Raw genomic sequence first — 288,358 nt, 5'->3', positions numbered from 1 at the left:
GTGAAATACTAACCTCTGTATCCCTGTTCCGCTGTCTCCAGAAATTCTGTCTGGATCCTTGTTCCCTGAGATCCTGTATTCTTCTGAGCTTCCTGTGTTCACGCTGAGTTGACTTGCTCGTGATTGCATCTGAAAGAGAAAAGACAAGTATTAAAGAACTGTGACTGCTTGACATCAGCTAATCTGAAGAGGTCCTGCTCACCTGTAATCTGCCCCGCACGTAGTGATCTTCACCGAATCTGCACCTGAACTTTGAATACTCACCTTTGCACTTGTGTCACTGTAAATAAAGCTGTTTGGATTCACTTACCCCTGTCTCCGTGCCTATATCCTGACAAATATCAAATATTTATCATTTATCAAATACAAGTTCAGATTTTTTTTCCCCCTTATTTACTGTAAAAATATTTATATTCAGATACTACATTAAACTGCAGTGTAAGTCTTCAAACCTCCAAAGATGCAAATTATTTTGTGGGAAGGGTCAACGTCTCTGAGACTCTTGAAAGATTGTGTTATAAGTATGTAACCAGAGATTAAAACAGCTGCAGTGTGACCTATAACTGTTTTACTGCCTTTAGTTTGACAGTTTTTCTGTTGTAATGGAGATGCTACTATATGGACTCCTACTGATGATTATTGCATGTGAGAAACTCTCATTTGTAGTCGATTCTTATTTCATTGTTCTACATCTAACATGATTTTTCCTCTGTTTTTCAGGTGTTAGTGGTCAGTCTTTGAGCTCCTCAGACTCTGTGGTGAAAAGACCAGGAGAATCAGTGACTCTGTCCTGCGGTGTCTCTGGATTCTCAATGGGCAGTGTAGCCATAATCAGATGATCAGCGCAATCATGTGGTTTTAATCAACTAGATTCTAATTAAGTAAACACTCCTCCACTCTTAAGATTGTGACAAAAACAGATGTCATGGGACTTTTTAAGTTACCAATTCACACACGAAGCAAATGGTGCTGGGACTTAATTAAATTACCGACGCCAGAAGTGCCCCCGCGGCGTTTCTCTCTGATAAGTAATAACAGGATCCTCTGTCTTACCAGGGGCGCCTCTCTGGCCGGAGATCCCGTGGTGTCCCCTCTGCACGACACCTGACCAACACAGACAACCTTGTGTAATCGAACCACACTGGTCATTGTTATCCAGACTTAAAACTCATCAAATCCGAAGGACGCACACACATACACGGAACTGAAGACGATCAGGAGTATAACGCGTGACTGACCACGCGACGAACTCTGAATACACACACACACACACACACACAGACACACACACACAAAGAGACAATCATTCTGAACCACGTGTAGTTAAACGTAACGTTTCAAATGTACAAATGTTTTCTGGTTGTTTTCAGGATTCCCTTGTGACTTAATTGATATAACTGTAAGCTTTTATGATATGTGAGCAGTCTGACATTCGTTTAATCACGAAAAATCACGTATCTGCATTTTACTAGCCCTAGGAATGCCGCGAGTGGAATGATTGGAATCAGAGAAATCAAATAAGATCGAATCACTAACCCAAAATGCAGTATGAGGCATACTTTATTAAATCCTAGTTTAGAAGTGTATTATTACTAAATTTGTGGTCTCTATGCACATGACCCAGAAGGCGTGTACTTCGCGAACCACGAGGTTTGCCGACACGCCTCCTCCCAAACGATTGGATCAGACGCGTACGAAAGGCGTGTCTCGAGCGCCTTCAAAACCAGGAGCGCCATGTCTCCTCTGTGCTAGCAGTCCTACGCCAGAGAGAGGTTCCCTTCTTCAACAAGAACTCCAACCGGAGCTCTTCGTTTGCTTTCTAAATTTCGTTTTAATCTAAGTTTTCTTTCCGTTATCTACCTCAGTTGAAAGTTTTCCTTCGTTCAGTGCACTCACGAACGAAACGAATTTAAGATTAAGCATCCGTCGTACGAGCTGAAGAGATCGCAACATCTACCTCCGTCCGAACGAAACTTCGGACATTCAGCCTACGTTTCCTTTCAAACCAGCTGCACAAAAGGGGCCATATCAATGCAAGTATAATCTAAAATAGAATGCTGTTTTTAAGGTTGTTTAGAACTTCCTAAAAAGCCTTTGGGTCTCATTTTGAAGTAACTGTTTGAACTGTTCTGTCCTGAGAAGATTTCTCTCTCTCTCTCTCTCTCTCTCTCTCTCTCTCTCTCTCTCTCTCTCTCTCTCTCTCTCTCTCTCTCTCTCTCTCTCTCTCTCTCTCTCTCTCTCTCTCTCTCTCTCTCTCTCTCTCTCTCTCCAATATTTCGTATTGCCATCATTTTCTGTTTCGTTGTAATTGTTTGTTTTGCTATGCATATTTACTCCTGCGTGATTTTAAGTAGTTTATGTAATCTTTAGTCTCGTTTTATTAAATTCCATAATCCTTTGAATTGAATCTGTCTCATGGTTCCATACTTGAAGTCCCTGAAAATGTCGATATAAGCTCCAAGCTCTATTTGGTTTAACTATTGAAGTATCTAAAGTGCCTGACACGAAAATATCCTTCCTTGTGGCCACAGGAAAGTGTGTTTTCGTTGGGTACCGGCTAGTAAATTGTGATAAAGGAAGTCTTCTCCTCCACGTCCGCTGGACGGACAGGTTGTGTGATAACTGAACTTGAATCATATCAAAATTTACTCGCATAATTTATATGAATTTACCGACCTATATTAATAATTAATACGAACAATCGTGTTAATTGTTCATATACGGTGCGGTTTAGTCTATTCCCTATTTGGGATAATTTAATGTATGTAGACAATGAATATTCATGATCTGATGAATATTATTCCCCATTTAAGCTAATAATTTCCCCAAAACAAGTCATTGTCGCTACAGCAGCTACTGGATGCACTGGATCCGTCACAAACCAGGGAGAGGACTGGAGTGGATCGGCCGCATTGACACTGGCACTGGCACTGTTTTTGCTCAGTCTCTACAGGGCCAGTTCTCCATCACAAAAGATACCAGCAAAAACATGCTGTATTTAGAGGTGAAAAGACTGAAGACACAGCTGTTTATTACTGTGCAAGACAGTCACAGTAAGACAAAACACTGCAGGGCTGAACAAAAACTATTCATGTGATCTCCGAGGGCCCAAGAGCACTTGTTACTTTTATAACGAGCCAATTTATTGATTTTTACTTCATTAAAATATTGATTTAAATCCATAACTACTTATTAGTGGAGGTCTTTCTAAATAAACAAGCATTATACGCATACCCAAATTCATGCCAAAACAAAACACATTCACAAATTAAAATGCAGCGGAGTTCTATGGCATTCCAATGCGTGATTTTTTTTAACAACTGAAAAGTTAAATGTTACATTCACATTATTGGATATCTTTAAATGCTGATCTTTTGAACAGGTTTTCAGACAGAAATCATGCAGCAAGTAGTAAAGTAGCTTTAGGAAAAGCTATATAAACATTTTTGTAAAAATTCATAATTAGCTACTATGTCTCTGAACAAGTAAATAAGAATAAAAATATGTTGAAAGGCAGACATGGTTACAGAGGTTATTAAGGTTACAGAAAATAGAAACATACCTTTAGAGGGCAGCCTATGCAAACTTGTCCTTCTCCCTTTTAAGCTCCACTCTATTCATTAACAGATTAATTTATTCATTTGTGACTTTCCTGCATCCGGTTACACTACATAACATGGTAATGGATATTGTGTCTAAACTGTGTTTTATCTTTGTGTTTGCTCTCTCAGAATGTAAGAACGGCTTCTGAAAACCTGTTGACAATCAGACTTATTCATGTGTACAGTTTTAAATGTTAATGTTAAACTGTTTTTCAGTACTTTTGGGTGTCTTGTTTTATTTATTTTCATATGAAAGCAACAGAATTTAAATAATATCCAATGTATTAACAACAAAGCACATGAGTGTTAATCACACAATATCACTTTTGATTTCATAGTTGTATGATCCACTATTTGTGCTATACAAGACGTGAGAACAATGACTCAATGGTGGAAAAGGGTTGATCTGTCTGCCTGTATACATTCAACTACTGCACACTGAACTCTACAACTTCGCTACAGTCCTTTATTCACTTTCACATAAAAAACTCCTGCCTGCTTTGAAAATAATCACATTTATTCATTCTGCAGAAGGACATTGTTATATCCATATCAAGATGTGGCACTATTGTTCATGAAATTACCCTCAATGGAGGAACCTGAAGATGGCGGCGAAGTAGGCAGTCGCGTTTTTAAGAGCTCTCTTCAAAACCGCAGATTTTCCTGTTTTAAACTAATTTTCTCCACCCGAATTGAAGCGCTGAATGCTCAGCAGATACTTAAACCAGCAATACTGCAGCCGCTGACCTTTTCAATCCTATAATATTAAAAGGCCAAAGGACGGTGACTCGGTGAGCATTATCGTGCAATGGATGTAACTCTGCAATCAAAGCGGGTACGTGGCCCGGACTCGACGCCGCCAACTCCAAGTAAGTCTTTAAAAGAAAAGAAAGCTAAGCCAAACATTGAGAGTGATCATCCTCAAGCTTCAAATAACGATATTTTGGAAGCAATATTGGAGTTGGGAAAACGTGTGACTGGAATTGAGTCGCAGTTAGGAGACATCAAAGAACAAAACCGACAGAACACCGCCATGATTGCTAGTTTAACCAAAACCGTGCAGTTCAACTCGGAAGAGCTAATTGAGGTTAAAAAGAAAGTGGTGAATTTGGAGAGGGCTAATTGCCATTTACTGGAGGAAAACAAAGAACTGAAGAAGAAAGTGATGGAACAGAAACGATATAGCATGAGGCCGTGTCTCCGAGTGAGGGGTCTAAAGGAGAAGAAAGATGAAAATCTCAGAGCGACCATCATTCCCATACTGAAGAAAATTGCCCCAGAATATGCGGAAGACATGGAGCGCGCGGTGGATGTTGTACATAGACTTGGCAAACGAGAGGATAACCGCACCAGGCAAGTCTTTATCCTGTTTGCATTGAGACATGTGAAGGATGAAGTATGGCTGAAAACCAAAGACTCGTCAGTATGTAGTATGGAAGGTATCAGCTTTGCGGAGATCTTACCCAAAGAGGATTTAGAGGCACGAGAGCGTTTGTGGCCGTTGGTTGACCAAGCAAGAAAGGCGGGGAAGCGAGCCTTTTTCCGGGGACCCTACGCGTTTATTGATGGACGTCGTGTTGAGGACAACGGACTACAGGCTTCTTCAGAATGAATCAATTTCGGCCTGGAAAGTAGACTCTTTCCGGGGGTGGTATGTGTAATGTTAATTCGATGGTTGACGTGTTGAGGACAACGGATTACAGACTTCTTCTGGTTGATTTCGGGCTGGAAAGTGCACCCCTTTCTGGGTGCCGTTCGTGTAACGTTACTTCGAGGGACATCGTGTTAAGGACAACGGACTAACGTTACAAACTTCTTCAGGATAAGTTCTTAAAGGTGGAAATTTCATGAGCGGTTGAGAGCTCTAACTTGTAGCATTTTCTTAATCAGTAGCACAGGTAAAAGTATCCTATAAAATTTATTTCTTTTTTTTCCCTTTTTTTCTTGTTAATTCATGTTTAATGTTAACATTTCTTTTGGTTCTTTAAATGTTAGGGGCTTGAAAGAACTCGTTAAACGAAAGGCATTGTTTTTATTTTGTAAAGGGCAAAAATCTCACTGTTTTTTTTTACAAGAAACTCATTCCTCAGAAGCTGATGCATCGTTCTTGTTGAATCAATGGGGCGGAAAAATCTTGTTCAGCCATGGCTCTTCAAGATCCGGAGGAGTAGCGATTTGCTTCAATAACTTTCCTGGAGAAGTTATCACACATCGAACTGACAAAGAAGGACATTGGTTAACAGCTGTGGTGAAAATTGAAGGTTCTTTTATAATCTTGTTTAATGTATATGGGTATAATAATGATAACCAAAATAAGTCAATGCTAGATGATATAACAAAGGTGATTTCTGAGCTTAAAGGTCGATATCCTACAGATTATGTTTTATGTGGAGGGGATTGGAACATGACTCCTAATGAATGGATTGATAGGTGGCCAGCTAGAGTTGGAAAACCCCAATATAATATCCTAATTAATAACTTTATGGCTGAGAATAATTTTAGTGATATTTGGAGAAAAATATACCCAGGAATAACAGGTTTTTCATGGTTTAGGCCAAATGGAAGTTGTAAATCTAGGATTGATTACTGGTTGGGTACTGACAATATAATGAGTCATGTTACAAAAACAACTATGTCTAATGCACCTTTATCAGATCACTGTTTCATAGAACTAGTATTAGGACCTACAGATAAATCAACATATAAGAAAGGCTTTTGGAAATTTAATGGCAAATTATTACAAAATGAAGAATATTGCTGTAAAATCCGAGAAATTATTAATGAAATCCTAAATGATGAAGCAATTATTGGGTATTGTAACAAATGGGAATTCATCAAATTCAAAATTAGAGAATTCAGTATTCAGTTTAGTAAAGTATTAGTTAAAAAAAATAAAGAGTTGGAAAACAAATTATTACAAGAAATACATGCATGCTGTAGCAACACCAATTTAACTTCTGAAGAAAAAAGTAGTCTAGTCGAATTACAGAACAAGTTAGATCAACATTATCTTGACAAAGCACAGGGAGCTTTCGTGAGATCGCGAGCAAGGTGGATTGAATCAGGTGAAAAGAACTCCTCTTATTTTTTTAATCTAGAAAAAAGTCGTCAACAAAAAAATTGCATCTCTAGTCTTTTAGTAAATGGTGAGGTAAAGAAAGATTCTAAAATCATAGAAAATGAAGTCTACATGTTTTACTCTAAATTATTTTCTTCTCAGTTCTCGAAAGTAGACTGTAATAATCTTTTTCAAAATCTTGGTCCACTAATCCCCCAGATTGATTTATCTTTTAAAAAGATCTGTGATTCTGAACTTAGAATTGATGAACTGGATGCAGTTCTTAAGAAAATGGCTTTAAACAAATCCCCGGGATCAGTTGGCCTCACAGTTAATTTCTATAAATATTTTTGGGAAGATTTGAGAATCATATTATTTGAAGCGCTAAAAGAATGTATAGTTAGGAAAGAATTGATGACTAGTATGAAACAGGGTGTAATTACTCTGATTCCAAAGCCGGGGAAAGACAAACGGCAATTAGACAATTTAAGACCGATTACGCTATTAAATACAGATTATAAAATATATTCAGGATCCATTGCAACTAGACTTAAAAAAGGGAAAGCAGACATAATAAGTGAGACACAGTCAGGCTTTATAAAAGGAAGAGTCATTCATAATAATATTAGACTTGTTATGGATTTATTAGACTATAGCGATTTAATTGATGATGATGGTTTTATACTCTTTCTTGATTTTTATAAGGCCTTTGACTCTGTTGAACACGAATTTATTTTAAAAACACTTCATTATTTTGGTTTTGGCGACAAATTCAAAGATATTATACATATGCTCTACTCTGATATAAATAGCTGTGTGTCTTTGGGACACGGGACTTGTAAAAGATTTAATATTGGTAGAGGAATAAGGCAAGGATGTGGAAGTTCTCCCTTGTTGTTTATACTGGTTGCAGAAATTTTGTCTATTTTAGTTAAGAACAACGTGATAGAAGGTCTTAATTTGATGGGCAAACAAATAATTATAAGTCAGTTAGCTGATGATACAACTTTATTTCTTAAAAATGAGTTCCAAATTCCAATAGCATTACAAGTTATCAATATTTTTTCCAAAGCCTCCGGACTTCAATTAAACTTAAATAAATGTGAATTGTTGCCGTTAAAAGACCAATCTATGCAATCATTATATAACATAAAGGTAAAAAAAGAAGTCAAATACTTGGGTATTGTGGTGACTAAAGACAAAACAATTTCTGATAAACGAAATATAAAAGACAATGTTGATAATTGCAAATCATTTCTAAATAGATGGCTACAAAGAGATCTCTCCATTTTTGGCAGAATATTATTAACTAAAATGGACAGTTTATCTAGATTAATATATCCAGCTTACTCCCTTCCAATAGCACCCCAAATAGTGAAAACTATCAACAAATTAAATTTTGATTTCATATGGAGAAATAAATGTCATTATATAGCCAAGCAGGATCTAATTAGAACTTACGAGGATGGAGGTGGTAATGCAATAGATTTTGATTGTATGAATGGTATGTTGAAAATTAGATGGTTGAAAAACTATATTCAAAATCAAAATTCATTGTGGTCTTATATCCCCAATCGTATTTTTGAAAAAGTAGGCGGCATTAGTTTTCTTCTTAAATGTGATTTTGATTTTAAGAAACTTCCTATGAAACTTTCAGATTTCCACCAACAGGTTCTTCTGTATTGGAAACTAATATTCAAGCATAATTTCACTCCACACAATACACCAATTTGGAATAATAGGTATATATTGGTTAATAGAAAATCTCTTTTTATTCCAGAATGGTTTTCTAAAGGTGTCTGGGCTATTGCCCACTTTATGGATGTGGAAGGAAATGTTTTACAACATGTTGAATTCTGTGACAAATTTCAAATCAGATGTACCCAAAAGAAGTTTAAACAGATTGTGAAAGCTTTCCCAGTATCACTTGTAGCTATGATTAAACAGGATATAATATATTCAAAAGTCACGCCTACTTTAAGACAACTTTACATCAATGGTATTGATTTTCTGAATTACAAATGTAACAACAAGTTTATAAGGAATTGTTTACTTAACTGCCAAACTAGTTCTCTCAAAAGAGATTATATTCTAAAAGACTTTGAAAAGGAGACAATAAAAAAGATTAGATGTAAATACTTAAAATTCCCAGTCCCGCCAAAGGTGAAAGAAATGCAATTTAAAATTATAAATAGGATTTATCCAACTAAAGATTTATTAAAACAGAGATTTAAAATGGATGTAGGAAACTGTAACTTCTGTGAAATTGAACCCGAAGATTTAAATCATCTGTTCTGTTTGTGTGAAGATGTTAAAAGGTTTTGGTTGGACCTTCAACAATTGTTCGTCTCCAAAGGATTTCAGATGATGAATCTAACTATTAATGATATAAAATTTGGTATTTTTCGTAATGATCACAATGATTTTGGCATTAACAGTGTAATTTTGTTAAGTAAACATTTCATTCATAAATGTCGTTTTTACAAGACAATTCCTAACATTACTCATTGGAGAAATGAGTTGAAACTTTTTTATAACTCTTTGGTATTGATTAAGAACAAGAATGCTAAGAAACTGGCTTCTTTTGTAAACAATTTTATTGACTGATTGCCCTTTTAATTTATTTTCTTTTGAATATGTAAATGCCATTTTGCCATAACATGCTCCATGTTCATATGTTCTTTTAAGTTTTTCTTTTTCTAGGATGAGCACTGTAAGCTTGTAGTAAGATTTGACATTGTTTCTGATTTGTTTGTATTTGCCTTAATAAAAAAAAAAAAAAAAACCTCAATGGCCACAAGATCTAGTTTTTGCTAATTCAGGGTTTCTATGCAAATTATCTGATGCCCGTTTCATATTTAAACAACTACACTGTTGGCTGGAGAACTCATCACTAGTTCAGCCTTGATATAAATCATGTTCACTTTGTATCTGTTGCTGTTGCTGGCCGCAGTGTCTGGTAAGTATATTCCCTGGACAAAAGAAACTCTTTTCTAATTGTAAATAAATACATGATCCTAATTATTTGTAAATTCTTTGTTTATCCACAGGTATTGACTCTCAGGTTGTGCTCACACAGTCTGAACAGTCAGTAGTTGTGGCTCCAGGTGGTTCCCACAAACTGACCTGTGCCTGCAGTGGGTTTAGTGTTAGTGGCACTAGCATGTATTGGATCCGTCAGGCACCTGGAAAAGGACTGGAATGGATTATTTATTATTATTCAGATTCTTCTAAGAGCTCAGCTCAGTCAGTGCAGGGCAGGTTCACAGCAACAAAGGACAGCTCTAATTTCTATCTGCACATGAATCAGCTGAAGACTGAAGACACTGCAGTGTATTACTGTGCAAGACACACTGTGGAAACACTAATACAGGCAGCTGTGCAAAAACTCATGAGAAATGAGGTGGACATGGTTGAGTTACACTGAAAAAAGGGAAGAGCCTCTGAAGTGACATAAGGCATGTCTGAAGTGTTTTGAATGTATTAAATACAAAAACCTGTTATTATTAAATTGATTCCTTCTTTTTAATCATAATGACGTCTGTTTCCCACAGTATGTCTTAGTATGTAAATATAAGTATATATTTTCAGCATACATTCCCTTATATTAATAATGGACTGGATTATTTTTCTACCACATAACTTCATTAATTCAACTAATACATGGGTATTGTCAGGATTGAGCTTATTTAAAAACAAGATTAAGATATAACTTAAGGGTGGTGGTTTCCGGTTTGAACATGGCGACAGCGTAGTGAAGCAGCTCCCCGATAAAAGTTCAGAGTCTGCCCCCTAAACCTAAAGCCTGAGTGTAACATAGATGATTTAAAGAAGACAATATTGGGGGCTCGGGATATGTCAAGAAGGAAAACCAAAAGGAATGCTGGAAACATTAAGCAACGCGGGAACGAGGACGGCGAGCAAGTGAAGTTAGCATTTGAGCTAGCGGAGATGGAGCCGGAGTCAACGGCGGAGCTAACATCCGGAACAACGCAAATACAAGGGAAAATGTCGGATTTGGAGGCAGTCCTGCGGGAGATAAGGGATTTTAGGCGTGAGACAGCAGATGGTCTAAACGGCATCAGAGAAGATCTTAGAACGACGAATGTAAGGATCGATGAAGCTGAAAGACGAATCGGTGAAACGGAGGAGCGAGTTCTGAGCATTGAGGAAATCACATGTGAGCTCATCAAACTCCACAGAAAGATTGAGGATAAGCAAATTGATCAAGAAGGAAGGGCCAGAAGAGAAAACATTCGTTTACATGGGATCAAAGAGGGGGCCGAAAAGGATGCAGAATCAGTGGGGGCTTTTGTGGAAGCTCTACTCAGAGAAAAGCTAGAGTTGCCACCAACGTACCAGCTCAGTCTGGAGCGAGCCCACCGCTCGCTAGGGCCTCCCCCATCCGAAGATGCACCACCAAGATCTATAGTGGCTACGTTTTCAAGCTACAAATGTAAAGAGGACATTATTAAGATGAACTAGAGGAAATGACTAGCAGTTTGAGCACCATGTTCTCTAGTACACTAGATATTGTTGCACCAATTAGATTAAAAAAGGTAAGAGAGAAAACTAAAGCACCATGGTACAACAGTGCTACGCATGCAATCAAGAGAGAAACTCGTAACTTAGAGCGTAAATGGAAACAAACTAATTTAGAGGTCTTTAGAATCGCGTGGAAAGACAGTATGTCACGTTATAAAAAGGCTCTAAAAGCAGCAAGGGCTGAGCATCTCCGCAAACTAATAGAAAATAACCAAAATAATCCAAGGTTTTTATTCAACACCGTGGCTAGACTAACAAATAAACAAACATCACCAGAGCAAAATATTCCATTACAATATAGTAGTAATGATTTTATGAATTACTTCAATGAGAAAATAGAAAGCATCCGAAACACAATTGTAAATATACAATCCTCTATGATGTCTTATGATTCAGCCTCAATTATGGCCCCTCTAGAACAACTACACCGCTTTACAACTATAGGACAGGAAGAGCTAAATAAACTTATCATTGCATCGAAACCAACAACATGTTTATTAGATCCAATACCCACTAAACTACTGAAAGAAGTGTTACCTGTAGTCGAAGAGCCTCTTCTTAATATTATTAACTCGTCTTTATTTTTAGGTCATGTTCCAAAAATATTCAAGCTGGCAGTAATAAAACCTCTCATTAAGAAACCGCAATTAGATCCAAATAACTTAGCAAATTACAGACCCATCTCAAATCTTCCATTTATGTCTAAAATACTAGAAAAAATTGTGTCCGCTCAATTGTGCTCTTTCTTACAAGAAAATGATATCTATGAAAAATTCCAGTCGGGATTCAGACCGCATCATAGCACAGAAACTGCGCTAGTTAAAATTACAAATGATTTACTTTTAGCTTCTGACCATGGCTGTATCTCAATACTAGTTCTACTCGATCTAAGCGCTGCGTTCGACACTATCGATCATAAAATACTCCTGGATCGACTACAAAACTACACTGGTGTTCAGGGACAGGCATTAAGCTGGTTTAGATCTTACTTATCAGACCGTTACCATTTTGTCTGTCTAAATGGGGAAAAATCAAAGATAACGTCAGTAGACTATGGAGTACCGCAAGGATCGGTGTTAGGCCCTCTGCTATTCTCAATATATATGCTGCCACTTGGTAATATTATAAGAAAACATGGAATTAATTTCCACTGTTATGCTGATGACACTCAATTATATATCTCATCACGACCAGATGAAAACACTAACTTATCTAAATTGACAGAGTGTCTAAATGATATAAAATGCTGGATGACGTGTAATTTCCAGCTATTAAATTCAGATAAAACGGAGGTATTACTTATTGGTCCAAAAAACTACCCACAAAATCCCTTACAATACAACTTTAATTTAGAAGGATGTCCTGTTACTTTATCCACTACAGTAAAAGACCTGGGTGTTATACTAGACCGCAACTTGACTTTCGAAAATCATATTTCATATATTACAAGAACAGCCTTTTTCCACCTTAGAAACATTGCTAAGCTACGCAACATGCTATCTGTTTCTGATGCAGAAAAGTTAGTTCATGCATTCATGACCTCGAGACTAGATTACTGTAATGCTTTATTAGCTGGCTGTCCTACATCCTCAATCAACAAGCTACAGTTAGTGCAAAATGCAGCTGCTAGAGTTCTTACTAGATCAAGAAAATATGATCATATAACACCTATTTTATCATCTCTACACTGGTTACCTATTAAGTTACGTATCAATTACAAAGTATTCCTACTGACCTATAAAGCCCTAAATGGTTTAGCTCCTGTGTATTTAACAGACCTTCTATCGCAATACAATCCATCGCGCTCTTTAAGATCACTAAATTCGAGGCTTCTGGTCATTCCTAGGATATCTAAGTCCACTAAAGGAGGGAGGGCGTTCTCGCATTTAGCTCCTAAACTCTGGAATAGCCTTCCTGATATTGTACGAGACTCAGACTCGCTGTCCCAGTTTAAAACTAGATTAAAGACGCATCTCTTTAACCAAGCATTCACTTAATGCTTAACCTTTGATACTGCTGAATCAGTTCGAATGCATTAACATTATGAACATCAGCTATGCTAATTATTTCCCATCTGCCTTTCTGCTGTTATCTCGGGACGCTAGTCCCGAGGTAAATAGCGTTCGTCAGCTCCAGTTTGTATCCAGCCTCTCACGGAGACTTCAGATGCCCCAACGCCTGTGAAGAGACGACTCGACGCCTGTGAAGAGACGACTCAAAGCCGGCGATATGTTATGCCATAAATTAATACTTGATTAACTAACTGTATTTTTCTATGTACATTTCCGAAATGCAATTTCTGTAAAGCTGCTTTGAGACAATGTGTATTGTGAAAAGCGCTATACAAATAAATTTGAATTGAAAAATTTGAATTGAAGGCATGGGAGAAAAAAGGGTTCCTCTTTGAAGGGAGACGGGTGTATGTAGATCACGATTACGCACCTGAAGTGATGAAAAAGAGAAAGGAATACGCCGAAGCAAAGAGAGTGCTGAGAGAAAACAAAATCAGATTTCAAACACCGTTTCCAGCGAAGTTTCGTGTTTTCTATGAGGGAGACACATGCCTCTATAACTCCGCAGCAGAGGCAACTAGAGACATGGTGGACAGAGGATTTCAAGTGCGTATGGTCAAACCAGCGATAGATCCACTGGAGAGGTCCCAGCGTCGGATGTGGAGCTCCACCCGGGGAACAGGCAGACAGGACCAGGCAGGGACTTCTAATTTGGGATACAAGGAGAAACTACAAGCCTTTAGAAGATCTACGGAGACTGCACAAGAGTAGGCCCATCAAACTACAGTAACCGGCAGTAACGTTATACTACATAGGGGGTTAAGACATTTTCTCCGTATTATGTTTTCAGCGTTGAATAAAAAGGAACTAGGTGAGCAATTTTTTCGTTTTTCGTTTTCAGCGGACGATAAGTGAGGATTTATTTTATTTCTATTTTTTCTTCTTGAAGTTGTAATTGGGGAATCTGTGTATAGAAGTGACTGATGGGAAGGACCATAAATGGTCATGAGGGCCCCCTAACTTTCAGGGGATTCCCCTCAGAGCTTGGTGTGAGCTCAGGAAAGGTTGAAGACTGTAAAACCTCAGGTTTGGAAACAGTGAGAGTTTTGTTTTGTTCTAGTGTACTTTTTTGTTCACAAAGTTTGTTTTTTGTAGCACAGGGGGTAGAGACATTGATCTTAACCAATAGTGTTTTGGTAAATGACAATACAAAATAGTACATTAAAAGTAGCTTCGTATAATATTAACGGTTTGGGTAGCCCTGTTAAAAGGAACAAGGTAATTAGTAAAATGAAGAAAGAAGAAGTTGGGATACTTTTTTTACAGGAAACCCACTTAACGGATAAAGAGCATGAAAAGTTGAAGAGAATGGGTTATAATCAGGAGTTTTCATCATCTTATAAATCAGGCCGGAGAAGAGGGGTATCAATACTGATATCAGGTAGAATTAGTTTCGAAATGCTGAAGATAATTAAAGATAAAGAGGGCAGGTATGTTTTGGTGATAGGCAGATTGGAAGGGGAATTAGTAACCTTATTAAACATTTATGCCCCTCCAGGATCAGATTGGGAGTTTTATAAACAATTTTTTGATCTGTTGACAACGGAGGCAGTGGGGATGCTAATTGTAGGAGGAAATCTTAATCAGAGACTTAATGCACAGCTAGACTCATCAGGAAAAGCACAGCAGAAAAACCTTATAGGCAAAAAAATTAAGAAGATAATATCATATCTGGGAATTGTGGATATTTGGAGGGAACTAAACCCATCTAAGAGAGATTATACCTATTTTTCTGTACCACATTCGGTATATTCAAGGATTGACTATTTTTTTATTTATGGAAGAGATAGATACAAAATAGAAAGCTGTGATATTGGAGTGATGGACCTGTCTGATCACTGTCCAATATTTTTAAATATAATGTTGGGGACAGAAAAGAAAAAAAACAGTATGGAGGCTGAACTCAAGCCTGCTTAATGGTCAAATGAAGGAGGAAATTGAAAAAGAGATCTGTGAATATGTGGAACAAAATGACAATGGGGAGGTTTCTCCATCAGTACTGTGGGACGCATGCAAAGCAGTTATGAGAGGGAAATTGATAGCAAGATCGGCATTTAGGAAGAGAAAGAAACAAGAAAGGCTTAAAACTCTACAAAGTTATTTGAAAAGATTGGAAGAAGAACATAAAAACAAAGTAGATAGCAAAATTATGGCTGAAATTAAAATGAAAAAGGCAGAGATTAATGAGATTTTCTCACAAGAAATTCCGAAGAAAATGATTTATACTAAACAAAGATATTATGAAGCTGGGAGTAGATCTGCAAAATTACTGGCATATAGGCTTAAAAAACAGGAGACGGGAAGACATGTTTACAAAATTAAAGATCCACAGACGGATTCTGTGGTTTATAAAACAGAAGAAATTCATAAGAGTTTTGAATTTTACTACAGCAGGTTATACTCCCAGATACATAATGACAATGAATCCCAGGTTGATGAATTTTTAAACAGATTAAATTTACCACAAATAACAGAAGAGCAAAATAATTCTTTGGTGTCAGAAATAACGGCGGAAGAAATAAACTTAGCAATTTCTAAACTCAAAAATAATAAAAGCCCTGGTGCAGACGGATATATTTCTGAATGGTATAAAATGTTTAGAAAAACTTTAATTCCACTATTACACAAGACTTTTAATTGGATATTAAAAGGGGGAGCTATTCCTGATTCATGGAGGGAAGCAATCATATCAGTAATCGCTAAGGAGGGCAAAGATAAAACCAACTGTTCAAATTATAGGCCTATAAGTGTGCTCAATATAGATTATAGATTATTCACAGCAATTCTAGCACGGCGCTTTGAAAAGATTTTACCTGATATTATAAGTTTAGATCAAACTGGATTCATAAAACATAGACAAACCCATGACAATATCCGCAGAACGTTGCATATTATGCAACATATTAATGATAAGAAGCTAGAAGCCTTAATAATGGGAATGGATGCAGAAAAAGCATTCGATTCCGTAAGGTGGGATTTCTTATTCTGGGTAATGAGGAGGTTTAACTTTCATGAAAGGTGCATTGAGACCATTCGGGCTATGTACACAGGTCCTATAGCAAGGATCAAGGTCAACGGTAGCTTATCTAACATCATTAAGTTAGAAAGGGGCTGCCGTCAGGGATGCTCAGTAAGCCCCTTGCTATTTGCCGTTTTTCTGGAGCCGCTAAGCCAGTGGATAAAACAAAATAATAGCATCAAAGGTATTGTAATGGCAGGGTTAGAACAGAAAATAGCTTTGTTTGCGGATGATGTCCTGATTTATCTGGAGAATCCCGATTCATCCTTGCCTATATTGATGGATTCATTTAAGGATTATGGTATGCTGTCAGGGTATACAGTTAATGTCCAAAAAACTCAAGTCATAACCTTTAACTATGAACCAAATCAAGTTATAAGACAGAGTATCAATGTTAATTGGAATATAACGTCTATGAAGTACTTGGGTATTAATCTACCAAAAGAGTTGGGAAAATTGAAATCCTCAAACTACGATCAAATAATATCAAAGATTAAAATGGACTTGGGAAGATGGAATTTAATACCGTACTTGAGTTTGGTATCAGAAGTGGAAGTGATTAAGATGAACGTTTTACCCCGGCTGCTATACCTATTTCAAAATCTTCCAATTGAGATGTCAGGAAAATAATTTAATGAGTTGGACAAAATTATATCTAGATATGGCAGGGTGCTAAGCCAAGAATAAAATATAGAACATTACAATTACCTAAGGGGAGCGGGGGTCTAGCTTTACCTTGTCTAAAAAGTTATTTTCAGGCGGCACAGTTGAGGGTTTTGATTCATTTGTGTGATTCAGAATATTCTGCAAAATGGAAAGACATTGAGGGAAAACTAATTGAGGGGCTCCCGATACAAGCTTTTCTATGTGATGAAACACTGAGGTCTCATCTGAAACTAAAAATAAATCCATGGTTGGGGGTATCGGTTAAAATGTGGTCTAAAATTGTGAAGAAATACAATTTAACGGGTCATTGTAGGTTTTTGAGGTGGATCGCATATGATATAGATTTTACACCCAATAAATTGGATGGCAGGTTTAAATTGTGGAATAATGGCCCAAAAATGTATTGGGAGGTTATCAAAAATCAAACTGTAATGAGTTTTCAGAAAATGAAGGAGGTCTATGGTCTCCAGAAGCAAGACTTTCATAGATATCTACAGCTACGTCATTACTTGGGAGAAGAATTAAAAAAAGTTAATCTTGGTTCAACATGGCCAGGGATCATAAAAATAATGATGGAAGCATATAGGTCACAGATAGAACGGAAAGATATTTCTAAATTGTACAAGATTCTGGAGGACTTGAAAGCAGACAACACAGTATATGTAAAAGAAAGATGGGAGAGGGAGGCGAACATAGTGTTGTCAGGAGAGAATTGGGGGGAAATAAATAAATATCATTGGAAAACCACAAAAGGTTTTTTGCGACCCCAGCACAGAGAAAACATGGAGATACTAAATGTTGGAGATCCTGTGGTGAAACTAAAGCAAATCACTTCCATATCTTTTGGGGTTGCTCCCATATAACACAATACTGGACACAATTAAAAGTGGTAATTGATGAGGTGATAGAAACGAAAATACCAATCAGCTTTGAAATTATGTATCTTGGGATAGCTGAGACTCTAAAATTAAAAAGAAAGGACGATTATAAATTGCTTCGAATTATGCTGTTGGCAAGTAGGAAAGCAATAACCAGAAGATGGCGAATTGATTTGGTGCCTAAAGTGGAAGAATGGGTAGATGTAATGCTAAGCATTTATAAGATGGAAAAGCTAACTGCGTCATTAAGATTGGAAGTCGATAAATTTAACAATATCTGGAAAGGATGGATTAAATATATTAGGCAACATAGAACGGATTTTGTTTAGAGACTTGTGGTAAGGTCTGAATGTTTTATGAATACCTCTTTAATGTACTATGTAGAAGGATGAAGAAAGCAAATTTACTATGCAAGGATTGTCACGGAGAGTAACACATACCACACCCCAGTTCTAAGCTACAATTTTATTTTTAATTTTTTGTTTTAGTTTTATGGTTATGTTTGGTTTATGTTTCAAAAAACGAATGTCTTATCATTAAGGGAATTCAAGGAAAAACAAGTTTTGACTGTATTTAAATATTGTCAATGTTTGCCTTATTGTTCTGTAAAATTCATATTGTGAAAAGACAATAAAATATAAATGAAAAAAAAAGAAAGATATAACTTAAAAAAAAAAATCAACTTGCAACATGCAAATTAGCCCCATCTCCCCTTAATCACTCACACCAGCTCAGAGATCCACTCAGTCAACTTAAACGCTGCACAATGGCAAGTGGAAGTACGGGTTTACTGTAATTCAGCCATATATATGTTTGAACCAGAAACTGATTCAGAAGAAGATAGTGAATCATACAGGGTCTTCTGGTAATGCATTTTATGTATCGCTCTCTACAACGTCGAACACATAACGGCAATTAATATGATTAGTCTTTCGCTTGACAACGTTATCAAACAGCTAATAATGTGTTACCAATGTTACACAAACCATGTTCCCGTTCACCACCTCAGAGTCAGACAGCTTCCTTCTAAAAATCAGCATCCTTACAAACGATTTGAACAACTTAGAATGTCAGTGGAGAAAATCATAATTGCTCATTATAACATTGTAATATGCATCGTAGGGGAGAGTGGGGTAAAGTGAGACATTTTTTACATTTGCTCTCCTCTAAGCGAGCTAAAATGATATATCAGTAAAATTTACACATTTCCCATTAATTCAGGATGTTTCCTAGCAATGGAAATTATAAGAATGTATTCAGGACGAAGGGCAGTGAAAATATGATTGTTTTTTAAAAAGTGGTCTTGTGTCTCACTTTACCCCAGCTTAGGGGTAAACTGAGACAGACCAGAAAAATCAAGGGGGTAAAGTGAACCAGCTGGGGGTAAACTGATCCACTTACTTTTTATCAGAGCCCTGGCTCCCTGGAAAGCAGACGACTGGTATCAGTCAGGAGTGAGTATGGGTGTGGTTACGAGGAGAAAGGTGATCTCGACAAATGCCTCCAACCTAGGTTGGGGGGCCCTTTATGACGGCAGGCCCGTCTCTGGCCTATGGTCAAGCCCGGAGAAGTGCCTACATATAAACTGTCTAGAGATGAGAGCAGTCGCTCTATCGCTGAAAGCCTTTCTCCCGTACTTAAAAGGCCACCACGTCCTGGTCCGGACGGACAACATGACAGTGGTGTCCTATATAAATCGCCAGGGCGTTCTCAGGTCAAGCAACCTGCAAGCCATGGCCAAAAACCTAATTTTATGGGCTCAGCACAACCTGTGCTCCCTAAGGGCGGCGAACGTGCCAGGCATTCTGAACCAGGGTGCGGATATGTTATCCAGAGACAATGTTCCCCCAGGGGAATGGTCTCTTCACCCACAGACGGTTCAGGTAATATAGAGCATCTTCGGCGAGGCAGAGGTCGACCTCTTCGCCTCAGAAGACAACGCTCATTGCCGCATATTTTTCTCAAAGAGCAGGGACGCGCTTGCCCATGATTGGCCGAGCCACCCGCTGTTCCGGTCATGATGTTACCACAGGTCATCGATGGATCAGGGAGAGCAAATGTGCAGTGCTACTAATAGCACCTCTCTGGAAGACCCAGTTATGGTTCTCCGTGCTGGTACAGCTGCGGTGCCGCTGAGGAGAGACCTCCTCACCAGCGTGGGCCATGGCCGCCGTTGCCCTACACTTTGGCCTTCATGCCCTGTGAAAAAAAAAATCGTACGGCCACAGTGGCCTGTGTGCCCTGGCCCTGTCCAAGTTCCATGTATAAAGCACCAATGCGTCGATGATCATTATGAGCGCTGTATACGTCAGTCTCCGCTGGGACCACAGGAGGATCTTATGAGCCAGTCTGCACAGAGGGCGCGACCTCAGACCCCCCTGACGGTTTAGGTAAGATACCACCGACATGCTGTCGGATCTTACTAGGACATGGCGACCATGGAGGTGTGGCAGAAAGCTCCTCAGAGCCCGGAACACCGCCAACATTTCTAGGCAATTTATGTGCCAAGAGGAATGATGGTCCTGCCAGGGACCTCTCGTAAAGCTGCCGTCCATGACCGCGCCCCAGCATGTGAGGGAGGCGTCTGTCGAAATAGATATCCGGCGACATGACGCTCCCAGTCTGGGACCCTGGGACAAGAACCAAGGCTTCTTCCAAATTGATAGGGAACGAAGGCATCTGCGCGTAACCCTTATCAAGCGGAACGGATTTCCCCTCGGGGAAAACCCCTTGGCTTTCAACCACCACTGCAGGGCTCTCATGTGTAGCAGGCCAGAAGCTATGACGCTGGACGCTGCTGCCATGAGACCCAACACCCTCTGGAAGTGTTTTACTGTGATGGTGTGACCTAGCTTCACCCTGGTTAGTGTGGTTAATATAGACTCGATGCGTGCAGGAGACATGTGTGCCTGCATCGTCGTTGAATCCCATACCACCCCCAATAACGTAGTTCGTTGGGCGGGTGTCAACACGCTCTTCTTTGTGTTGAGCCTCAACCCCAAGCGCTGAATTTGGCCAAGGACGACATCTCGATGCCGAACTGCCAACTCTCGAGACTGGGCCAGTATGAGCCAGTCGTCGATATAATTCAGCACGCGGATGCTCTGGAGCCTCAGTGGGGCCAGAGCTGCATCCATACACTTGGTGAACGTGCGAGGGGAGAGTGCTAGGCCGAATGGAAGAACCCGATATTGGTATGCTTCGTCCCCGAAAGCAAACCTCAGGAACCTCCTGTGAGATGGAAGGATGGAGAGGTGAAAATAGGCGTCCTTTAGATCTATCGTGACAAACCAATCCTCCGATTGGATTTGACTCACGATGATAGAAATAGTGAGCATCTTGAACCTGAACCCCCGCAGAGACCGGTTCAGATGCCTCAGATCTAAAATTGGACGCAGCCCTCCATCCTTCTTGGGAACTACGAAGTACCGGCTGTAGAACCCGGACTCTCTGACTGGTGGGGAAAATGCTCTATGGCCCCTTTTTCCAGCAGCGAGTGAACTTCCTGTTCCAAGGAACTTCCTGTTCTTATTCCCTCGGGGCTGGTGTCCGGTGTTTTGTGCGAGTCCTTGACGGCACCCTGAAGCGGAGGACCGGCAGGGGAAGACCGACAACGAGTCACAGTGTGCGAGCTCGAGTGCTGTCTGGCTGCAAGCCTTTGGGGCAGACAGATGGGCGTGAGCTCGCTGGGAACTAGCGCGTCCCGAAGCGTCAGAGACGGCGGGAGACTGTCGCCAGCTTCCCGAGGGCCCGACGAGAGAGGGGACCTCAGTCGCTGTCTCGCTTGGGGCTGCGGCCCTTGGAGGTATTATGAAAGTTAGGACCTCTTTCCCTTAGCCTTTCTGGACTGAAGGACGGTCCTCAGATCCGTCTTTTCGGGAGGCTGCGGGTGCGAGCGCCGCCTAGAGTCCCAGGCTCTATGAGGGGGAGCTCTAGACTCGACACTCGCCTTCTGACTCTGGCGGTAAGAGGAGGAAGTAGTGGGCTGTTTATGCTTTTCTCTAGCAGCCGCGACCTAGAGCGACGAGGGAGATATTGCTTAAAAGCCTCGCTCTGTTTCTTGGCGTCCTGGAATCTGTCGACGACAGCATTAACTGCCTCGCTGAACAGACCCGTAGAAGAAACAGCTGCATCAAGGAGAAAAGATCTGTCCTTCTCCTTGATGCCTGAGAGATTAAGCCACAGATGTCTCTCCGTGGTTACCAGGGCTGACATTGAACGGCCGATTGCACGGGCCGTCTCCTTGGTAACCCGGAGAGACAGATCCGGGGCTCTGCGAAGTTCAGCAACATCATCCATAGAGGGCCCCTCGCCCTGATCTATTTCTCTTAACAGGTCGGCTTGGTACGCCTGCAAAAGAGCCATCGTGTGCAGGCTTGCACCAGCTCGACCCGGCGCCATATAAGCTCTGCCCACCAAAGCAGATGTAGTGCGACATGGCTTGGAGGGCAGCGCCGGTGATTTAAGGGATGATGGAAGGACGGGTGAATGATAACTGGCTAGAGCCTCTTCCACCAGAGGCATCATCCCATAACCATTCTCTCTAGCTCCCACAATGTCACTGTAATTCAACATAGGGGGGTTAGACAGGCGTGAAGAGAAAGGCCTGTTCCAAGATTTACACAACTCGTTGTGTAAATCTGGAAAGAATGGAAGGGACCGGCGAGAAGGCTGCGTGCGGTGCTGCAGGAAGTGCTCGTCGAGTTTACTTTTGGCGCGCGCTTCCTGCCTCTCTTGTGGCCAAGAAATATCGAGCTTGGCCACAGCCCGCATTACAACCTCCAACGGCTCATTATAATTAGGGGCAGGAAGAACAGTTCGATGCGTTTGGCTTAGATCCCCCTCCCCAATACCAAGCACATCTAAATCCTCAGACTCAGATAGCTGTAAAACATGGTCTTCATCCCGATCGGGAGAAGCCGCGGAGCGGGCTCCCGAACGGGGGATGGGGGATCTGAGCTTTCAGATGAAGAGTAGGAAAGTGCCTCGGCAAGTCCCACTGTCATCTAAAAGATCTCGCTGCGATCCCCACGTTCTAAGCCGCCGCACCGCCTCGGCAGATGCGGGACCCGAACGGCGGGGAGCGTGAATTTGGCCATCCTCGGAAAATAAAGCGTCACGTCAACGTACAGGCGGGTTTTACCATATCATTACTATGTTGTGTAACAGGGGAGTCTCATAAGAAGCTGGGTTATTGCGGTATATTTTTATAAATGTTTAATACTTTGCTAGTTAGCATAAGCACAATCATTCCTACATGTACTAAGTATTTAGTCAAGCAACAATCACTGTGCTGAGGATTACAACTATCACTTTTAAAACAACGTAATTATATTCATGCTAATTGGCCAATTGATAACCGAACCACAGGCTCTACTCTCCAGCACAATGGTAACCCCAAAAACTAAACAAAAACAAAAGAAGGTCTCTAACGTTCCGGAGGTCATCCCCGAACAGGACGCTGTCTCCCTGGAGGTCGTCCCCGAACAGCCTGCTGTCTCCCTGGAGGTCGTCCCCGAACAGCCCGCTGTCTTCCCGGAGGTCGTGCCCGAACAGCCCGCTGTCTTTCCGGAGGTCGTTCCTGTACAGCCAGCTATCTTCCCGGAGGTTGTCCCAGAACTCCCCATCATCAGTCCTGCCATGGCCAGGAGGGCCATGTTCCTTTTTTATGTGGTGGCAGTTCTGCAGGCATGGAAGAAGCAAATGAGTTCTGCTGATCCCGAGACTGTCCTCGTCACGTCTGCCGATTCGGAGACTGTTCACGTCACGTCTGTTGACCCAGAGACTGTTCATGTCACGTCTGCCGATTCGGAGACTGTTCATGTCACGCCTGTTGACCCAGAGACTGTTCATGTCACGTCTGCCGATTCGGAGACGATTCGAGTCACGTCTGCAGATCCAGAGACTGTTCACGTCATGCATGTTGACCCAGAGCCTGTTAATGTCACGTCTGCCGATTCAAAGACGGTTAAAGTCACGTCTGCAGATCCAGAGACTGTTCACGTCACGTCTGCCGATCCAGAGACTGTTCACATCACGTCTGACACGGCCAGGAGGGCCGTCTTCCTTTTTTATGCATTGGTCGTTCTACATGCATGGAGGAAATATACGAGTTCGGCCGATCCAGAGACTGTTCACGTCACGTCTGTCGATCCAGAGACTGTTCACGTCAGGTGGGCCGATCCAGAGACTGTTCCTGTTCCTGAGCCGGTATCTGTTCCTGAGCCGGTGTCTGTTCCTATGCCTGAGCCGGTGTCTGTTCCTATGCCTGAGTCGGTGTCTGTTCCTGTGCCTCAGCCGGTGTCTGTTCCTGTGCCTGAGCCGGTGTCTGTTCCTGTGCCTGAGCCGGTGTCTGCTCCGGTGTCTGTTCCTGTGCCGGAGCCAGTGGCTGTTCCTGTGTCTGTTTCTGTTTCTGAGCAGGTATCAGTTCCTAGTCCTGAGCCGGGGTCTGTTCCAGAGCAACCAATGGCTGTTCCTGGGTGGATGTCTGCTCTTGTTCCGTGGTCGCCCGAGGGGTCTTCACCGCCGTGGCCGCCCGAAGGGACTTCACCGCCGTGGCCGCTCGAAGGGTCGTCACCGCCGTGGCCGCCCGAAGGGTCTTCACCGCCGTGGCCGCCCGAAGGGTCTTCTCCACCATGAGCGCCAGAGGGAAAGTCTCCACCCTGGCCGCCCGATGGACTGACGTCTCTGCCCTGGTCGCCCGATGGGTCGTCTGCATCACCCTGGCCGCCCGATGGGTCGTCTGCTTCGCCCTGGCCGCCTGATGGACTGTCTGCTTCGCCCTGGCCGCCGGCTAAACCGTCACCCCCTGTTCCTGTTCCCCTTCATGGACCTGGCCCCCCATCCCTCCCCCTGGTCCTCCACCGTTCCACCTCCCTCCTGGACTCTGGTTTTGTCTTGTTGTGTAGTTGTGTCTTGGAGCGTCTGGTAGCCGCTCCGTAGAGGGGGGGTTATGTCACAGTGTCTGTTGTGTTTCCACTGGGTGTCCACTATATGTCCCTTCCTTCCTGTCTCCATTCATCCTGGAACCACATTTCCCATAATCCTTGTTTGTTCCCATCACTTGTGATTACACCCAGCTGTTCCCATTTATGTTGTTAGTGTCTGTGCATAAATACCCTGTCTGTGTTAGTTCATGTCACGGAGTCATTGTCTACTCTAAGGTCTGGTTTCAAGTCTGTTCTCGTTTTTGTTCTTGCTTGTTTTCTTTATTTGTTCTCTGACTGATTAAATGGTTTTCGACACTGGCATGGATGACTACGATTCTGATTATTTAGTTCAAAATGAGAAGGAAGGCTTGCTGCGCTACTGTGATTCCCAAACAATCCGGTGCAACCAGGGCAGGACAAGACAAGGCAGAAAAGGAAAATCGCCGGTGCAACACATAAATTCAAAATTCGGTGGAGCAAGATGGCGCCGGCGTGGCTGGCTCGCCGTTTGGCTATCCTGACTGTTATAAGTTTTATACTGTTTTTACTGAGTATCATTAGGACCACTGACTCTCTGCGGGTGTACGATCGCATAGAGCTCTTAAATATTAAAATTTTAGTGGATTCGTGTGCTGAATATAATAACAAGGGATCTTCAAAGTCGTGTCCCTTTTATCTGGCGGATATACCAGAGCACCTGTTCCGTCTGAAGGCGCTGCTTCCCAGGAAACGCCGGCGCAGAGGAGTGCGCAGCGGTAGGCTAGTCAGGCTGAAATCCTGGCTAGCAATATCTCCAAATTTGGCGTGGTCCCACACAAGTATCCCTCAAGAGTATGAGGCTTGTTTTCATCGCCTGATATCTCGGCGCATCTTCGCTCCTGCTGGCAGCTATCTGGTCCCTGTGGTCGGTAAACTGGATGAGCGTCTTGCTGTGCGCCACCGCCGACTGCGTCTACGCAGAGTGAACCCTGGTTATCTTCAGCCGCTGAGCAGGGTAGCTTCGGCAGCAAACCGCGTCCAGGCTTCAACCAGGTGTGCACTTGTCAATGCAAGATCCGTGATGAACAAGTCATTTATTCTAAAGGACTTCTTTAATACGCATTCATTGGATTTATTCTTTATTACGGAAACATGGATTAATCTGGGTGAGTCCACTGCCTTCTCGGAACTGCTACCTCCCGAGTGTACTTTTATTAATACACCGCGTACGACTGGACGTGGAGGAGGTATTGCCACAATACTAAAGAGTCACTTACATTGTAAGCCATTGTCGATGGCTTTTACTTCATTTGAGCTAAGTTGCTTTGAACTGGGTGCGCGAAATCCTGTTTTGTGCGCGGTGATATACCGGCCGCCAAAGCATAATCATGACTTTATAAAGGACTTTTCAGATTTCATTGCAGTTGTAAGGACGAATTATGATAAGATTTTAATTGTTGGTGATTTTAATGTACACGTCTGCTGCCCTTCAAAGGCTATGGCGAAAGAGTTTTTAAATTTGATTGATGGTTTTAATTTAACTCAACATGTTGCAGGATCCACACAAATACATGGGCATTTACTGGATCTTGTACTGTCCTATGGGTTGCCTATTGATAATGTATTAGTGTCTGATGCTATTTTTTCGGATCATTGTCCTGTCATGTTTGATTTTGTTTTTAACGAGCTAGTTAAAACATCCGCTCCCGTGCGTTATGGCCGCACTCTGAAGCCCGACACTTCCTTGTGTTTTTCTTCTCTTTTTGCTACACATGTACATGCAAACGGCGACTCCGCTGCCTTAGACACAGAGCAACTAAGTAATGTTTTTTTGTCCACCTGTTCTGAGGTCCTGGACACTGTAGCTCCAATTAGAGCTATGCGCCCTAGACCAAAGTCAGAGCCATGGCACTGTGAAGCCACACGCGCAGCCAGACGAGAGTGTAGAAGGGCAGAGCGCCGGTGGAAAAAGGATGGGCTTCAGGTGTTTTATCAGATTTTACAGGAGAGTTGGAGAAAATATCAAAAAATTGTTAAAGCTAAACAAACACAATATTTTTCAGAAATAGTTTCTCAAAATGCAAACAATCCACGTGTTCTTTTTAAAATCATTGGGTCTGTATTGAACCCTCCACAATCCACCTCTAGTGAATTTTCACCTGATATCTGTGAGACATTTTTGGAATTTTTTAATAGTAAGGTTTCAAATATCAGAGCCAATATATCACCCTCTTTTCTTAACTTCTCTGTAAACATGCATTGCTCTGGTATTTTCTGTCAGTTTGAGCTAGTTTCACTACCATCTCTTACAAAGATCGTTTCTCAAATTAAACCCTCCACATCCCTTATGGACCCTGTCCCTTCACGCCTTTTTAAGGATGTGTGGGAAACGATTGGCTCTCATGTTGAAGAAATTATAAATAGTAGTCTGTCTTCTGGAGTTGTGCCTGCATTTTGTAAAAAAGCAGTGATTGAACCACTAATTAAGAAAGCTGGACTTGATTCCACAAATGTTTCAAATTATCGCCCTATTTCAAAACTTCCTTTTTTATCAAAAATTTTGGAAAAATGTGTATTGATGCAGTTACAGTCTTTTTTGGAAGCACATGGCACTTTAGATGTTTTTCAGTCAGGTTTTAAAGCATTTCATAGCACTGAGTCTGCACTTTTAAAGGTTTTAAATGACCTGTTTTTAATGACAGATTCTGGTGATTCAGCCATTTTAGTGCTTTTAGATCTCACTGCTGCTTTTGACACAGTCGACCACACAATTCTTTTATCTCGTATGGAAAACTGTGTGGGAGTCAGGGGGATTGCCCTAAAATGGTTTCAGTCTTATTTTTTCGGGAGATGCTACTTTGTTAAAACGGGCGACTTTACCTCATCAACTTTGCCTCTTAACTGTGGGGTCCCTCAGGGATCAATTCTTGGTCCTATTCTTTTTGCTATTTACCTCCTTCCACTGGGACAAATTTTTAAAAAACATGGCATCTCTTATCATCTTTATGCTGATGACTGCCAAATTTATTTGCCAATCAGAAAGCATGAAGGCAGCTCCCTGACACCTCTACTGGACTGTTTAAACGATGTCAAAGCGTGGTTAGCACAAAATTTTTTAAAACTAAATGAGAGTAAAACTGAGATCATTTATTTTGGCCCCACAAACCCCATGATAGATTTTGGCCGCCTAAACGACTTTGTGCATCCTGTGATAACTAATCTGGGGGTTAAAATAGACAGTGATTTTAAATTTGATAAACAAATAAATGCGGTTGTGAAATCTAGTTTTTATCATCTTCGCCTTTTAGCTAAAGTTAAACCGTTTTTGTCTTTTAACAGTTTTGAACAAGCTACACATGCTTTTATTTCTTCTCGATTAGACTACTGTAATGCACTCTATACCGGTATAAATCATAAATCATAACACACTTTCACGCTTACAGTTAGTCCAAAATTCTGCAGCACGACTTTTAACAGGAACCAAAAAGCGCACACACATAACTCCAATTCTCGCCTCATTGCACTGGCTTCCTGTTCGTTTTAGGATTGATTTTAAGATTTTATTGTTTGTTTTTAAAGCTGTAAATGGACTGGCCCCAACATATATTGCGGACCTCATTCAAATTTATGCGCCAGCGAGGTCACTGAGGTCGGAGGGCCAGCTCCAGCTCGCGGTTCCCAAGACAAGACTGAAAACTCGAGGGGACAGGGCCTTTTCTGTGGTGGGACCAAAACTTTGGAACGCGCTGCCCCTCCATGTTAGAACTGCTTCGACAGTTGAGAGTTTTAAGTCTCGTCTAAAGACACATTTTTATTCCTTGGCTTTTAACACCCTGTGAGTTGTGTGGTCCTCTGATGTCTTTTATTGTTTTAAATATATTTTAGGATTGAGATGTTCTTAATTTCGTAATTTTGTTTTTATTGTATGTAATTTGATCTGTATGTTCGAATCTTCTGTGCAGCACTTTGGAAACTTTCTGTTTATAAAATGTGCTATAGAAATAAAGTGGATTGGATTGGATTGGATAAATCTTCTTAGTAATCCATTTATTTAAGGTACAAACCAGTGACTAACGCTTCGATGTAAAGTTACATCTTCATCAGAGTCCTTGGAGATCATGGGTAATGAAACCATTAATAAGGATCATCAACAGGTGTGTAAAGGGGGCGTTAACCACCCAAGACGCACCCATCTACAACAAGGTGCCACACTCAAACAATCAATCATTTAAGGGGTAAATGTCCAAACACAAGAAACATACATGAAATGTGCACAGTATAATGGGAATCGAAATATCTACATCTCACAAAATGTACTACTATGTTTAAAATATTTAGAGAAAACATGATAGGCTCAATTCTTCATTTAACCTCTTAAGTGTCATGGGCCCACCGGTGGGCCCAAATCCATTACATATTTAAAACAGTAATAACCTATACTAAACCTAAACTAATCTTGACAAACTATATATCATTTGAAAGCTTACAATCTCTAGTTTCCATATTTGGTTACTGATTCTCAAAACAAATTACAGAGGAGCCGTAATTTATTAATTTGCAACAAGAATATTTTCATACTCCTAGGCGTGTTCAGACCTTTATTTTGAAATAGCAATGAACATGAAAAATCATGAAAGAAGGGTAGAAACCAGTTTGTTTTCATGCCAAGAGTTCAAAAGATGGCAAGCATTCAATTATTTTAGAAAAAAAAGGTCTGAAAATGTTTTAAATATAAAGAAAAAATAATAGATTCACCATTTGTGATGTGGCCGCGAGCTATAACGCACATATGTGTTCTTTTATGTGTTTATTCAAGGTTTAATTCATATCAAAATCTGCCAAACTTCCAATACTACTTCTGAATAGGATGTCTACTTTATAAATTGTATGAAAATTGTGAAAATGATGGTTCAGATCACTCAAACCACATATGGAAATGGAGGCGCCCTTATATGGGCAGTAATGGAGTCTGGTTGTGACCTAGTGAAAAAGTTTGGTACTGCGCCCAAACAAAATCTTACTGAAAGCTCATTTCTTGAGATATCAACCTAAAATTTGAAACACAACTTGTTCAGATTTTTGGCTTTGATTTTTTTGCAGTTTAAGAGTTGTCCAGGTTTTGAAAATATATATTTTATATAAAATATGAATAATTAATTTTTTTAAATTGTACATTTTCATAAACTCAAACTTCTGTAACTTTTTTTCTGTTTCACTTTCTTAATTTATTTCACTTCTACAAAAATCTGCCAAATGTCTTCTTTAAAACAAGACCAATTTTATGTCTATATTCCAAAGGATTCTTATCCTATACCATTTAAGTTTGGAATGTGCATTTTCATGTCTATTCAAAAAAAGGGGGGGTGACACTTAACAGGTTAAACCTAGAGGTTCAAGAGTGTTAAGCGTATGTATCCAGAACGCTTCCCTGCATAGAAGTTTATTGATAATGTCACCACCTCTAGATGGGGGTGTAATTTTCTCAATTCCCCAAAACTTCAAAGATGCAGGGGAACCATGATTGGCCTGCTTATAATAACTCGCCATGGCATATGTTATATTCTGGGTACGAATTGCTGTTTTATGTTCAGCTATTCTTAATTTCAATTGACGTTTTGTTTGACCTATGTATACCAGTCCACAGGGACACTTTAACGTGTATATTACGTGAGTACTATTACAATTAATAAATGAAGAAATAAAATATTTCTTACCAGTACGTGGATGTGAAAAGTCCTTTGCATTGGTCGAATTGGAGCACTGCGCACAGTTGCCACATTTATAAAAGCCCAAAGGTAGGCTAGGGAGCCAGGTGGTCGGCGGTGAAGGAGTCATATCTGAGTGGACCAATCGGTCACGAATGTTACGCGCGCGTCTGAATACAAACCTGGGTGGCTCGGCGCAGATGTCTTTAAGTGTAGGGTCACTGTTAAGAACATGCCAATGTAATGTTGTAATAGTACTCACGTAATATACATGTTAAAGTGTCCCTGTGGACTGGTATACATAGGTCAAACAAAACTTCAATTGAAATTAAGAATAGCTGAACATAAAACAGCAATTCGTACCCAGAATATAACATATGCCAGGGCGAGGCATTATAAGCAGGCCAATCATGGTTCCCCTGCATCTTTGAAGTTTTGGGGAATTGAGAAAATTACACCCCCATCTAGAGGTGGTGACATTATCAATAAACTTCTATGCAGGGAAGCGTTCTGGATACATACGCTTAACACTCTTGAACCTCTAGGTTTAAATGAAGAATTCATTAGAAGAATTCATAGATATTTCGATTCCCATTATACTGTGCACATTACATGTATGTTTCTTGTGTTTGGACATTTACCCCTTAAATGATTGATTGTTTGAGTGTGGCACCTTGTTGTAGATGGGTGCGTCTTGGGTGGTTAACGCCCCCTTTACACACCTGTTGATGATCCTTATTAATGGTTTCATTACCCATGATCTCCAAGGACTCTGATGAAGATGTAATTTTACATCGAAACGTTAGTCACTGGTTTTTACCTTAAATAAATGGATTACTAAGAAGATTTATGTGTTGCACCGGCGATTTTCCTTTTCTGCCTTGTCTTGTCCTGCCCTGGTTGCACCGGATTGTTTGGGAATCACAGTAGCGCAGCAAGCCTTCCTTCTCATTTTGAAACACTATCCAGGCCATTAGGACAGGTCTCTACGCTTCCTGCTGCACGCTGCGTAAAGAAAGAAGAAAATACAGAAAGTAAGATGACCAGCTTTGAATCTATTAATGCAAGTACCAATGCACGATCCGAGACATTATCCTATACTGATGAACAAGGTGCTAACATTATTGTGTCACACTCTCTATTCAAAGACACGGTCATGCCTCCTATGCCCAATATACTGTCATTGACTAGAGAACTTGAAGACTTGAAGAAATCAGAGTCCAGATCTCTTTGGCATTCCATAACTGAATACTGGAAAGCCAAGCGTATCCCGCGTGGTTTACGCATGAACAAAATTCCGTCATTTGGTCTGGATGACCATTCTTTTATGCAAAAATGGGAACACATCTTAAATAAATGCTCCTTTGACCTTATGCTTTTGATAATTGAGAAGACCAAGTCACAACAAGAAAAAATAAAAACTGAGGTGAAACGGGTAGAAGATGAAATGAAGACAAAAGTCAATGCTGATGAGTTTGCAGAGGTTGCCGATAAAATTTCTTCCACTTTATCCGGCTTTGTGAAGGATTTAGAGACCTACAAGATAAGGAAATATGAAAGGGACACTAAAGACTATGCTGACGGGACAGTCTATGATTGGCAAGGAAGTAGAAGGAAGTTCTCTAGGATTAATCGTCCACCTATGCCTAAAATGAATAGGTACACACCTCTTTCCACAGCGAGTGAGAGAGATTCCTCTGAAGATTTGAGTGACGCCGGACGTGGTGCTCTATCAAATTCCAACTCCAGTTCTTTTTTGGATCAGGGGTACAAACGCGTAAGACAAAGACGAGGCGGGGCTCAAGTCAGTTCCAGATTTATTTGCTTGTGTTGGTGCTTCTGGAGATGCATGACCAGTCGAACGCAAACGGGCACTGCTTCTACATTGTCTGGGGACTGAAGGCCAGAGATTGTTTTATTCCTTGCCGAATCAAGGTGATTCAATGGAAACCATGGAAGCGCCATGCTTTCATAAAACGTCTCCAGGCACCAGGAGAAACTAATTCAGTACGTAGCTGCTCTACAGGACTTAACGGCTACTTGTGACTGCAGCGACTCTGGACGAAATGTTGCGTGATCAGTTGGTGGATATTGTGTCCAGTCATCGGATTCGTGAGAGATTGCTTTTGGGATCTGAATTGACTCTTGAAAAAGCCATTTTTGCCACCCAAACAGAAGCTTTTGGTGAACAAGCCAAATTATAATTATTATTACTTGTTCTGTTCCTGTGCAAGTAATGTATGCAAAGCCTCAACCTGCACCTGCCCAGCAAACACAGAACGTTCCCCTAACGTTCCCGAATGGTCCCATGAGGTTATTTTTTTGGGAACCAAACAAGAACGTTATAGGAACGTTCCATGTAGGTTATTTTTAGGTTCCATTTTTATGACGTAAGGAAAACGTTCCGGGAACGTTCCCCTAACGTTAAGGGAAAGTTCTAGGAACGTTCTGGGAACCAAAAACTAACGTTCCCAGAACGTTCCCAGAACCTAAATTTGTTTGCTGGGTGGACATCACCACCTTCAAAGCCTTCTTCATCTACTGCACCTGTTTCGTTATCCTGTGAATGCTATCGTTGTGGATCTAAGAAACCCCTCACGTCCTGTTGCATCGGCACAATGTAATAACTGTCAAAAGATGGGACATTATTTGCGGGTGATTCGTTGGGGACAAGCTTGTTCAGTGCGTGAAATTGACTTGTCTGAAGTTCAGATCCTTTATATGCATGCATGACTCACTAACTGATCAAATTTGGTGCACTGATGTCATTGCGATCGCAACTACGTCTGCGCATATTGAGCTTACCGTAGAATCTGGGTCATCTCTTTCTATCTTGACGATAATTGTGTATGATACACACTTCAAGAAAGACGCTTTGCTGACTCCTTTATTGAAACTGGTGACGTATTCTCGAGCTCCGTTTCCCGTACTTGGATGTTTACCTGTCACTATCTCTAAGGATGACATCACCTGCTCCACGTCATTCTTCGTGGTGGAATCTGGCACAGCTCTGCTTGGGATGGATCTTATTAATGGGTTACATCTCCATTTTGAAGGCAATTCAATTTTGCCAGTGCCGTCATCAACTCCTGTGCTACGATTGTCTGCGTTAATGCCTCAGGCTGCTTTGGGATGTGCAAAAGGCTTTGTGCACATAAAGATTTCTCCAGCTGTCGCTCCTGTGCGCCAGAAACTCCGAAACACTTCTCAGTGAGGAAATTCATCGCCTTCTCGAGTTGGACGTTATCGAGAGAGTGGAAGCTTCGTGGGTCGTGGGTCTTCCCCGATAGTAGTAGTACAGAAAAAGTTGGGTGCCATTCGTATGTGCATGGATCTGTGAGAACCCAACAAGGCTGTAGTTACGGATAGCTACCACACATTGAGGAACTGTAGTCTTTGTTAAGGGGAGCAGCTTATTTTCCAATATCGATTTGGAGAGTGCTTATTTTCAGTTGCCTTTACACAAGGAGAGCCATCTCCTGCAGGATTTCAGAATCAAGCTATTGCATTAACTGGATACTTCAACCCACTGGAAAAGCACTGGAATGGCTGGGATATCTTTGCAGTGGTGGTAGCAGTAATATTAAAGACTCCATTAAAAACAAGATCAGTTTCACATAGGACACGTCCAAAAACGTCTCGGTTACGTATGTAACCCTCGTTCCCTGAGTAGGGAATGGAGACGTTACGTCGGATGACGACGAATGGGGGTTTCGCTTAGAACACCTATCGACTTCGAGTATTACAAAACGAGCCAATGGCGATGAAATGCCATGGGTCTGCGGAATTTGCATAGCGTATCTCCGCCCCACCGCGTGGGTATAAAGGAGGACGCCGGCAACATGCAGGTATGTCTTCACTGAGGAGCCGAGACTGAACTCAGGCGTCTGCCCAGCGGTACAGCGGAAGTGGCAGGGAGACGTAACGTCTCCGTTCCCTACTCAGGGAACGAGGGTTACATACGTAACCGAGACGTTCCCTTTCGTAGTCACTCCGAGTTACGTCGGATGACGACGAATGGGGGTCCCCGTGAAATCACGCCACCTTCACAGCTGTCTTCCAGTGCCCTGCGAAAGTCTGATCCCCCTGTCGTGATACTGGCACGGACGAAGGAGTCCTACTTAACACAGGAATACCAAAGTACACTGGGAAGCATATCTCAGAGGAGATATGCCGCAGCATGCCTACCCGCAGGGAGGACTTAAGAAACACATATGGCCGGAGGGCTTCATATGGAGGAACGCTGGAGTGACCAGCCCGAGGGGTGGCAACTTACAACTCCAGGAGGGCAAGGTGGCTTGCCAAGGGAAAGACACATGCTCAAGGAGGCTTACAGTGGAAATACACATGTGGGGGTTACTCAGGGAGGAACAATGCACACGGAGGCACCTAGCCGACGCCCAGGCAATAGACACTGGCGCCAGCGTCAACAGTGCTGGAGGAACTCAGGGCTTCAGAGAGGAAGGCTCACCTGAGGAATAATCGCACGTATCCAGTCCGTGGAGTGAAATGGCGAGCAAGCGAAGACACCTGAGCGGGTCCAGTACTAGCTAACTGAAGTGAGTACACGAGAGGACACAGGCTCCACTCGGAGATTATAAAATCTGGCGAATGTGTTGGGTGTCGCCCAGCCTGCAGCTCTACAAATGTCTGCCAGCGAGGCGCCATGCGCTAGAGCCCAAGAGGAAGCCACACTCCGGGTGGAGTGGGCTGTCACACCAAGGGGGCACAGTCGGCCTTGCTGTTGGTAAGCCAAAGCAATGGCGTCCACTATCCAGTGAGACAACCTCTGCTTTGAGAGAGCCTTTCCCTTCAGTCTCCCACCATAACAGACAAAGAGCTGGTCTGAGGTCCTGAAACACTGCGTTCTGTCTACGTAAGCACGGAGAGCGCGTACTGGACAGAGCAGTGCCAAGGCTGGGTCTGCCTCCTCCCGGGGCAGCGCTTGCAGGTTCACCACCTGGTCCCGGAAGGGAGTGGCGGGAACCTTGGGCACATATCCAGGCCGGGGTCTCAGGATCACGTGAGAGTGACCGGGCCCGAATTCCAGGCACGCTTCGTCAACGGAGAATGCGTGCAGGTCCCCTACCCTCTTGATAGAGGCCAAAGCAACCAGGAGCGCTGTCTTCATAGACAGAAACTTAAGCTCAACTGAATGCAGAGGCTCAAAGGGAGCCCTCTGCAGGGCATTTAAGACCACTGAGAGGTCCCAAGAGGGAACGAGAGGAGGGCGAGGAGGATTCAGACTCCTCGCTCCTCTCAGGAACCTGACGATCAGGTCGTGCTTCCCCAGAGACTTACCTTGAACTGCTTCATGATATGCGGCGATAGCGGCCACATACACCTTCAGGGTGGAGGGAGACAGCCTTCGCTCCAACCCATCTTGCAGGAAGGAAAGCACAACAGAGATCGAGCATCTCCTGGGGTCTTCTCGACGAGAAGAGCACCAGTTGACGAAGAGGTTCCACTTCAACGCATAGACATGTCTCGTGGACGATGCTCTAGCGGAAGTGATGGTAGCCACCACCGCTGGTGGCAGGGTACTCAAACCTGCCTCGTCCCGTCCAGGAGCCACACGTGGAGCCTCCAGAGATCGGGTCGAGGGTGCCAAAGGGTGCCCCGTCTCTGAGAGAGGAGATCCTTCCTCAGAGGAATTGGCCAAGGAGGTGCTGTCGCGAGGAGTACCAGTTCTGAGAACCAGGTCCGGGTGGGCCAATACGACGCAACCAGAATGAGTTGCTCCTCTTCCTCCTTGATCTTGCACAAGGTCTGTGCGAGAAGGCTCACTGGGGGAAACGCATATTTGCGTAGGCCCCGCGGCCAGCTGTGCGCCAGTGCATCCGTGCCGAGGGAGCCCTCGGTCAGGGAATAGAACAGGGCGCAATGGGTCGAGTCGTGAGAGGCAAACAGATCTATCTGTGCGTCCCCGAACTGGTCCCAAATCAGCTGAACCGACTGGGGATGGAGTCGCCATTCGCCGGAGATGGGCCGAAACCGTGACAGCTCGTCGGCTGCAAAGTTCCGATCTCCCGGAATGTAGATAGCACGAAGGGACCTCAGGTGCTTCTGACTCCATAAGAGGAGGTGGCGTGCGAGTTGCGACATACGGCGGGAGCGTAGACCACCCTGACGGTTGATGTACGCTACAGTCGCGGTATTGTCTGAACGGACTAGTACGTGTTGACCCTTGAACAACGTGCGAAAACGGTGCAGGGCAAGGCGTACTGCCAGCAACTCGAGGCAATTGACATGCAGAAGGCGCTGGGGTCCTGTCCAGGAGCCCGCGGCAGCATGTCCGTTGCACATGGCGCCTCAGCCCGTGGAAGAGGCATCTGTGGAGACAACAACATGCCTGGAAACTCGTTCTAGGGGAACACCGGCCCGTAGAAAACTGAGGTTCCACCACGGGGTGAAGGTCTGACGGTAGGTCGGAGTTACTGTAACTCGGAGCGTGCCATGATGCCATGCCCACCTCGGGACTCGATCGCGAAGCCACAGCTGAAGCGGTCTCATATGAAGCAATCCGAGCGGAGTTGCCGCGGCTGCAGATGCCATATGCCCCAGGAGCCTCTGAAACAATTTCAGTGGGACCGCACTCTTGTTTAATGGCTGAGTGGAGAAGGCGACCAAGTCCATACCGAGAAAAGAGCTCCTCTGTACGCGGCAAAAGTTTACTCCTTTCCCAGTTGACCCGAAGGCCCAGACGAGCTAGGTGCCAGAGCACTGGGTCCCTGTATTCACAAACCTGGTCTCAGGAGTGAGCTTAAGACAGCCAGTCACCGAGATAGTTCAGGATTGGCCGTAACCCACCAGACTTCTCCGGGACATTGAGGTAGGGGCTGTAAACCCGGACCTCATCTCGCCTGGAGGGACAGTCTCAATCGCACCCTTCGCCAGTAGGGAGCAACCTCCGCTCTCATGATAGGGGCATAGCCACCCAGCCAACATGTATATGTGGACCCCACATGGTTTATTCTTGGGCTACATGGGTATCAAGTGGGCATGGTCCCAAAATGGGCATCTTATCTGGGGCCCACTTAGGTCAGCTAAGAAGGTCCCACATGGGCAAAAACAGGTGGGCTCCCTATATGGGTCCTAGTTGGGTCACTAATGGGAAATGAGTGCATGGGCTCAAAATGGGCAACACAAGTGGGGCCCATCTGGGTTCATCAAATGGGTTAGACATTGGCAAACACAATCAGTCCCATATAGGCTACCTACATGGGCCCAAGCTAGTACCCAGATAGGTAATCTCTATATGGGTTATGAATGGGGAAAACATATGTGGCCCGCTTGACCAAACCATATGGGTCAGACATGGGCAAACACTATCAGTCCCATATAGGCTGCCTACATGGGCCCAAGGTAGAACCCACATAGGTAATCTATATATAGGTTCTGAATGGGGAAATACATATGGGGCCCGCTTGGCCAAACCATATGGGTCATACATGGGCAAACACATTCAGTTCCATATAGGCTGCCTACGTGGGCCCAAGGTAGTTCCACATAGGTAATCTTTATATGGGTTATGAATGGGGGAAACATATGGTGCCCACTTTGATAAACCATATGGGTCAGACATGGGCAAACACAATCAGTCCCATATAGGCTGCATACATGGGCCCAAGGTAGTACCCACAGATAATCTCTATATGGGTTATGACTTGGAAAAAAATATGGGGCCCACTTTGATAAACCATATGGGTCAGACATGGGCAAACACAATTAGTCCCAAATAGGCTGCCTACATGGGCCCAAGGTAGTAACCACACATGTAATCTCTATATGGGTTATGAATGGGAATAACATATGGGGCCCACTTTGATAAACCGTATGGATCAGACATGGGCAAGCACAATCAGTCCTATATAGGCTGTCTACATGAGGCCAAGGTGGTAGCCACATAGGTAATCTATTTATGGGTTCTGAATGGGGAAATACATATGGGGCCCGGTTGGCCAAACCATATGGGTCATACATGGGCAAACACATTCAGTTCCATATAGGCTGCCTACATGGGCCCAAGGTTGTTCCCACATAGGTAATCTCTATAAGGACAATCTCTTCGCTTGTCTGGTTTATGCTACTCTGAACAATGTTTGAACTTTGTATTCTGAGCACTTCTTGCGTTGTTTTTGGCTCTCCACGATGACTCGCTTGGTTTAATCCTCAAATGTAAGTAGCTTTGGATAAAAGCGTCTGCTAAATGACTAAATGTAAATGTAAGGGTTATGAATGGGGAAATAAATATGGGGCCCGCTTTGCCAAATCATGTGGGTCATACATGGGCAAACACAATCAGTCCTATATAGGCTGCCTACAAGGGCCCAAGCTAGGACCCACATAGGTAATCTCTATATGGGTTATGAATGGGAAAAACATATGGGGCCCGCTTGAACAAACCATATGGGTCAGACATGGGCAAACACAATCAGTCCCATATAGGCTGTCTACATGGGCTCAAGGTAGTACCCACATAGGTAATCTCTATATGGGTTATGAATGGGAAAAACATATGGGGCCCACTTTGATAAACCATACGGGTCAGACAAGGATAAACACAATCAGTCCCATATAGGCTGCCTACATTGGCCCAAGGTAGTAACCACATAGGTAATCTCTATATGGGTCCGGAATGGGGAAATACATACAAGTATAATTGTGAATATAATAATGAATTATGTAATAAATATAAATTGTGCATCTGAAAATTACATCATAAACTATACACTTGTAAATAACATATCTGTACAATCATTAAAACAAGTAGTGAGGAAATTTCACAAATGGACTTAATTACACAGGTGGAAACCTGGTACCATGCTTGAATTCACTGAGCTCCTGAAAGCAACCTATTCTTTCACAAATGTTTGTAGAAGCGTCTGCATGCCTAGGTGCTTGATTTTATACAACTGTGGCCATGGAAGTGATTGAAACTAGGGCTGTCGCGGTGAAGGAATTTCCCTTGCGGTAATTTTGAGTTCCTCAATAGCGCAACATGCGGTTTTACCGCCATTTATTTATTTATATTTATTTGTTGCTATATAAATACGTGTTATGATGTGGTCAGAAAACACAAAAACAATGTAACCAATGTAACCGAAACTAAACAGCGTCTCTGCGCATTGAAAGACTGTCACTCAGCGCACAGTTGTACACCAACGGACTGTCTTTGAGTGAGTCATTAAACCGTTCATTCAACGAAAACGTTCAAAAAAGCTGATTCCTTAAATGATGTTTGTTTAACTTTGAGCTCCACTTTTCAAGGCTCACCTGGCCAGCAATGCTTCACTTTTGGGCAAAGCTGAAGCAATGCTTCACTTAATAGAGAACAATGGCATTGATTCAATGCGTGACTCGCTGCTTTCCCCCCACGGCTTCCTCGCGCTGTGTAATGCTGACCAGCGCTGACGCCATTCATGGTAAATACCCTTAAACGTTAAAAGGATAATAGCCTACGACAAATATTTCGCGTTCCTTGGAAACGGCAACCTTTTCACGAATATACATGACTTGACTTCAAAGACAGACGCAGGTAATCTCCCGCGCTCAGTCGATCACATTCACTGTCTGTTTAGGCTTAAGTCCAAATCCACGAATCCTCTGTACAAATCGCCATGATTAACAGTCTTGTTATCATTATTAACTTATTTAACATTCAATACACATGGTACGAACCACGAAGGGTGGCCTTATGAAAAAAGAAAACGCGGTTCGCGGTTGCTGCGGTTACTTGCATTCCTCTGCGGTTGGCCTGTCAGTAGCGCGGTACTGCAATATTGCGGTTATCGCGACAGCCCTAATTGAAACACCAGAATTCAATGTTTTGGACGGGTGTCCCAATACTTTTGGCAATATAGTGTATGTGGGTACAGTATAGGCCATGGCTCTTCAAATCCAGTCCTGGGGCCTCATTTATAAAACTTTGCGTAGGTTTTGCGTCAGAAGTGGCGTACGGATGAAACATAGGACGTGAGTACGCACAGAAATATTCGGATTTATAAAACCGTGCGCACGCACATCCTACGCATTTTTTCCTTAATAAATCCCAATCAATTCTAAATGTAGCGCAGCTTTTGCGGCTTCATGTCACGCCCATAGTTGCCCATAAATAGTCTGTGAAACGTCCACAAGTTAATATTCATAGATTGTGAAATTATGGCAAACATAGAGAGGAAATCAAAAAAACGTAACTTCACTCAATGTGAAGTAGAAGTTATCGTTGGCGAGGTGGAAAAGAGGAGAAAAATGTTGTTTGGAGGGCACAGTGTGGGCATTACTAATGCCAAAAAGGCACTTGAGTGGCAAAAGGTTGCAGACGCTGTAAATGCTGTAGCCTCACAACCTCGGACTGTGGCCGAAATAAAAAAGAAATGGTCAGACATCAAAGTCGAGGCAAAAAAGCGTCTAGCGCTCCATCGCCAGAGTGTGTCTGCCATGGGTGGGGGAAAGGTTACACCGGAGCTGACCCCTCTTGATGAGAGACTGTCGGCAATTATTGGGGAATCCCTATTAAGTGGAGTGGTGACTGAGGCGGAGGGGGACACTGGCGCGCCAGATGCACCGGATGACACAGGTAAGTGAAATAAGTCAAATGAATGCAGTCAAGTCACATGTATGTAGGCTACACGATTACAATTTATTCATATAGAACAATCTTTATTTCAGTCGCTGGGTGTTCTAGCTGGGCCAGTGCCAGTGGTTCAGAGGCTGCAGCTGAGCAGCCGTCTGTGCCCAGCGTCTCCACGGCACGCGGCTCTCAACCCTGCAGCAGCGGGCGTGTCCTCACCGATGCAGTCCTTGAAATGCAGAGGGAAGTCATTAACTCAGTCAGAGAGGTGGCAAAGGAGTTGGGTGAAATCAAGACTGTCCTAAGCAAGCAGCATTTGGCTCAAATGCCTGGGGATGGGGGTCAGGGTCGAGGCCAACACAGCAATCGGCGTCAGGGGGTAGAGGCAGGTTTTTAAGCTGTGCCACATTGTGTAGCACAGCACATGCCAGCACGATTTTGGACACCTTTTCAGGAGTGTACAATAACCTCCCTCCAGTGCAGTCGAGGCAGCGCCATCTGCCCTTAAACAGGCCGATGGTGCGCTCCACTATAGCGCAAGCTCGGCTGTGGCACATGTTGTAGTGCCTTTCCTCTGCATTATGTGGATTGAGGAAAGGTGTAAGCAGCCACTGTTGGAGGGGATATCCACTGTCCCCTGCAAGGATAGTGAAAGGGTTAAGACTTTGAAGTACAGTAAAATGTCTAGTAATCAAACGTAGCCTACCTAGAAGCCAGCCATCACGCACAGCACCAGCCTCGAGTCTGCGCCCAACACTGCTGTGTCTTAAAATGAATGAGTCATGGGTTGACCCAGGCCACCGAGCTACTACGTTAGTGAGCAACATGTCTGCATCACAAATAATCTGGACATTGATCGAATGGAAATGCTTTCGATTAATGAAAGCATTTTCATTCACATTCGGTGCCCTTATGGCAACATGAGTGCAGTCAATAGCACCGATAACGTTTGGGAAACCGTACATAGCTGCAAATTGAGCTTTCTTGTTTGCCTGTTCACCCGCCGTGTATGGAAACTTTATGCACTCATGGGACAAAGCTATTATGCCTTTTAAAACGTCTGGCATTATCCGGCTAAGGGTCGGCTGAGATATGCCTGACCTGTCAGCCAATTCCCTCTGAAAAGTGCCAGTCGCCAGGAATCCTAGTGTTGTTAGGACTTGAAGTGGGACTGGTACGGCATGGTTCCTCCGAGTGCTCCTCTGTAACGCGGGGGCCAAAAGACAGCAGAGGTCCAACAGGACAGCTCGAGGAAGTCGGAACCGGCTCATGAGCCACTCGTCCTCATTTGCCAGCAAATCTTCTTGCTGTCTGAAGATGCGTTCACTCCGAATCCTTCCATTTGCCACATCTTCTAAGAGCGCAAGATCAGCCATTGTGCGTCATTACGCATTGTGATGGGGCATTTTATTTCCATCCATTTAATTGCATCTGACAAGCTACAGATGTTGGTTATAATCTACTTGGAAATGGGAATTAGTTCAGCGCAAATGTAATTTCTTGCAGCTTTCTGAATGGTTGAGACATAGGCTACGTCATATGTTATTTTATCAAAAATAAAACAAACTAAAGGCATATGCATGAATACCATGATTCCGTAGCTGATGAAGACATTTTTAGTATGAAAACAACTTTCCCCAGAGGACAAATAATACAACTATTTATCTATCTGTCTATAAATCTATCTAGGCTATATATCTCCCTAATTATATATCTATCTGACTGACTATCTAATTGCATCTATATCTGCTCCGCCAGACGGACACATTGGCGAGAATATCAGTTTTGTACATTATTTCGTTCTGTTTACCATCTTATTTATGAGGATGAATTGTATAACATGCCAATATTATTGCAGAACATATTTGACTTTTCTTTTTGGAAATATTAATTTGCATTTCTGTTTCAGATCGATCAAACGGGTGTTCGTGTAGGCTGTTGATTGTAAGACTTGCTTTGTGAAGTCTTCGTGTTATTTATGAGAGGCAGTATTGCCATTTATTTTACACAACGGTCTACAGTTTCACACACTTTCACGTGTTTCTTCCATCTGCCGACGGTGTCGCCATTTCTCATTTCACCCGTTTTTGTGCGTACGCCTGGGTCAGAGCTTGCGTGAAGGACCGCACATTTTCCCGTCAAGTTTGCTTTTTATAAATACCAATTATTGCGTAGAGAGCGGCGTACGCCTTCTTTTGTGCGTACGCAACGTTTATAAATGAGGCCCCTGGAGTGTTGGTGTTCAGCAGACATTAGTTCCAACATTGACATTAAATATTCAAAGTGTCAACTTTTAATGCTAAACAGTTGAAAAAGTTTTTTGTCATGTCTTCAAGAAATAGATAACCTCTGAATTATTACTATTTCTAATTATTATTTTGTTATTATTTTAGCATTGTACAATATTTTGATCAAAACACCACTTCAAAAATCTACATTTATGTGAAAATATTATCATATTATTAACAATAATAATAATAATGTATAATTTCAAGAGAGAAGTGCAGCAGAAACTTTTTTTCTCTGTGTGATTTTGTTTGAATTTACAATTTTGTGTGTGCCTAAAGCGCAGGATTGCATTTTTATTCACACACTGTCATCAAAACACTATTTGACCAACTAATCAAATATTATATTTGATTAGTTTTATATTATATTATATTTACATATAAAACTAAACACACATTTCTTTAAAAAAAAAAAAATAGAAAGAAAAGAAGAAAAGTACACTTTTCCATTACCACGCTGAAACAATTGATATTGGTTGTTTCACCTTCTTTGGTCATGATTGGTTAATCTGACTGTCATCTACGTAACTGGCCAATGACAACCCAGATAGCAAGGTGACATTGATTAAATGTTGAAATTCCATCAGAATCATCATTTTGGTTGAGGTTGAAAATTCAGTGCTAAATAATATTGGATCAATGTTGAAAAATCAATGCTAAAATAATATAGGAACAATGTTGAAAATTCAATGTTAAAATAATATTGAATCAATGTTGATAATTCAATGTTTTTCAGTGTTGAAAAGACAAACATTGAATCAATGTTGATTTTTGGTCAGCTTAAATTTCTCCACTGGGTGACTAGACAATCCTAACATTGGTTGCCAACAGCCTATCAGAAAGCGCGGCATATCAAGCGCGAAACAGACGGACAGACAAAGCATTCGGGCAACGACAGAGTGTTTTTTTGAGGTAAGTTAATCTTAAATCTCAATCTCAATTTAATTTCTCATTTTTATTTATCTATATTTTTTTACAACTTGTTTACTTTTCCTGAGTCGGTATAAACTGCGATGTTAAATGTATTAGTCACATGAACGCGCGCCGTGCACAAACCAACGGCCAGGATTTTCCCTATTAATATATTGAATTTCAATTAGTCTTTTACCAAACGTACATCGCGGGTAAAACCAACAGTGGGTAAATGGTTAATTTTCATTCTAGGGTGAACGTAGAATTTGCCTGAGTCAAAAAAGGCGCAAAGAAGCGGGAGCTCATCAAGCGAATGGGAGACGACGGCAAATATCATTTTTGTATTCCAATAATAGCTAACCATAAATAGCATTTTTATAATGTATGTTATGTTTTATTTTTAATGCATGATATCTTTTAATGTTCTTCTGTAAAGCAATTTGGTCTGTTTTAATACATAAATAAAATTAAACTTGAAGTATTTATCAGATTAATGTTTCATTATTTCTTACCGTAGGCCTAGTAGCTTAGGCCTACTGCGCTGTTTTTGTCTTTGTCACAAAATGCCTTGTTTTTTTCTGAATGTGATATTTCCTGTTCCGTTTTGGGGCCATAAATAAATACATTTGCTTGTAAACTGAAGGATGTAATGACATTTTGATTAAAAAACATATTTAATGGCCTCTGTCTGAAAGGAGTCCTTTAAAAATTCAAGCATAGCACAAGCCTAATAAACTAGCATAGAATCTCGCTGTACATAAAGCAAGATTGATTTTATATTGTTTCTATGTTGATTCAATGTTAAATAACTGATTTAATTATGGTTGAAATTTCATTGATTTTATGACCATATTGATTGATTTTTCATCGTTGAAATAACATTATTTCAGGGTGCAAACCTGATGAAAAATCAATGTTAAATTTCAACATTGATTCAATGATCTTTTGGTTAATGCATTAACATTGATTCAATGTAGATTCAATGTTGGTCTGCTATCTGGGAACTGTGCGCGCCTTTTTACTGGTCATTTTTGAAAATACGTCGTCAGTTTGAGTTGATGACGACGTGTGTGTGCTACTGCTCGGCAAGATTACCCAGTCTTTCCTTAATCCTTATGCCTGTTAAATTCTTATGTTGAACTAATTTGCGTTGTGAAATGTAAACGCAGGAGAACAGAAGCTGATGTGAACACAGAGGAAGGTCGGACTGGATGTGTGAGGTCCTGCAAACATATTGGCATATCAGGTAAGATAAACATTTTTTATCTTTTTAAACATTAAAACATTTTAAACATTATGTATTACAATAAGTGGATGAGAGTGTTAATATAGTTCAAGGTAGAATATATAATACAGATAAACACATTTTGTGTTAATGGAGTTCATTTCCTAGAAATGTTCTGTGTACACACGAGAGTTTTATAACGGACATACTACAACCTGCGTATATGTGTGTGTGTACCATTGACAGTAAAGGTGTGCTTCATCAAAGCACACCTGTGATTATAGTAAGATGCTAATCGCGATTAGCGTATTAGCACATATTTAATGTTGTAGCCTCTGATGTCAATGTTGTCAGCTAGTTTAAAATTCAAACACAAGAAAACCCTAGTGAAAAAAATACTAAAATATATTTGAAACATTTATTTTATGCCAAGTTTACTACAAAGACATTTACATATTTATGTACTTAATATAAATACGTTGCAATTGTACTTTGGTATTCTAAATTATAAACTTAAAGTCAATAAGAACAACAAATGTTGTACCTTAATGCACTCTAGTTATCTGTAAGTAGTGCTGAGATTAAGTGTATTTGATTACTAAAGTGAAACTATTGCAAGTATACTTTAGGTACACTTTATTAATAGTGTTAATATCAAAAGTACGTCACATTACTCGCATAAGTTGCGCTTTACCCTGAAGTGGAATCCGTATGTTTGTTTGGCCGGAAGCTAGTTATTTTACTTTATAAAGTTTTAAATATGAATATTTTTCTTACACAAACTCATGGCTTTGCTTCAGAAGGCCTTTATTAACCCCCCGGAGCCTGTGGAGTTCTTATATAATGGATGGATGCACTTTTTTGAGCTTCAATCTGATGGTTGCAATCCACTGCCATTATAAAGCTTGTAAGCGTCAGGGTGTTTATTAATATAACTGATTGTATTCATCTGAAAGAAGAAAGTCATATACACTTCAGATAGGCCTATTTTAAAAAAAATATTTGTCTTAATATAAAAAAGTGCATTGTGTACTAAAGAAATGCTCCAAATAAAGTTTAATTATAAATTCATTATAAGTCTTAAATGATGTGTCAATAAACATGTTAATGTATTTTAAGTATAATAAGTATAAAATAAATGTGTTTTAAATATATTTTTGCCTAGGTTTGTTATTTATTTTATTTTTTACTATGGAAGGAGCATCCGAATGAGTAAAGTGACTGATAAAACAGTCATTTACACTCTGAAACACTGGAATCTACAGAAGAGTTAAGAAATAGTATTGGTCTACAGTGTTTCCCCTAGAAATTTTTCCAGCAGCGGTGCTGTTATGTGCCCGAGGTTGTTACCAAGCCGCGCGTGGTGGGGTCCGGGGGCATGCACCCTGGAAGATTTTTTTTTTAAAAAAAACCTTAAACCATGACTTCTGGCAAGTTTTGTGGATAGAAATGGACATTTTAAGAAAAACAAATATGACATACCATCAACTGATTCAAGGCATGATTATTGCAGCACGTACCTTGAACTGCAGTCACAAACAGAAACCTTAATTTTATAATTTTAGACAGGATTATTCATGTTTTTCTTTTGTGTTCATTTTCAGCTTGGTAGAAATTGTTTAGGGGAAAAATGAAACAGCACAACCCAGAAAAAGATTATTTACAATTTATTGAAAATTGTATGTTAATGGAAAAGGCCACACCCAATCTGTGAGCACTTAATTTTTCTGGGCTTTTCATAGAAGATCTCTAAGGCTCTTTGGTAATTGAATGATTGTGGGGGTATTTTTTGTTTTTGCAAGAAGTCTTATGCTCATCTAGCCTGCATTTATTTAATTTAAAAAAAAAAAACAGAAAAAACAGTAGCCTAATATTGTGAAATATTATTACATGATGTTCTTTTTAACTTTTTATTAATCAAAGAATCTTTGAAAAAAAAAGAAAAGAGCATCACATATCATATTAGAATGATTTCTGAAGGACACCAACAAGCTTAGTAGACTCATCTGAAAAATTAAAAATGATTTAACGTTAACTATCAGGACTATGAGCAGTAGGTGATACTTCCTCGTCCTCATTGAGAGCGCAGTTCGTACCGCTTTCTCCTTTCCACAAGCGCTTGCTCTGCCTTGGCGTCTGTCGTTGCTATGCAACCATGAACAGAGGCGCGCTTTGGAAAAAGAGCGCGCCGGCCGCATTTGAAATAATGAATTTGCACGCGCAAAAAACGCGCTATGTGAACGGCCCCTTTTGGCAACGTGACATTAGCCTAATCGAAAATATTTCCATATGTGGCTCTTTCCTCCTTGTTTACAAGTGGATTCAGAGCCACCGCATGCAGCGCCGCCGGTCGCCATGTCTCAGTGTTTTTAGGTGTGTACGTGAATGAAGAGAATGTCGTGATATTACTGATCATGGAAAGATTTTACAACGGCGCTGAAAATCCAGCGGCGGCGCTGCGCCGCTGCTGAATACATTGTTGGGGAAACACTGGGTCTAAATCTTTTATGTTTTTGTAGATACCAGTTTCTGAGTGTATATATATATATATAATCAATCACTGGAAGAAGATTTTTTGGCGAGAACAGGCACCCAACAGAGAGACAAATCCACCACTATTATCAACTTCAGTAAGATGTTAGTCAATTTTAACCATTGCTTCTAAACCTCACATTGGGATTAATATATTATTTAGTTAAAAGTATTATTCTCATCATCAAAAGTAAGTTCCTCTACCAGTGACAAATCTGAGTAACTTTTTATCCTTTTGTCTTTCTTCCTATGAAGTGACAAAGAAAGGAGAACATGTCACCATCATCAGTCATTTATTTAGTTCACTGAAGAACATCAAGGGAAAGACTCTCAGACGTGTCATAACAGGATAAATGTGGCTACAGGTAAAATTATTAATTGTAATTGTTTGTTTGATTTTGGTGTACCAATTCGCTTTTTTAAAGCTACAATTGTGTGATATGGTGTGACGTAGCCAAGTATGGGGTCCCCATACTCGGAATTTGTGCTCTTCATTTCACCCATTCAAGTGCACACACACACACACACACACACAACAGTGAGTATTGAACACACACACTGTGAACACACACCGGGAGCAGTGGGCAGCTGTTTTTTCTGCGGCACCTAGGGAGCTATTGGGGACTGTTGTGATAGTCTACGTAATACATGTGTACGTAAGACGCTGTATGCGTGCACCGGAAGTGTATGCTATATTGAACATGTGAACCCCAAGTAAAGATGTTCGTACACATACCTCTGATGCTGTCGAGTAATACCTCATGGTGGCAGCGGTAAAACAACTATAGTATCATCCGCGTGAGTGTTCGTGACCAGTGAAGCGAGGAAATTATGCCGCGAGCCCAATCTGTGTAACGTTATATGGCTGTATGGAATGCCGCGGGAGACCACTCTGTGACGCGCTCTCTTGCACGCGTGTGGGATCGTAAAAGAGCATTGTCTGCGTGATAATTGTCCATAAAAAACAACGACTACTTTTGACGTGAGTACAAGATAAAGGCGTTAAAATGGCAGCACATTTACCAATGATGAACTGGTCTGACCCCGATCTGAGTGAAGCAATGTCTTTATTCAAACAAAAAATGAATCTGTACATGGAAGATGAAGAAATAACGGATGCAGGGAAACAAGCTAGAAAAATATGTAGAGGAATTGGAGATGAAGGATTAAAACGACTAAATGCAAGTGGGCTTAGTGATGCAGATAAGAGAGAGCCTGACACCTTGTGGAATTTCTTTGAAGGGCAACTAAAATTAAATGTGAACTTCAGAATTCACAGACTCCATCTCATGCAATATAGACAAAAGCCAAGTGAGAGCATCGATGATTTCGTGACTAGAGCAAGAACTTTAGCACTGAAATGCCAATTCACTGACGATGAGCTCAATGAACGCTTAGTCGAACTTATCATTGCCAGTACTCCTTTTGATTCCTTAAGAAACGACCTATACAGCAAACCTAAAGGTCACCCCATTGCCGAGGTAGTAGCAGAGGGACGAAAGTACGAAGCCTTAGCAGCTGGTAATGAACAGATACAACAACTTGGTATGTCACAGACTGAAAATGTCCATGCTGTAACAAGAGGACGAACATGTCAAAACTGCAACACAAACCACAAGCCAAGGCAGTGCCCTGCATACAACGATATATGTTCTATGTGTGGTAACAGAGGCCACTGGGCAAAGTGCTGTAAAAAGAGCAGACGACAGAGACAGCTATCCAGCCAGTGCAGAAGAAGTAAGTCACGAACACGCAACAGATACCAAAGCCACGCTCACCCATGGAAAGACCACAAACGCAAAGATGAGTCCAGCATTAGCACTGTAGACAGCACTAAAGATGATGAGTATACATACCAGCAACACTTTTACTCCATCACCATCAGTGCAAAATGCATGCATAGCATTCATGTGAAACCACCCAGAGATGAGGCATATACAACTCTGAATATTAAACCACCTCTCCTGCAAGGACATGGATACACACTTCGCCTGAAAATAGATACAGGGGCATCTGGAAACACGCTTCCACTGCGTACATTCAAACAGATGTATGGTGCATCACCACAAAGCATGGAACATCTCAAATCGGCATCCAATGTAAAATTGACGTCATACACTGGTGATGTGATCCCCTGCTTTGGAACCATCAACATGCCATGCCAGCACAAAAAGTCCAGATGGATAGATGCAAAGTTCTATGTCGTTGATGTACCTGGACCAGCCGTGGTTGGACTACCCACAAGTGAGCTCCTCAGCCTTGTGACAGTAAATGTTGATGTGATGACTGAAAGAGAAAACAATGAACATGAAGGACGACAAACAAAAGTGAGTACCCAACAACACATAAAAGGCATCAAAGAACTAAGAGAGAAATACCCAGACCAATTTGATAAAATTGGCAGTTTCAGTGGCACAGCAAAGCTCATCCTAAAGGAAGGTGCTAATCCATTCATCGACCCACCACGCAAATGCAGTATCCACATCAAGGACAAACTTCAAAATGAACTGAACAAACTTGTCGATCAAGGAGTCCTGCGAAAAGTAGAAGAGCACACAGATTGGTGTTCTAGTCTTGCCTTCAGCACCAAAAAAGACGGATCACTTCGAATCTGTTTAGACCCTCAGAAACTAAATGCAAGCCTGAAGAGGTGCCCTCACAAAATTCCAACTGTGGAAGAACTTAACCCCAAATTTGCAAATGCAAAAGTGTTCAGCAAGCTAGACGCAAAAGCCGGATACTGGTCGATACATCTTGAAGAGGAGTCACAAATTATAACGACGTTCCGCACTCCTTTTGGCAGATACTGCTGGAGACGCTTACCATTTGGTCTCAGTGTGTCCCAAGACCTTTTCCAAGCCAAAATGGACCAAATTCTTGAAGGTCTTCATGGTGTAATCAGCATAGCAGACGATGTTGCAGTTTGTGGAGTTGATGAAGAGGATCACGACAGGAATCTGATAAGCCTGATGGAAAGAGCTGTAGAAACAGGTCTGGTGTTTAACAGTGACAAATGTATCATCAAACAGCAGAGCATATCCTTTTTTGGCAACCTGTACACAGACAAAGGCATCAGACCAGATCCAGCTAAAATCCACGATATACAAAAAATGCCAACGCCACAAAGCAAAGATGACCTTCATCGATTCATGGGCATGCTAAACTACCTGTCACCCTACATACCAAAGTTTGCTGATAAAGCCCACAATCTGAGAGGATTGCTAAAAAGTGACTCACAGTGGGTATGGGACACTGATTATCAGAAATACTTCGATGACCTAAAGAAAACAGTGACTGTCGATGCTTGCTTAAAGTACTACAATCCAGCAGCCACCCTCACACTGGAGGTAGATGCATCACAGAGAGGCATTGGTGTAGCACTGGTGCAAGACAACAGGCCCATTGCTTTCGGTTCGAAGACATTAACTGAATGTCAATCAAGATACAGCAACATTGAAAGAGAAATGCTTGCTATTGTGTATGGTATGCAGCGATATCACACATACTTGTACGGCAAATCATTCATCGTAGTAACGGATCACAAACCTCTCGTCACCATATGCACAAAGCCTCTGCATGCTGCTCCTCCCAGGCTACAAAGGCATGCTGATCAAAACACAGGGATACAACTACAGCATCGTGTATCGTCCTGGATGCCAAATGATTCTAGCTGACACTCTCAGCCGCCTGCCAAACCCTGAAAACAATGAAGACATTGAACTTGATGAACGCATTGATGGGCTGGATACCGAATTTGAAGACCCTGAGCATCATACTATTGCAATTGTAAACTTCTCCCCAAACAAACAGGAGATTCTCAGAACTGAGACTGCAAAAGACCCCAAGCTCAGTGTGCTAAAAGAAATCATTCATCAGGGATGGCCTGACAGAATTCAAGACCTGCCAAAAGACCTACGCAGCTATTGGCCTTTCCGAGATGAACTTGCCATAGAAGCTGGAGTTGTATTTAAGGGCAGACAAGTGCTTATTCCAGAATCCATGACCAGCGACATTCTGACTCAACTCCACGCAGCCCACCAAGGTGTTGAAAAAACACGCAGGTTGGCTAGAGAAAGTGTATATTGGACAAAGATAAACACAGACATTGAAAAACTGTGCAGATCTTGCAGTACCTGTGCAGAACATCAAGATGCACAACCAAAAGAACCTCTCATTCCACACAAAATACCCACAAAGCCATGGCAATACCTGGCGTCAGATCTATTCGAGATCCATGGACATCAGTACCTCCTTACAGTGGACAGGTATTCCAAGTACCCATTAGTTGACGAAATGCCCATACCAGTAAGTAGCCATGCAGTTGCACAAAAAATGCAAAGTTACATGTCTTTATTTGGTCGACCAGATGAAATAATGACAGATAACGGACCACAGTACACGGGACAACCTTTCAGGAAGTTCATAGCCGATTGGGGAATCGAACACATCACAAGTTCACCACACTACCCAAAAAGCAATGGATTTATTGAGAGACATGTGAGACACATCAAATCCATCATCAAAAAAACAATACAACACAAAGGAGATGTACAAGTGGCTCTGATGCAGGTGCGAGCGACACCCATTGACAGTGAGTTACCATCCCCTGCAGAATTACTCCTTGGCAGACCAATCACCACACTCCTACCAAGTCATGCAGATCCAGGTAAACTTGAACACAGACAGCACCTGGAAAAAGGGATTACAAGGATGAAAACACACCATGATCAATGTAGTGGTAGAGACTTGCCACCATTGTTTCGTGGACAGAGTGTGAGAGTGCTGGACAAGGAGAGGAAAACATGGCACCCAGGGACTATTGTGGAAAGATGCAAGGAGCCGAGAAGTTACCTGATCCAAACACCAAATGGAAACACAGTCAGACGTACTAGGAGCCAACTCCGTGAAATGTATGCACCACACACACAGAAAATACAGAAAAAGGTACAATTCGCTGAAACACCCAAAAGAGATGTGGTTGAACAAAGCCACAAGAATCCAGTTGAAAACAAAATCACACAACCTCTTGAAACAAAAGCAGACAATACAGGTACTGAGACAACAAGACCAACATGCACAAGGTCTGGACGGGTCATTGTCAAGCCAGCGCAATACAGGGACTATGTGTAAAGCTGAATTAATAGTCAAGCAGTAAAAAAAATACCAAATATGGACTGAATGCTTATTTTGCACATGTAACCACCAAACAGGTTGTTATTGTTCATTATTGTTATAATGTGCACTCTATTGAAAAAAAAAAAAGCTTGACATATTTTTGTTAAGAATCTTATGTTATACGAAAAAAAAAGAAGCAATCTTGTTGTTGTATTGGTTGTCTGAGGTGTTTACACATTTATGTTAAACAGGGAGGATGTTGTGATAGTCTACGTAATACATGTGTACGTAAGACGCTGTATGCGTGTACCGGAAGTGTATGCTATATTGAACATGTGAACCCCAAGTAAAGATGTTCGTACACATACCTCTGATGCTGTCGAGTAATACTTCAGGGACCATTTGTTCATGTTGTCTGAATGTTTTATAATGGCAAATGTTTGTGAAATTTAAATACGCTTTGTTTAAAATTGTTTAAAGGAATGGTACAAATTCAATCTTTCTTTTTAAGGACTTATCAGTTTGTGTAAGAAAAATATTCAGATTTACAACTTTATAAAGTAAAATAACTAGCTTCCGGCCAAACGGCCATACCCAGTCTACTTGCGTATAAAGCGCAACTTGTGACGTCAGAAGTAGCGTAGTGCATCATGGTGTAGCATAAATATCAAAAGTACGTCACATTACTCGCATAAGTTGCGCTTTACCCTGAAGTGGAATCCGTATGTTCGTTTGGCCGAAAGCTAGTTATTTTACTTTATAAAGTTTTAAATATGAATATTTTTCTTACACAAACTCATGGCTTTGCTTCAGAAGGCCTTTATTAACCCCCCGGAGCCTGTGGAGTTCTTATATAATGGATGGATGCACTTTTTTGAGCTTCAATCTGATGGTTGCAATCCACTGCCATTATAAAGCTTGTAAGCGTCAGGGTATTTATTAATATAACTCTGATTGTATTCATCTGAAAGAAGAAAGTCATATACACTTAGGATGGCTTGAGGGTGAATTAATCATGGGCTAATTTTAATTTTAAAGTTTCTCTATCTCTACATATCAGAAATATACAGAGCCACATATATTATCAGAAATTAGAGCTGCAATTGTTGAAAGATTTTGATCTTGATTCAAATACCCACGCAATATTTTTCTAAATGACAACAATTTGTCTTAAACCTTTGTCAAGTAAGATCACAGTGAACATTTATATCTGCGTTGGTGCTGTCAGTAGCCACTTTACATGGACATTTTTTGTTTTGATCAGAATGAAATCATTCTGATTGATGAATCTGAACATAGTTTTTATATGAATGCTAAGTCATCGGAATAATGTGCATTTAAAAGTCACAAGCTTAAAATCTATTTTAATATTTTGCCGTGCACGCACTGCACGAATATGCAGTTTCCTGCTGTTGTCACAAACTAACCATCCTCTGTTGTTTAAAAAGCAGACTTAAATTTACCTATTTCAGGTCCTGGAAATTTAAGAATCATCCACACATGTGATCACCTTAATTATTTTCCAAAGACACAAAGAATTAAAGCTGCAAGCAGCATTTATCGGTGTTCAAGCAGTTAAGGCAGTTGAGGCAGTTAAGCGCAAAAGCATCAAAAGACATTACGTTTTATGTAGCAAGCATTTAACAATGATATCATAGATGGAATAGACCATGTTTTAGCATGATGTACCATGATATACCAAATTTTAGTGTGATTTTTCATGATTTACCATAGTTACCATGATATACCAAGTTCTAGTATGACTCACTATGATTTACCCTTTTCTAGCATGGTTTACCACAATTGAACACATTGTAGTATGATTTAATATGATTCTAACATGACTTACCAATTAACCATGATTTACCATGTTATAGGATGATTTACCATAATATACCACATTCTAGAATGATTTACCAGGATTGTAGCATGATTTACCATGATTCATCACATTGCTAGCATGATTTGCCATGATACACCATGAAATAGTATTATTTACTATGATTTACCATGTTTCTATCGTGATTTACTAGGATTTACCACATTGCTAGCATTAATGTGAAGTGTCAGTAGCAATGAAGTGATAAACTGACAAAAAAATGATTGTCTTATAATAGTTAACATGGAAAAACAGGTTTGCTTTAGTGCAGAATAGTGGTGAAAATCAAGTCTGTCAAAATGAAACTGAGCCAATAAGTGGTCTTTTACTGCCCTCTGCTGGCCATTATACTTATTAATAAAGGATGTTCACAGGTGCTTTTTCACTCTTATTTTGCACTCTTATTTAGACAAATGCTTACACACACACACACACACACATAAACACACACACACACACAAAGATAAATGTTGTTGTTTTTTTCAATGCTATTGGGATGTGTCATGAAAATATACTTTAATGGTATATAAGCTAGGGCTGGGCGATAAATCGATTTTATCGATTAACTCGAATGTGTAGTTTACGCCGATTTTTTTTTACGAAAATCGGTTTTCTCTTTAACAACCGCCGACGCTCCCATCTGGGCTCCCGTAGTTCCGACCGAGCTCAGTGCTTGCCATGAGAGAGATACACAAACAACATGGCAAATGAGCAAGATCGCGGCAGCAGAAGCACACCCGCCGAAAAAATTTAGGCTACAAGCTGAATCTGCAGGGCTGCCAACTCTCATGAGTTCAATGTGAGAGACGCACTTTTTACACGCTCTCACGCCACACATCCATTTTCGCACGCAGAGAAAAATCGCGAAGCAAAGAGGACACTGACACCGACAGACAAGACAGAGCAGGTTACTATCGATATGAAACAGATTCTCAGCTCTCAGATTCTGTCAATTTTATTACAAAATTCAAACAATAAACACCGTTTTGGCGCTTGTAAATGTGACGTGAAAGAACGCTGGCAGTTCAAGCGGCACGTGAACCGATCATCTGTTACTCCTTGATAAAGTTACTAACTTACCGAAATGTAATTAAATCGATCGATCACTGTTTTTCAACCGCGGAAAGATGTCCATAAAACAGCTGGAGAACAAAATGTCACATAACGTTACATTTACCTCAGGATGGCTTTTAATGACCCATAGCACGCATGTTAGATGGACTTAGAATAATTACTATAGAGAGGAGTATTTTGCTAAATATGATAACTATATTACACATTTATAATATTTTTACCTATATCATTAAAATAGTATAACGTTGTTATTATAAAAAAATGCATTATATTTAATTTGAGTTAGTTTTAACCTTTAATAATACCAACTGACAGGGCTCTCTGTATGTTTACAGCATTAGGTGATTTTTTTTTTTTTAAATTGAGAACAATTAACACATTAACGTATCTACTGTACCCATTTATCCAAAGGAATTTATATTGAATCAAGATCAGAATCAAATTGAAGTTGAAATTGTGAAATTTGTGTTAAGCAATAATAAAAACAGTAGCATACCAGTAAACTTAATAAAATTATGTTTAGTTACCAAATAATTTGATGCAAGTTTTTTGGTTTTTTTACATCCGTTTTTTTTATTTTTTTATCCTCCCAATCCCAATCCCCCCATTTTATTTGATGTTACATTTTCATTGTTTTCACAGACAGGGTCTGTCCTCTTGTCTTTTTGGCTTGTTGTTTCTGATTGCACTTTAATCGAGATCAAATCCCAGAAGGTAATATTAAAACAAAATAAAGTTAAAACTTGTTTTGAACATTTTTTCTTTGTCACCTGCAGATTGATTTTAAGTAGGGAGAGAAAAAAATCGATTTAAATCGTAAATCGGATTTTTTGTGAAAAATCGGGGATTTTTTTTAGGCCATATCGCCCAGCCCTAATATAAGCATTTCACATAATGTCTTTGTAAACTATTAATCCGATTATTCAGCATTTATTCAGAAATATAGGACTACACACACACACACACACACCACACACACACACACACACACACACACACACACACACACACACACACACACACACACACACACACACACACACACACACACACACACACACACACACACATTATGTTGTAGATACAGACATTTGAACTATGTGATGGAAAAACAAAATGTTTACTGCAAGTCTCCTTCAGGATTCACATTTCTCAATGTGCTACAATAGTCAGCAGGAATACTTCAATAGATGAATTTTGACTAAATGTGAGTGTAAATGTTAAAATAGTGATTTTATAAAGTCTAAATAACAATTATAGAATTATATTAGTTAGTAGCATGACAAAATGACTATTTTAAACAGCAGGGGTCAGTAGAATACCACTTATTGGCTTAATATGCCATTATGTTCCTATCATTTTCACCTTTTTAACTGTTATAGAGGCATATTTGCTCCAATCTGTCTGAAAATTGTCATGCTTATTTAGAGTCACATGTTCTGACTTGTTTTTAAGAAGATCTGAGCATTCATTGAAGAGATATAGGCTTTCGGGGACACTTGGTCAAGGCCACATTTTGAAGTGACCCTATTAAAGTCATCCAAATGCAGACGTTCAACTTTTTCTGACAATTGTTGATCTAGAGAGTCCAGAGTATTGTAATGCACTGGTTTTTAACATTATGATATGAACATTATATGATCATAGATTGGAAAAGACCATTCACAGCTAATACAGGCAATTTACCGTAGGAAATATATGGTTTTGAAGCTTTTTAACAATTATAGCGCCACCTATGGTCCGATCTCCATGAAACTTTGCATGCTTCTTCACCATGTTATGTCACATATGCTCATCAATTTTTGTGAAGTTCTGATTTTTTTATTTATGATTTATAGGCTTTTGAGTGTATTTTGACACGCCCATTTTCTAAACGACCCTGTTACAGCCACCCAAATGCAAAAATTCAACTTTTTTTTGATAATTATTGATCTAGAGAGTCCAGAGAATTTGCCTAGACTGGTCTGGTTCCGATCGGGCGAAAAACCTAGGACTAGTTTGCAAAAGTAGGTTTTTAACATATTTGTGAATATTTAATGAACGATTTGATTGACAGCCATAGTTCTAGAGGCAAAGTTGCTCAGCGTGAGGAGATCTATCAAATGATATACATTTTGTGGGGATGTGTGCAACACCACGTGATTACAGAGCTGTAAAACTCGTTAGCGCCAACTAGTGGCCGATTTCTTTCAAAACTCTTACAGACCTCTAGGGCCATGAGTCAAACATGCCCACCGAGTTTCGTTCCGATCGGCCTCCATTAACCTCGTCTCATAGGTGCTCAAACTTCATTGGCCGATGGTGGCCATGTTTTTTGAGATACGCCAATGCACGGGGCCTTGGACCAAGACACTGCATACCAATTTTCAAGTCAATCGGACTAACGGTCAGGTGGTCATAGCCCTTTTTATGTTTTTTTTAATGTTATAGCGCCAACTAGTGTTAGATTGACTCGATTTGTTTACTGTGACCTCAGAATGAACTTATTCACATGTGTACTGAGTTTGGTGAAGCTATCTCATTTAATTCTTGAGTTATAGCCATTTTAGTAAAATAGGCTCCGCCCACAAAGTTCATTTTGCGCCCCCTAATTTCGATAATTATTGATAATCAGACTCCAGAGAACATTTTGGCACTGGTTTGGTTCCGATCGGGCGAAAAACCAGGGACTAGTTCGCAAAAATAGTTTTTAAACAAAATTCAAAATTGCGGAAAATCTATCATGGCGGAAATGAAATCGGAGATATATGTTTTTTACTCCAGGTTTCCAGCTTTCCAGTGATATAAGATACTTGAGTCTACGACATACGGTCTAGGAGTTATGAGCAGTTTCGCGCAATTGGTTGCTATAGAGCCACCTATAGGCCAATCTCGCTCATAATTTGATAACCTCTCCTCGATTTTTGTACTACCATCTGACAAAGTTTCAAGTCTCTAGCACTTACGGTTTGGGCTGCACGATGCGTTTTAGGGCAATTTTTTTTTTCAAATAGCAAATACAATAGGTTTTCAGCACTAAAGTGCTTGAACACCTAATAAGAATGAGACCTTTTTGACAGTTATAGCGCCACCTATGGTCCGATCTCCATGAAACTTTGCATGCTTCTTCACCATGTTAATACACATATGCTCATCAATTTTTGTGAAGTTTTGACTTTTCGTTTAGGATTTATAGGCTTTTGACTGTATTTTTCCCCGCCCCTTTTTTAAATGACCCTGTTACAGCCACCCAAATGCAAAATTTCGATGTTTTTTTCGATAATTATTGATCTAGAGAGTCCAGAGAATAGGCCTAGACTGGTTTGGTTCCGATCGGGCGAAAAAACAGGGACTAGTTCGCAAAAGTAGGTTTTGGACAAAATTGGACGTAAAAATTGTTTTTTTAGGCCCACATCGAAATCTGAGATATAGATCTTGTTCGTCTTGAGCCAAGGATCACGGTGGTGTAAAAAAGCTTGAGGCTAGGACCAACGGTCTAGGAGTTATGAGTAATTTTGTACTTTTGGTTGCTGTAGCGCCACCTATGGACCAATCGGGGTCATACTCTGATAGGTTCTCCCCAAAAGTGTGGCCTACCATCTGGCCGAGTTTCAAGTCTCTAGGCCTTACAATTTGGGCTGCACGATGCGTTTTAGGGCAATTTTTTTTTCAAATAGCAAATACAATAGGATTTCAGCACTAAAGTGCTTGAACACCTAATAAGAATGAGACCTTTTTGACAGTTATAGCGCCACCTATGGTCCGATCTCCATGAAACTTTGCATGCTTCTTCACCATGTTATGACGCATATGCTCATAAATTTTTGTGAAGTTCTGAGTTTTTATTTATGATTTAGAGGCTTTTGAGTGTATTTTGCCCCGCCCCTTTTTCTAAATGACCCTGTTACAGCCACCCAATTGCAAAATTTCAACTTTTTTTCGATAATTATTGATCTAGAGAGTCCAGAGAATTGTCCTAGACTGGTCTGGTTCCGATCGGGCGAAAAACCAGGGACTAGTTCGCAAAAGTAGGTTTTGGACAAAATTGGACGTAAAATTTTTTGTTTAGGCCCAAATCTAAATCCGAGACATACATCTTGTTCGTCTTGAACCAAGGATCACAGTGGTGTAAAACGCCTGAGGCCAGGGCCAACGGTCTAGGAGTTATTAGCAATTTAGTACTTTTGGTTGCTGTAGCGCCACCTATGGGCCAATCAAGGTCATACTCTGATAGGTTCTCCCCAAAAGTATGGCCTACCATCTGGCCGAGTTTCAAGTCTCTAGGCCTTACGGTTTGGGCTGCACGATGCGTTTTAGGGCAATTTTTTTTTTTCAAATAGCAAATACAATAGGTTTTCAGCACTAAAGTGCTTGAACACCTAATAATATTTTTTATATTTTTACGTTTAAAAGCAATCATAAATCTTTAGCAATCAAAATAATTAAAATACTTTATTATGCATCATTTTGTCTCCCCATTCATTCCATTATGGACTGAGAATCTGATTGTGTGAAACTAGTACCTAATATTAAAATGACAAAAGTCTTGAGACAAATAATGTATTATTATTATTTATTTTTTTACATTTTTAATGGTTAACTTGGATCATTGAATGAATTGATGCTTTCAAACACGCATATTCATACTTTATAAACTGGTTTTGTTAATACAAAATGAAATCAGAATAATCTGAATAAATAAACAGTAATTCTCTATTGATTTCCCAAATGCCCTTCCAGTGACATTCCAATACCATAACCATTCCAATTGAAGTTTTTTGCTGTTTTTGTTTTTTATCCTGAGTAAAAGTTGTTATTCTTTCATAAGGTATTGTGACGTGTAAGTAACATGATTTCTCTAAAATCATAATCTCTAAAAACCCTCTTGTTTTGCAGAGGCTCTTAAGAAGACTGCACAGATCAACTGGCAAGAAACACAAATGACTGTCTGCAGTGTAAGCTGTACTGATAAATGTATAGTTTCTGCTTCTTCTTACTGTCCCCTTTTATTTCCTGTTCAAAGATTTCAGTAAAGACTGGGTCAAATACAGGTTCAAAATATGTATTTTAACAATTAGGTATATAACTTTAAAGAGATACTCTTTAATCTGACATAAATCTGCTTCTTTAAATATTGTCTCTGGAATTTCAGAATATAGCATAATATGATGGGTAATTTCAATAAAATTGAAATTTGAAAAGATTTAAATCTCATTGTGTGCTCTAATGCTTTAAAACTTGTTTGTGTGGTGTTGCTACTCATTTAGATGGAACCCAGATGATCCCTAGTTGGGCCAAATGCATATGATTCCTAGTTGGGCCCCACCTAAAGCCCTGTGAAATCCTGCATAAAACCTAAATGAGTAAGTTGCTGGGGCCAACATGGAACCCGTGGACAAACCCACTTACAGCCCATATTTCAGCCCATGTAGTAACCTTGTAGTACCCACAAAAAAACTAAAGCTGGGACCAAGATGGGTCTTGTGCATGTAGCCCAGTTGGGGCCCACCTGTTTATAAGTGTCATCCTATATGAAATCCATGTGGGCAGTTGGCATGGGGCCATTATGGTACCCGTGGACAATCCCATACATACCCCTTTTCCACCAAAGCGTTTTGAGAGCCGGTTCGGAGCCGGTGCCTGCGCGCGAACCAGTTCTTTGTGTTTCGACAGCCAAAGAACCGGTTCTCAGCCAGGAAAACTGGTTCCAAAGCGGCACCAACTCTTTGCTGGACTAGAACCAGAGAACCGTTCTTTTACCACGTCATGCTTACGTCGGGGGCTGGGGGCGGGTTTAGATGTGTCCTAAACATCTTTTCTGACCGCAAAGCCAGGAGAAACATTTGCAGAAACACGATGTAGTCCGCCATTGTAATTGTTATGCTTGAAGTTGGCGCAAGCGTTTCTAGCTTTTTTTAAATTTTTTTTTATTGAAAACATTATGTAAGCAAAGAAGAAAACAGTCACAAAATAGAACAAATAAACGGAGAGAAAGACAGGTGTACATAACTAATCAGAAAAGATTACATATCAAAGGAAAAGATTAAAAGACTTACATATTTCAATTGTTTTTAAAGCCTTCTTGGTTCACGAGTTAGAGATAATCCCAAAGTAATGTTGTACTTGCAAGCGTTTCTAGCTGAGACGTAAAGCGACGTACACAGTGACGTAACGACGTCGTTCGCTGGGCGCTCTGGAAGTGGAAAAACAAACAGGTTCTGAGGAGGTTCGCAAGTTGAACCAACTCCGAACCAACTTTGAACCAGCACCAGTTCCGAACCCGTTCTTTTTTGGTGGAAAAGGGGTAACAGAGCCCATTTTTCTGCCCATTTCAAACCCACATGGGCCCCACATACAAATATCAGCAGCTGGGTTAAAGCTGGGACCGAGATGGGTCTTGTGCATGTTGCCCACTTGGGTCCCGCCTAGTACCAAGTGCAATCCTACATGAAATCCACCTGGGCAATCAACACGGGGCCATTATATAACCCTCGGACAATCCCATAAAGAGCCCATTTTTCAGCCCATTTCAAACCAACATGGGCCCCACATACAAATGTCAACTGGGTTAAAGCTGGGACCGAGATGGGTCTTGTGCATGTTGCCCACTGGGGTCCTGCCTAGTACCAAGTGCAATCCTATATGAAATTCATCTGGGCAATTAACATGGGGCCATTATGTAACCCGCGGACAATCCCATAAAGAGCCCATTTTTCAGCCCAATTTAAACCCACATCGGCCCCACATACAAATGTCAACTGGGTTAAAGTTGGGACCGAGATGGGTCTTGTGCATGTTGCCCACTTGGGGCCCACCTAGTACCAAGTCCAATCATACATGAAATTCATCTGGGCAATTAACATGGGGCCATTATGTAACCCGCGGACAATCCTACATGGGGCCCATTTTTCAGCCCATTTCAAACCCATATGGGCCCCACATAGAAATGTTGGCTGGGCACCGACCAAAGTGGAGCGGACTCCCGTGAAGCAGGGAGGAGACCGTGCGAACTGAATCGCATAGCCGAGCCGATAGTTCGCACGACCCAGCGGAACAGATAGGGAAGCTCTAGTGCAGGCTCCCAACTGTGCCAGCGGAGTGAAGAACCACAGACGTCCCCCCGGTGGTGCAGCGAAGCGGAATGACCAGCCCAGACGAGGACGGCATAGCGGCCCGGTGTGGGGGCAAGGTCATAACCGCACCCTGACAGAGGAGGCCAGGGAAGGACCAGCGTTCCACGGGGGCCTGCTCTGTCAGGGGTCTGGCGACAGAGGGGGACAGGGGCGAAACGGTCCGTAGACGGCACGCCGTGTCAACCACCTCTGAGGCAGAGGGGGATGAGGAGAGCACGGCTTGTGGGCGGCGCTCTGTGTCGTCCGAGAACTCTGTATGCTCAGAGAGGAGAGAGTCAGTTCTTTCTGAATAAGGATTCTTCCCCAGCCCTCCACCGGGGAAAGGAGTGGCCCTGCTACCAACTCCTGGAAAGAACTGAGTCTCATCTCTGAGCAGCCCATCCACAAAGTGCCGCTTAACCCGGCGTTTAGCGGGGTGCGGGGCTGGAGAGGGCTGTGGCATCCCCCTACGGTCTTCCAGAGCCAGGCCCGGGTGAACGGGCGGGGTTGGAACCGTGGGAGGGAGCCTTCGGCGGTGGGCAGACTGAGGGATCTGAGCGGACGACGGGGCCGTCGGGCAGAATAACCTCAATCTGCTCACGGGCGGTTGAGAACTGTTGGGCATAAGCACTCAACCGCACCGCCGAAGAGGCCGACCTGAGAGATGGGGGTGTCGAGCAGATGGGTCCGCCCGACATCGTGCACATCAGACTGGTCAGCCCCAAACTGGTGAACATCACCTGACTCCGAGAGCGTACGGCCACTTTCGTCGCTCGGAGAGCAAGGTACGTGGCGGCGCGAAGCTCACTGAAGAGCCTCGGGTCAGTCCCGCCCTCCTGCATGTCCATGAGCGTCTGGGTCAGGTAGACCAGCAGAACGGTCATGGGATGCAGTGAGGCAGCTGCCTGTCCTGTGGCACTATAGGATTTCGCCACAGATTACTGTGACGAAAAGAACTACAGGCTTTGGACGGGTGCTTAGGATTGCGCCGGGAAGCACTCTGAGGACACAGTAGCATGGCAACAGAGCGTTCAACCGGGGGAACCCCAGTGTACCCATGGGCAGCGGCCCCTGAGGGGAGGAAAGGCGGATGAGACCAACGAGAGGACCCGTGAACTCATCATGCACGTCCGGGAGGAAAGATATTGGGGTTTGCCGTGGACTCGTCGGCGGCCTCACCCAAAAACCAATCGTCCCGGGAAAGCATGGCCATCATCTCTGGATCAGACTCAGGCACAGCCGTATGCACACCAGAGGGTGGCAGCTGTGAAGAGTCGTCATTTCTAGAAGAATCAAGCCCACCTAGTGATGCTGCTACAGACACAGCATCATCCTCTGTAGCTTCAAATGAAAACACACGGGCCACCCGAGGGTAGACTCGTGGAATCATCAGTTCGCTAGCGGGCACGTCATTAAAGAGGGGGGGCTGGGGCGTGGACACAGAGTCGGCGCCTTGTTCCAGACCAACACCCTCAGGTCACCCTGTCCACCAGCCGAAGATCGGGTAGTGGATGAGGGGACTCTCACTCTTGCGAGTTCACCGAGTCGCTATATATGACGCGATGATCACGTTCCCAGAGAGAACATGAGTCATCCACGAGCGCTGTTCAAGCATGATCGAAGCCCAAACACACTAGACAGCGCTCGTGCCCATCAGAGTCCGATACCAGTCCGCTGCAACCAGAAATGCACGGGCGAGCCGTCTTTAAAAAGACGTGCCGCGTGCAAGCTCTTTTATGAGAGGAGAAAAAAACTCCGCGATGTTGAAGCGCACAGGGAGACACACACACACTGGCAGATCACTGCACAGCTCAGCAGGCACTGTGAGCTCGCTGCAGATCGCCGTCACACCAACACCGGAGAGAGAAGCTCGTCTCTTAGAGCGAAGTCAGAGATGATTGTGGAGTGAAGAAATATTCTTGGCTCCGAAGCGAAAACATACCTGCATGTTGCCGGCGTCCTCCTTTATACCCACGCGGTGGGGCGGAGATACGCTATGCAAATTCCGCAGACCCATGGCATTTCATCGCCATTGGCTCGTTTTGTAATACTCGAAGTCGATAGGTGTTCTAAGCGAAACCCCCATTCGTCGTCATCCGACGTAACTCGGAGTGACTACGAAAGGGAACACAGTGTTTCTACAGGGAAAGAATTTTCAGACTGAAGACACAGCTGTGTATTACTGTGCAAAAGACACAGTGATTAAACAAGACACAAGTTATGTACAAAAACCTGAACACATTAATCAGATATACCATCCCTCATCACACATCCATCTATCCACACTTTTCATCTATCCAAAAAATGCTTTAAAATATCAAATAGCACCATAATCATTTAACATTTATAAAACGTTCTGAAACATTTATGCAACAAATCTGTTTTTTGCTTCCTAGTACCATTATGCATTTTGGTCTTCATTATTTATATATTTGTGTATACAAATTCCTGTTTCTCATTCACATAGGTACAAACAAGTATTGCAACAACAAAACAAAAAACAAAACAAAACAAAAAACAAATTAAATTCATTTAAATTTAATTCACAAATTAAAATGCAGCGGCGTTCTATGGCATTCCAATGTGTGATTTTTTTTAACAACTGGAAAGTTAAATGTTACATTGACATTATTGAATATCTTTAAATGCTGATCTTTTGAACAGGTTTTCAAACAGAAATCATGCAACAAGTAGTAAAGAAGCTTTAGGAAAAGCTATATAAACATGTTTGTAAAAATTCATAATTAGCTACTATTTCTCTGAACTAGTAAATAAGAATAAAAATATGTTAAAAGGCAGACATGGTTACAGAGGTTATTAAGGTTACAGAAAATAGAAACATTCCTTTAGAGGGCAGCCTATGCAAACTTGTCCTTCTCCCCTTTAAGCCCCACTCTATTCATTAACAGATTAATTTATTAATTTGTGACTTTCCTGCATCCGGTTATTGTGTCTAAACTGTGTTTTATCTTTGTGTTTGCCCCTACAGAATGTAAGAATGGCTTCTGAAAACCTGTTGACAATCAGACTTATTCATGTGTACTGTTTTAAATGTTAATGTTAAACTGTTTTTCAATCTGTTGGTGTCAAGGCAGTAATTTGGGTGTCTGGTTTTAGTTTCATATAAAAGCAACAGAATTTAAATAATATCCAATGTATTAACAACAAAGCACATGAGTGTGAATCACACAATATCACCTTTGATTTCATAGGTGTCTGATCCACTATTTGTGCTATACAAGACGTGAGAACAATGGCTCAATGGTGGAAAAGGGCTGATCTGTCTGCCTGTATACATTCAACTACTGCACACTGAACTCTACAACTTCACTACAGTCCTTTATTCACTTTCACATAAACATAACACAACATCACATCTGTTTTTAATAGAAATCAGATGAGGTTACATTCTCCTGCCTGCTTTGAAAATAATCACATTTATTCATGCTGCAGAAGGACAATGTTATATCCATATCAAGATGTGGCACTATTGTTCATGAAATTACCCTCAATGGCCACAAGATCTAGTTTTTGCTAATTCAGGGTTTCTATGCAAATTATCTGATGCCCATTTCATATTTAAACAACTACACTGTTGACTGAAGAACTTATCACTAGTTCAGCCTTGATATAAATCATGTTCACTTTGTATCTGTTGCTGTTGCTGGCCGCAGTGTCCGGTAAGTATATTCCCTGGACAAAAAAAAACTCTTTTCTTATTGTAAATAAATACATGATCCTAATTATTTCTATTTCTATAATTACATTTTTGGTTTATCCACAGGTATTGACTCTCAGGTTGTGCTCACACAGTCTGAACAGTCAGTAGTTGTGGCTCCAGGTGGTTCCCACAAACTGACCTGTGCCTGCAGTGGGTTTAGTGTTAGTGGCACTTGGATGTCCTGGATCCGCCAGGCACCTGGAAAAGGACTGGAATGGATTATTTATTATTATTCAGATTCTTTTAAGAGCTCAGCTCAGTCAGTCCAGGGCAGGTTCACAGCAACTAAGGACAGCTCTAATTTCTATCTGCACATGAATCAGCTGAAGACTGAAGACACTGCAGTGTATTACTGTGCAAGAGACACTGTGGAAACACTAATACAGGCAGCTGTGCAAAAACTCATGAGAAATGAAGTGGACATGGTTGAGTTACACTGAAAAAAGGGAAGATCCTCTGAAGTGACATAACACTTCCCTTAAAACCTGATGTACTCGTTACATCATAAGAAGAATGGCATCTACGCTAATTTTAGTGTCTTTGTTTATCCCGAGGTTTTCCCGCAGCCTGCCGGATCCAGGCCGTTTCCAGATCTGACGAAGGACTTTCGCCTGGACCCGATGACAATGCAGTGCTGAAGTGCCAACTAGCCTCTCCCTATGGAGGATCCCTATACCACTCTACAGATAAAGCGTTGTGGAATTTTTCGGTTTGCGTACCTACCCGAAGTAATAAGATAAATTAAAATTCTGCATCAAAATTTATAGACAAGACAAGTAGTTTGTTTAGGCATGGTTTGTAAGAATTACAAACCTGCGCACATATATTCAAACGCACATAACTATAGAATAAATTCTTAATACGCATGTGAACGCCATCAGCGTCTATCACAGGTTCACGTTTAAAGTCTGTTTAGAGAGAACGGTGTCGTCTTAGCGGCCCCTAATTTAATAACAAATGATCATTTAGACGGAAGTGAATCAATCAAAACTAACTTTAGCTGGAACATTTTTTTTCAAGAACCACTATAAAACTAAACCAATCTCTGTTACCTTAAATTATATGTTTATCTCTGTAAATGAGGATGACTTGACTTGACATAAGGCCTGTCTGAAGTGTTTTGAGTGTATTAAATACAAAAACCTGTTATTATTAAATTGATTCCTTCTTTTTAATCATAATGACGTCTGTTTCCTACTGTATGTCTTAGTAAGTATAAGTATATCTGTTCAGCATACATTCCCTTATATTAATAATGGACTGGATTCTTATTTCTACCACACAATTTAATTAATTCAACTAATATATGGGTATTGTCAGGATGGAGCTTATTTAAAAAAAAGATTAAAATATAACTTAAAACAAAAAAAAAATTCCCGCCTCCACTCAATCACTCACACCAGCTCAGAGATCCACTCAGTCAACTTAAACGCTGCACAATGGCAAGTGGAAGTGCTGGTATATATGTTTGAACCAGAAACTGATTCAGAAGAAGTGAAAGAGTGAATCATACAGGGTCGTCTACAAGTCTGTGTATCAGAATGGTAAATCATTTTATGTATCGCTCTCTACAACGTCGAACACATAACGGCAATTAATATGTTTATTTTTTTGCTTGACTACGTTATCAAACAGCTAATAATGTGTTGCTAATGTTACACAAACCATGTTCCCGTTCACCATATCAGAGTCAGACAGCTTCCTTCTAAAAATCAGCATCCTTACAAGCGCTTTGAACAACTTCATATCAACAAAAAATCATATAGCTCATTATAACATCGTAATATACATCATATGCACAATTCACCCTCTATATTTCTATATGTACACGATTTTTCATATCAACAGAAAAATATACCGGAATAACCCAGCTTCTTATGAGACTCCCCTGCTTTGTTTGTGATGTAAGAAACACCGGCGATTTCAATTTCAGTATTAAGGAGAAAATACTCAGCAATGGTGTTCAATGAGCGAGCATATTATTCCTGTTTTGGGGCATCTTCATTGGCTTCCAATTAAATCTCGTATTCAATTCAAGATCCTGCTTTTTACATACAAGGCCTTACATTAGTACCTTCGTATCTCAGTGAACTTTTGCATCTGTATGTTCCTACTCGATCCCTCAGGTCTTCTACTTCTGGCACTCTTGTCATACCACCTGTGCGTTTAACTACTATGGGGGGTAGAGCTTTTAGCTATAACGCTCCGGCAATGTGGAATACTTTACCTCACGATATACGCAACAGTCTGAGTCTTTCAATTTTTAAGTCACGTCTCAAAACTTATTTATTTAGACTAGCTTATCCTGATTGATGTTAGTATTGAGTATTCTTCTTGTGAATTATTTTATATTGTTGATTGTATTATTTATTGTATTGCTGTCTCTTTTGTATAACTATGTATTTTATCCTTGTAAGGTGTCCTTGAGTGTCCTGAAAGGCGCCCTTAAATAAAATGAATTATATATATATATATATATATATATATATATATATATATATATATATATATATATATATATATATATATACATAAATGTCCCATCACTGAGCAGTGCTGGTGAATTTCCAAATATGCATGCTCTGGTTGCACCTCCAAAGATGCAAATTATTTTGTGGGAAGGGTCAACGTCTCCCAGACATCTGAAAGATTGTGTTATAAGCTGAACTTTCAGTCAGTGCATTTGTTCAGTGACTAAAACAGCTGCAGTGTAACCTATAACTGTTTTACTGCCTTTTTCTGTTGTAATGGAGATGCTACTATATGGACTCCTACTGATGATTATTGCATGTGAGAAACTCCCATTTGTAGTAGATTATTATTTAATTGTTCTAAATCATCTAACATGATTTTCCCTCTGTTTTTCAGGTGTTAGTGATCAGTCTTTGAGCTCCTCAGATTCTGTGGTGAAAAGACCAGGAGAATCAGTGACTCTGTCCTGCGGTGTCTCTGGATTCTCAATGAGCAGCTACTACATGAACTGGATCCGTCAGAAAATAGGGAGAGGACTGGAGTGGATTGGATATATAGACACTGGCTCAAGTGCATATTATGCTCAGTCTCTACAGGGCCAGTTCCCTTTCGAGGGAACTCAACACTGCGTCGAGAATCGACACTTTGGGGACGCTCCCTTAGCGTGCGCCTCTGAAGTAAGAATGAAACTAATCCAATCCTGATTGGTGTTGCGTCGTGACGTAACATGTGACGGCATAACCGGATGCATAAAAGTGACGCTGACACACACACACATCAGCTTTCGCTCTTCAGCAAGCGCTCTCTGTGAAACTGGTGTTTTTTGTCTGTGCAAAGCTCTATATTATGGCGAGTGAACAATACACTAAGTGTGTGCACCCCTGCCCAAGATTATATATATGCCACAGGTGGGGACACGCATCAGCTGTGTGTGTGTGTATTGTTTAGGGGCGCAGCACGCACTGTCAGCTCTCGAGAGGGCTGCCTGAGCGCACTGTTAAGCACTTCCTATTAGAGTGCTGCGCTCCCGCTTGGCTATATTATTTCCTGATGATGGCCAGGCTCGCGATCCCCGCGATTCGGGTCCCGCGTCCGTTGAGGCAGCGCGACGGCTTAGATCGTGGAGATCGCAGAAGGATCTCGCTGATGAGAACGAGACTGCTGAGGCACCTTTTCTCTCATCATCCGCAGATTCTATGACACTCGTTCACGACGCAGAAGCCCGCGATGCGGCTTCTTCTGCCCGTGACGAGTGCCCAGTGCTCGAGCTATCTGTTTATAAGGATGTAGATGTGCTCAGCATCGGGAACGAGCAACATGAGTCACACTCGCCGGCTTATGTTTCTGCTTATGTAGAGCTCGTGGAGGTTGTGATGCGTGCTGTGGCCAGACTAAATAAATAAATATATATATATATATATATATAAAAAATATATATCAGCTGGCCACAAAATAAGCAGGATGATCCCCGTCAAAATGAATTAGACGAGAGATTCCTGCTGCACCGTTCACAACCTCAGAGCCGGGGCTTACTGTTTTTCCCAGATCTTTATAAAATATATATATATATATATATGTAGATCCTGGGAAAAAAACCACTCTTTACGTATCTCACCACACTCGCAGGTTTATGTTTCTGCTTATGTAGAGCTCGTGGAGGTTGTGATGCGTTCTGTGGCCAGACTAAATAAATAAATTTATATATATATATATATAAAATATATCAGCTGGCCACAAAATAAGCAGGATGGTCCCCGTCAAAATGAACTAGACGGGAGATTCCTGCAGCACCGTTCACAACCTCAGAGCCGGGGCTTACTGTTTTTCCCAGATCTTTATAAATAATATATATGTAGATCCTGGGAAAAACCCCACTCTTTACATATCTCACCACATTCATTATATGTTTATTTGAATGTGGTGGGTGCGAGAGAGGCGGGTTATGACAAGATGCCGCAGATTGTGGAAGCTTTAGCGAGCTATCGTTCTCCTGATGCGACATCTTCGCTTTAAGCCCCGGCGCTGCCCAACAAACCGTGCATCTGCTCTGGTTGGCCGGGCTTATATGGTGGCTGGTCAGGCTGGTGCGTGCCTGCACTCTATGACGATTTTGCAGGCGTACCAGGCCGATCTTCTTAAAGATCTAAATGAGGCAAATATTCCTGTTGGCCGCTCCGCTATCTCCTTCTGGCCTGTTTTCCAACGCTGTCACTACAGTCGTTGACAGGTTTCAGGAAGCAAAAAATAAATAAATAAATAAAACAGTCGGCGGCATTCCAACGGTATTTCCCTCGCCACTCTAAATCAAAGCTCCTCCCATCGGCAAGAGCAAAAAGAGAGCGTTGCCTCTAGAGCCCCTCCTGCGGGGGCTTGGCAACAGAGAAAGCACTCTCAACCGAAGTCCTCCAGCCAGAAGGGTGACCTGAGGGCCGTCCTTCAGGCGAAGAAGGCTTCGGGAAATAGGTCCTTATGGTAGTGTAGGAAGGGTAGTAATTAACTATGTATTTTATCCTTGTAAGGTGTCCTTGAGTGTCCTGAAAGGCGCCCTTAAATAAAATGAATTATTATTCCTGCATCCGAGACCCAGCTATGTGCCTTAAGTGCAATTTATCATGGCTAGGTTCATGGTCCTGCAAGTATTTCATCCTCCACCTCATGTGTCGGCAGAAAAGGAGTGGTTCCTTGCTCTGCCAGTCAGAGTTCCGAGTATTACCTTGAGAGGTCCTCTTCTTGGAGGAGGTTGGACCTACTGTAGTGTGTTTTGGATCACCTATTAGGGGCTCCCGGCTATACAAACCATAAGTAGGCCTACAAGGTGCGGAATTTGCCTTCACCTTTGGCCGTTAGGGCTCATTCTACAAGAGGCATGGCGTCCTCTAGGGCCCTCCTTTCGGGAGTTCCCATCAAGGAGATCTGTGAGGCAGCCGGTTGGGCTACCCCACACACTTTTGTTAGGTTCTATAGTCTGCACCTCCCTAGTACGCCTGGCGCACATGTGCTCTCGTCCTAGCTGAGTGCCTGAATCAGTTTCACTCCGGGGCAGGCCTGTTTTCGGTGCGTGGCCTAGTGGGCATTCGTTCCCCAAAGTGTCGATTCTCGACGCAGTGTTGAGTTCCCTCGAAAGGGAACGTCTCGGGTTATGGCCTTAGAGCCTTAGAGCGTCTTGCTTCATCGCGGAGCTGATGTGTGTGTGTGTCAGCATCACTTTTATGCATCCGGTTATGCCGTCACGTTACGTCACAACGCAACACCAATCAGGATAGGATTAGTTTCATTCTTATTTCAGAGGCGCACGCTAAGGGAGTGTCCCCAAAGTGTCGATTCTCGACGCAGTGTCTCGTTCCCTTCTCAGGGAACAAGGGTTATAGTCATAACCCGAGACGTTCTCCATCACAAAAGATAACAGCAACAACATGCTGTATTTAGAGGTGAAAAGTCTGTAGACTGAGGACACAGCTGTTTACTATTGTGCAAGAGAGTCACAGTTACAGAAAAGACTGCAGAGCTGAACAAAAACAAGTCATGATCACAGAAGCAATTACTGAAAATTTCCCCATAATTCAATACATTGCTTTTTTAGAAATGTAGTTTAAAATATCGTAATACTTCTGTTTAAACAGCTTCCCAAATAAATGAGAGTATGAGTATGGGCTAGTAATTAAGGAAGGTCATAAAGATAAAAGATTCAAAGCTTGGAGGGTTGATCATTGAGTGAGATACCCTTATGAAAAGACAATATATTTCCCTATATATGAATGATCAATATATTAAATGGTTTGACAGTATATTTGAAAATATACAGAATAATATATTGTGTTAATATATTACAATATATTGAATAATACATAAGGAAATGGCTCTTTTCATATAGAAAAATATGTGACAATATATTTACTAATATATCACAATGTATGTAATTTTATATTCAGTAATATAATAACACTTCATAATATATAGATGTATATGTGAACAGGTATGGTAAAGCATGTGTAATATATTGCAGATATTTACTCATGCAGCATAAACACACGTATATAGGGAAATATATAATGTAATATATTTCTTATATTTTTTAATTATTTACATTATAAATGTTTAGTAATTTGCTAGTTAGCATAAGCACAATCATTCCTACATGTACTAAGTATTTAGTCCAGCAACAATCACTGTGCTGAGGAGTACAACAATCACTTTTAAAACAACATAATTATAGTCATGGTAATTGGCAAATTGTTAACCGAACCACAGGCTCTACTCTTCAGCACAATGGTAACCCCAAAAACTCAGACATACCAGAAAACCTTTTAAATTACAAAATAGTAGAACATTAAACACTAAGAGATCTTGCCATATAGTGAGCAAGACACATTAAATAACACTTAATTTTAACATTTGCTCTCCATTAACAGTCAGAAGCAAAGAATGCTGGGAACTAGAAATCTGTTGTAACCTAACTCATTCCGTGAATCTGTGTGTGTGTGTGTGTGTGTGTGTGTGTGTGTGTGTGTGTGTGTGTGTGTGTGTGTGTGTGTGTGTGTGTGTATACAGTTGTGATCAATAATTGATGGCACCCTTGGTAAATATGATCAAAAATGGCTGTAAATGTAATGTATTAATGGGAATATACTTCAGAGATATTTTACTCGTAAAAAATTCTAGGGGTGCCAATAATTGTGGCCAACGTGTTTTGGGGAAAAATATTTATTTCATAATGAGAATTTGTACATTTTTAGCTATATGTACACATCTGAAATACATAACTTAGACAGTTACCTATGATAACATATCACTCTAAAATGTAGACATGCAGTTTCTGTAAAGCTGCCTTGAAACTATGTGTATTGTGAAAAGCGCTATACAAATAAATGTGAATTGAATTGAATATTAATATCCATACATGGTCAATGCATATATTGCAGTATATTGAAAAATATAAGCACTAGTTGTATGGAAATGTATTATGTAATATATCGCATTACATTTAGCAGTATATTCCCATATATTTTTGATCCGTAAGGGATATAACCTGCAGTGACATACATACATACATACATAAGCATCTGCTAAATGAATCTGAAAATGAAAGGCTATATTGGTTGACTGAGATTCAACAATATTCAATCATGACAACTCTATCTGAAATGTACTACATATTTCCACTGTAAGATAGACACTAATCTTTATATCTCCATAAAAAATAAAACTTTCAAGTGAATTAGTGCACTGTGGTGTCCAGATAAAGTTGAATTTTTTCTTTTTGTCTGACTTTCCATTTGATTGATATACAATCTGCTGGAGGATGGGCTATGCAAATTAAAATGTACTGCTTCCTTATAAACTCTTCATATTTATCTCCTTTTCAGTGTCTTGTCATTGAGATTTTTAACAAAAACTGCTGCAAAAATGGTCCTCAGAATTACTTGTTTCATAAGCATACTGGTCTCTATTGAAAGTAAGTAAGATTTATTTTTAAGCACTTCAGTGCATATATATATATATATTAATAATTTTCATCTCTTTGCTGTCAAGTCATCTCTATTTTTCACTTTAATGCTAAAACTCAAGCATCTCATTTCTTTTATTTTAACAGTGTGCAAAGGTCAGACACTGACTGAGTCTGAGTCAGTCGTCATCAAACCTGGGAACGAACATAAATTAACCTGTACTTTCTCTGGGATTGAAGTTGGTGATGCAGTTATTTCATGGATAAGACAGGCTGAATGGAAAGGGCTCGAGTGGCTCTTATATATTTCTGCTCCAAGCGGCGCTAGCAAATATTACTCTAATACCGTTGAAGGACGATTCACCATCTCCAGAGACAACAGTAAAATGCAGGTGTATCTGCACATGACAAATCTGCAGGCTGAGGACACTGGTGTTTATTACTGTGCCCGAAAAACACAGTAACACAAGAGGCTGCTGTGCAGTACAAAAACTTATGTGCTTTGGAGACTTCATTCTTCATGCCATATTTTATCAAAAATGCTTCAGATGGGTAATCTGTAAAAAATAAACTGACCCATCAACATCAGCATCCATCTCATCTCTATAATTATTTATCACACCTAAAATATGTTACTCCAATTATCAGTAAAGTGACCGCTCTGACCGTGCCTATTTTGCACGATTTAATTTGGAATAATTACAAATTAATAATGTAACCAATTATTGTGAGCTAGAAAAGAAGTAACAATAAAATGAAAGGCAGACATGGCTACAGAGGTTAATAAGGAGACAGTAAATGTAAATGTACCTTTAGAGGGCAGTCTATGCAAACCTACTTCTCCTTGTCATTTTTAAAAGCCCCCACTGTATTCATCTACAGACACAAAACTTGACTGTGACTTTCCTGCATCAAATTCCTCTTTTCATAACATGGCAATGGATATTGTGTTTTATCGTCACGTTTGCTCTCACAGATTGTAAGAAAGGCTATTGAAAACCTGTTGACAATCAGACATATATTCATGTGTACTGTTGTAAATGTTAACTGCTTATTTTTCAGTCTGTTATTTTCCCGCCCCTGTCAGTGATTGGTTGGAACACTGTTTATTTTGGTTTTGAGTGGTGGTTGTACCCATTTGTTTTTGTGTGCAGATCTCAGAGCCTAGGCTGCCTACAGAGACGCGGTTTTTGGACGGCATGCTTATGGGGCGGGCAGCTAGCGGATCGTTAGGAAAGATTAGACATTTATTTTTGGGCCAGAAATCACTGATACAACCTTTAATGTGCCACGCCCACGGAGAGCGCGCGGTATTCAAACGCAAATCTAAGGCAAGCCATTCAAACATGCCAACGCCCACCAGCTGGATTATAAAACACATCGTGTTCAGTATCTTACTACAGCTGTGTACACAGGGTATCCCTACGCTGTCAGGAATAATACTATCTAATAACCCTGGAAAATGTACCAGAACTGCTGGTAGTTTCATTTTCGAGGAGCAACGGATCCAGCTGATGTAGTAAGTCATATATTCTTAAGTGCTTTGTTCTAATCGGGATATTGAATAGTGTCTGTGTAAACCGCAAAAAGACTGTTTAAATATGAAATGCGTGTCTGTGTGTAGGCTAAATGATGAATGAACGGCACAGGCGCATGCGCTTTGTTTACTACAGTAATACAGGGCGTGTCTGTGCCGTTCATTCACTCTCGCACCTACATTAGTAAACGTTATTTTCACATGAACACATCCAAGTGCTTTGTTCTAATCGCGATATTGAATAGTGTCTGTGTAAATCGCAAAAAAAACTGTTTAAATATGAATTGCGTGTCTGTGTGTAGGCTAAATGATGAATGAGGCACAGGCGCGTGCGATTTGTTTACTACAGTTATACAGAGCGTGTCTGTGCTGTTCATTCACTCTCGCACCTACATTAGTAAACATGTTAATTTTTACATGAACACATCCAAACTATATTGCTATAGCCTACTAAGATGAGTAAAAATAGACTGAAATATGTTGAAATAAAATGTCTGTATAAGCAACAAACTGCAAATTAACATGTATATGCTAATATATCATACACAATATGTTACAGACTAAATATGAATGTTTAGACAAGATTTTGTGATTAGTTTTGGATAGATTATAAAGTTTTGACTGTAAAAAAAGACTACTGTCTCATTGAATAGGTACGCTTTTGTTCACCAATTTCTGCTCATATAGTACTATAGTATGATGTTTTGTCAGAAATAAAGTAGGTATATTGAATTATCAACTAAGATGTTATTATAGTGTTTGTTCCAATATTCAAACTAATGAATCCTTACCTTTTTTAATACGTATGATAAAATGTATACTTTTTACAAAGAAAGAATACACTTGAAAAATTGTTAAAATTGTAATTGTTGTTGTAATTGTAACCTATTTGTAATTGGTTACAATTTCTAATTGTAAAATATGTATATATAGATAATTTCTTTTGTCCTTGCATTCTTTTGGACCCTGTGACACACCTGTGTGAAAGGCTAATTAATATGTAGCTCATTATGTATGTGGCACATTATCCGGCCTTTGTCTTCTCAGGTGTGAACACGCCTCCACGCATATTGCCTTTCCAAACAAAAGGTGTCTTATAAAATTGAAATCAATGTATTGTTTTGTGTAAATGATTAGGCAGGATGATTTTCAGATAATTTTGAAGCAAAAATTCTAGGCAACAAGACCCATTAGTCGAAAGCCTTGTGGACTGTTACGTACTGGCAGGAATGAAGCAGAGAGTGAATCCAATCGCAAGCACTTTATTTAACAAAATAGTAATCTCGAGGGAACTCAGAACAGGAACACGAAGACGAAGACAGGAATAGCAAACATAACAACATCAAGAACTCACAAGGACTGAACTAAAACACAGGGTTTAAATACAAGGGAACACAAGCTAAACAAGATAACGAGGGGGCGTGGTTAAACTGAAACACCTGGGAAGACTAATCAACATAACAGGGAACAGCTGAACATGGGACAAGACACATGGCAGGATCACATGACAAACAGGGAATCACATGACAGACAAGAACAAGGAACAAGACACAAAACCCACACCGTGACATAGCCCCTCCCCTATGGGCGGCTCCTGACGCCCATAAAAAACAAAAAACAATAGTTCAGGAGGGTGGTGAAGCGGAGGCGGTCTTGGGGGAGGGACGGAGGGCCAGGTCCGTGCAGGGTAATAGGACCAGGGCATTGCAACGGCCGACCTGGGTCGAGAAGCGTGGGCGACCAGGGCGGGGCAGGCAGCGCAGGCGACCAGGGCGGAGCAGGCAGCGCAGGCGACCAGGGCGGTGAAGACCCCTCGGGCGGCCAGGGCGGTGAAGACCCCTCGGGCGGCCACGGCGGTGAAGACCCCTCGGGCGGCCACGGCGGTGAAGACCCCTCGGGCGGCCACGGCGGTGAAGACCCCTCGGGCGGCCACGGCGGTGAAGACCCCTCGGGCGGCCACGGCGGTGAAGACCCCTCGGGCGGCCACGGCGGTGAAGACCCCTCGGGCGGCCACGGCGGTGAAGACCCCTCGGGCGGCCACGGCGGTGACTCAGGCGCAGGAACAGCAGACACCGGCTCAGGAACAGCAGACACACACCCTGGCTCGGGCTCAGGAACAGACAACACACACACTGGCTCAGGTTCAGGAACAGACAACACACACACTGGCTCGGGAACAAACAACACACACACTGGCTCGGGCTCAGAAACAGACAACACACACACTGGCTCGGGTTCAGGAACAGACAACACACACACTGGCTCGGGCTCAGAAACAGACAACACACACACTGGCTCGGGAACAGACAACACACACACTGGCTCGGGTTCAGGAACAGACAACACACACACTGGCTCGGGAACAGGAACAGACTCTGGCTCGGAGGCGGCCCTCTTGTCCGTAGACACTGGTTCAGAAGCGGCCATCTTGTCCGTAGACACTGGCTCGGAGGTATTGAGGTGAACTGTCTCTGGATCGGCAGACGTGACTTGAACAGTCTCTGGATCGGCAGACGTGACTTGAACAGTCTCTGGATCGGCAGACGTGACTTGAACAGTCTCTGGATCGGCAGACGTGACTTGAACAGTCTCTGGATCGGCAGACGTGACTTGAACAGTCTCTGGATCGGCAGACGTGACTTGAACAGTCTCTGGATCGGCAGACGTGACTTGAACAGTCTCTGGATCGGCAGACGTGACTTGAACAGTCTCTGGATCGGCAGACGTGACTTGAACAGTCTCTGGATCGGCAGACGTGACTTGAACAGTCTCTGGATCGGCAGACGTGACTTGAACAGTCTCTGGATCGGCAGACGTGACTTGAACAGTCTCTGGATCGGCAGACGTGACTTGAACAGTCTCTGGATCGGCAGACGTGACTTGAACAGTCTCTGGATCGGCAGACGTGACTTGAACAGTCTCTGGATCGGCAGACGTGACTTGAACAGTCTCTGGATCGGCAGACGTGACTTGAACAGTCTCTGGATCGGCAGACGTGACTTGAACAGTCTCTGGATCGGCAGACGTGACTTGAACAGTCTCTGGATCGGCAGACGTGACTTGAACAGTCTCTGGATCGGCAGACGTGACTTGAACAGTCTCTGGACTGGACGGGACCATCGGCGAGGACTCTGGGCTGACAGGAAGTACAGGAAGGACTTCCAGGCATTGCGGGACGCGGGAAGTCCTCTTCCTCCTCCGTCTCCGAGAGCGAGAGGGCGCTGGGCTGGACGGGACCAGCGGTGAGGGTTCTGGGCTGGACGGGACCAGCGGCGAAGAAGACTGAGCGCTGGGCAGGACCAGCGGCGAAGAGGGTCTTGAGCTGGGCAGGACCAGCGGCGAAGAGGGCCTCGGCTCTGGCTGGACGTGGCTGACGTGAAGCTCTGGCTGGACGTGGCTGACGTGAAGCTCTGGCTGGACGTGGCTGACGTGAAGCTCTGGCTGGACGTGGCTGACGTGAAGCTCTGGCTGGACGTGGCTGACGTGAAGCTCTGGCTGGACGTGGCTGACGTGAAGCTCTGGCTGGACGTGGCTGACGTGAAGCTCTGGCTGGACGTGGCTGACGTGAAGCTCTGGCTGGACGTGGCTGACGTGAAGCTCTGGCTGGACGTGGCTGACGTGAAGCTCTGGCTGGACGTGGCTGACGTGAAGCTCTGGCTGGACGTGGCTGACGTGAAGCTCTGGCTGGACGTGGCTGACGTGAAGCTCTGGCTGGACGTGGCTGACGTGAAGCTCTGGCTGGACGTGGCTGACGTGAAGCTCTGGCTGGACGTGGCTGACGTGAAGCTCTGGCTGGACGTTCTCTGGCTGGACGGTCTCTGGCTGGACGGTCTCTGGCTGGACGGTCTCTGGCTGGACGTACCGAGTCCCAAGCAGGATAGCCTTCTTGGCAACCCGTGCTGACTTCAGCGCGGGATCGACCACGCTGGACACCAAACCCGGACGGCTATAGATCGATCTGGTGGGTGGCTTGATAATGGGAGTGACGTAAAGACCAGACTGAAGGGATACTGCAGGTTGACGGAGTTTCTTCTCCTTCATGTCCACAGCAAACAAAGAAATGCTCAAGGAAAGGGCCAGGTCGATATACCGTTCTAGCGTCCAATCGGTATAGTCATCTGGCATCATAAGAGCGATGTCCTCGTCTAGTCCACTCCGGAACAGCTCTATCAGCTGGGCATCGTCTAGGGATGCTAAATGGCAGCAAACCCAGAAATCCTTCACATACTTTACTATGGGCTGGCCATCTTGTGACATAGACGACAGGTATCTCCTTAGGGCCTGGTTGCTTTTGGCTGCTGGACTCATTTTTGGTGAGTTCTTCTGTTACGTACTGGCAGGAATGAAGCAGAGAGTGAATCCAATCGCAAGCACTTTATTTAACAAAATAGTAATCTCGAGGGAACTCAGAACAGGAACACGAAGACGAAGACAGGAATAGCAAACATAACAACATCAAGAACTCACAAGGACTGAACTAAAACACAGGGTTTAAATACAAGGGAACACAAGCTAAACAAGATAACGAGGGGGCGTGGTTAAACTGAAACACCTGGGAAGACTAATCAACATAAAAGGGAACAGCTGAACATGGGACAAGACACATGGCAGGATCACATGACAAACAGGGAATCACAAGACAGACAAGAACAAGGAACAAGACACAAAACCCACACCGTGACATGGACACATATTTAGTATGTGTTTTGTGGCCTTATTTCAGACACTTTAAGTTTTAGTTTTTTCAATAACCACGCATAAACAATATTCTCTCAAAAATACAAACATGTACATACATGTTGCTCACATATTACGGTAGCCCCGTTTGTGCTATATAGAGTGAATTTACACCTTTGCCATTAACATGTTTATAAATAACTGAAAAAAGCACAAATGTCAGAGCATGTCAGAACACCTCCAGGACCCAGAAAACGCCTCAGACCCCAGAGGGTTAAAAGCCTTCTTCATCTACTGCACCTGTTTCGTTATCCTGTGAATGCTATCGTTGTGGATCTAAGAAACCCCTCACGTCCTGCTGCATCAGCACAATGTAATAACTGTCAAAAGATGGGACATTATTTGCGGGTGTGTCGTTGGGGACAAGCTTGTTCAGTGCGTGTAATTGACTTGTCTGAAGTAATTGACTTGTCTGAACTTGTCTGAAGCGGTTTGTGTTTGGAGCTCCGTCGAATTGATTCATAAATCCTTGATTTTCTTCTTTACCACTCATTTATAAACAAGTACTTTCTATTTTTACTAGGGTTGGGCGGTATTACGGTAATATTGTACACCGCGGAGTCTTAAAATAGCAACGGTATCAGTTTCAATACCGTCATTACGGGCACTTATATATAATATATAAATATAATTTATTCAATGCCTAAAAATGCTTATGTAGTTGTCATCAAGTGACAGTGTGGAGGAGAGAGAGAGAGAGAGAGAGAAGGGAGAGGCGGTAAATACTGACGAGGCACTTTGTAAATGTTGCAATAAAAAAGGTGACCGCGAGAGATGGAAACACCTCTAACCTAATGTCGCATCTCCGAAACAACCACCCACTCACTGCTGCGAGGATGCATTTTGCCCCGAGTTCATTAAATAAGCGCATTAGTTTATATTTGTTAAAATATTATAATGTTATTTTTTTTTTAAGTTGATAATGAAAAGTGAACAGCAAGAGTAAGATGGGATGCATCGGGAGTCAGACATTGACCACTTAAGTTTCATTTTGTAAAAGGCCTTTCTTTAAAGTGAATTTCGTTTTGTATAAATTGTATCTTAATTTTAATATTTTTTTATCAACCATTTAATAAATAAGAATCAAATGTAGCAGACAACATAATCATGACATGATCGTGTGCTGGCGCGCCTCAGTCACTTGCATTGAAATCTCATCATAAATTAACCGAAACTCAGTGTATGCCTCACAGACATGACAGATAGGCCTATATCTAAATAAAGATGCACGGTCCAACTTCCACCCGCTCCCTTAGATCCTCTTCCTCCATACACCTCTCTGTCCCCCCTGCTCGTCTCACCACAATGGGGAGCAGAGCATTCAGCCGCTCTGCCCCCCGCCTCTGGAACTCTTTACCACCTCACCTTAGAAACATCGATTCATTCTCTCATTTTAAATCACAACTCAAAATGCATCTGTTTAAAACTGCCTACCACTTGTGATTTAAATTTTGCTTTTATCTTGTTTTAATGTTCTATTGTTTTGGCTTTGCTGCTTTTAAATGTTTTGCATTTCTGTACGGTGTCCTTGAGTGCCAAGAAAGGCGCCTCAAATAAAATGTATTATTATTATTATTATTATTATTAAAGCTTGAAATTTCATTAAACGAAACAATTCAAAACGAAAAGAAATAGGCCACTCGCTCGTCTCGCTGATTATTTAATCCATGATGTGCATTTCCCTCTATGCGCGTTCATAGGGAAATGGCAATCATCAAATTCATTAAACGAAACTATTCAAAACGAAAAGAAATAGGCTTGCCTACTCTCTGATTATGTGATCCATGATGTGCATTTCTCTCTATCGTTCACTATGGAGATGGCGATTCGTCAATGTCTTTAAACGAAACTATTCAAAAGGAAAAGAAATATAGGCAGCATACTCTGATTAATCCATGATGTGCATTTCTCTCTATAGGCGCGTTCACTACGGAGATACCAATCGTCAATTTCTTTAAACGAAACAATTCAAAACGAAAAGAAAAAGGCTAGCCTATACCTTCTGATTATGTAATCCATGATTTGCATTTATCTCTATATGCGCGTTCACTAGGAGATGGCGATCGTCAACTTAATCTTTGCAGCAGACATTGACAGAAAAGTTGTATTAATAAAAATCAATGGACGCGTGTCACTGGATTTACAAATGCACTTCTTGCTTGTTGCTTGTTAATTTAATTTAAATTAATTAATAAAATGAAGACTTTAATTGTCATAATTAAAATAATTAAATATTATTAAGTGTCCCATTTTTGCTCATTTATAAATAGTATTTATATCTACCACCCCCTCAGCACCTAGGTTAAAAAATTATTTGGCGCCACCATATTATAACGGCCCACATATTAAAAATAGTCGAGTCTAAATAGGGCTCCGGCTCATAATTACATTTAATGCCGTCAGCCGGGATCAGACACAACGTGCACGGGTTGGCCTTGATTTTTGTTTTGTTTGTTTTTTGCCCGATCTGGTATTCAGTTTCTGAACGGTGTAGGCACAAGCCAACAGTTTGGTGATGCTGTCTGAGCCTTATGTCATAATTTTTAATTAGTCACGGTAATACCGTATACCCCGGTAAAATAGGGAGGAGGTTTGACGGTATCAAAATTTGGATACCGCCCAAGCCTAATTTTTACAGCATGTGAACTTATCTTCGATACTATTCCTTATAAAAAACAATCGGATTGCTTTGATATCGCTACTTAGATCCAACTTTCCGAATCTCCGCTACTAGCCTTTAGCCCGCTAGCATTGCACGCGTGGCCTCTCGCCTATCGATTGTCTCATTTACACCCGTTTCACTGAAAGGATACGGGTTATATCCAGGATTTCAGTCCTAAATTAGTAGTGATATTGGTAGTATCACTACTAATTTACTGTTCATCTGTTATAATGGCGAATATATCGGATGTGTGTCTAACGTTACCTCTGAGTGCAGGTGAGGACACATTCGAGCTGCATACTTGTGCTAAATGTTACGCTCTTAGATGTAAGAAAGAAATCCCTATTATCTCTAGCCTTGGCTACTGTATATAGACCTCCAGGGCCCTATGCTGATTTCCTAAAAGAGTTTGCAGACTTTCTCTCAGATCTATTGGTCAATGTCGATAAAGAAATAATTGTTGGAGATTTTAACATACAAATATTCCGTTACAGTACAGTAGTAATGATTTTGTGAATTTCTTCACTGAGAAAATAGAAAGCATCAGAAACACAATTGTAAATGTACAATCTTTTATGGTGTCTTATGATTCAGCCTCAATTATCGCCTCTCAAGAACAACTACACCGCTTTACAACTATAGGACAGGAAGAGCTAAATAAACTTATCATTGCATCTAAACCACCAACATGTTTATTAGATCCAATACCCACTAAACTACTGAAAGAAGTGTTGCCTGTAGTGGAAGAGCCTCTTCTCAATATTATTAATTCGTCTTTATCTTTAGGTCATGTTCCAAAAATGAAGCTGGCAGTAATAAAACCTCTCATTAAGAAACCACAATTAGATCCCAATAACCTAGCAAATTACAGACCCATTTCAAATCTTCCATTTATGTCTAAAATACTAGAAAAAGTTGTGTCCGCTCAATTGTGCTCTTTCTTGCAAGAAAATGATATCTACGAAAAATTTCAGTCAGGATTCAGACCGCATCATAGCCACAGAAACTGCGCTAGTTAAAATACAAATGATTTACTTTTAGCTTCTGACCAAGGCTGTATCTCAATACTAGTTCTACTCGATCTTAGCGCTGTGTTCGACACTATAGATCATAAAATACTCTTGGATCGACTACAAAACTACACTGGTGTTCAGGGACAGGCATTAAGCTGGTTTAGATCGTACTTATCAGACAGTTATCATTTTGTCTGTTTAAATGGGGAAAAATCGAAGATATCGTCAGTAGACTATGGAGTGCCGCAAGGATCGGTGTTAGGCCCTCTGCTATTCTCAATATATATGCTGCCACTTGGTAATATTATAAGAAAACATGGAATTAATTTCCACTGTTATGCTGATGACACTCAATTATATATTTCATCACGACCAGATGAAAACACTAACTCATCTAAATTGACAGAGTGTCTCAAAGATATAAAATGCTGGATGACGTGTAACTTCCTGCTATTAAATTCAGATAAAACGGAGGTATTACTTACTGATCCAAAAAACTACCCACAAAACCTAGTACAATACAACTTTAACTTAGAAGGATGTCCTGTTACTTTATCCACTACAGTAAAAGACCTGGGTGTTATACTAGACCGCAACTTGTCTTTCGAAATTCATATTTCATATGTTACAAGAACAGCCTTTTTCCACCTTAGAAACATTGCTAAGCTACGTAACATGCTATCTGTTTCTGATGCAGAAAAGTTAGTTCATGCATTCATGACCTCAAGACTAGATTACTGTAATGCTTTATTAGCTGGTTGTCCTGCATCCTCAATAAACAAGCTACAGTTAGTGCAAAATGCAGCTGCTAGAGTTCTTACTAGGTCAAGAAAATATGATCATATAATACCAATTTTATCATCTCTACACTGGTTACCTATTAAGTTCCGTATCAATTACAAAGTACTACTACTGACCTATAAAGCCCTAAATGGTCTAGCTCCTGTGTATTTAATGGACCTTCTATCGCCCTACAATCCATTGCGTTCTTTAAGATCACTAAATTCGAGGCTTCTGGTCTTTCCTAGGATATCTGAGTCCACTAAAGGAGGGAAGGCGTTCTCGCATTTAGCTCCTAAACTCTTGAATAGCCTTCCTGATATTGTTCGAGGCTCAGACTCGCTGTCCCAGTTTAAAACTAGATTAAAGATGCATCTCTTTAGCCAAGCATTCACATAATGCTTACCTTTTATACTACTGTTGAATCAAATTGAATGCATTAATATTATGAACAGCAGCTATGCTAATTATTTCCCATTTGCTTTTCTGCTGTTATCTCGGTAAATGTCCCGAGGTAAATGGCGTTCGTCAGCTCCAGTTTGTATCCAGCCTCTCACGGAGACTTCAGATGCCCCAACACCTGCGATGAGATGACTAAACAAACGCCTGTGAAGAGACGACTCAACGCCGGCGATATGTTATGCCCTAAATTAATACATGATTAACTAACTGTATCTTTCTATGTACATTTCTGAAATGCACTTTCTGTAAAGCTGCTTTGAAACAATATGTATTGTGAAAAGCGCTATACAAATAAATTTGAATTGAATTGAATGTTTATCTGTCACTATCTCTAAGGATGACATCACCTTCTCCACGTCATTCTTCGTGGTGTAATCTGGCACAGCTCTGCTTGGGATGGATCTTATTAATGGGTTACTCCATTTTGAATGGAGTAAATTTATTTACTCAATTAAATTTTGCCAGTGCTGTCATCAACTCCTGTGCTATGATTGTCTGCGTAGATGCCTCAGGCTGCTTTGGGATGTGCAAAAGGCTTTGTGCACAGAGTAAAGATTTCTCCAGCTGTCGCTCCTGTGCGCCAGAAACTCCGAAACAATTATCAGTGAGGAAATTCATCTCCTTCTCGAGTTGGACGTTATCGAGAGAGTGGAAGCTTCGCCGTGGGTCTTCCCAATAGTAGTAGTACAGAAAAAGTAGGGTGGCATTCGTATGTGCAGGTGTAACCCAGGTTACTAAAGATGTTTTATTTTTTGAAATGGAAAAGAAAGAAACTGACACTTATGTGAATAAACAGTTATTTTATTAAATATCTGTAAAGAAAAGAGAAAACAAGAATACATAAATTAGAGAAGAGTGATTTGATTAAATGAGACAATGATTGGTCCTAATAGACGAATCAGAGTTGGCCGCCTTAGTGGGTGGAGTCATCGGAGTCGAGAGATGATGCAATGATCATTTTTTTTCCGAGAGAAGCACCGAGAAAGAAGCACTGAGCGCGATCTGAGAAGAGAAAGAATTAGACTGAGCGAGCTAGTAGTTTGTTTAGAGAGATTTAGAGATATAGAACATAAAGATTTTGAGAAATAGAAACAGAACTTGATGCTGTGATTGATTGATTTTGAGTAAAAGTGAAACTAGCTTTTGTACGTGCATTGAAGTACGGGCCTAAAGCTGAGAGAGCTGCCGCGAACTTTTTCTAATTGATATTAGAAGTACTCTTGGTTGGGTTTTTTTTCTTTCCCCCCCCCTTGGGCTTTCCATTTCTTTTTATATCCTTTCTGGATTTTCTTTTGGTTTTGTCTGATATTTTCTATTTGCTGAGTTTGGATGCTGAACGAGAATCGAGAAAGCTGCACGTGAGATGTCCCTGCTTCACAGCGAAAGTTCGAGAGTTGGTGCAAGCAGGAACTGGCGAGCCATGCCCAAATAAGGATCGAACTGCGAATCGAACTGTGAATATTGTGGTAGGATTGAGTACAGGTTTTCTCTTCCTGTTGCTTTTGAACTGTGAGTTAACTTGAGTTGCGGAAGAAGGATCTCGTGAAGGAACATTGAACTGGAGCTGAGAACTGAGATAAAATCTCATATCACATTGAGTTCCCCTTCAGGGACTACCGCTGCGTGTAATCGCAGTGGGAACGCCCCCCAGCGTAGCGCGTCTGAAGCATGAATGAAATCAGTCAATGGAGCGTCACAGCGGATGACATCACCGACCAGGAAGCTATAAATATCCCCTGAATACACAAGCCACCAGCTTCTGTTACTTCAGCAGCGCTCTGTGTGTGTCTGATATCTTTCGATTGTGTTTGTCTGATTTGTCAGGAGTTTTCACTATATATTTATATATATATAAAAAAACCAAAATGAGCGAGCAGTATAGAAAGTGTGTTCCCCCCTGTACACGTTACATCACGGGTAGGGATTCTCACGAGTTATGTGTAGCTTGTTTGGGAGTTCAGCATGCCCAGTCGGCTCTCGAGGGAGTCGATTGTGAGCATTGCGAGCGTTTTCCTTTGAGAACTCTGCGCTCGCGGCGATCGCTCTTTGAGGAGAGTGGTTTGTTGCGAGCTCCCCAGGGCCCGGGTCCCGCTTCTGTTGAGGCAGAGCGGCGGCGCTTGACTTGGGGTTCGCAGATGGATCTCACCGGCGACGCTGAGACGGGCCCCGCCCTATCTCAGCTTTCTCCGGCGGGATCCAGTGCCTCTCACCCGGCTCTGGAAGCACGCGCTGCGGCGGTTACTTCTGCCCGGGTGGAGGCACGCGATGATGTGGAACTTAGATTATCCAGTTCTGAGGATCTGGATGTCGAAAGTTTGGCATCAGAGGAAACTAGCTCACTTCATTATACTGCTGAAGAAGGTTTAATGGATGTGTTATCTCGGGCTGTTGAAAAACTCAGTATTGAATGGCCAACTGATGAACAAGAATCTAGAAATAAAAGCAAACTAGATGATAGATTTCTCTCTGCACATCCTCAGCCTTCTCGCCGGTGCTTACCATTCTTCCCAGACCTTCATGCTGAGGTTTCACAGACCTGGGTTAGACCGGTTTCGAGCAGAATATATACCAATCAATCCAATGCTTATGGTAATATTTTTGGTGAAAAGTCTGCTGGATATGTGACGATGCCGAAGGCGGAGGAGACGCTCGCGAGCTATCTCTCTCCTGCCTCGGCATCTTCGCTTAAAGCACCGGCTCTTCCTTCTAGACCACTGAAAAATACTTCTGTGCTGGTGGGGAAGGCTTACTCGGCGGCTGGGCAGGCGGCTGCATGTTTGCATACAATGGCCATTATGCAGGCTTATCAGGCTGACCTGCTCAAAGATGTATGTGAGGGGGGAGAAATTTCGGCAGATATGATCAATGAGCTCAGGCAGACTGCTGATCTCACTCTCCGGGCCACCAGGGAAACAGCTAAATCTGTTGGCCGGTCTATGGCAGCCATGGTGGCCACAGAAAGGCATTTATGGTTGAGTCAAACCTCTATGAAAGAAAAAGATAAATCTCTCTTATTAAATGCTCCTGTTTCGCCTGCGGGCCTCTTCGGTGACGCTCTTCACTCTGTCACTGAGAGGTTCCAGGAAGAGAAAAAACAGGCGGCTGCTTTTCATAAGTTTATCCCTCTCAAAGTGCGCGTCACTGGGGCTGCTGAGCGAGGGCAGTCCCAGCCGTCGAGTTCGTCTTCTAAAAGAGCACAGCAGAAGCGGAGTGTCGCGTCTCGTGCCCCCCCGCAGACAAACTGGAGGGACGAGGCGGGGCGCTCTCCGGCGCGGCCTTCTCGGGGCAGGACTGATCTGAGGTCGGTCATTGTCGCCAGGAAGGCCGCGTCGAAAAAGTCCTGACGGGCTGAACGTCAGGACTCTGAGGGTGGTCCCCATCGGGGAAGACTTGAGTTCGCCGCTCAAAAACACGGCGCCCTGTCTTTCTCGATGCCCTCAGGGGTCTGTTCTACTAACCCTGCCTATACAGGGCGTAGAGAGACTCGGCGAGCGATTTCCCGAGGGACGCTCGCCCCCTCCGAGGAGGGTTGTGGAGTGCTCAGACCAGCTGTTTCCTGCCAGTATGTTACAGGGCGCTGTGTCTGTCACTCGGGATGTTCATCCAGAGGCCAGCCTCGAGAGGCTGGTTCCCTTAGTAGAGTTCCTGGCGGAATGGGAAATGCTTCCCAATGTTTCTCAGTGGGTCCTGAATATTATAAAGAACGGGTACGCTATTCAGTTCAGAACGCGTCCACCTCGGTTCAGAGGGGTTCTGCCCACGGTGGTGGGCCCCGAGCAGGCTCTGGTATTAGAACAGGAGGTAGAAACTCTGCTGCACAAAGGGGCTATAGAACGGGTTCCTCCGCCCAGCAGGGAGTTAGGATACTACAGCCGGTACTTCATCGTTCCGAAAAAAGATGGAGGGCTGCGTCCCATTCTAGATCTGCGTCTCTTAAATCGCACTGTAGGGAAGCTCAAATTCAAGATGCTCACTCTCAAACAGATCGTGTCACAAATCAGATCCGAGGACTGGTTTGTCACGATAGACCTAAAGGACGCCTACTTCCATGTATCCATCCTCCCTCAACACAGGAAGTTCCTGAGGTTCGCTTTCGGGGGCGAAGCGTACCGATATCGGGTTCTTCCGTTTGGCCTAGCACTGTCACCCCGCACGTTCACGAAGTGTATGGATGCAGCTATAGCCCCGCTGAGGCTGCAGGGCATTCGTATTCTGAACTATATAGACGATTGGTTAATTCTAGCTCAATCAGAACAGCAGGCGGTTCGGCACCGAGATGTCGTTCTTGCTCACATCAAGAGGTTGGGGTTGAGGCTCAACGCCAAGAAGAGTGTTCTTTCTCCATTACAGAGAACCACTTTTCTCGGTGTAGTGTGGGATTCGACGACGATGCAGGCACAGTTGTCACCTGCTCGTGTTGCTTCGATTCTCGCCGCAGTAGATCAGGTCAAGCTAGGCCAGTCGTCCACTGTAAAACAGTTCCAGAGACTGTTAGGTCTCATGGCAGCTGCGTCCAACGTGATACCTTTTGGCCTCCTGCACATGAGACCGTTACAGTGGTGGCTCAGAACCAGGGGATTCTCCCCGAGGGGAAATCCGTTTCGCATGATCATGAGTTCGCGACGATGTCTTCGCGCCCTGGTTATGTGGAAAGATCCTCGGTTTCTTTCCCAAGGCCCGGTGTTGGGAGCTCCTTGTCGTCGCGTTATGCTAACGACAGATGCCTCTCTCACGGGGTGGGGGGCGATCATGAGTGGTCGCCCAGCTCGGGGTCTGTGGGGGGACCATCACCGTCTATGGCACATAAATTGTCTAGAGTTGTTGGCAGTGTTTCAGGCTCTGAAACACTTCCTCCCAGACCTAAGGGGCCACCATGTTCTTGTTCGAACAGACAACACATCGGTGGTCTCTTATATCAACCATCAGGGGGGTCTGCGTTCTCGCCCACTTTACAAACTGGCACGTCAGATTCTCCTATGGTCCCAGGGGAGAATTCTTTCTTTGAGAGCTATTTATCTCCCAGGGTACTTAAATCAGGGGGCAGACATCCTGTCGAGGCAGGGGCCGAGGCCCGGGGAATGGAGTCTTCACCCCGAGGTGGTGGAGCTCCTATGGGAACATTTCGGTCGTGCCGAGGTAGATCTATTTGCTTCCAGAGAGACATCACATTGTCCACTGTGGTTCTCTCTCAGCCTGCCAGCCCCACTGGGGTTGGACGCGATGGTACATCCGTGGCCGAGGTCACGTCTGTACGCTTTTCCCCCGATCGCTCTGCTCCCGGGAGTTCTGGAGAGGGTTCGCCGGGACGGGCTCAGTCTTCTGCTAATAGCCCCGTTCTGGCCGGCCCGAGTATGGTTTGCGGACCTAGTGTCTCTCCTCGACGGCTCTCCCCTAGAGATACCGATCAGGAGAGATCTACTCTCTCAGGCGAGTGGGTCGATCTTTCACCCCCGCCCAGAACTATGGAGGCTGTGGGCTTGGCCTCTGAGGGGGCCCAGCTCATAGATTCTGGTCTCTCGACTGGGGTCGTTGAGACCATCCTCCAATCCAGAGCTCCCGCCACAAGGAAGTTATATGCCGCGAGGTGGAAACTTTTCACCTCTTGGTGTGGAGAGCGCCAGCAGGACCCAGTTAACTGCCCGGTTGGTACAGTGCTGGATTTCCTGCAGGACCGGCTCTCCACAGGGTTATCTCACTCCACACTGAAGGTGTATGTGGCGGCCTTAGCTGCTTACCACGACCCTTCGAGTGGAGGTTCTCTCGGGAGACACCCACTTGTATCTCGCTTCCTTCGTGGCACCTTGAGGCTGAGGCCTGCAGTCCGCACGAGGGTACCAGCTTGGGATCTGGCCATCGTCTTGGAAGGTCTCTCCCTAGCTCCTTTCGAGCCCATCGAGGAAGTTTCGGAAAAGTTCCTTACACTAAAGACTATCCTTCTTCTTGCTATCTCGTCTCTAAAAAGAATTGGAGATATTCAAGCACTTTCGGTGGCTCCCTCGTGCCTGGAATTTGCTCCTGGTATGGTAAAAGCTTTTCTCTGTCCGAGACCAGGGTATGTTCCTAAGGTACCAACCACTTCGGTTAGACCTATAGTTCTGCAGGCTTTCTGTCCTCCGCCTTTTTTGACGTCAGACCAGGAGAAACTTAATTTGCTGTGTCCTGTTAGGGCTTTAGATGCGTATGTCCACAGAGCTGCCCTGTGGAGGAAATCAGAACAATTGTTTGTCTGTTTTGGGTCACCTAAGAAGGGGTGTCCAGCATCTAAGCAAAGGATGAGCAAGTGGGTGGTCGAGGCCATCTCGCTTGCTTACGGTTCGGCCCATCAGCCTTCACCTTTGGCTGTAAGGGCTCATTCCACCCGGAGTATGGCTGCTTCTACAGCTCTTCTTTCAGGAGCTTCTCTTCAGGACGTTTGTGATGCGGCAGGCTGGTCCTCACCGCACACTTTCGTCAGATTTTATTCCCTTGACCTTAGCTCCACTCCCGGGGCTCAGGTTCTCTCGTCGGCTTGTGTCTCCTTATGACACACGACGGGGATTTGGTCGTATGGGGATGTGGGTATTGCGTTCCCACTGCGATTACACGCAGCGGTAGTCCCTGAAGGGGAACGTCCCGGGTTACGTATGTAACCCTAGTTCCCCGAAGGGACGGACGCTGCGTGTCCTGCCATACTCTCGGCATCCCCTTGGATCGCTTGCTTCAGTAACATTAGAAGCTGGTGGCTTGTGTATTCAGGGGATATTTATAGCTTCCTGGTCGTTGACGTCACCCGCTGTGACGCTCCATTGACTGATTTCATTCATGCTTCAGACGCGCTACGCTGGGGGGCGTTCCCACTGCGATTACACGCAGCGTCCGTCCCTTCGGGGAACTAGGGTTACATACGTAACCCGGGACGATTTCTGTGAACACTGAGATAATTGGACGGTGATTTATTTTCTTTATTGTTATTTTGTTTCAATTCTATTGTGATTTATTTCTTTTGATTTGTCTATTAAGTGTTCATAATTTCTATTTTTGGGTAATAAGAGTGAACTGAAAGGTAATTTGAAAGGTTGAAATTGAAAAGTTACATTTAAATCAGACCAGAGGAGAAAAGTATTCTTAATATAAATAAGTCAAATTAGGAATAATTCAAATAACTAAAGAAACCTTATATCTTACTTATACCAAAATAAAAGCTAATTAGGTGAAATTAGATTTAAAACTAAATAGAAAGTATAAATTATAGTCGATAAAAATAAAGAATAAAAGGTTACAATTAGGATTCAAATAAGAGTTTATTTATTTCTGGTTTATTTTCTTTTATGTGATGTGGTAATAATTTAATTTTATTGTCTTTTTGAACATTTTCTTTTTTTTTTTTGTCTTAATTGCTTGTTATTCCTTTTAAATATATCGTACCTGTTTTTCTAACTCAAACAGTGTGTCCCTGTGCTTCTTTGCTGCTAACACAGTCTCTTGAGCGAATTCTGGTCTTCTGATCGCTGGTCCATAGATTGAAGCAGTGTCTTCTTTCACTTCCCTCTGTGTCTTTTACTGAGGAGAGTGAGGGTAACACACTTGCCACGACACGGGTTACAGAAAGTTGGCGAGCCAGCCAGGAGACTGTTGCTTAGCAACAAGGATAGTAGTGGGAAACGAGCTAATTAGTAACCGAAATTTTCTCAGAGTGTTGATCTTACATTGTGACGATGGAAAATATTGAGAGAGAGTGTGGACGTAGCAAATGCGCTTCTTGTCAAAGGTCTCACGTTGACCGAAACGGATGATGAGCTGAGTATTTTCTTGCAAAGGTATGGCTCGGTTAAACGTAATTTGATAATTGACGATCAAACGTCTGAGTTCCATCAGCATGCCATTGTAGAATATGCTCACAGCTCTGCAATGCTGGACTTAGCGCCAATGTTACCCATAACTTTGGGAAGTCTTTCGAATCCAAGCGTCATGTTCCAAGTACGAGCTTTGGCTAGTGTCCGTAACCAGACGACCAGTGAGAAACCTCTTTCAAATGTGTTTCAGGAGGAGTTGAATGAACTCCAGGAAGTTCACTCTACCAACTGTACTCCAGAGAGAGTGCGAAATGTGAGCTGTGATGATTCTAGGAAAGCAGAAACAGTAGAAATGCGAGATTTAGAATTCAAAAACCCAATCAAGAGACAGACGGGCCCTATGGCCTTTCCAGAAACCACCGTTGATGGTGTTACAGTGACTACTCGTTCTGGTTTCCCCATGAACATTGTAGACCCACCAGGTGTTCAGAAGATGGTTGTAGAGCACATAGTGAAGTCGGCTGATGCTACGATGTTACAGCAAACGTCAGTCCGTCTTAGGAATTTCTCAGGGAGGTGCCCGCGTCCTCCAAATGAACCTGACTTTGACACCTGGCGAGTAAGTGTAGAACTCCTGCTAAGTGATCCGGCTATTTCCGATTTGCAAAGAGTACGTAGGATCCTAGATAGCTTGTTGTCCCCTGCCGCAGACGTAGTGAAGCATGTACGACCTCCCGCTTTGCCTGCGGTGTACCTTGAGTTGCTAGAATCAGTGTATGGTTCTGTAGAGGATGGTGACGAACTGTTGGCCAAGTTTATGGGCACCTTGCAGAACCAAGGTGAAAAGTCATCAGATTTCTTACACCGGTTGCAAGTTTTTCTGAGTTCAACGATTAAGAGGGGAGGCATCGCGGAGAAAGATCATGACCGTTGTCTTTTGAAGCAATTTGTGAGGGGATGTTGGGACAATGGTCTCATTGACAGCCTTCAGTTAGGGAAAAGCGGAGCCCAGCCACTCACTTTCGCTGAGTTGGTTGTGTTAATTCGAACAGAAGAGAGTAAACGTACTTCCAAAGAAGAAAGAATGAAAAAGCACCTTGGGTTGCCAAAAACTCCTGTTGTTTACCCGAAACCTCGAGCTGCCACCCAGCAAGTGGCAGTGTATTCTCATGAAGCACCAAATGCTAGTAGTTCTGAAACAGATTCTCTAAGAAAGCAACTTGCAGAAGCTCAGGCCCAACTTGTTACTTTAGGTGGAAATTCAGATCAGAAACGCCAGAGCGGATGTTCTGAGAAAACAGAATTTGATGCTTTGAGAAAAGTAGTGGAAGAGTTGCGTGCTCAGATAGCCGCTATGCGAGTTTCCATGACTCAAGAAGCAAAACGTGAAGATTCAGATAGCTTAGAAGTCGCTAACCTACGACGACAGGTAGCTGAACTGCAAGCTCAGAATGTTGCTCAGAGAAATTTTAGAGATCACTCCCATGTGACTGCTAGTCCTCGAGTTTTTCCGCCTCAGAGTTTAATAGAGACAGATACTGGTCGAGATGTTAGAAGGGCCCAACCAATGACCAATCGGCCTCGTCCCGGATATTGCTTCCGATGCGGAGAGAATGGTCATTTGGCTGTTGCCTGTGATAATCCAGCAAACCCCTTGAGAGTTGAAGAAAAGAGTCGTAAGTTGAGAGAGCAGCAGGCCCAGTGGGACTCTCTGCAAGGGAATTCTTCCTTGTCTTTAAACCAAGGGACGTCTCTGTAGCGGGGCATACAGAGACGAGGTGTAATTTGAACCGCCCTAAGTGTTATAGACAAGCGGCCGTCACGAGTAACCAGAATAGATCACCATTAAAGAACCTGCCAGAGGGGTTAGTAGGAGTAAAGTGCACAGCGCAGATTGTTATTCGGGGTAAAGAAGTTAGTTGTCTCCTAGACACAGGATCTCAGGTTACTACCATTCCTCAGTCGTTTTACAAGTCGCATCTGTCTGATCATTCGTTGAAGTCATTGGGAAACCTACTAGAGGTAGAAGGGGTCAATGGACAAGCAGTTCCATATCTAGGGTACATAGAGTTGGTCTTGAAGTTTCCGAAAGAGTTTGTGGGTGCAGAAGTTGAAATCCCTACCTTAGCTGTGGTAGTTCCGGATCTCAAGAGTCTGTCGCAAGTTCTAGTAGGTACCAACTCATTGGATGTGCTTTATGGTCACTGTATCAACGAGAAACAGAACAATCCTTGTTCAGACTTTCACGGGTATCAAGCAGTGCTTAGAGTTCTTGAAGCGAGATGGAGACAAGCTGGCAGTGAACCGTTAGGACATGTGAAGTTGATGGGAAGTATACCCGAGGTTGTGCCTGCCGGGAACACAGTAGTCTTGAATGGTTATGTTCAGCTTCGGGAACCTTGCTTAGAGAAATTGATAGCTCTTGAACCGCCTTCAACCCCAGCGTTCAGCGGTCTTTCGGTGGCGAGTTGTGTACACACTTTGCCATCCAGACGATCCTCCCAGCTGTCAGTTCTGCTTAAGAATGACACTCGGACTGATATAACGATTCCTCCTAAAGCTATACTTGCAGAGATCCACGCTGTAGAGAAAGTGATAGAGAGCACCAAGAGTTATTGCGGAGTAGAGTCATCAGCACCTACCTCTGCCAACCTTACCTTTGACTTTGGAGATTCTCCTTTGCCTTCACATTGGAAAGAGCGAATTTCGAACCGGCTAAATTCCATGCCTGAAGTTTTCTCTTTGCATGATCTTGACTTCGGTTGTACAAGTCAAGTGAAGCACCAGATTAGATTGACAGATGAGACACCCTTTAAGCATAGGGCGCGTCCAATTCACCCTCAAGACATCGATGCCGTTCGAAAGCATCTTCAGGAATTGATTTCTGCCGGAGTCATTCGCGAGTCCGAGTCTTCCTTTTCTTCGCCCATAGTGGTGGTCCGGAAGAAAGATGGTTCGGTTCGGCTCTGCATCGACTTTCGGAAGTTGAACTCTCAAACGATTAAGGATGCTTACGCGCTACCTAATCTAGAGGAGGTCTTTTCTGTGCTTACTGGTTCCAAATGGTTCTCGGTACTTGATCTGAAGTCTGGATTCTACCAGATCGAAATGGATGAAGCTGATAAGTGTAAGACTGCTTTCGTATGTCCCCTAGGCTTCTGGGAATTCAATAGGATGCCTCAGGGAATCACAAATGCGCCTAATACATTCCAGAGGTTAATGGAGCGGTGTATGGGTGATCTCCATAGGAAGCAGGTCTTAGTTTTCATTGATGACTTGATTGTCTTTTCAAAGACTTTAGAAGAACATGAGTCGCGGTTGGTACAGGTCCTAAACCGGCTTAAGGAGTACGGGTTAAAGCTAGCGCCCGAAAAATGCCGTTTCTTTCAGACATCAGTCAAGTATTTGGGGCATGTTGTTTCAAAGGACGGAGTAAAGACCGACCCAGTTAAGGTCGAAGCTTTAAAGACTTGGCCGAGACCTACCAACTTGAAAGAGTTAAGAGCTTTCTTAGGCTTCGGAGGGTACTATAGGAGGTTCGTGAGTGACTACTCGAAAATAGTCAAACCTCTTACGGGACTCACTGAGGGGTACCCTCCACTTCGCAGGGGCCGCAGTGGGAAACGAGAGGGGGGCGAGTATTTTAACACGAAAGAGCAGTTTGGTGATCGATGGACGGATGCATGTCAGAATGCGTTTGATGATGTTATTTCAAAGTTGACCTCTGCTCCTGTCCTGTCCTTTGCTGACCCCAGACTTCCGTATACGCTTCACACTGATGCTAGTACTACGGGGCTGGGTGCGGCATTGTACCAGGAGCAGGACGGGCAGATGCGAGTGATAGCGTTCGCCAGTAGGGGATTGACAAAAAGTGAGGCTAAATATCCGGCCCATAAGTTGGAATTTCTTGCATTGAAGTGGGCTGTCACAGCTAAGTTTAGTGATTATTTGTATGGTACAGACTTCACTGTTGTAACAGACAGTAATCCTTTGACGTACGTTTTAACATCTGCGAAACTTGATGCTACCAGCTACCGTTGGCTGTCTAGTTTGTCGACCTACACTTTCAAGCTCCAATATAGGGCTGGGAGCCAGAATCAGGATGCGGACGGTCTTTCCCGGCGTCCACATGGTGAGCCTTTAGATGATTTGGTCTCTCAGAAAGAACGAGAAAGAATTGAGAAGTTTACACTTCATCACCTTGCAGATCCTGAAAACAAGTCTGATGTTCTCATGGCTGATGTAGTGAAAGCTATATGTGAAAGGCATCAGGTGATTAGTTCATCTGAAAGTCTCAGTTTGACACACCCTTCTATTACATTAGTTGAGTCTCTCGCTCATTGTGTTAATGCTTTGCCGAAGGAGTTGCAACATGAGACTGAGCATGGGTTGCCTGTTCTTCCCAATCTCTCGGAGGCAGCATTGGCAGAATGGCAAGAGAAGGATCCAGAGCTCAAGGTGATAGTTGAGTGGATGAGAAATGGAACTAAGCCAGGTACTCTGAGGGGTCAGCCATCTGATTTAGCATTGTGGTTGAGAGAATGGAGTCGATTTGAGTTGAAGAACGGAGTGTTGTATAGGAAGAAGCAAGAGAACGGAGTCTCTCACTATCAGTTAGTGTTGCCAGTTGGACTAAGAGACATGGTGTTGCGTAGTCTTCACGATGATATGGGGCACTTAGGTATTGAGAGGACTTTAGACTTAGTGAGGTCCAGATTCTTTTGGCCAAGAATGTCCCAAGCCGTAGAGAAGAAGATCAAGACGTGTGAACGTTGCGTGCGTAGAAAAAGACCTCCAGACAGAGCCGCTCCCCTGGTTAACATTCAAACCAGTAGACCCTTGGAATTGGTCTGTATGGACTTCTTGTCATTAGAGCCAGACCGCAGTAATACCAGTAACATATTGGTTATTACGGATCATTTCACGAAATACGCCGTAGCAGTACCGACCCAGAATCAAACGGCTCGTACAGTTGCGAAGTGTCTGTGGGAAAATTTCCTGGTACATTATGGGTTTCCCGAAAAGCTACATAGTGACCAAGGACCCGATTTTGAATCCCGTACAATAAAAGAGTTGTGTCATGTAGCGGGTATTCACAAGATTCGTACTACGCCTTATCACCCCAGGGGTAACCCGGTAGAGCGTTTTAACCGGACGCTTCTCCAAATGTTGGGAACGCTAGAGAATGAGAAGAAGTCTAGGTGGAAGGAGTTTGTAAAGCCCTTGGTACATGCATACAATTGTACGTGTAATGATACAACAGGGTATGCTCCTTACGAGCTTATGTTTGGACGTCTTCCTCGTTTGCCTGTAGATTTAGCTTTTGGATTGCCAGCAGAATCTCCAGCTAAATCTCACTCTCAGTACGTTAAAGATTTGAAAGAACGGTTGCGAGAGAGCTATGAAATAGCTAAGAAGAATTCTGCTAAGATAGCAAAGCGCAACAAGGGAAGGTTTGATAAACGTGTGGTTGATTCAACCTTGGAAGAGGGTGACAGAGTTCTTGTGCGCAATGTTAGGCTGCGAGGAAAGCACAAGCTCGCAGACAAGTGGGAGCAAGGAGTTCAAGAAGTAGTTAGGAGAGCGGGAGATTTACCGGTGTACACTGTCCGACCAGTTGGGCAGAGTGGTCCCCTCAGGACATTACATCGTGACTTGTTGTTACCTTGTGGATTTTTGCAGCCGAGTCAACATGAGAAACAGCCTAAGCAAAGGGGTCGCAGGCCCAGAACTAGAGCCTGTGCAGATGATAATGATTCACAAGAGCCAGAATCTGAGTGTGAATATGAGTCTGACACTGATCGATTCATTAATCCTGCATTTAGGGATACAATTGATTTTGAAACCCGAGTTTTGGTGAGCCCCGAGCACTTGCCTTGTCGAAATCCTTGTAACGTCCCTGTTGACTTAACTGTGGATGAACCTGTGAGAGAGAACTTACCTGAATCTGGCGAAGCAGAAGCTCCTTCTGTTGAGATAGAACCTGTTCGTGTTGATTTAGAGATTCCAGTGAGAGAAGATCCAGAAATTGATCCCTGTTCTGAGTTTCCTTCCCAGGGAGCTGAAACAGAAATTGGTTGTGAAGGTGAGAACAGAAATGAAGAGAGTCCAGTTTTGATTGAAGCTGGAGATGTTGAACTTGATCAAAGTGAACGAGAGAACGACACAGAGTTTGAAGAAGGAACTATTCCCAGACGTTCGCAGAGAGAGCGAAAACCTGCAAAAAGGCTTGAATATCCCCAGTTAGGGAACCCACTTACCGTAGTGATTCAATCTCTGTTGCAAGGTCTAAGTGTGGCATTCAGTACTGCCTTAGAGGAAGTAAACGCTTCTTCTGTTGATGTACCTGTGGTTTTGATTCAATCCCAAAAATGTGTAGATGCAGCGGGACGTGCATGTATTCAAGAGGGGAGGGTGTAACCCAGGTTACTAAAGATGTTTTATTTTTTGAAATAGAAAAGAAAGAAACTGACACTTATGTGAATAAACAGTTATTTTATTAAATATCTGTAAAGAAAAGAGAAAACAAGAATACATAAATTAGAGAAGAGTGATTTGATTAAATGAGACAATGATTGGTCCTAATAGACGAATCAGAGTTGGCCGCCTTAGTGGGTGGAGTCATCGGAGTCGAGAGATGATGCAATGATCATTTTTTTTCCGAGAGAAGCACCGAGAAAGAAGCACTGAGCGCGATCTGAGAAGAGAAAGAATTAGACTGAGCGAGCTAGTAGTTTGTTTAGAGAGATTTAGAGATATAGAACATAAAGATTTTGAGAAATAGAAACAGAACTTGATGCTGTGATTGATTGATTTTGAGTAAAAGTGAAACTAGCTTTTGTACGTGCATTGAAGTACGGGCCTAAAGCTGAGAGAGCTGCCGCGAACTTTTTCTAATTGATATTAGAAGTACTCTTGGTTGGATTTTTTTTCTTTCCCCCCCCCCCCTTGGGCTTTCCATTTCTTTTTATATCCTTTCTGGATTTTCTTTTGGTTTTGTCTGATATTTTCTATTTGCTGAGTTTGGATGCTGAACGAGAATCGAGAAAGCTGCACGTGAGATGTCCCTGCTTCACAGCGAAAGTTCTAGAGTTGGTGCAAGCAGGAACTGGCGAGCCATGCCCAAATAAGGATCGAACTGCGAATCGAACTGTGAATATTGTGGTAGGATTGAGTACAGGTTTTCTCTTCCTGTTGCTATTGAACTGTGAGTTAACTTGAGTTGCGGAAGAAGGATCTCGTGAAGGAACATTGAACTGGAGCTGAGAACTGAGATAAAATCTCATATCACATTGAGATTTCTGTGAACACTGAGATAATTGGACGGTGATTTATTTTCTTTATTGTTATTTTGTTTCAATTCTATTGTGATTTATTTCTTTTGATTTGTCTATTAAGTGTTCATAATTTCTATTTTTGGGTAATAAGAGTGAACTGAAAGGTAATTTGAAAGGTTGAAATTGAAAAGTTACATTTAAATCAGACCAGAGGAGAAAAGTATTCTTAATATAAATAAGTCAAATTAGGAATAATTCAAATAACTAAAGAAACCTTATATCTTACTTATACCAAAATAAAAGCTAATTAGGTGAAATTAGATTTAAAACTAAATAGAAAGTATAAATTATAGTAGATAAAAAGAAAGAATAAAAGGTTACAATTAGGATTCAAATAAGAGTTTATTTATTTCTGGTTTATTTTCTTTTATGTGATGTGGTAATAATTTAATTTTATTGTCTTTTTGAACATTTTCTTTTTTTTTTTGTCTTAATTGCTTGTTATTCCTTTTAAATATATCGTACCTGTTTTTCTAACTCAAAACAGTGTGTCCCTGTGCTTCTTTGCTGCTAACACAGTCTCTTGAGCGAATTCTGGTCTTCTGATCGCTGGTCCATAGATTGAAGCAGTGTCTTCTTTCACTTCCCTCTGTGTCTTTTACTGAGGAGAGTGAGGGTAACACACTTGCCACGACACGGGTTACACATGGATCTGTGAGAACCCAACAAGGCTGTAGTTACGGATAGCTACCACACATTGAGGAACTGTAGTCTTTGTTAAGGGGAGCAGCTTATTTTCCAATATCGATTTGGAAAGTGCTTATTTTCAGTTGCCATTACACGAGGAGAGCCGCGATCTGACAGCCTTCATTACTCACAAAGGACTTTTCAGATTTTGCTGCGTACCTAGTCCACTTGCTTCAGCACCATTTCCCTTTCAGAAAATGTTGGCTACAGTTTTACAGGGACTTCCGAATGTTGACAATTACCTTGACAATATCATTCTCTGGGGACGTACACAAACTGAACATGATCACACGCTCAAAGCCGTTGTTCAACACTTACAGGATGCTGGACTGAAGCTGAATCAATCGAAATGCCAGTTCAACAAAACCAATATGCGCTTCATGGGCCATTTGGTGAATGTGCAATAATTCAGCCTGTTTAGGATATTTTTTCTGCCATTCTTCATGCACTAGCCCCAAAAGATGCACCCCAACTCCGCTCTTTCATCTGGCTACTATCGTGGTATAATAAATTCATTCTTAATCTTGCCACAGAAGTTGAACCTCTGCATGCTTGCATCAGAGAGGGCTCAGATTTTGTCTGAACCAAGGAGGCTCAGCAATGCTTTGATACTGTAAAAAGGTTGCTCATTTACAGCCCTGCACTTTCATTGTTCGACCCAGATTTGCCTACGGTGGCCTCTGACTACGGATGCTGTTCTTGCTCAAGTTCATGAGGATAAGACTGAGCGCATTGTCGCTTCTATGTCCTGGATATTGTCACCTGCTGAACGCAAGTACTCAACCATTGATAAAGAAGCACTTGCATGTGTCTGGGCCGTTGAAAAGTGGCAAACCTACTTTTGGTGTAGTAAATTCCTCCTCAGACGGACCACCAGGCGTAAACTGTGCAGCTCTCATCCAAAGGTACTGATTGAGCCGGAATGCGCAGTACGGTTACTGTGGTGTAGCACGTAACCTCTTTAACTTTGAGATGATTTACCAGCCTGGGGCTCAAAACACCACTGAGTGTCTTTCTGGTCTGCCTTTGCCTGCTTCAGATGAAGACTGCTTGGATGCTGATCCTGAGTTTGTGGCGTTTGTCACCTGGTGAGTTTGCTTCTGCCTCTGCTTCATGCTCTGAACTGAGTGCATTATGTGCACATATAGCTTGCGGTTGGCCTTCCTCTTCAATTTCAATGGATAATATTCTACATCCATACTTTCAAATACATGACGAACTGAGTGTGCAGTAGGATTATGTGTTCAGAGGATCACATCTGGTTGTACCTGTCGTGCACCTATGGCACACATTGGTGAAGTTAGCTCACGAAGGTCACCAGGGAATTGTGCACACAAAACAGTGCCTTCGTGACCTGTACTGGTGGCCACATTGATTGTCTGGTTAAAGAGCGCATCCAGACCTGTCAAATGTGTCTGTTCTCCAACAATTCTGCCAACATCTCTGCTGCGCCGCTGCATCACTACTCAAAATGTTATCACCTTCTTGTCATCTGTGTTCAGTAGATACGGCAATCCATGTATTATTGTGTCTGATAACGGGACACAATTCACGTCAGCAGAATTTTCTACATTCTTGAAAGAGAGAGACATTCAACACATACTTCTTTGAACCTCCCTTCCTCAAATTGAGCTGTAGAACGCTTTTATTGTGTGCTGAAAAGCTGCATTCAGTCTGCTGTTCTGGAAGTAAAGCCGTGGAAACATTCAGTCATGAAATTTCTCCAAGTGTATCGTGCTACACCACATTCTGACACAGGACAATCCCCATTTGAGTTGCTTCATGACAGAAAGATCCATACGCGTCTTATTGTTATTCCTCCTTCCTCCACACGTCAGGATGCTCCTGCGCTTTAGCGAGTTTCTTAAAAAAAAAGAAAATGAAAGCATACACTGACTTCAGACATGTAGCTCACACTCCTGATTTCAAAATGTAGGATTGGGTGCGTGTGTGCATTCCAACTCCAAGATTTGCCAACCTTCGTCAAATTGTGCGTAAACGGGGTGTGTGTATTTACCTGTTATCCTGCTGATTATGAGAAGAACTGATATGCTTCTCACCTGCTTCATTCTGTTGCACCTGTTTCGGAGGCTACTGACATGGATCATGTGGACTTGTCGCAGTTTCTTCTTCTTCCTCCTTCCTTCCTGCCTCAAGCGCCTGAAGCTCTTCAAAGGGTTTCTACCCATGTAAGATTACCTCCTCATTGGCTGGAAGACCAGTATGTCTGTATGTTACTCAGTCACTTTTGCATTACGTGGCTATAAAGGATGAGCAATTCATTAAGTCTCTTTGTGGTTGATTTTGATATGAATGCTGCATTCTTATAATGCTTGTGATACTTTATATGTGTTCTTTGGTCTGATTGATATAAGTAATCATGTTACGTAACCAAGTGAATGCTTTGGTAATTTTGTTACTTTGTTATTGTGTTCCCTCCAGAGACCCCAGGCAATAAGATGTAATTTTGTAACAGAATAATAGTGTTTTTTTTATTAACAAATTTTACTCTGTTTATTAATGTTTATACTCCACATTTTTTGAATTTTGGAGGATTTGTGATATATTTTAAACTTTTATAAATAAATTTTAAAAAAAAATTAAATAGGTTTTTTTATACAAAAACAGCTTTTTATGTAAAAATTCACATTATAAAAGACCCAAATTTCTAAATTTAATTTTACATGGTTTAGTGTAAAATTTTTGCCCATATTTTGGAAAATGTAGTTTTAAAAGTAAAAAATGATAATTTTAGCCACTAGAAGGCTATAGCTCCACTATGTGATTTGCTATTTCATGTCATGTACTTGTACTCAATATATAATATAACTGTACATATACTGTAAAATCTAACATTGTTCTTACTAACTATTGTTTAGTTAACTTTACTTAATCTCCGATAATGTGTTGAACTTACTTAAAAAAAAATAATAATCTGTACTGTTTGCGTGCTATGCCTTCATTACTCAGAAAACCCTATTAAACAGTACTTGACTGGTTTGAGTACCATTTTGCCAACATGAAATCACAGCAACATGAAATCACAGTTATTTGATTTCAAAGGAAGTGAAGTCTCTTCACTTATCACTTCACTTCCTTTGAAATCAAAAAACTGTGATTTCATGTTGCATCAATTAGAAGAGTATCAGAATGATATAAATGAAGTTCCAAGTGCCCAACCAAAGGGAACACTAATCACAAGAATGGTGAGAAATTTTAGGTTGATTTTAGGAAATCAACATGAATTTAAGAAGTCAACTTATGTGACGTTCTCCCAAAATGTTTAGTTGTATTGACAATAACATTCAAGATGACTGGTAAATGAGCGTATGCAACGAAGAAGAACGATGACTGCAGAAGTGGAAGAAATTAGTGAAAATACTATTAAGAATTGCCCCGCATCAAAAACCATTTGTCCCGCCTTTTTTTTTTTTTTTTTTTTTTTTTGGCAAAATGGTACTCAAACCAGTCAATTAATGTTTAATAGGGTTTTCTGAGTAATGAAGGCATAGCACGCAAAAAGTACAGATTACTATTGTTTTTTTAAGTAAGTTCAACACATTATCGGAGATTAAGTAAAGTTAACTAAACAATAGTTAGTAAGAACAATGTTAGATTTTACAGTGTATGTTCTTTTACAGTTAGTAACTGAAGTGTAGATTACATTTGTACAATTATATGAAAAAATATTGAAATAAATGATAAACTCTAAAAACTCAACTTTTATCTTTTTCAGGTTTGATTCTAATCATAATGTAACATTATTGAAAAAGATATTCAGTACAAAGAAATTAATTTTTATTGTTAGAATTGTGATTTCATAATATTTAGATATGAATCCAACTGGAGAAACGTGAAAAGATATCTTTCAGTTAGTCAAATAGCAAATAGCATATAGTGGAGCTATAGCCATCTAGTGGCTAAAATGATAATTTTTTTACTTTTAAAACTACATTTTCCAAAAGATGGGCAAAAATGTTACACTAAACCATGTAAAATGATCCATATTATCCCCATAAATGAAATTTAGAAATTTGGTTCTTTTCTAAAGTGGGTCTTTTAACATACACTGTTTTTGTATAAAAACCTATTTAAATTTTTTTAAATTAATTTTTTTATATAAATTTAAAATATATCATAAATCCTCCAAAGTCTGCAGAAATGTGGAGTTAAAACATTAATAAAGAGAGTAAAATTCCATTTGTAAAAAAAAAAAATATCTACGACGCAAGATCCCTCAACTCCGAATCCACCTCCAGGCATGCTTCAGATTCCTCCTCCAACCAACGCTCTCCAAAGTCCAGCCTGCGGCGCATGGAGTTATCGGGGGGCCGCATCCAAGACACTGGGTCAAGCAGGACAGAGCTCTCCATCGACATCTCCTCAAAGCAGGTGGACAGCTCACCCAGTCCCGGTATTGCCCACTTCGGCTTAAAGAGACCTGAGGTCTCACTCCAGAATAAAACCACAGATGCGCCAGTTCACAGAAGGGCTGAGGGTAACCACAACAGACCCCAAGAACCTCCAACACCCTATATGTAAACCAAAGATGCAAACACGTTATGAAAGCCTTTTAGGTCACAGAAGCTGAAGCTACAAAATCATATCCTGATTTAACTAAGTTAATAATCAAGTCAAGTCACCTTCATTTATATAGCTCTTTTTACAAATACAGATTGTTCCAAAGCAACTTTACAATGATAACAGGAAACGGATGCAACAAAAAATGTTTGGCTGTACAGCAGTTCTAGGGGAAGGTCATTTCCCAGCTTTTTAATATGCAAATGTTCACCATCCACATGAATAAATAAGAGTGTCAGTTCCTTCGAGTAGAGGATCAGCCACTAGGACAAAAGCGGTGTGGATGTCCTGTCTGATTCGGAAATCAATCATGAGTCAAATTCTACTCATTTTATGCGCCTTTGTGCCATGTGAGTGGATTCATTCAGTCACATCAGAAAAGTGAATCTTTCTGTTGCTGACTGTAATTATTCAAATATTTATATAGTTAGAAACAGATGAAATGAGACTGGACTGACTCTCACAGTATGGTGTTAATGTTTTCTTTTACAGATGTTTCTGGCATCTCACTGACCTCGTCTCCTGCACAGATTAAAGCTCCTGGTCAATCAGTCAGGTTGTCCTGTCAGATCTCTGGATATGCTCTCAAAGACTATGGTACAGCTTGGATCAGGCAGCCCCCTGGAAAAGTCATGGAGTGGATCGGGATCATATGGGGCAATGGAGCAATACACTCTGGAAATTCCTTCAAGAGTCGCTTCACTATTTCCAGAGACACAGACCAGAATGAGCTGTACTTAGACATCAGCAGCCTGCAGACTGAGGACACAGCTGTGTATTACTGTGCAAAGACAGACACAGTGGCTCAGCTTAATGTGAGAAACTGACAAAAACATCAACACAATGATCAACACACTTAATACCTGCTTCATGATCATATTCAGACACATTACCACACTCACACATACTAAATGGACTTAATGTTATGACATCTAACATTATTATTTTGAGTCTGTGAAACGAAATACGATTTGTTGTTATGTTTTGGTTAAACAATAAATATAACTTGTATTAATATATTACTATAATTTATATTAATAATAAAATCTGAATAAAAGTGTATTGAAGAAATTTATCACAATGCTAATATATATTATATCATAGTGCACAGCAGCAGAGCTCCAGAAGAGGGAGTCATTTACTTAAAAATGAAACAACCTTTTTCTGAAAACTTAACAAAAATAACTTAAAAATAATCAAAAACCAGCGTACTGACATCATTTAAATTACACACATACCTAAATTTGAGTCCACAATAAACAATTCTGGACTAAGTAACTCTAAGTAAAGCCTGAGAAAACTATGCAAATGTGCTAATTTACGTCTATATAACACACACATCCAGCTCACTGTTCACTGTCCAGTGAAATAGTATTAGCAGCATTTACATATAGCAAAAGTTTTGACAATGGTGTCAAGTAGCATTTGGCATCTCATCTTTATGGTGATTGTATCTCAACAAGGTAATTTTGACATTTGTGTTATTCTAGCAAACAGAAAATTTAGTTCAGATTCACTGTTAATATGATTTATGTCTTTTATTCCACAGGTATCAGTGGTGATGAAATTCGATTAGATCAGTCTTCTGCTGTGATAAAGAGACCAGGAGAAACAGTGAAGATCTCCTGTAAAATATCTGGTTTTACAATGACAGAGCACTACATGCACTGGATCAGACAGAAGCCAGGGAAAGCTCTGGAGTGGATTGGGAGAGTAAACACTGGCAGTAGTTCTAGCTCAGATTATCTTATTTACGCAAGACTCTGTGAAAAGTCACTTCACTATGAGTGAGGACGTGTCTCAAAGTACACAGTATCTTGAAGCCAAGAGTCTGAGAGAAGAGGACACTGCTGTTTATTACTGTGCTCGACAGACACAGTGACTCCAACTGTTGAAGCAGCTCTATAACCACACAAAGAAAATACCAGTTAGGCTATGATTCATATTTTTACTATTATTATAATTCTCTCTGTTTTTTTAAATTCAGATGCTTTCTTGTTTGTATCTGAAATCCACTTATCATTTGCATGACACTGAAAGGACAAGGTTTACTTTTGATGGAGACTGCAGTTTTTGATCTTTACTCCCATATTTACTTGTTTAATTTCTTGAATTTGATACAATATTGTCTCTGTAACTCCAGGCCAAAAAGTGATTAGTTTGTTCAAATGTACAGTACTCTTGCTTTAATATCTGTTGTGATGCTACAAAATAAGCAAAGCCACAGATCAGTGCCAGCAAGAGCTCAGTAACAACCACCACTTTCAGTCACATCCTGAAATGCCAAAACATCTCACTGCGTCCTCCTCACTGACCTCATTTAGCCAGGCCCTCATTAGGATGTCACACAAGCACAAGTCCTCCAGCAACATCATAGACCTACAGTACTAGCAGCTAGTTTTGAGCAATCATTTGAGTGAAATTAAAGGTATTTCCATGTCTGTGACATTCATGACACCTGCAGTGTTTAATGCGCTTTGATGACTGCTGATCTGAAAACAATTGACCATTAAAAAGAACAGCTGAACATCAGTTCACAAATAAAATATACATGACACATGAAATTTGTTAATGCGTTCTTATAGTTATTTTTGGAATAAATATAAAAATGCTTAAAAGCACTAACTTGATGAGAAATATACTTAATTTGATTTCCATTACACGAGAGTAGATGTTAAAACTTCATGCTGATTTGTACTCGGCTTTCGCCAAGATAATCACCAACTAAGACGTAGCTTTACAGTAACCTATGCTTCTCCATCCATTCTTTCCATCTGGTGACGTGAATTTTCTGTCTGGTGTTAATACAGTGTATTGCGCGTCAGCACACACAACGGCTGCAACCACAGTGCGGTCCCCCCATAACAACCCTCTGGATTGAGCGGAGTAGGGAACATCTCTAGGGTCTTCAAGTGGGCACAATAATTAATAACAGAACAATAAACAAAATGTTTTCTTAATATTGTAAGTAAATTTTCTTTAACATAAAAAATGTCAACATGAATTTACATAAAAACAGTAAGAGATTTTACCTCATTTCAGAACACCACTGCACACCACTGACCCCCAAACCATCATCTTTACTCGCTTGCACATCTGTTAATGCTGGCTGCTACCGCTATTATTGTTATGATTGCCCAGAATAACAACCAGAAATGTTACAATTATAGTTACAATATCACATTACCATTATTAGACAAAATGACAAAAACACAAATACTAAAACTGCAATGCTGTTATGTAAACAAACCTTTATATATTCAAATAATTTTGTAGGAAACATATTTATAACTGTGCTATAAATCTGTGCTATAAATGTAATCAGTACTTAAATATCATATGAAAATAAAATATACTGACCAAATAAATAAATCAACTTGTAAATAAAATCTACAAAAAGAGTATTGGGGGGAAATGTGCTGAAGGGTTGACCCACACTCTGTTCATAGGTCAATTTAAAGTTAGTCTAGTCACTAAATAATTTTGAGTCTTAGATTTTTTACACTTCTTTTTTTCATGCTATACTCAACATTCAAATTAAACTTTCTCTCTTACGATTGACATAATAGACTTATTAATCTCTGTGTTTCATGCGGTGTTCAATATTTCGGCTCAACCTCTAAGAAATCATGTTCTGTATATTTTTTGACATGGCAGCTTCATCCCGTGAGGTATTATAACTATACTGTTAAGGACACTGATTGCAAAAATATGATAATAAAAGATAAGAGTAGCACAAGGTTAAAAATATGGAGAGTATTGGCCATGTTTGTGCTGCATGTTGTTAAAACAATGTCTTTTAAGCATCAATAAAATAGTAATATATAATTAACTTTATTTTATATAGCGCCTTTAAAAGTTGCATCTCAGAGTGCTTTACAAAGACAAACAGAAACGATACATCGAGATAAAAAGAAAAAAACAAACAAATCAAAAATGATTCATACAATCAAAATCAATTTAAAAGACATGAAAAAAAAATCACATATATGCTAACCTGTTGTTTTTTTTAAGAGAAGATTTAAAAACACTAGAGGATTCAGCATGTCTAATCTCAGTGAGGGGAGAATTCCACAGTTTTGGAGACAAAGAAGAAAAAGCCAGTCACACATAGAGCGTAAACGAGTTGCAGGAATAGTTAAAAAGCCAGAATCAGACGAGCGGAGATTACGACTTGGGGTGTAGTAGACAGTCCAAAATTCAGACATGTATTCTGGAGATAAATCATACAGGGCCTTGTGTCTAAGCTACCGCAGATGAAACCTGACAGGAAGCCAGTGCAAGGACTCCAAGATTGGAGTGATGTGCTCACTTGTCCTGGACCTTGTCAGGATTCTAGCAGCTGAGTTTTGAACATAGGCTCCTGCAATTTATTTACAGTTAGAGACCCCAGCGAGCAGAGCATTACAATAGTCGATGCGAGAAAAAACAAACGTGTTGTTCAGTTTTTCTACCACGGATAAAGATAACATGGGGCACAGTCTTGCAATGTTAAAGGTCCTTAAGGAGGACTTAAAAAAAGGAGGTTAAAAAAAAACCATACTTTAACCATGTTAACACATGAGGATCAAATGTTAAGTTTGAATCAAATAGCACCCCCAGATTTTTACATTTTGTTTGAAACTCCAAAGTAGAGCCATCCACCTTTAAGCTTAAAGTGCCAGCTTTACGTATTTGGTGGGGTGAACCAATCAGCATAACCTCAGTCTTGTCACTGTTGACACAAAGAAAATTGTGACATCCATATTTTTACCTCCGATATGCAGTGTTCAAGAAAGTCAACAGCCGAGTTATCAACAGGTTTTGAGTGAATGTAAATAATAATAATAACGCATAAGCAACGAAAGACTGTATAAATGACTATAAAGGTGAATTGCACACCTATATAAAGTTATCAGGTTGATACAACCATATTTAATATTATTTAAGACTTGAATAAAAAGTTATTTTGGATGTTTTACCTAGTTATACCTTAATATATAACGTAATGATATTATATATATATATAGCATCTTTATCTGAAAAACAGGGTGATCACTGATTAACACTAAGGGGAAGCAAAGCAGATTTTGTATAGTTTTTAAGATCCTCCCTTATTCAAATGAAGTTCGGAATGTTTAAAAATTGGATTTTTAAAAGCTTCTTCACACACCAGAAACATATATTTTTTTATTGTACTGCATTGGTCTTAGAGGAAGATGAACCTGAGTTATTTTACTCTCTTTGTACTGGTTTCATGTAAGTTTAAATCCAATCTCATTAAGAAACTTTCTGAATATGCATATTTTAATCCAATGATGTTTTAATTATGTGAACATTCTGTCTTAGTTCCAGAGGCACATGGTCAATCACTGACCTCTTCTGGCTCTGAGGTAAAGAAACCTGGAGAATCAGTCACACTATCTTGTGTGGTTTCTGGACTCTCCCTTAGCTGGCTGCACTGGATCCGTCAGAAACCAGGGAGAGGACTGGAGTGATCGGCCGCATTGACAGTGGCACTGGCACTATTTTTGCTCAGTCTCTACAGGGCCAGTTCTCCATCACAAAAGACACCAGCAAAAACATGGTTTACTTGGAGATAAAAAGCCTGAAGACTGAAGACACAGCTGTTTATTACTGTGCAAAAGAGTCACAGTTAGACAAAAGGCTGCAGCGCCAATCAAAAACAGAAGTGCCATCACATATGACTAGAACATTTTACATCCCTGGAAATTAAAGAATTGCTCTCTTTGTAGATTCTCTTCAGCTACATTTGCCACTTTCATTTAGTAGTTTTGTTACAATAGGATACAAATATGCAAACTAAATCACATGAGGAACATACAAATATTATGCATATGCTAAAGAGTTAACGAAGGAGCATGTTGAACGCAATATATAGGCAACTTTAGGAAAATTAAAATTCATATTTCCAAGTAATTTACTGCACGCATAAAAATTAAGTATTTTGTTAAACTGAAAGTTTTCATTTGAGTAAAGCATGACTTTATAGTCCCAACATATTATTAAAACATTCCAGTGATATGTGCATTCCAGTGATATTCTCTTTATATTTGAGCCACTGGCACTTCAACTATGTAATTCCATCACAATCCATTCATTAACACAAAAATACCTCCACTTTTCCCAGTCTGCATCACATTTAAGACCTCAAGAGATAATAGCAAGAATCAGCGATATCTTCAGATGTGCAGCCTGAAAACTGAAGACAAAAACAACAATAGCTATAAAAAATGAACCATCAAAAGCAAAATAGGTAGCCTACTGGGGAATCATAAACCCTAAACATATCAGCAACATTGTTTAATATAATATTGTTTGCTCAAGACAACTCGGCTAAATTGTTAACATTTTTTAGGGTAATATTGTTGGTCTGATATGTTTGTATGAACATATTTCTCATGTGTGACTGATCTTTAGTTCAAGCATGAACAGAACATGCTGCAAATATTTTATACAATGTTAAATGTTGTCACCTGTATGTAAGATTTCAACTTTGTTTTTTTTTGTAATATAACAACAAATTATGAGTAAATGTCACAACAGAATCTTACAATTCTAAAAAAAAATGTTGTGTGTGTGTTGTATTTTGAATCACCCTTAACGCTGATATGCTATATGTGAGACATTTGTCCACACAGCTATGGCTCCAAGCCTTCGATTACTCTAAACCCCCTAAAAAAAATCGATGAAAACTATTGTTATTGTTACTATATGTCCTTGGGCGGATCACTCGCAGAGGTTTGTTTTATAAACTGTTCAATGTCTAACCTAATCTAAATCATCTGCAGTGTGAACTTTTTTTTCTGTGTAGCTTTTTCTGGCAGGTTTGACAATGATAATGCTAGTTCTGCTGATGGTTATTTTATGTAAGAAACTCCCATTCATCCTGAATTACCGTCATCTCACTGTTCTATTATTTTAAATCATCTAACATGAATTCCTGTATAGCGTAGGGCATGGTGCTACAGCAATACCAGTGGATTTATTTCCCAGGGAATGCATGATAAAATATGATAAAAATGTATATCTTGATTGCAGTTTAAGTCACTTTGGATATCACACGAATCTAACTACTCAAAAATAAATTGCATTTCATAGCCTATATTTGTACGAAATGTTATTAAAATTACTGTTAATTAAATATTTCTAAAAATATGAAATTATCAAACAACTTGTTCCTCTTAACAACTTGTTCATCAAAACAATGGTGAAGATAACAGTGAAGCCTGCAAACCCGTATATAAACGCTAGAGGGAGAGAAAACAAGATCTCAAGACATCGATACATGTTGATACTGTTGATTTTAAAAAGAGACTGGCTTTTGGCAGCAATAATATATGTTCGGCTATTTACAGAACGTTTTGTCTGTTTGTTTTTATGGGGACTTTATGGGGATTATTTGTGCATTTTACCTTTTACCCGCATGTTTGTAAGGTTTTTGTTAGATTTTTACTGTTGTAGGAGTTTGAACAATTGACTATCAGCCCTGAAATGTTTGTTCGATTATGGGAAAACGTGAAAATACAACACACCTTCTTTAAACGCGAATGCAGTTACATTTGTTGCGGAATTTGTAAAAAATGACAGGACATGCTGGCGTATGGTTTTTGCACTTGTGTATGTCACTGTGACTATATAGCTACGGGGGCACGGTGATAAAGCCCCATACAAAAACTGTTCGGATAAAACCCATAATAAATAATTTAAATATTAATAGAAATATGGAATTAGCAATCAAGTTGTTTCTCCCATGGTCCATATTTACTTCACATTCATGAAAAAAAAATGTATGTATTTGTTTTTAGACAAGTCAAACAAACCACGTTACAATTTGGTAAACATGACAGAGAATCCTGCAAACCCGTTCATAACAGAAATGCCGACGAAACATAGACGCTACGCAATAAGCAACATCACAGAACAAATATAGCATCGACTGCATTGTTCATTTTTTTTATTGAGGCGTAATACATATTGATTTTACTATTATAGTTCGATCAATTATGGTCTATCGAATATGTGCTCAATGGTTGATAAGAAAAATTAGGTTTTTGCACTCATGTATATCACAGTGACGTGGGTGGGTGGGTGGCACAGTGATAAAGTCTCATACAAATACTTGAATAAAACCCATTACATTTTTATAACAGAGATGGAGAGGAGAGAGCGTGATGAATTCAATCAGTAGGCTATATGGGGATGATTAGGAGGCCATGATGGACAGGGGCCAATGGGCAAATTTGGCCGGGATTCCGGGGTTAATCCCCTACCCAGCTAGCAGGGAACGTTCTCAGAACTTTGGCTAACATTCCCTACAAGTTTGGTTAATGTTTTAAAGAAAACATTTGAATGTAATGTTCTAAGAATGTTTTATGGATGTTTTATCATTTCAAATAATGTTCCTATAAGGTTAAATGTAAACTAAGATATAACGTTTTAACTGTAACATTTTGAGGATGTTTTGGGAATGTTGTTGAGATAACAGATAAGACAATGTTCTCAATAAAACATTGGCACAATGTTCCATAATAATAGGAGAGGAACATTATCATATCAACGTTCGCAAAATGTTTTGAGGATATCATTGAGGCCTGAGATGACAGTGTTTTTTATAAAACGTTCTTGTAATGTGATGTGTTAGCAAAGCAAGAACGTTTTAAATGTAACATTTTGAGGATGTTTTGGGAATGTTGTTGAGATAACAGATAATACAATGTTCAAAATAAAACATTGGTACAATGTTCCATAATAACAGGAGAGGAACATTATCAAATCAACGTTCGTAAAATGTTTTGAGGATATCATTGAGGCCTGAGATGACGGAGTGTTTTTATAAAACGTTCTTGTAATGTGACGTGTTAACAAAGCAAGAACATTATAACTGTAACATTTTCAGGATGTTTTGGGAATGTTGTTGAGATAACAGATAAGACAATGTTCTCAATAAAACATTGGCACAATGTTCCATAATAATAGGAGAGGAACATTATTATATCAACGTTCGCAAAATGTTTTGAGGATATCATTGAGGCCTGAGATGACAGTGTTTTTTATAAAACGTTCTTGTAATGTGACGTGTTAGCAAAGCAAGAACGTTTTAAATGTAAAATTTTGAGGATGTTTTGGGAATGTTGTTGAGATAACAGATAATACAATGTTCAAAATAAAACATTGGCACAATGTTCCATAATAACAGAGGAGGAACATTATCATATCAACGTTCGCAAAATGTTTTGAGGATATCATTGAGGCCTGAGATGACGGAGTGTTTTTTATAAAACGTTCTTGTAATGTGACGTGTTAACAAAGCAAGAACATTTTATATGTAACATTTTCAGGATGTTGTTGAGGTAAAAGTTTGTAGAATCATCTTTTATAAAACATTGACACAATGTCCCATAATAACAGAGGAGAAACATTATCAAATTAACGTTCGTAAAATGTTTTGAGGATATCATTGAGGCCTGAGATGACGGAGTGTTTTTTTATAAAACGTTCTTGTAATTTGAAGTGTTAACAAAGCAAGAACATTATAACTGTAACATTTTGAGGATGTTTTGGGAATGTTGTTGAGATAACAGATAATACAATGTTCTCAATAAAACATTGGTACAATGTTCCATAATAACAGAGGAGGAACATTATCAAATTAACGTTCGCAAAATGTTTTGAGGATATCATTGAGGCCTGAGATGACGGAGTGTTTTTTATAAAACGTTCTTGTAATGTGAAGTGTTAACAAAGCAAGAACATTACAACTGTAACATTTTGAGGATGTTTTGGGAATGTTGTTGAGATAACAGATAATACAATGTTCTCAATAAAACATTGGTACAATGTTCCATAATGACAGAGGAACATTATCAAATCAACGTTCGTAAAATGTTTTGAGGATATTATTTAGTCCTGAGATGATAAAATGTTTTAAATAAAACATTCCTTTCAATTTACTTTTTAACATTTTGCATGAAACATTTTGAGGATTTTTTTAGGGATGTTGTTATCTTTTATAAATCATTAGCACAATAACAAAGGAGGAACATTATCAAAGCAACATTCATCAAATGTTTTGAGGACATTATTGGCCTGAGATGACAAAATCTCATAATATGATGAGTAACAAAAGCTCATAACATTTTAAGGATATTTTAGGGAAGCTGTTTAGGTAACAGATTGTAGAATTATTTTAACCTGTAAAATATTGGCATAATGTTCCATATTAAAAGAGGAGATTATCAAAACAGCATTTGTAAAGTGTTTTGAGGATATTACTCTGAACTGTTTGAACTGTTGCGCGAAATGTGTTTAGAAGAGACGAGAAGCTGATTGGGGGTCACTGTGGATCGACGTTTAAAACTACCAATCACAGCGTGATTTTCTCATGACGTAAGAACATTTGAAATCGACAAACAGCGCAAAGAAAGTAACGTTTTTGTTGAAGAAATCGGCGCAAAATGCCCGTTGTCTAAATTGACAAATTGCCAAACAACAGAACTCCTGGTCAACGGAAGAGCTCTTTCACAACTGTAAGTTTTTTTTTGTGTGTATTTTTCAGTTTACATATAGCTTTCTCTTATCCTTGATATATGTCTTTCAGTGTTAGATTTTACTTTCTTAGAATTATATGACAGTCGCATTAAATCTGAGTATATGTTACTTTTGAATAACAGCTAGATATGTTTTAATCCAGACTCCAAACTGCCTGTTTGAAGATGAATATAAAACCGATGACGCAATAAAGTCTCCATTTACAACAAAGGTAGCCTACTATAATATTGTGTTCTGTGTATATGAATACTCTATTTTTGCAACTTAAAAGTGTTAATCTTATTGTCTTTTGAAAGTAAAAGTTAATAATATTTCAGTAATTCATAAAGAGGTAATGGGAAAATTGGAAAAAGCATTCAGTCTAAAACGTTTTCAGTCTTTTGTGTTTCTAGCAAATATTGTATGTGCTTGTAATATCGTTGTATGTTGACAGACCATGTTTTAAAATATTTCAGGTAATTACTCTGGGGCTGATGGTCAATGTAAAGGACACAATCTGTCAAACATAAACCTGCAGAGGTGAATGGATATGGGAGCTAAAGAGACTTGTAACTGGTAGGTGGTTTTGTAACTTGTTGTAAATCTTCACAGAATTACCTTTATATTATAATACAGATTATAGTAATCTTGTTCAAATGTTAGGAAATAATTATGTTGGTTTAAGAAAGCCAACATATTGTTAACCTATTTGAACTAAATATTATTATTATTATTATTATTATTCTGAGACAAAAATTTTCAACTCTTAACTCCTAGAGCTTTAGTGCTAAAAGCACCTAACACAGACCATAAATGATCTCATCCAAAAGACATCCAAAAATGAGAATTAGCCCATGATTTACTCACCCTCAAGTCATCCTTGGTGCATATGGCATTCTTCTTTCAGACGAATACAATCGGAGTTATATTAAAAAATGTCCTGGCTCTTCCGAGCTTTATAATGGCAGTGAATGGCCGTTTCTGTTTTAAGTCTATAAAAGTGCATCCATCCATGATAAAAGTAATCCACACGGCTCTGGCGGGGTTATAAAGGCCTTTTGAAGCGAAGTAGTGCTGGGCGGTATACCGGTTCATACCGAAAACCGGTGTATATTTTTGTTATGATATTAATTTTTAATATACCGCCATACCGATGTATTTAATTACACAACGTTCAGAACGACATTACGCCACGCGACACTGTTTCAGACGGACCCTTTATAATGTTGCACTTCTAAGCAGCGACTGCGAGGCGAGAGTAAACAGCAGTGCTCTGGTGTTACGTTACAGGGAAGATGGATGCTGCAGAACTATGGCGTTATTTTCCTGTCAAATGTCGAGAGCGCATTATTGTAGCGCGAAAGTACATTAATATAATGCGCGAGCGGGAATCTCTCTGCTCACGCGCGGAATATAATGTGCCGCGCTCTCAGATACACGCTGCTCACGTAAAGGCCTGTTCACACCGGGACGAATTTCGCGTGCGATATTCGGCAACGTTTAACGCCTTGTGACTAAACAAGACGCCACGCGTAAAAGCGTCATTTTTTTTAAAACGCCTCGGGTTCGTTTTTTTGGTTTGACGCGCCGCGTCAAAAACTATCCGACCAATGAGATTAGCGCTTTTGCTCACGTGTCTGGAGCTTCTGAAGTTACAGTAAAACACAACTTGGGGGCGCTCAAACACAAAACGGTCTTGCCGAGCACACATACGTAATGGCGAAGAAGATTTACATCGTCTACTACACCAAACCAGAGAATGTCTAATGACCAAAGCCCGTCTACGGACATTCTCTTATTAGACATTATTATTATTAGACTTATTAGACATTCTCTGACTACACTCTGCCGGGAAGAAATAAGACAAGGAAGATGCAAGGCCAGATGAATGTAGAGCTGCTGGTCTTGTTGGTGTCTTTATAAAGAGACACCAACGAGAATAAAGAACTATATGACAAACGCGACAAACTTGCTCTCTTCTTCTGAGTGACAAGCGAGTGTCAGAAGCACTTTGTGGACCGGGGTATTTCTGTTTTACATTAAGCGCCATCTAATGTCAGGGAATAAATTTGCATGTTCACTCGGCCCATCGTCAGCGAAAATCGCTTGGGTGTGAACACAAAAAACGCGTTGAAAAACGCTGACGAATAACGCGAGCCGATATTCGTCTCGGTGTGTACGAGGCTTTAGAATAGGTCTATTTTCTCTGGACTCGCTCAGAGAATCCTGCACTTAAAACGTGTTCAGTGCAATTGCGAATCTCTCCTCTTCCCCAGCTGACAATTTTAGGTTATAAGAACGTTTTCAACACATTCCCATTAAGTTATAAAAACGTTATTTCTGAATGTTATAGGAACATTCAAAACGTCCAGTTTTTTAGACGTTGTATTAACGTTATTTCTTGGTTATTATAAGACCTTTATTCAAAACATTATAAGAACGTTCAATTCTCCCGTTATATAAACGTTGTATTAACGTTATTTCCTGGTTACAAGAACGTTATTAGAACGTTAAGAAATAACAATTTTAGGTTATACTGGGCGCTATTCTATTCTACAATATTCACTAATGACAGTAAAATAGACCATCCTAAGTCAATTTACTGCAGTAATTCCTCTCTCAACCAGTAGAAAATGCTTTGAACACCTGATTATGCATGAAAAAAAAAAAACCGTCATAAACCGGAAAACCGGCATCATTTTGAAAAAAAAACGTGATATAAATTTTTGGTCAAACCGCCCAGCACTAAAGCGAAGCGATGCGTTTTTGTAAGAAAAATATCCATATTTAAAACTTTATTGACTAAAATAACTAGCTTTAAAATAACTAGCTTAGCATATATTTCTTTCTGCTTTTGAAGTAACTAAAACGTACAGCTACACTAATAGCAAAGAGATGCTGCACTTACAGGTTTGATTAATTCACTCTAGAAATAGTTCTATCGCCAATACATTCAAATGCAGTGCTACTTTATCTGTATCTGATTTAAAACAAGCAGAAATCTGTAAGAAATGTAACGATCCATAGACAATATAAGCGCTGTTAAGTCAGAGCAATAGCCTCATGGGCAGCGCTGTGCCATGCTGGAGCTGTGCTCACGGCGACCTGAGTTCCAGTCCTGGTTCGAGGTTCAGGCTTCTCAAGCCAACATCAACGTTTGTTCACATAATTTAGCCTCTAGTTGTGTTATTAATATGGATTAAGTATATGTTTTAAATTACAGAAACAAAAAAGATACTCATAAGGTATCATATTTATACTTTCAATAAATTAGTCTTTACATAATTTCTGATTACTAATTAGGCTGGCTAATTTTGAAAGTTTTCAATGTCAATATTGCTTGTGATCTTAATATGTATGTATTTGTATTCTTTCTGTTTACACTGTTGCATGATCTTCTTTTATAGGCTATGAGGAAAAACCCTACCATGCAAACAGAGAATAGAGTTCACTGCTGCTAACTGGGAGAGCAGCTGGACAACTAGAAGAGAGAACAGTAGAACACATATTAATACAGATGACTGTATTATTCTTCTGCAAGAACCAAGACTAGCAAAGACTGATGATGAGCGCTCTGAGCAAACACTGCAGTCAAGACGCATGATTGCACATTGGACTTTACTGATTTCTTCATTTAATGTTGGGCATTTACTGTACGCAGAACTTCTAATAATTTATGTGGATGCCATTTATAAACCTGTTAGATTCTGATGTTTTAGTTTTGAGATTAATAAAATTGTATGTTTTAACAATGTTATAGCTAAGAATTTTTTTTGTTTAAGAGAACATTTTGGGAACAAAAATAAAACTTCCCGCTAAAAACTTTATAAGAATGTTAGGGGATGTAATGTTCTAAAAATGTTATGATTAAACCTTTATAGAAGGTCATCACAAAACATTTTTAGAGTGTTCTTAGAGAATGTTATGCCATCTTTTAAGAGAATATTCTGGGAACAAAAATAAAACTACCCGCTAAAAATGTTATAAGAACATTAGGGAATAATGTTCTAACAATGTTAGCATTAAACATTTTTAGAATGTTTTTAGAGAATGTTATCCGATCTTTTAAGAACATTCTTGGAACAAAAAGAAAACTACCCGCTGAAAATGTTATAAGAACATTAGGGAATAATATTCCAACAATGTTAGCATTAAACATATTTAGAATGTTTTTAAAGAATGTTATTAGAACTTTTAAGAGAACATTCTGGGAACAAAAAGAAAACTACCCGCTGAAAATGTTATAAGAACATTAGCGAATAATGTTCTAACAATGTTAGCATTAAACATATTTAGAATGTTTTTAAAGAATGTTATTAAAACGTTTAAGAGAACATTCTGGGAACAAAAAGAAAACTACCCGCTGAAAATGTTATAAGAACATTAGCGAATAATGTTCTAACAATGTTAGCATTAAACATATTTAGAATGTTTTTAAAGAATGTTATTAGAACTTTTAAGAGAACATTCTGGGAACAAAAAGAAAACTACCCGCTGAAAATGTTATAAGAACATTAGCGAATAATGTTCTAACAATGTTAGCATTAAACATATTTAGAATGTTTTTAGAGAATGTTATCCTAGCTTTTAGGAGAACATTCTGGGAATCAAAATAAAACTACCCGCTGAAAACATTATTAGAACACTGCATGGTAATGTTCTCAGAACATTTTTAGAACAAAAAATTTCTAGCTGGGTAGGCTACTCTTTTTTTCCGAAGGATATCCTGGGATTTTTAATGACCACAGAGAGTCTCCGTCTGTGCATTTCATTTGTTTTACAATTAATGGTGGCTATTAAAACAGCTGTAGTCAAGACCACCTTTGTCGAGTCCAAGACAAGTCCAAGACCATGCAGGACTAGTCGAGTCCAAGGCAAGACCAAGTCCAAAGAGGTTCGAGTCCAAGACAAGACCGAGTCCAAAAAAGGTCCGAGTCAAGACCGAGTCCAGGTACGTCGCTAACTCAGTTAGCTGGATTTGATTGTTGACGATTTGGCATTATCTTGGATTGTTTGGTTCTTCGAAGCTCATGCTAGACTTGCTGTCATAGCAACAGGTGCGCTAGCTTGAACCTGCTCGCGAGCAGGCTTATTTCATGTAAACAGGATTAGATCGCGGGTGATATGGGAAGTCTTTAAATGCAGTGCGATAGTGTAGCCTACTTTTTTTTAAATATATAATTTTTCTCAAGACTCGTGAGGATGTCGTTTACATCATTATTTTTTTGGAAACGCACATTAAATGTTCGACTCGTCGGAGTTGGCCTTTAATAACAGCACAAACTGTGTGCATTGTCCTGAGATAATTGCTAGTGGCTCCAGTGTAGTCTAGTTTTTTGTGGTGAGTATACTGTTATATACCAGCCCAAGCCCCCCGTACCCTCTCGCCCCCTCTCCATCCAACCCCCAACCCAAAGCCCAAATAAAAATGTACTTTTTAAAAACTTGTGTGATATTCCTTTAAAATTATGTTTTAATAGATTTGATTATTATAATTTTAAAAAGTAGCCTACATCTTACTGTGCAATTTCTTTCATAATTCCCTCGAGTTACTTTATTTATCTCTACAAACTTTTATTTTGGTGGGTTGTAAATTAAAGACATTTCAGCTTCTGTGTGTTTAAATAAACTATTATTATTATTATTAGGCCTACTTGAAGTATACTCTACTGTGCAATAGTAATATATTTTTGTTATATTTTCTTCAAGTTATACAAAACTTTGATTTTGACAGGTTGTAATGAAGACTTTAAAGTTTGTGAGTGTGTATATGATACGAATGAATGACGATAGTTTTATCAAATGAAATAGTAAAATTCTTGTGAAGTGACTCATAAAAGCTCTGCAATGAAGTTCAAATGTGTGCATGTCCTCCACCACTAGTGTCACGCCACGAGTGTCACGCGCGCGTCAGTGTGTAGGAGAGCACACATTGAGCGCTCATTCACAGAAACACGCAGAACATTCAGAGTTTATTTCAATAAAGCAGTCTTTTTGAGCTTTAATATTCATAGACACTTAGTACATATCGATATTTTATTCATTGTATCATTACTTTTGATTTATTCATTCAAAAATGGCCAAATTGCGTGATGTTCCGCTTTACAGAAGTTACATTTGTTGCTGGATTCCGCGATTCGATCCGTGTCGCTGTGCAAACACAAACGTCACGGCGGGGTGAATTTATGAATGAAAGTTCTTTCACAAAATGATGTTGTTACGTTTACGAATCCTCACGCTTTTTAAAGTGGGTATACGGAGATCTTTGACATTTCCTAGTGGGCATACGGAAATCCTTGACATTTTCTAGTGGGTATACGGCGTATACCTGCGTATCACGTAGTAGACTACACCACTGAGTGGCTCTTTCATCCAGAGATGCGGATAATTTGAAAAGTGGTGTCTTTTGTACCATTCGCAAAGTTTACCTGGCGCTCAAGCAGTTTTTAGGGGGGTTTTGTGGCATTTCCAAGCCACTTAAGACCCAAGGTTGTACTTGTAGGCTATAGCAGTTTTTTTTTTTTTTTTTTTTTTGCCAACGCAGGTAGCCTATATTATAATTTTTAATGAAGATCATGCAATCATGACAATGCCGATTAATATGACACAGTATGTGGCTTCCTTAATGTGATTGGTGCCATAGACTGCGCACACAGTGCAGTGAAGGGAGATTCTATGAACCGAAAGGGGGATCACAATGTAAATGTGTAGGCAAGTTACTTTAGCGATTCTTAATATTCCATATTATTAATATTATATCAAATAAAAAAAGGCAGTTGACAGACTAAAATCTCTTATATGATGTGTGACTATTTTCCATATCACAAATGTGGAAGCAAAATGGATCTGTGCATGACTCAATAATTTTCAGAGATTCACATTACGCACATTATTTGAATGTGGTAAGGAAAAATATAAATATCAAGCTCACTGTGTTATATACACAAAGGCAAACTGGTGTTTTATGACCCCATTCACTGACCCAAACCCCAGACCAGTTACAATGCAGCTCAAGCCAGGACAAGGGCACACAATGAAATTAACTTTGGCCAACTATTGCACCTGACAGGGCCTGTGACATTGCATGTGCCATATTACACAACATTTGCCACCATCAGAAAAAAAGAAAAAAAAAACATTTCATTAATAAAAGACAAGACAAAAATGGTTAGTTCCTTGAGTTTTATTTCAATTGTTCTTTGTAAAGAAAATTTTGCCTGCAATAAGAGATATTATGCAAGGTCAGCAATAGTACTCTGTGTGAAATAATATTAGCACTTACTCTGAAGTTCCTTTGAAGTAACTCTATCTCTAGTGCCAGTTTTTTTTTTTTCTTTAAGTTGTCAAGTTTTTTTCAAAATACTCTATTTTCTAGGGGTGGGGTGGTGGGGCAGGGGACTTGGGGTAAACCTGTCAACACAAGCCTTATGCAACAGCAATTAAAAGGAAAAGTACAACACTGGCCACCTCTGTATCACTGCTTTGTGCAGACTCTTCTGTAGATGTGGACTCCTGCAACTCATATTGCATTCAGAAATAATAGGTAATTCAAATGTAAATGAAGTAAAGTTATTTAAGCACTTAGAGATACCTTCTCCAAAAGACAGTCACCTGTGAGGGTTTCTTCACTGTCCTGTGCATTGGGGAAAAATGGGCATTACAAAGTGTTGTACTTTCTTCCCTTTTGATGTAAAGTTAGAAAAAGTCCACTTGCACATGCTTCAGCCACCACTTGCTTGGAAACAGATAAAAGTGTTGGTGTATTGTTTAAAACTGCACAAAAGAGGAAAACACAATTTCATTGCAATGAAGTAGCCTACACTGGGGGGAAATGTGATCAATAACTCATGGCAACATTTTTTTTTATTTTTTTTTTTACATTAACTACATGTAGTTTCACAATTGTTTCACAAGTCAAAGCAATTCATTACTACTCAACATTTAACAGTTGATATGACTGGACAGCCATTGGGCTTAGGCCTCCTCAATTTAATGCAGCAACTAATTATTTTACAGTGTACTAGGATCATTTAATGCTCATTTACCAGTAATGAAGGTGTTGCTGCGACTGGCCTCTGTGTCTGAGGAAGAGCGGCCCTCAGGGATGCCCTCCACAATGGGTCGGTTCACATTTAACCCAAGGGCCAGCTCTTCTGCCTGGGTATAACGTGGGGGTGCACCACCTGTTTGTTTTTCTTTTCATTTTTTCTCAGCTTTTTTCTTGGTTGCTTTTATAAACAGGCAAACATTTATTACCAGTCCCTTATAAGTACAAATTACCATTAAGTAGAATATTCTAGTAATTTACTTTTACTTGTTCCCATTTTCTAGCCATGACTGACATTACAATGAACAAACTTATTAATTATTTAGATATTAAAATACAAAAATGTATATGCCTACTGTAATAGTCTAAGTGATAAAAACATCTAACAAGGTCACTACACACTTAATTTGGTACTTTTAGCCAGCCCTCTCTCCTGGCTTTTGCACATTAAGTTTTAAGGTTAAAACTTTTAATTAAGTTTGCAAATTCTGCATATTCTTCAAGCAATAACTCTTGCTTTGCTGCGGTGAAAAATTGAGTGCGCTCTTTGGCCACGGTGAACATCCAATAGCAGCGTTGCTGATCAATGTTTCTACTATCGATACATATCCCTTTTTAAACCAACGCATGAACGCGCAATTATCTCGAGATGGTTTTCACTGCGGAACATGAAATCCACGGGGAGGAGTCGGATTCAGATCCAACTCCTCCCACCTTACATACACCTAAACCTAGCCAACTTCGCCCCCTGATCCCTAAACACACCCCTAATCCCTAAACCCAACCCTAATCCTACCCATCTCCACCCCTTGGATCTTGATCCGACTCCTCCCCGTGTATCTCATGTACTGCATTGAGGTGCTACTGATTATCTCAGATAACTCAATCCAGCGATACTAATCATTCTCTTGGTCGGCGTTACGTCACAAATCATGTGACCTGCATAGCAACAAGCTGCCGCCGTGTATGAAGGGTAAAACAAACCGAATACACAGCCCGAGGCAAATCAAAAAGGTATCTATTCACAGAAGTTTTGCTGTGGATTATGTCAGTTATGGGTACTAACAGACTACTTTGTATTAATGATGCATGGTATGTGAATGTATGTCGGTGGTGAGAAGTGAATGTAATAAAACACTCATGTAAAGCGCTTTGTGACTAGCTAACGTTACCGCTACATGTCTGATAAAGGCGCTAGCAGCTATATGAATACAGATCTTCTTCTTCTATTACAGAATGTCTTATCAATATATATAGACAGTCTCCTAGCGCCTGCATTGACCAGGTACCACAGAAAGCTGTCGCTTGTAGGTTTAGCATTACAATCTTGTCCCTATCGGCATCCAGCTGAGTCCTGGGAGAACAACCCAAAAGCATGCCCCAGGCTCGAGTATCCAGACATATACAATTACCTCATCAAATCACCTCGTATGAACACCATGTGTACATACCATGTGTCCTACACGAGCAGTCATGTTTAAATACCCATCAAGCATCGATTACATTAACTATGTAATCGATTTTTTATTCATTAAAAAAAACTGTTCATTCAAAAGCACTGTACAAGCTGTGCCACTAACAGACTGAGCTCATAACAGCCACTATGTAACACAATGTCAGTGAGGGACACCGTTTTTTCAAAAAAGCCAATAAAGGCTAACTGCATAAATGTATAGTTTTTAGGCATGATTCTCGGCGCTTGTTTATCTTCCGCTTTCGTGTTGCTTAATGGCGGGCGCTTGTTTGTTTTACCCTTCGCCGCGTTGCTATGCGCGCGCAGTGCATTATAGGAGTAAAAGTCCCGGATGTCCGACCTTGAGAATAAACAACAGGTGTATTCGAAGAACCCAATCAGCCGGATCACGATTAGCACTATGATATCATCTTGGATGTCTCATTTGATCTCGGATGTTTTAAGCAACGTACGAAGAACGGGCCCCAGGTTTTGAGTGAATGTAAATAATAATAATAACGCATAAGCAACTAAAGACTGTATAAATGAGTATAAAGGTGAATTGCACACCTATATAAAGTTATCAGGTTGATACAAACATATTGAATATTATTTAAGACTTGAATAAAAAGTTATTTTGGATGTTTTACCTAGTTATACCTTAATATATAACGTAATGATATTATATATACACAGTTTTTCTCAGTCGCTTTGGTGCATTTTTCACATCATCCCTAACCTGTGCAAAATAATAAGTGCATTTCTCAGAACAATTTGTACAAACTGCAATATACAATAGATATGATTTTAAAGCTAGTCAGTCACTAAAAATCCTTAGTACATCTCTCAAAAGTAAATATTCATGCCAATGATCATGTCAGTGTCATCAGAATGATAAGTCATTGAGTCATTGTTCACGAACAAGGTCATCAAAATGTTTAGGCATATTGTCAATGTAACTGTGTACTTTGACAGTATTACCTGATGTAAACTTAGGCTACAGTTTGGATGACAGTTACTGTATTCAAAATGCACAAGGCTGCACTTCTATGGCATATATATCGATTTCAACAGCACTACTTATATTTTACTGTATGTGGGTTATTGATTGAAAGAGACTGGACAGGATTTTGTTTTTCACAGCTTTTACTAGTGCTACTTTATGAAAGAAAAAAACAAAATAATTTACAGTAAGAAAAAGACAAGGGGCACAAAGGAAAAAAAAAAATTAGAAAGAAACACAGGAAACACCCCTAAGGCACAAAACCTACTTGTACAAAAGTACCTACTTGCCCGCAGTACTGTTCTAGTGCTGTCTCTTCACATCCAGACGTTCCTGTCTGTCGGCCCACATATTCTCATCCACATCACACCGGATATTTTCCCTTGCAATGCAGCATGGAAAGAATCTTTTGGAATGCCTTATCCGTCCTCTGCAGGAGTCTACTGTGATGTCCTCACACGCTGCATCCATTGCAGCCAGCAGGGTCATCTGTGTGTGTGGCTGACGATCGTACACCTTCCACCTCCATGCTGAAAAGAACTCCTCAATTGGGTTAAGGAATGGTGAATAAGGTGGGAGGAATTCTATGAGCATCCTCGGGTGGGTCACAAACCATTGCCTTATGATGTTTGATCGATGGAAACTCACATTATCACAAATGACCACATACTTTGGCAAATCCTCTCTAAGCAGACCCCTCTCCTCATCAGGGATGAGAGCCCTGTAGAGACTCTCTAAAAAGTTGAGTAGGTGCTGGGTGTTGTATGGCCCTATAAGGGGGATATGGGTTAGGACACCATGCTCCGAAATAGCAGCACACATGGTGATATTTCCTCCCCGTTGGCCTGGCAAATCCACAGTAGCTCTGTGACCGATGATATTCCGACCCCGCCTTCTGCTTTGGTCAGGTTGAAGCCAGCCTCATCCACGTATACAAAGTTGTGAGAGGGTTCACTTGATTCCAACTCCATTATACGCTATATCCCATAACACAGAGTTGAATTTGGTCTGGTAAGGAAGAGTGACATAAAATGTACATATATTGCATGTTTCTTCCACAGCAATGGAAATGTGTGCAGTTTATGCTTACTGTACTATATATCACTATAAAATGTTGCTGTAAAGTAGTTACATAGACAGGGGCGAAAATTTCATCACAATGTTGGGGGGGACAATAAACTTAAACAATTCTCAAGAGCAATTTTTGAAGGGGACACCAATAATACAGGCAAAATTGTACTTGCAAGGATACGTGTACACCGAGGAAAGCCTTACTACTATTATTAGTGTAGCATGGAAACAGTTCCATTATCCTTCTTCTCAAATTTTCTTTCTGGTTTAATGAAAAAGCTGACTAAATTTACCAAAAAAATGTGTAAACAACTTATTTACAAAAAATGTATGGTTTTGAAGAATTTTTTGGTCAATTTAGTTAGCTTTTTCATTCATCAAGCCACCAAAATACAATGGATTTTTTTTTACATACCTTTAGAACAACGAATCAAGCCCAGTGTATAGTGTGCATTGTGTGTATAGATAGATAATGTAGAAAAAGTGACACAATTTTATGCAACTGAGATGACGGGAACCATGATTTATTTACTACGGAAAAGTCGATTGGGCTCATAGAACCCAAAGATAAATGAGGGTTAAAGTAGCATTTAGATGTTTTTACACAGACATAAATAATATTATGACGTTTTAAAAATAAAATGTTAAATATTTATATTTGAAATTATTTAAAACATGAAAAGATACTTTAAATGTGAAATTAAAACCGCCAGTAGGAGGCAGTAAGTCACTGTTAATGAGTGAGTCATTGAGATTCATTCAACTGATTGTTCATAGAGCTGATTCATTTAGTAAGGAAACACCTCGGTGTGTTTCTTAGTGCTGTGGCTTAGTTTTCAACTATTTTCGTTGGTTTATATGGTGTCTAAAATGTACATCACTTAATATTAACTTCTTGTTTATTAAACTTGGTTGTGCTGAGGGCACGCAAGGTCTCCCGCTCTCTGCTGCGCGCTGCACGGTTTGGAGCACGTTCTGTCTCGCATGAGCGGCTCTAGATTCCAGGAGATTTGAACTAATTTACGGCCATCAGGGAGCCGCTATCAATATGCGGGTTTTTTATATTACTTTTTTTTTAAAACAATTCAGCGCAACTCCAAAAAGGAGGACAAATAAGTGTCCGGCTTGAGGCTGCGCCGGACGCCGGACAGGCGGGGGCTTAAAATCCGGACTGTCCAGCCAAAATCCGGATGTATGGCCACCCTAGTGGGTGTGGGTGTGGGGATACTGTATTAAACAAGCTAGGTAAACGCAGACTGTATTAAACAAGGGTAAGTTAACGTTAAACGTTAATCGCTAACATAGCAGAGTACATCAGTGACAAAAGTACATTGGTACACTGTACACAATCATATATTTGTTTTTTGACATGATTTATTAATGACTCAGCACCATCTACAGGTCCTTCTCAAAAAATTAGCATATTGTGATAAAGTTCATTATTTTCCATAATGTAATGATAAAAATTAAACTTTTATATATTTTAAATTCATTGCACACCAACTGAAATATTTCAGGTCTTTTATTGTTTTAATACTGATGATTTTGGCATACAGCTCATGAAAACCCAAAATTCCTATCTCAAAAAATTAGCATATTTCATCTGACCAATAAAATAAGTGTTTTTAATACAAAAAAAAAGTCAACCTTCAAATAATTATGTTCAGTTATGCACTCAATACTTGGTCGGGAATCCTTTTGCAGAAATGACTGCTTCAATGCGGCGAGGCATGGAGGCAATCAGCCTGTGGCACTGCTGAGGTGTTGTGAAGGCCCAGGATGCTTCGATAGCGGCCTTAAACTCATCCAGAGTGTTGGGTCTTGCGTCTCTCAACTTTCTCTTCACAATATCCCACAGATTCTCTATGGGGTTCAGGTCAGGACAGTTGGCAGGCCAATTGAGCACAGTAATACCATGGTCAGTAAACCATTTACCAGTGGTTTTGGCACTGTGAGCAGGTGCCAGGTCGTGCTGAAAAATGAAATCTTCATCTCCATAAAGCTTTTCAGCAGATGGAAGCATGAAGTGCTCCAAAATCTCCTGATAGCTAGCTGCATTGACCCTGCCCTTGATAAAACACAGTGGACCAACACCAGCAGCTGACATGGCATCCCAGACCATCACTGACTGTGGGTACTTGACACTGGACTTCATTTTGGCATTTCCTTCTCCCCAGTCTTCCTCCAGACTCTGGCACCTTGATTTCCGAATGACATGCAAAATTTGCTTTCATCTGAAAAAAGTACTTTGGACCACTGAGCAACAGTCCAGTGCTGCTTCTCTGTAGCCCAGGTCAGGCGCTTCTGCCGCTGTTTCTGGTTCAAAAGTGGCTTGACCTGGGGAATGCGGCTCCTGTAGCCCATTTCCTGCACACGCCTGTGCACGGTGGCTCTGGATGTTTCTACTCCAGACTCAGTCCACTGCTTCCGCAGGTCCCCAAGGTCTGGAATCGGTCCTTCTCCACAATCTTCCTCAGGGTCCGGTCACCTCTTCTCGTTGTGCAGCGTTTTTTTCCACACTTTTTCCTTCCCACAGACTTCCCACTGAGGTGCCTTGATACACCACTCTGGGAACAGCCTATTTGTTCAGAAATTTCTTTCTGTGTCTTACCCTCTTGCTTGAGGGTGTCAATGATGGCCTTCTGGACAGCAGTCAGGTCGGCAGTCTTACCCATGATTGCGGTTTTGAGTAATGAAACAGGCTGGGAGTTTTTAAAAGCCTCAGGAATCTTTTGCAGGTGTTTAGAGTTAATTAGTTGATTCAGATGATTAGGTTAAAGGGTTAGTTCACCCAAAAATGAAAATTAAGTCATTAATTACTCACCCCCATGCTGTACCAACCCCGTAAGACCTTCGTTCATCTTCGAAACACAAATTAAGATATTTTTGATTAAATCTGAGAGGTGGATGACTGCTACATAGGCTGCCAGAGGGAATGAAACTTGACGGCCCAGAAAGTCATTAAAGAACATGTTTAAATATTCCATGTGCCTACAGTGTCTCAACTATAAGTTTATCAAGCGACGAGAATACTTTTTTTTCCGAAAAAAAAAACATAAATAACGACTTTATTCGACTACTCCTTTTCTTCCTTGTGGGCCTGAGACGAGAGTTCAAGAGATTTCCACGACGCATGGGGGTGAGTAATTAATGACTTAATTTTCATTTTTGGGTGAACTAACCCTTTAATAGCTCATTTAGAGACCCATTTCATGATATGCTAATTTTTTGAGACAGGAATTTTGGGTTTTCATGAGCTGTATGCCAAAATCATCAGTATTAAAACAATAAAAGACCTGAAATATTTCAGTTGGTGTGCAATGAATCTAAAATATATAAAAGTTTAATTTTTATCATTACATTATGGAAAATAATGAACTTTATCACAATATGCTATTTTTTTGAGAAGGACCTGTATATTAAAGAGAAAATAATCACTTCATCCGATGTTTAAAGTGAATAAAACATTGACTTACTGGAGTTCCACAACTACTCAAAAACTTAGTTCATCTCTCCCGCCACCGGAATGTGTGTGTGTGTGTGTGTGTGTCGGTGGTGAGGTAAAAGGGGCGGAGGCAGTGGACCAGAGCACTGTGAGGCAAGGGAGGGGGGACTAAAAATGTTTAAAACGTTTTTTGTTATTGCCCCGTTTGCATTTGTATTATTTCATTTCTTAAACAATTATTTTAAGAATATATCATTATTTTATTTACAACACTAGGGGGGACAGAGGGGGGGGGGGGGGGGGATTTCCGCCTATGTACATAGATATATGTTTTGTATATACTGGTACCATAGCTCCTTAACTCTGTCCTCATTCCTTTGGAATGGTACACGGTACAGCTGTTTCATACTCATCTGGTTTCTATGCAGCACCCTGTCGATGGTTGACATGCTCACCGTATGTATGTTTTCAAAGACATCGTTGTCTTCTATAATGGTCCTTCGTATTTCCCTGAGTCTCATGGCATTGTTTGCTCGGACCATGGTGCAAATAGCCTCCTCCTGTTGAGGTGTGAAAAGGCGTCCTCTGCCACCAGTTTGAGGTAATCTACAGTCCTATGTGGGGGAAAATACAGTAATGCGTCGCACACTTTCACATACACAAAAACTATGCGAATACACATTTTACTGTAAAACATACAGGTGGGTGCATGTAAGCTGATTGCTGTGAAATACAAGTGGACTACTGTAATATGAAGCATTGTAGGAAGTATACTGCTTATATACAGTATCAGTGCACAGTACATTGGTGGACATACCTGTTCTCTCTTCGAAACGTTTGAACTATTGAGGACACGGTTGATCTCCCAATATTCGGCTGCACCCTTCGACCCGCCTCAGCCATTGTAAGGCCATGATTGATAACATGGTCTACAATAGTGGCCCTTATGTCATCAGATATGCGCCTATGTCCTCTTCTGCCTCTTCATCTGTTTTGCCTTCCACCACGCATCCTTGCTCCTCTTCTTCCTCCTCTTGGCTGTTGACCCTGTTCGTTTCCTGGTCCATCCATTATTGGAAAATTGCAACTATGTATTGTGGTCTGTCTATATATGCTTGCCAATTGATTATTCATGAGATGCACCTTTGAGCAATTTAGACAACTGGTTGATTGTTGGTTGAACTAACACTTTACATTCCTTCATGAGTGAGGGTCAATTACACCTGCGCGATTCATGAATTCACGTTTTTGTACAAAAGGTCTAATAGAATTGTGTAAAACTATGCTTGACCGTTTATGACAAATAGTTCAACAATTTTGCATGTAATGGCTTATGCAAGGAACTAATGCCTAGATGTTTTGAGGGGTAAGACTATTCAAAAGAGAACCATCTACTATATTTTGATCAACATGACATGACCATTTGAAAATGTGGAAAAAAGCTGACACTTGTACATTATCAATTGTAATGTGTACAAAAGCAATTACAAATTGTTCAAAGGAATAAGAAATTGCTTTAATGTCGTGCACAAGTGACTAGATGATTTGGAATTTTTACAAGTAGTATCAAGAATTGCACTTTTGATCTAAGAAATGCACCAAAGCGACTGAGAAAAACTGTATATATTTGGATGTTTTACCTAGTTATACCTTAATATATAACGTAATGATATTATATATATATATATATATATATATATATATATATATATATATATATATATATATATATATATATCATCTTTATCTGAAAAACAGGGTGATCACTGATTAACATTGAGGGCAGCACAGCAGATTTTGTTTAGATTTAAGACCCTCCCTTATTCAAATGAAGTTCGGAATGTTTAAAAATTGGATTTTAAAAGCTTCTTCACACACCAGAAACATAATTTTTTTTATTGTACTGCATTGGTCTTAGAGGAAGATGAACCTGAGTTATTTTACTCTCTTTGTACTGGTTTCATGTAAGTTTAAATCCAATCTCATTAAGAAACTTTCTGAATATGCATATTTTAATCCAATGCTGTTTTAATTATGTGAACATTCTGTCTTAGTTCCAGAGGCACATGGTCAATCACTGACCTCTTCTGGCTTTGAGGTAAAGAAACCTGGAGAATCAGTCACACTATCTTGTGTGGTTTCTGGACTCTCCCTTAGCTATCTGCACTGGATCCGTCAAAAACCAGGGAGAGGACTGGAGTGGATCGGCCGCATTGACAGTGGCACTGGCACTATTTTTGCTCAGTCTCTACAGGGCCAGTTCTCCATCACAAAAGACACCAGCAAAAACATGGTGTACTTGGAGATAAAAAGCCTGAAGACTGAAGACACAGCTGTTTATTACTGTGCAAAAGAGTCACAGTTAGACAAAAGGCTGCAGCGCCAATCAAAAACAGAAGTGCCATCACATATGACTAGAACATTTTACATCCCTGGAAATTAAAGAATTGCTCTCTTTGTAGATTCTCTTCAGCTACATTTGCCACTTTCATTTAGTAGGTTTGTTACAATAGGATACAAATATGCAAACTAAATCACATGAGGAAAATACAAATATAATGCATATTCTAAAGAGTTTACGAAGGAGCATGTTGAACGCAATATATAGGCAACTTTGAAAATTAATTTGAAAAGTAATTTACTGCAAGCATAAATATTAAGTATTTTTTTATGTTTGTTAAACTGAAAGTTTTCATTTGAGTAAAGCATGACTTTATAGTCCCAACATATTTTATTTAAAACATTCCAGTGATATGTGCAGAAGTATACATAGCACAGTTTGTCTTTCTCTTTATATTTGAGCCACTGGCACTTCAACTATGTAATTCCATCACAATCCATTCATTAACACAAAAATACCTCCACTTTTCCCAGTCTGCATCACATTTAAGACCTAAAGAGATAATAGCAAGAATCAGCGATATCTTCAGATGTGCAGCCTGAAAACTGAAGACAAAAACAACAATAGCTATAAAAAATGCGTGCGTATTACACGCCGTAAAGTGCGTATCATATGTATGCGCAAACTGCGTATCATAGACACGCAAAATCTCTTTTAGGCGTTTAAATGGCACGAGAAATAACATTCGTTGTATTGATACGCACTTTCATGAGATCGGGCTCATTTAAACGCTAGAGGGCGAGAAAAAAACATCTCATGACATCGATACATGACATTTAAATCGACGTTGATTTTAAAAAGAGACTGGCTTTTGGCAGCAATAATATATGGTCGGCTGTTTATGTAGTACCTCTGTAAAGAAGTATGAAAAGATAAACAAAAGATAACGAGCGCTGCAGTGATGGCTTCGTCGTCGTGTAGGCTATTTACTTTGGATGAAATAATTAATATAATAAATGCACATAACACTTTTCTCTTTTCTTTTTGAACAAAGCACAAATAAGCATTTACAATACAATATTATAAAAATAACCTTTTCCAATTATATAATGCATTTAGAATAAACTAAAATTACCTCTTGCTAATATGCACTATATCACATTTACAGACCGATTTGTCTGTTTGTTTTTATGGGGACTTGATATAGATATAGTATTTGTGCATTTTACCCGCATGTTTGTAAGGTAGGCTATTTGTTAGATGTTTACTGTTGTAGGAGTTTGAACAATTGAATATCAGCCCTGAAATGTTTGTTCGATTATGGAAAAACGTGAAAATACAACACACCTTCTTTAAACGCGAATTCAGTTACATTTGTTGAAGAATTTGTAAAGAATGACAGGACATCCTGGCGCATGGTTTATGCACTTGTGTATGTCACTGTGACTACGGGGGCACGGTGATAAAGCCCCATACAAAAACTGTTCGGATAAAACCCATAATAAATTGAATATAAATGTGTATGAAATATTAATTTAAATATTATCAATCAAGTTGTTTCTCCCAGGGTCCATATTCACTTCACATTCATGAACAAAATGTATTTATTCGTTTTTAGACAAGTCAAACAAACCACGTTACAATTTGGTAAAAATGAAAGAGAATCCTGCAAAACCGTTCATAACAGAAAAGCCAACAAAACCATTCATAAACGCTACGCAATAAGCAAAATCACAGAACAAATATAAGATCTAAAGACTGCATTTTTCTTTTTTTTTATTGGGACGTAATACATATTGCTTTTACTATTATAGCTTGATCAATTATGGTCTATCGAATAAGATCTCGATGTTTGATTAGGTTTTTGCACTCATGTATATCACAGTGACGTGGGTGGGTGGCACAGAAAGTCTCAGACTTGAATAAAACCCATTACATTTTTATAACAGAGATGGAAAGGGGAGAGAGAGATGAATTCAATCAGTATATGGGGATGATTAGGAGGCCATGATGGACAGGGGCCAATGGGCAAATTTGGCCAGGATTCGGGGGTTAATCCCCTTTTTCCCGAAGGATATCCTGGGATTTTTAATGACCACAGAGAGTCAGGGCCTCAGATTAACGTTTCATCTGAAGGAAGGTGCTTTATGAGTGAACAGTTGAGAAAGAAACCAGATGTTTGTCAGGTTTTTTTTTTTTTTTTTTTGGTCTGTGCAGTCAATCTTAAAGTGACAGAACACACCTAATACAGCTTTAACAAAGATTAAATTCTATTTAATTTCTAGAGTGAACAAATAGTGTCATTTTACTACTGCTTGTAATTTGTGTATTTATTCTTATGGTATTACTGACTGTTCACTTGTTTATAATAATGTTAAAAAACACATAATAACTTTATCAGTTAGGGTAGTAGTTTTTGATGTAGTATCGAAAAACTTCAAGTGAGCTTTAATTAATGAATGAAAAGTAAAGTTACATGAACCGTGAATTTTGTGATCCGTTCCACCACTACTAGCGCAGTGAACTCCATCTGTGCATTTTATTTGTTTTACAATTAATGGCTATTACTCGGGCTGTAGTCAAGACCACCTTTGTCGAGTCCAAGACAAGTTCAAGACCAGGACTAGTCGAGTCCAAGCCAAGACCAAGTCCAAAGAGGTTATATTCCAAGACAAGACTGAGTCCAAAAAAGGTTTGAGTCCGAGTCAAGACTTAGTCCAGGACAGGAAAAAAGTCTTATGCATGACATTATCAAGACAATCATTTTGGGTAATTATTTGTTTATCTAAAAGCAAAAACAGTGTCACAACACCCAGGATTTACATTCCCCTTGATATCATATAAATGTTGTTTCTTATTTTCGGCCCAACATCAGAAATAAAGAAGAAAAAAATTTTCATTAGCCTATATGTTTAATAAAAGACAAGACAAATATGCTTAGTTCCTTGAGTTTTGTTTTAATTGTTCTTTGTAAAGAAAAGCCAGTTATCAAGTCATCTTTTGCCTGCAATAAGAGATATAACGCAAGGTCAGCAATAGTACTCTTTGTAGTGTATTTGCACTTATGCAGACGTTTCCTTTGAAGCAACTCTATCTCTAGTGCCTTTTTTTTAAGTAGTCAAGTTCTATTTCTCCCCCTAATTTTTGTTTTTTCAAAATACTCTATTTTCTGTTGAACACTCCTATTATATAGGGAACAAGCATCACCTTGTGTCATTTGTGAGATGTTTGTATCACACATGCCTCATTCAACAAATAAAAAGGAAAAGTAAGCTATACACTGCCCTCCTCTCTGCAGACTCTTCTGTAGGCCTTTCTGTACATGTGGACTCCTGCAACTCATATTGCAGTCAGAAATAATATAGGCACACAAGTATAAATTGAGTAAAGTTATTTATGCACTTACAGGTAGACTACTTCCTCCAAAGGACAGTCATCTGAGAGGGTTTCTCCACTGTCCAGTGCAATGGAAACAAATGGGTATTACAAAGTGCTGCACTTTCTTCTATTTTGATGTAAAGTTAGAAAAAGTCAACTTACTGCACATATTTCAGCCAGCACTTTCTTTGGAACATATACAAGTGTTGGTGTAAAACTGCACAAAAGAGAAAAACACATTGGCATTACAATGAACTACACTGGGAAAAAATGTGATCAAGAACTCATGGCAAAATAATTTTACATTAACATAGGTTTATCAGTTTTCACTTTCACAAGTCAAAGCAATTTATCATTACTCAAGATTTACTGTAACAGTTGAAATGACTATACAGCCTATAATTGAATGCAGCAACAAACTCTTTTACAGTGTACTAAAATAATTTAAATCTCAAAACCAGTAATGAAGAAGTTGCTGCTACTGGTCCTGGATGTGTGTCTGGAAGAGCTGAACCCAGGGATGCCCTTCACAATGAGTCAGTTCACATTCAACCCAAGCGCCATTAGCGCAATTATCTCAGATAACTCAATCCAGCTATACTAATCATAACCGGCAGGAGTGTTTGAAGAACCTAATTAGCCGGATCATGATTAGCACGATGATATCATCTTGGATGTCTCGTTTGAACTCGGATGTTTTAAGCAACGTACAAAGAACCCAGGTGTGTTCTGTTAAAAAAAACAAAAACAAAAAAAACATATTCAGTTATATATAGGCACACACACACAAATGAAAAAGCATGTGTATCATAAAGTTCGTCTGCCTCAACATCTCCACAGGCCTCTTCTTCCAATCGTTGTTTAAAAACTTACTAACTCTCTATCTTTTTATTTTATCTTCTGTTCTCTTGTGGCATTTATTTATTTTTTTCTCTTAAGGGAGAGGACATGGTGCAGTCACTGCACTTCAGACATAGAGCAGCTGCAAACTACTGTGCACTAATGGAAACTTAAGACTAATAGCAAATAGTCTGAACAAATTATAAATTAACTAGAAGAAAAACATGTGTACACTTCAAACTTAATATGCTCAATTTAGTTCAAATTTGTCTCAGTGCCCTAATATATTCATTTAATTGTTTTACCAACAATTTGCTTGAGGCTGATTCCAACTTTCACTATAGGTCATCCATGGCAATATCAGACCAGTCATATTCAAGTAAATATTAGGAAATATCAGATCACCGAAAGCTGGGATTGACCAATCACAATCGAGTACTGAGCTCGTTAAAATGTTTACCACAAATCTAACCGAAAAATAATAATAAAATAAAACTTGAAGTTCCCTTTCAAGGGAACTTCGAGCTGCGTCAAACGCTGCGGGAACGCCCCTGCGTTGTGCGTCATGAAGCACGTATGGAATCAGCCCAATGGAGAGATGAAACGTCATAGGCGGGTGACGTCATCGACCAGGAAACTATAAAGCACCCCAAAAACACAAGCGCATTAGCTTCTGTGCTTTCAGTCGCGCTACATGTGAATCTGTCCCTGTGTGATATTGTCTGTCTTACATACCCTGCACCACACAAACAATTTATCCCTATATATATATATATTGAGAGATTATGGCGGACGAACAGCAGTTTAGAAAGTGTGTTCCTCCCTGCTCGCGTTATTTAACGAGCGGGGATACACATGATCTTTGTGTTGTTTGTTTGGGAGTTCAGCATGCCCAGTTTGCTCTCGAGGGAGCAGACTGTGAGCATTGCGAGCGTTTGCCGTTAAGGACGCTCCGCTCCCGCCGATCGCTCTTTGAGGAGAGCGGTTCGGTGCGCGCTCCCCGCGGTTCGGGTCCCGCTTCTGCCGAGGCAGAGCGGCGGCGCTTATCGTGGGGATCGCAGATGGATCTCACAGCGGGGTTTGAGACGGGCTCTGCCTTATCTCTCCCTTCACCTGTGAGATCCAGTGCCTCAGTCCCGGGTTCGGAAGCACGCGCTGCGGTTCCTTCCGCTCGGGCTGAGGCACCAATGCTGCAGCTATCCAGTTCTGAGGAACTTGATGTTGTTAGTGTTGAGGGAGATGTGGAGGATTCGCCACCCCACACTCCTGAGAGTGATGAGCTTATGGAGGTGTTAACAAGAGCTGTTGAAAAACTTAATATTGAATGGCCAGTGACTAGACAGGAGTCTGTTTCTAAATCAAAGTTGGATGAGAGATTTTTGCCGTCACGTGTGCAGCCTCCAGGCCGGTGCCTGCCGTTTTTCCATGATCTCCACACCGAGGTGTCGAAATCATGGAGAAAACCGGTGTCATATAGAGTGTTTAGTCCCCAGACTTCAAAATACGCTAATATTATGGGAGCCAAGGCTCATGGTTATGGTGCTTTGCCTCGTGTGGAAGAGACGCTTGCGAGCCATCTCTCCCCCGAAGCAGCATCATCTTTTAAGGCACCGGCATTACCCACCAAGCCTTTAAGAAACACTTCGGCTTTGGTGGGTAAAGCATATTCGGCAGCAGGTCAGGCTGTGTCATGTCTGCATACTATGTCAATCTTGCAGGCATACCAGGCTGATCTGCTAAGGGACATGAGTGAGAGTGAGGAGGTCAGTACTGACGTAGTTCGCGAACTGCGTCAGGCTCCTGATTTATCCCTGCGTGCCACCAGAGAATCGGCCAAATTAATGGGTCGTTCTATGGCAGCTCTGGTGGCCGCAGAAAGACATTTGTGGTTAAATCAGACTAATATTAAAGAGAGAGAAAAAGCTTTTCTTTTAGATGCTCCTCTTTCTCCCATGGGGTTGTTTGGTGATGCTGTGAATTCAGTTATCGATAAATTCCAAGAAGAAAAGAAACAAACTGCAGCTTTTAAAAAGTTTCTTCCCCTTAAAGTTCATGTCCCTGGGGCTGCTGGGCGGGAGCAGCCCCGGCCGTCTTCAAGCTCATCACATAGAGCGCAGCAGAGGCAGAGTGTCGCGTCTCGTGCTCCCCCTGCTGGACAGTGGGCTCAGCCGCGACACTCTCAGCCGAAGCCTTCTCCCAGTAGAACTGATCTGAGGACAGTTATATTGGCTAAGAAGGCTTCGGCTAAGAAGAAGTCCTGACGCCAAGCCGTTCAGGATGCTGAGGGTGGTCCCCACCGAGGCGGAAAGGTGTTCACCTCTTTTTACGGTGCCCATTCCTCCTCGGTGCCCTCAGGGGCTCGTTCTGCCAACCCCGCCTTTATGCCGGGGCACAGACGATCCCAGCGAGCGCTTTCCCGAGGGACGCTCGCTCCCTCTGAGGAGGGTCTCAGAGCGGTCAGACCAGTTGTTCCCTGCCGGTGCGCCATTACAGGGCGCTGCGTCTGCTGCTCAAGTTACACCAGAGGCCAGTCTCGAGAGGCTGGTACCCTTAGTAGAATTTCTGGCAGAGTGGAAAAGCCTTCCAAAAATATCTCATTGGGTCCTGCAGACAGTAGAAAAGGGTTATGCTATCCAGTTCAGGTGTCGTCCACCAAAATTCATAGGGGTTCTGCACACAGTGGTGGGCCCCGAGCAGGCTCTGGTATTGGAACAAGAGGTGAAAACGCTCCTTCAAAAAGAGGCTATAGAACGGGTTCCTCCTCCCAGTTTGGAGTCAGGTTATTACAGCCGATATTTCATCGTTCCAAAGAAGGATGGGGGGTTGCGTCCAATTTTAGACCTGCGCATATTGAATCGCTCGGTAGGGAAGCTAAAATTCAAGATGCTCACTATCAAGCAGATCGTGTCTCAAATCAGGTCCGAGGACTGGTTTGTCACGATAGATCTGAAGGACGCATACTTCCATGTGTCCATCCTTCCACAACACAGGAAGTTCCTGAGGTTCGCCTTCGGGGGCGAGGCGTACCAGTACAGGGTTCTTCCGTTTGGCCTAGCTTTATCTCCCCGCACTTTCACGAAATGCATGGATGCAGCACTAGTGCCTCTGAGGCTTCAGGGCATTCGTATTCTCAATTACATCGACGATTGGTTGATTTTAGCTCAGACCGAGCAGATGGCGGTTCGGCATCGAGATGTCGTCCTCGCTCATATCAGAAAGTTGGGGTTGAGGCTGAACGCAAAGAAAAGTGTATTATCTCCTTCCCAGAAGACCACTTTTCTGGGTGTCGTTTGGGATTCGGTATCGATGCGGGCGCGACTCTCTCCGACCCGCATCGCTTCGATTCTCTCAGCTGTGAAACAAGTGAAGCTAGGCCAGCTACTCACTGTCAAGCAGTTTCAGAGACTGTTGGGTCTGATGGCAGCAGCGTCCAACGTTATACCTTGCGGCCTGTTGTACATGAGACCGCTACAGTGGTGGCTCAGGACCAAGGGATTCTCCCCGAGGGGAAATCCGCTCCGCACGTTCAAAGTCACGCGGCGCTGCCTTCGTGCTCTGGTCATGTGGAGAGAAACTTGGTTCCTATCCAAAGGTCCTGTGCTGGGGGCTCTTTGTCGTCGCATAACGCTAACGACGGATGCTTCCCTCACAGGGTGGGGGGCGGTCATGAGTGGTCGCCCAGCCCAAGGTCTGTGGCAGGATCATCATCTTTCGTAGCACATAAATTGTCTAGAGATGTTGGCTGTGTTTCAGGCTCTGAAACACTTCCTAACAGACCTGAGAGGCCATCATGTGTTAGTTCAATCAGACAACACGTCGGTGGTCTCTTATATAAATCATCAGGGGGGCCTGCGGTCTCGCCGGCTTTACAAGTTGGCCCGTCAGATCCTCCTGTGGTCCCAAGGGAAGCTACTATCTCTGAGAGCAATGTATCTCCCTGGGTATTTGAATGTGGTAGCAGACTCCCTGTCGAGGCAGGGGCCGAGGCCAGGGGAATGGAGACTCCACCCCGAGGTGGTGGAGCTCCTTTGGTTGAGTTTCGGTCGCGCCGAGGTGGACCTATTCGCTTCCAAGGAGACCACTCATTGTCATCGGTGGTTCTCCATCACTCTTCCAGCCCCCCTGGGGTTGGATGCTATGGTGCAGCCGTGGCCGAGGTCACGTCTGTACGCCTTTCCCCCGATTGCTCTGTTACCAGGAGTTCTGGAGAGGGTCCGCCGGGACGGGGTCAGTCTACTACTAGTAGCCCCGTTCTGGCCGGCCCGAGTATGGTTTGCGGACCTGATTTCTCTCCTGGACGGTTCTCCTTTGGAGCTCCCGGTCAGGAGGGATCTACTCTCCCAGGCGGGGGGCACGATACTTCACCCCCGCCCAGAATTGTGGAAACTGTGGGCTTGGCCTCTGAGGGGGCCCAGCTCATAGACTCCGGTCTCTCAACCGAGGTTGTTGAGACCATTCTTAACTCCAGAGCTCCATCCACGAGGAAGCTTTATGCCTTGAAGTGGAAACTTTTCACTTCTTGGTGTGGAGAACACCTGCAGGACCCAGTTAACTGCCCAGTGGGTGCAGTGCTGGAATTCCTGCAGGAGCGCTTCTCCACAGGGTTATCCCCCTCCACACTAAAGGTGTATGTGGCGGCACTAGCTGCTTACCACGTCCCTTTCAGTGGAGTTTCTCTTGGGAGACACCCGCTTATAACTCGTTTTCCTCCGTGGCACTTTGAGGCTGAGGCCAGCAGTTCGTACGAGGGTGCCGACTTGGGATCTGGCCATTGTATTAGAAGGTCTTTCCCTAGCTCCTTTTGAACCTATCGAAGAAGTTCCCGAGAAGTTTCTCACTTTTAAGACTATCTTTTTGCTTGCTATCTCTTCACTAAAAAGAATCGGAGATTTGCAGGCTCTGTCGGTTTCACCCTCGTGCCTGGAATTTGCACCTGGCATGGTTAAAGCTTTTCTGCATCCTAGACCAGGTTACGTTCCTAAGGTTCCTACTAATATTGTTAGACCTACGGTTCTGCAGGCTTTCTGTCCTCCTCCATTTATGTCATCGGACCAGGAGAAACTTAATTCACTCTGCCCTGTTAGGGCATTAGACGCTTATGTCCACAGAGCTGCCCTGTGGAGGAAATCAGAACAACTTTTTGTATGTTTCGGGCCACCCAGGAAAGGGTGTCCGGCGTCTAAACAGAGAATGAGCAAGTGGGTGGTTGAGGCTATCTCACTTGCTTATGAGTCGGCTGGCCAGCCTTCACCTTTGGTTGTCCGAGCTCACTCTACCAGGAGTATGGCTGCTTCTAAAGCTCTTTTGTCGGGGGTTTCCCTGAGTGATGTTTGTGATGCGGCTGGATGGTCTTCACCGCATACTTTTATTAAGTTCTATGACCTAGACTTAAGCTCTACCCCTGGGGCACAGGTGCTCTCGTCCTCTGTGCGCTAGTCTCACATGACGGTCATTTGGTCCTATGGCGACGTGGGTATTCGCGTTCCCGCAGCGTTTGACGCAGCTCGAAGTTCCCTTGAAAGGGAACGTCTCGGTTACGTATGTAACCCTAGTTCCCTGATAGGGAACGAGACGCTGTGTCGCTCCGCCATACTCCCGGCACTCCCGTTAGCGCTTCCTTCAAGCCTATCAGAAGCTAATGCGCTTGTGTTTTTGGGGTGCTTTATAGTTTCCTGGTCGATGACGTCACCCGCCTATGACGTTTCATCTCTCCATTGGGCTGATTCCATACGTGCTTCATGACGCACAACGCAGGGGCGTTCCCGCAGCGTTTGACGCAGCGTCTCGTTCCCTATCAGGGAACTAGGGTTACATACGTAACCGAGACGATTTTTTTTAAAAATTAAAAAATATTTTTTAAATAGTTTTCTAGCTGAATTTAGAATGCACAGACTATAAACACTTGTATGCTATCCTCAGTAAGAAGATCAAATGTTGTTGATCAATTATTTTCATTGTGAATATATAGGTTACTTAACCCAAAATCTAATATAATGGGAAATTATTTGCAAATAAATTGAATATAAATTTGAATTAAATATTACTGTAATTGAAATATAATTAGAAATACAAAATTATCAATCAAGTTTAGGGTCATATTTACTTCACATTCATGAACATAATTTAAATAAAAATTTGGACAAGTCAAACAAAGCACATTAAAAGATGACAGAGAAGCCTGCAAAACCGTTCATAAACGCTAGAGGTAAGCAGCATCTCAACATGAAAATGTAGAATATATATATATATATATATTGTTAATATTAGCCTATAATAAATAGAAACTGATATATCCTTGATATATATATCAAGGATACAGCATTGTTGTAGTAGACCTATAGGCCTACCTGCGCAGTAGCGTACCGTGGGCTTTCAGTCAGGGCCTTCAGTAACGACCCCCCCTCCCCCCCCAAACACGGATACAAAATACAATCACAATGCACTACTGCATAAGCATAACTACATGCTTGTGTTCGTGCTTCAGAAGCTACTGAGCCTCTTTTATTTCTTTCTTTATTATTTAGGCCTGCTTTAATGTATTTTTATTTTATTTATTAATTTTACTTCTTTATTTATTTACATTTCTATCTTATGCTATGATGCTTGTATTTTGTCTGATTAAGACATTTCGTATTTTGTAGGGATGGGCATTTCAAGCAAAAATAATATTCGACGATTGCTGGGAATTATTTGATTATTATTCAAAAAACGCAACTCAGCCCCACACATGCTCAACGGTGACGGCGTTCGCTCTGACATTCAATTTCTCTGTAGGGCTATGTGTTGTAGCCATTAAAGTAAAGTTAGTTTCATATTTATGTTTAAATATGTTATTTTTTCCATTTCATCTATGTTGATTATTTGAAAAGTGGCCTCATAAGATGTGCAATGTCGAGAGACATCGTTTTGACCACTTTATTAAGTTTTTTTTGTATAAAGCCTTTCTTTAAAGTGAATTTCGTTTTGGATTAATTGTATCTTAATTTTAATCAATGTTTCATCAACCAATTACCTGGATTTAATAAATAAGAAGCAAATATAGCAGACAATAGAATCAGGACATGGAGGCGCCGACGCGATATAACTTGCATCGCACGGTACGTGAACTGGAGCTTGTCTCATAAATGAACAGAAACTCAGAAATATATCTAAGCTTGAAATGTCTACTTTTAAACAAAACAATTCAAAACAAAAAGAAACAGACAACTCTCTTATAATCCGTATGAAGTGTGCATTTATCTCTATAAGCACCTTCACAATACTGCGAAGGTGCGAGTCAGCATCGTCACAGAAAACACTAGTTTATTAATAAACAAATAAAATGTCTCCTTGTTATATTTGACACATTCATAATGATTAGGCTATTTGCCAGTTCTTTGTGGCAAGCTTTATGCCTCTGCTAACTAATCGAATATCGTGACTCATCCCTATTTTGTACCAGGCCATGGTTTTTCATATTGTTCAATAAAGTTCTTGGTAAAAAAGAAAAAAAGAAAAGAAAATAAGCTACTGTGCCTAATTTTATTGTATACAGCTTGTATATAAGTCTTCTTTGTTTTTAGTGTATCTGTGTCAGAATTATAGAGCCTCGTACTGGTCTGGCATGTAAACTACATCGGTTTGAGTCGGTTTCAGATATTTATCTGAGACACCGCCGCGTTTACGGAATTTTTTTTAGAAGGAGGGGGAAAAAACATCGGATAGGGAAAGCTCTGGCTTCGTGTGGATGTACCTAAGCCTAGTGCTACAAACGGCTCTTTTAAGAGCCACCAATACATTAAAAGCATAGTTTCCATAGCTAAGCACTTAATATTTGTTTAAAAAAAAAAGCTAGGCCTAGGTTTAGGATTAGTTGTGGGGGAGGGGTTAGGATTAAAGTCCCTGTAAAGGCCATTTTAAAAATAAATTCTAAACACATTATAAATGTTAGAAATGTATTGCTAAAACATATTACAAAGACTGTGAACTGTGAAGTTCTGAATTGTGGAGTTAGACCGTTAAACAGTTTTTGACAATTAGGCCTACTATTTTCCGGATTTTTTGGGCGGGTCTAAAACGGGGCTTGATGATGCACTGGAGCCCCTGAGCTCCTGGACACGCCCCTGCTTGATGACGCACTGGATCGAGCCACAGGCTGGCCGCTCCACTAACAATATTTAGAATTAGAGCACATTCACATCAGTTTAAACCATCAGTTTAAACTGTCGGTCTTTTCAGACAGACCGAGCAGCTCTTTGTTTTGTTTAGCGGCCGTTCTAATGGGACTAGCCGCATCAAAACAGAGCCTATCCAGGTGGATAGTCGATGCCATAGCGCTGGCTTACACTTCTAAGGGCCTGCAGTGTCCTTTGGGTGTCAGAGCGCACGTCCACAAGAGGCGTGGCCTCGTCGTGGGCGTGGTCTAGCGGGATTACCTTGCAGGATATCTGTACGGCGGCAGGCTGGGCCTCGCCGTCTACATTAATAAGGTTTTATAACCTAGTGGTTCCCGCCTTACAGGCCAAGCTTATGTCGGTCTAAAAATCAGCACTATCTGCCCCGCTGCGCCGGCTCAGAATGCTGAGTTTTGCTTGTGCATTGCTCACTGATCGATAGAACAACTGCATGGGTATTGAAAGACCCGTACTGCTACCCAGTTCAGGCTGAACGCTTTTCACTGCACTGTTAATATGGTTAGCTCCCGTGGGGTGCTAATTTAGATATTAAATTTAAAGCTCCAATCTCCTCAGTCCTCCAAAGATCCCCAAAAAAAGTCTGTTGTTGCTTCAGTGACTACTTTGCTCGGAGAACCTGTCAATCACAGCTGTCAATCATGTACGCCACAGCGCTGTTTTTATAGCATCAAATAACTAACTAAAAACAAACTTATTTTAAAAACAAACACTTGAAATTACATGAGCGTGATGAAAACTACAGTAAATTACCGAAACTATCTTTGGAAAAAAGATACGTGAAGTGTAATTTAATTGTTTAGTTGGTCTCACGTCTCATTGAATAACATGGGGAGGGGGGTTTATGAGCTATACTAGGACCAGTCACCGGGGTGCGATCGAGACGTTTTGGCTTCACTTTCCAGGGCTTGTGCGGCAGGCTTGGTGTTGAGCGACCCTGAGCTGAAGGAGCGAGCGGAGGAATATTCAGAAATGCGTTCACCGCTCACATGCTCTGATCGGAACAAAGGAATATTAAAATAATTAATTATTAGTTTATATCTTATATACTGCCCATCATTTTAATCCCATATCAAATGTTATGTCTATTTTGATGTGTAATATATAAAAATAAAAAAAATTCACGTTTTTAAAGGGTTAGTTCACAACAAAAATTAAAATTAAGTCATTAATTACTCACCCCCATGCTGTACCAACCCCGTAAGACCTTCGTTCATCTTCGGAACACAAATTAAGAAATTTTTGATTAAATCTGAGAGGTGGATCACTGCTACATAGGCTGCCTAAGGGAATGAAGCTTGACGGCCCAGAAAGTCATTAAAGAACATGTTTTGAATATTCCATGTGCCTAAAGAACGTCCTCTTCTCAGTTCTCGCGCATGCGTCGTGGAAATCTCTTCAACTCTCGTCTGAAGGCCCACAAGGAAGTAATGGAATAGTCGAATAAAGTCGTTATTTATGTTTTTTTTTCGCACAAAAAGTAGTCTCGTCGCTTGACAAACTTATAGTTGAGCCACTGTAGGCACATGGAATATTTAAACATGTTCTTTAATAACTTTCTGGGCCGTCAAGTTTCATTCCCTTAGGCAGCCTATGTAGCAGTGATCCACCTCTCAGATTTAATCAAAAATTTCTTAATTTGTGTTCCGAAGATGAACGAAGGTCTTACGGGGTTGGTCCACAGCCCCCAACCAGGGGGTGCTGATGCTATGACGAGTGGCACTTTTATTTCTTTTCTATTTTTGAACTTGATACAAATTTTGACACAACTGCACTTTTATTTTCTCTATTTTTGAATTTCATACAAATTATGACACAGCTGCACTTTTATTTTCTTTATTTTTGAACTTGCTGTTATTTGATGTAGACTTACTATACTGTTACTAGACTGATACTACTTGTTACTTCAATAAATTGGAACATTTTAAACTTTGCATATTTCATTAGCGTTGGGGCGATGGGGGCAGGTGGGGCTTGAAAATTCTCTGTAACGGAACAGCTGCGGTGATGATATGCTGATTGTATGTATACTGGCCTAATCCTCCGGTCAGAGAAGACGCAGCGACTTCTTTTCTTTAGATAACTTTATTGGCCTCTTACAACTCTACAGGGCATTGCAATATGTGTATGTGTGGTTTGTGATGCCTGCAGAAGACAACAACAGTAAAACAATATTAATGCTAATTAAAGTTCAATGGCATCAATAGTGAAAATAACATGAATTACAGCAGATATGAATAACATGTAATACTGCAAATCACCACTAGGGGTCAGGGTAGGATCATTAAATAACACCACAGCTTCGCGCCACAAGTAGATCACGTGACAAAACTAAAATGGGAAAACCCTGTCGGCTACTAGATGTATTTGACACATTAACGTCAATAAAATAACGGCTTCAATGAACGAAGGCTACACAGCTAAATAAACAGTCAAATAAGGAAATAAATGTGAGGTAACTAACTAAACATGACGGGCCGTCTGTTTCATGGGGTTCAGTAACACATGCTACATATGAAGTTAACAAATAAACATATTACCCCGGTAATATTAATAACTCACACCACCTTCAAATATATAAACAACATCTAATCGTCACATAACTTACATCATCCCCGACGCACACTGTTGTACAAAGGAATAATGAAGACCATGGACTGTCGGTGGAAGGCCAACAATTAACTACACAGGAAGTTTTCCGAACACACTGCGCATGTGCAAACAGTCCCTCAGTCTCTTCATGGAGCAGCTTACTGTGACGCAACCTCCTCACAGCAGGAAATCCACAACAGCCGCCCCCACATTCATGTATGAATGTGTAGAAGAAGTACATGTCCCTGCTGTTGCTAAAGGTCCCTGGTGTACAAGTGATCCTCTGGCATTTTGGGAAGAGGTACCAGTTTCGTAACCGGACGAGTCTAGACTGCCCCCTTGATTTTGACATCCGCTGAACGAATTGTCCCATCTCCACGGGGATGAACTTAAATGACCTTTCCTATGGGCCAAAGTGCCCTAGGAAGCTGAGAATCTACTACCATAACCACTTGGTCCGCAGTGAGGACAACAGTAGGGTTCCTCCACTTATGGCGGCGCTGAAGGTCAGGAAGGTACTGACGGGTGAATTGGCTCCAGAACCGGTCTGCCAGGATTTGGCTATGTCTCCAACGGCGGCGGCCTAGAAGATCACTGGAACCATATGCAGCCTGCGGAAGCAATGAGTCGTGCCGCCCCATCAGCAGCAAGTTAGGCGTTATAGGATCGGGGTTAGCCAGGTCGGAAGAGGAGTATCCCAAAGGCTTTGAGTTAAGTATACCCTCTACTTCCACGAGGAGAGTCCCCAGCACCTCCTCTGATACGACTTGATCCCACAATACAACTTGGAGGGAGGCTTTCACTGACCTTACTTCCCTCTCCCACGCGCCACCGAAATGAGGTGAAAGAGGAGGATTGAATTTGAATGTTATGCTTTGATCGGCCAACTGTTGCCTCAATGTGGGATCGAGATCTTCCAATGATTCTTTGAACTCTCTGTCTCCCCCCCGGAAGTTGGTGCCTCGGTAGCATAAGATCTCGTATGGCTTGCCTTGTCTTGAGATGAATCGACGCAAGGCCAGTAAGAACGAGTCTGTGTCCATGTGTAGCAACAGATCCAGGTGGACACATCTCGTAGTAAGACATTTAAATATAATGCCCCACCGTTTCTCGTGCCTTCTTCCGATTCTCACTGTATAGGGCCCAAAACAGTCGACCCCGGTGGACCAGAACGGGGGTTTGTTGATCCGTAGCCACGCAGCAGGCAGGTCTGCCATCATTGGTGTTACTGGTTTGCTCCTCCACAAACAGCATTCTGCACAGTGTTTCTGGTGTTTCTTAATTACCTGTCGACCACGTAACATCCAGTAATTTCTCCGGATCTTAGCAAAGGTTCTCTCAGTACCAGCGTGGTGCAAACGGTTGTCGTAATCCTTCACCAACAGTTGTGTGATCGGATGATCAGGGCTGATAACAACGGGGTGAAGATTGCCTTCAATCAGACTCTCTGCTTTGTGTAGTCGACCACCAACCCGAATGAGGCTTAACACTTGGTCATATTCGGGGCTTAGAGCACTTAAACGGCTGCCTGAATGGACTGATTTGCCCTGTTTAAGTGCCTTTAATTCTTCCGGGAAACTATCAGATTGTATCCTTCTTAGTAGAGTAGTCTCCATCTCAATACGGTCGACTGCAGACATAGCTGGAGCAGCCGCACCATGAAGGAACTGATATGTAGCCTGCAGTAGTTCAGTCCATGTATCGTATTTAGCAGGATCAGGCTCATCACTGCTAATAGTAGACATATGGCCACAGAAGGTTTGAGCTCTCAACTCATCTGGTCCCTCTATGTGCACTGAGGGGTTCACTGGCCAATTATCTGAAGACTGATACAGGAATGAAGGCCCTTGACTCCAACAGTTGGGTTGGGACAATTCAAAGAGAGTTTTCCCGCGAGTGATATCATCAGCGGGGTTCAAGTCCGTGTTAATGTATCTCCATGACCCGGGCTTGGTCAGATCGAGTATTTCGATAACTCTTGTACCGACAAATACTTTGTATTGGTTAGACTCTGACTGTATCCAGCTCAGTACAGTTGTTGAGTCTGACCACAGCACTACGGATTGGATGGGCAAAGTCAGTTCGGTCTGGAGCACTTTGGCCAGCTGGGCTCCAGTGAGTGCAGCACATAATTCCAGTCGCGGCATCGTCTGTTGTCGTTTGGCTGCAACCCGCGACCTGGCCATAATGAATGACACAGTGACGCATCCCTCTGGGTCCTCCACTCGCAGGTAGGCGACAGATCCGTACGCCTTCTCCGAGGCATCACAAAAAATGTGAATCTGCCTCACTGATGAATCATTGTCAGCAGCTTCTGGAACATAACAACGGGGAAGAACTATGTTCTGGAATTGAGGGAGCTCACTTTCCCAGGCCTGCCACACTGGAAGTAACTTGTCTGCAATAGGTTCGTCCCACTGTCTTTCAGTAGGCCACAAAGCCTGAACAAGGACTTTAGCCCGGGTAGTGAAGGGGATTATGTATCCGATCGGGTCGTATTGTGAAGCAAGCACCCTATATACATTTCTCATGGTGGGCTGTTTAGGCGTCACAGGCTGACATTTATAACCCAGTGTGTCTGTCAAACAATGCCAAACCAGGCCGAGAGTGGACTCCTTCGGGTCATCTCCTTCAGCAGTTAGCCAGAGCTCAGATGTTATTGATCGTGCCTCAGTTGGGAGGTGAGAGATTACCTCTGTCCTGTTGGATGCCCACTGCCTTATATCAAATCCACCTATCGCTAGGAGGGCTCTCAGGCGGTCGAGAAGATCCTTTGCCTGCTGTGTCGTGCGAAGCGATTTCAGGCAGTTATCCACATAGAACGAGGTAATTACCGTCTCCAGCAGGTCTTCGTTGCCGCTCTGGTGATCACGAACGTGACGCTGCACAGCGTATATGGCGCTGCACGGACTGCAAACTGTACCGAATGGCAGTACACGCCACTCATAGATATCGGGTGACCTGTCTCTATCCATGTCTCGCCAGAGGAAGCGGATGAGGGGGCAGTCCTCAGGAAGGAGTCTGATCTGATGTAACATAGCCCGTATGTCTCGGCTGATAGCGACTGCATGTTCTCGAAACCTGAGCAGAACTCCCAATAATGACGGTCCGAGAGGAGGCCCTGGTAGTAGGTCATCATTCAGGGCACTCTCCTTGTACCGAAAGGAGCAGTTAAATACCACTCTTGCCTTTCCGTTATGATGTACTAAATGGTGTGGAATGTACCAGGATTCGGCAGAGCGACTGGCCTCCTCACTGGTGATCCGCTCAGCATATCCCGCCTCCACTAGCTTGTGTATTTCCTGATTGTAAACCGTAGCAAACTCAGGATTGGTAGTTAGTCGGCGTTCTGTAGAGCGAAGGAGGGGCATCACTGCAACAGGTAATGCGCAGGGCAGAGCTACGTTTCGCTTCCGAAGGAGGGGCGTTGCGTATCTTAAGACACCGTCCACGATTACAGTGGTGCTCTTTTCCTCAAGCATGGTGAGGGCTGCTTCGTCTTGCTTGGATCGTGTCACCTCCCTCTCGCTTTTATATGGCAAAATGTCAAGCTGCCACAGGCGTTGAACATCTTTGCGTAGGTTGAAGCAAGGTGTGTCTACTGACAGGTGAAGGAAGGAACTCTCACCGGGTGGATACTGAAGAAAGTTAGTGGGTCCTTGCACTGCCCAGCCAAGTCGGGTGCAGACTGCTACTGGTGCTCCTATCGGTCCTGCACGTACTGAGTGGATCGAAGTTATTAGATGAGGGTGATCAGATCCAATCAGTAGCATCGGCTGCCCTTTAGTGAATGTGTGTAGGGGAATTCCTTTCAGGTGGTTGTAATTTCTTGCTAGTTTGTCACCTGGACATGACTGCTCAGCCAGTTGGAGTTCGGTTGCAGTGAAGGCTTGATTGATGGAGTGATAAGTGCGTGGTTGAGTGTCAGCGGACACCTCAAATGACACTGTCTTTCCCTGGAGCTGCAATACATCCTGTCTGATGGTCTTCAATTTGAGTGACTCCACCTCCCCGCTCAACCCAAGGTGTTTGACCGCAGCAGCCAGAATCACAGTACGCTCGGAGCCGTCATCCAACACTGCATGTGTTTTTAGTGTTCTCTTGCCATGACGGAGCAGCACTGGTACCACCTTTAACATGACACGCCATGAGTGGCTGGCGTGATCCAGATACACTGCATTTGTTGGGGTACTGACAGTGAGGATGTTTAGCTGCGGGTCTTGGGCCACAACTTCGTGAAGTATCGGCAGGTGTTGTTTGTTGCACATGGAGCAGAGTTTCTTTAGGGTGCAGCTCTCTGGAGAGTGTCCACGCCCACATCTCCAACATTTTCCTTTCTCCTTTATCCAGGTGGCTTTCTCTTCAGTAGGAATTCTTCCAAACTCTGCACAGCCGTTTAGGTAATGATCCTGTGTGGTCCTACAATACGGACAATAGGGCTTAAAGCGCTCTCTCCCTTTGCTTGTGGGCTGATTTTTCTTTGAACCCAACTGGAGGTTGGTCCGTTGTCGCTGTGGGGAGGTCTGCTGATGTTTGACTGTTGTAGAGTCACTGCTGAAGTAAACAGAGGCTGGTTTGACCCATTGTGATTTACCTGCTTTGTTCTCTCTATGTGTGATACGACTGGGATCAGCTGAGTTGGATTCTGCTGCATGTCGAGACACCTGGTGTACCTGAACCTTCCTATCCAGCCATTCAGCCAGGTCGGGTAAGGTGTATGTCTGGTCACTCCCGCTGCGGATGATGCCTCCTTTAATACAAAATTCAGCAAAGCTATCCCTGTAGTTGCCAGGCAGCTTACCAAGGAGGGTGTCTACGTGGGAGCCGCACTGCAGTTCAGACTGAGCAGGACCGTCCATGCGACTTAGCATCCCCACCAGAGTGTTTACAGCTGAGGAAAAATCTTCGAAAGACTTTCCGTCGCCAGGTTTCATGGGAGGAGAGTTCAATATGGTCTTTAATTCTCCCTGTACCAACTGTCTTGGCTGTCCATATCGATGCTGCAGAGCGTCCATTGCACTGGAGTATGGTGTAGGGTCGTGTATGTATCTCTTAGCCATTTGGTAGGCGCTAGACAGTTTGAGATGATCAAGTAATACTTGGTATTTATAATCTTCAGTCAAATGTCGGTGTGGACCAAGTAAACTATCCAGTCCCCTTTTCAGCATGATGAAATCACTCTCCATTCCAGAACTGAAGAGAGGCAGTTTGGGCTTTGGAATACCGTATGAGGCTGCAATAGCCATTTCTGTCATGGTGAGTATTGCAGGATTGTTGTAGCTAGATATGTATCCTGGTGCTGTAGGTGAGGCAGCCCTTTGAGTAAGCTGTGGGTTGTCTGCAGCTGACTGAAATCCAGACTGGCATGGCTGTGATTGAACTTCAGGGAGATATCTGGTCTGTGGGAGTGGATAGGCTGTTCCTAGATCAGTAGGTGGCTGATAAGGAGGGATAGAACGGGAGTTTGTTCTTATCCCTTGTTGTTGGAGTGAAGCAGGTGGAAATCCAAGCTGTGGTCCAAGTTGAGGAGTGATCTGATGCTGGACATGTCGAGGATAAGTCTGCTGTTGTACAGTTGTGAGTAAGGGCTGAGGTATACTTTGATGATGTGTAGGTGCAGGCTGGACTAGCTGAGGTATATACGGGGCAGGTGAATATGTCCGCAGGGCTGCTGGCTGATTTGGCAGATACACTGTTGTGGGTGTCTGTTGAGCTGGTTGGTGCACTGACTGGACGTACTGACCTGTATGCGGGACGGGCAGAGGAGGTGAATATGTTCGCTGGGTAGGCGGGGTGAGGTGTGTAGGTGCAGGCTGGACTGCAGGTAGCTCTGGAAAACTCTGGCTCTGGTCCAGTTAGAGTAGCTGAATGGCAAGTGGACACACTGTCTAGTGGTTGTGCTGCTAATTGGACGGATGGCTCCAGAGATCTGGTAGCCTGAGTTGTTGAGCTGAGGTCTCCCTGTTTGGGCTGTGGTGTCAGTGGGTAAGGTTCAGTGTTATCTAAGAGCTGAAAATACCCTCCATTAGCTGATTTCCAACTCATCTGGTCCATGGTGGGCGATACTCTGGGCTATATCTCTCCACTGTGGTGAATATGAGGAAGGCTTGAGCTTCGAAGAGGATATGATAAGTTGGATGAATGCTGTTGAGGGTAAGTTTTACATTTAACACTGTCCATGGCTGACTGTAGTTGTTTCATCTGCCTAGTTATGTCTTTCATGCGGGCTTCCATCCCTTCCAGCATGAGATCTTCTGACCCAGCATGCAGAATATGGTCTAGAGGCTCTTCCTCTTGCGCTTCTATCATTTGATGTGTGGCATCACAACTATGCAAATTGCCAGGGTTATCAACGACAAAGTCACGTAGGTGCCTGCGGAGTTGGTGAGACCGTCTTGGGCGGGACACAACTGAAGGTTGATCACCTGCTTGGTTGTGGGAAATTGCCATGGTGCAGTTATACACACGATCCGGCTCGAAGGACCACTTGTAACGGAACAGCTGCGGTGATGATATGCTGATTGTATGTATACTGGCCTAATCCTCCGGTCAGAGAAGACGCAGCGACTTCTTTTCTTTAGATAACTTTATTGGCCTCTTACAACTCTACAGGGCATTGCAATATGTGTATGTGTGGTTTGTGATGCCTGCAGAAGACAACAACAGTAAAACAATATTAATGCTAATTAAAGTTCAATGGCATCAATAGTGAAAATAACATGAATTACAGCAGATATGAATAACATGTAATACTGCAAATCACCACTAGGGGTAAGGGTAGGATCATTAAATAACACCACAGCTTCGCGCCAAAAGTAGGTCACGTGTCAAAACTAAAATGGGAAAACCCTGTCGACTACTAGATGTAATTTGACACATTAACATCAATAAAATAACGGCTTCAATGAAAGAAGGCTACACAGCTAAATAAACAGTCAAATAAGGAAATAAATGTGAGGTAACTAACTAAACATGACGGGCCGTCTGTTTCATGGGGTTCAGTAACACATGCTACATATGAAGTTAACAAATAAACATATTACCCCGGTAATATTAATAACTCACACCACCTTCAAATATATAAACAACATCTACTCGTCACATAACTTACATCATCACCGACGCACACTGTTGTACAAAGGAATAATGAAGACCATGGACTGTCGGTGGAAGGCCAACTATTAACTACACAGGAAGTTTTCCGAACACACTGCGCATGCGCAAACAGTCCCTCAGTCTCTTCATGGAGCAGCTTACTGTGACGCAACCTCCTCACAGCAGGAAATCCACAACATTCTCCCTTGTCCAAAGTGGGGAATGACCGACGGGGTTAGAATTCGGTCACAATTCTGAGCGCGCAAGATCACATTTTGTGCTCGCAAAAGGGCATTTCGCACGCGCGTGACCTGAGTTTTGAGGAGAAATGTTCGTCACGCAGATAAGAAAATATTTCGAGCGAATGAAAATTAATTTTGCGTTTAAAATAAGTATTTGGATGTGGGCAGACTTTCTCTTTTGCATGTGCAAAGTTTCACTTTCTTGTTCCTTTCGTACCAGCCGTACGCGCTCTCTAAGCACAGTCTGCTCGCTTGCTCAACACAACCCAGCATTACAATATGCCATATTTCCAGCCAATCAGAGATGAGGCTGCTAAATTCTGATTGGCTGGCTTGAAAACCAATCACAGGACTCCCTGCATCACCGACTGTGGAAGAGGAAAATACATGGTATTAGATGTTTATGTTTAATTTGTTTAATGGATTGAAAACTTCAATTTAAGTTCAAGTAAACAAAAACATTCACAGCAGAGAAGTTCTGTAAAAACAACTAGCATACTGAAAAAAATATACTGTATTTTCTTATATACTATTTTAGGATGGATAGTGTTCACATTGGGATGCAGGCTTATTCCTCTCACTGCAAAAAAAAAGAAAGAAAGACATGTGGGTAACAATGCAAACATATGCAAATATAACTGTAAGTGAAAATCATGGGTGTGTGACTCATAAGACTTCTATATAATTACTCTCATAATTAGATTTTAATTTTTTTGCAGTTAGGGGAACAAGCCTGCATCCCAATGTGCACACTATCTATTGTAAAATAGTATATAAGAAAATACAGTATATTTTTTTTAGTATGATAGTTGTTTCACAGAACCCCCTGCTGTGAATGTTTTTGTTTAAATAATTCCAAGGATATCAAGTTGGTTATTATTTTAACGTTATTACATTGCATTTCTACGTTTATTTGATGGCTTTTTTATTCTAATGTCAGTGATGTACCGTTTTTACACACTTATTTCATTAAAAGGGGAAAAGTCTGTCCATCTTCATTTCTGAAAATGTGTAAAATTTGAGACCCAGGCTCGGTCACATTCATATTTCACTAATTTTAATTACATAACTTGCAGTTCAGAAAGAAGTTAGAACTACCACTTGAGGGGTAGCAAACACTGGGACATGCCATTATGTACAGTAATAGTACGATTTGAAAAAAAAAAATAGCTTAAAAATAAACTGTGGTCGTCGAGTGGTACATTTGAACTTAAATCAAGCCATTAAACTAATTAAACATAAATATCTTCCACCATGTATTTTCCTCTTCCACAGTCGGTGATGCAGGGAGTCTTGTGATTTGTTGACAAGCTAGCCAATCAGAATTTAGCAGCTGGGTTGTGTTGAGCAAGCCAGCTGTCTGCGCTTAGAGGCTGGTATGAAAGGAGCAAGCAAGTGAAACTTTGCACATGCGAAAGAGAACGTCTGCGCACATCCAAATACTTATTCTAAAAGCAAAATTGATTTTCGTTCGCTCAAAATATTTTCTTATCTGCGAGATGAACATTTCTCCGCAAAACTCAGTTCACGCGCGTGCGAAATGCCCCTTTGCGCGCTCAAAATGTGATTTTGCGCGCGCAGAATTGTGACCGAAATCTAATCCCATAGAATCTCTCCTCTTCGCTTAAAGTATATGGAGGACCAAACCTGCATAAATTAAAAATGAATAAATTAATAAATAAACAAATAAATATGCGAATAAATTTAAAAATAAATAAATAAATGACTATTTACACTATTTATATAAATATCTTATTTATGTATAATTATATATTTTTATATTTATTTATATTTATTTATTTTTTCATTTATTTATTTATGCATTTATTTTCAATTTTATTTATTTTCACATTTATTTATGTATATATGCATTTATGTCTACATTTATTTATGTCTACATTTATTTATTTATTTATACATTTATTTATTTATGCCTTTATTTATTTATACATTTATTTATTTATACATTTATTGCTCTGTGTGCTAATGAGGGGGGGGGGGGGGGGGGTTTGTTTTACCTAAGACATAGCAATCGATCTCAGAGTGGCAGTGCTGCAGCATTGAGGCCACAGTGATACCTTGTGGTGTGACCAAACAATATGGAAGAGGTTTGTGGACGTGTCTTTACAGGTCACGCAGGAAATAAATGATGGGCAATATGGCCAAAATCTTATAACACGGTTTATGTCCTTTAATATGCCCTAACTGTATGTAGCTATAGGCTGTAGGTTTACCATACATAGGCCTACTCTTATAATTATACATAAATAAGGAAATAAAAGTATAGTCATTTATTTATTTATTTTTACATTTATTCACATATTTATTTGTTTATTTATTCATTTTTAATTTCTGCAGGTTCGGTCCTCCATATTATAGGCTATATGCATCATCATGTAGCCTATAAGTTCTTAAGTTTAACTGATCAATTCAGTTAACCCTCTAGGCGCCACGGTCGAGTTTACTCGACAAGATGCGGCACTGAATAAAACGGCCGATTTTGTCAAATAGGGTGTCAAATTTCGTTCGACCTCCCATGCACTAGATGGCAGACATGTCATACTTCCTCCCATACTCAAAAAAACGTCATGCTTCTATACAAAATCTTCGAGCTAGAGCGCATTGAATCAGTGCGAAAAAAAGCGGAGCTAGTGTGAGAGTGAGACATTTTATCAGAGCAATATTGTCAAAGTCAGCGAGTATTTGCATTAGATTATTATTATTATTATAATTATTATTATTATTATTATAATTATTATTATCTAATGGCATCAATAAAGCTTACCCGCAATGATGTGTTGGGTCTTTTATTCGCGGACCCTGATTCTGAAGGGGAATATTTGCCTTCAGAAGATGACGGTGATTCTGAAAGTGAAACTATAGCCCTACACCAAGCACAAACGGTGAATCCTTTGCCCAATTTAGATGGTCCTTTGCCCAATGTCAGCGGTGGGAACAATGTTTCCCGGGGTCGGAGTGTTCATCGCAAAGTCAGCAGCCGTGTTAGTGTTGTGGGGAATGAGGCGGGAGATTTTTACCGCGCTAGCCATGTAGCTTTGTCTTCTGACTGTGTGCCTCCCCGCAATCGCGGCGACAGTATTGTGGTGGAGACTTTGTCTAATGCCACTGGGTATGTTAGACGAGGTCGAAGTATCCATAGGACAGTTAGGGGGCAAAGTGGAGGCAGGGTGGGAAGTAGAAATGACAATGACAGTAGTCCGAGCTGTGCACACTCGGCGCGCGCGCGAGGCAGATCTGCCCGCGCTGCTCGTAGCAGGAGCAGAGGCGGTGTGACACGGGGCAGAGGGGCTATTATGCATAGTCTATCGCAAGCTGATGGGAATGCCGGCTTTGAGTACTTGGCCAGTGAGGATGAGTACCAAAGTTGGATCACGCCCTTTGATCAGCCAAATGGATATCTGGGGGAAAGAGAACTCTCCAATGCCAATTCGCCCCTAGATTTTCTATCACTCTTTCTCTCTGATGATTTCTGGAATTTACTTGTAAATGAGACAAATCGCTACGCCCATCAGTTTTTAGCCTCCCATCAACTCCATCCACACTCCAGATTTCATCAATGGTCTGACGTAACTGTTAGTGAAATGAAAGCCTTCTTTTCTCTGCATTTGAGTATGGGTCTGATAGAGAAGTCAGAGTTGGAGGATTATTGGGCTGAATATTGGCCAACAGCAACACCTGGATTTGGCAAGGTGATGTCTAGGAATAGATTTGAGATGATTTTGTCTTTCCTTCACTTCACCAATAATGAGGAGTGTGTTGACAGGGGTCAGCCAGGGTATGACAGGCTATTCAAAATCCGCCCAATCATCAATTTGGTCATCCCCCGGTTTTCAGAAATGTATGGTCCATCTAAGCAGCTGTCATTGGATGAAATGACCATTGCGTTCAAAGGGAAATCAACACTAAAAATGTACAACCCAAACAAACCAGACAAATATGGCTACAAAGTATTTGTTCTGAGTGAAGCCAAGTCAGGCTATGTGCTGCAGTGGTCCATGTACACTGGACAAAGTAGGCCTAATGCATGCGATTTCGGTGCTACACACCTTATTGTGCGTGAGCTGATGGCCCCGTATACAGGGAAAGGGCATGAGGTGTACATGGACAGCTATTACACCTCGCCAGCCATAGCAGATGAGCTGGCAAGCAATGATTCGGGTTTGTGTGGGACTGTCAGCAGTAAGAGGAAGGGGATGCCAAAGGGCCTCACTAGTGAACAGTTACCGTTGAGCAAGGGAGATGACCCAGTGTTCATGAGGAAGGGGAAAATGCTAGCTTGTGCGTGGCATGATACAAAGCGCCTCACAATGCTCTCTACACTGCATTCCAACACATGTGTCAGAAAGCGCATCAGGACCAAACACACTGATAGTGGCTATAGGAAGATAAATAGGCCTGTTTGTGTTGATGACTACAATTCGTTCATGGGGGGTGTCGACACAGCAGACCAGAGAATGAAGACCTACCTCTTTCCCCATCGGTCAAGGAAATGGTACCACAGAATTTTCAATGCCATTCTCAGTGTAAGCATGGTGAATGCCCACATCATTTACTGCAGCTGCACTGCTGCTCCTCACAAGCCCCTGAAAGTCTTCGTGCAGGATGTCATCATTGCTTTACTGGAAGGCTTCTCTAAGAAAGAGAGCAACAAAGGCCGAAAGTCGTCCTCACTGGGAGACTTGCCACAGAGACTCACTGAGCGCCACTTTATCTGCCTGGCTGATGGTTACCCAGATTGTGTAGTTTGTTCTGATCGGACCCGCCCTAAAGCCCGCCGTCAGACAAAATACATGTGCAGGCAGTGTGGGGTGGGTCTTTGTGTTGTGCCTTGCAATGAGAGGTACCACACCATGAAACACTACAAGAAATGTCACCTGGATGGATAGAGAGTTCAATTATAACAAAAATAAAATACTTTTTGTCAAAATTTAGCATTTTTTGTAGTGAAAAAACACTATGCATGGTAAACCGCATGCAGACAGGGTTGGAGCAGGTTTGGCACTTCACTGTTGTTGTTGTTGTGTGTGTGTGTGTGTGTGTGTGTGTGTGTGTGTGTGTGTGTGTGTGTGTGTGTGTGTGTGTGTGTGTGTGTGTGTGTGTGTGTGTGTGTGTGTGTGTGTGTGTGTGTGTGTGTGTGTGTGTGTGTGTGTGTGTGTGTGTGTGTGTGTACATTGTCGATGTGTCAGTGTCACCAATTTATTTTTGTGGTGGTTCTTCATTTTGTATGATTTTATTTGACAAATTATAAGACTTTTTTATAGCCTTACAAATGTATTCCTATATGTGTGTGCGTGTGTGTGTGTGTGTGTATGTGTGTGTGCGTACATTTTCAATGCGTCTAAGTGTTACCTATTTATTTTTCTGGTGGTTCCGCATTTTAGATTATTTTATTTTACAAATGATAAGAGAACAGTTTTTATAGTCGGTATTTATTTCTGTATAAATGTATTCTGTGTGTGTGTGTGTGTGTGTGTGTGTGTGTCTGTGTGTGTGTGTGTGCCTGTGGTGAGCATGATAATTTTGGATTGTGGATGTTTTTTGCATTGTTGGAAGTGTGCCACTTTATTTCTGTCATTTCTGTCTATGTGTTCTACGTTGTTTCTGATTTTGATGATGTTATTTTGTCTATTTTGATTGCGGGGGCCAATAGACCCCGAAGACCACGAGTGTCACTATTTTTGTCACGCCCACATAAAAACAGATATCATTATTTTTTTTGTGTGTGTGTGTGTGTGTAGATCTAGAAAGTGTTGAGAGCCGTAGAAAGTTTCAAACCATTTGGACAAAGAGAAAATTTTTCTTCATTTGAGCAAAGTCATTTGGGGTCCAATAGAGATCGCTAAGACATGTGACCAACTGGGCGGCAACGTCATCAGAACGCAAAGAATTATGGGTATGTTTGGCCCGTTTACATGGGCTGGCATAGCAGGCTAGTGTTCTGGCCTATTTTTTACGTTCTACGGTTCTGGCATGAAAAAAAAAAATAGCGTGAAAACAGAATATAATCCTACAAAATGCAGCGGGCTAAAGAAAACATTGTCGGACCATACCAGAAAACTGTCGTCGGTTCAAAAGTATGCTAATGTTTTAAGCACCACACTCCTCGCTCTCTCTCATCTATCTTCATGCAGTCAGAATATGTCAAGATTGCAATGCATGCTGGAGTGTGTGTGTGTGTGTGTGAGAGAGAGAGAGAGAGAGAGAGAGAGAGAGAGAGACGCGATCGAACTGTGTGTTTGCGAGTTTGTGTGTGTGTGAGAGAGAGACGCGATCGAACTGTGTGCGTGTGTGTGTGTGAGAGAGAGAGAGAGAGAGAGAGAGAGAGAGAGAGAGAGAGAGACGCGATCGAACTGTGTGTGTGTGTGTGAGAGAGAGAGAGACGCGATCGAACTGTGTGTGTGTGTGTGAGAGAGAGAGACGCGATCGAACTGTGTGTGTGTGTGTGTGTGTGTGTGTGTGTGTGTGTGTGTGTGTGTGTGTGTGTGTGTGAGAGAGAGAGAGACGCGATCGAACTGTGTGTGTGTGTGAGAGAGAGAGACGCGATCGAACTGTGTGTGTGTGTGTGTGTGTGTGTGTGTGTGTGTGTGAGAGAGAGAGAGAGACGCGATCGAACTGTGTGTGTGTGTGTGTGAGAGAGAGAGAGGCGCGGGCGCGAATCGCGCGATGAACAGTGGAAACATAAAAACATACTCCGTTATTTTGTTCATAGAGGTTATCATTAAAACTGCAAAGTGTTTACTTATATCTGTGTAACTTACACTCGCAATAAAACACAACATTGCGCTTTTGTCACACAACTCAAGCTGTAACCTACAACTGTCACCCAACCAAACACATACAGTTTTAAAAGCAACATATTTATCCAACCCCATTTCAAAAAAGTTTGTCATCTTTTGGACATTAATCATATTGCATTGGTTTTCATTTCTTTTCTTCAGAGCAGTTACATATTCTACATTGATTAAAAAAGAAAATCAAATGTGTTTTTAATGGTAGTTATTTTATACGAAAATCAATTATTTACCATTCAGATGAGAATAAAGTTAGGTGTAGGGTATGAGCGCAGAATCATGGAGTCAGCATTCCTTAACACAATAAACACACGTTAACAGGGGTTTCTAAAGCCCCAACCTATGACTCTTCCAATTCTAAATCTTCCGTTAGCGCCAGCCAGTCTGGAGGGTAGATTAGTTTGTGACACCTTTACAGCGTAATGAGTCCCCACAGAGATCCTCGCGCGATCCTGATTTGTTCGCGAGCCAACATCCAAGAAGACCGTTATCTCCAAACCCCCCCCCCCCCCCCCCCCGCCCCCAGCGAGGAAGGAATGCCAGATGCGCAAATGGACAACACACACACACACACATATATGCATCTATAACATTAAAACCCAGAAATGAGTGATTATGAAATGTAAACATGATGTATTCCTGTATGTTTGAAGTTTATACTGTATCCTGTCTATCTAGGACTGTTAGTTATGTAGTTGAACCTTGCGGACTTCTATAAAGGTCTAAGAGTTTATATATATCCTTGTAGGCCTATGCGTAACAAACACGGAGTGATTGGTATTAAACGAAATCGCTCCACTTGCTCGAGCCAAATATATGTAAGAAGTTAATGAAAAATATAGTTTACTATGTTTTCCATCTTTGGAGTGAAAAGAGACCAAAACTAACATCACTGGTGTTCTTAGATAACGGCGTTTACGACCCAAAGGAATGTTCACAGAACTGCCACCCTCTCTGAATTCTAACCAAGGAGGAGAAATGAATCCTGTATTCATATATATATACAGTATATGCTATTATATATCTCCACTTGAGAATTGTATGAACAATGTATCTAAGTTCCCTATTTCATGAGTTGCCTTTTTGTGGTTTGGTCTATGTTTCTCGACAACTCTAATGCGATAATGTTTTAAACTTGGCCAACTAATGTTTAACCAAATCCATTTGTGGCAAGTTTGGTCTTGATAAACTCCAATCTTCAATCCCCATTTGTTAATTGACATTGCATTTTGCTAAACTTGTGACACATTAGTATTATAAGCAGAGGTGGAAAGTAACGAATTACATTTACTCGCGTTACGTAATTGAGTAGTTTTTTTGTGTACTTCTACTTTTTAAAGTAGTTTTTAAAATCTGTACCTTTACTTTTACTTAAGTACGTTTTCTTTGAAGTATTGTACTTCGCTACATTTGAAATCATATCCGTTACTGAGTAAAAAATAATAATACAAGGGGAAAAAAAAAAAAATCACACACTCCGGAAACTACTGAATTGATTGAAGGGCGGGAGAACAAACGCGCAAGAAAGGTGACGCCCAGCTGAAGCTGAAAGCTAAGCGCCAAGCGAATTATGGCCAGTATGAAAAGTAGAAAAAAAGCGTGGTTGTCCTCGAGGATAGATATCCAATTTGCAAAAAATGTGGACACAAAGTGGCTGCAAAAAGAGGATACAGGACACCATCCCTCCTGCAGATAAAGGTATGTCCCGATTTACGTGATGCAAAGGGAATCCCGGAATCCAGTCATGAAAATGGAATTCACTTAATGCAGATGTCACGTAAAACATGCAAAATAATGGATGGATGAATACATGGAAAGTAGAACTGTGCAATAAATCCAATCGCGACATGGTCTGTGGATATTTAAGCTAACCACAAAAATACTGCAAGTAAATATATAACCCTATTTGTTCTGCTGAGCTGCGTTTGTCTACTACATATGTATGAAATACATATGTACATTGTACATTACTTTGTATGAAAACATGTAAACTGAACATAAGGCAGTTTTTGCATTAACTTTACTCTAATTTGTTATTGAAATATAATAATTTACACAGTTGCTGTCATATTCATTAAAGATATTTTAAACGTACTTTAAATAATCAAGATATAATTATCAGGTTAAATAAAATATAATATGTAGGATAATATTGTGCATTTATTTAGTGCAAGAGTTAATTTCTCTAGGAACCAACAAGTTGTGGACACTTAATCACTAGCCTGCTGAGGTAAATATAATGCTAGTGACAAGCTATGCAGTTTTATTGACGTCTTTGCGCTGATGAAACACTGATTGAGCGATTACACGAGTTATGATGCCTTTTAGTAAGTATACTGTATTTTTCAACATACCTTCAGGTGTCCATTCATGTTTATTCTGTAACTGAGGAAGAGTTGATCGCGTTTACTCGCGTTTACTCCGCGCTGCCGCTACTGTTACAATCCGTGGTGACAGATAGTTTTAAACTGTGGGTACAGATTGTCAATTTACATCCATGTGGACAGATTGGTAAACTGTGCCTAGTTTTGTAAAACTGTGCACACGGTAGTTTATTTTTCTTCTGTAATGAAGTTTGGCTGTCCATCTAGTGAAAAATGTTGGTACTGCGGCCAAATAAAATCTTACTGAAAGCTCATTTTTTGAGATATCAACCTAAAATTTGGAACACAACTTCTTCAGATTTTTGGCTTACATTTTCTGGCAGTTTTAGAGTAAAATATATTTTGTAATATATATATTTTATATAAAATATGAATAATTATATTTTTACATTGTTCATTTTCATAAACTCAAACTTGTATAACTTTTTTTCTGTTTCACTTTCATAACTTCATAATACTTCACTTCAACATTAATCTGGCAAATGTCTTCTTTAAAACAAGACCAACCATAGGTCTATATTCCAAAGCATTCTTGAATTACAACCATTTAAGTTTGAATAGTGATTTTCATGTCTATGCGAAAAAAGGGGGAGTGACAGTTAAAGGGTTAAACAATATTAAACTATAATATCTATATCTATAATATCTAAAATATAATTTATATATAAAAACTCTCTTACAGTCCAGTCACCATCAGTCGCGATGGTCGCGACTCGCACGTATTTTCATTTAAACGTCACTCACTGACGTTTTCCTAACCAGAAAAAAAACCGATTGCCCTGCTCTGCCTCTGATTGGCTAGTACTCATTGCCATCTGGGTCAGAGCCAATTAGAAGCAGGATGTGGGTGGGAAAAAACTCTGTGTATAGGGAAAGGGGAGAGACAGAGGGAACAGGCAAGGCAAACTCCTACGTTTAAATAACATATAGAAAATATCTGCTTGACAACGAGCTGAGAACAAGCCCAAATAAGCAACTACACTTTAGAAACAAGCCCAAAAAAAGCCGCGACCCGCGACTACCAATATTTGTAAGCGACTTTACAGAAAAACAAGCCCAAAGTCGCTTATAATAAGCGGACTTGGCAACACTGATTCCAGGTCCAATCAATGAGCCGGGCTGGGCGGGGCCGGGGTAGCTTGCAGGGCGGGGCGTGTTCGGTACGCCATGAGAGTATCGCGATTCGAATCGTGGGTTCTGTATCGCGGTTCTTCGGTTTGGTTCGAATATCGTTACACCCCTAATAAAAAGAAACATAAATTTTCTGAATAAAATACATTTCATAGGACAATATTATACTTAAACATTTTAATAAATTATTAATGTTAAAAATAAGTTGTTAATCTAATTCATTATTAATTATCAAATTTAATTGATTAGACATGTTTTATTGAAATTTTAATAAACAAAAAAATTATTTCAAGTTTGTTATAATAAAAGCATTTGTTCAACCAAAAAAAAAATCCTGTTTTCATTAATTTATCTGTCATTTTAACTGATGATAATAATAATAATACCCATAATTTAATAATACAGTTTATTTATTTAACAATTGATTAATACTGTAAACCGTGATATTTTCTGAGACGTTACCATACTGTGAAAATCTTATACCATTACAACCCTACACGGGAGGGTCCCCCACCCCACCCCCGCTGTTAAAAAAGTAACTCAGTAACTTTTACTCTGAGTCAGTTTTAAATGAGCTACTTTTTACTTTTACTTGAGTAGATTTTTAGACCGGTACTTTTACTTGTACTTAAGTAAAATTTCATTGAAGTAGTAGTACTTTTACTTGAGTAGAATATTTTATTACTCTTTCCACCTCTGATTATAAGAATTGTGAAGATTCTGCTCTTAAACACCCTAATTTCGTCGGTCTCAAATGTCTCTCTCTTAGACAAAGAGCAATAAAAACCAAAGTCCCGCCTGTGAAATTCCAACCCTCTAATTGGCCAAGTCAACAGGAAGAGGCCGGATTTCTCCAAGGTGATAAATGACGCTTCCCCCCTCCGCTCGTCTCTCTGTTACTTTTGACTGTCAAAATGTAGGGTCTTGCCTCCGGGCGAGCTCTTCGCTTTTCTTTTATTTGTTTCTAGTTTAGTTTGTGTTTTTCAGTCTTAGATAAGTCTCCGTGTTTAATTCCAATCGACGAGTGAAAAGAACACCCCGTGACATATCTCTTCAGCAAATCCATCTACAAGGGACCTTTAAACGAGCGCGCGCTCGTTTTGAAGGAGAAACACGCGCACGTGACCACGTGGCGAGAGACGCACACACGCGTCTTCACCAGCCATGCGAAGATGTGACGTTAACTCCGCGTGATTTCCCCGTAGAGATCTTTATTTCTTTTCTTTGTTAGTCAAAGTTTTGTTTTCCGTAGTCGACTCTGTTCACTTCCACAAAGTGAAACAAACTTAGCCGAACTATTTTCCTTTGGTAATGTTACACCAAAGACTTGGAAACTCCGTTCAACGCGCGCCAAGCAGCACCCAGTGACGCTTCCTAAAGGACTCCGCTCACGCACGCGCAGGAATGCCGCGACACAGAGAGACCCAGAAACTTAAGTATATCTCTTTATAGAGCTTCTAAGAAGCATTAAGATGATGTTTTCGTGTTGTCACAGGCAGGGGACTGTCAGGGGAATGTTGCCAATGCTCTCTCTCTCTCTCTCTCTCTCTCTCTCTCTGTCCCTTCCCCTCTCACACGTGTTTCCATTGTCCACACTCTATGCATTTCTCGTTCATCGATGCCTTATCGTGTATTGTTGTTTATTATGTTTGTAAATACATATATCCCATGTAACCGTAGTAAATACATAAGTAGTTCTGCCTTATTAAATTCATTATATTCATCTGATTGATGTACTGCCTTTTTGCTCATTTAAGTCCCTTAAGTGCCAAAAGATCTTATAGCAACAAGCTTACAAATTAAAGATACTTCAAAGAGTATGTGTTTATAGGGCAGGAAACCCAATTCTTGTGGCCACAGAATTGCTTTTCCTGAAATCCTATAAAGTAAGATGATATTGTGGATTCCCACAGATATTAGTCTGACAATTGAGCTAATTAATTTAGCCTGTTTTGTAAAACGTGGTCCGTGCAGGTAATTGCAATCAACTTGTGGTTAAGTGCAAGGATACACAGGCATGCATGCAGGTAAAATGACATATCATCCCTTATCGGGAGTTTTATTAACATGTAAGACTGATCTAATCCAAACATGTATGAATAATTATTAATTACCAATTATTAATTATGATATGCAAATTCCCCACGGATTAGATCCGCCCCAGAGTCTTTACATAAATGGTGTTGAATAATGCGGGCACATTTTAAACTTGTTTTTGAGCAATTCAGTTTCAATCGATGTCTATATTGTGATTTAATATTGTACGCGCGCCTCGAGTGAGCGAACGCAACGCGAACTCACTGGCTGACTGATTAAAGGCACAAAGCCGAGTCCAGTTCAGCACATTAACAGCTGCAAAATAATGTCTAACATTCCTTTTGCCATTGTTAATAACTAAAAGTAAAACTGCAGTTTCATAGTATTAAATTTGTCCAACAAAAGACGAAGAAACCTCTTTTGAATTGTGACATTTTAATGTTAAACTCCCCTGTCCGAACGAGATTCTTCTGTCAGGGTGAAGACTAGATTTAGTGAAACGATGCTCTTTCACTATTCTTAAGAAAGGCCTGATATTATAATCGTTAGATTAACGATGAACTCCTGGTTAAACATTGACGTAGCTACTCAATTGTAAAAAACCTAAAGCATATTTAATCATAAGTGCTATTTGATAATATGTCATGGGAGTCGAAAAACAGACGAATATTTCCTGTTTTATTTTTGCACGACGCAGCGAAGCAATCCTGCCAGACGTGTTTGTTAAAATATAGCACCAAAAAAATCCAAAACCGAAAAACATTTTTAATCATAAGTGCTATTTGATAAATGTTATTTGGATCCGAACGACAGACGTATAATTCCTATTGTCCATATTAGTGTGTGGAAGCGAAGAAATCCTTCCGTGCACACGTGTGTCGAATAGAAAAAACCCGCCGAGGTTTAAAATTCATAAGCGAACACGTGTGAATAATAGCGCTAATTGTTTATGTGGGAATTGAAAAACCGATGCCTAATTCCGGTTGTCCCTATGTGTGTGTGTAGAAAAAATTCCTGCCACGCCGTTTTGTGAAATATAGAGAAAAAAAAAACGCTGAGATTTTATTTTGGATAAGTGTGATCTTACAGAAAACAAAGCGTCAGCACGCTCAAATTTGAATCACACATGGAAGCAGGGTGGTTGTTATTCCGCTGACAAACACTAGAGGGCAGCACTGAGGCCTAAGTGCTTGACAGTTCTCGAATTACGCACCGCCCCCTGACTTTACCCTCCATGAGCGAAATGGCGCCATCTCGTGGACACTAGTAACGAGGCCGTCTTTTCCTAAACAATCTCTCTCATCACAATTTCAGATTTTTCCAGTGAATTTCTGAAATTGTGTTTCTAACTTTCAATGCATGTGCAAGTTCCAGTTTTACTAACATGATTTCACCCCCGACTGTGTACACTTATTTTGAATTTGGTTCAAACCACAGTTGAATTTAAAATTTAAAAGTAAGCAGTACCAGTTTCTGATGACCACTTAGGAGGAATGCGCCCCTTGTGGCCTCCCCCCTCTACGTCAGCTCATCACTTAGTTCCTAACATCATTCTTTTCTGAAGTGGCTTTCTCCCAGTTGGTTTTATTTTGGTTATTATCATTGATACCTCACCGTAGTCGTGATCATCATCAAATATAATGCCAACCTTTAATTTCCTACACTTAATCAAATTTGGTTTGAAACAAACAAATTTCAAGATCAATTTGAATTAAGTCTCCTTTCCTGTTGGGAATGGTTTTATGGCTTTATTACTATATTTCCTTTTTCAAATTATTTTTAATAATTTTGATTTGATACGTTACGTTATGTATTTGATACGTTATGACAACTGTATCCTTACTATTCTAGAAGTTACTTAACATCTATGCATACGCTTGATTTGAATTCTATTTAAACCAGTTTGAATGCAATTTAAATCAAGTTCTCTGTCAGCCAGGTTGACCACTAGGAGGAAGTGGCCCAAACCCTTAGTGCCCCAAACGCGCCACTACAGCTTGCTTCCTCCTGTGCTCTTCCTGCTGCACTTAATCTCTTCTCTGAATGGAGGCTAGGTTGTTCTGATAATTAACATTGTCATAATTCCCTTTTTGTTTGTACCATAATTTTAGTAAAACCGTTGCCTTTGATTTTTCTACAAAAAAATAGACACTCAATTTGATTTAGATAGAGAGAGCTTTAATTCACGTTGAGGTTCACTTGTCCTTCATCCTGTTTTGTGTTTGTAGGTAGAAATTTCTCTCGTGCTGTGGTGATTTGACAGTCATCTCTGCTTGGGGTCCAGCTGGCTGGTTCGTCTGACCTGCGTCACCAGCGCTGACTGAGCACGGGTCTCGGACTCGAACTGTCGGCATCAGTTAACCAAAATATTCATACGCGGCATAGCCGTATTATAGCTTGTTAAACGTAGAACGAACCTGCATACAGATAGCTTTATTAATCCCCAAGGGGCAATTTAGTTCCATTGGTCTCTCTGTGTGTGTGTTGTGTTCCTCTCGCCCACAGTGAAGCCAGTATGTTCCGGTCCTACAGTCCCACAACCCGCTGGGACAACCTGGAGACATGGCTGAGATTCATGAAACCTCCATTCCTGACCAAGGTCGCCAGTGACTCAGAGCCCCGAGCCAAGAGCATCGCAGACGTGGACAGGTTGATGGCGCACAAACCAAGCCAAAGCTCCCACGACAAAGACCGGTCAGACACGTCAACCTCACTTGCCAGCTCATCGTACAAGCACGTCTCCACGAAAGGAGCCGCATCGCCCTGGAGCAGGAAGTTGCAACGCTAAGGATGCAAGCCGAGGATGACAACGACCCCGAGCTACAGAAGGAAGTGGAAAGACTTCAAACTGCCCTATCTGATCTTCATCTGCACATAGACCAAAGAGTGCAGTCAGAGAAAAGAACCAGATACCCCTTTTCCACCAAAAAAGAACGGGTTCGGAACTGGTGCTGGTTCAAAGTTGGTTCGGAGTTGGTTCAACTTGCGAACCTCCTCAGAACCTGTTTGTTTTTCCACTTCTAGAGCGCCCAGCGAACGACGTCGTTACGTCACTGTGTACGTCGCTTTATGTCTCAGCTAGAAACGCTTGCAAGTACAACATTACTTTGGGATTATCTCTAACTCGTGAACCAAGAAGGCTTTAAAAACAATTGAAATATGTAAGTATTTTAATCTTTTCCTTTGATATGTAATCCTTTCTGATTAGTTATGTACACCTGTCTTGTCTTTTTTTCTCTCCGTTTATTTGTTCTATTTTGTGACTGTTTTCTTCTTTGCTTACATAATGTTTTCAATAAAAAAAATTTAAAAAAAGCTAGAAACGCTTGCGCCAACTTCAAGCATAACAATTACAATGGCGGACTACATCGTGTTTCTGCAAATGTTTCTCCTGGCTTTGTGGTCAGAAAAGATGTTTAGGACACATCTAAACCCGCCCCCAGCCCCGGACGTAAGCATGACGTGGTAAAAGAACGGTTCTCTGGTTCTAGTCCAGCAAAGAGTTGGTGCCGCTTTGGAACCAGTTTTCCTGGCCGAGAACCAGTTCTTTGTGTTTCGAGCGCAGGCACCGGCTCCGAACCGGCTCTCAAAACGCTTTGGTGGAAAAGGGGTAAGAGAGGAACTCAACGAGAAACTCCGACAAAAGTGAAGCCCCTTGCAAAGAGCAGAGACTGAACTTAAAGAGACTCGAAAGCCACAGGCCTGCGAAAGAACCTCGCAAGAGGCCCGTGCTACCATCCACAAGCACATTCAGCAGAGACAAGATCTCGAACACGAACTTGACACCGTTCACACAGAGTTGAAACCCTCTTATAGACTGCAGAAGGACCGGGAAGGGGAAACGCACACCACAAAGTTTCCCTGACCAGCCAGTCCGCACCTTTCAGCCAAGAACCCAGAGCTGTACAGGGGGGTGAAAGCCCACTGTTCAAAACATCACCAGCCAGCCCACAAGAACCCCCGTCAGCAGCGAGGGGGGAAGAGCCTTTCCAGGAGAGCCCCGGCCACTAACCACGGCATGGCTCCCAATAGACTTAACAAGCTGGCCAGAAACATCCCTATGTTGACTCCGAACCATGCAGGAGGCCACAACGTGCACGCCATCCGCAGGACATTGACTTTCACTTACAAACTGTTACCAACGTCACCGCGTGGGACAGATTGTACCTGCTCAGAATCACGTCCAGTCGTGATGCGCGCAGCTTCCTCGACCGTCAACCAGAGACAGTCAAGTCGGACTACCAGCCGCTGCGGCAGGCCTTCACTAAAGAATTCTCTGATCCAGAATCAGACCAAAGACTAATCACAGCCATGGACCTCAATCAGTCCGGCATGGAGGATGATTTCAACCTCAGAACTTTGTCTCTCCGAAATCTGCACCCCACAGTGAGTCATCATCTAGACATCCTGGCCTGACCACATAGCATGACTACTCAACAGCTAAAAGAAGCTTACACAAAGCAAAAGACTGTGTCCGAAAAGACTTTGAAAAACCCCACAATCTACTCTGTCTCTGAGCCCTACTCAGAGCTGCCTCTAGAGGGCGCCCCACAACACCATAGCCCTGTTTACAGAGAGTCAAGACCGTTCCAGGCCAACAGAGGGCAGCACTACTGCGATGGTGCTCGTCCAAGACACCAGAGCGAGGGCTTTGACAGATTCTGGGACCTGCAACAACCACCCGACCACCCAAAAGGTGGAGCCACATGGGAAACCGACCAATGGCCCAGAAAGAGCCGAGCCCCATCGACCGGACCATCAAGCCCAGACAGCCCAGAGCGGAACCCCTCTCGACATGCCACTGGTAAGCACAAGTCTGAACCCACATCAGAAAAAACAGTGCCGCCACATCTGAGACAGCTGAGACCCTGAAGTCGCTGAAAGAGCTTCTTCACAAAAGACTTTCCAAAGGAGACAAGAGGGACAAGACAGACATCCTATGTCTAAGCGTAAGACCTGAACCAGGCAACCAGAACACTGCTCGTCAGCCTCAGAGCACAGAGCTAACTGTCACATCACAAAATGACAGCATCACCCAGCCACCACAGCTGACAGCTGCATAGCCTGAGCGACACAGCACAGTTTCCCACAGCTGGGTCCAAAAGCCCAAAATACCGAGAAATGCTGCTTGTCTGTCTGTCTCCGCAGAGAACTACACAAGACCGGCCCTAACCGCCCATCGATCACCACACCAGCCCCTACGCTAAGACTCCTGGGGAACCTGATCGAAAAAGGGGGTGGCCCGGAAACTCTACCTAGCCATCACTTTGGAAAATGAGGTGAGCTTGGAAGCCCTGGTAGACACCGGCTCAGACGTCACTTTAATGTCAGCTCAGCCCTTTGAAAGACTCGGCACTAAAGCTAAGAGCAAAGATCGAACTCTTATACCCCAAACGTGACGGCTGAACGTGCAGTCGTACAGCCAGAACAACATCCGGCTCGAACAGGTAGTTCCCAGGAACTCCAGCAGCCATCCATGGGTACACAGCCTCAGCACCAAGTCAAGATTCAAGTTCACTACCCTGCACCTTCCAGCTCGCCAGAGACCAAGAAATGCTGCTCAACGATGCGTGAACTGATACAGAAGGCCTCTAACACATAAGGCCTCCTCAGAAAGGGTCCCCTAAGATCCCATTGTTTCCGAACTGCAAAACCAGAAGGCACACAGAATGAACATAATGCAAGACTCTGTAAAAGGGTCCCTGGTCAGCATAAAACATAAAACTTTTAAAGTAGATGAAAATGTGTGCTCGAAGAGAAGCAAGACTCTGCATTAGACAATTTAGAATTTAACTGATTTAAAGAAAATCTTGAATGGACGTGTATGCCTCACCTGCCAACACACTATGCACAACTTTTTCGAAACAAACATTTGCTACATGCTGGTTGAAATGACACTGCTAAACATTAGTTTCCATGACAATAAAGGGTTACAGGAAACCCTAGCTCCAAATAAGGCATACGTCACCTTGACGCCATAGTGTAGGAAAACCACCTGAGTTGAAACTACTGTTAACCTACAGGTTTAATTTGATCATTGCAATCCAAACGGAACACAACATGCGATAAGCATTTTGATCACTGGTTGCTGGCTTGTCTAAATGCAGATAAAACAATAGCTGGAATTGACATCTCTACTGTAAGTGAAAGAGTCTTAGATTTCCAACTAATATAAGTAAGTTCAGCAGTAAAGCGTAAGTCTGTTTGACAAAAAAAAAAAAATCTCATCTCAGCAGCTTGTAAACTGTACCGATATCTATCCTGCTTTGGTTAAAGAAAACCAAATTGCAGTATTGCTAAACCTGTTTCTGACAAAGGAAGCTCAGGACAGTGTTATATATACGTAGACCTGGGTGATGCTCCCCTTTCTACAATGTAAAGGCCTTACAAATTATTGTTAGATTGATGTAATTCACCTAAAAATTTTAGCTGCATCTACAAGCAGAGAGCTACCTAGCGATCAAAACTGTTCACTCGCTGAAGAGCCAGCATTTGTGCATGAGAGGGACGTAACTATAGATGCTTAGACAACCTTTGACTTACAGCAAATCTATTTCCTTACTCGGTAAACAAATAGAATAAGTTGTGTTAAGTAAAGAGAAGAGTTACATGAGTAAAACTAGCAAATGCCAAAACACAGTCGCATTTTACTTAATGTAACGTCAAGTTCTCAAAAGACTTTAAAGTATAGGCGCCCCCTTATAACCCTTTTAACCCGTTAAAAGGTGCAGACATTCTTCAGGTACTGTCGAATTGTTCTGACATGCTCTAGTTCCCATGACAATGACTTGTCACAGGAAGTGCTAACTCGTGATGTCACGTTGTAAACAAACCAGCCTAGGTGGCTAAGCTAACCTAACCTAGCGTCCATCCAGCTTAGGCTAAGCTAACCTAACCTATCATCCATTCATCCAGCTTAGGCTAAGCTAACCTAACCTAGCATCCATCTAGCTTAGGCTAGGCTAACCTAACATCCATCCCGCTTAGGCTAAGCTAAATAATAACTTCTACAGTTAGCAGTTAGCATCATTTACTTTAAGCCTTAATTACAGCTGCTGTTTATACAGCCCAAAGTATTCTAGAATACTTTCTTTAACCCCAGTTAGGGTTTGTAATTCTTCACTTTCCGTACTTTCAATTCTGCTCAGCTAAAGTTCACCTTCACTAGTTTAGGCATAGGCCTTGCTGAGCACTGTAGGCTAAATCGCCAATTAAACTTTCATCAGCATGTTGACTAAACATTTGAAGGGACACACAAAGTGGTCGTGAACACGCAACCGCTGTAACCCACCATCGAGTGTTGGTCCAAGCGAATTCAAAGTTTAGTCACTAGTGCTACTGACTATTCTCACATTCAGATCATTCCCGCTGTTTTGACCACTCACCCACATTTTATTTTTATTTTTACTTTAATAATAATAGCATTCAGCTATTACCTTGTCTTTTCGGTCATCTATATGATTCAATTCCATTTCCTCTCTTGTTGGAATGTGGTTCCATTTCCCATAGGGCCCAGAAAGGAAACAGAGACACCTTTATTTGTGATTGTGTTTATTTTCAACAAGTGCACTAATTTTTATGACCCTGCAACACAAGTAATTTCAACGATTACTAGGGCATAACTATAGTCCTGAGGATTGATAATAAGCCTAATTTGAATAGGAAAGCTGTCCTTTTTCCCCCTATCATTCACTTCGTCAAGCCGTAGTGAACCACTAGTTAAGTCCTGAGAAATAATTTAGTCATAAGAACCATCTTAAGTCAGTTATTTCATCTCGGCTATGCCCTTTCCGGGAAATACTCTCGGAACCACATAAGTCTTAGCCTCCTAACATCCACAGCTAAGATGATAAGGATACAAGACACACTTCACTAGCTAGATACACGTGAAACGCATAGCTTTATGCTACATTCCTAGCGAACCCATTAAACCTTGGTTCTGAACTTTTAGGGTCATGCATTAGTCTCACCCCAAGTGCGACAAAATGTCACAGAGCCTCTGCTTAACCTGACCTTAACGTTCCAGCTTACCAAAGACTATGACAAACAATGGACACTATGAGAAACCACCTCTCATACCCCTCCAACCACCCACGAACGCCGTCTGCACCCACCGACAACCAATGCCCCTGACAACCGACGTCTACCGGCACATGCTGCGTGCACAAGACAACATTCAGCGTTCTGCACCTGATGCCATCACTGCGCCACAGCTTGTGGTGCCACAGTGCAAAAGGGGGGTCATGCCAATGTATGCCCATGACGCACCAGAGACACTTGCAAGACACCGAACCAAGTGGCATACCGGCGTCCTCAAAAGCGGAAAGACTGTCCTAGCCAACCAAGGACGACACTCGCTGAAATTTTTCCTCCCTTTCTCTTTCTCTCTCCCTTTCACTTTTACCAGGATGCTGCTGTGGTTTGCCATCCTGTGCCTTCAGTCGACCAGAGGCCAGCCGCAATCGGAGATCATCTCACCAGGTCCGGCATCAGGCATCGTCCTGAGGGAACAACCGGGACTCCTGATCACCAACTGCCGGACCCACACCCAGAAAGTATATGTTCGACTAGACCCGCGTAATGTTTACAGAGCACATTACCCCAGCGCAGTGGCCCAATACAGTTGGGCCGGTGCCCGATGGACCGAGGACTCCCTCACTCACGCTGAGGCCGATGTCAGGCACATGCTCAACCAACTTGAGAAAATGACTGTCACACAAGCGGAGCTAAGTGGACACAACCGCCGCTCCAAACGGTTCCTTGGAGCTTTGCTCGGAGCCGCCGCTGCCGTCGGAACTCTGTTTAACATCGGTATGTCTAGTGTCAACTCAGTGAACTTAGCCACCGTGAGACGGCACGTGGCCGAAATCCGGACTGAAATCCCACAGATAAAAGAGCAACTCAACACACAAAGTGCCTCCCTTCAGACCATCGGCAAGACTTTGAGGGGAACTGTGGTGGTTCTCAACACTCACAGCGTCCTGCTGAACCAGACCGTGAACTCTATGAAACAGCTGTTTACGGTTTTCCAGAATGACTTTGCTCAAACTCAGCTGGTCACAGCCCTGATGGCAGACATGCTGCGGGAGGTGAGCTCTTCCATTGACAGCCTAGCCATGGGAAGGATTCCACCGTACCTGATACCCTTAAGCCTTGTCCAAACGGTGCTGGCTTCCGCCGTCACCACGCCAACTGACCCTCTACAAATACACCTCACCTGTTGTCCAAGCCTGGACCGCAGCCGACACCGCGCTGTGTATCTCTATGGTAGTCAGCCACATCCTGTCACTAGGCCTGGCCTTCATCCTGTATAGGAGGCTCAACGAGATGCGAACATCGACAGCCAAGCTCACGAAAGCCGTGTCTGGAGGTTTCCGACGGAACCCCCGGAAAGAGGGGATCACACCAGACACCGCTTTGAATCTCATCGAGCTGAGCCCTCAGCCTCAATAACCACCTGCTACAAAACCCTCATGATTCACCTGCCATCCGCCATTGTGATGATTGTCGTCCGATGATGTCTCCACAGAGACGTCATCCGACGAAAAGGGGGACTGTAGGGTATGAGCGCAGAATCATGGAGTCAGCATTCCTTAACACAATAAACACACGATAACAGGGGTTTCTAAAGCCCCAACCTATGACTCTTCCAATTCTAAATCTTCCGTTAGCGCCAGCCAGTCTGGAGGGTAGATTAGTTTGTGACACCTTTACAGCGTAATGAGTCCCCACAGAGATCCTCGCGCGATCCTGATTTGTTCGCGAGCCAACATCCAAGAAGACCGTTATCTCCAAACCCCCCCCCAGCGAGGAAGGAATGCCAGATGCGCAAATGGACAACACACACACACACACACATATATGCATCTATAACATTAAAACCCAGAAATGAGTGATTATGAAATGTAAACATGATGTATTCCTGTATGTTTGAAGTTTATACTGTATCCTGTCTATCTAGGACTGTTAGTTATGTAGTTGAACCTTGCGGACTTCTATAAAGGTCTAAGAGTTTATATATATCCTTGTATGCGTAACAAACACGGAGTGATTGGTATTAAACGAAATCGCTCCACTTGCTCGAGCCAAATATATGTAAGAAGTTAATGAAAAATATAGTTTACTATGTTTTCCATCTTTGGAGTGAAAAGAGACCAAAACTAACATCACTGGTGTTCTTAGATAACGGCGTTTACGACCCAAAGGAATGTTCACAGAACTGCCACCCTCTCTGAATTCTAACCAAGGAGGAGAAATGAATCCTGTATTCATATATATATACAGTATATGCTATTATATATCTCCACTTGAGAATTGTATGAACAATGTATCTAAGTTCCCTATTTCATGAGTTGCCTTTTTGTGGTTTGGTCTATGTTTCTCGACAACTCTAATGCGATAATGTTTTAAACTTGGCCAACTAATGTTTAACCAAATCCATTTGTGGCAAGTTTGGTCTTGATAAACTCCAATCTTCATTCCCCATTTGTTAATTGACATTACATTTTGCTAAACTTGTGACACATTAGTATTATAAGAATTGTGAAGATTCTGCTCTTAAACACCCTAATTTCGTCGGTTTCAAATGTCTCTCTCTTAGACAAAGAGCAATAAAAACCAAAGTCCCGCCTGTGAAATTCCAACCCTCTAATTGGCCAAGTCAACAGGAAGAGGCCGGATTTCTCCAAGGTGATAAATGACGCTTCCCCCCTCCGCTTGTCTCTCTGTTACTTTTGACTGTCAAAATGTAGGGTCTCGCCTCCGGGCGAGCTCTTCGCTTTTTTTTTATTTGTTTCTAGTTTAGTTTTTGTTTTTCAGTCTTAGATAAGTCTCCGTGTTTAATTCCAATCGACGAGTGAAAAGAACACCGCGTGACATATCTCTTCAGCAAATCCATCTACAAGGGACCTTTAAACGAGCGCGCGCTCGTTTTGAAGGAGAAACACGCGCACATGACCACGTGGCGAGAGACGCACACACGCGTCTTCACCAGCCATGCGAAGATGTGACGTTAACTCCGCGTGATTTCCCCGTAGAGATCTTTATTTCTTTTCTTTGTTAGTCAAAGTTTTGTTTTCCGTAGTCGACTCTGTTCACTTCCACAAAGTGAAACAAACTTAGCCGAACTATTTTCCTTTGGTAATGTTACACCAAAGACTTGGAAACTCCGTTCAACGCGCGCCAAGCAGCACCCAGTGACGCTTCCTAAAGGACTCCGCTCACGCACGCGCAGGAATGCCGCGACACAGAGAGACCCAGAAACTTAAGTATATCTCTTTATAGAGCTTCTAAGAAGCATTAAGATGATGTTTTCGTGTTGTCACAGGCAGGGGACTGTCAGGGGAATGTTGCCAATGCTCTCTCTCTCTCTCTCTCTCTCTCTCTCTCTCTCTCTGTCCCTTCCCCTCTCACACGTGTTTCCATTGTCCACACTCTATGCATTTCTCGTTCATCGATGCCTTATCGTGTATTGTTGTTTATTATGTTTGTAAATACATATATCCCATGTAACCGTAGTAAATACATAAGTAGTTCTGCCTTATTAAATTCATTATATTCATCTGATTGATGTACTGCCTTTTTGCTCATTTAAGTCCCTTAAGTGCCAAAAGATCTTATAGCAACAAGCTTACAAATTAAAGATACTTCAAAGAGTATGTGTTTATAGGGCAGGAAACCCAATTCTTGTGGCCACAGAATTGCTTTTCCTGAAATCCTATAAAGTAAGATGATATTGTGGATTCCCACAGATATTAGTCTGACAATTGAGCTAATTAATTTAGCCTGTTTTGTAAAACGTGGTCCGTGCAGGTAATTGCAATCAACTTGTGGTTAAGTGCAAGGATACACAGGCATGCATGCAGGTAAAATGACATATCATCCCTTATCGGGAGTTTTATTAACATGTAAGACTGATCTAATCCAAACATGTATGAATAATTATTAATTACCAATTATTAATTATGATATGCAAATTCCCCACGGATTAGATCCGCCCCAGAGTCTTTACATAGGGTTCCTTAAAATTAAGGAAAACAAATATATTGATTCGTTCTTAAAGGATAATTCAGGTATTTAGCACTTTGAGTCTATTTTCTAGTTTGTTTTGGATGAACAAAGTTAAAGTGGTGGGTAGAATTTTGACGATGGGTCCTGTCTCGACTTTTTGAATCTTTTAGAATCGCCTCTGACCGCTTCAGAGTGGCTGTCTACGAGCATACACAAACATGTCCTTAAAACAACCCTTAACGTTCGTTTTCAAAACTGTGCAAGAAGGACTATTGCAGTTTATAACACAGCAGGTAGACGGCATCTTGGACACTGCGTTCTTCCCTCCATGCAATCAAGTCTGGCGCCTTCAGTTTGTGCCGCGGATTCCCAAAATGCTTTGCGTTCACCACTGGTAAAACGTCACGATGACGTCACATTAGCAATCTCTATAGACCCCGAAGACTTAAACTAATGATAGCCTATTTTGAATTTGCACGCGGGTGGGTGTGTAATTGTTACCGTTTTGTGTCCATCAACAGTTATTTCTACCACTTTAATCAAACCACTCTTCTTTAAAACATTATGATGTGATTTTATTCCACATGTCAGCGTTTCTCGTTGCCTCTCGTATTGAGCTAGTTGGTCCGCAGGCAAGACTCACCGCCAATCACGCATGTGCTCACATCATTCTCTTTCTATGAAACCTGTAAACTGCATTCGCCAGTTTTCACTCTATAGCGGTTGACCAGAGCACTGAAATTATTTCTCACTCAAACTACAATCAAATGGATTTCCCCACACATATCGCGTCAGTCCTCTGCGTGGCATTTTAATCTTTTCTGCGCGGCCGCGGCTTCAGAAGTGCGCGGCCGCGCACGCGCGCAGCTTAGAGGGAACATTGGCCACAACAGGGGCGTAGAATTTAGTAGGGACGCTAGGGACGTCCTACCAATATCCAGTGACACTGATTTTATCCCTAGCAATAATTTCGATCAAAAATGCTAATATTTTTATATATAACCACTGTTGCCAGTGTGTTTTGCGTAGTTCTTATTTTATTTAACCAGGAAAAATCTAATTAGATAAAAATCTCTTATAAGAGCGTTCTGAGAAAAATGCGCAAATCCTGGAACACAAACGGTTAATAGATCTGAGTCCCGCCTCCTAAACACACATTGCTAAACTGATTGGCTTTGTGTTTTCTTTCTAACTTGTGAGAGGCTGTAGCTACATTTGATTGTGCGAAGCGGCAATGCACCTCGAAGGAAACCTCCTCGATGCGGTAAACTAGGGAGTAATCTACAGTTCTGTGCACAAACATACTGGGCAAATCGCGTCAAATGATTCGGGGACAGCTCCGTTTTTACAATATAATGTGTGACAAACGCAGGATAAGTGGCAAACATGTCGTTAGTGTTAGTGTGTGTGTTTGTGTGCGCACGCGCGCAAAGAGCACTGAAAACATCACGGAGTAAACATCACTTAAATATCATAATAATGATCAGTTTTCCAAAAAAAGGAAGAAAAGAAAGAAAATACCCAGAAGGACAGGATTTTCGTATATTGCCATTGTTGTAGGGACAAAGACAGAATGTCCTCACAAAGATGGCAATTTCCGAAATCCTTGTGGGGATTTTGTTTTGTTTTTGAAAACAGCTTATAAATCATACTAAGTTTTTTTTTTTGAAAACATCTTATAAATCATACTAAGTTTTTTTTTTTTGTTGAAAAAATCTTATAAATCATACTAAGTTTTTTGTTTGTTGAAAATGCAGAAAGTTAACTGTGCTAGGGTTAGTGTAGGGGGATAGAATATTTGTACAGTATAAATCATTACGACTATGGAAAGTCCACATTAAACATAAAAACACAAAATTGTTTGGTCTGTTGAAATGAGAAGTCTGTTTGATCAAGTTGAAACCCTTGTCATCCCAGTCTCAGCTGAAGCTGAAATAAGTTTCATTGCTCTTAGGAGACTGAAAAGATGGTTCAGAACAATGGCACAAGTTGTTGTGTGTTATGTCCAACAGGACAAACTGGACAGTAAGGATGTGAAAACAAATATGCTAAAAGTTAATTTCTGTTAACGGGATAGTTTCCTTAAAAAGTAAAAATTATGTCAGCATTAAGTTGTTTCAGACCAGTTTCTTTCTTCTGCTGACCACAAAAGAAGTTATTTTGAACAATGTTGGTAACTAGACAGTTCATGGACCCCATTGACTTCCATAGTATTTTTTTTTCTTACTATGGTTGTCAATGGGGTCCATCAACTGTCTAGTTACCAACATTCTTCAAAATATCTTCCTTATTGTTCAGTAGAAGAAGGAAATTTATAAGGGTTTAAAACAACTTGTGGGAGAGACCGAATTTTCATGTTGGTGAACTATTCCCTTAACTATCCCTTTAATGACAGATACAGACATGTGTTTGGCTTCTTCAAAAAGCAAGGAACAAGACCGCATTGCACCATTGCACTGCACTATGAATGGAGGAAAGTTCAGTCTCTGTTAAACTCCCTTCTTGTCTTTAATATTTGTCCTAACATTACAGAATTCATTAACGTATTGTTAAGGTCAATATAGACTAAAAACCTTAATATTATCCTATTAATTTCCTGATTCCCCAGCTTCTGGGAATGTCCCCACCAATCTCAAAACCAAACCTACGCCCTTGGGCCACAACAATTGTTTAGTTCGCTACTTCGGTTAGGCTTCTTTGCTGGTGAGCAGGTGGTGACTGCGAAATAACTGTTTTGTGCACCCGCGCTTTTTCTTCTTCTTTCTTCAATTTTATTGGTGTTGCCAAGCTTGTGTTTGTAAAAGCATTTCACTTGTATGTGTGTGAGCATTTCAGTTGTGTGTGTGTGTGTGTGTGTGTGTGTGTGTGTGTGTGTGTGTGTGTGTGTGTGTGTGTGTGTGTGTGTGTGTGTGTGTGTGTGTGTGTGTGAGCATTTCAGTTGTGTGTGTGCGTGAGCATTTCAGTTGTGTGTGTTATATTATAGCAACCCAGTCTCACGGCAGTTCGTGACATAGTCACGAAAATTAATCTATTGATTCGTGTTCATGGACACGAGTTTCCCCATTTTTTCGTGTCATTCAGCACGACTTTCAATCTAATGTATTTCAATGGGACGTATTTTTCGTGCCTGCGCAACGTTTTTCTTCCGAGAGCACAGTATTGTTTTATTTCTCAATTGTTATTCATTTTGCAAACTTGAAGGGCTAAATTACTCAACATTTAATCAGGTGATTTTAATCCTCGTTTTTATTGCTTTATATTCGGTAGGTTACTCAACATGAATCTATTGATTCGTTTCTATGGGCACGAATTTTCTTCTTTTTTTCGTGTCACTCAGCACGACTTTCAATCTAATGTATTTCAATGGGGCGTATGCACGTCTTTCTTTCAAGAGCACACTATTGTTTTTTCCTCAAATGTTAGGCTATTCTTTTTGCAAACTTGAAGGGCTACATTACTCAACATTTAATCAGGAGATTTTAATCCTTGTTGTATTGCTTCATATTCGGTTGGCTACTCAGCACGAATTGATTCGTGTCCTTCAGCACGAATTTCCTTCTTTTTTTCGTGCCACACAACACGAATTTCAATCTAATGTATTTCAAAGGGACCTATTTTCCGTGCCTGCACCACGTCTTTCTTTGCAACATGGTCTCACCCCTATTCGTCACATTGGCTATGCCGTTTGGTCATTTCCCTCTCACGTCCAAAGCCGACGTTGATGGTACCCCCCTATTCGTCACTTGACAACGGAGAGGGCCGTCCGATAGATTTGAGTGCAAATCCCTCATCGTTGAATTTTGAACTTTGATTATTTTTGTAACCCTAACTATTTTTCCTCTCTTTTTTATATAATTTTGGGCTACATTAAAATTACATAATTACAGGACTGCATATTTTCTATATTAAAACATGCCTTAATTTATTGTGGGATATTTTATAATTGTCGATGGTATTTCAATTTGCAATGGCTTAGAGTGAGCCTACTTTGCTTTTTTTTTTGCGCCAAAAAAATAAAAAAACAGAATAGCCTACTTTTATAGAACTTTCATCTCAATACTGATTATGAAATTGTAAGAAATTAATTATATAGCCTACTGCAGAAATGTTTATATTGCTTTATATGTACCTTTGGCAAAGAGATGGATGCATTCTGGGAATCGATATGTGTTTAAATACAATGGCTAAATACTCGTGTTTCCTTCACTTGGACATTTACGCTGATCCCTTTAAAATTTTGAGCACGGATATAAAATATTAAGACTGTACTTTTTAATTATGATCGATATTTTGGCGCAATTTTGTGCAATACGTCACTGTGTGCGACCATCGCAGAAACCATTGCCCAGCGCGATTCCACCACGGTAAGTTGCTTACAATAGTCTAATAAGCAAAATGAATTCATAAGCATTTACACGTCCAAAATTAATAATATTACGTGTTTATAAAAAAAAAGATTCTAGGCCTGGACATAGGTTCTAGATGTGTATATATATATATATATATATATATATATATATATATAAAATGAGTATTTACATAAAAAAACATGTTGTGATATATATATATATATAAATTTAAATATATACATATATATATGTGTGCATCACAACATGTTTCTTTTATGTGGAAATACTCATTTTATTTTGGACGTGTTGCTTATTGAGAATGTATTGGGGGAATAGTAATTGGGGACATCTAGATGATGTAATTTTCTCTTGATCATCGTGGTTCACACACAACGTCACTGTAATGTGTCAGTAATAACAATATTATCACTTGGTCTAACGTTATACTGCACATAACGCTGCCTCCTTTAAATCTGGGATGGCGAACCCTAGACACATGTTATGCGCCATTAAAAAAGTAGCACAGGAAATAGGAACAACGTGAATCTGTATTTATTTATCCTAAGCATTTATAAGAAAATGGGAATCACTCACTATATTAGGGTACACTTTTTAAATCTTATATCAACATAACACTACATAATTAACATTTTCTGTTGTTCTCCCTGCAGATCCTGTCAAACATATCACCTGTCGAACCTATCCGAACCTGATTTTCAAAACCCAAAGGCACTTTTAAGAGCCAACCTCTATCTCTATTATATCTATATCTATTATTTTCTATATCTTACATCCTCTCTGTTCTCTCACTATCTATATTTCTGTCCATCTCTTCAATCTGTATCTATCTCAGTCTTTATCTATTGCTCTTTCTTTCCTCCCTGTCTGTCTTTGTCTACTTGTCTGTCTTACCCATCTTTGTCAGTCTGTCTGTCTGTATCTGACTGTCTGTCTGTCTGTATCTGACTGTCTGTCTGTCTGTATCTGACTGTGTGTTATAATGCCGGGGGGTCTACAAAAAATATCTGCCCCTTTTGTCAGGGGATTTTATTTTGCGCTCAAAAGATCTGCTCACATTGTAAAAAGGAGCAGCCTCTGAAGCAGCGCCTCAAGAAAAAGCTTCAGAGGTTTGATGAGAAGCGAGAGGAATGGGTGGTTGGTCGTAAGAAAAACCACAACACTGCATCCATCAAGGATGAAGCCAATATAATGGTACGTACAATTTCATACATGACAGTAAACTGTCCAGATCTAGGAAGTACATACAGTGGTACCATTTGTTATTAAGTGAGCATTGCCAGCGCAAGGTCAGAAAGAATTTTTTTTTTTTTTGGCCAATATAGACAAAGTTGAATCTTTTTTTTCCAATGATACTTTGTCCTCCCTGTGTCATCAGAATAAATTTAAAAGTATAATTTAACTATCAACTTTGAAGGTACACGTAATTGTGATTTGTATTTTTTATTTTAGTGGTGGTAATACAACCATAAAGTTATCACATCTTCACCGTAATACATCACATACCTAAATGATCTACCAGAGCAAAATTTGAACAAACAGCAAATATAATTGAAACTCAGGAATTCTTGAATTCATAACATATACAGGCATGGATTATGACAGAATTACAGGTGCAATTTAATAATCAAACTTTCTTATCGAGTGGATGAGAAATAACACATGAACTGCATTCATACTGTACTACTCAAAGCACTTTAAAATGTGAATGCGTCAACTGTAAATATGTGCAGCATTCACCCATTTCGTCACGTGATCACTAAGGTTCTGCCTTTATTTTCAATAAATCTTTAGATTGTCATTGTCCAGTTGCACAATGGTTACATAATCTTATCAATGTAGGTGCAAAACCCGAGTTACTAATGTTGCAAAAATAAATATTTATATAACGTTATATAAAGGGTACCCTCATGGTGTCAGATTCATCTTTTTACTGTTTTTCTATATAGAGTTGTTTTTTGCTTCTAATGTATGAGCCTTTCCTGTTTGCACATAAAGCTAAACTCACCATTAGGTTAAAAATCCTGAATGGCAGTAACCTGGATGCTGTCATTAATAATGTTATATATTTTTAAATTAATATTCTTAGTTATTTTTTATGTTGTTTTTCTATTACTTTAAACAGCAAACACACAATTTTGTCATTGCAGCTTGAGAAACTCCATGCCATTGGCTACAAACCAGTTCTGCTACTAGAAAAGGTGAACAAAAAAAAAGAAATGAAGTGCGAAATATTAACGCCTCGCTGCACACTCTCCACCTTTGCCCAGGACTACCTACAGAAGATAGGTTCATTTTATGAATACCTTTGTGAAGGTGAGATGCATACATGCACTGTATCTTAAAGTCACAGTTCACAACTTGTGTAGAGTACGCAAAATATTTTATTAATGTTTAAATCTTAAAGGAATGGCTCACCCCTACAACTTAAATTCAGTCATTCTTTTTTTCTGCTGCTGAATGCTTGTATAGGCTACTCTATGTGACGTCTCTACCAACACATTTAATGTAGACGCAAATGGGTAGAAAAACATAAAAATTCACACCTGGCAATTGATTATGGGAATTGAAGTAAACTGTTTCAAAACAGTAGTTTCCTGCAACTGCAGATGTAGACATGTAGATTCTTAGTGTATTGAGCCCTGTTTGTATTAATAGCATGCAGCACACTGGTCTACAATGGGATTTGGCACCCAGAGTTAAGTGCATTCAAGCATATACTGTCAACTTTAGAATTATGTTTGGTATGTTTTTGTAGGAGCCGTATGTCATTTCTGTTTTCAGCCCACATACAACCATATTTTTAATGTTTAAAGCACACTGACCACAGCAATTTTTGTAGTGACATACTAATTGAACACATTACATTTGCAAAGACCCGTTTTGGTCACTGGGTCAATGAATCAAATGATAATGAATCTATATATACTCATTGAAAAAAATCGAGGACAGTGCTAAAATGTAGATCATTAACAGAAATAATACAAAGAAAAAGAAAACCATCAAAATTTTGCTGGATACACCACAAGCTTACACTGCTACTAACTTTGAGGTATAAAGCCCGAAGTTTTTTAGCGCACACAGTCTAGTCTTAACTGAATAGTTTGACCCAGACTGTAAACAAACATTATACTTATCATTTTTTCAATAGATATTATGAGCACTCTGGGTTTAAAGATATATTGTATTGGTTATTGTCATAGAAAATCAATCAAATATATTACAGATATCTAATACATCCAGTAGACTCTCAATAGTTCTCCTGCAATCAAAAGTGCCTTCAAATCTGGTTGGGGAAAATTTGGGATATATTATTCAAACATATTTACCTAACAGTTAAAACAGGTACAGATCATTTATGGTTAACCTCTATGTTTTAAATAAGCAAAACACAACACTTGTTTAACTTGCACAGGATGGACCCAGGATTCCAGTGGCAATGAGGATCAGCTGATTACTCTGCAGCTCACACCCTGCGAGGCGGAATCCACGGAGGGGCAAGTGGAGCAGGCGGAATCCACGGAGGGGCAAGTGGAGCAGACGGAATCCACGGAGGGGCAAGTGGAGCAGGCGGAATCCGCGGAGGGGCAAGTGGAGCAGACGGAATCCGCGGAGGGGCAAGTGGAGCAGGCGGAATCCACGGAGGGGCAAGTGGAGCAGGCGGAATCCGCGGAGGGGCAAGTGGAGCAGGCGGAATCCACGGAGGGGCAAGTGGAGCAGGCGGAATCCGCGGAGGGGCAAGTGGAGCAGGCGGAATCCACGGAGGGGCAAGTGGAGCAGGCGGAATCCACGGAGGGGCAAGTGGAGCAGGCGGAATCCACGGAGGGGCAAGTGGAGCAGGCGGAATCCACGGAGGGGCAAGGTAATTAGAACAAATTTAAAGAGTTACAGTTTATATTTGTAAAGGCCAAAAGTGTTTGACCCATGGGTTACCTTAACTTTACTTGACTTCCAGTTTTTTCCCCCCATAGAGCTTGATGCAGGTTAGGGCTCTTTTCAACGAAATGAACTCAAGCACACCATGCTATAACTTTTTTGCTGCTTGATAAAGTAAAACTCACTAGGTGATGATACACAGGGCAACTTTTTGAGCAATGTTGCTGGGCAATGTTGCCGTCAACGGGCAACCAGATGAAACACAGGGCCCACAACCCATCTAAATTATCCAGATAGAAATGTGTTGCCCATTTTCAATGTGAAAGTGCCCAAACAACAATCCCTCGGCAAGATTGCCCAGCAACATTGCTCAAAAAGTTGCCCTGTGTATCATCACCTAGTAGTGGGTTCTCATTTTCAATGGATAATCTGCTAGAAAAGTTGATCTGATATAATATAATTAGATAGATGATAGGTCTATCTGATTCTGTACTAGGGCTGTTGGAAAAAAATTGTGTGAGTCTATTATACATCTAAAAGTAAAATAAGTACTACTAATCAAATGCTGAAATTACTAGGCCAAATTTTATTATTAAAGATATTAGGATAAATTGAATATTCAAAATAATTGGGAATATCAGTGTCCCATGAACACTTAACTTAACCATTCTCCCACCCCTTGCATTCCCTGAACAAGTCAGCGCATGATCAGTGCTTGTTGAAACAAATTAGGATTATCACAAACAGGATGGACATAAACGAGAAAATGAAACACGTGGAGTTAATGGAGCATCCTTAATTTAATCGCAATAAGAATGCATGTACTTTACACCTATTAATACATGTACTGCCACACTTGTGCGATGTTGTGATCTTCAAGTATTTTAAATAATAAGTTAAAGATTTATTTGGTATATGAGTAATTTTCTTTCTCCAAACCCACAGCTGTCTTCACAGGGTCAGCCAGGGGCACAGTCGCAAATCGAAAAAATAAAAAAGTCAGGTATGTAAATGTTTGTCCATCCTTCGGATGAAACGTTAAACTGAGGTCCTGACTCTCTGTGGTCATTAAAAATCCCAGGGTGTCCTTCGAAAAAGTAGGGTGCGGTGGGGTGTAACCCCGGCATCCTGGCCAAATTTGCCCTGTGGCCTCTGTCCATCATGGCCTCCTAATCATCCCCATATACTGATTGGCTTCATCACTGTCTCCTCTTCACCAGTAAGCTGGTGTGTGGTGGGCGTTCTGGCGCAATAGAGTGCCGAAGTTATGATGTCACTTTGTAGGCCAAAACGCGGAAGTGAGTTAGCATTTTAGCACTTCCGGTTCCCTCGCCCTAAAGTCTATGGTTTTTTTAATGGGTTTTTGCTAAATCGCCTGAAATAAGGTCTGTGGTTAACAAAGCCTCTAAATATTTTCACGTTTTGATCTATGACATAAAACACACCAGTTATAACCTGCTTGTGTTTTTTTAAACTTTATTGTGTCTTTAAAATATCTGACGGCTTTATTTAGGCTTCAAAATGTATACATTTTGGATTAACTTGTAAAGATTATCTTGATAGTCAAAACATGTAGGGGTCACAACTCTTTGTTGAACTCGCATCTTATTTTTTGTGATTTTATTTCGATCGAGGGAACCCATGCGCCGCTAGCTTCCGAGTTGTCCTACAAAATGACGTCATAACTTCGGCACTCTATATGGCTCCTGTCCCGTCGCATCATCCAAGTGGATGCTGCACATTGTTGGTGGTTGAGGAGATCCCCCCTTCCATGTAAAGCGCTTTGAGTACCCAGAAAAGTGCTATATAAATGTAATGAATTATTATTATTATTATTATTATTATTAGGGTATTGTTGGTGGTTCTGATAACTGTTACCATAGCTTGGTAACTATGAAACTCAATGAAACTCATTAGTCAAGCAGATTCTCTAATAAATAAATTAATTACTTAAATAGAATTTAAAGGGGACCTATTATGCTAATTTCCTGTTCTACAGTGGTATGAAAAAGTTTGGGCACCCCTGTAAATTTTCATGATTTTCTTTTATAAATCATTGGTTGTCTGGATAAGAAATTTCAATTAAATATATAATATAGGAGACAAACACAGTGATATTTGAGAAGTGAAATAAAGTTTATATGATTTATGGAAAGTGTGCAAGAATTATTGAAATTCTTGCTAAGAATTTTTGTGCAAGAAAATCATGAAAATTTACAGGGGTGCCCAAACTTTTTCATACCACTGTATATTTTTATTCTGATACTCCACTAGAGTAGCTTTGCATGATCCTAAAAAAGTCCTTATTTGAAGTTGAACTGGTCCTTTATGCAGACCCTGTCTGAAACAGGTCATTTTAGATGGTGTATTCTATAAGCCTACTATGATTACTATTTTCCAATGAGCCTGCATGTGATGTAAAATCTGGAGCTAAATTAAACAACGTGTTTGCACACACATTAACTGAGAGGATGGTCTTTTCTCATAGTTCAGGGGTGTCTAGACACACCAGGGACACATATTTATGTTGAAAAGACATTACAAAGTGCATTTTGTCTAATTATTGTAAATGTGGGGGGGGGGTAAATATAAGATATAATCTTATATCCCACAGGGGGACCAAGGCATATGCCTGAAAGGAAAAGGCCACAAAAGAGTAAGTGCATGTAAATGCAATGATTCATACTTTGCTAAACATTGCAACTTAACCCCTGTTAATTCGCTTTAGTTCAATTGCTTATTTTTTTAACTACTACAACAGACAATTTCCGGTAGTCACAATTTTATTTATTTAATGAATTATTTAGAAAACGCTTTTATCCAAAGTGACTTACAAATAAATACAATATTTACAATACATGCAGTCAAATCAACAACAGGGCAACAATACTGTATGTAAATGTCGTGACCAGTCCAGCTAGTCCAGCATAGCACATGTAACCATGATTATTCATAAAAGATATAGAATGATTAGGATTATTGAGATTATTGCAATTGACAAGCTATAAAATCCAACAGGTTTAATTAGTCAAATTTGACCAAAATGCATTGAGTAGTAGAAGTAGCAGCAGTGGTGTGTTCTTAGTTGCGAGCTGTGGCTTAGCAGTAGTATGGTTATTCAAGCAAGCATACCACATTGGAACCGAGAGTAATTTGGTTCCATGATACATGTTTTGATTAGTGATAAACATCACTTGTCTTCCTTGCAAGTCTGGTGGTCACTACTTAAGTCTTCATAGTTGTGTTTATTTTGTTTCTAACTATCTACGAAATATTTGAAATGTGTTTTTGATGTTCACAGATTGCTCCTACCACACTCGCCTAGAGGCTTTCCCCATCAGGAGTGTAGTAAGAGAAAGAGTGAGAAAGGTTAGACAGTCATAAAGGAACTGCAGAGTGTAGGCAGTATGCAGAGTGTAATATAGGATTTAGAAACTTCTGTGTGTTTTGGCAAATACATATTATACATACCATAATTGTTAGGTAGATACTTTTTATGTGTTCAGTCTTTTTGAATTACAGTTTAAGAAGGAGTGTCTTCTGAAAATCAATGAAACTCAATGCCTATAATCGGACATAATAGCCTTATGCTAAGAATGGAGTTTATTTTTTTTGTCTTTTCTTACATTAGGGCAAAGCAGAAATGCTGGTTGACTGGGAGCCCTGTCCAGTATGGTATGTATTATTCTGTTCTTCTGCTTTATGAATTAATGCATACATTATTTATTTACTTAAAATTTGTTTTTGTTTTTTGCTACAATTTTTGTATTAATCTGTTCTGTTTTAGATTAAACAAGCCTTTTAAACAAGTGTAAAGCACACATCATTACCGAACATGTCTTTTATACGTATAACGAGCCCGTTCTCATCCTTTGGCGGCATATTTGATGCCATATGACAAAACGGCGAAATACTACGCACATGGCACCCTTTAGCGTGAATATAACACGCGAACCCAAGGCGTCATAAAGTTGACTGGCATCCTTTAGCGTGAATATGAGACGCAGACCCTACCCCACACCTAAACCTACCCATCACAGTGCGTGTTATATTGACGATAAAGGGTGCCATGTGCGTAGTATTTCGCCGTTTTGTCATATGGCGTCACATATGACGCCAAAGGATGAGAATGCGTTAGTATAGCAGTTTAATTTTCCATCTATGAAGGACCACCACCATTAATGCATGCATGAAGGAGGTGGTCTTTCATAGACGGAAAATGAAACTTATACTTATAAAAGATATGTTCGGTAATGTTTTAAGTTTATTGGAAACCCCAACCAGTAACAGAAAAAAAATCCCTTCTGTTTTTAGTGGTGAGCAGTGGGCCCAGTCCTGGCAGCCAAAGGATTCACTCCAAAATAATGAAAATAAATAAAGTGTATATGTAGAACTCCATTTTGGTTTCAGGCTATTTATTAAATTGTTTCTGTGCTGCATTTGAAGTCATATCTCATCTTTCTGTAGTACTGAAAAGGGGAACATCTCCAAGAATATGACCTGGAGTTTAATCTCAAAAGGGAATGTACTAGAAATGTACTTAATCCAAATGAATTTTCTTTTTCAGATGTTATTCAAAAGCATGTTTCATATCTCATGATTATAAATTGCACTGTTATTTTATTACAGTTGACATGTAATTTGATTTCATGTTTTGTTTTCTGTGCTTTTCAAGTTCACTTAACCTCACAGTCCACTGTTAAGAAATACAGCCTTATGGCTTGTTTGACATGAAGCTAAAATATGAAGTTCAACCAATAAGACTGTCCTTTATACTCGCACATTATATCATATCTTTTACATTGTCTCTCTCACTCTCTTCTACTCCAAACTCATCAGCTGACTGGGTGTTTTATGTCTTAAACCAAATGTATTTTCATCTCAACCCTCTTGAGCCAATCGTGTCATACAGTAGGTCCCTCCACTGTGGTCATCAGGAGAAGAGCTCCACATTCATCTAGATCTCAGCATTGCTACTCACCCCTTCACCACCACCAGTGTCGGCTCCTTTCATATCATGCATTTCTCTTAAAAGAAGGATGTCTTGATGTGGTCCAATTGCCAAAGACTATATAGTTTCAATTTGTTATGCACCTTGTCAATAAATTTATTTGATCATTCTTTAAGCCTCTAGTGAGTAATTAAGCAATAAATAAGCATTTGGCATATTTTCACTTATATTTTTGTGAAAGAACACAAATACACTTCAATAACACTTGCAAAAGATGATAATTTTTGTTTTTACTTTTCCATACATAAATTTAATTCAAAACAATATGAGGATGAAGTGGTTGAGACAAATTAAACAGACTACATTGAGCATATTTATATGTGAAATTTGTTTAACTCTACAAGTGAATTCTTTTTTATTTAAAATTTAGGTTAGCATATATAATTCCAAATATTGATTTATTAAGAAGGTCTTGATCTGGAGAGTAGCCTATTTCACACATTTTTGAATTCTTTAATATTATTATATTGTTTGTATACTTATTGCATCTAATGCTGACATATTTATAAGTGGCAGTTTATTACATTCATCAGTTGGTAAAACAAACATTTGCAGGCCATAATTAAATAAATAAACATAAGTCGCTCTTTGAAGGGTAGCATAACTCCCGTCGACAATCTTGAATTCATGTCTACTGTAGCCTACCACCTAAAAACAGTCTTGGCGATTTTTTTTTTCATCCTAATCATATATAAATGTAGCATAATGTATGTTTCGGCTGTATAATGTATGCTTCATAATATAGAATAGTAAAGACAAATTTTTATAACATTATTCCTGGTTATTACTGATTTGTACACTTTGTAAGTTCAATGGCGCGTCTCTCGTGGGAATTGTAGTTTATTATGGCAAGCCGGTTTAACTTTTATTCATTTCCAGGATATGAATTCTTGATATCAAAAATTCAATTTTAAATAGTTAAAATTATAGTTATTGATATCAGGAATTAGATTTATACTAGCAACAATGGCAAGTTTTTGATATCAGAAATTACATTTCCACTAGTAACAATGCTAATTCTTGATATCAACAATTACATTTTTACTAGTTAAAATGCTCATTCTAGATATCAAGAATTGTATTTCAACTAGTAAAAACTATAATTCTTGATATCTGTTATTGTATTTTCACTAGTGAAATGTCACCATAGGCTGCCATTCAAAATCAATTGTTGATATCAATAATTGATTTCTTACTAGTTGCGATTCCACTTTTACATATCAGAAATACAATTCTTACTAGTAAAAACCTTTATTTTTGATATCAAGAATTCAATTGTCACTAGTTGAAATGTCTATTCTTGATATCAACAATTGAATTGCTACTAGTAACAATGTTCATTTTTGATATCAATAATTCCATTTTCACTATAGTGACTATGTTAATTTCTGATATCATGAATGTGATTGTTACTAGTAAGAAAGCCATTTTAGATATCTGAAATAATATTGATATCAGAAATACATTTTCAGATATCAAAAATGAAAGTTTTTACTAGTAGCAATTAAATTGTTGATATCAAGAATAGACATTTCAACTAGTGACAATTTAATTATTGATATCAGGAATTCACATTCTTACTAGTAACAATGTATTTATTGATATCAAAAATTATATTTCTACTAGTAAGAAATCAATTGTTGATATCAACAATTAATTTTGAATGGCAGCCTATGGTGACATTTCACTAGTGAAAATACAATTGCAGATATCAATAATTCAATTGTTGATATCAAAAATGTAATTGTTGATATCAAAAATGCAATTGTTGATATCAACAATTGAATTGTTGATATCAAGAATTCATATCCTGGAAATGAATAAAAGTTAAAACGGCTTGCCATAGTTTATACAGTTTTTTCCCAACTGCTTACACAAAATCTTTTTTATGTCACACGATTTTTGAAACCTCTCACTCAAAGTGCAAAACTGCACACCACATCTCCAAAAACAATAAACTATTTCAGCCTTTGACTCAGTTTTCAATTGCATAAAACACTTTTTTCAAAACACTACACACAATTTTGTGTGTGCAGTTTTGGGAAAGTTTTGAAAAAAGGTGACAGTTTTGAAAATGTGTGCAAGCAGTTGGAAAAAAAACTGTAAATAGTGTACATTGGAGACGGCCCTGATTGTTCTACCACTACAATAACAGTCAAATATACTCAATGACCTGATAGCCTCGCGATTTTTTTTCATCTTGATCATTTAAATAATTGTATAATGTATGTTTCAACTGTAGGAGATTGTTGATATATATAGTAAAGCTACAATTTTATAACCCTAAAACTAACCCTACTCTGGAAACTGGAAGAACTTCAAGTATGGACGCTGATTTGTACGCTTAGTAACAAGTTCAATGGCACGTCTCGACAGGGGGGAGCGTGCCTATGTTCCCACAGCCCTGTGTTACCACAGCCCTATGTTCCCTGAGCCCTAAGTTCCCACAGCTCTTTGTTCCTACAGAGGGTTAGGGTTACCCTAACCCAGGGGTAGGCAAGTTCGGTCCTAGAGAGCCGCTGTCCTGCAGAGTTTGGCTCCAACACTGAAAAAAACCTCTCCTGCCTATAGCCTTAGTAATCCTGAAGACATTGATTAGCTTGTTCAGGTGTGTTTGATTAGGGTTGGAACTAAATTCTGCAGGACAGCGGCTCTCTAGGACCGAACTTGCCTACCCCTGCCCTAACCCTAAACCTAACCCTAACTAGCTGTAGCAGTGTAGAATAGCTGTAGTGTAGACTAGCTGTAGTATAGACTAGCTGTTGAAATTATAGGGAAATGTATGAACACAATACTCAATTTTGAAAATGTCCTAGAAATGTGGGATCACAGAGTTCCTGACAGATTTCTCCCGACCTTTTGGTGACTTGGCGCTTCTTGCTTACAGTAAGTGCTTGGGGGACAGGGGAGGGTTAAATGTGGTAAGAAAATTACTTGACTTAGTTTCATTTTGAGAAAAATCTTTGAAATTAGAAAAATATAGAGAGAACATAGGACTGTGGGAACATAGGGCTGTGGGATAGGAACATATGGTTGTGGGAACATAGAACCTAATTTTCAGTAAAAGAAAATTCTCAGATATGTGGGAACATAGGGCCATGGTAACTTAGAGCTGCGGGAACAGGTGTAAGGAACTCAGCTTTTTGGAAATATTAATAATCAATAATATCTTGTTATTATTAATTATAAATATTTGGGTCAGTTAATTGGATTAACTTGATGTGGCTGAATTAATATTACAATCAATTAATCAGTTCTTCCAACGAACTATTTTGATTATTAATTTATTCTAATAAAGGGTATCTTCCATGGCCACCGAAGAATAATTATTTCTTCGCCTGTACAGTACTTTGAGCCAGTAGCAAAAACCGTGATCGTAAAGTGACTTGTATTGCAAACAAAACAGAACCAAATACATATTATGTACAAGTTTTATTAACTAAATATAGATATTTATATGAATATAAATAAACTAAACAACATACACACATGAATACATAAATAGGTTAGTGATAGGATGAAATTGGAAACCGGAAGAGGGTCTATGAGAAGAACCATCAGAATTTCATTTTCACATTTCATTGAATTGAATACTTGCATTTGTAATGGGAACAATTCTTGAAGTTGTTGAAAATTGAAGTCGTTGATGGTTCCGGCAGCGTCAAGTGGAAGTTGGTTGAGCGTTCTCTTTCTCCAGGAACGCATGATTGGAAGTGAGGAAGTCAAAAGGATGGGTGATTGGAGTCGTTGTTGGTTGGAGTCTTTGTTCCCAAACTCCTGAGATTGTCCTTGGTTCTTTGTGAGAGAGTCTTCTCTCTCCTGCCTGAGCCCACCTCTGGTTGGAATCGAGGCCTGCTGGGCCCTTGGGGCCCCCGTGGAGGGGGAGGGGGCTCCCCAGTCTCACCAGAACAGTGTTGCGGCTGGATGAAAAAACTAAGAGAGGGCGGTCACTGTTGCCTGCCTCTGATATACCTTGAGAAAAGAACCAACCCCTAAGGTTTGAATGGACCTATGAGTAAGGTGACATGTCCGAGAGGGGAAGCGGCTCTTAGTTGATTTATGGTCTTTGTCCCCAGCATGCTTAGACTGTTCATTCAAGCTCAAATAGACATAACAAATTCACATTGCATTCTAAGAGAAGGTGATGTACATCAAAGTGTGTGTCATTAAATGAGGATTAATTTGCTAGGAAGCATGATACAGGTGAGGTTATATTGACCGTTGGGTGGTTGTTCAACCACATACACCGCAATCAAACATACCATGTTGTTATACCTAATAGTACACGAGACAGTAAATCATCACAGTTTCTGTGAGGCATGTTCCTTCATAGATCAGAGTAACACCGCAAAGTTTATTTAATTAAAGATGGTCTCTCTCTCTTAAGCATGTGGCGCATGTGGCCACATTCCTTTGAGGTCGTAAAGTCTGTTATCAGTCTTAAAGTGTTCTGTAACCGGACACCCGGCTGACAAAGTAACTTCATTTATGAGGTTAGTTTTGGGGGAGAGTTTCATAGACCTTTATATTCATTAAATATAGTGAATATGAATAATTAGTGTGTGTCTGATTGGTCCAGACCCTACAGAGGGGATGACCCCAACTAGGGAGCTGGCACAAATCTCATCTGAGACTGCTTGTCTGTTTGTCTCTTGTTTAATTACAAACAAGGTTGATTGTTTGAAAATAAGTAAAAAGACATGCATTAAAGTAATTAATAATGCAGTTTGATGTTAAACAGAGTTTAAACTGTTAAACAGTTTATTTGTAAACAAGATTCCAAGGTGTGATGTTTTTTATCAACTATAAAAATATAAATTATTGTTTTTCAATAAAGTATGAAAAAATAAAAACAAAATATTCATCTTTGGAAATACTTTATTTCTTGTATTTCTCAACAATACCAGTGAAAATACACCAAATGCATATTTGTCAAAGCCATAAGGCTGTATTTAAAAACATTGGACTGTGAGGTTAAGTTCACTTGCAAAAAGCTCCAGCAGAACAAAGAATTAAGTCATCGGTCAACTGTAATATACAATATAAAGTATAATCATAAAATAAAAAGTGTATTTTTCTGTTACATACTATAATGCATCTTTGCAGTAATATAAAGTTACACAACAGGTATATACACTCAATCAAGTAGTGATCCATAGGCAGCCTCCTCTGGGGAAAAACAAAATGTCATAGACTAACACAGACTGCTGCACCACAGAATAAGTGAATATTGAGAAACGCAATCAAGAATGAGTTTTTACATTAAGGCCTAAATGTGATGATAGAGGAATTGTCATGAGGTCACCAAAGTCATCATGTGCTTACAATATTTCATGGCAATCTATTCAATTTTACATTCTGGTCTAATGATTTTGCTACAGAGAATGTCATAAGGTCAACATGACATGATTCATTGCTCAGCAAATTACAGAAATCGGTTCATAACATTTGTTGTATGAAAGTCAAAAGTTTGGCCTAACCTTGGTGCAAAAGGAAAGGTCACAGGGTCACCACAATTAAGGGGAGTCTCTCTTAAAAGAGTATACACTACCCTAATTTCATTTGAGCCTAGTAATTACATCTGGTAATGTCATACATGCAAAGTTGACATTTTTTTATAAGATTGGTGCACCTATACTGAGTGTTTTGTGCATTTTCAACGAACTATGCAATGTGCTTACTAAATTGCTTGGAAAAATCTAAAGAGACAGTTTGAATTTCCAACAAGATTTTGCTGATTGATTAACCACATCATACTAATAATACACAGATATAGGGCAAGTCCATTTCCTTCAACATAGTCCTTCGTGCAGCTTCCATCTGGGGAAATACAGAAAAATAAAAAAGCAAGAATTAGGATAAGAGGGTGAATTTCAGCTGTTTTAGAATAAGTAAGGTGTGTAAAGCATTAATAAAATACACAAATAAATTAAGAATAACACTAACAGGGGGTTATTCCAAAAAACAAACAAACATAATAATAAATAACCTAAATTGCGTTTTCCTCTTCATCCTCACTGGTGTCTGGACTACTGAGGCCACTTTGATCTTCCTCTTCAACATGTAGAAGGACAGAGGCCTCAGGACCTAAGGCAGTCTTGTACTGTTGGAGGACCACTTGGAACCTTTCTGACACCTCTGACAGTCTTCTTCTTAAGAGACCTCAAAGTCCCTCATTTCCCTGGTCTACGTCTCAAAATACAAACGAGATTACATTAAAGACAAACTATATTAAAAGGTAGTATCAGCGATTTCAGGCCCAAACATAAATCACATTCATCTAATCTTTCCTAACGATCCGCTAGATGCCCGCCCCATAAGCAGGCCGTCAAAAAAACGCGTCTCTGCAGGTAGCCGAGGCTCTGAGATCTGCACACAAAAACAATTGCGCTTACCACCACTCAAAACCAAAATAATTAGTGTTCCAACCAATCACCGACAGGGGTGGGTGTTGTGAGGTTTTCGCGTGCAGCAGTCATAGGCAGCCGTGCACGAGCGCAAAACCTCACAACACCCGCCGTGATTGGTTGGACACAGTACTCTCTCCAGTTAGGGAATGCTCCACCACAGCTACATCAATGGTTGTTGCTGATTCTAGTACAAGATTATTGTATTTCTTTATCTCCTGAAGGAGGAGTTTTTTGTCTTCTGCCAGCTTCCTTCGAAGGCGATGGCGAAACTTGCTGCTGTCTAGAAAGACATGAAGTACAGATACAGAGGTTTTTGACAGAACTCAACAAGAAAAAAATTATAGCACCAAAAAATTGAAAAGCAAAGCTGCAGTTATTGAAGTATGTGAAAATTATAATGTAGACTGACATGGGAAACAAATTGTTCAGTGTCTAACATTTTGGGGGGGGGGATCTATTTGCAGGAATAACTAACACACTTTTCATGATTGCCTGAAAATAATAATTGTGCATTAATTTAGAATGGGCAGTTTTGTATCTAAATACGTTCCCCTTCCACGGAGGACGCTATGTTGCACCTCCACGTTCCTGCAGTAGCCCACAACGGACAAACAAACACTGGGTTTAGATAGTACCTCTCACATTTTCTCATCAGCTACCGTAGCTTGGAAAGATAGAGGTGAGGGAAGCTGGTGGCAATCGTCAAACCTCACTGATAGATACCACTAAATCCTACAGACTGGTCATTTAAAGAACAGAATACAATAATTGAGCTGAACTGTGGTATTACATTAAAGCTTTCTTGAGAATCTACCTTGCTCATGGGTGCAATATCCACCTTCCCCTTTAATGATGCATGTGGTTGGAGGAATGGCTTCAAAAAAACCACGAATCACGCATTCCCTGTTGTGGAGTGGCTGTTTTTTGTGATGCAATACCTCACAGTCCCCACAGAACCACTCCTCAGGAAGACACTCTCTGCACCTAGGGAGAAAATAAAACAATATTATAATATAATACATTATTTCAGGTGAATAACTCATATAAAGTACTGTATACTCTATTTAAGCTATTCCACTTTCATGAGGTTTGATTTAATTGTAAAGGATTCCATAGTGGCTCAGTGTTTAGCACTGTCACCTCACAGCAAGAAGGTCCTAGATTTACTTTTCTCATTAATGTGTTTTTCATCTGGGTATCTAAGTCTTCTCCCATCCCAAAAGACATGTATCTTAGCCTATAAAGCAGGGCACTCAGCAAACCTACCCTGGGTAATTGAAGTTTGGTATTAATGAAAACCAACCTAATAACAGCAGGCTCGTTGCAAAGGCAACACAGGGGATGACCAATAGCCTCTTTTGAAATAAGGCATTTTAGTTGGTATGGTCTTGCTTCTTTCCAGCACTCTGAGGCTTTCTGCTGCCGAAAAGACCATGATGATGCAGAGCTACTTTGAGGCTGAGCAGCAGAAGGACATGACGCCAAAATATCAGAGAGCCTCTCCATATTTTTTTCTGTAAAGAAAATCCAAAATAAAGCTGTAAGGGATCATTTACTATAGATAAGGAACAATTAAAAGTCAACTGATCAGTATCAGAATGAACACTTTTTTATACTGTACATTCATAAATTCATCACTGTGAATTACCAAATTCCTCTTGAGGATTTAGTTTTGTTGAGGTTGCAGTAAATGGAACCTCCACACTGGATGACGGAGAGCACTCAACCGTGGGGTATGTGGCTGTAAAACAGCACATAGAAGAATAAGAACAAGTTAGGCTATCACACTCTATTCTTGTTCTTCTTTTCAAACTATATACTAAACAATTTATGAAATCAGACATATTTTTGTTAAGTACTTGGTAGTGTCTTCTACAATAGTGTCACTGAAAGGTTTATCTACTTTTTAATGTCTTTTTAGATATTTGAATATTTTAAACTCTCAATAAACAATTACATTGTTCTAATTTGAGTTGGTCCAACATTGTCATAGTAAATTCCTATAAATGTCAAATTATTCAGATATAACCTGTAGCGGAGGCATGGCGTCGCCCTCCTCGCCTCCCCCTCGGCTTACCACGTCCTACAGAGTCCCTTTTATAGGTGTGTGGAGGGTCTCGTACACTTTTCCTCTGATCAGCTGCTCTCTGTGTATTGGAGTTAATATTTCATGTAAGACTGATGTGTATAAAAGTAGGGTAACCAAAAGGCAGGTAACTTGTGAAAGGAAAACACAACATAGTGTGTTAGTAAGGTGTTGAACAGCTTAAATGAGCCTTGGAATAGATTCTACAAGTCTCTGTAACTCGGAGGGATGGAACTGCATATACTATTATTATTATTATTGTTATATTCCCTTATTAACACATGTCACAGAGCATGGCAGGATGCATCATGTTAAATCTTCTGCACTCATCATTCTTACATATTCCTCATCACGTTTTACTTTAATTTGTTGTGTTTGTTATAATAATGATAATGATTAATAATGATTGAGGTGTACGAAAACTCTAACTTTGGCTTCAGCTAGAATGTGTTCATGTTTCGGCTCCAGAGCCATGCGTCTCCCCTCTTGGTAGTGTGGATCCTTTGAATCAAGTTTATGCTTGGTGGCCATTGCAATGCAGTCAGATACAGACAGACAGTCAGATACAGACAGAAGGTCAGATACAGACAGACAGTCAGATACAGACAGAAGGTCAGATACAGACAGACAGACAGATACAGACAGGCAGTCAGATACAGACAGAAGGTCAGATACAGACAGACAGACAGACAGTCAGATACAAACAGACAGACGGTCAGATACAGACAGACAGTCAGATACAGACAAACAGACAGTCAGATACAAACAGACAGACGGTCAGATACAGACAGACGGTCAGATACAGACAGACAGTCAGATACAGACAAACAGACAGTCAGATACAAACAGACAGACGGTCAGATACAGACAGACAGACAGTCAGATACAGACAGACGGTCAGATACAGACAGACAGTCAGATACAAACAGACAGACGGTCAGATACAGACAGACAGTCAGATACAGACAGACAGTCAGATACAGACAGACGGTCAGATACAGACAGACAGTCAGATACAGACAAACAGACAGACAGTCAGATACAAACAGACAGACTGACAAAGATGGGTAAGACAGACAAGTAGACAAAGACAGACAGGGAGGAAAGAAAGAGCAATAGATAAAGACTGAGATAGATACAGATTGAAGAGATGGACAGAAATATAGATAGTGAGAGAACAGAGAGGATGTAAGATATAGAAAATAATAGATATAGATATAATAGAGATAGAGGTTGGCTCTTAAAAGTGCCTTTGGGTTTTGAAAATCAGGTTCGGATAGGTTCGACAGGTGATATGTTTGACAGGATCTGCAGGGAGAACAACAGAAAATGTTAATTATGTAGTGTTATGTTGATATAAGATTTAAAAAGTGTACCCTAATATAGTGAGTGATTCCCATTTTCTTATAAATGCTTAGGATAAATAAATACAGATTCACGTTGTTCCTATTTCCTGTGCTACTTTTTTAATGGCGCATAACATGTGTCTAGGGTTCGCCATCCCAGATTTAAAGGAGGCAGCGTTATGTGCAGTATAACGTTAGACCAAGTGATAATATTGTTATTACTGACACATTACAGTGACGTTGTGTGTGAACCACGATGATCAAGAGAAAATTACATCATCTAGATGTCCCCAATTACTATTCCCCCAATACATTCTCAATAAGCAACACGTCCAAAATAAAATGAGTATTTCCACATAAAAGAAACATGTTGTGATACACACATATATATATGTATATATTTAAATTTATATATATATATATATTTCACAACATGTTTTTTTATGTAAATACTCATTTTTTATATATATATATATATATATATATATATATATATATATATATATACACACACACATCTAGAACCTATATCTAGGCATAGAAAATGTTTTTTTTATAAACACGTATATATATACTGTACATCTAGAACCTATGTCCAGGCCTAGAATTTTTTTTTAATAAACACGTAATTTTATTAATTTTGGACGTGTAAATGCTTATGAATTCATTTTGCTTATTAGACTATTGTAAGAAACTTACCGTGGTGGAATCGCGCTGGGCAATGGTTTCTGCGATGCTCGCACACAGTGACGTATTGCACAAAATTGCGCCAAAATATCGATCATAATTAAAAAGTACAGTCTTAATATTTTATATCCGTGCTCAAAATTTTAAAGGGATCAGCGTAAATGTCCAAGTGAAGGAAACACGAGTATTTAGCCATTGTATTTAAACACATATCGATTCCCAGAATGCATCCATCTCTTTGCCAAAGGATATGTACATATAAAGCAATATAAACATTTCTGCAGTAGGCTATATAATTAATTTCTTACAATTTCATAATCAGTATTGAGATGAAAGTTCTATAAAAGTAGGCTATTCTGGTTTTTATTTTTTTGGCGCAAAAAAAAAAGCAAAGTAGGCTCACTAAGCCATTGCAAATTGAAATACCATCGACAATTATAAAATATCCCACAATAAATTAAGGCATGTTTTATGCATATAGAAAATATGCAGTCCTGTAATTATGTAATTTTAACGTAGCCCAAAATTATATAAAAAAGAGAGGAAAAATAGTTAGGGTTAGAAAAATAATCAAAGTTCAAAATTCAAAGATGAGGGATTTGCACTCAAATCTATCGGACGGCCCTCTCCGTTGTCAAGTGACAAATAGGGGGGTACCATCAACGTCGGCTTTGGACGTGAGGGGGAAATGACCAAACGGCATAGCCAATGTGACGAATAGGGGTGAGACCATAGACATCATATAGATAGACGCCCTATGGGTGAGACCATGTTGCAAAGAAAGACGTGGTGCAGGCACTGAAAATAGGTCCCTATATAGAAATACATTAGATTGAAATTTGTGTTGTGTGGCACGAAAAAAAGAAGGAAATTCGTGCTGAAGGACACGAATCAATTCGTGTTGAGTAGCCAACCGAATATGAAGCAATACAACAAGGATTAAAATCTCCTGATTAAATGTTGAGTAATGTAGCCCTTCAAGTTTGCAAAAAGAATAGCCTAACATTTGAGGAAAAAACAATAGTGTGCTCTTGAAAGAAAGACGTGCATACGCCCCATTGAAATACATTAGATTGAAAGTCGTGCTGAGTGACACGAAAAAAAGAAGAAAATTCGTGCCCATAGAAACGAATCAATAGATTCATGTTGAGTAACCTACCGAATATAAAGCAATAAAAACGAGGATTAAAATCACCTGATTAAATGTTGAGTAATTTAGCCCTTCAAGTTTACAAAATGAATAACAATTGTGAAAAAACAATAGTGTGCTCTCGGAAGAAAGACGGCACGAAAAATACGTCCCATTAAAATACATTGAAAGTCGTGCAGAGTGACACGAAAAAAAGAAGGATATTTGTGCCCTTTGGACACGAATAAATAGATTAATGTTGAGTAGCCTACCGAATATAAAGCAATAAAAACGAGGATTAAAATCTATTGATTAAATGTTGAGTAATGTAGCTCTTAAAGTTTGCAAAATGAATAACAATTGAGAAAAAAAAAACAATACTGTGCTCTCGAAAGAAAAACGTTGCGCAGGCACGACAAAACGTCCCATTGAAATACATTAGATTGAAAGTCGTGCTGAATGACACGAAAAAATGGGGAAACTCGTGTCCATGAACACGAATCAATAGATTAAATTTCGTGACTATGTCACGAACTGCCGTGAGACTGGGTTGGTTATAGAGCATTTCAGTTGTGTGTGTGAGAGCATTTCAGCTGTGTGTGTGTGTGAGCATTTCAGTTGTGTGTGTGTGAGAGCATTTCAGTTGTGTGTGTGAGAGCATTTCAGTTGTGTGTGTAAGAGCAAGTCAGCTGTGTGTGAGCATTTCAGTTGTGTGTGTGAGCGTAATATTTTCAGTTGCATGAGAGCGTTTCAGTTGTGTTTGTAAAAGCATTTCATTTGTATGTGTGTGAGCATTTCAGTTGAGAGTGTGTGTGTGTGTGTTTCAGTTGTGTGTGTGAGCGTAATATTTTCAGTTGTAGGCTATGTGTGAGAGCATTTCAGTTGTGTGTGTGTGAGCGTTTCAGTTGTGAGTGTGTGTGAGCATTTCAGTTGTGTGTGTGAGCGTAATATTTTCAGTTGTATGTATGATAGCATTTCAGTTGTGTGTGTGAGCGTTTCAGCTGTGTGTGTGTGTGTGTGTGTGTGTGTGTGAGCATTTCAGTTGTGTGTGCGTAATATTTTCAGTTGTATTTATGAGAGCGTTTCAGTTGTGTTTGTAAAAGCATTTCACGTGTATGTGTGTGAGCATTTCATTATAGTATGGTGAATGAATTTGGTTTCATATGTGTATGTGAGAGGAAAAGTACATGTATATGCATGGTAATTCTGACTAATGTCCCTAGGGGCACCTCCAGCGGTGTCTCTGGAATCTCAATGGGCAGGAGGGCATTACAAGCCTGCTATAAATGCATGCATTCCTTTTTCTGTATTGCTTTGTATTTTGGCAATATTCTTTAGATGCTATTGAGTTACATAATAATTGATCACCTTGTTTTTAATTATTTTTACATCTCTTTGACAGATATGCATCTATTTTTTGTAGATATTACCCTTTTTTAATTTATACATAATTTACAGACTTTTTACTGAAATGTATTATATGCTTTATACATTATCTGTGCAGTATAAAACTCAACTAAATCAACACATTTTAATACATGTAGTTTAATAAATAATATATTTGTTGTTTCATAATAATCAGCCCGTTTTACAATCGTTATTGCTTTTTTTGTAACATTTATTGGATTTATATAGTGTATGACTTCACACAATAAGTAATGTATGGAGCTATAAGGGAACAATACAATATATATATATATATATATATATATATATATATATATATATATATATATATATATATATATATATATATATATATGTTTTTTCGTTCAAAATACTTTCTATTCTATTAAATTAGGCCTATTGTTAAATACTAGCACACATCTGAACTGAGGCCAGATGCAGGAAGAGTTTGGTTCAGGTTATTAGCCTATACAAATTGCTTTTTCATTTCAGGGTCATCATGTTTTGCGTCTAATGCAACATAAGTGCTGCAAATCATATATTTCTGACCTACACTTAGGGCAGCTGAACAATAGAAAGGCGAGAGAAGTTTTCACTACATCCATTGTCCTGACCAAAAGGTAGAATAACTAATGTTAGGTTTAAGTTCTTTTGATCACATGGACACTGTTGCTTCTTGTGGGTTTTTTGGTCAGTAACTCAAAGGCACTAGTCACTGTGTCTACTTCGACTACTGGGGAAAAGGAACCAAAGTCACCGTTTCCTCAGGTAAGTTATTGCCGATCTTTTCTGTAAATGTTTTGTTTGTTTTATTTTTTATGGAAGAACAGGTGGTCTTTCTTGTCACAAAATTAACATGCAGACGTATTTACAATGTTTACCTTCGTTAACAGTGCATGCGTCGGTAACGCGTAAAACTCTCCGATTAAAGAAAGTGCGAACTAACATATCAAACTAAATCGTTTTAAGAACGTCGGCTTAGAAAAAAATGTTTCCTATGAAAATGTATTATTGTAGTTATGGTATGGCTCTTATTATGAACCTTCTCGTTGTGACGGTGCCTTTGACTACTGGGGAAAGGGAACAGCGGTGACTGTAACATCAGGTAAGAAGTCAAATTTTGATTTCTAGACTACGAACCAAACAGCAAAATATGAATCGTTATAGGCTATATAAAACCTATATCTATATAAAGCCGATTATTAACTCTTTTTTTTCGGACTGAAAAGTGTTCATATCATGGATAATTTGACAATTAGGGTAATTACGAAATTAACCAGGTTTTAAAGTTGGCTAATATGGAAAAGATCGTTTTTGTTTTTGTGCACTGAAGAAATTAAAAGTATCACTGTGATGCTGCCTTTGACTACTGGGGGAAAGGCACGTCTGTCACAGTGACATCTGGTAAGAAGTTAAATGTCAGCTATTCCTCTCAATAACGTTGGCTCGGTTTAATATAATAGTAGGCTAAATGTAAATTTCCGTTTCACCTTTCTTTGTAAGAATAAACGATAGATTGAATAAAAAGTAAATCCAATCTGTGGGTTATATAATAATAAATGAAAGCTTGTTAGGAGGTTACATATGATATAGCTGCTATTATTGTACAATATCCACGGGTAAATTGTCAGTGTGACTATGCTTTTGACTACTGGGGAAAAGGAACCATGGTCACTGTTTCGTCAGGTAAGAAAAATTCCCACCTACTAATTTAAAATCTGATTTAAGTACGATAAATGTGTGTGCAGTTATTTCGTCGATATTTTTTTTTTTACATAAAAGCAATTAACATTTCAATAACGGGTTTCTTGTTCTGCGATTGGAACAATTAAAGTTAGGACATTAGTCTAAAGTAATTTTCTAGAAACGCAAAGATTCAGATTATGAATAATTAAATTCTAAATAATTGTATTTGTACATTCAAAATAAAACAAAGAATTGGCTACAGGTCGCTCAACAGAATCTGAGAGTTGTATTTTTATACTGCACTGTAACATTAAAATAATATTGTGTAAATGGGCTTTCGACTACTAATTTCGATTACTAGTAAGTTTTTATGATTAATTGCAAGGACATTTGTATCGTAAAGGAAGAAATTTCATGTGTGTTTTATTTTTATTATATCTTTAACATAGTTCGAGTTTTCTATTAGCCTACAAACTGTCTTCATTTAGCGGTTGTTCATTTTTCACTAGATTTAAAAGACATTATTTTATATTATTCATCTGTTAAAAACGAACAAAAATGAATAACAGTAGTTATTCTGAAACGACTCATTTTGTTGTACATTAGGCTATTCTCACGTGTTGCCTTAAACTGCTAAAATATTATAGGCCAACGCTGAAAACAGCCAGAAATATAAGACTAAAAAAACTAACTAAACTGTAACGTCTCTGGTGCGTTTTAACTTTATGCACCGATATCCACTAATATAATGTGTTATATTCTTAATGTGTTATTTTTTAAATTGTTGATTGTATCCCGATATTAAATATTACTAATAAACTGGTAGTTTGATTTAGAAAGGTTTCTATCAATGCATGAAGATGACAATTAGAGATTTAAAATAATATTTTTTTTTTGTGGAACAACCGCTATTCAAGAAATTATTTCAAGCATAATGAAAATTAAAGACCCCCCTTTAAACGTTTGTTTGCAGTATTTTTTGGCTATTTTTTTATATGATTTCATAGTTCAAAGTTGCAAACTGCTATACAATGCTTTTATTTAAAATTCTCAAAAGGTTGGAATTTTCATTAAAATGTTTTATTTATTTATTTATACTTTATAAGTTAAAAGAACCTTCATTTGAAACCAAATGTAGTCATTATGCAGTCATTATCCAGTAGTCTAATACATTTAAATGAGTTTAGATACCCGTTTATTTATTACAGCATCTACACTTTTAAAAAGGTTCTCATATGACATTGATGATTCAATGAAGAACCTTTACAATCAATGGAACCTTTCAATTGCACAAAATGTTGTTTAGATTATTAAAATGTTTTTCACACTAAGATAACATTTTTCTTTTGAGAACTGTTCACTGAAAGGTTCTTTGAGGAACCCAGGCTCTTTATGATATCGCTGTGAAAACTCCCTTTTGGGACCTTTATTTCTAAAGGTAAAAATAAAACACCCCCCCGTGATTCGCGAGATTTTATGTTTTACGCGACCGATTTAAGACTGAGACCGTTAACCAAGGGGTAGTTAGTCAGTCTGACTTTTTAAAATTCAAATCAGACCAATTTACTTGTTAAATTAACTTATATAAAGAAAAAGGTAGCAGTCTTAAAGAAGAAAAAATGACTAACTTGCAAGAGTCACTAAGCAGTTTAAATGCAACTGGCCACAGGACTCTGATGCAAATCGAAGATAGCGGTGTATTTCCTCTCACGTAAAATAATTGAATCTCAATTAATTTTTTAATTTTTTATTTTTTTTGTTCATTCGCTGGTTCGTTCGTTCATTTGACAAGGCCTAATAGTGTTGCATATGTATGTTAGGTTATAGGATGCAGTTTATATATGGTCTGAGAAAGATGTAATGTCTCTACAGCTCAACCATCTGCGCCGAAGTCCATCTTCGCTCTGTCTCAGTGTTCTCCTGGTTCTGATGAGATCACCGTCGGCTGCTTGACCAGAGGTTTCTCACCTGTGGACTCACTCACTTTCAAGTGGAAGGATCCTGGTGATAAAGATCTGGATACTTTCATTCAGTATCCAGCGTTCGGGAGAGAAGGAGACTATACCAAAATCAGCTATATGCGTGTGAAAAAAAGCGACTGGAATCCCAAAAACCCGTACACATGTGAAGCTTCAAATTCAAAAGGCAATTTGACAGCTAACGTAGTTCCACGAGGTAAGTTAGGTCTCTAAAATTTCTAACATTTTACATTTGGCAATGTAGCTACTTCATGTGTCTCTCTATTGTATTCAAAAGCCACTGTAAAACCTACCCAACCCAACCCAAACCTACCCACTGTCAAACCAGTAGACCTACCCAAAGCTTCACCAGGTAAGTCACATCTCTAAAATGTCTTAACATTTTACAATGTATGTTTCTCTCTATTGTATTGCTGTTGGGTCAAGATTATGATGATTTTTCTTTGAGGAGGCTCATGTTTGAAGAGACGTTTTAGCACACTAAAAACATAGTTATCTTACAAGAGGTTCTCCCTCTTCTAGAGAGAACCGAGGTTACGTTAGGTAACCGAATACGTTTTGTCAAATCATTGGTTGAATTATTTAATACCAATGGACCTGCTTTTCTGAATAAACTTCAATTTCAAATTCACACAAAGATGCATTCTTTAAATTGATCCCAATTCACACATAAATTCCAAGGAACACATGAAGTCATTATTTTTTTTTCTTACTCCCTTATAGCTAAATTCACACTGACGCTGAGGCCACCAATTGAGAGAGAACTATTTGTCAACAATAAAATTGTCTTGGAAGCTGTTGTTTCTGGAGATGTACAAAAGGCAGTGCAAGAAGCTTTAGTGTCATGCACAGTGAAGAATAAACCTGTACCTAATGATATCAGACTAGGAAATGTCTTTAAGGATACTTCACTGTTTATAAGAATCCACAATGTCACCATTGATGAAAAGACATGGTTTGATGGAGAAATGGTCAACTGCACCATCCGTGAGACACATAATAACAGAGACATCAAGCAGGAGATCCAATTTAATAAAGGAGGTAAGTCAATGCAACTTCCAAATAATTGACTTTGTGACTGTATGTGCATTTATAGATGCAATTCTAATTTTATGAAAATGAAATACAACAATTTTTCTGGACAAAAACTGCAAGCCCATTTGAAATGATTTCGCTGTCAAAAAGCATAGACTGTCTTGAAACACTATTGTTATTCATTATTGTTTGATTCTTCTGTTAAATTAACCTTTATCACCTCTAATTCAGATGGACAGAAACCCACTGTTACCATTTACAGACCCGATCTTATCATCAAAGACAGTGTCTCTCTGGTGTGTGAGGTCACAAGCCATAAACTTGGCAATGTCTATATCATGTGGAAAGTCGGCAACAAGCCTTACATAGAGGGCATAACCAGTGTTCCTATTCATCAAAAGAGCTCCACGTCTGTTCTCAGCATCCTAACAGTGTCAAAACAAGAGTATGAAGACCCCGAAACCACCATCAACTGCGCAGTCAAACACGCCAACATGGTCAATATAAGATCTCCATTACAAGTGTCAACAAGCAAAAGTAAACAGACAGAATGTCCAGTTTGTGAAAAAGATTATAAATGCTAACTTGTATCTGTTTGTACATTTTCCAGTGCTTATGCTCCCTGTTGCTCACTTGTCAGATTATCTTTGATGTTTTTGTGCATTGGTCATTGTTCTGCTTTTTTTACTTTACTGCATAGGTCAAACTTCAAAGCCAAATTTCACTCAAAATTATGCATTTGTTATGAAAATAAATGTGAACAGAAACATAGTTATCATAATATCATAGTAAGACAAAAACAATAGTTTTCAAAAGCAAAAAATGTATTCTGACCTGTGTGAGTGTAATTGTTTTGTTAAATTTGCTCATTTATGTTTTGTCCTGTGCTTACTGTACTGCTGTTAGCCTTTCCATGTCCTCTGATATAGTTTCATGTTGTATGTTTCAAATCAAAAATATTTCATTTTGGTTTGACATTTATGTTGTTTTACAATTTTAAGCAATAAATATTTGTGTTTGCAAATTTGCATGATTTAGTACAGCTCTCATATGGTTTATATAATCAAAAATGTTCCATGCTTTACATTCTGGTCCTGTTTTATCAGTATTTAGAAAAATTAGAATAATTTTGTGACTCTGCACATAGTAAATCCACTTATGGTGACCACCAAAGTCACTAGTACATATTGACATTTACAATCAAAAAGGCATACAGATGTTTTGTTGTAAGTATGTATCAATTTTTTTATGTGTAGGCCTACTTGTATTATTAGTATGTTAGTATTAGTTAAAGTCTGAGTTTAAGTGTGTGTGTGTGTGTGGTGGGGCTGGGGGGGGGGGGGGGGGTTCGGCTGGGTTTGGGCAATGTGCTTGAGCATATTTTTATAAAGTGTATAGTATAATGCAGAAAAAATGAGTAAGAGACAGGATAGTGTTATGTGTTTGTCTCCTCTGTGTAAATTTAACTGTGTGTGCAAATGAATGTATATGTGGCTGCCATGTGCTTTATTATACACAAACTAGAAGCCTAGTAAGACTCATTGGAATTCAGGATGTATGATTCATGTTTGCATATACATACTGGACAATGTGCTTATCCTGTTCATATGGCCCATGTACATGTGTTTTCTTTTCCAGTGGAGCCACCTGAGCCAGAGAAGGGCTTTGCTCTGAACTGTAACAAAGATGTTCTGGAGGAGGATGAGTTCAGAAGTCTCTGGTCCACTGCCACTTCCTTCATCTTCCTATTCCTCTTTTCCCTGACATACAGCGCTGTACTTAGTCTCTTCAAGGTAACCCAAACATTACTGAATTGACTACAAAGCATTTTAAAATATATGATAAATAAGATACTGTTACAGTTATATACATATCAGCTTCACTTCTTTGGATTGCATTATGTAACAAAAATGGGTTTTTATTATTGATCTTATTGACTTTTTCCAGATGAAGCACTGATGACTTTTAAAAAGAACTACTGAAGACTCTAAGGTTTCTTATTCTGATTTTGAATCTACATAATTGCCTCTATGCACACATTTTAGAAGATATTGACAAATATGTACTCACTCATCAATAAAGTCTTATTATGTCTATTCTTTCAAGTTATCTAGAGTATTTCCCTTCAAATATTTTATCTGGCAAGTGACATTATCTTGCAGTTTAAGTAGCTGTTACAGTGCTAGGTCATTCAGAACATAAAATGTGTAAGTATTACTTATGTAGATACACTGAAAAAAAAATGTGAAATTGCTAAATTTAATTATGTAATTAAAAAAAGGGCAAGTCACGCTGACATTTTAAAGTTTAAAGAATGAAATATTTTTTTTAAATCATACTCCAGTAAAAAATAATTTAATCTTAATCAAGTTAATCAGGTTTAAATCATATATCAATGTAATAATTTAATTCAATAGTTTAATATGTCAAAAAAACATTTTTGATGACTTTGGCATGAGGGCAAACATATATGTGGGTCATTGACAAATATAGCTTAAAACAAGTTTTTTTAAACAATCTTTTCAAAAACTGATGCAATGCAAAATGTTGAGTCATGAACAATGTGTTTAAATAATTTTCAGTTTTTAAATAACATTTCAAAGTGTTTAAATTTTTTTTAACTCTTTTTAGTTTTTTGTCAGGCGGCACAACCGAATATAGTTGTACCACCTGACATGTAAAAGTGTACCTACCCATACTTGAAATCAGCAGTTTTTAACCAGTTTTTCAGGAAGATCTACAAATCTTTCGACGCTGCCTCAAGGATCAGTTGAGGACATCTGGATGATGCATTATCATGTTTACTGTTATTACCTTGTCAATTCATAATCAAAAAGTCATGTTTGCAGTTGTGTCACCCTCACATTTGAGAATAAACAGATTGCTTGACAAAAGTTCTCCAATTATCACCTTTACAATAAAACCACTGATCTTTATGAAATGTTTTTATATATATATATCCTTTCACAAAGGTTTTAAACCTAAAATGATTCCATAGTCTTTAGTTTTAATATTTTTATTATTAAGACACCATTTTAAATAGTTTTCTTAGTTCGGACAGTTACACCAGTTAAAATATTGGGGGTTTAAGACAACAAAACTAAATAATATGTGTTATTTAAATGTACTAAAAATGAATTCAAACTAAATAGGTTTTATAGAATAAAGTGATATATGTCATGCATTTATCAAATTATTTTAAAAGGAAATAATGCACTTGGACACGAAAATATGCACGCCATCTCATTTACCCCTGTACATTTCAGAAGAACTGATTATATTAGATTAATGCTAACGAAACCAAACTAATTAACTGATTAAACTGCACACAATGACTATTTATTCCTAGAAAAGCTTTAGTTTAGGGTACTACTGCAATGAAGATGTTTGTCTCAGTTTCGGTGGTTGTATGCATTTGAATATTTTGTCTCTGGGGATTGAGAATCACCGAAGCAGACGGAGCAGCTGCAAACTTCTGAGCGCTCAAGGAAAGTTTTAATAATAGCCAAACAATAATAAACGTATCTACACACAATATCTAACAATTAAAGGGATAGTTCACCCAAAAATGAAAATTCTGTCAGTATTTACTCACCCTCATGTTGTTCCAACCCCGTAAGACCTTCGTTCATCTTCGGAACACGAATTAAGATATTTTTGATTAAATCTGAGAGCTGGATCACTCCTCCATACTAGTCCATAGACTTCTTCAGGGATTGAAACTTGCCGGCCTCGAAAAGTTATTAAAGACATCGTTAAAATATTCCAAGTGACTACAGTGGCTCAATATTAAGTTTATCAAGTGACAAGAATACTTTTTGTGCGCAAAAACAAACATAAATAACGACTTTATTTCAAATATTCATTTCCTTCTCTTTTGGGCCTCTAGTCAGTTAAACTAGTGTAATTGCGTAAAGCTACGTCACACATAGGCTCACTATTGGCCGACGCTGGTCATGTGGGTGATGCGTGTGACATACAACAACAGATCATACGCTGTTAAACTAGTAACCTGACTCGAGGCCCAGAGAGAAGGAAATGAATAGTTGAAATAAAGTTGTTATTTTTGTTTTTTTTGCGCACAAAAAGTGTTCTTGTCGCTTGATAAACTTAAGATTGAGCCCATGTAGTCACTTGGACTATTTTAACGATGTTTTTAATAACTTTTCGAGGCCGGCAAGTTCAATCCCTGAAGAAGCCTATGGACTAGTATGGAGGAATGATCCAGCTCTCAGATTTAATCAAAAATATCTTAAAGGGTTAGTTCACCCAAAAATTAAAATTCTGTCAATATTTACTCACCCTCATGTTGTTCCAACCCCCGTAAGACCTTCGTTCATCTTCAGAACACAAATTAAGATATTTTTGATGAAATCTGAGAGCTGGATCACTCCTCCATACTAGTCCATAGGCTTCTTCAGGGATTGAAACTTGCAGGCCCCGAAAAGTTATTACAGACATCGTTAAAATAGTCCAAGTGACTACAGTGGCTCAATCTTAAGTTTATCAAACGACGAGAATACTTTTTGTGTGCAAAAAACTAAAATAACGACTTTATTTCAACTATTCATGTCCTTCTCTGTGGGCCTCGAGTCAGTTCACTAGTGTAATAGCGTAGAGCTTCTGTTGTTGTACGTCACACGCATCACCCACATGACCAGCGTTAGCCAATAGTGAGCCTATGTGTGACGTAGCTCTACGCTATTACACTAAGTTAACTGACTAGAGGTCAACAGAGAAGGAAATGTATAGTTGAAATAAAGTCATTATTTTTGTTTGTTTTTGCGCACAAAAAGTATTCTCGTCCTTTGATAAACTTAAGATTGAGCCACTGTAGTCACTTGGACTATTTTAACGATGTCTTTAATAACTTTGGCTGGCAAGTTCCAATCCTTTTGAAGCCTATTGAGGAGTATGGAGGAGTGATCCAGCTCTCAGATTTCATAAAAAAAATCTTAATTCGTGTTCCGAAGATGAACAAAGGTCTTACGGGGTTGGAACAACACGGGGGTGAGTAAATACTGACAGAATTTTCATTTTTGGATGTACTATCCCTTTAAGCTTGATGAGCTAAACAATTCAGAGCAATTTGCAATGCTGTAAAATGTATAAAAATGTATTTAATTGTAACAACATCTTCTTTATGTGTAGTCTACATTACAACTAATACTTAAGATTTCATTTAAATTACATTTTGTGTTCCATCCAATAGTATGCCGCTTTAAACATTTGCTGAGAATTTGGAATGTTGCAATAAAACTTTACAATTTTTTAATGTCTAAGTAATTTTGCTTTGCTTATATGCAAACGTGGTGGGCAAGTGTTTACTTTGATTGAGTTCTCTCAAAGGAATTTAAGAATGTCAGAATTAGATCTATTCGAGAGTGTGTGTATTCAGGGTCTGTCTTTCTTCCTCTTTTCCCCCTCACACCTGCTGAAGTGAAACGTTCGTGTTTATGACTAAAAATTCTTGGAAATGTTAAAATGTTTACATTTCAAACCAAAGCCTGGAACAATTAAACATTAAATATTTATTTTATTAATCCTATACCATAGTTTATTAGGGCCCAAGTCTTGAAAAGGCGAAGGCCTGTTGTTTTCCTAAGGATTCTTCTTCCTCTTCTTTTTAATATTATTATTTTACTACCTTTTAAGGCACTTTTGGGGCCCTTAACGTGCTCGAAAACTCTTGAAACTTTGCACACGGGTCAGAACCCGCGGCCATCAGGGCCGGGCTGAAGCTGGTACCCGGGAATGGGGTTTGAACACTTGTCCATATATCAAACACGCTTGCATGTAATAATCTGAAACTCGGTACACATATAGATCTCATCGTGCCAAACAACTTTCGTGCTCTAAGTTTTACGTCGCCCAACAGGAAGTCGGCTATTTAGGGTTGTTTGGAAACGCACGCTCAGGAATTTGAAACACTTCTCCTAGGGAATTCACCCGATCATCACCAAACTCAGTGTGCATGAAGTCAAGACATTGAGGATGAAAAATTGCTAGGGGATTTTTGATATCTCTAACGGTTTGGTCGTGGCGAGGAAACAAATGTATGGCGAATAATGGAAACAGGAAGTGTGTTATAACTTCTTTATACATTAATTGATATTGATGAAACTTCAGCAGTGTGTTCGTTGTAAGAGGCCGGTCACATGGATGTGACTATTGTGAATCAAAGTTACAATAGTCTTTGGGGCTTCAGAAGTGGAAGTGATTGGGAGAAGTGGAAGTGGAAGTGATTGGAAGTGACAGAAGTGGAAGTGAACTTGGAGTGATGGGGCTTCAGAAGGGAGACATGGAATGAGGGGTGGATGCGATACTGGTTTGGCAGACGGAGCTGGTAGGTAACTGGATTAATTTGCCTCGTTATGGGAAATGGACCAATGTATCTTGGACTTAGTTTGCGACAAGGTAGTCTCAGCCGGATATCCTTGGTCGAAAGCCAAACCAGTTGGCCAGGTTGGTATTCGGAGGCGTTGCGACGATGAGCGTCTGCGAATTGACTGTGGCGGTTCAAGGCTTGTTGGAGGTGATGGTGAGCTTGGTTCCATACCCTCTCACTGTTCCGGAACCAGGCGTTGACTGCAGGGACTTCTGAGGACTCCCCGGACCACGGGAACAGTGGGGGTTGGTAACCCAGAATGCATTGGAACGGGGTTCAGTTGGTGGAGGTTTGTCGAAGGGAATTTTGAGCATACTCTGCCCATACGAGATTGCGGCTCCAGAGATGCTGGTTGGCATGGCAGAAGGTACGGAGGAAACGGCTGACATCCTGGATTTTACGTTCCGCCTGCCCATTCGCCTGTGGGTGATACCCTGAAGTTAGACTTACGGTTACGTTCATTAATGCAAAGAAGGCTCGCCACACCTTTGAGATGAATTGTGGCCCCCTGTCTGACACAATGTCTTCTGGAAGGGCGAAACTCCGGAAGACATGTTCCATTAACAGTTCTGCGGTTACAAATGCTGTGGGTAAGTTCTTCAGGGGAATCAATTTGCACGCTTTAGAAAAGCGATCAATGGCCACCAGGATACAGGTGTTTTCCTCTGAGGGTGGAAGGTCAGTCACAAAATCAAACCCAATGTGTGACCAGGGTCTTTGTGGAACAGGTAGGGGCATGAGCTTTCCAGCGGGTAAGTGACGGGGATTCTTATTCATAGCGCACAGGATGCATCCTTGGATGAAGGTCTTGACATCGCGGAGCATGTTGGGCCACCAGTAGCGGGTCTGGAGGGTGGAGCAGGTCTTGGTTATTCCAGGGTGACCCATCCCAACGGATGAATGTGCTGAGGAGATTAGTGACATGCGAAATTCATCGGGTACGTAAATCTTTCCGGTTGGGCACTCTGGAGGACTGGGCTGGTGTCGGGACAACTCCATCAGTTGCTCGTTTAAATCCCACTGAATGGGATTGACAAACATCCTTTCTGGCAAGATATTCTCGGGTTCTTCGTGGTGAGTTTCGGGGGCATGGAGACGAGACAGAGCATCCGCTCGGACGTTCTTTGAACCAGGGCGATAGGAGATCTGGAAATGGAATCGAGTAAAGAAGAGTGCCCATCTGGCCTGGCGTAGATTGAGTCGCTTTGCTCCCTTTAAGTACTGGAGATTCTTGTGGTCAGTGAGAACCAGGAATGGGTGTTTGGTGCCCTCTAACCAGTGTCGCCATTCTTCAAGAGCAAGCTTTACCGCCAGGAGTTCCCGATTGCCGATATCATAGTTTACCTCAGCAGGCGATAACTTGTGAGAGAAGAACGCACATGGCATAGGTTTGGGGGACGAGTTGGAGTACTGGGGTAACACAGCTCCTACCCCAGTAGTGGAGGCATCAACTTCAACAATGAACATTTCCCCAGGATTAGGATGTCGGAGTAGAGGAGCTGTGGTGAACGCTGTCTTTAGAGACTGGAATGCGTGATCGGCCTCACCGGTCCAGAGCAGTGTCTTGGGCTTTCCTTTGAGGAGAGATGTTAGAGGGGCAGTTAACAGGCTGTACTGGTGAATGAACCTCCGGTAAAAATTGGCAAATCCAAGGAACCTTTGCAATTCTTTAACAGTCTGTGGGGTTGGCCAGGAAGCTATCGCCTTGGTCTTGCGATCGTCCATCTCTACTCCTTTTTCACTGAGTTGATAACCGAGGAACTCGACTGAGGTTTGGTGGAAGGAACATTTCTCTGCCTTAAGGAACAGGGAGAATTAACGTAGCCGTTGGAGTACTAGGGAGACATGTCGTTGATGTTCCACTGGATCCTTGGAATAGATTAGAATGTCGTCAATGTAGATTATTACGAACCGATTCAGGTAATCTCGGAAAACTTTATCCATGAAGCTTTGGAAGATGGAAGGAGCGTTTACCAGACCATATGGCATAACCAAATATTCGTAATGGCCTGCTGGGGTGATGAACGCGGTCTTCCATTCGTCGCCTTCTCGAATTCGGATGAGATTATATGCGCTTCTCAAATCCAGTTTGGTGAATACCTTAGCCTCTCGAAGTTGTTCCAGAGAGGAAGGAACCAGCGGGACTGGATAGCTGAACTTCACGGTTATCCGATTCAGGGTTCTATAGTCGATACACGGACGTAGTCCGCCATCCTTCTTAGGGACAAAGAAAAAACTGGCAGCAGCAGGTGATGTGGAGGAGCGGATATAACCCTGTTTCAAGGCTTCTTCAATGTACTGTTGCATGGCTCTTTGTTCGGGGATAGACAGGGAGTAGATTCGTCCCTTAGGGATGGGCTCTCCTGGAACGAGATCGTTGGCACAATCCCAGGCTCGGTGAGGTGGTAATTTGGCAGCCTCGACAGGATTGAACACATCTGCAAACAGAGAGTAACAGGTAGGGATGGACACTGACAGGCTTTCTGTGGGGCTTTCAACGGAGGTTGAGTTCACTGGAATGTTGCCGGGTATGTTAACGATGGGCGTGATCGCGAGTTCGGCGGTCCTGGATGCACATTTACAACCCCAAGTCAGTATTTTACCAGATTTCCAGTTGATATTCGGTTGATGTCGTATAAGCCATGGGCGGCCAAGGATTATATCAGTCTGACTGTTCTCTAATATGAAAGGTTCAAATAATTCATGGTGTGTGTCTTCGACACCGAGGATGACAGGTTTGATCTGAGATGTGACATACCCCTGATTTATGGTTTCACCCGTCACTGCATGGATGGAGTACGGTCTGGTGGTGGCTGACTTCTCGAGCTGGAGTTTTTGACAGAGCTGTCCGGAAATGAAGTTTCCTGCCGACCCGGAGTCCACAATGGCTGTGGCAGAAACATGGAAAGTCGTGGATTTTAGGATCACTTATAACATTAATGGGGCTGACACCGAATCGGTCGTAAAGACAGAACTCACAAGCATTCTGGGGGGTCGAGTTGGACATGACTGACGAAAATGTCCTCCCATTCCGCAATACAGACATAATCTTAGCTCTCGACGTCGGGCACGTTCCGCTGGAGACAGTCGGTGAGTATCCACTTGCATCCTTTCTCCACCTGCTTCGGATGGACCTTCCGCGGGGTACTGAGAGGTACTAGTGGGTCGTTGAGTTTCGAGATAGCAGCCCTGAGATCATTGGTGCACGCGGAGAGCTTGCTGGATAAACTTTTCCACACCCAGGCTGTCATCATATATTGCCATTTGAAGACGGAGAGCAGGATTCAAACCACGTCGGTAGACAGAGATGAGCGCCTTCCCGTTCCACCCACTTGCGGAGGCTAGAGTGCGAAACTCCAATGAATACTCAGAAACCGATTTTCTGCCCTGATGCAGTTGCAGTAGTTTGTCGCTGGTGGAGGAATCATCAACTGGTCGCCCGAAAACTTCTTTAAAATGGTCTACGAATTCCTGTACCGACGAGGTAACAGTGGATTCCTGTAACCACAATGTTTCAGCCCATCTTAAAGCAGCCCCGGATAACTGTTGGATTATAAAAGCAATCTTCGATCTTTCTGTGGGGTACAACTGGGTCTGCTGTTCCAAAGCGAGCGAACACTGAAGCAGGAACCCGTTGCAATCCTCCGCCCGACCGGAGAATGGCGCTGGACGTGATGCTGGGTTCGCGAGGCAAACCATAGAAGAAGTGGGGCCTGCGGAAGTACTGAGCGTCGGCTGACTGGAATTCACAACAGCGGTTGTAGGTTGTACAGGATTATCACCATGGCGGGTAGACTCCATCGCGCTGTTTCTTTTCCTTTGTAGGTCAAGCCTTCTGTCAGGATACAGGCACAGAGGCGGAGGTAAGTGAATTCAAACGTGAGTTTATTTACAATGATTCAAGTGACAAGGTGAATAGGCAAGGTTCAGGTGAAGGTGCGGTGACGATCACTACGTGCAGAGCGGATTCCAGGTGAGCAGATCCTCCTTTAGTTAGCTTGGCGTGAGCAGACACTGTTCATTGATACGTCTCCTTTTCTATTTCAGATACAGTAGCGGACACGGAGATCTCGGCGGGAACGTGGGACACTCAGACGAATCTCCAGGACTTGGGGAATATGGGACCAGGCAGGACTTCTGGGAACAGCGGGACAAGGATACAAAGGTGAGTATTTCAAAGGTGAGTATACGTTACGTGGTGGTCTTTTCAGGTTGACTTGGAGACTTCAGGAGACAGAGGGTTATGGTCTATTCCTGTTGGAGGCTTGACAAAGACTGAAGTGTGCATGGGTGTTTTGTAGAGCTGGGTGATGAGGTAATTGATGGTGCACAGGTGTGAGTGGTTAGTATTCCGGGGAGAGTGATCTTTTAGTGGTGGATGGGAATGAATCTGATTGATTCCTGACACTCAGACACATAATATGTTCTTCATAATTTGTCAGTTACTTAATAGTTATTAATGAGGCTAATCTCATTAAGTAATTAATACATATCTCCTAAATTTGATATTACTTACTGATTAGTTAAGCTTGTTTCTATATTAGTTAATAGTAGTAGCTGAAGTGTTAATGTATACTACTCATTAGTCCTGCATTACTTTCTGCATATAGTTACTTATTAATGACAGACCATTATTTTAAAGTGTTACCGAAAATAAATGTTTATCATATAGGTATTCAATGAGGGGTTTTGTTATACAAGTTCTTGTCTCAACATCTCTATACGGTCTCTTCCATTGTGGTTGAAAGTGACATGCTCTTATTCCATTGAAAACAAACTTGGTCATCCACCACAAGTTTTCTTGACTTTAATTCTGAAAAATGTTTGGACATTTACAGAACTTGCCATGCTGAGGCTGTCTCAAATGTACACTATCAATCATAATACTCTTAAAAATAGACGTGTAATGCCATAGTAACACTTTGGATCTGTTTAGCTTCTCCCAAGAAGAGGCCATGACAGTGACTCCCATTCCTTTTAAAAGTTTGTACCTTTTAAATCTCTTCACTCCTCTTCCATCCTGCTGTCCCCTTTCTTTCAGTTCATTTCTACTTACAATTTCTCCTCTTATTCTTTCCACTACACCAATGCCCTCAACTTTGCCCATCTCTTCACCCTCTTCTTTTCCCCATTCTCCTCTTTATGATCTCTCCTTTTCTTAAACTCTCCCCCCCCTCTCTTTCTACCTGTTCCACTTTTCCTCTCGTTACACCCCTTCCTCAACTCTCTCCACCACCTTCTAACTCTGACACCTCTTTCTTTTCCCCATTCTCATGCTTTTTTATTTTTTAACAATGTTTGTTACTTTTGAAAATAGTTTTTGTAGTTAATGCAATTGTGATAGCTGTGTAAACACTGTATTTCCTGTGAAGTTTGTATTACAGTTTTTCTGAATTGCTAAAACAAATTTCTTGAAACCATCACTCACTTTCTCAAAATTTTAAACAAAACCAAATCTTCAAACTACACTCAGAGAACTTCTGACTCTTCTGTCAGAATCAAACAAATCACCTCAAAATCATTTTATCTGTGCTCAAAATCAAACAATGCTTTCAGATCTTACACACAGACAGTCAATTATAAACAATACAGATCAGTCATTAGACACTACATCAAAAAATAATAATAAAAAAGAGAACACAGCATCCAAATGTAGTGTAGGAAATAGAAGCAGACTACGCCACCTCCTGAAGGCAGGAGGAACCCTCCACAGATCACAATACTTGATTCTAGGCAGCAAATGTAATTTGTAAAAAAAAAAAAAAAAATTTATTGTTCCAACACGGGCCATCAAATGTTAAACCGTGTCAATAATAAAATCCACAGTAGTAGGAAATAGCTCTCCTCAAGACTGCAAGAGGGTCGGGCCTGATCTTATGGACCTCCTGGCAACTGTAAGAGACAGAAGAAAACCCACAGCATAGACCACAAATTAGTAACCTCTAAATCACCATTACAGTGCCAATCTTCTAGTACACACCACAACAGCAGTGCCACACCACCCAAAACATCTACACCGAGGGAGGTTAAGTGTCGATGCAGGCCCGGCCCTGTACAAAGTCACTGATTACTGTAACACACAAAAAGAAGTAAGCAGTACCACAGAAACAAAAAGCAAATGACACAAAGAATATTTAATATAACCACATTAATCATCAATATCAAATAAAAGAATAACAATAAACCAAAATATAAAACTTAAATATACCAGAAACAGTGGCTGGTCTGCCTTTTAAAGGTACAGTATGTAAGATTTTTGTAATAAAATAACCCAAAATCACTTACACAGTGTGATACATTTCCTACAGTTGTGTACTTCCAATATCCCAAAAGTTCCTTAAAATTTTTAAATAATGTCTCGTCCCTGGTCATTGTCGCCTGTCAATGACATAGTATCGGTGTTATCTTTCCCCTGGTACTGCCATAGTAACCATAGTTACCTCTAGCGGCAAGCTCACGCTGTTGTTTTTTTCATTCAAACATTATGGACCATGGCAAGCAGACTTTGTGACAAAAGGAGAACTAAAACGAGTGGCAATGTCGGCGTGGTGTTTTTAAGATGCCGAGAGCATCACGTCGCTCTTGCATGTAACGCAAATTTATTAGACAGGTGAGCATAAAACTAATCAATGCACATAAAACTAATCAATGTTATATAGCTCAAGCTTAACACGATGAAATGTTCGAATATGATCAGTATGTTATTCTAATGTTGATTTAGTTTACTTTTAGTCTCATACAGACAAACAGTCATGGGTCATGGCAGTCATGGCTTAATGGTAACAGAGTTGGAATGGTGACCGAAAGGTTGCTGGTTCGATGCCAGTACCGGCAGGAATATGACTGAGGTGTCCTTGAGCAAGGCACCTAACCCCCAATCGCTTCCCGGGCGCCACTCAAGGTCCCGCTGCTCCGGGTGTGTGTATCCACGTTTGCAGTGTGTGTGTGTGTTCACTACTCACTACTCTGCTCCTAATGTGTGTGCACTTACTTGGATGGGTTAAATGCAGAGGTCAAATTCCAAGTATGGGTTACCATACTTGGCCATCACGTGTAACTTTCACTTTCACTTTCACTAATTTCAAACGAACACAGAATAACATTACAACTTTCAACATACTCAAATGCAGTTTAGTGTGATAGTGTTAAAAAACATGAATGTTTTCACTCATCAATAAACATTAGATCCATCAGCCTGACGAAAAGTTCCATAATTCTGCTTATCAACTTACGCCTTTGTTATTGTAAGAGGTTAGCACCCCCGTAGCGGTGAAAAAAATACATATTGTAGCTTTAGTAATAAAGAAAACATGCACGTTAATAAACATCAATACAGCCCGCAATATAGCCTAAAGCAAACAAACTAAAGCAAACAAACTACTACATACTTTAGCGAAAGTACAACTGCAGCAGTTACCCAATCTCAGATCTCAATCCCAAAGCATGATAGATAAAGGTAGCTAGGCTACTATAAAACAAGAGTAGCCTACAGATATTAACAACATCAAATACAATTTTGTGTATAATTGAATCAAACTCAAGCAATCGGCCTCAACAAAGTGTCTGCATTTACACACGGCCGTCAGCCCATTAAAGGTACCGCAGAAATAGACGTTTGTCTATTTCTGCAGTACCCAGACAGACCCCGCTTCCCAGACAGAGAATTAAAACCTCTTAATAAATCAGCCTAAAATAAGAAAGGATCACATAAGGATGGAATTGCGCTATCAAGGCGCAGTCATTCAACGCAAACAAACCACAGAGCTAATACCATTAGTGATGTTACGTATGACACTGAAGCTTCGATGTGCGTATCACATATGCGACGCAATTTCTTTTGAAGCCCCGTATCGGGTTGTGTATTTGCAGAGAATGTCTAATAAGGGGAGAAATTTCACTCTCAGTAAACTTACGGCTTCTGAACTGGTTGCAGTTCCACTCTGGTTCCATATGAAGGCGCTCACAGGACGAGTGCAGAATGAATGGAGGTCTATGGAGCTACACCCCTCAAAATCCACTTTTCTCAGGATATAATTTTGTGTCTAGTAATTTGAATGTTGTATTCGAAAGAGATTGCAAAGAAATTACTCATTGCTGGGTGTTAGATTTTTTAGAGTCACTAATTTGCTTTAAAAAGTCTTTTAAATGTCAATGACGTCATACACATCGTACCACCAGAGATATTGCTTTACGGCAATCCTTCAGTCACTTTGGTGATTTCGCGCTCTGCATTTTCTTTTGTCTCGAGGCATCGACAACACAGCTGACACAGGTAAATACACGTCCTAGAAGAGTTTTCTTTTGGGTGTTTTAAAAAACCACGCCGATGTAAGGAAATACCTGGGTCAGGCTTTGGGGATATGTATTCAAAATTAGTAATTTCACAATTAATAATTATTCATACAGGTTTGACCCAGATAATCATACATGTTAAATCTCCCAAAAAGGGATAATATTTTCCCTGGATCTGCATTCATATATGTACTTAGGCAATTAACCACAAAGGATTATAATTAATTGCATATGTAGAATATATTTTACAGACAGGTTGAAATTAGCTCAATTGTACACCAATACTTAATCAAAACGGATTATAATTAACTATTTAATATATAAATTATGCCTATCATAGATCGATCGTCGGGATAATCTTCAAGGGGATTAATTTGTGACCGAATCATCTTTTTGTCCAGCAAAAACCTGATCATTCGATCTCAAACAAACCTCACAAAATTATCCTACTTTATAAACTTCCAGGAGAAGCTATTTTTCTGGCCAGAAGAAACAACTTTCCTGTTCCATAACGATTCTTTAATTAGGCTATCAGTAAATTTGTAAAGCACGTAGCTTTGGATCTTATACATTAAAGTGACTTGTATGAGCATTGAGACAGAATCAATAAATGAATATAATGCATTTAATAAAGGCAAAGTTACGTATACCGGTTATAACAAACAATAAATGTACTTATAAACACAATAATGGCAACAACATAATGAAAGAGAATGCATCAATAAAGAGAGAGAGAGAATGAGAGAGAGAGAGAGATAATCTGAAAGGATCGGTGGCAAATAACAGACCTTAAAACCTTTGAGACAACACGGAAAAACACATCTTAAAGCTCTGAAAGCTCAATACGAATATATAGTTGCAAAGTTGCTCGTTGTGTGGCTGCTTCGAAGGCATGTGGATTTTTTCCGTGGGAGAGTCACGTGGTCTGCAGATGGTCTGGAGCGCGCACTTTCAAACGAAGGTTTAAACGGTCTCGGATGTAAAATACCAAAGAAACAATTCAGGCTAAGTTCACTTCACTCGTCGGTGGAAATGAACAAAGTGGAATTCGGAAATGGGAAAATAAAAACTTAAAGAAACAAAGTAAAAGATCCCCTGAGGGCGAATCGCGGATCCATTACATGATGCTATAGGAGGAGAGAGGGTAAGAGAGAGAGAGAGTGGAGCGCGCCGACATTTATCACCTTGGAGAAATCCAGCCTCTTCCTGTCGGCTTGGCCAATCGGAGAGTTGGAAGTCACAGGCGGGAATTTAGTTTTTATTACTTTTTGTCTAAGAGCGCAAGCTCCTTAGGTGTGTGTGTGGGGGGGGAGGGGTTACAGTCGAAAGACATTTCGATCTTCAATGATAGTAAAACCTATCAAAAATACACTTTACTTTATATTTGTATGCATATTCGCGTTGTCCACGCCACGAGTGTTCTACAGGTAGTAAGAACGCTATGTAAAAGTTAACGGAATATACAGTTATATTTAAAATGCATAATGAAGGTATTTATAATTCACTTTATGCTACGATAAAATCATAGTTATTCCAATGTGACATGGACAAACAGACACACATAAAAACACATCAAATACATCATAGTAAAAGTCTTTCAGTGAGGATATTGGAGAAAGGTTCTTGTGTGTGTGTGTTTGAATGTGCTCTGGTCTCCATTCTGGCCTGGCTCTGAGGAGATAACAATCTCTTTGAGGCCTGACCCCCTGCTGTGTGTCGTACACAAGTTCCTTCTCGTTGGAAAGGGGGAGGCTTGGTTTTAACTCAGTTCGCCATGAAAGTGTCAATGAACGCCATTAGGGGCAGACTCTGTGGTGCCCAACCTGAGTTATGAACCAGAGTCAGAGAGGTTAAAAGCATTCTTACATGTATAAGTGCATGAGTCGTCCTGACACAGTCCAGATACCCTAGACCGAAAATACACACACACACACACACACACACAAACACACACACACACACACACACACACACACACACACACACACACACACACACACACACACACACACACACACACACACACACACACACACACATATATATTTGACAATTAACACATGAGCACATGCATTACCTTTTTTCGTCCTTGGGAAATGAGAAATAGGACAACCCTTGCCCACTATTAGAACAATTTATCATTGCACACCTGCGAGGCATTTTTCTCCTTTTTCAATTTTTATTGAAATTTAGCACTATTGAGCGGGACATTGGTTGTTGTTGTTTTTTAAAGGTGGCGATACTATACCATATGTATCCTGTATTTCCTAACACAAGAATAACACAACAAGTACTCAAATTCAATTTATTTTCCGTGCAACTTTTCTGGTCCCGCATCGGATCCCACGATGCCATCAAGCGGTATCTCTGGTCGTAATCAGTCCTTCACTGACCAGTCAGCGTTCATTAGCAGAATGCTAGCATGTAATGGGCAACAACAACTCTACCAAGAAATCGAAAGGACATAAGTACTCGTTCATTCAACTTTCGAACTATAACCCATGTTGAACTTGCAAAACCTACAATCAAATCTGAGATTTCTCAATGGTAATCGGCTGAAAGAGACTAATTTAGCTCCATAGACTCCCATTCATTTTGCACTCATTGGCGATCGCCCCCAGTGGAACTCTGGTGGACCTGCCACCAAAATTCTGTACAATAGGACTTAATAGGAAGTGACCAGGCTCTCCGTAGACGGGCTCTGGTATTGGTTTCCCAGAGTCACGTGATCGATGACAAATGAAGCCTCACTTTCTGTCCAAACACGTGCGCGTTTCGCTTTGTGTGTCAGAAGGCTCGAACCCCAGATCTTACCTAAGGAGACCTTGTTGGCTCAGTCTGGTTGATGGGTTTGTGGGGAGAGTGCTGTACTTTGAAAGTTATATTTAAATAACCAAAACTACTTATTCTTTTTGTTGTTGTGTCTTTTTGTTTTTGTAAAATATTTGCAAAAATATTTTGCACAGAGAAAAAAGGGGATAGGGTGTTGGTTTTTGGTGAAGGGTTTGTATTTAGAGCAATGGCAACAGTCAAAAAAAAAAGAGAAGACTTCCCCTATGTGGGAATATTTTGAGCATATAGCTTCCAATGTATGCATTTCTAAAAAAGAATATTTATTTATTTATTATTTAAAATTGTACTTATTTTATTGTTGTATTTTATAATTGTTGACCGTTGATGTGTGTCTTATATTCAGTCAATGTACATGTAGTCACTCCCAATCATTTTTTTTCTCCTCACACTTCTGAGGTGGAAACCTTTGTCTTCTTTTGGACAGTGCTGTAGACCAGCACAAACACACTAAAATGCCACTTCTGATGCGATCGTAGAAGTGGATAAATACCTTACAGAGATAAACATAAAGAGCTGAAGATCCACTTGAATACTGGAGAATGCAGAAACTACCCCCATCTATATACATTGGCAAGAGTGATGGTGACGGCGGAGTGGGGGTGGTGATGGCGGAGTGGATAAGACACATGCCTTTGGTGTGAGAGACCCGGGTTCGAATCCACTGTGAGACACCAATGTGTCCCTGAGCAAGACCCTTAACCCCTAGTTGCTCCAGAGGCGTGCGACCTCTGACAATATAGCAATTGTAAGTCGCTTTGGATAAAAGCGTCAGCTAAATGAATAAATGTAAATGTAAGAGGAGAAATAGACTCAGGCACAACACTGTGAAACAGCTTTTATGACCTTTCTGTCATTCCTAGTTACACAATCACTATCACTGCCAAGTGTCATAAGCACATTTAATAACAGATGATCCTATCAAAAAATGTCCTTATTCACTATGTGTGTGTGTGTGTGTGTGTTTGTTTTTGTGATTTGTGAGGAAACAAAGGTGTATAATGACATGGGTATTACACTGGTATTACAACTTGAACGTGATTTATTCATATCATGAGTCCTCGTATTTCAAATGGCTTTAAAAACATACTAAGCAGTCTTTTATTACAAATGTAAAAATGCAGAATGTCTCCTGTGATGGGTAGGTTTAGGGATAGGGGCAGTGTAAGAGGGTTAGAATATACAGTTTGTCCAGTATAAAAACCATTACGCCTATGGAATGTCCTCACAAATCACAAATGTGTGTGTGTGTATTTTGTCACACTTTAATGGGTAAAGGGATTTATTTAATGGACAAATCAAACACAAACGTGTAAGGCTTTTATTTGTACACATAACATTGAAAATATGGAGTGTGTTGTGGTGGCTTCATCTGACAGAGCTTCTTACAAAGGCTTCTGGCGGCTTTATTTTAAATAAACAACAGATGGCGCTGTTCTCGACACTCTCGAAGCTTTGCATCTTTTCCCGGAACAGCTAGGGGAAAGCCTCATTGCTTCATGAGGCTTCATTTCCCCATCTATAAATACTATACCTATATGAAAGGCTGCAGGGGCTGCACATCGAGCACAACTTCAAAAACATATAGGCTACCAGAACTGCAGACACCACCATCTGTTGTTGCAACAACCACTTATCCTGTCTTGATCACATGACTAGCCATGCACCTGTACCTGAAACTGATTGCTGGCCAGTCTCCTTCCAAACAAAGCATGCAGTTATAGAAAAAAGTATATTGAAACAAAGTAAACAAATTGTGCAATTACATAAAAAGTATAGTAATCAACATTTACAGTGAGGTATACATTAGATTGTATACCGTATGCACTGCAAGTAGTATTGTACTGAATATTGTGGAATATTCAGCACTTGCATACTGTGAAAATACAGTGACCCAACTGCAAAGCCAAAAAGGTTACATTAAAAACACTAAATGAAAAGCATGTTGCAGTACAATTAAAAGAGTTGTGCAACTGCAAAATCAAAGTCAGTGAGAGAGATTCGTTTTGCTTCAGCATCATGTCTAACATCCATCTAGAACATATTTTTTTCTCTCTTCTTTATTTAAAGAAAAGAAAAACAACTTCACTGTAATGGCCATATGCCGATTTATGCGAACTTTGATGATATGATCAAAGTTTGCATAAATGGGCGTGTATGGCTATGGCTATTTGGCTATGGTTATTTTTTCTTCTTACAAAAAAAAAGATGTTCTAGATGGATGTTAGAACTAGAATAGATTTTCTTCTCCAAACTTAGATCACTGCTTTCAAAACAATTAATATAGTTCTGAGAAAAATTGTATTACTGACTTGACTATTGAATTGATTTTGGATACTGTTTTTTTTTCTAATGATGCATCCCATTATTTTATAATTTGTTTTTGTTTTGTTTTTTATTTTATGTGTTGCTGAAAAAAAATGTAAAAATGACTAATCCACTCGACTGGGCCTTCTAAAACAAAATATTATGTCCTGTGACCAGTAGGCCTATGTGACAACAGCTATAGTGAGCAAACTAGAATGCACCATTTTGGAGAGAAACAAAGTGATGTAAAAATTTCACATTGAGGATTATTGTTATTACATCAGGGCTACACCCCTTGTCTACGCCCAGCATGGAGTTCTATTATCAACTATGGTGTGCATAATCAGTCCAGCATAATGTGAAATCCATTGTGTTTATCAGTTTGTGGCTTTTACTTCCCAGTGATATGCTGACAGAAGTCCCACAACAATTAAGTACAGAGTCACTTTATTTCATCTCTGTTAATTCTCATGAATTAAAAATAAGTTATTGTGATTACATTTAACCTTTGATCAAGTTCATTTTAAGTAGTATATAGGCTACTATAACATGACCAAACACGTCAAACATTGAATAGAGCTCAATATCAGATGGGTCAGATATCAGATATTGGCCCGAGATGCTGGAAGTTCCGAAAAGAATATATGGATAGATAATCATCCAAAGCTAAACAGCATTAAACAGCATGGCTGGATTCAAATATAAGCAAACTATGAAATCACAACATTAATTAGGCTACTTTCAATTTGATGTATAGACAAAAGGACAACTGCCATTATCTGGAGGCAACAAACATTTCAATGCTAAATAGTCCAGTACTGTGACGCGCCAGTAGGCGGAGCTAAAAGTCAGAGGAATCACCAGGGTTAAACTTAAAACTTCCGTCTTCCCCAATAGTCTAATTAACTTTTGATGCGATTTTAATAATTCATTGTTGGATTATGGCACTTTCTGAAATGCTTTTCTTAGCAGTGGTTGTTCTTATTGTTGCGAATTGTGCGGTTAAGAAAACGTTTATCTTCAAAAATGCACATTTTTGTGAACAGGCCCCAGTGCCGCTGCTAGCCATTTTGGTGCCCTAAGCATAATTCCTTGATGATGCTTGTTCCATCTTCTGCCTCTGATTCAATTCCTGTCCCACATATCTCACCATCTGACTCGCTTCCTTCTACGATCGCTCCTTCGTCTCGCTCCACTGGGAGTAACATACACTGCGTCAAAAGGTTCCTATGAACGACCCTCTCCGCTCCCCCATTCTCTCGTCGCACCACGTACACAGGCAAACCAGGTTGCTTCTTTACCACAACATATGGCCATCTCTCCCATCGATCTCCCAACTTCTGCCTCCCATCTACATGACAGACCTTGACTAAGACCCTATCTCCTGAACGAAAGTCTTCACCCTTAGCTCTCTTGTCATAATACTTTTTCTGCTGTCCTTTTGCCAGCTGAGATGTCTGATTAGCCAGGGCATAGGCCTGCGACAGGGAGTCATGCAGGGTCTGGACATATTCGCTGTATTAACAAGGCTGGTTTGTTGTGGGGGACCCAAAGATGAGGTCCACTGGGAGCCTGGGGTGTCTACCAAACATAAGGTAGTACGGGCTATATCCAGTGGAGTCATGTTGCGAGCAGTTATGTGCGTGTGTCATGGAATCCACATGCTCATGCCACCGGGGCTTCAGGTGCAGCTCTAGTGTTCCCAGCATGTTCATCAGGGTACGGTTGAATCTTTCGGTAGTCCCGTTGCCCTGGGGATGGTAGGGTGTGGTGTAGGTTTTAGTGGTGCCAATACACTTGCATAGCTCCTTCACTATTGCACTTTCAAAGTTACGCCCTTGACCGGTGTGTAATTTAGCAGGGAAACCAAAACGGCAGAAGAAATTCCTCCACAAGACCCTGGCCACTGTGCCTGCCTTTTGGTCCCTGGTGGGGTAGGCCTGTGCGTAGCGAGAAAAGTGATCTGTAACAATGAGTACATTCTCCATACCACCCTTGGACTTCTCCAACTTCAAAAAGTCCACACAAACCAGTTCCATGGGTGCACTGGTATGGATACTGACAAGGGGGGCCCTGACGTCGACCGTGGGAGTTTTTCTAAGGCAGCATCTCTCACACTGTTCGCACCACGCCTTGATCTCCTGAATCATTCTTGGCCAGGAAAATCTTTCCCTTATCATCTGTAGTGTCCTCTCAAATCCCAGATGCCCTGAGTCATTGTGAAGGGCTGTTTTTACGGTTTCACGTTGCCTCTCTGGCAGTATTAGTTGCTCCACCACCCCTTTATGGCAGTCTCTGAAGCTGCGATACAGGATCCCTTTTCTTACCACTAACCTCCTCCACTCTTTTAAGAGGAGACTCCCAGTGGCGCCCACTTTCATCCTCTCGCTGTGGCTCGGCTTGTGATTCCTGCTCTTAAAGTGGAGGATAGGACCGATAACTGTGTCCTCCTTCTGTCCTGCTCGAAGCTCCTGTGTGGTCATAGCAGGCAGGGCCTCCATCCCCACATCCACATACGCCTCACTGGGCTCCAGGGACTGACCGCTTGTAGGCTCCTCTGTGACCGCTGTGTCCTTGCCTGAGACCTCCCCAGGCTCCTGGATGGTTTGTGCCTCCTCATGTCTCGGTCCACCCGTCCTCACCTGCTGCGGGCATGACTGCAGGGTCTCCGCCACTTCCTGATTGGACATACGCGAGAGGGCGTCCGCATTGGTGTTGTCCTGTCCCCTCCGATACTGGATGTCAAAGTCAAATATGGACAGATGAGAAACCCATCGCTGACCTGTGGCGTCGAGTTTGGCTGAGGTCATTACATATTTCAGAGGGTTGTTGTCTGTTAGAACAGAGAACTTGCGCCCATAGAGGTGGTCATGGAACTTATCCGTCACGGCCCACTTGAGAGCGAGGAACTCAAGCTTATGTGCGGGATACCTCGTTTCAGGTGGGCTCAGGCCTCTGCTCGCATACGCAATTACCCTTTCCACCCCATCTTGTACCTGCACTAGCACAGCACCAAGCCCTATCCCTGAAGCATCGGTCTGCAGCAGAAAGGGTTGACTGTAGTCTGGATAACCAAGCACTGGCGCACTTATCAGCTTATCTTTTAAAGACTGAAAAGCCTCCTCACAGTCGGCAGTCCACAGAAATGGCAGTTCAGGGCCTAGGCGTTTCTGGATCCCTCTTTTCTTTTTTTTAGGGTCACCGGAGGTAAGGCGGTATAACGGAGCAGCCAAGTTAGCATAGCCCTTAACATACCTACTATAGTAACCCGCAAACCCCAAAAACCGCAGCACTTCCATACGATTAGTAGGTCTCTCCCAATCCTTAACCTTACTGATCTTCTCTGGGTCTGTCCTGATGCCCTCTGCAGACACCCAGTGACCTAAGTACTGCACCTCCTTCCTTACAAGCTGGCACTTGGAGGGTTTCAGTTTTAAACCATGCTCCCTAAGCCTATCAAAAGCCAGCTGGAGCCTCTCTAGATGTTCATTAAAGGACTTTGAGAAAATAATAATATCGTCAAGATAAATAAGTAGATGGGTGAAATTTAAGTCCCCAAAACAGGAGGTCATCAGCCTTTGAAAGGTAGAGGGCGCGTTTTGCAGCCCAAACGGCATTCTATTGGCCTCAAACAGACCCATGGGAGTGTTGAATGCTGTCTTGTACTTGTCATGTTCCGCGACCTCTACCTGCCAGTCCCCCCCATGTAAGGTCAAGGGTGGAGAAGTATTTTGCCTGCCTTAAAGCCTCTAGAGCCTCTTCTATCCTTGGCAGAGGGAATGCGTCCCAGGTGCTGCAGGCGTTGAGCTTCCGGTAGTCGATACACAATCGAAGTGAACCATCCTTCTTGGTCACAACCACCACGGGTGATGCATACGGACTTTTACTGGGGCGAACGACTCCTGCTGCCTCCATCTCCATTAATAACCGCCTCAGATCTTGCCACTGAGAGGGAGGTATTTTGCGGTATGGCAGTCGGAAAGGCCCCGGGTCAACCAGGGGAATCTCATGCTGTACAGTTGTAGTGTGACCATAGTCCAGGGGATGCTGGGAGAACACATCTGCATTTTTGTCCAGCAGATCCTTAAGTAGAGCACGTTGGTCCTCACTTTCCACCGCGGCTTTACTTAGGTCAACCCCACACATAGTCACCACTTGGTCCAGGCTGAGACATGCACCTCTGTTCCCAGCTTCACCATGCTTTTTGTCTGGGAACTCCACCACCTTGTCCACCAGAACTGCGCTGGCCAGATTTGTGTGTCGTTTGATTGTAACGACTTGCTGGGAAAGATTCATCACTCTAACTGGAGCACAGCCTCTTTTTACATTTGCAAGCACTAGCCACATTAGCCACCAGGATGTCCCGGGGGAGCTGTAAGGAGGGATGGCCTTCTATCAGGGCGGTATAAACCTTCCTTTGGGGGCCCTCTTTAATCCTACACATTAAATCCATCTCTTTTCCACCAGGGATGTTTATTGTGCGACCATTGTAAACCGCCGGACCTACAACGTTATGCATTTCACTTTGCTCGGCACTCCCCAACTCCAGTAAAGCTGTGTACCACCCTGAATGCTTCTCTTTGACCTGGTACAGAAACTGCGGGCCATAGGCTGTTCTGAGATGGTCTCGGGAGGCTCGAATGACATTGGTTCCCACCAACAGAGGGACTGAAGAGCGATAGTCGGAATCAGGAACAACAAAGGCAGGTACGGCCTTGAGCTCTTTCCCCAGTACTTTCAGGTCGATGTGTAGAACCTCATGGTAGGGCACGGTCTGACCTGCTGCACCCTCTATTGGTATTTTACAAGGCCGTAGCTTTTTCTTCTGTAGAGCTGGGTGGCTCTGCCAGTAGCTGTGCGTAATACTGGTGATCTGTGAGCCAGAGTCAATTAGAGCCCTGCATGCCTTTCCATTGACTTATACATCTCCTTCGTTCCTGGGTCCCACTAGGGGTGTTTCCCCTCCTTCAGTGCAACTCCTCTCGACCGGTGGGTGGGGCCCTTGCTGTGTACCCATGGACGCCCCAGCTGCCATGGGTACAAAGCGTTTAAATGTTGAGCAGAGTGCATGTGTCCGTCAGCAGGAACCTTAGGCTGCTGGGCTCCAGCTTGGCTTGGATCCGGAAGCACTGCTCGGCATACTCTGGCCGTGTGGCCTGGCTCCCCACACCGGTAACAGACAAAGCTTGGATTCTGGCCGGTTCTTCCCTTTGCTGGTTGGACAGCTACTGGGGAGGAAAGGGGAGGAGAGGTCATTCTCAACTCTAGTTGTGACAGCTTAGCCACTTGTTCTTCCTGAACGAGGGCTAATTTCTTAACCATTTCCGTCAGCTCGGATAATTCAGATGTGTGTTTTGGCCTATCTATCTTGGTGTTTCCACCACCTGCTGATGTTACATGCACCTGAGCATACGTTTTCTTTGCTGTACTCCGCGTCTGGAACTTCTTAGTTTCTCTAGTTAGACTTCGGAGCTCTGCCTGCAGCTCTCGGAAGCTCAAGAGCCTGGGTGCCATTGGTGCGATTCTGGTGTACACCTCCTCGTCGGAAAGGCCTCTCCATGAACTGCCTTGTTAGTTTGCTATCTCGATCCAGGAAGTGCTTACCACCTCTTTGCTTCTCCTCTACTGTTCTCAACTTTGCCTCAAGTGCTATAGCATAAGAACAGGCAGACTCCCCTGAATACTGGTTCCGCTCATAGAAGTCAGCCAGAGGGTCTAAGGAGCCTCGCGTGTCGCTGTATTCGGCCCTCAGTTCCTCCAGTGCTTTCTCTGGGGTCTGATCATGTGAAGGTAGGTTAAGGATGAGATTTCGGGCTTCACCCCCAGGTGCCGCACAACAGTGGAGAAGCGAAGGTGCATTGGGAGTTCTATTGCCTCCAAGAGATATTGCATGTCGCGAATCCAGTCTTCCACCAATATCTTACAGTCTGGATTTTCAGTGAAGACTTGGACATTTTTCACTTGATGCGTTTGCATGAAACCCCCATAGGCTGTCATAGGAAGGATCTGGTTGGCTACTGCCCGATCAGGAGGCCTGAATTGTGTCATGTGTAGGTGGGCGGACTGGCTAGCAGGTGCAGGCGGAGGGGGGACTGGAAAACGAGCGTCAGCATGCATGTTGATATGGGAAGCTGGGATCAGCGTCTGTTGAGGAGACAGCTCCGTAGGAGCATCAGCGCCTGCCTGGTCTAACGCTACCTGAGGGCTGTGTAGAGTTATTTTGGGAGCCCATGCATAAGCAGATGGGAGTGACGGAGTGGCTCCACTATAGCCTGGACCTGGAGAGGGGAGAAATGTGCCCTCGGGGGAACGCACTTGAAAGGCCTGCTCAGCAGCTGCGTGCTTAACTGTAGTATTCATCACTGGTGGGCTCTGAAGACTCGACACAGGCACAGGAGGAGGCTACGGATAACTAGGGTAAACCTGGGGGGCAGGCCAAATAGGCTGGGCTGGGTGGGGCGCGGCAACTGGATAGGGTTTGAGCGACTGCTGCATAACTGGCATCTCAACAAAGACATGATGTGAAGAATTTTGCCATGTCATAGCTTCTGATGGCCCATGTCTACTACGTTTGCGAACAGAGGCATCAACCGTCCTATCTATCTGGCCACCTGGTCTTGCATCGGGGCTGTTGTCGAAGCAAAGTGGTGGTACCTGCCCTGAGGCCCCAGGGCCTGGCAGCCTTCGTGCATGGGCTGGCGTCACATACTGGTCAGCATAGGGCAAGTTCGTAGGGGCTGGCGGGCCAATGGTGACATGCCCTGCTGGCGTTAGGAGACTAGATGCACTGGTGGAGGAGCACTGCATGTCTTGTGGTGTGTTTGCATAGGTCTGTGACATCTTAAAATCCAACTGTATTTACTGTGTGCAAGCAGGTTAAATGGCAGTGTAATTAGATTATGTGGAGGTGCTGAATATATGTAAAATGATACAGTCCTAGACAAATAAAAGTGTCCAAAAATAAGCTATGCGTTTCAGTGAGATCAGCCAAATGAAAAATTTAACCCACTTATTCCAAAAACTTAACTCATTAACTCATCAACTAAAATGGCTTGTCAGTTAGAACTTAAATCTTACTGAGTATCAAGCAGATGCACAGTAATCCAAGATAAATTTCACAAATCTCAAAATATATAATTATTAAAAATATATATATATTTTTTTTTTTCATAAACCTACCAAATATATTTTACATCACAGCTAGTTACTGAAATTAAAACAGTTCAATAACAGTTAAGATTCCCAGCAGACTTTAAAGGATATAACTGGGATGGCAGATATAAATCCCCAAAAGCACCAGTTCAGTAAAGAATTCCAGTTTGTTCATAAAATATAGTTCAGCATTCAAACCACTGGCTGTAGAATTATCTTCCTCTTCGGTCTAGCAGTGCCACAATCCGGGTCGCGGCACCAAAGATGTAACCCTCTTTCTCTCTCTGCGCGCTCACTGGCCTCTAGCACCTCCGCTGCTGCTCTGCGTTGTGTTTATGAATGTTCGTGGGTGGTGGTAGAAGGCGGGGACTCAGACACAGAGAGGTTCGGTATCGTGGCTTGACCGTTTATTCCACAGCACGGTGTCTATAGCGTTGACAACATGAACTCAGTTTAAGTTTTAAACTAGCAAAGTACCTTTCAATGCACATGCAATTCAACTGCAGGCTTGTGCTGCTTATATTATCATACATAGCTTTGCATTAGCCAATATGCATTGATCACATTTAAAAGGAAAAACAAAACATTTTTAACTCTCTTCATTACTCTGAATTTAGGTCTTTAGCAGTTTAAAACACAAAATATCCCAGTACACTGAACTTTAGTTTAGTGTGATGATAACAAATATATTTTACATAGCTTTTTCCCACTACCATTAACATGGCTTACCTATAGCGTTGACAACATGAACTGAGGAAAAAATGACGCACTACTCACGTATCAAAGCTACGGCATCTCAAGAGGCACAAATAGCGCGAAAGGCACCTGAATCGGTTTTAATAATATAATAGCGTTATGGGGACATCTTGTGGACAAGGAAATACACTGCCTTACATGTACATAAACTCTAGGAGACCCGAAACTAATGCCCTGTCCAAATACCCACACTTGCGGTCTTTGCACTTGACCACTTGCCTTATTTCCTGTATTTGGCCCAAGTGTTCAAGTGGGCGTGAGTGCAAGTGGGTAGAACTTTGAAGTGTTTACAGATACTACTTAAATGCTTTGCTTTTTAAAATAAACTAAATGTCTACAGAAGTCTCTATTGTGGTGCATAGCCTATAATGTGATAAAAAGTAGTTGCAAATGTTGTAGGCTACAAAATACATAGTCTACTCATCTTTGCACCAATAAAATATGCAGCACTTCATGTTTTACTACCAAATTGTAATATCTAATTAATTTAACTTACAGTGAACTGGAATGTTTTCCTCGACATCTCGCGATTTCGGGGCACGCGAGTTGCCGAACATAATTGCATGATGCTATTAGGCCTACGCTTCAGAGCGGTATTTGAGATAGTGTGAGTAGCCTATAGTGTGCATTAAGGGCACTGCTCTTTGGCATTTTTAATGGTGCGTCCAAGTCATGTCGTAAATACTGTATTTATAGGCAGGGTAGGTAGAAATCCCCAAAAATACTTTTTTCCAAATTTGTTTAAACTGTCTTTATATATCAATGCATAGTTTAAAATGTAAGTACTCTGGAAAAGAAATTATAAAAATCGAGTGTCTGTAGTCCTCTCAGGACTGCAATAAACACAGCTCATTATTCCATTTGGGACGAAAGAAATGATTGGCTGGGGCCAATCTGTAATAGACGTCCAAATGAGGTTCAAAAATATGACCCAGTTCAACAGTCAAATGTTGAACATCAACATGACGTCCAAGTTGGGTCATGGTTCGACGTCCAAATAGTGGACATAGTTTGGACGTCAAATAGATGTCCAGAATGGGTCATCGACCGACGGACCCAATATACCGTAGACATGATCTGCACGTCTATCCGACATCCAATGTTTAGTGGGAAGTGACTGGAACGCGCCTGCCATCGTAAACGCAACTTCCCACTTCGTAAATACGAACTGAATGGATGGGAGTCTTGCGCACTTCCTTCCTGTTGCCTGAACGCACTCTCGAGTGGCCAAGACCGCAAGTGTGGGTATTTGGACAGGGCATTTATGAGCCTTTCTTGTCCACAAAAAAAAGAGGAAACCAAATTAAGGACGTAACATCAAACAAAAGCTATCGAAACATGTCGAAACACACACAAGACGAATTAAAGTGTTTTTACTTTACAGTTTTACAAAATTTAAAAGGATTGTTTTATTATTAAAATATTTGATGAATGTATTGTGACTCTTGCTAGCTTTATTAGCAGTCTGGCTTTTAGGGAGCATTAATTTGCCTCATAATTTAGGCCTAAATGTTTTCAGGTCATTGGTGAAAAGTTAAATAGAATTCATTGGGCCTAATTATATGTTGTTTATTCTTTGTCTGGTTAATACAGTCTAGGCTTACTATATATTTGACTGTGCTTATTAACATTTCAAGTAGTAGACTATTTGAAGGAATGTTAAAAATCTTAAATGGCCCATGAATAAACATAAGTATATGAAATGGTTTGGATCATTGTGCAATACAGTGGACACAGTGATAAAAGTTATGACAAAAACCTCAGTCCAAGACACAAAAAATTGGTTAACCGTAAGAAGGTTGACCTTTTCATCTGTCATGGTCCACAGCTTAATATAGTCTATTGGCTACATTTATAGTTTAAATAAATTCATGGCATAATAATGTCATTGCACATCTCAAATATGCCTTTAAACATTTTAAATGCTTATAGCTTTATTTAAAATGTGCTGTGTCCATCAAGAGGTTGTTGTAAAGCCTGTTGCATGAGGAGAATTTGAGGTGGCATGTATCACTGTGCATGGAGTGGCCACAGTGAAACATTTCATTTCATAAACCCCTTACAATTAACAATGACCTCTCATTAACAAATTAACAAAGACAGTCCTCAACAAACTTTGTATATTTTTTTTATGGCGTCATTTTAGAATATTATTTTAAAAAGTTTTAATTTTTAAGCTATGCCCTCATTTTATAAACACTCAAACTAGCTCTTTCTGGCATATTAATAAATAGTGGCATTGGCACATGAAAATTTAATGATCGCTAATCTTAAAGATAAATGTTTGTTTTCTGATATGACTGAATAGCTCTCTTGTGAGAGGTCTGTTTTTGTTACGGGCTGTCTCTCTGTGTATGACAGGGGCACAGCATTTCAGTCAAATAAAAAAAGGTCAGAACCATCTGTAAATGAATTATCACTTTGTTAAAATAACATGATGCTTTTCTTAGAGGCTCACTGGCATTTGGTGTCCAACAATAATCTTGTTATTTTATATATTTAGCATCAAACAAATAATAGTTACTTCGTTTAAACCACACTGCAAGCAGACTTGAAATGTAGACTTGAAATTAAACACCAGGATCTGACACATGAAACGCTTTCTTGTGAGAGGTCTGTTTTTGTTATGGACTGTCACTCTGTGCATATGGGGTGGGGCACAGTATTTCAGTTCACTACAAAAATGTCAGAAACATCTGTAAATTAATGATCACTTTACCCATGATGTGTTTCTCTATTTTTCACCTTACGGTTTCATACAGAGAATCTACAAGAACATTAAAAAGTGTTTTTTGTTTGTTTTTCATTTTTGAAAAATCTGTATTAGGCTACTTGACCAGGTACACCAAGTGGCATCACAGTTCAATTAATTATAGATCGTAAATGATATATAAATTCTAAAATAGAACAGAAATAAATAAAGAGATCTGTAATCATTTTACTGTTCTTACAATTTCTTTAATTAAATAAAAATAAATTAATTAATGAAGTAGGGCTTTATAATAGAGTTTGGGTCCAAATGTTTTACATCTTGTACAACAATGTTAAGGAGCAAACCTCAATATGATATGATGTATGTATGGAGATGCATCTTTTTGTACAACACTCTGCAGCATCTCTGTTGAATTTACAGCATGTCATGACTCATGAATATTATTGTATTGAGTGTGCTATGTGTATTTTGATGCCTCTTTCCCTAACATGCCATCATTATTTACCTGCTATACAACCTTTTCAGTTTCACTAAAACCTTCACATCTCCATTCACAATTACACTATAAGACTGTAATAATTTTGTTTGGTTTATTTAGTAACTTAATGACTGTGTTTATCCAATTGATTTGTCAAATGTATTTACATTGACACAACTTTTGAGAGTAAGTATAACTCAAAAAAGCCCATGCAAAAAAGAAACAAAATATGAGACAGACACACAAAGTTTAGTTGGAGTAAATTAGATTGTTCTGTTGATAATCTGAGAGTTGTTGGTATTTAAAATCCAATCTTTGTAACTAAATATCAGAACTAAAATTTAAACTGAAATGGCTAACTGTGTCTGTTTATGTAGTATATTTTTAACAGATCGGATAGATTCTACCCACCAATATGCAGGTGTTTCCTGTGATACTGTCAAAATGAAACCTCTGAGATCCTTACTTAACTGTTAGAATAATCTTATGCTTTTCTTCTCTAGATGCTCACTGACATTTGATGTTTAACAATAGCCTTTTTGATTTTGTATATTTTTGCATCAAGCAAAACTTTGTTTAAACCATACAGGTGAAACTCGAAAAACTAGAATATCGTGCAAAAGTTATAATTTTGATGATTATGACTTAAAGCTTATGAAAAACCCAAATTCAAAATCTCAGAAAATTAGAATATTACATGAAATCAGTATAAAAAAGAATTTTAAATACAGAAATGTCGGCCCTCTGAAAAGTATGATCATGCATATGTATATAGTTATATGCCTAATAAATGTTTTAGTTTCACCTTTTAATTTGAATTACTGAAATACATGATATTTTCCATGATATTCTAATTTTTCGAGTTTCACCTGTAGTAGACCCAATAAAATACAAGAATAAGAAGTTTATAAGGATTAACTAAGGCATAAAATAACTAAGAATTAAGAAAAACATATGAAATATATAAAAAGCATTATAAGATATTACAGGAAGGCCAGACTAAAGAAATATGTTTTTAACTTAGACTTAAAACTATTAATTGTCACGGAGCGCGCGGCTGTCACTGAGCGCGCGCCTTCACCTCTCCCCGATCTCACACGCTCCTTGTCACCTGAGTTCTAGAACTGCACTTCCCATCATTCCCCTCTGCTATCATTAGGTTCCATCCCTGCCTGGTTTCTCCATTCAGTCTCATCACTTCCACCTGTTAATCGTTACCTACCCTTTATCTGGACTGCTCAGTTCTATGTTCTTTGCGAAGTCTTGTTTTGCCACGCTACACTGTAAAAAGTAATAAGTTGACTTTACTAAGAAAAGCTGTGGAAACTGATTGCCTCAAATTTTTCAAGCAAATTAGGTCATATTTTTTGACTTGATACTACTCTCTACTACTTTGTAGAGTTAACTTGTGTATTTGTAGAGGTTACCATAAAACTTGAGTACAGGTACCTTAATAAACTCAAGTTTAGGCAACTTACAGATTTAAGTTGAGATTTGTAAGCAGAACTTAAACAAAACAGTTATTTTAACATGTCTGCTTGTTCATTTTACTAGAGGAATGTGTGGAAACTGATTGCCTTAAATTTCTCAAGCAAGTTGTACTCAAAATTCTAAGTTGAGAATACAAAGAAAGACAACAGATTTGGCAAAACACTAGAATGTTTATTTGTTCAACAATATTAATTTTAAAACATTACTTGGCCCGCCAACAACATTTTAGAAATACAGCACATAATGCATTCAAGAAAAAACAAAAAACTAAATACAATAAAAAGATCAATGTTTCTTTGTTTTTAACACCTTTATAAATTGGTTGAAAGCAGAGCGTGTAAGTCACAGAGTTTGGTACAGAATGGCTTGTGGCCAAGGGACAAAATCACTCTCTGTATGAAGTCGAATGTGCTCTTCAATACTGCAGGATACTCTTAAGTTTAGAGCATAATTTAGTCCAAAGAGCAAACACATTGCTTGTGGAAGATTTTCAAGATCATCCACAACCACCGTACCTTCCAAAATGATTGCCGTTGTTGTGGCATCAAGATGCAGGGAGTAGGGTACGGCAGCGGTTGCAAAGTCCTCGGGAATCACTGTCAGAATACCTATTTCAATGTTGGACATATCTTCATTGTCATCATAGTCCTAAAAATGGGAATAGCATATAACAAAAATGAGGTCAAAGAAAGCCACAAAGCATCTTTTAAAGGGATAGTTCACCCAAAAATGAAAATCTTGTCATAATTTACTCACCCTCAAGTTGTTCTAAACCTGAATGAGTTTTTTTTTTTTTTTTTTCATCTGTTGAACTGAAAAGAAGATATTTTGATGAATGATGGTAACCAGACAGTTAAGAGTAGCCATTGACTTCCATAGTAGGAAAACATACTATGGAAGTCAATGGCTACTCTCAACTGTTTGATTACCAACATTCTTCGAAATATCATATTTTGTGTTCAACAGAAGAAAGAAATTCATACAGGTTTGGAACAACATAAGGCTGAGTAAATGACAGAATTTTTATTTATGGGTAAACTATCCCTTTAAGAGCACATACATTAAAATGTAAAACTAAATTAATAACACTGTATTATGTCTAAATGTAAAGGCGTTTTCAAATAGGACACAGCAGTGGATGCAGGGGGGAATACATACATCAAACAACTGCATGAAAAAACAAATAAAACTGAAGGCCAGTTATATAAATTAAAACTATCAAAAATCTATTGTCTTTCTTATAAATGTTTTTTTTTTTGCATTTCTTTACGTAATATAAAATGTATCTTCTTACTGTCTTTTTTCCTCTAAATTCTTAATTTATCTTTCACTTTCTTTTCTCTAACCCTTACTTTGTATCAGTGTCCCGGTGAGTGTTTTTCTTGCCTTCATAACTCTTCTTGCCAGATATCAAAACTGTTTGAAGAACAGTTTGCCTGTTAAATAAGAATCACATCAGAGAAGAAAATACTTACAAAACATGTCTTGTAAAAATCGGTGGGGTCCTCTCCGAGAAGGAGTGGTAGGCCATGATGAACGGCTGTTCGTTCCGCATTGATGTTGGATTTCTGCAAAGTTATAAAAATTGATATTGAATAGAGCTCATGACACTAGCACAACACAGAGCAAAAAACAACAGCAAAAGCTACATTTGTTTTTCCATCGAAACATAATACAATTGTGATATGTCAAGGAGCTTACGTCATTTTGAATCTGCTGCAGAATCTTCTTAAGTTTGGAGCCAATGTCTCCAGCTTTAGCCTTGAGTGAATCTGTCCAGTTCTTGAATGAATTCAGTTTGCAGGTTTTGCCAGATATACAGCATAGATCTAAAAAAAGAAAAGAAAAAAAGAAAGAAAAGTAGGACAAACTGATATTACAAACTGACTTTTTACTGAAGAAAGTAAGTCCTAGTAAGAATTAAACACCAAAAGTGGTTAATGATCAATTTGTTTTGTAAATGTTCAAGATTAAATTATATAGGAAACCAATAAAGACTCGTGTGAAGAGGGCTGGCCAAAATAAGATGATAACTGATTGTTAGTTACACTATCGTAATTAATGCATCATGCTATTCATTTCCATGTGAACGACACATGAGCCTCGAACTTTCTAGAAAGAATGAAAGAAACGTTATAACGTTAGGCCGCACAGAATTTTTACATACAATGATAAACCCATAACCGATTAACACAGCTTATAAACTGTAGCTGCTACATAAAACAGTGTTCAATAAAAATCTATTTTTGCAATCTAGCTAACGTTAGTAAGTTAAGCCACTTGTCTCAACTGGTCTCATTCGACATAAAACTACTTCAGTGTGCCTTTTCCTCTTACTGCACAATGAGCAAAATAAATTCTGTTTTTATAAGCAATACGATGACATTAAAGTTGAAAAATAGTTCAAGTGGCTAGCATAACTTACCTAGTTTTGCTGCCGCATCCCGAACACGAGATGAAGTTCTTCGTCGATGTCGTGTCGTCTTCTTCAACCGTCCCATTGCGAAAATGCGCAAATTGCGCATGCGCGAGACGAAAACGCATTTAAGGAATTAAAAGAGAAAGAGTTGTTTCGTCTATGCTGAAACTTAATAACCAACGAACAATAACTATATCAAGCTCTGTTAATAAAAATATAAAAGACTGTGAAGCAGCAGCAGCCGATTGGCTTGCAAATACTCTTTAATCTTCCCAGTTATTTTATAGTGTGAAGGGAAAAAAGATTCCGAACCTTTAATAAATAAATAAACACGCATGTGTGTGGTGTGTGCGCGCGTTAATTGTAGGGTATTTACTAAAAATGTTATTCATTTCATTATTATTATTATTTTTATGCAAATTATGTGCTCCAGAAATTTGCAACAGTGTGAACATGCCTTTAGTACAATACACTTACCAATCTTAAGTACAATGTACTAGATTTGTTTAGTTTAACTATTGCATCCACCTAAAAGTTCACAGTACACAGTATAATCAAGTTAAATCAACTAATTTTCCAAAGTAAGTTAAATGCACTAGTTTTTCTTAAGTAGAATCAGCAATTACTTTTTACAGTGTACATGCTGAAACGTGTGCATTTGTTTCATGTCAGTGATTCCTTGTTTTATTACCTGTTTGAATAAAGTGCTGCAGATGGATTCGACTGCCTCTTCTCCGTCATTACAGAAGACTTCGCCAACACAGGATCCAGCAGACTTCCAGCGTCTGGCTTCCGAGGTTTCATCCCAGGCATCTGTGTTAATCACACACCAACAACAGCTGGTCAAGTTAACTAACCTCACTGAAGAGCTTGTGAGGTCCGTGCAAACCCTCTCTCAACAGAATGCGGTCGCTAATCAAGCTCAAGCTCCCGCAGCTGCGGCTCCCTTAACATCATGCGTGAGTACGACTTCAAGCAACCCAAAATTATCTTTCCCTGAGAAGTTTAATGGCTCACCTGCTGCCTGTAGAGGATTTCTGTTGCAGTGCGACCTATTTATCAACCAACAACCCCAGCTTTATCCCACTGATGCGTCCCGCGTCTCATTTATCTGCTCTCTACTCACCGGGAAGGCGTTGGAGTGGGCGACTGCTCTCTGGTCAGGAGGTCAGCACACATTTCCCTCTTATAACGTGTTTCTGTCTCAGTTCAGAGAGGTGTTTGATCATCCCGCGGGCGGTAAGGAGCCAGGAGAGCTACTTCTCGCATTAAGTCAAGGGAGTTCTACTGCGGCTGACTACACGCTTTCATTCCGCACCCTGGCAGCTCAGACGGGTTGGACGGAGGAACCACTTAAGTTGCTGTACCGAAAGGGTTTGAATTCTGCGCTGCAAGGGGAATTGGCTTGTCGCGACGATGGAAGGACCCTCGGAGAACTTATGGAGCTCGCCATTCGCCTCGACAATCTCATCCGCTCTCGACGCGCACCTCTCTCGCCCAGTCTCTTCACTAATCCACCAGCCAGCTCAGATTTCGAGCCCATGCAGGTCGGCTTCACACGTCTCTCTACGGAGGAACGTGAGAGGAGGCGGCGGAATAAATTGTGCCTGTACTGTGCTCAAGCCGGTCATCTGAGAGCTTCTTGTCCGGTGAGATCCAGATCCAGAGATACTTCTGCGGTGAGTTCTTCGATTAATCCTCCTAACTCTAACTCTCTCAGTCTCAAAGTTTCCTTTAGTTTTAATGGAAGTAGTTGTGAGACAAGGGCTTTAATTGACTCTGGTGCCGCTGGGAATTTTGTTGATCTGGATTTTGCCTTGTCTAATCATCTCTCTCTCATCCCTTGTGAGTCTCGTGTGGCAGTGGCAGCCCTGGATGGACGCCCCCATGGGACAGGGGAGGTACATTACATCACGCAGCCACTTACTCTCAGCTTCGGGTCTCGTCACACGGAGAGAATTCAGTTGTATACCATCAGTTCACCTCATCATCCAGTAATTTTGGGATTGTCCTGGGTGGAGAGACACAACCCTCTAATTTCCTGGACTGAGAGGAGAATTACTCAATGGTCTCCTTTCTGTCAGGTCCACTGCTTGCCTGCTCTCCATGGTCCTGAATCAAGCCACAGTCCCTCTGAGAAGTTGAACTTGCAAGGAGTTCCTGCGGTCTACCATGATCTTGCCCTGGCATTCAGCGAGAGAGAGGCTTCACTTCTACCCCCGCACCGGGCCAGTGACTGCGCTATTGAACTGCTACCCGGAGCCGTTCCCCCGCACGGCCGTGTGTATCCACTTTCGCAACCAGAGACTGAGGCTATGAATTCGTATATCGAGGAGCAACTTGCTAAGGGTTTCATCACCACTTCCACATCCCCCGCGTCCGCTGGATTTTTCTTCGTTAAGAAGAAGGATGGGAGTCTCCGGCCCTGCATTGATTTCCGAGGTCTTAATGAGGTAACCGTGAAGTATCGTTATCCTCTGCCTTTAGTCCCTGCAACCCTGGAGATGCTTCGCTCAGCCCGTTACTTCACCAAGCTGGATTTGAGGAACGCTTACAACCTCATTCGCATACGGAGGGGTGATGAGTGGAAGACGGCCTTTTCTACAACCACAGGGCACTATGAGTATCGGGTTATGCCATTCGGGCTGTCCAATAGTCCTTCTGTGTTCCAGTCGTTTGTTAATGAGATCTTTCGTGACATGCTGAATCAGAAAGTTATTTTTTATATTGACGACATCTTGATTTTTTCAGAGACCCTCGAAGCACACGTCGAGGATGTGCGTGCAGTCCTCAAACGCCTAATTGAGAACCAGTTATACGCCAAGACTCAGAAGTGCGAATTTCATCAGACCCGGATCGCCTTCCTAGGATATATCATCAGCGCCGAGGGGGTTCTCATGGATGACAGCAAGGTCAAAGCTGTGGTGGACTGGCCTCAACCTTCCTCTGTGAAAGAATTACAGCGATTCCTGGGCTTTGCCAATTTTTATCGTAGGTTTATACGTAATTTCAGTCTCATTGTGGCTCCTCTAACATCTCTTCTCCGGGGGGGGGGGGGGGGGCGCTTCCGGTGGTCTTCCGAATGCACTTCAGCGTTTTCCCGGCTGAAAGAGAGGTTCACGTCCGCACCCATTCTCCATCATCCTAACCCGGAGAGCGAGTTTATCGTGGAGGTTGACGCTTCAAGCACTGGAGTTGGTGCAATCCTGTCTCAACGCCACGGTAACCCCGCTAAAATGTTTCCCTGTGCTTTTTTCTCCCGCAAGCTTAATTCGGCGGAGCGCAATTATGATGTGGGCGACCGAGAGCTTCTGGCCATGAAAGCAGCCTTGGAGGAGCGGAGGTACTGGCTGGAGGGTGCACGTCAGCCTTTCACAATCCTCACTGACCACAGAAATCTTGAATATATCAGGTCCGCCAAGCGTTTGAATGCTCGCCAGGCTCGCTGGTCACTGTTCTTCTCTCGATTTAATTTCAGGATCACGTACAGACCTGGGTCCAAGAACGGGAAGGCCGATGCTCTGTCTCGTCAGTTCGAGGAGTTCAATGAGATTTCCAAGCCAGAACCCATCCTTTCCTCCACTCTGATCGTTGCTCCAGTGCAGTGGGACATCATCTCGGAGGTTACCGAGGCACAACAAGCTCTTCCTATTCCGCCGGAATGTCCAGAGAATCGCCTTTTCGTGCCTCTCGAACTCCGTGATCGGGTGCTTCAATGGGTTCACAGCACACTCAGCGCTGGACATCCAGGTATCTCTGCTACAGTACAGCTAGTCTCCAACCGCTTCTGGTGGTCCACCCTCCGGGCTGATGTTATCAAATTCATTCACCAATGTTCCATTTGTAACACTGTCAAATCTTCCCACCTTAAACCTGCCGGTCTCTTACAGCCATTGCCAGTGCCTCAACGCCCATGGTCTCATATCGCTGTGGACTTCGTAACTGATTTGCCTCTGTCTCAGGGATTTACCACAGTTCTGTCAGTCGTGGATCGCTTCTCCAAATCCTGTCGTTTTATCCCCCTGAAGGGTCTGCCCACTGCCATGCAGACTGCGGAGGTGCTTCTCAACCACGTATTTCGTCTTTTTGGTCTCCCCGAGGACATCGTCTCCGACCATGGCCCCCAGTTCACTTCCCGCATTTGGAGAGAACTCTGCTCCAAACTCAACATCAATGTCAGCCTCACCTCGGGATACCATCCGCAGGCCAACGGTCAGGTTGAACGGTTGAACCAGGACCTCATTCGCTTTCTGCGGACGCACTGTCACGAGAACCAACAGGACTGGAGCCGCTTCCTGGTCTGGGCGGAGTACGCCCAAAATTCCCTGGTAAAGCCTGCCACTGGTCTAACACCCTTCCAGTGTGTTTTAGGTTTTCAACCTCCCCTCTTCCCGTGGGCAGGAGAACCGTCTGACCTCCCTGCGGTGGATGCGTGGCTGCAACGCAGCGAGGCCACTTGGAATGCCGCTCATGTCCATCTGCGACGTGCCATCCGTCACTATCAGCTGCATGCGGATGGAAGGAGGCGTGAGGGTCCCCGGTATCGGCCTGGTCAGTGGGTGTGGCTTTCCACCCGTGATCTGCGTTTGAGGCTCCCAAGCAAGAAGCTATCCCCTCGCTTCATCGGGCCCTTCAAGATTCTTCGGCAGATCACTCCGGTCTCGTTTCGGCTGGAACTCCCAGCACATTATAGAATCTCACCCACCTTTCATATGTCTCTTTTCAGACCCGCTGCTGCTCCCAGGAGAGAGGAGGTCCAGGAGGAGGTCGGTCACGTGCAGGCTCCCCCCATTGAGGTCGGAGGCGAGGAGGCGTACCGGGTACGAGAGATCCTGGACTCCAGACGCCGCGGCGGGGCACTGCAATATTTGATTGACTGGGAGGGGTATGGCCCCGAGGAACGTTCCTGGGTCAGGTCTCAGGACGTCCTGGACCCGGCTCTGCTTAACACTTACCATCACACTCACCCAGATCGTCCAGCTACTAGTTGCTGTTCGAGTAAACCTCACTCCTCTGATCTCAATAGGCGCTCTAGCGTCCTTGTTAGAGCGCCTGACTTTCATGCCAGAGACCCGGGTTCAAGGCCCGCTCGGAGCGGGTCGAGTGGGACCCGGGTGAAAGGGGTTACACAGGCATACTCTTGCAGAGAGAGCAGCCTTCATCATAGAGTGCAGTTCAGCATGGGGGGTTCCCAGGTATGTGACGAACTTTGCCCAGATGCATCCGCATGTGGCACAAGACGAGCGAGGCATTTGAGACAACGCCTCATACACTAAAAACAAAGAATATTACAATAGAAAGGATCGTTTTTTTCAGCAGTTGGCAACCAGCTTTTTGGTGCATTACCACCACCTTCTGCTTCGGAGTGTGGTTCAGACAATAGGCTTACAAAAAATAAGAACAAAAATAAACACACACACACACACACTGCCCAACAAACTTTAACATATCCCTGTGTTACGTTCCCCTAACCGCCTAGGGGTCGGAAGAAGAGGTAACAAAGGAAAAAAAAAGAAAAAAGAAAGGTGAGAACACACTTCAATTCTCTATCCCAGAGTGAAGACGACACCAGATGATATCAAAGAAAGGATTTTATTTACAAAAAAAGAAAATAAAAGACAGAACATACGTTATAAGGGAGTGATGGCTCAGGGGAGAGCAAGGCCTAAAATAACAAACAAAACAGCCCACTAACTAATTTTGGAAGGAGTCCTAACTAACCTAAGAAAGGTTAACCAAAAAGAAATAAACAACACAAACTTCCCTCAACTCCCTTGCTATGCAAAGACAGGGACAAACAGTATGCAAAGAAAAAGGCATTCACCCCCTACAGCTTCCCTCACAACACTAACTACTAAACAGGTTAACTATCACACAATAACTTTAACTTCTGCTCAGTATTTAGTTGAAATGAGATCAATATCTCTTAACACAGGTCAGTTAAAAAGACTGTTTGTGTTTTTTTTTCTATTGAGAACTTGAACCTTTATTAACAGTCCTTCCTTCCACATAATGTCATAAGCTTTTTCTATATAAAAGAAAACACTGTAAAGTCGGATTCCTTATTTGCCTGAGCCTTTCCAATATCATTTTCTAGCCTTATCACTAAGTCCATGGTACTCCTTCCTTCCCTAAACCCACTTTGATAGGTTGCTATCATTCCACTTTTCTCCACTACATATACGATAACCTTTCTGTTATCATCCTTTCCATAATTTTGCATACATTTGATGTTAATGCTATTTTACTTATAACTAGTGGGTTTAGAAGGTTCCTTGCCAGGTTTTCTTATTGGAATGACTACTGCTTCTTTCCATGCATTCGGTAATCTATTCTCCTCCCACACTCTGTTATAAAGGTACAGCAACTTTAAGAGCACTCCTTTCCCTAGATGTTTTTGCAGTGTATCTCATCTTCTCCTGGAGAGGTTGGTTTAGCTCAGTTTATTGCTCTCATCATCTCTACCAAAGTAAATGGTTCATCAATTTTATCATCAGTTTTTTCCCTCCTGTCAACTGGATGCTGATTCATTGTTCTTTCCTTTCTCATTTTGCATACTTCTGACAGGTTATCTGAAATGTGTATCTTTACAAATGGCTTTGCCATCTGCCTTATCCTTATTGGAGATTGCTGTTCCTTCCTCAGATGTTATAACTGGAATTTCTCATTCCCTCCTTACACCTCCCATCCTTTTTATCATTCCCCAAACCTCTCCCACAGGTGTTGATCTTCCTATTTCATTGCAAAATGTCTTCCAACTTGTCCTTTTAGCTTGACATACCGTTCTTCTCATGCTAGCTTTCTTATATCGAATCAAATGCTGCATGTTATGGGTGTTTTAAACTAGTGAATGCTCTATTCCTGTTTTTAATGGCCTGACGACACTCTTCTGACCACCATGGTACCAGTTTTTTATTCCCCCTTTGTTTACTAGAGTAGAGTAGAATAGATCTACCTGCTGCCATAATAATTGGTGATGTTATTTGTTTGTTCGTTTCGTCTATATTTCCAGAAATGTATATCCTTGTTCATGATTCCCCACTTAATTGCTGGAATTTTACCCACCTCATTTCCTCATTTTGGTATTCCTTCACCCAGTCTTATTTCCACTCGCTCTCCCACCGATCATAATACTGGGCACACCGTATAAGAAACTTCAATTTGTATAGTAGATTATTATTTTATTGATCAAAATCATCTAATGTGAATTCTCCTCTGTTTTTCAGGTTTTAGTCAGTCTTTGAGGTCCTCAGATTATTTGGTGAAAAGACCAGAAGTAGTCACTCTGTCCTGCGGTTTCTCTGGATTCTCAGTGGGCAGGAGGGCATTACAATAGTCAAGCCTGCTAGTTATAAATGCATGCATTCATTTTTCTGTTTTGCTCAGAGAGAGAAAGGGTCTTATTTTGGCAATATTTTTAGATGATATTGAGTTATATAATAATTTACCTTGTTTTTAAATATTTTGACATCCCTTTGACAGATATGCATCTATTTTTTTGTAGATATTGCCCCTTTTTAACATATACATTCCTCTTAGTTTATACTGACTTTCTCTAATTTCGAACAGTCCCTCAATACAATTTGTTAGTTAATTTATTATATGCTTAATACATTATCTGTGCAGTATAAAACTCAACTAAATCAACAAATTTTAATACATGTAGTTTCAAGATCAAGAATCAAGAATTTTTATTGCCAAGTAGTGTTGTGCACATACAAGGAATTTGCTTTGGTAATAAGGTGTTACCGAGGCTGCTATATTCAGCGCCAACTTGAGAAAAACAAAAAAACAGCATGACATGAGGAGAGGTGAGGAGAAAAAAAAAAGCGACCCCCAGACTATGCTCCTGTAAGGAGAACAGTCTGGGAACAGGAAAAAACACCTCAGCAGCATTAGCACATAAACAGTACACTCTACAAACAAGACATTGCAACATGGTGGGGAGTGGGGGATGGAGGTAGTCCAGCCCAGGCAAGCAGCATCCGGTCCTGCAGCCATTATGGCGCTGGTCACAGACCCGCCTGTCAGACTGGGGGTACGAAGCGGCGAAGGCGTGGGATGGGGTGTGGGTTAGGTGCATATCTGTGTATGTGTAAGTTCATGTGTGTGTAGGCCTGGAGAGAGTCGCTAAGCCAGCACCATAATCTAGGAGCCTCAGTCCGCAGGATTGTCATAGCGATACACAGCAAGTTGCCATGGAGACAACCTTGATCATGTCCCAGGCAGAGTCAACAATCAGCAGGTGTCTGAGGAGTCGGGGAAGGAATGCAAGAGCGGCACACTGCAGTGCTCTTCCGGGAGAGTTGTTGTTCCAGCAGCGGCCTTGGCCAAGGCCAGTGCTGGTAGGGGGGTGCCGAAACAGATAAGATTGGGATTGTTTGGTCTTCGGGCGAGTAGCCGCATTCAATTTATGCAGGCTATTCTCCTGGTCCGTTTTGGTCTCTGAAACGATCCATTTGCCTTTGCAAAGCTGTGAGCTTCTCCATGATGTTATCCATATTGTGGTTCATAGACCCAGTCTGAGTGCAGACAGCTCTGCCCACCGCTTCAATCATCACGGGCAGCCTTGCGGGGCTTTTGACAGCTGTCACCGTCTCCTTAGTTCCTCGGTAAACCAGGGCAATGCCTAATCCAATCAGCAGAAGACCTGTTATCATGGTGCCGAATAGGTAGATATCTTCAACGTCCTCCACGGAAAGAGCCGCCAGACACACGACCCGCCACCTCTCCCACGCGTCCATCGTGTAGCCAGCTGCGAACGTCCCGGCAGGGCAGTCAGGTTCCCCCGAACCCAAGCTTCTCGTCGAGAAGATGGTGTCAATTGCGTTGAGAGACCAGTTGATCAAATCCATAATTTCTTGGTTTTGGAGAGCAGTGTAGCGAGGGTCTCTCAAAGTACAAGACAGTAGACGTGACGAGAGAAGCAAGCAGGAGAGGCGAGGGGAGGGAGAGGGAGAGAAAATGCGACCGCCTTCGTTGAGAGCCAAGAGGGGAATGTTTAATAAATAAAATATTTGTTATTTTATAATAATCAGCCCGTTTTACAATCGTTATTGCTTTCTTTTGTAACATTTATTGGATTTATATCAGTGTATGACTCCACACAATAAGCATATATATAGTGATTTTTTTGTTCAAAATATGTTTTGTTCTATTTAATTGGGCCTATTAGTAAATACTAGGACACATCTGAACTGAGGGCAGATGCAGGAAGAGTTTGGTTCATGTTATTAGCCTATACTAAAAATTGCTTTTTTCACGGTCATCATGTTTTAAAGCTAATGCAACGTAAGTGCTGCAAATCATATTTCTGCCCTACACGCTGAGAACAATAGAAAGACGAGAGAAGTTTTCAGTATGCTACATCCATTATCCTGACCAAAAGAATGACTAATGTTAGGTTTAAGTTCTTTTGATCACATGGACACTGTTGCTTCTTGTGGGTTTTTTGGTCAGTAACTCAAAGGCACTAGTCACTGTGTCTACTACTTCGACTACTGGGGGAAAGGAACCAAAGTCACCGTTTCCTCAGGTAAGTTATTGCCGATATTTTCTGTTAATTTTTTTTGCCTGTTTTATTTATTATGGTAGAACAGGTGGTCTTTCTTGTCACACATCTAACATGCAGACGTAGGCCTATTTACAATGTTTACCTTGGTTAACAGTGGAAATGCGTCGGTAACGCGTAAAACTCTCCGATTAAAGAAAGTGCGAACTAACATATCAAACTAAATCGTTTTAAGAACGTCGGCTTAGAAATTTTTTTGCCTTTGAAAATGTATTATTGTAGTTATGGTATGGCTCTTATTATGAACCTTCCCGTTGTGATGGTGCCTTTGACTACTGGGGAAAGGGAACAGCGGTGACTGTAACATCAGGTAAGTAGTCAAATTTTAATTTCTAGACTACGAACCAAACAGCAAAATATGAATCGTTATGTAGGCTATAAAAATATTTCTAAAGCCGATTATTAACTTTTTTCCCGACAAAAGTGTTCATATCATGAAAAATTTGACAATTAATTACGAAATAAATCTGGTTTAAGGTAGGCTAATGTGGAAAAGATCGTTTGTGTTTTTGTGCACAGAAGAAATTAAAAGTATCACTGTGATGCTGCCTTTGGCTACTGGGGGAAAGGCACGTCTGTCACAGTGACATCTGGTAAGATATCAGGCTAATCCTCTCAATAACTATGGCTTGGTTTAAATATAATAGGCTAATAGGCTAAAGGTGAATTTCCGTTGTACCTTACTTTGCGAGAATAAACATTATTGACTAAAAAGGCTAAATCCAATCCGTGGGTTATATAATAATAATAAATGAAAGCTACTTGTTAAGAGGTTACATATGATAGCTGCTATTATTGTACAATATCCACGGGTAAATTGTCAGTGTGACTATGCTTTTGACTACTGGGGAAAAGGAACCATGGTCACTGTTTCGTCAGGTAAGAAAAAATCCCACTTACTAATTCAAAATCTGATTTACGATGAATCTGTGTGCAGTTATTTCGTCGATACAATTTTTTACATAAAAGTAACATTTCAATGACGAGTTTCTTGTTCTGCGATTAGAACAATTAAAGTTAGGATATTAGTCTAAAGTAATTTACTAACGCAAAGATTCAGATTATGAATAATTAAATTAAATCAAATTCTAAATATTTGTATACAAAAAACAAAGAATTGGCTGCAGGACTCTGAGCGTTGTATTTTTATACTGCACTGTAACATTAAAAGAATATTGTGTAACTGGGCTTTCGACTACTGGGGAAGCGGCACCAAAGTCACCGTAACAAACAGTAAGTTTTTATGATTAATTGCATGGACATTTGTATCGTAAAGGAAGAAATTGCACGTGTGTTTTATTTTTATTATATCTTTAACATAGTTCGAGTTTTCTATTAGTACAAACTGTCTTCATTTAGCGGTTGTCCATTTCACTAGATTTAAAAGACATTATTTTATATTATTCATCTGTTAAAAACGAACAAAAATCAATAACAGTAGTTATTCTTAAACGACTCATTTTGTTGTACATTAGGCTATTCTCACATGCGTTGCCTTAAACTGCTCAGATATTAGACGCTGAAAACAGCCAGAAATATAAGACTAAAAAAACCTAATTAAACTGTAACGTCTCTGGTGCGTTTTAACTCTATGCACTGATATCCTCTAATATAATGTGTTATATTTTAATGTGTTATTTTTTAAATTGTTGATTGCATCCCGATATTTATTATTAGGCTACTAATAAACTGGTATAGCTTGATTTAGAAAGGTTTCTATCAATGCATGAAGATGATAATTAAAGATTTAAAAGAAGTTTTTTTGTGTGGAACAACCGCTATTCAAGAAATGATTTCGTGCACCAAGCACAATGAAAATGAAAGAATCCACCTTTAGACGTTTGTTTGCAGTATTTTTTGGCTATATTTATTTTTTAATGTTACATTTTTAGTTTTTTAATGATTTCATAGTTCAAAGTTACAAACTGCTATACAACGCTTTTATTTAAAATTCTCAAAAGGAATTTTAATTAAATGTATATTTAATTTCATTATTTTTATTTATTTATAGTTCATAAGTTAAAATAACTTTCATTTGAAACAAATTGAAGTCATTATGCAGTCATTATCAAGTAATACATTTAAATGAGTTTAGATACCCGTTTATCTACACTGTTAAAAAAGGTTATTAAATGACATTGATGGTTCAATGAAGAACCTTTACCATCAATGGACCCTTTCAATTGCACAAGTTTGTTTAGATTATAATGTTCTTCACACTAAGAAAAAAAAAAGTTTATTTTAAGAACGGTTCACTGAAAGGTTCTTTTAGGAACCCAAAATGGCTCTTTATGGAATCTCTGTAAAAACTCCCTTTTGGAACCTTTATTTTTTAAGAATTTAAGAAAAAAATGTTTCCCGTGTTTCGCGAGATTTTATGTTTTACGCGACCGATTTTAGACTGAGACCGTTAACCAAGGGGAATTCAGTCTGACTTAAAAAAAAAAAATTCTAATTAGACCAATTTACTTGTTAATTTAACTTACTTAAAAAAACAGGTATGACCAGTCTTAAAGAAGAAAAGATGACTAACTTGCAAGACTATAGTCACTATGCAGTTTAAATGCAACTGGCCACACAGGACTCTTTGTTTGTATTTCTTCTGACGTAGGCTATAATAATTTAATCTCAATCAATTTATTATTTATTTTCTTTATTTGTTCATTCGTTGGTTGGTTCGTTAATTTGACAAGGCCTAATAGTGTTGCATGTGTATGTTACGTTTTAGGATGCCGTTTATATATTGTCTGAAAAAGTTATAATGTCTCTACAGCTCAACCATCTGCGCCGAAGTCCATCTTCGCCCTGTCTGATTGTTCTGATGTTTCTGATGAGTTCCTCACCGTCGGCTGCTTGACCAGAGGTTTCTCACCTGCGGACTCACTCACTTTCAAGTGGAAGGGTCCTGGTGATAAAGTTCTGGATACTTTTATTCAGTATCCAGCCTTCGGGAGAGAAGGAGACTATACCAAAATCAGCTATATGCGTGTGAAAAAAAGAGACTGGAATCCCAAAAACCCTTACACGTGTGAAGCTTCAAATTCAAAAGGCAATTTGACAGCTAAAGTAGTTCCAAAAGGTGAGTTAGCCTACGTCTTACGTCATTTTAGCTACTTCACGTGTCTCTCTTTTATTGCTGTTGGGTCAGTGTTTTTTATATTGATGTTGGGATATTGTTTCTTCGTGGAGGCCCATGTTTCAATACACATTTTAGCACACTCTTGTAGTTTTGTCAAATCATTGATGTAATTATTTAATGCTAATGAACCTGCTGTTATATTTTTCTGCAAGTCAAGCAGTTGTCCTTTATCAAAGTCTAATGACAGTGAATGTTTGCAGTAGCTGAGAACAACAAGACTATAGGTCTAAAAGACATACAACAGAAAAGCACATAATATGCTTAGGCTTTCAGAAATGCTTTTTCTCTGACCTCATGCCAGGGAATACAATGGCATATGAGATTTCTTGTTTTATAAACAAAATAAAAATAATTCAAATATAAATATAGGCTACAACATTTAACATTGACGTTCAAACTCAACTAAGAGCATCTATGTGCTTTGCTTAATAAAGCATGTTGCACTATTTCCTTGCTTTTCATGTCCTCTCTGCTTTCTCCTGTATGTTGCCAGCTCCACCGCCAGATCAGCCCGCAACTGTCGTCTTAACAGTGCCTACAAAAAAGGAGAGAATGGGACAGCAACCTTCTTGTGTTTAGCCTGGCAGTTTTCGCCTAAAGCATACTCGTTTAAGTGGTTTCAGAACGCTCAGAAGTTGACACATGCGATAGACACCTATGACACAAGTGAAAAGAAAGGCCCAGTAGCCTTGTATAGTGCCACACGCATTTTTAAAATCAGTGCCGAGACATGGATGAACTCCGTTTTGATTTCCTTTCCTGTCCATCTTTTTTTTCCATTCCAGAAGCTTTAAAACTTTAAAAACTCTCATGATGTAAATAACCACCCACTGAATCATTAACATTTATTTATTTATTTTAGCATTAACAGGTTTTTTAACAGGTTTTTTTTTAACAATGGGGGAGGGCGGGATTATAAATAAATTTGAATTATTTAATATTATAAAAGAAATAATATAATTATTTTGTATGCCTATCTGAATTTATTGAAGAAGACTAGTAATCATATGATTGATTAAGATTTTCATAAACGTTGTACCTCTTATATTTTCTGTTTAAACCACATTGCAGGTTATTTGATTCTTTCCTTGTTTTAATAGTAAAACGTGTCACTGCACCCACTATTGATCTGCTGAGTAGAGAGGAAGGTGATAGCATCGTGTTGCAGTGCCAGTTGAAGGATTATTACCCAGACAAACTTACTGTACAATGGCTTAGTGGGGATCAGCTTGTCAGTGCTGCTAAAAATAAAACGTTGCAGACCACTGATAAAGTGGAGAAAACCTTTACTTACATAAGCCAAATATCTATCCGTGCCCAATATGAAGACAAAAACTACACTTGTAAAGCCAGCCATAACTCTGAAGAGTTCAAGCAAGAATATAACATGTGCATGGGTAAGTAAAAAAAAAATGAAGATGAATCATAGATGACAGTATAATTAGTGCAAGCATTATCATTCCATGAAGCTAACTTTATTCATTACACATTTACAGCAAAGTCTGTGTTCAAACCTTCAGTCCAAGTAAAGTCATCCCATCTCAGAGACATTTTGAAGGAGAATGAAGTCACAATTTCTTGTATTGTTGAAGCGCCACACAACACTGAAGTGTCATGGTCGGCAGACGGCACCAGTGAAAAAGGCACCAGCGCTTCCAAAGAACTTGACAATAAAATTGTGAGCAACTTGACTTTGTCCAGAGACAAGTGGTTGAAACTAAAGACCGTTGTTTGTACTGCTAAACATCCATGTTTCCCAGAAGAGAATGATCAAATTCAAGCTGGTAAGTTGTATATTTTGCACTGATCAAGTGTGAGAATTTAGGTTTTGAAAACCACATATTGTGTATTAAAATGTATGTTTGATCTTCAGATGATATGAAGAAGAATCCTGTAGTGGTGATCAGGAGGTCTTTCAAGAAATCAGCTCAGTCGGGCACTGCTTTACTGGAGTGTGTTGTAAATGATCTCCCCTCTGGTGAGGTCTGCATCAACTTCCAGGCCAACAGTGCTGATATCTCAGATTTCACTTGTGTGGACTGGGTCCCTTCTGAAAACAATTGGTCCCTGACCACACATTTTACAATCCCTAGTGAGCACCAGAAGAAAGCAAACAGCTTTACCTGTAAAGTCCACACTCCTTTCAAAAGCTTGGCATCAGAACCTGCTGGAAACTTTTTTGGTAGGGAATGAACATTTAACTCAAAAAAGATGCAATAACTCAAATGAACTAACAATTAACAAAATACATCAATACATCAGAGGACAAATTCCAAGTATGAGTCAACCTAGAGTTGGCCTTCACTTACAAAACGTATTCACCTTTATATATTTTAGTTAATAACATGTTCATAAAAGTTCACTGTACATAATGTTAACAGATACAACTTTTGATCTTAAAAAATGTATAAGTAAATGTTGAGATTAGCATAAACTAATATTAGCAAATGCTGTATACTTATTATTTATTGTTAGTTCATGTTAACTAATGAAAATTGTAACCTTCTTGTAATATGTTATTATTAATTATATTGGAGACATTAATTCATGGATTGAAATGAATTTTACTAATATGTGGATGTATTATGTTGTCTTCACTGGACAACTTTTTTTCCCCTTAGATGATCCTACCATAGAGCTTGTTGTTGTTCCCAGTGTGGGTCAATCTAGTTCAGAGCCACAAAAGCTGCTGTGTTCTGGAAAAGGATTCGACCTGAAGATCAAGTGGTTTTCAGAATGTAAAAACAAATCTGGCACAGCTTTAGACGTCTCAATGATGGAAAATGGCTATGGGAAAGTGTACAGTGAGATATTGGTGCCACAGCAAGAGTGGGATAAAGGGGTCACTTACACTTGTCAAATTGTCGATGAACGCAGTGGGAAAACTGCTAAGAAAAACACCAATATTTGTGCAGGTAAACACACCATATATGACTCTCTCTCTCTCTCTCTCTCTCTCTCTCTCTCTCTCTCTCTCTCTCTCTCTCTCTCTCTCTCTCTCTCTCTCTCTCTCTCTCTCTCTCTCTCTCTCTCTCTCTCTCGTTATCATGCCAGTTTTACATGTGTCTGTGCCAGTGTATATGTGAGCATATAAGGTCACAAAGACATCATAACTTCACTCAAAATAAATTGAAATTTAAAAAATGAAAACATGAAACAGTTAAAATAATAATACATCAAAGTGATGCATTTGCATTGCAGATGAATCATATATGACAGTATAATTAGTACAAGCGTCATCATTCCATGAGGCTAACTTTATTAATTTCATATTTACAGCAAAGTCTGTGTTCAAACCTTCAGTCCAAGTAAAGAGAGGCCATCTCAGTGACATTTTGAAGGAGAACGAAGTCACAATTTCTTGTATTGTTGAAGCGCCACACAACACTGAAGTGTTATGGTTGACAGACGGCACCAGTGAAAAAGGCACCAGCGCTTCCAAAGACCTTGACAATAAAATTGTTAGCAACTTGACTTTGTCCAGAGACAAGTGGTTGAAACTAAAGACCGTTGTTTGTACTGCTAAACATCCATGTTTCCCAGAAGAGAATGATAAAATTCAAGCTGGTAAGTTGTTTATTTTGCACTGATCAAGTGTGAGAATTTAGGTTTTGAAAACCACATATTGTGTATTAAAATGTATGTTTGATCTTCAGATGATATGAAGAAGAATCCTGTAGTGGTGATCAGGAGGTCTTTCAAGAAATCAGCTCAGTCGGGCACTGCTTTACTGGAGTGTGTTGTAAATGATCTCCCCTCTGGTGAGGTCTGCATCAACTTCCAGGCCAACAGTGCTGATATCTCAGATTTCACTTGTGTGGACTGGATCCCTTCTGAAAACAATTGGTCCCTGACCACACATTTTACAATCCCTAGTGAGCACCAGAAGAAAGCAAACAGCTTTACCTGTAAAGTCCACACTCCTTTCAAAAGCTTGGCATCAGAACCTGCTGGAAACTTTTTTGGTAGGGAATGAACATTTAACTCAAAAAAGATGCAATAACTCAAATGAACTAACAATTAACAAAATACATCAATACATCAGAGGACAAATTCCAAGTATGAGTCACCTAGAGTTGGCCTTCACTTACAAAACGTATTCACCTTTATATATTTTAGTTAATAACATGTTCATAAAAGTTCACTGTACCTAATGTTAACAGATACAACTTTTGATCTTAAAAAATGTATAAGTAAATGTTGAGATTAGCATAAACTAATATTAGCAAATGCTGTATACTTATTATTTATTGTTAGTTCATGTTAACTAATGAAAATTTTAACCTTCTTGTAATGTGTTATTATTAATTATATTGGAGACATTAATTCATGGCTTGAAATGAATTTTACTAATATATGGATGTATTATGTTTTCTTCACTGGGCAACTTTTTTTCCCCTTAGATGATCCTACCATAGAGCTTGTTGTTGTTCCCAGTGTGGGTCAATCTAGTTCAGAGCCACAAAAGCTGCTGTGTTCTGGAAAAGGATTCGACCCGAAGATCAAGTGGTTTTCAGAATCTAAAAACAAATCTGGCACAGCTTTAGACGTCTCAATGATGGAAAATGGCTATGTGAAAGTGTACAGTGAGATATTGGTGCCACAGCAAGAGTGGGATAAAGGGGTCACTTACACTTGTCAAATTGTCGATGAACGCAGTGGGAAAACAGCTGAGAAAAACACCAATATTTGTGCAGGTAAACACACCATATGTGACTCTCTCTCTCTCTCTCTACCTCTCTCTCTCTCTCTCTCTCTCTCTCTCTCTCTCTCTCTCTCTCTCTCTCTCTCTCTCTCTCTCTCATGTTATCATGCCAGTTTTACATGTGTCTGTCCCAGTGTATATGTGAGCATGTAAGGTCACAAAGACATCATAACTTCACTCAAAATAAATTGAAATTTAAAAAATGAATACATGAAACAGTTAAAATAATAATACATCAAAGTGATGCATTTGCATTGCAGATGAATCATATATGACAGTATAATTAGTGCTAGCATCATCATTCCATGAAGCTAACTTTATTCATTTCATATTTACAGCAAAGTCTGTGTTCAAACCTTCAGTCCAAGTAAAGAGAGGCCATCTCAGTGACATTTTGAAGGAGAACGAAGTCACAATTTCTTGTATTGTTGAAGCGCCACACAACACTGAAGTGTCATGGTCGGCAGACGGCACCAGTGAAAAAGGCACCAGCACTTTCAAAGACCTTGACAATAAAATTGTTACCAACTTGACTTTGTCCAGAGACAAGTGGTTGAAACTAAAGACCGTTGTTTGTACTGCTAAACATCCATGTTTCCCAGAAGAGAATGGTAAAATCCAAGCTGGTAAGTTGTTTATTTTGCATTGATCAAGTGTGACAATTTAGGTTTTGAAAACCACATATTGTGTATTAAAATGTATGTTTGATCTTCAGATGATATGAAGAAGAATCCTGTAGTGGTGATCAGGAGGTCTTTCAAGAAATCAGCTCAGTCGGGCACTGCTTTACTGGAGTGTGTTGTAAATGATCTCCCCTCTGGTGAGGTCTGCATCAACTTTCAGGCCAACAGTGCTGATATCTCAGATTTCACTTGTGTGGACTGGATCCCTTCTGAAAACAATTGGTCCCTGACCACACATTTTACAATCCCTAGTGAGCACCAGAAGAAAGAAAACAGCTTTACCTGTAAAGTCCACACTCCTTTCAAAAGCTTGGCATCAGAACCTGCTGGAAACTTTTTTGGTAGGGAATGAACATTTAATCGGTAACTCAAAAAAGATGCAATAACTTAAATGAACTAACAATTAACAAAGTATATCAATATAACACTGGTCCGTGTGTGTGTGTGTGTGTGTGTGTGTGTGTGTGTGTGTGTGTGTGTGTGTGTGTGTGTGTGTGTGTGTGTGTGTGTGTGTGTGTGTGTGTGTGTGTGTGTGTGTGTGTGTGTGTGTGTGTGTGTGTGTGTGTTGTGTGTGTGTGTGTGTGTGTGTGTGTTCTCTCTCACTGCTCCTAATGTGTGTGCACTAACTTGGATGGGTTAAAGTCAGAGGACAAATTGCGAGTATGAGTCACCTAGAGTTGGCCTTCACTTACAAAACTTATTCACCTTTGTTTATTTTAGTTAATAACATGTTCATGATAGTTCACAGTGCATAATGTTAACAGATACAACTTTTGATCTTAAAAATATATAAGTAAATGTTTAGATTAGCATAAACTAATATTAGCAAATGCTGTATACTTATTATTTATTGTTAGTCCATGTTAACTAATGTAAACAATTGAAACCTTCTTGTAATGTGTTATCTTTAATTATGTAGGAGACATTAATTTAATTTTACTAATATGTGGATGTATTATGTTGTCTTCACTGGACAACTTTTTTTCCCCTTAGATGATCCTACCATAGAGCTTGTTGTTGTTCCCAGTGTGGGTCAATCTAGTTCAGAGCCACAAAAGCTGCTGTGTTCTGGAAAAGGATTCGACCCGAAGATCAATTGGTTTTCAGAATCTAAAAAAAAATCTGGCACAGCTTTAGACGTCTCAATGATGGACAATGGCTATGTGAAAGTGTACAGTGAGATATTGGTGCCACAGCAAGAGTGGGATAAAGGGGTCACTTACAATTGTCAAATTGTCGATGAACGCAGTGGGAAAACAGCTGAGAAAAACACCAATATTTGTGCAGGTAAACACACCATATATGACTCTCTCTCTCTCTCTCTCTCTCTCTCTCTCTCTCTCTCTCTCTCTCTCTCTCTCTCTCTCTCTCTCTCTCTCTCTCTCTCTCTCTCTCTCTCTCTCTCTCTCTCATGTTATCATGCCAGTTTTACATGTGTCTGTCCCAGTGTATATGTGAGCATATAAGGTCACAAAGACATCATAACTTCACTCAAAATAAATTGAAATTAAAAAAATGAAAACATGAAACAGTTAAAATAATAATACATCAAAGTGATGCATTTGCATTGAAGATGAATCATATATGACAGTATAATTAGTGCTAGCATCATCATTCCATGAAGCTAACTTTATTAATTTCATATTTACAGCAAAGTCTGTGTTCAAACCTTCAGTCCAAGTAAAGAGAGGCCATCTCAGAGACATTTTGAAGGAGAACGAAGTCACAATTTCTTGTATTGTTGAAGCGCCACACAACACTGAAGTGTCATGGTCGGCAGACGGCATCAGTGAAAAAGGCACCAGCGCTTCCAAAGACCTTGACAATAAAATTGTGAGCAACTTGACTTTGTCCAGAGACAAGTGGTTGAAACTAAAGACCGTTGTTTGTACTGCTAAACATCCATGTTTCCCAGAAGAGAATGATACAATTCAAGCTGGTAAGTTGTTTATTTTGCACTGATCAAGTGTGAGAATTTAGGTTTTGAAAACCACATATTGTGTATTAAAATGTATGTTTGATCTTCAGATGATATGAAGAAGAATCCTGTAGTGGTGATCAGGAGGTCTTTCAAGAAATCAGCTCAGTCGGGCACTGCTTTACTGGAGTGTGTTGTAAATGATCTCCCCTCTGGTGAGGTCTGCATCAACTTCCAGGCCAACAGTGCTGATATCTCAGATTTCACTTGTGTGGACTGGATCCCTTCTGAAAACAATTGGTCCCTGACCACACATTTTACAATCCCTAGTGAGCACCAGAAGAAAGCAAACAGCTTTACCTGTAAAGTCCACACTCCTTTCAAAAGCTTGGCATCAGAACCTGCTGGAAACTTTTTTGGTAGGGAATGAACATTTAACTCAAAAAAGATGCAATAACTCAAATGAACTAACAATTAACAAAATACATCAATACATCAGAGGACAAATTCCAAGTGTGAGTCAACCTAGAGTTGGCCTTCACTTACAAAACGTATTCACCTTTATATATTTTAGTTAATAACATGTTCATGATAGTTCACTGTACATAATGTTAACAGATACAACTTTTGATCTTAAAAATTGTATAAGTAAATGTTTAGATTAGCATAAACTAATATTAGCAAATGCTGTATACTTATTATTTATTGTTAGTTCATGTTAACTAATGAAAATTGTAACCTTCTTGTAATATGTTATTATTAATTATATTGGAGACATTAATTCATGGATTGAAATGAATTTTACTAATATATGGATTTATTATGTTTTCTTCACTGGACAACTTTTTTCCCCCCTTAGATGATCCTACCATAGAGCTTGTTGTTGTTCCCAGTGTGGGTCAATCTAGTTCAGAGCCACAAAAGCTGCTGTGTTCTGGAAAAGGATTCGACCTGAAGATCAAGTGGTTTTCAGAATCTAAAAACAAATCTGGCACAGCTTTAGACGTCTCAATGATGGAAAATGGCTATTTGAAAGTGTACAGTGAGATATTGGTGCCACAGCAAGAGTGGGATAAAGGGGTCACTTACACTTGTCAAATTGTCGATGAACGCAGTGGGAAAACTGCTGAGAAAAACACCAATATTTGTGCAGGTAAACACACCATATATGACTCTCTCTCTCTCTCTCTCTCTCTCTCTCTCTCTCTCTCTCTCTCTCTCTCTCTCTCTCTCTCTCTCTCTCTCTCTCTCTCTCTCTCTCTCGTTATCATGCCAGTTTTACATGTGTCTGTCCCAGTGTATATGTGAGCATATAAGGTCACAAAGACATCATAACTTCACTCAAAATAAATTGAAATTTAAAAAATCAAAACATGAAACCGTTAAAATAATAATACATCAAATTGATGCATTTGCAATGAAGATGAATCATATATGACAGTATAATTAGTGCTAGCATCATCATTCCATGAGGCTAACTTTATTAATTTCATATTTACAGCAAAGTCTGTGTTCAAACCTTCAGTCCAAGTAAAGAGAGCCCATCTCAGAGACATTTTGAAGGAGAACGAAGTCACAATTTCTTGTATTGTTGAAGCGCCACACAACACTGAAGTGTCATGGTCGGCAGACGGCACCAGTGAAAAAGGCACCAGCGCTTCCAAAGACCTTGACAATAAAATTGTTAGCAACTTGACTTTGTCCAGAGACAAGTGGTTGAAACTAAAGACCGTTGTTTGTACTGCTAAACATCCATGTTTCCCAGAAGAGAATGATAAAATTCAAGCTGGTAAGTTGTTTATTTTGCACTGATCAAGTGTGACAATTTAGGTTTTGAAAACCACATATTGTGTATTAAAATGTATGTTTGATCTTCAGATGATATGAAGAAGAATCCTGTAGTGGTGATCAGGAGGTCTTTCAAGAAATCAGCTCAGTCGGGCACTGCTTTACTGGAGTGTGTTGTAAATGATCTCCCCTCTGGTGAGGTCTGCATCAACTTCCAGGCCAACAGTGCTGATATCTCAGATTTCACTTGTGTGGACTGGATCCCTTCTGAAAACAATTGGTCCCTGACCACACATTTTACAATCCCTAGTGAGCACCAGAAGAAAGCAAACAGCTTTACCTGTAAAGTCCACACTCCTTTCAAAAGCTTGGCATCAGAACCTGCTGGAAACTTTTTTGGTAGGGAATGAACATTTAACTCAAAAAAGATGCAATAACTCAAATGAACTAACAATTAACAAAATACATCAATACATCAGAGGACAAATTCCAAGTATGAGTCACCTAGAGTTGGCCTTCACTTACAAAACGTATTCACCTTTATATATTTTAGTTAATAACATGTTCATAAAAGTTCACTGTACCTAATGTTAACAGATACAACTTTTGATCTTAAAAAATGTATAAGTAAATGTTGAGATTAGCATAAACTAATATTAGCAAATGCTGTATACTTATTATTTATTGTTAGTTCATGTTAACTAATGAAAATTTTAACCTTCTTGTAATGTGTTATTATTAATTATATTGGAGACATTAATTCATGGATTGAAATGAATTTTACTAATATATGGATGTATTATGTTTTCTTCACTGGGCAACTTTTTTTCCCCTTAGATGATCCTACCATAGAGCTCGTTGTTGTTCCCAGTGTGGGTCAATCTAGTTCAGAGCCACAAAAGCTGCTGTGTTCTGGAAAAGGATTCGACCCGAAGATCAAGTGGTTTTCAGAATCTAAAAACAAATCTGGCACAGCTTTAGACGTCTCAATGATGGAAAATGGCTATGTGAAAGTGTACAGTGAGATATTGGTGCCACAGCAAGAGTGGGATAAAGGGGTCACTTACACTTGTCAAATTGTCGATGAACGCAGTGGGAAAACAGCTGAGAAAAACACCAATATTTGTGCAGGTAAACACACCATATGTGACTCTCTCTCTCTCTCTACCTCTCTCTCTCTCTCTCTCTCTCTCTCTCTCTCTCTCTCTCTCTCTCTCATGTTATCATGCCAGTTTTACATGTGTCTGTCCCAGTGTATATGTGAGCATGTAAGGTCACAAAGACATCATAACTTCACTCAAAATAAATTGAAATTTAAAAAATGAATACATGAAACAGTTAAAATAATAATACATCAAAGTGATGCATTTGCATTGCAGATGAATCATATATGACAGTATAATTAGTGCTAGCATCATCATTCCATGAAGCTAACTTTATTCATTTCATATTTACAGCAAAGTCTGTGTTCAAACCTTCAGTCCAAGTAAAGTCATCCCATCTCAGAGACATCTTGAAGGAGAACGAAGTCACAATTTCTTGTATTGTTGAAGCGCCACACAACACTGAAGTGTCATGGTCGGCAGACGGCACCAGTGAAAAAGGCACCAGCACTTTCAAAGAACTTGACAATAAAATTGTTACCAACTTGACTTTGTCCAGAGACAAGTGGTTGAAACTAAAGACCGTTGTTTGTACTGCTAAACATCCATGTTTCCCAGAAGAGAATGGTAAAATCCAAGCTGGTAAGTTGTTTATTTTGCATTGATCAAGTGTGACAATTTAGGTTTTGAAAACCACATATTGTGTATTAAAATGTATGTTTGATCTTCAGATGATATGAAGAAGAATCCTGTAGTGGTGATCAGGAGGTCTTTCAAGAAATCAGCTCAGTCGGGCACTGCTTTACTGGAGTGTGTTGTAAATGATCTCCCCTCTGGTGAGGTCTGCATCAACTTCCAGGCCAACAGTGCTGATATCTCAGATTTCACTTGTGTGGACTGGATCCCTTCTGAAAACAATTGGTCCCTGACCACACATTTTACAATCCCTAGTGAGCACCAGAAGAAAGCAAACAGCTTTACCTGTAAAGTCCACACTCCTTTCAAAAGCTTGGCATCAGAACCTGCTGGAAACTTTTTTGGTAGGGAATGAACATTTAACTCAAAAAAGATGCAATAACTCAAATGAACTAACAATTAACAAAATACATCAATACATCAGAGGACAAATTCCAAGTATGAGTCAACCTAGAGTTGGCCTTCACTTACAAAACGTATTCACCTTTATATATTTTAGTTAATAACATGTTCATGATAGTTCACTGTATATAATGTTAACAGATACAACTTTTGATCTTAAAAAATGTATAAGTAAATGTTGAGATTAGCCTAAACTAATATTAGCAAATCCTGTATACTTATTATTTATTGTTAGTTCATGTTAACTAATGTAAACAATTGAAACCTTCTTGTAATATGTTATTATTAATTATATTGGAGACATTAATTCATGGATTGAAATGAATTTTACTAATATATGGATGTATTATGTTTTCTTCACTGGACAACTTTTTTTCCCCCTTAGATGATCCTACCATAGAGCTTGTTGTTGTTCCCAGTGTGGGTCAATCTAGTTCAGAGCCACAAAAGCTGCTGTGTTCTGGAAAAGGATTCGACCCGAAGATCAATTGGTTTTCAGAATCTAAAAAAAAATCTGGCACAGCTTTAGACGTCTCAATGATGGAAAATGGCTATTTGAAAGTGTACAGTGAGATATTGGTGCCACAGCAAGAGTGGGATAAAGGGGTCACTTACACTTGTCAAATTGTCGATGAACGCAGTGGGAAAACTGCTGAGAAAAACACCAATATTTGTGCAGGTAAACACACCATATATGACTCTCTCTCTCTCTCTCTCTCTCTCTCTCTCTCTCTCTCTCTCTCTCTCTCTCTCTCTCTCTCTCTCTCTCTCTCTCTCTCTCTCTCTCTCTCTCTCTCTCTCTCTCTCTCTCTCTCTCTCTCTCTCATGTTATCATGCCAGTTTTACATGTGTCTGTCCCAGTGTATATGTGAGCATATAAGGTCACAAAGACATCATAACTTCACTCAAAATAAATTGAATTTTAAAAAATGAAAACATGAAACAGTTAAAATAATAATACATCAAAGTGATGCATTTGCATTGAAGATGAATCATATATGACAGTATAATTAGTGCTAGCATCATCATTCCATGAAGCTAACTTTATTAATTTCATATTTACAGCAAAGTCTGTGTTCAAACCTTCAGTCCAAGTAAAGAGAGGCCATCTCAGAGACATTTTGAAGGAGAACGAAGTCACAATTTCTTGTATTGTTGAAGCGCCACACAACACTGAAGTGTCATGGTCGGCAGACGGCATCAGTGAAAAAGGCACCAGCGCTTCCAAAGACCTTGACAATAAAATTGTGAGCAACTTGACTTTGTCCAGAGACAAGTGGTTGAAACTAAAGACCGTTGTTTGTACTGCTAAACATCCATGTTTCCCAGAAGAGAATGATACAATTCAAGCTGGTAAGTTGTTTATTTTGCACTGATCAAGTGTGAGAATTTAGGTTTTGAAAACCACATATTGTGTATTAAAATGTATGTTTGATCTTCAGATGATATGAAGAAGAATCCTGTAGTGGTGATCAGGAGGTCTTTCAAGAAATCAGCTCAGTCGGGCACTGCTTTACTGGAGTGTGTTGTAAATGATCTCCCCTCTGGTGAGGTCTGCATCAACTTCCAGGCCAACAGTGCTGATATCTCAGATTTCACTTGTGTGGACTGGATCCCTTCTGAAAACAATTGGTCCCTGACCACACATTTTACAATCCCTAGTGAGCACCAGAAGAAAGCAAACAGCTTTACCTGTAAAGTCCACACTCCTTTCAAAAGCTTGGCATCAGAACCTGCTGGAAACTTTTTTGGTAGGGAATGAACATTTAACTCAAAAAAGATGCAATAACTCAAATGAACTAACAATTAACAAAATACATCAATACATCAGAGGACAAATTCCAAGTGTGAGTCAACCTAGAGTTGGCCTTCACTTACAAAACGTATTCACCTTTATATATTTTAGTTAATAACATGTTCATGATAGTTCACTGTACATAATGTTAACAGATACAACTTTTGATCTTAAAAATTGTATAAGTAAATGTTTAGATTAGCATAAACTAATATTAGCAAATGCTGTATACTTATTATTTATTGTTAGTTCATGTTAACTAATGAAAATTGTAACCTTCTTGTAATATGTTATTATTAATTATATTGGAGACATTAATTCATGGATTGAAATGAATTTTACTAATATATGGATTTATTATGTTTTCTTCACTGGACAACTTTTTTCCCCCCTTAGATGATCCTACCATAGAGCTTGTTGTTGTTCCCAGTGTGGGTCAATCTAGTTCAGAGCCACAAAAGCTGCTGTGTTCTGGAAAAGGATTCGACCTGAAGATCAAGTGGTTTTCAGAATCTAAAAACAAATCTGGCACAGCTTTAGACGTCTCAATGATGGAAAATGGCTATTTGAAAGTGTACAGTGAGATATTGGTGCCACAGCAAGAGTGGGATAAAGGGGTCACTTACACTTGTCAAATTGTCGATGAACGCAGTGGGAAAACTGCTGAGAAAAACACCAATATTTGTGCAGGTAAACACACCATATATGACTCTCTCTCTCTCTCTCTCTCTCTCTCTCTCTCTCTCTCTCTCTCTCTCTCTCTCTCTCTCTCTCTCTCTCTCTCTCTCTCTCTCTCTCTCTCTCTCGTTATCATGCCAGTTTTACATGTGTCTGTCCCAGTGTATATGTGAGCATATAAGGTCACAAAGACATCATAACTTCACTCAAAATAAATTGAAATTTAAAAAATCAAAACATGAAACCGTTAAAATAATAATACATCAAATTGATGCATTTGCAATGAAGATGAATCATATATGACAGTATAATTAGTGCTAGCATCATCATTCCATGAGGCTAACTTTATTAATTTCATATTTACAGCAAAGTCTGTGTTCAAACCTTCAGTCCAAGTAAAGAGAGCCCATCTCAGAGACATTTTGAAGGAGAACGAAGTCACAATTTCTTGTATTGTTGAAGCGCCACACAACACTGAAGTGTCATGGTCGGCAGACGGCACCAGTGAAAAAGGCACCAGCGCTTCCAAAGACCTTGACAATAAAATTGTTAGCAACTTGACTTTGTCCAGAGACAAGTGGTTGAAACTAAAGACCGTTGTTTGTACTGCTAAACATCCATGTTTCCCAGAAGAGAATGATAAAATTCAAGCTGGTAAGTTGTTTATTTTGCACTGATCAAGTGTGACAATTTAGGTTTTGAAAACCACATATTGTGTATTAAAATGTATGTTTGATCTTCAGATGATATGAAGAAGAATCCTGTAGTGGTGATCAGGAGGTCTTTCAAGAAATCAGCTCAGTCGGGCACTGCTTTACTGGAGTGTGTTGTAAATGATCTCCCCTCTGGTGAGGTCTGCATCAACTTCCAGGCCAACAGTGCTGATATCTCAGATTTCACTTGTGTGGACTGGATCCCTTCTGAAAACAATTGGTCCCTGACCACACATTTTACAATCCCTAGTGAGCACCAGAAGAAAGCAAACAGCTTTACCTGTAAAGTCCACACTCCTTTCAAAAGCTTGGCATCAGAACCTGCTGGAAACTTTTTTGGTAGGGAATGAACATTTAACTCAAAAAAGATGCAATAACTCAAATGAACTAACAATTAACAAAATACATCAATACATCAGAGGACAAATTCCAAGTATGAGTCACCTAGAGTTGGCCTTCACTTACAAAACGTATTCACCTTTATATATTTTAGTTAATAACATGTTCATAAAAGTTCACTGTACCTAATGTTAACAGATACAACTTTTGATCTTAAAAAATGTATAAGTAAATGTTGAGATTAGCATAAACTAATATTAGCAAATGCTGTATACTTATTATTTATTGTTAGTTCATGTTAACTAATGAAAATTTTAACCTTCTTGTAATGTGTTATTATTAATTATATTGGAGACATTAATTCATGGATTGAAATGAATTTTACTAATATATGGATGTATTATGTTTTCTTCACTGGGCAACTTTTTTTCCCCTTAGATGATCCTACCATAGAGCTCGTTGTTGTTCCCAGTGTGGGTCAATCTAGTTCAGAGCCACAAAAGCTGCTGTGTTCTGGAAAAGGATTCGACCCGAAGATCAAGTGGTTTTCAGAATCTAAAAACAAATCTGGCACAGCTTTAGACGTCTCAATGATGGAAAATGGCTATGTGAAAGTGTACAGTGAGATATTGGTGCCACAGCAAGAGTGGGATAAAGGGGTCACTTACACTTGTCAAATTGTCGATGAACGCAGTGGGAAAACAGCTGAGAAAAACACCAATATTTGTGCAGGTAAACACACCATATGTGACTCTCTCTCTCTCTCTACCTCTCTCTCTCTCTCTCTCTCTCTCTCTCTCTCTCTCTCTCTCTCTCATGTTATCATGCCAGTTTTACATGTGTCTGTCCCAGTGTATATGTGAGCATGTAAGGTCACAAAGACATCATAACTTCACTCAAAATAAATTGAAATTTAAAAAATGAATACATGAAACAGTTAAAATAATAATACATCAAAGTGATGCATTTGCATTGCAGATGAATCATATATGACAGTATAATTAGTGCTAGCATCATCATTCCATGAAGCTAACTTTATTCATTTCATATTTACAGCAAAGTCTGTGTTCAAACCTTCAGTCCAAGTAAAGTCATCCCATCTCAGAGACATCTTGAAGGAGAACGAAGTCACAATTTCTTGTATTGTTGAAGCGCCACACAACACTGAAGTGTCATGGTCGGCAGACGGCACCAGTGAAAAAGGCACCAGCACTTTCAAAGAACTTGACAATAAAATTGTTACCAACTTGACTTTGTCCAGAGACAAGTGGTTGAAACTAAAGACCGTTGTTTGTACTGCTAAACATCCATGTTTCCCAGAAGAGAATGGTAAAATCCAAGCTGGTAAGTTGTTTATTTTGCATTGATCAAGTGTGACAATTTAGGTTTTGAAAACCACATATTGTGTATTAAAATGTATGTTTGATCTTCAGATGATATGAAGAAGAATCCTGTAGTGGTGATCAGGAGGTCTTTCAAGAAATCAGCTCAGTCGGGCACTGCTTTACTGGAGTGTGTTGTAAATGATCTCCCCTCTGGTGAGGTCTGCATCAACTTCCAGGCCAACAGTGCTGATATCTCAGATTTCACTTGTGTGGACTGGATCCCTTCTGAAAACAATTGGTCCCTGACCACACATTTTACAATCCCTAGTGAGCACCAGAAGAAAGCAAACAGCTTTACCTGTAAAGTCCACACTCCTTTCAAAAGCTTGGCATCAGAACCTGCTGGAAACTTTTTTGGTAGGGAATGAACATTTAACTCAAAAAAGATGCAATAACTCAAATGAACTAACAATTAACAAAATACATCAATACATCAGAGGACAAATTCCAAGTATGAGTCAACCTAGAGTTGGCCTTCACTTACAAAACGTATTCACCTTTATATATTTTAGTTAATAACATGTTCATGATAGTTCACTGTATATAATGTTAACAGATACAACTTTTGATCTTAAAAAATGTATAAGTAAATGTTGAGATTAGCCTAAACTAATATTAGCAAATCCTGTATACTTATTATTTATTGTTAGTTCATGTTAACTAATGTAAACAATTGAAACCTTCTTGTAATATGTTATTATTAATTATATTGGAGACATTAATTCATGGATTGAAATGAATTTTACTAATATATGGATGTATTATGTTTTCTTCACTGGACAACTTTTTTTCCCCCTTAGATGATCCTACCATAGAGCTTGTTGTTGTTCCCAGTGTGGGTCAATCTAGTTCAGAGCCACAAAAGCTGCTGTGTTCTGGAAAAGGATTCGACCCGAAGATCAATTGGTTTTCAGAATCTAAAAAAAAATCTGGCACAGCTTTAGACGTCTCAATGATGGAAAATGGCTATTTGAAAGTGTACAGTGAGATATTGGTGCCACAGCAAGAGTGGGATAAAGGGGTCACTTACACTTGTCAAATTGTCGATGAACGCAGTGGGAAAACTGCTGAGAAAAACACCAATATTTGTGCAGGTAAACACACCATATATGACTCTCTCTCTCTCTCTCTCTCTCTCTCTCTCTCTCTCTCTCTCTCTCTCTCTCTCTCTCTCTCTCTCTTCTCTCTCTCTCTCTCTCTCTCTCTCTCTCTCTCTCTCTCTCTCTCTCTCTCTCTCTCTCATGTTATCATGCCAGTTTTACATGTGTCTGTCCCAGTGTATATGTGAGCATATAAGGTCACAAAGACATCATAACTTCACTCAAAATAAATTGAATTTTAAAAAATGAAAACATGAAACAGTTAAAATAATAATACATCAAAGTGATGCATTTGCATTGAAGATGAATCATATATGACAGTATAATTAGTGCTAGCATCATCATTCCATGAAGCTAACTTTATTAATTTCATATTTACAGCAAAGTCTGTGTTCAAACCTTCAGTCCAAGTAAAGAGAGCCCATCTCAGAGACATTTTGAAGGAGAACGAAGTCACAATTTCTTGTATTGTTGAAGCGCCACACAACACTGAAGTGTCATGGTCGGCAGACGGCACCAGTGAAAAAGGCACCAGCAGTTTCAAAGACCTTGACAATAAAATTGTGAGCAACTTGACTTTGTCCAGAGACAAGTGGTTGAAACTAAAGAGCGTTGTTTGTACTGCTAAACATCCATGTTTCCCAGAAGAGAATGATACAATTCAAGCTGGTAAGTTGTATATTTTGCACTGATCAAGTGTGAGAATTTAGGTTTTGAAAACCACATATTGTGTATTAATGTATGTTTGATCTTCAGATGATATGAAGAAGAATCCTGTAGTGGTGATCAGGAGGTCTTTCAAGAAATCAGCTCAGTCGGGCACTGCTTTACTGGAGTGTGTTGTAAATGATCTCCCCTCTGGTGAGGTCTGCATCAACTTCCAGGCCAACAGTGCTGATATCTCAGATTTCACTTGTGTGGACTGGGCCCCTTCTGAAAACAATTGGTCCCTGACCACACATTTTACAATCCCTAGTGAGCACCAGAAGAAAGAAAACAGCTTTACCTGTAAAGTCCACACTCCTTTCAAAAGCTTGGCATCCAAACCTGCTGGAAACTTTTTTGGTAGGGAATGAACATTTAATCGGTAACTCAAAAAAGATGCAATAACTTAAATGAACTAACAATTAACAAAGTATATCAATATAACACTGGTCTGTGTGTGTGTGTGTGTGTGTGTGTGTGTGTGTGTGTGTGTGTGTGTGTGTGTGTGTGTGTGTGTGTGTGTGTGTGTGTGTGTGTGTGTGTGTGTGTGTGTGTGTGTGTGTGTGTGTGTGTGTGTGTTCTCTCACTGCTCCTAATGTGTGTGCACTAACTTGGATGGGTTAAATTCAGAGGACAAATTGCGAGTATGAGTCACCTAGAGTTGGCCTTCACTTACAAAACGTATTCACCTTTGTTTATTTTAGTTAATAACATGTTCATGATAGTTTACAGTGCATAATGTTAACAGATACAACTTTTGATCTTAAAAATATATAAGTAAATGTTTAGATTAGCATAAACTAATATTAGCAAATGCTGTATACTTATTATTTATTGTTAGTCCATGTTAACTAATGTAAACAATTGAAACCTTCTTGTAATGTGTTATCTTTAATTATGTAGGAGACATTAATTTAATTTTACTAATATGTGGATGTATTATGTTGTCTTCACTGGACAACTTTTTTTCCCCTTAGATGATCCTACCATAGAGCTTGTTGTTGTTCCCAGTGTGGGTCAATCTAGTTCAGAGCCACAAAAGCTGCTGTGTTCTGGAAAAGGATTCGACCCGAAGATCAATTGGTTTTCAGAATCTAAAAAAAAATCTGGCACAGCTTTAGACGTCTCAATGATGGACAATGGCTATGTGAAAGTGTACAGTGAGATATTGGTGCCACAGCAAGAGTGGGATAAAGGGGTCACTTACAATTGTCAAATTGTCGATGAACGCAGTGGGAAAACAGCTGAGAAAAACACCAATATTTGTGCAGGTAAACACACCATATATGACTCTCTCTCTCTCTCTCTCTCTCTCTCTCTCTCTCTATCTCTCTCTCTCTCTCTCTCTCTCTCTCTCTCTCTCTCTCTCTCTCTCTCTCTCATGTTATCATGCCAGTTTTACATGTGTCTGTGCCAGTGTATATGTGAGCATATAAGGTCACAAAGACATCATAACTTCACTCAAAATAAATTGAAATTAAAAAAATGAAAACATGAAACAGTTAAAATAATAATACATCAAAGTGATGCATTTGCATTGAAGATGAATCATATATGACAGTATAATTAGTGCTAGCATCATCATTCCATGAAGCTAACTTTATTAATTTCATATTTACAGCAAAGTCTGTGTTCAAACCTTCAGTCCAAGTAAAGAGAGGCCATCTCAGAGACATTTTGAAGGAGAACGAAGTCACAATTTCTTGTATTGTTGAAGCGCCACACAACACTGAAGTGTCATGGTCGGCAGACGGCATCAGTGAAAAAGGCACCAGCGCTTCCAAAGACCTTGACAATAAAATTGTTAGCAACTTGACTTTGTCCAGAGACAAGTGGTTGAAACTAAAGACCGTTGTTTGTACTGCTAAACATCCATGTTTCCCAGAAGAGAATGATACAATTCAAGCTGGTAAGTTGTTTATTTTGCACTGATCAAGTGTGAGAATTTAGGTTTTGAAAACCACATATTGTGTATTAAAATGTATGTTTGATCTTCAGATGATATGAAGAAGAATCCTGTAGTGGTGATCAGGAGGTCTTTCAAGAAATCAGCTCAGTCGGGCACTGCTTTACTGGAGTGTGTTGTAAATGATCTCCCCTCTGGTGAGGTCTGCATCAACTTCCAGGCCAACAGTGCTGATATCTCAGATTTCACTTGTGTGGACTGGATCCCTTCTGAAAACAATTGGTCCCTGACCACACATTTTACAATCCCTAGTGAGCACCAGAAGAAAGCAAACAGCTTTACCTGTAAAGTCCACACTCCTTTCAAAAGCTTGGCATCAGAACCTGCTGGAAACTTTTTTGGTAGGGAATGAACATTTAACTCAAAAAAGATGCAATAACTCAAATGAACTAACAATTAACAAAATACATCAATACATCAGAGGACAAATTGCGAGTATGAGTCACCTAGAGTTGGCCTTCACTTACAAAACGTATTCACCTTTATATATTTTAGTTAATAACATGTTCATGATAGTTCACTGTACATAATGTTAACAGATACAACTTTTGATCTTAAAAAATGTATAAGTAAATGTTTAGATTAGCATAAACTAATATTAGCAAATGCTGTATACTTATTATTTATTGTTAGTTCATGTTAACTAATGAAAATTGTAACCTTCTTGTAATATGTTATTATTAATTATATTGGAGACATTAATTCATGGATTGAAATGAATTTTACTAATATATGGATTTATTATGTTTTCTTCACTGGACAACTTTTTTCCCCCCTTAGATGATCCTACCATAGAGCTTGTTGTTGTTCCCAGTGTGGGTCAATCTAGTTCAGAGCCACAAAAGCTGCTGTGTTCTGGAAAAGGATTCGACCTGAAGATCAAGTGGTTTTCAGAATCTAAAAACAAATCTGGCACAGCTTTAGACGTCTCAATGATGGAAAATGGCTATGGGAAAGTGTACAGTGAGATATTGGTGCCACAGCAAGAGTGGGATAAAGGGGTCACTTACACTTGTCAAATTGTCGATGAACGCAGTGGGAAAACTGCTGAGAAAAACACCAATATTTGTGCAGGTAAACACACCATATATGACTCTCTCTCTCTCTCTCTCTCTCTCTCTCTCTCTCTCTCTCTCTCTCTCTCTCTCTCTCTCTCTCTCGTTATCATGCCAGTTTTACATGTGTCTGTCCCAGTGTATATGTGAGCATATAAGGTCACAAAGACATCATAACTTCACTCAAAATAAATTGAAATTTAAAAAATCAAAACATGAAACCGTTAAAATAATAATACATCAAATTGATGCATTTGCAATGAAGATGAATCATATATGACAGTATAATTAGTGCTAGCATCATCATTCCATGAGGCTAACTTTATTAATTTCATATTTACAGCAAAGTCTGTGTTCAAACCTTCAGTCCAAGTAAAGAGAGCCCATCTCAGAGACATTTTGAAGGAGAACGAAGTCACAATTTCTTGTATTGTTGAAGCGCCACACAACACTGAAGTGTCATGGTCGGCAGACGGCACCAGTGAAAAAGGCACCAGCGCTTCCAAAGACCTTGACAATAAAATTGTTAGCAACTTGACTTTGTCCAGAGACAAGTGGTTGAAACTAAAGACCGTTGTTTGTACTGCTAAACATCCATGTTTCCCAGAAGAGAATGATAAAATTCAAGCTGGTAAGTTGTTTATTTTGCACTGATCAAGTGTGAGAATTTAGGTTTTGAAAACCACATATTGTGTATTAAAATGTATGTTTGATCTTCAGATGATATGAAGAAGAATCCTGTAGTGGTGATCAGGAGGTCTTTCAAGAAATCAGCTCAGTCGGGCACTGCTTTACTGGAGTGTGTTGTAAATGATCTCCCCTCTGGTGAGGTCTGCATCAACTTCCAGGCCAACAGTGCTGATATCTCAGATTTCACTTGTGTGGACTGGATCCCTTCTGAAAACAATTGGTCCCTGACCACACATTTTACAATCCCTAGTGAGCACCAGAAGAAAGCAAACAGCTTTACCTGTAAAGTCCACACTCCTTTCAAAAGCTTGGCATCAGAACCTGCTGGAAACTTTTTTGGTAGGGAATGAACATTTAATCGGTAACTCAAAAAAGATGCAATAACTCAAATGAACTATCAATTAACAAAATACATCAATACATCAGAGGACAAATTCCAAGTATGAGTCAACCTAGAGTTGGCCTTCACTTACAAAACGTATTCACCTTTATATATTTTAGTTAATAACATGTTCATGATAGTTCACTGTATATAATGTTAACAGATACAACTTTTGATCTTAAAAAATGTATAAGTAAATGTTGAGATTAGCCTAAACTAATATTAGCCAATCCTGTATACTTATTATTTATTGTTAGTTCATGTTAACTAATGTAAACAATTGAAACCTTCTTGTAATATGTTATTATTAATTATATTGGAGACATTAATTCATGGATTGAAATGAATTTTACTAATATGTGGATGTATTATGTTTTCTTCACTGGACAACTTTTTTTCCCCCTTAGATGATCCTACCATAGAGCTTGTTGTTGTTCCCAGTGTGGGTCAATCTAGTTCAGAGCCACAAAAGCTGCTGTGTTCTGGAAAAGGATTCGACCTGAAGATCAAGTGGTTTTCAGAATCTAAAAACAAATCTGGCACAGCTTTAGACGTCTCAATGATGGAAAATGGCTATGGGAAAGTGTACAGTGAGATATTGGTGCCACAGCAAGAGTGGGATAAAGGGGTCACTTACACTTGTCAAATTGTCGATGAACGCAGTGGGAAAACTGCTAATAAAAGCACCAATATTTTTGCAGGTAAACACACCATATATTTCTCTCTATGGTATTGCTGTTGGGTCAAGATTATGATGATTTTTCTTTGAGGAGGCTCATGTTTGAAGAGACATTTTAGCACACTCTAAAAGTTTTGTCAAATCATTGGTTGAATTATTTAATGCCAATGGACCTGCTGTCCTGAATAAACTTCAATTTCAAATTCACAATGATACTTTTAAACTTATCCCAATATCCCAATTCACAAATATACACATAAATTCCAAGGAACACATGAAGTCATTATTTTCTTTCTTACTCCCTTGTAGTTAAATTCACACTGACGCTGAGGCCACCAACTCAGAGAGAGCTATTTGTCCATAATAAAGTTGTCTTGGAAGCTGTTGTTTCTGGAAATGAACAAAAGACAGTTCAAGAAGCTTCAGTGTCATGCACAGTGAAGAATGAACCTGTATCTAGTGAGAATATCACATCAGGAAAGGTCGTTACTAACACTTTACCGTATAGAAGAATCCACAAAGTCACCATTGATAAAAAGACATGGTTTGATGGAGAAATGGTCACCTGCACCACCCGTGACACATATAATAACAGAGACATCAAGCAGGAGATCCATTTTGATAAAGGAGGTAAGTTTATTCAACTTCCAAACAATTGACTTTGTGGCTGTATGTGCATTTATAGATGCAATTATACTTTTATGAAAATGAAATACAACAATTTTTGGGCAAAAACTGTAAGCCCATTTGAAATGGTTTCGCTGACAAAAAGCTTAGACTGTATTAATAAGACTATTATTATCATTATTGTTTGATTCTTATGTTTGTTAAATTCATCTTTATCACCTCTACTTCAGATGGACAGACACCCAATGTTACCATTTACAGACCCGATCTTATCAACAAAGACAGTGTCTCTCTGGTGTGTGAGGTCACAAGCCATAAACTTGGCAATGTCTATATCATGTGGAAAGTGGGCAACGAGCTTCATAGAGAGGGCACAACCAGTCAAATGGACTCCAAATCTGTTTTCAGCATCCTAACAGTGTCAAAGAAAGAGTATGAAGAAACCACCATCACCTGCGGAGTCAAACACGCCAACGTTAAAAATGAAGAATCTCCATTAGAAGTGTCAACAAGCAAAAGTAAACAGCCAGAATGTCCAGTTTATGACTGATAACTTTTATCTGTTCATTTTGTACATTTTCCAGTGCTTATGCTCCCTGTTGCTCACTTGTCAGATAATCTATTTCATGTTTTTGTGCATTGGTCTGCTTTTTTTAACTTTACTGCATGGGTCAAACTTCAAAGCCAAATTTCACTCAAAACTATTCTTAATTTGTTATTGCATGAAAATAAATATGAACAGAAACATAGTTATCATCGTGTGAAAAAACAATAGTTTTCAAGAGCAAAAAATGTATTCTGACCTGTGTGAGTGTAATGTTTTTGTTAAAATTGTGCATTTATGTTTTGTCCTGTGCTTACTGTACCGCTGTTACCTTTTCATGTCCTCTGATATAACAGTTTCATGTTGTATGTTTCAAATCAAAAATATTTCATTTTGGTTTGACATTTATGTTGTTTTACAATTTTAAGGAATAAATATTTGTGTTTGCAACTTTGCATGATTTAGTCCAGCTCTCACATGGTTCTTATAATCAGAAACTTTGCATTCTTTACATTCTGGTCCTGTTTCATCAGTATTTAGAGAAATTTGAATATTTTTGTGACTCTGCACAAAGTAAATCCACTTATTGTGACCAGTAAATATTGACATTTACAAGAAATAAGGCATTCAGATGTTTTGCTGTAAGGATGTAATATTTTATGTGTACTAGTATAATGTCATTATTAGTTAATGTCTGAGATGAAGTTACTTAGGGGGAAAATGAATATGCTTGAGCAGTATGTAAAATACTAAGTGTATGGTAAAATACAGAAACAATGAGTAAGAGACAGGACAGTGTTAAATATTTGTCTCTTATGTGTACATTGAGCTGTTTGTGCAAAGAATGTATGTGAGTACACGCAGGCAGTACATGTACAAGTACACTAACTAGAAGCCTAGTAAGACTCAATTCAGGATGTGTGATTTATGTTTGCATATACGTGCAGGACAATGTGCTTATCCTGTTCATATGTCCCATGTACATGTGTTTTCTTTGCCAGGGGAGCCACCTGAGCCAGAGAAGGGCTTTGCTCTTAACTGTAATACAGACGTTCCAGAGGAGGATGAGTTCAGAAGTCTCTGGTCCACTGCCACTTCCTTCATCTTCCTATTCCTCTTTTCCCTGACATACAGCGCTGTACTTAGTCTCTTCAAGGTAACCCAAACATAACTAAATTGACTACAGAGTATTTTAAATAAGATGATAAATAAGACAATGTTACAGTTATATAACAGCTTCACCTTGGATTCCATTATGTAACTAAAATTAGTTTTTATTATTGATCTTATTGACTTTTTCCAGATGAAGCACTGATGATTTTTTCCGAAGACTCCAATGTTTCTTATTCTGATGTTGAATCTACATAATTTGACGCTATTCACACATTTTTGAAGATACTGACAAATATGTACTCAGTCTTCACACTCACCAATAGTCTTATTATGTCTGTTCTTTCAGGTTATCTAGATTATTTTCCTTCAAATATTGTATTTGGCAAGTGACATTATCTTGCCGTTTCAGTCTATATTAGAGGGATATGCGTGAGTATTACTTACATACACTGAAATTTTTTTTGTAAAATTGCTACATTTATTTAATTATGTAATTACAATAAAGGGTGTAATGGAAAATGTTTAATTGATCATTACATATAAGAACATATATTTTTGTAAACTGATGCATGTGTGGGTATCTGGGGAGGTGGCTGGGTGTGACACATGTTTAGGAACATATGGGACAGGACCTTTGACCCTACTGACTTTTTGGTGATGGTCTTAGTTGATAACTAAGTGATAAACAGAAAATACATAAGCATGGGTCTCTATAACGGTGGAAGGCAGGCAAAAGAAGCCTGCTGAAGACCTTGAAAATGGTATAAAGGCTGCCCATTGTTTCCTGTCTGGTGTCTCACTCACTCCACACGGTAACTGCTGTGTTGGCGACTGGGCCTTTTCTTGCAAGAATAAATACCTTTTGAAAGACAATTTGATTCAGAGTTGTCTCTTATAATAATGTTTAATAAGAATTTTTGCCACAACAAGGGCAAGTCACACACAGAAATTTTGAAGTAGAAAGACTGAAATTGTATTTTCTTGAAAATCATACTCATAAAAAATAATTTAATCTTAATCAAGTTAATCAAGTTTAAATCATAAATAAATTTAATCATTTAATTTATTTATTTAATCTGTCAAAAAAACACACACCATTTTTATGACTTTAGCACAAGGGCAAATATATATCTGGGTCATTGACAAATATGGCTCCAAAAAAAAAAATATATATATATATATATATTTAAATCTTTTCAAAAACTGATGCAATGCATATGTTTTAGTCATGAACAATGTGTTTAAACAAGTTTCAGTTTTTAAATAACATTTCAATGTGTTGAATTTTTTTATGTCAGGCGGTACAACCAAGTATAGTTGTACCACCTGACATGGAAAGTGTACCAACCTACCCATACTTGAAATCAGCAGTTTTACCAGTATTAGAGAGAAATCTACAAATATTTTCACTCTGCCACAAGGATCAGTTGAGGTCCTCTGGATCATGCATTATCATGTTTACTGTTACTGTAGCTCATCAATTCAGAATCAAAGAGCCATGTTTGCAGTTGTGCCACCCTGACATTTGAGAATAAACAAATTGCTGGACAAAAGTTTTTCAATTATATCAACAGTTTCACAATAAAACTACAGATATTTATAAAATGTGTTTAAATGAGAGGTTTCAAACCTAAAATTATTCCATAGTATTTAGTTTTTAATTTTTTTATTATTAAGACACCATTTTAAATAGTTTTCTTCTCATGTCACATTTTGGGTTTTGGTTCATGTTTCATGCCAGTCATGTTTCCTGTCTTGTCATGTGATTCCTCGGCCCTCAACCTGCCATGTGTTCGGTGTTGCCATGTTTTCATTGGTTAGTTGTCTATCATGTTCACAGGTGTGTCTTTAGTTATTAGTCCATGTGTGCATTTAAGCTCTCATGTTTGCCATGTATCTTCATCAAGTATTGTTTCGTGTAACCACTGGTGGTAAGCGCCATGTCTACAGTATGTTCATGTTTTTGTTTTGAGTTTAATGCTATACTTTGTTTTATGTTTGATCTTGTTTTGGGATATTAATGAAACAGCACTTGGGTTCTGCAACTTGCCTTCAGCCCTATTACAGTTCATTTGTCCAGACAGTTCCACTTGACATATTGGGGGTTAAAGATAACAAAATAAAATAATATGTATTTAAATGTACTTAATTTTTTTAATTTAAGAATAATTTATAATTTATGCCATGCATTTATCAAATTATTTCAAAAGGAAATAATGCACTTGGACACAAAAATGTGCATGTCATCTATTTACGCCTTTACATTTCAGAAGAACTGAATATCATAGAGTAAAGCTAACCAAACCAAACTGATTAATAAAGTAAAGCTTTCTAACATCATTGGAAGGTTTTGAGGAGTGTCATAGCCTATATCCAAAAGTTGTGTTTTAAAAATGTATTTCTGTTCTTTCAGTTGTTCTGAAATTAAGCCCGATTCAAATTGCACACAATGACATATTCCTAGAAAAGCTTTAGTTTAGGGTACTACTGCAAAGGACATGTTTCTCTCAGTTTCGGTGGTTGTATGTATTTAAATATTTTGTCTCTGGGGATTGAGAATCACCGAAGCAGACGGAGCAGCTGCAAACTTCTGAGCGCTCAAGGAAACGTTTTAATGATAGCCAAACAATAATAAATGTAACAATCTACAGCAATATCTAACAATTAAGCTTGATAAGCCAAACAATTCAAAACAATTTGCAATGCCATAAAATGTGTAAATGTATTTAATTGTAACAACATCCTCTTCATGTGTAGTCTACATTACAACTAATACTTAAGGTTTACTTGAATTACATTTTTGTGGTCCATCCAATAGTATGCCGCTTGAAACATTTGCTGAGAATTTAGAATGTTGCAATACAACTTTACAATTATTTTAATTTTGCTTATATAAACGTAGTGGGCTAGTGTTTACTTTGACTGAGTTCTCTCAAAGGAATTTCAGAATGTCAGAATTAGATCTAATCGAGAGCATCTATGTTCAGGGTCTGTCTTTCTTCCTCTTTTTCCCCTCACACCTGCTGAAGTGAAACGTTCATGTTTATGACTAACAATTCTTGGAAATTAGCCAAATTTTGTGTCCAAAACCACATTTTTTTCATTTAATACCAACTAATTTCAAAATGAAAAAAAACTTTTTCTACATACACTAACTCCATCAAAACACGGCAAACCTGATTAAGTATCTAATAATTCTGAAACTACATTACTTGTCATGTTTCAGTTATCTCTGCATACAATTGCCATAGAGACTGTAACAGAAAATCCAACATACGTGGCCTTTGGTTCCGCACGTGTAAGGAAAAAAACCATAGAAATGCAGAATATCACACATTCTTACTCCTTTCCCTTACCTTTTATTCTCCTTCATCCTGAACTACTCCTCTCCTCCCTCAACTATTCCTCTCCCTTGTCCAGATATTACAGTTTTTTTTTTTACAATCGCTATAGGACATATTTAATACACTTTGTCAAAATCCTTAACACAGTTCTCCAAACCAACTTTCAGCTTGGCACAGCAGCTCATTTCACATTCAAAATGCACTAAAGCCGCCAAAACACTTCATACATGTTTCAACTCATTCTTCCAGAACACTAGCAAAGGTTGTCAACCCACAAACAAACTTTGTCACTCATGAAACAATGACCTAAAAAAAATACTAACAAGGGGGAAGCATTACACTATGTTTTATTTTGTAAAATGTATTTATATTTATAATTTGGCCTGTAGGTACATATAGTTTTGGTGATGTTTGTGCCTAAGTGAGAAAATAACTGATGTAATTTG

At 40.3% G+C, this 288,358-nt stretch overlaps 2 protein-coding genes, 2 long non-coding RNA genes, 1 pseudogene and 3 gene segments (V, D, J or C); 7 read left to right on the top strand and 1 right to left on the bottom strand.

Annotated features, from left to right (window-relative positions):
• The first annotated feature begins 602 nt into the window (after positions 1-602).
• LOC143722429 (Ig heavy chain V region 3-like) lies at positions 603-3,751 on the top strand. The segment is given in 4 exon segments: positions 603-645; positions 721-795; positions 2,814-3,053; positions 3,732-3,751. Coding segments are annotated over 4 exon segments (378 nt in total).
• Positions 3,752-9,576: 5,825 nt separating this feature from the next.
• Positions 9,577-10,087, top strand: LOC143722428 (immunoglobulin heavy variable 3-66-like). The segment is given in 2 exon segments: positions 9,577-9,619; positions 9,711-10,087. Coding segments are annotated over 2 exon segments (420 nt in total).
• A 56,674-nt stretch (positions 10,088-66,761) lies between these two features.
• On the top strand, positions 66,762-284,988 carry LOC143722427 (uncharacterized). Its single transcript, XM_077213834.1, has 45 exons — positions 66,762-66,822; positions 66,927-67,240; positions 256,273-256,327; positions 259,137-259,442; positions 260,603-260,899; positions 260,999-261,286; positions 261,376-261,684; positions 262,124-262,437; positions 262,784-263,069; positions 263,159-263,467; positions 263,906-264,214; positions 264,546-264,833; positions 264,923-265,231; positions 265,884-266,197; positions 266,544-266,829; positions 266,919-267,227; positions 267,668-267,961; positions 268,310-268,597; positions 268,687-268,995; positions 269,434-269,727; positions 270,054-270,341; positions 270,431-270,739; positions 271,183-271,728; positions 271,863-272,150; positions 272,240-272,491; positions 272,989-273,282; positions 273,637-273,924; positions 274,014-274,265; positions 274,761-275,054; positions 275,379-275,666; positions 275,756-276,007; positions 276,508-276,801; positions 277,189-277,476; positions 277,564-277,815; positions 278,490-278,783; positions 279,134-279,421; positions 279,511-279,819; positions 280,259-280,552; positions 280,877-281,164; positions 281,254-281,562; positions 282,013-282,306; positions 282,594-282,914; positions 283,142-283,429; positions 284,457-284,611; positions 284,759-284,988. The coding sequence occupies exons 1-45, from the start codon at positions 66,780-66,782 to the stop codon at positions 284,768-284,770; spliced, it is 12,558 nt and encodes a 4,185-aa protein (XP_077069949.1). The 5' UTR covers positions 66,762-66,779; the 3' UTR covers positions 284,771-284,988.
• On the top strand, positions 106,604-214,840 carry LOC143721976 (immunoglobulin gamma-1 heavy chain-like). The segment is given in 9 exon segments: positions 106,604-106,696; positions 106,839-107,146; positions 208,878-208,932; positions 210,805-211,107; positions 211,189-211,263; positions 211,635-211,952; positions 212,178-212,483; positions 213,585-213,739; positions 213,894-214,840. Coding segments are annotated over 9 exon segments (1,599 nt in total).
• LOC143721982 (Ig heavy chain V region 6.96-like) lies at positions 107,712-108,235 on the top strand (annotated as a pseudogene). Its single transcript, XR_013196807.1, has 2 exons — positions 107,712-107,809; positions 107,896-108,235. The product of XR_013196807.1 is annotated as an Ig heavy chain V region 6.96-like (transcript).
• On the top strand, positions 116,763-120,583 carry LOC143721991 (uncharacterized). Its single transcript, XR_013196816.1, has 4 exons — positions 116,763-116,875; positions 117,040-117,108; positions 117,353-117,452; positions 120,284-120,583. It is a non-coding gene; the product is annotated as an uncharacterized LOC143721991 (long non-coding RNA).
• Positions 187,477-193,568, top strand: LOC143721980 (uncharacterized). 3 transcript variants are annotated; one of them, XM_077212993.1, is made up of 6 exons: positions 187,478-187,610; positions 188,710-189,156; positions 190,116-190,173; positions 192,472-192,539; positions 192,802-192,845; positions 193,485-193,568. In XM_077212993.1, the coding sequence occupies exons 1-5, from the start codon at positions 187,514-187,516 to the stop codon at positions 192,822-192,824; spliced, it is 693 nt and encodes a 230-aa protein (XP_077069108.1). In that variant the 5' UTR covers positions 187,478-187,513; the 3' UTR covers positions 192,825-192,845; positions 193,485-193,568. The 3 variants fall into 3 exon arrangements, 2 of the variants coding, with proteins under 2 accessions (XP_077069107.1, XP_077069108.1); XR_013196806.1 differs by lacking the exon at positions 192,472-192,539 and adding an exon at positions 191,785-191,826 and having other exon boundaries at positions 187,480-187,610; XM_077212992.1 differs by lacking the exon at positions 192,472-192,539 and having other exon boundaries at positions 187,477-187,610.
• Positions 224,092-225,076, bottom strand: LOC143721989 (uncharacterized). The gene is made up of 2 exons (XR_013196814.1): positions 224,350-225,076; positions 224,092-224,226 (listed from the first exon to the last, which is right to left on the bottom strand). It is a non-coding gene; the product is annotated as an uncharacterized LOC143721989 (long non-coding RNA).
• Positions 284,989-288,358: the final 3,370 nt, after the last annotated feature.

This window comes from Siphateles boraxobius, unplaced genomic scaffold (assembly GCF_051911475.1).
Source record: "Siphateles boraxobius isolate OS27281-9 unplaced genomic scaffold, OSU_SipBor_1 66, whole genome shotgun sequence".
Lineage (NCBI taxonomy): Eukaryota > Metazoa > Chordata > Actinopteri > Cypriniformes > Leuciscidae > Siphateles > Siphateles boraxobius.
This window is presented reverse-complemented; position numbering and strand designations above follow the sequence as displayed.

Bases quoted from the DNA above. Each gene is read 5' to 3' on its own strand.
- LOC143722427 (XM_077213834.1), top strand. From the start codon at position 66,780: ATGTTCACTTTGTATCTGTTGCTGTTGCTGGCCGCAGTGTCCG. The intron at 267,228-267,667 runs GTAGGGAATGAA...TTCCCCCCTTAG, and splicing joins ACCTGCTGGAAACTTTTTTG to ATGATCCTACCATAGAGCTT. The intron at 283,430-284,456 runs GTAAACAGCCAG...TTTCTTTGCCAG, and splicing joins AGAAGTGTCAACAAGCAAAA to GGGAGCCACCTGAGCCAGAG.
- LOC143721980 (XM_077212992.1), top strand. From the start codon at position 187,514: ATGAAGTGCGAAATATTAACGCCTCGCTGCACACTCTCCACCTTTGCC. The intron at 187,611-188,709 runs GTGAGATGCATA...TAACTTGCACAG, and splicing joins TTATGAATACCTTTGTGAAG to GATGGACCCAGGATTCCAGT. The intron at 192,846-193,484 runs GTATGTATTATT...TTCTGTTTTTAG, and splicing joins TGGGAGCCCTGTCCAGTATG to TGGTGAGCAGTGGGCCCAGT.